The sequence below is a fragment of the Strix aluco genome, chromosome 4, assembly GCF_031877795.1.
Source record: "Strix aluco isolate bStrAlu1 chromosome 4, bStrAlu1.hap1, whole genome shotgun sequence".
Taxonomy (NCBI): Eukaryota; Metazoa; Chordata; class Aves; order Strigiformes; family Strigidae; genus Strix; species Strix aluco.
The window spans coordinates 87,791,558-88,024,193 of record NC_133934.1 but is presented as its reverse complement, the minus strand read 5'-3'; the positions used below and the strand labels follow the sequence as shown (position 1 = coordinate 88,024,193).

At 40.7% G+C, this 232,636-nt stretch overlaps 6 protein-coding genes across 38 annotated transcripts in view; 3 read left to right on the top strand and 3 right to left on the bottom strand.

Moving 5' to 3' along the window:
- The first annotated feature begins 3,815 nt into the window (after positions 1–3,815).
- On the top strand, positions 3,816–19,068 carry DDB2 (damage specific DNA binding protein 2). The gene is given in 12 exon segments (XM_074824025.1): positions 3,816–3,961; positions 4,810–4,993; positions 7,797–7,927; positions 9,022–9,213; positions 10,114–10,259; positions 13,914–14,013; positions 15,404–15,581; positions 16,260–16,405; positions 16,685–16,849; positions 17,155–17,200; positions 17,864–18,024; positions 18,026–19,068. Coding segments are annotated over 12 exon segments (1,617 nt in total). The 5' UTR covers positions 3,816–3,883; the 3' UTR covers positions 18,116–19,068.
- A 353-nt stretch (positions 19,069–19,421) lies between these two features.
- ACP2 (acid phosphatase 2, lysosomal) lies at positions 19,422–28,863 on the bottom strand. Its single transcript, XM_074824018.1, has 11 exons — positions 28,624–28,863; positions 28,449–28,544; positions 28,290–28,376; positions 25,842–25,994; positions 25,386–25,484; positions 25,139–25,228; positions 22,736–22,868; positions 22,572–22,660; positions 21,872–21,978; positions 21,479–21,654; positions 19,422–21,396 (listed from the first exon to the last, which is right to left on the bottom strand). The coding sequence occupies exons 1-11, from the start codon at positions 28,723–28,725 to the stop codon at positions 21,260–21,262; spliced, it is 1,269 nt and encodes a 422-aa protein (XP_074680119.1). The 5' UTR covers positions 28,726–28,863; the 3' UTR covers positions 19,422–21,259.
- On the top strand, positions 28,821–59,251 carry NR1H3 (nuclear receptor subfamily 1 group H member 3). Of its 6 annotated transcripts, none has more exons than XM_074824021.1 (10): positions 28,940–29,080; positions 42,629–42,740; positions 46,976–47,223; positions 49,995–50,261; positions 53,166–53,374; positions 53,619–53,798; positions 54,194–54,293; positions 55,864–55,977; positions 56,803–56,897; positions 57,284–59,251. In XM_074824021.1, the coding sequence occupies exons 3-10, from the start codon at positions 47,106–47,108 to the stop codon at positions 57,428–57,430; spliced, it is 1,230 nt and encodes a 409-aa protein (XP_074680122.1). In that variant the 5' UTR covers positions 28,940–29,080; positions 42,629–42,740; positions 46,976–47,105; the 3' UTR covers positions 57,431–59,251. The 6 variants fall into 6 exon arrangements, with proteins under 6 accessions (XP_074680123.1, XP_074680122.1, XP_074680125.1 ...); XM_074824020.1 differs by lacking the exon at positions 28,940–29,080 and adding an exon at positions 30,237–30,345; XM_074824022.1 differs by lacking the exon at positions 42,629–42,740 and having other exon boundaries at positions 28,821–29,080.
- Positions 59,252–61,290: 2,039 nt separating this feature from the next.
- On the top strand, positions 61,291–136,992 carry MADD (MAP kinase activating death domain). 28 transcript variants are annotated; one of them, XM_074823993.1, is made up of 38 exons: positions 61,291–61,546; positions 75,174–75,366; positions 78,116–78,730; positions 81,379–81,682; positions 82,025–82,156; positions 83,391–83,504; positions 84,223–84,303; positions 86,109–86,165; positions 86,917–87,095; positions 87,689–87,924; positions 88,287–88,443; positions 89,429–89,532; positions 90,415–90,608; positions 91,264–91,544; positions 92,192–92,331; positions 93,584–93,685; positions 94,548–94,586; positions 95,609–95,668; positions 96,128–96,230; positions 97,282–97,468; positions 97,643–97,793; positions 100,223–100,429; positions 105,261–105,314; positions 108,372–108,469; positions 108,811–108,894; positions 111,917–112,075; positions 113,761–113,869; positions 114,419–114,481; positions 114,866–114,986; positions 116,134–116,239; positions 118,607–118,717; positions 119,674–119,781; positions 119,865–120,029; positions 121,321–121,393; positions 123,260–123,366; positions 128,738–128,807; positions 133,667–133,713; positions 135,455–136,992. In XM_074823993.1, the coding sequence occupies exons 2-38, from the start codon at positions 75,305–75,307 to the stop codon at positions 135,560–135,562; spliced, it is 5,088 nt and encodes a 1,695-aa protein (XP_074680094.1). In that variant the 5' UTR covers positions 61,291–61,546; positions 75,174–75,304; the 3' UTR covers positions 135,563–136,992. The 28 variants fall into 28 exon arrangements, with proteins under 28 accessions (XP_074680094.1, XP_074680091.1, XP_074680093.1 ...); XM_074823990.1 differs by having other exon boundaries at positions 91,213–91,544; XM_074823992.1 differs by having other exon boundaries at positions 89,426–89,532.
- Positions 136,993–146,642: 9,650 nt separating this feature from the next.
- MYBPC3 (myosin binding protein C3) lies at positions 146,643–210,927 on the bottom strand. The gene is made up of 34 exons (XM_074823986.1): positions 210,772–210,927; positions 201,446–201,712; positions 198,788–198,883; positions 198,435–198,521; positions 198,139–198,287; positions 197,062–197,179; positions 195,620–195,668; positions 194,336–194,380; positions 191,940–191,996; positions 186,900–186,923; positions 185,990–186,156; positions 185,034–185,166; positions 184,809–184,811; positions 184,253–184,377; positions 183,523–183,628; positions 179,364–179,530; positions 178,816–178,981; positions 177,797–177,903; positions 177,441–177,470; positions 177,142–177,278; positions 175,512–175,589; positions 174,113–174,272; positions 172,932–173,036; positions 169,306–169,494; positions 167,132–167,266; positions 165,764–165,931; positions 164,318–164,406; positions 159,268–159,463; positions 153,968–154,107; positions 153,082–153,241; positions 152,383–152,519; positions 149,674–149,860; positions 148,519–148,561; positions 146,643–148,009 (listed from the first exon to the last, which is right to left on the bottom strand). Exons 1-33 carry the CDS (start codon positions 210,794–210,796, stop codon positions 148,551–148,553), a joined length of 3,813 nt encoding a protein of 1,270 aa, XP_074680087.1. The 5' UTR covers positions 210,797–210,927; the 3' UTR covers positions 146,643–148,009; positions 148,519–148,550.
- Positions 210,928–221,715: 10,788 nt separating this feature from the next.
- SPI1 (Spi-1 proto-oncogene) overlaps positions 221,716–232,636 on the bottom strand; it is a 20,774-nt gene continuing 9,853 nt past the window's right edge. Inside the window, exons 3-5 of the mRNA XM_074823950.1 lie at positions 228,013–228,200; positions 223,207–223,363; positions 221,716–222,523 (exon numbers count right to left, since the gene is read on the bottom strand). Of these exons, the coding sequence (XP_074680051.1) occupies positions 222,207–222,523; positions 223,207–223,363; positions 228,013–228,200 (662 nt within the window). The 3' untranslated portion in view covers positions 221,716–222,206. The remainder of the gene's footprint in view (positions 222,524–223,206; positions 223,364–228,012; positions 228,201–232,636) is intronic.

Here is a 232,636-nt window from a genome sequence, read left to right as displayed (position 1 = left end):
CTTCTTTCTCGTTCGGCCCGATCATGCTAACTCTGTTCGGTCGCTCGCCCTCTCCTCTGAAAACCTCTATTCGAATCATCCTGAGCTCATCTTTAAGCCCTCTGAGCCTCTCGGTTGAAACCAGCTTTTCCTAAATGCCAGGGAATTTGCCCGCCAGAGTTTCCGTTTGGAACGCCAGGCCCCGGGTGTGATTCCCCGTGACGCTGGGACAGGGCTTGCCGGAGGAGCGTTAGGAGGCCTTGCTGGCCCGTCTCCTCTTGACTGCTTCCAAGTGACTTGGGACACAACTCCAAGGACCAGCTGTGGGTTTGCAGTGATGTTTATTCAATTGGTGGAGAAAGGAAAAGACTGAGAGCCTTGCAGGAGGAAGAGGAAAGAGCGTGCCGTAAATCTGTGCTCTCTGGAGCAGTACTGGGATGTTTTCTCTCTCTTTACAACGGCCCCAGGTTTCACAGGAGCCAGAAAAATAACTGTAGGGATGCCCTTTAGATGCAATGAGTTGCTGTGGTGGAAAGCGGACATTAGAAACCATCCCACTTAATTTGTTTTGGGGCCAATCCTCTGTTCACTTTTACCTGTGTGGGGTCCCGGGAAGGTGGGTGCCCATGACAGGTCAGTGGGTGTGGTGTGACCATGAGCATCCTTTCAAAAAGTGATACAAGATGCTTATCTGGTCCTCAAAGTTAATCACAGTTGAGAGTATAAGGATCAACTTTGTATTTTACTGAAACAAAACCAAACCCAACTCTTTGGCATAGATACTCCCTAATTCAGTTCTGTTCTGAGATTTTACTTCCATGATCAAATTAATGTACATTAATGGAGTACGGAAAAGGCAAACATCTGTCATACGTTAATATTCTATATCCAGCATTTGCTCTATGTTATGTTTTCATGCCGATTTTGGTATCGGTAGCCCACGTGCTGAGTGTCTGAGATAGATGCTTTCCATCTGGGACCTTACCCCCAGTATCGATCACAAGGCGAGGGTACTACGTAGCATGGCTGCTGCAGTTCTTCCCTCTGAGGCTGGAATGGCTTAGGGAAAGTGTAAGGTAAATGAGGTCATTACAATAGTGATAGTTTTGTTTGTTTTCCTGGTGCAGGGCAGCTTATTAGTGGTCATGGGATAGAAGGAGGTCAGATAGCACGATATTTACTCTTTTATCTCATTAGGATTATATATTTTTCCTACTTTTTAGTGGCATATAGGCTCGTTTTCATATGCATGCCAAACTCTACTTGCTAATGGTACTTTTCACATTAGTAGTCAGACTAAAGTAGCCAAAAATATTCATGCTTTGGACAAAGATCCTGGCAACGAAGAGGCAGAATACCTAATGGTATTACAAATAGCATGAAGTTGATCATCTTAGTCACAATATAGCTTTACCAGACCCAGTGACAAGACAGCTTTATTCTGTGGTAGAGAACCACGTCCCATAACTAAGACAGAGCCTCAACATAATTGTATGTCAGACAAAAGGCATCATAAAAATAAGCCTAATATCCTGCCCACACATAATTATACTCCTCTGACTTCGCTGCATACTGTAGTTTGAAGAGTGTGAGACTATAAATACACATAAGAATGTTTTCTCAAATTAGTCTTTCTCTGGCTTGCTCAGAGCACCATAAGGACAGCTCAGTGTACTGACACTGTACAGACACTGAGCTGTGTCACCCTGGGCCAGTGGCATTTCTTCTGTGCGTGATTTGTGTGCTATCTGCTATGCTTGTCCTTAGTGAATAATAATGACAAAAATACCTGGTGATTCTCTAGAGAGAAAGCAAATTTGGTGTTAGTAATTGATGAAATTACTTAGCATGCTGTATTTGCAGCGGTGCAGCTTCACCTCGAGTACTGTGTGCAGTTTTGGGCCCCACAATTTAAGAAGGATGTTAAGGTCCTCCAATGTGTCTAGAGTTTGGGAGAAAAGGAGTCTGAGGGCCGATCTCATTGCTCTCTACAGCTTCCTGAAGAGGGGAAGTGGGGAGGGAGGTGCTGAGCTCTTCTCCTGGGATCCAGTGCCAGGACGTGTGGGAATGGTTCAAAGCTGCGCCAGGGGAGGTTTGGACTGGACATGAGGAAGCATTTCTTTACCGAGAGGGTGGTCAAACACTGGAACAGGCTTCCTAGAGAGGTGGTCGATGCCCCAAGCCTGTCTGTGTTTAAGAGGCATTTGGACAATGCCGTTAATAACATGCTTTGACTTTTGATCAGTCCTGAATTGGTCAGGCAGTTGGACGAGATGATCATTGTGGGTCCCTTCCAGCTGAAATAGCCCATTCCATTCCATTCCATTCTAAAAAATGCTAACTGTGATATCTCCAAGAGGGAAATGCGTAGGTTACTGGGTGTGTGCTCTGCACAGGGACACTACTGCTGGGAGACAAATGGAGCAGGGGCAGGAAGCGCACACCTTTGCTGGAGATAATGTGGGTGACAGTGTCAGAGTTTTCTTTGGGATTAATAGATAGAACATTGAAATCAATACAAGTCTTTCAGTCTGCTTTAAGTAGGTTGGTATCTGGACCCCTTTTTTCAGTTACAAATTTTGAAATGTACCCCTTTTAAAGGATATGAAGACCAAAAGATATTAAGATTTATGTAACTGGTGTTTTGTTGGTGATCCTGATGAACTCCATAGATTCTGTTTCCAATGATGATGACTTCTGCAGACCTATAGATGAAACCGTTGTTCACTGTCGGGATAAAAAGGATCTTTTTCTGTAGTAGTTTCCCTTCCTGGAAATCAAGCCTTCGAGGCTTCAGAGGGAAGAAGTGAAGTGCTACGTTCATTTATTCCTCTTGCTATTTTTTGCCAGTGGGTACAGTTGTGTATTACAGAAGTGCTTGATAAGACTTGAAGATTTGCTAATTGGGTTGACGTATGTGTTCAAAACCAGACTGTGTTGTCTGTCGGTGGTTATAATTTTTTGTGTATGTCATTCTGATATTCTGAGGATGGTAGCAACTACTACTGTGTTGTTACAGTTCAGGAGGAAAGCATAGAGGCTGGGTTTCTGTTGTTTTTCTAGTAGTTTTTCTATGCATTTCCTAATATGTGAGAAAACGCATAGGTAACTATGGTTATAAGTGCAAAAAACCCCCACCCCAACACCCAGAACCAACCCCTGAAGCCCCACAATTCGAGGAGTGGTTATGTACAGATATTTTGGGACCGATGTTCATAGCCAGCTGTGTGGATGACTAGACCTTAATTACTCTTCATAGTTACTGGTAGGCCTGAAGCAGGGGGCCCTGTGGCTGCGGAGCGGAGGTGCCCCCGCAGCGCAGCGCGGCCGGCAGGCAGCAGCCTCCCTCGCAGGTGGAGGGGGAAGTGCTGGTACCTCCAGCTGCCTTGGTAGGGCTCTTCCTTCCCCATTCTTGTGCGCTTCGTCATGTAAGAGCTGGTAGTCTCTGAGCTGATCTTGCCGTGACTTTTTTTATCTGCTTTTAAAGTGCTTTTTTTTTTTTTTTTCTGTTGAGTTCCAACACCAGGTGCGTCTTCTTGTGGAAGTTGTGTTTTGAAACGTGTCCTTTTTTTGGGGTTGCTGTTCAGTGTTTTGGGCCCTTACTGTGCAGCTGTAACATGCCAATTTGGTGCTCGGGAAACTACTAAAAGGCTCTAAGTGCTGCACCAAAAAGAATAACGACGATCAGCTGCCGAAGGACCCCTCACGGATTCTGCGTGTTTCGGGCCAGGCCAGGGGCGCAGCGCGGGCCTCGCCGCCGCCTCCCGCCCCCGGGGGTGAGGACGGGCCCTCCCCGGCCTCCCCCCGCCGCCTGGGCCGCTGCCCCTCAACGGCGGAGGGTCGGCGGGGGCCGGGCAGGCCTGCGCCCCGGGGCGGGGAGCACCCGCCGCTTGCCGCCCCGGTTATGAAACCGCGGGGGAGGGGCCGGCTGCCGCCCGCCGTCCTCGGCCGCGCCGGGGGAGCGGAGGCCGCCGGAGCGCAGGTGAGAGCGGGACGGCCCTTCCCGCCCAGGCCGCGGGGCAGCCGGGCCGCGGCGCTGAGGGGCGGCCCCGCGGGACAGCCGGGTGAGGCCCGGGGGCGCGGGGGGGACGCTATTTGGGGAAGCTGGCGCGGTGTGTGCCGAGCTATATTTAACACGGGCAGATCTCTCCGTGACAGCCATCCGCGAATTGTAAATAAGTTTCGCGCTAGCAGGGGCTGAGCCTGTGGGACGCTGTGGCGGAGGATCTTTTCTGCGACTGCGAGCAGCGTGTGACCACGGCCTGTCAGCCCCGAGGGAGGCGGGGGGAGGCCCGCGCCGAGCAGTTCAGGTGTGGTTGCCAGCCCGTGGAGGAGCCCACTCCAAGTACCAGGTGGTGTTGTGAGGAAAAAAAGTGGCCGTTACATAGGAAGTACCTTCTGAACACGTTTGGGAGAAGACCGGTGGGCCCCGGCCATCGTCATAAAAGCTCTGACCTTTTTCTTAGCTGAATCTAAAGAGCTCAGTGTGAGCTACTAGAGAAACAGTTAGGGTATTATGTGGTTTCACAGATGTACTTTATGCAGATCTGTGGGTTTTAAGCTTAAAAGTTCGGTAGAAGCACATCTGTCAAAACATATTCTAATGCTTTAGGATACGTTCATTTTCATATGTGAACAAAGAAGAGTTTATTGAACCTGTTCCCCTCTCCAGCAGAGCACAACAAAAAGCTACTGTCATGCTGATGAAAGAGGGTACAGGTATAATCACTACTTTCAGACCGCTGGGATATGTTTCATTCCAGTTTTCCTCTCTGTCCTCTAGTTAAAAGTGTATGACGGTCTTACCTTCCATGCTTTGTTTGCTTTTAGTGGTCAGACAGAATGGCTCCAGTGAACCAGCCAAAGGACAAGAAGCATGAGAGGGCACATGAGTATTTGTCGGAAGAGACAAAATCAGCTGGGAAGAGGAAACCGGACTACAAGGAACTAGGGAATGAGCCACTAGCAAAGAGGTTGTTTTTGAGAAAAACATCCAAATCCCCAGAGAAAATCGGTAACATTTCCTCAGATCCTTACTGTTTCTTCCAAACAGATTTACCCTAAATGACAGGCATCGACTAGTTGAAGAGGCAGAATGCCAAGAAGCGTGTTCAGACATGAGTGTTCAGATAGGCTTATATATCAAAGTGATACACAGACAAGTATTGGGGAAGTACATCCTCAGGTTATCTGTCTAGTGAGTGTGTGTGAGTGCACTCATACATGCGTGTTTAATTTTTGAGACTCCGTACCCTTTGGTAGAAGCCTACTCACTGAAGATGCTGTCACAGCTTATTTGAGGGTTGTTAAGTTCTGTGGAATTCCTGAATTACCAGACGTCTGCTTTATTGTAGGACAGACTGATCTTGATAATACATTATTCTTTCCCCCATGCAATTTGTAATGCAGTTTCATAGTTGTAAGGTTGATATCCTACAGCATCCAGTCTAAACTGGCATTTCCACCCAATTCTTTGCATATGCTAACTTTTGCTCCAGTAAGTAGGAATACTTTCTATGTTTAGATTAGGCTGGACAGAATTTCTACTAATCACTTCTCCTTGTGCATTTTTTTTTTCCTTTAGTATGTAACTTTAAAAAAAAATCAAAGATTTTTGATATAATGAGGAGAGGTGATTAAGTTCCAAGATACTGGAAAGGTTAATGCTTTGCATTATCAGGAAAGTTGTGTAGACTTCAGTAGCAAGGACTATTTTCATAGAATCATAGAATCGTTAATAGTCCAACTGTTAACCTAGCGCTGCCAAGTCCACCACTAAACCATGTCCCTGAGTGCCACATCTACACACCTTGTAAATACCCCCAGGGATGGGGACTCAACCACTTCCCTGGGCAGCCTGTTCCAGTGCTTGACAACCCTTTTGGTGAAGAGATTTTTCCTAATATCCAATCTAAACCTCCCCTCGCGCAATTTGAGGCCATTTCCTCTTGTCCTATCGCTTGTTACTTGGGAAAAGAGACCAACACCCACCTCACTACAAGCTCCTTTCAAGTAGTTGTAGAGAGCAATAGGGTCTCCCCCTCAGCTTCCTTTTCTCAGATAAAACTTTTAATTCCATCGTTTGTTTAGGAGATCACTAGAGTTACTGTCTTGTGTGGAAATAGTACATGCTTCCCGTACAAATTTGGCTTTAAGGATCCAGAAATTGCTGAAGCATTTTTCAACAATGAGAGATAACAGAAGTTCTACGATTTTGTACATTTCCGTTGTCTGGTGTATAATTCCAAACTTGAAGCAGCTGACAATGTGAATAGTGGATGTGGAGGCAAAATACTCTGTTTGGAAGAAGTTCTGTGTATAGCTGTGGATAGTTAAAGCATCTTCTGTAGTTAATTTAGCTACATGATTTTCATTGAAACTTCTTGGCCTGATTTTTATGCAGTTTCTGTAAGATTTAGAGGGAATTGGATGTAGCTAGTACTTTGGAAAAAAGAGGCCAATCATATTTTTCCCATAAACCTTTTTTAAAAAGGTGAAGACCTTTGTATCTGAGCTTTTCCATTCTGCGTTCCAGTTTTGATTTTTATGTGTTTTGGAAAAAACTATTTTTTCTCCTGAGGATGGGAGTCCGGTTCAGTTTCTTGCTATTGAAACACCTTTTAAAGGGTTTCTTCCAGCAGATTCTGCAAAGGCCTGAAGTTTGTTTCTTAATAAATTATCATTCATAATACAATGGAATTTGGAAAAAATACCTCCATTTCCGCCACCTCTAAAGAAGGAACTGTGGATGCTAATTCTTCTGAGAAAAAAAATAATTAGAATATAAATACTTCTATACTATTTCAACAGGTGTGACAAGCGTTGGCACTATGTTGGCATGTTTAGTCTCATACCTGTGCATTTCTAGGCTCCAGCATTGCATTAAAGAAAGATTTAGTTTAGGTTCTAATCATACAGAATGATCCCTGTGTTTTTGGTCTTCTGTTTTTTTTTTTTTTTTAATAAATATCCTTGAATGAAAATAGCATTTTTGCTTCTTAAGAAGTGCATTTGACGTCTGGATCCCCTGGGGTGTTACAGAGCATTGCCGTGGGCATGATTAGATCACAGACATGGGGCTGAACAGATCCGGTTTTTATGTAAAGGTCCCTGAAGATAAAAACTTGGAACATGAACAAAATGTGGAAGCATGCTGTACTCTCAGCAAAAATTACTCCAAACAGAAAGGTTTTCAGGCGATGAGGCGTCAGCAAGTCTATTATCAAAAACAAAACTCGCAGTGCTGGACGTAGACTGTACGGGCTACAGCACAAGCAGATCGAAAATTCTGATTCACAAGCGGGCATTTCAGGAACTGTGTGGGAACTCATGTTGCTATGCTTGGGGAATTTTCAGGTGTTAACGCTTCTGCTGGTCACATGTCTGACCTTCCCTTTGCTGTACCCAGGGGCTTACCGCCTCCCATGGCGTATTTCCAAGTTGTTGGGGCTCTGGATAGCATCATTGTATTTTGGGTATGATCCATTCAAACTGTAAATGGTCCAAGAGATGCACCACCCGTGGCATTGCTTTAGTCCTCTCCTGTAGTCTTTTTGATAAATCTTAGGCAAGGAGAAGGAAGGTTTAACAAGAGGAAACATACACAAAGCTCTGGCAGGCTATGGGAAGCACCGAATTCCATAATTGCAGAGGCTGCTGCACCTTAGACATGTAAGAATCATTTAGAGACTTTTTGTCTTGTGGCTAAATCTTTTCATGGATGTAGCAGCAAATGCAGGCGTCTTCCCGTGGTGTTTAGTGAATGAGCGTGATGGGTGCTGGCTCTCTGTAAGTTTTACTCTTCTCCTCTCTGGCAGGTTGGAGCAGAGGTGGGTCTGTGGTGAGAAACAACAGAGTGCTTTTCCATCAGCCGGAGCGGCAGCGCAGCATTGTTCATTATGTCTACCAGAACATGCTGGGAGGCTTCATTCGGGCACAGCTCAGGCAGGTGAGGAGTTTCTCCTTCATGACCTGGGGGACATCTCAGCTCCCTACATAAAAACGTCTTCAACATGAGCAGGGAAACTTTAAAGGGGCTTAAAGTTCCTCACATACTCGGTTTGTGGCTCCAAGTCTGGCACACCCTTATGTTTCTTAATCCTGTAAAATGCAAGAGCAGAGATGGCTTTCCCTTTCAGTTGACCCGACCCTGTCGCTCTACATTTTATCCTCTGTTAATTCTGTGCTTCCTTAAATTGTATTTAGACTTACCCACTCTACCAATTGAATCGTTGCACAGTGCTACTTTTTCATGCTGATCTGACTGTTTTGTCATACTGGTTCTTGTATCCGCTCTACTTTGCTAATCATGTCAGATTTAGTGTTGATTTTTCCTCTTCACAGACGTATTCCATCAAGTCCATAATGCTTTACTATTTTTCAGAGCCATAGTCCTTCTTTCATTTGAAAATTAACTTTTTCTGTAACTTCCGTAGGTGGGAAGCACCTGGGCTAGCCTTATGTTCCAGGTTATTTATCTGTTTTAAGTATTCAAATGATAAAGAAATCGCCAAGCTCGCCTAAGCAGTATCTATTTCTTAGCTGAATAACCCTTACAGTCGTGCCATGGTTTCTCATTCCCTGTTTCAAGTGTTCTGTTCACTCCTGTGCCACGTAGCTGAGCTGCAGGCAGTTTGGATGGAGGACTGTAATGTTGTATCTCTGGATGATGTGTAGCATTTTGGGATGTTCAGTAAAGACATAGATAGCCATAAGTGACTTTTACTGGGGTGGCAGCATGTTCTTCTCCCCTGTGAATTACGCAGCCTTTCTAGCTCAGCCCACGAGGCTCAGCTCCCCGTACATCATTTGAAGTGTGGTATCTCAGTCCTCTGTTGCTTTCTGAGTGCTGTGGCTGATGTGAGTTTGTGTGGTAACAGGCCTTCCCTTGGGGACAGCATGTTCTCTTCATTCTACAGGGAAGCTTAGAATTTTGTGTGAATGTACTAATGCTGACGGCAATTAGAAATTGGTAGCACCCCTCATTCAGAGAACCTCGGGGCATCCTTGCAAAAGTCATAATTCTCTTTATCTTTTCAACAGTGCCTGCAGGTGCCCTTTCTGCATTCTCTTGCCTCATACCGCATCTTTCGAATAGCAAGTCCCTTTGACAGGAGAGTGACATGCCTGGAATGGCACCCGACACACCCCAGTACTGTAGCTGTCGGTTCCAAAGGTGGAGACATCATCCTTTGGGACTATGAAGTACTTAGTAAAACCTACTTCATAAAAGGGGTAAGCCTCTGGGTGCGTGGAATGGGTGGGAGGGAAAACTGGAGCACCACCGAATACTGCACATCAAAACTGAGGTCTGTTGTGAGAAGCACTTAAGGGTCTTGGGTTGCAGAGTAGCTAGCTAAATGGGGCAGGGCTGAGATGCAACATCGTGTCTCTTCCTAAGTCCCAGACTGTTCTATAGTGCTGGGGAGAACTGAGGCATGTTGGTCAAGTTCATAATGAAGTGGTACTTAGCATGTGCTCATGGAAAAATAATACAGCAACTGGCAAAACAGTTATCTTAAAGGGATGCCAGAAACAAGTAGGCAGAGAGGGCCTGTCTGGTTTAGTTTTATCTTTCTCTGCTCACCTTTTAGTCTGTGTCAGATGAGGAAACATCTTTGAGTGGGGAGAAACAAAGTCCCTTTTTCTAAAGTGAGAAACTAAGGTAGAATGAGTGGTTTATATAGCTGGCGTGCCCTCTCGTTGCTGTATTCAGCTGCTCCCATTCTGAATACAGCAGAAGCTTACAGAATCCCATTCTGAATTCAGCAGAAGCTTACAGAAAAAGACTGTAACTTTTATCCCCTCTAAATTAATGTAGGTATACGCTGGGAGGAGGTCTACCCTCCACAAATTCCAGAGTCATCTTTCTCTTTTTGTACATAGTGTGGTGCCAGCCAGCCAGGGAATACTTTGCCTGGGGACTGAAGGAGTTGCAGATTTGTCCTCTGGGAGGGCAGCTGTCTGGACAGCCATCATGTGGGAGGACATGGTTGTCTTTGCCTCCTTGAAGGGCTGTGGTGTGTTTCACTGTTGCTGTTCAGGACATACCAGTGAATGCAGACTTACAGAACACACTTTTCTCCTTCCCCATCACTCAGTGGATTTTTCTTTTGTTCATCCCCTTCCTTGTAGGTGGGAGCTGGAGGGGCCATCACAGGACTGAAGTTTAACCCTTTTAACCCTCGTCAGCTGTACACTTCGTCAGTTGCTGGCACTACCATCCTGCAGGATTTTAATGGCAATACTGTCCGGGTCTTCACCAGCACCGAGGACTGGGAGTAAGAAATAACAGCAATGCTTTGGGCCTCTTTGTCCTGCTGGCAGGAGGGCTACAGAGAGAGAGAAAGAGAGAGAGAGAGAGATGTTTGTCTCCAGTATGTGGGAGCTCGGTTTCCTCTTCTCCACATACATGTCCTTTGTCCTCCGAATTTCTGGGACCTTCCAGGGAGGCTCACTCTGCTTTTTTATTTTTCTCTGAAATGGGGTGGTGGGTAGGAGAGAGCTTTTCTTCATGAAGGGGAGGGACTCTTTGATGCTGCTTACTTGCTGTTATACATGGGAGAGTGTAGGGGTGCCAGTGGATTTCCTCAGCTGTCTGGTTTTAAACCTCCCATAGCTCTGTGAGCTGGGGACCTTCTAACCTCTTCACCTGTTAGCAGTGCTGCTTGTTGTCAGATGGTTTTTACAGGACCATTTATAGTCCCCTCAGTGCTTCTCCATAAATGCCACTGACTTCAAGTGGTGTGTATCACAAGGATTACGCCAGTTCATCCCACCTAATTTTTGGTGCTTATCTAAAATACCAAAATTAAAGAGTCTGGGCTCCTTCAGTAATGAGTGGAAAGAGGAGATGAATCGTTAGAGGCAGCTCTGCCTACGCTAAGAATCACCCTCTCAGACTGTTGCTTTGTGGACTCATGAGGAAGCCTGAGCTTTTCAATTAGTTACTTCAGTTCAGTGCTTAAAGGTAAGTGACGGAATTTGGGTTGGCCTCCTCCTTACTTTTCCCCACCTGATTCTTTCTGGGTAGCAGCTCTCGTGGTTGGTTTCCAAATTGGCTGTTTCCAGCTGCTGCCTTATAATAGGGCAGAGGGTGAACCCAAGTGCTAGGATGACTGGCCAGGTGAGCAGGGAGGGATAGACTGGGGCTGGGACATCAGGATCTCGTATCCTAGTGGGATGCCTGTCACAGCCATGATGCCTGGATTTGAAAGGGCATGCTGTCCTATTCCTGCTGTGAGGACAGGCAGCCTCTACGGGTGGGCCTGTTTTTTTTTCTTTATTGGCTTCTGAAAGCTGGTATTTCCAGTGAGACTTTGTTAAGTAGTTGCTCTATGAGCAGCAGATGGAGTGCACTTGAGTATCCGAGAGTTTGGGGACTCCCAGCTAGCATCCTTCTTTTCTTTGTGTAGGGTTTCCACGTTTCCTCAGCAGATGGACTGGGGGGAAACGATGTGACAAAACAACATAACAAAACCAATATAACGTAACATGGAACATAAGATTCCTGTGCCATGGGGTTAGCAGTAGGATTTCTCCTTGCACTGCTCTCATCCTGCCTGCTGGTATCTTGAGAAAGACCAGATAGATACAGCACTGGAAGCAGACTGTAGGGAACTGGTGAATGAAGTCTCTGTAAGAAAAGCTTGGTGCAGGGCTGTCATGAGATTTTACGTGGTTTCTGCATGGAATGATGCTGGTTTTGCTTGTGATCTCCTAAGCCTGGTCTAAGCCGGGTAGTTCACTGCAGATGAGTGCTACCCCCATAGCAGAAGCAGCAATGCTGCTGGTGAGGCTTGCAACCCAAAGGGGTGGGGTTGAACTTAGATGCTTATAATCTATGTGCCGAGATTGGGAACAAACAAGGAAAAAAGAGTTCTTATGTACACGCCCTGTCAGAAAGCAGTGCATTGTACCTAGAGAAACCGGCAGTGTGTTCCAAGAGGTGAGCATTGTATTAGGATTTTGTCTTCCACTCTAACCGTGATGCCTCTTGGCTTTGTGTGTATTCCAGAAAGGGCCAGGAGATTCTCTCGGAGACATCAAGTTCAGTCCTTATGAGGCAGTGAAGCTTTATGTGGCATCAGGGGATGGCACCCTAAGCCTGCAGGACCTTGAGGGCAGAGCGGTGCAGGTCATCTCCCATGTCCCGGACTGTGGCCATGAGCACCATAATGTTTGGTGAGAAGGGAGCACTGCAAGGTTGATTCTCCATTCCTTGGCGTTAATGCTGTGCTGTTTCTTGTGCTCTCTAACATCTTTACTGTTGCCAGTGTTAGGAGACTCTTGCTATGAATTGATCCTGTGAGGGAGCCTGGAGACAGGCTCCTGGTCCTGACCCCAGCACTGCAGGGTGGGTGGGGAGGCAGGTGGCCACAGGGCACTTACTTAGGCTTTTAGATAGCTGAGTGTGCTGCCTGCATCTTCTGGTGTTGCCTTCTAGTAACATAATCTCCTGTCTGGCAGATATTGACAGCCTTTCACTTCATGAAGTGTGAGGTGAGAATAGTAGGGTCACTTCCTCCTCTTCCTTGTCATCAGTGTTCTGTTTTGTCTGTAGCAGTTCAGGTAGCATAGGAAAGCCACAAAACATTCCTGCACAATCTGCGTTTCAGGTTATTGAGTTTACCCTGCTGCCCTTCTGGAGGCTTCAGGCTCACCATGCTTATTTCTATGACCTCGAATTCTAGAATAATTTATCTTTGCAAGTGAAGCTTTTCCAACAAGTTCCCAAAGGACCCCAGCTTTACCCTCGCTGCCCTTCCCCTCCCAGCAGAGCTGGCGTTAAGACGTACGTCTTTATCAGATAAGTCTCTATTCAGTTTTGTTTCCTGGAACATGAAGTTGAGACAGTTTGATGTGCGACTTTCCAGGCCAGTGCTTTTGTCTTTTCTTTACTGCTGCTTCAGTGTTTTGTGGCAAACGTAATCTGAAAGCTGTTTCTGTACATTTGTCAGTGTCGCAAGGATGTTCTGATCTTTCCCAAGGTGTGTCCATATGCAGGCACCGAGTGGCTCTTTGGCCTCTTCTGTTCCACTGTCCCAGTGTGTCACACCCCATCCAGTGAGCACTCCGCAGATGGCTGGGAAGTTATTCCACATTGTCACCAGCAGAAAGCATTGCTGAGAAGCTGTCCCCCTTCCTGATACTCAGGCCCACACCATCAGGCAGGAGATTGTTGTTACAGTCTGTTACAGTCTCCCTTGTCAGGGAGAACTGGGTGAACATGAGCCAGCAGTGTGCCCAGGTGGCCAAGGCGGCCAGTGGCATCCTGGCTTGTACCAGAAATAGCGTGACCAGCAGGGACAGGGAAGTGATCTTACCCCTGTACTCGGCACTGGTGAGGCCACGCCTCGATGACTGGGTTCAGTTTTGGGCCCCTCACTACAAAAAGGCCATTGAATGACTCGAGCGTGTCCAGAGAAGGGCAACGAAGCTGGTGAAGGGTCTGGAGCACATGTCATATGAGGAGTGGCTGAGGGAACTGGGGTTGTTTAGTCTGGAGAAGAGGAGGCTGAGGGGAGACCTCATCGCCCTCTACAACTCCCTGAAAGGAGGTTGCAGAGAACTGGGGATGAGTCTCTTTAACCAAGTAACAAGCGACAAGACAAGAGGGAATGGCCTCAAGTTGTGCCAGGGAAGGTTTAGACTGGATATTAGGAAGTATTTCTTTCCAGAAGGGGTTGTTGGGCATTGGAATGGGCTGCCCAGGGCAGTGGTGGAGTCCCCATCCCTGAGGTGTTTAAGAGTTGGATTGACCCAGCGCTGAGGGATAGGGTGGAGTTGGGAACGGTCAGTGTGAGGTTAGTGGTTGGACTAGAGGATCTTCAAGGTCTTTTCCAACCTAGATGATTCTGTGAGATGCGAACCAGAGCTCCACTGCCTTTGCTTGCCAGTGGGAGGCAGCACTGATGTTGTTTCTTTCCCTCTAGTTGCTGGTACTGCAGTGTTGATGTTTCTGCGAGCTGCCGCGCAGTGGTGACAGGCGATAATGTGGGCAACGTGGTCCTGCTCAGCACTTCTGGTGACGAGGTTTGTATGGCTCCCCATGCAGCATCTCCTCTGCGGGAATCTTCATGGCTCATGTGCTTTCCTATACTACAGGGACCCTGAAAAGAGGAGCTTGCAGCTCAGGAGAGGAGTCCGCCCATTGCCTAGGTGGTGAGAAGGCCTCCGCTTCTGCCGTTCATTAGACATTTTCACATTGTTGAGTATAATGGTAATAATTCCCAAACAGGGACTGTGTCATGTGCTACCCCTTCCTTAAGAGTATTTGCTACTGGCCAGAGTAATTATAGGGTAACCTGAAGATGTGAGCACCCTTTGCCAACAACCTTCACGCTTCCAGAAGCTTAGCACGCTGATGGGAGTTGTTTAGGAGATCCTGCTTTGAGGTGTCCCCTTTCGTGGCCTTGGAGAGGGTCCACAACAGTTCAGCCAGTGCTGGGATAGAAATTGCACCACTGCCGTTAGCCAGGAGAGGGCAGGCAGAGGCAGGCTGCGCCTTCGAGGCTGAACTAGTACGGAAACGTTTTGGAGAATAGTTGGAGTGGGCCCTGATTTCCAGAACCTGCTGTACCGTCACACCAGAATTACCCCTTCCCCTGCCTGTAAGGGTGACATCTGTAAGAGTTTGCCACCCAGTGTGCTGTGCCCGGAGGCAGCTGTGTAAATTAGCAGGCTGAGTCAGGAGTGCTCCAAATGATTTGTGCTTATTCGAGGTTAGTTGCTTCCTTTCGTTTTTTTCTCCCAAAAGAATGTGTGAGTCTTTTCTGCACTTGGGAGATAACCATTGTTGTAGGGAGGATGGGCCAGCTTTACCCTTTTGATTAGAAATAATCTTTCAACTTTGGATATAAATTTATTCATGGCCAGTTCATATCCATTTATTCTTGTTAATTGAAATATTTCTCCTACCCTCATCTTCCTTTGCTGATGTATTTCTAGAAGCCAATTATATCTCCTCTCACCTTTTTTACTAAAATAATCGAAGCAAGCTCTTTTGGTCTTCTCCCATAAAGCAGGCCCTTCCTTATTATTATTCTCTCAGCAGTACATTTTCTGTACCTGTTCCAGTTTGTTTTAATCTTTCTGTAGGTGGAAGACTGGCACCGCATAAAGTATTCCAGATGTGGTCTTGCTTTGTACAGTGCCACTAATACTTCCCTCCAGGAACCAGGGATTGTGTTTTCCTTTCTCATAGCTGTAATAAATTGGCAGATCAGAGTTCTCCTAGAATTAGTTAGTTCTCAAGGTCATTCTTCTTCTTTCTTATTTCCAGTGGATAAACTCTTGGTGTATTTTAGAAGTTTTGTTACTCTGTAATGTGAGACCTAAAGAGTGCACTAGTAGATTATTAGTCCATTTCTTTACTCCAGACCTTACTTTTTTTCTGTATGATTTTCTGCTTCCTCTGCTGCAGATTTGGAAGCTGAAATTGCACAGGAAGAAAGTGACTCACGTGGAGTTTAACTCCCGATGTGAGTGGCTGTTGGCCACGGCGTCTGTGGACCAGACAGTCAAAATCTGGGACCTCAGAAACATCAAAGACAAAACGAATTTTCTTCATGTGCTTCCTCATGACAAGCCTGTCAATGCAGGTGAGTTAAGGATTTTGTAGCACGGATGTCTGCAGAGAGCCCACTCAGCTCAGGTGTTATTGTTGTGGCAGTGGCAGCTTTTGCTCAGATTCGAAGCCACGCCGTAGCTAGTGTTAAAGCAAGGAGGGCATTGGGAACGTGTGGCCAGCGGCAGGGAGGTGGATAGGGCAGCTGCAGCACAGTCATAGGCTTCCTGTGCAAACTGTGGCACTGTGCCTCGAGAGGCGAGTGTGGAAGCATCGGCAGTGGCTGAGATTAGAAAACTGAATTTATTGGGGCAGTTCCTGTGACAAAAGCAGAGCGTGAGACTCAAACCTCTGTTTCTGGGGTGCAGTTTTACCAGTTCATGGAAGTCCAAACTGCAGGTGTCTATCTCCAACGTTTCCACTAACTTTCCATTTGAAGGAGCAAGTTCCTTTCTTTGCAGTGCCTCTTTCTGTGATTCTAAAATGAGAATAGTGATTCTCCCTATGTAACCCAGTGCTGTAGGTTTCAGTTTACTGTTTGTAAGAGCTTTGTTTGAGACAGGTAAAGTCTTGATGTTGGGACACATGGCCATATTCACACCCCTGTTAAAGAAATAGCAATGTGTTTCCCATCAGAGAAATGTGACTTTTATGTTTCTTGTCAGTCACAGCACTGTGATCTTTTGTTTGCCTTATTGTCCCCCTCTCCTAGCTCACTTCAGTCCAACAGACAGTGCCAAGCTCCTGAGCACAGACCAGCACAGTGAAATCAGGGTTTACTCATCTTCAGACTGGACCAAGCCACAGCATCTGATCCCACATCCCCATCGGCAGTTTCAGCACCTCACGCCTATTAAGGTAAGTCAGTGCAGTCTGAGAGGAGTATCATGCCTGGTGCTAGCAGCCAGCTGTAAATCAGAAGCAGGTCTGATTTCTGATCAGGATACTGCTACATTGGTGGGTGGGTGTTCACGCTGCTGCGACTCCCAGCAGAGCGCTGTTCTGAGGATACTTGTGTTCCTCAGGCTGTGGGGGTGGGATGTACAAAGCGTTGCTCACGCTGGCGATTGTCTGGTGCGTGTCAGTATGAGCTCTGTTCCTTTCTCTTAACTCCCCATCGCTCTGCTCCATGACTAGGCAACGTGGCATCCTCGCTATGACCTCATTGTAGCAGGTCGCTACCCAGACCCTAAGTTCCCAGGGCACACAGTGAATGAGCTACGAACTGTTGACATTTTCGATGGAAACACCGGGCAGATGGTTTATCAACTCCATGATCCAAATGTTTCCGGTATCATCTCGGTGAGTTGAGCACTACAGCTAAAAGGACCCTGCTGCCTGAGCCGCAGGCGAGAGGTACGGGTTAGGGACTAGAACAGGAAGGAGTCCCCTCTTGTGACAGACTGGCACTCTCGGGGGGTATGGCTGCTGGCTGAAGCTGGTGACTCGAGCAGGGCTGGTCCGTGGTCATCTGTGGGTTTTCTTTCTGTGATACTCTTTAGGGAACGTTTCCAGATGGTTTGTTGCTGTTACATAAGCCCTGGTGCTCTTATGACTGTTATATAACCAGTGATGCTCTTACAGACTGATTGTGTTTCCATTTTCAGCTCAACAAATTTAACCCCATGGGAGACACGCTGGCTTCTGGCATGGGTAAGCAAAGAGAACCCAGGGCATGAGGCAGGGGTGGGTTCCAGTCCCAGAAAAGGGCAGGCTTGTTTCTCCAGACTAAGGCAGTTTGTGAGTGAGGGTGTCCCAGATCCCTCTATAAATATTTCCTACATATGTAAAGGAGATCGAGACGTTCTTTTCAATGTTCCACCTTTGCAGTTAGGGAACAGGTTTCTAGTCATCTCCTGTGAAACGCTCCCGGGAGCGTGGAGTCCGGGGGAGCAAGCAGCCTCCCCGCAGCAGGGAGCTGCTGCCATCTGCCGGCATTGTCACAGCAGCAGAAAAGGATGGCGGGGGCGGGGACACAGCCTTTTCCTGCCGGGCTTCGTTTCATTTATCTCATTTCCTAGGCTGCAGAGCCAAGATTACTCTGTTTTTCACAGGCTGTATGGGATTAAGGGAGCTGGCTGTAGGTTTAGGTCTTAGACCTGTAACAGATGAGATTAGGAATGACTTGATGATGTTTCTTCATTAGATCAAATTTCTATGGTTGTGTGGAGATAGCGTCTGCAATAAATGTCTTTGCAGCCTCTGTAAACTTGGAAATATCTTAGAACAGACAAAGAATTTTGAATTTCTGGCATTTAAGTGACACAGCCTTTGACGCAGAGTTTCTGATGCACAGTGCTTAATTTTTCCTCTCAGGCTTTAATATTCTGATCTGGAGCCGGGAGGACATGGTGACCAGGAAGCAAGAACATCTTTTGAAAGCCATGATAGAACGGAGGATTGGAGACTGGAGTTTGCCCAGACTTGGAGGGCAGAGGCCGTCAAACCCTGGGACAAGCAAACTTAAAGCTAACTTAACTGTCTTGGGAGCTGGAGGAGATGAGAACAAAAAGCAACGATTCTACATCACAGGGAAGGAAGCGGAAAGGGAAGGATCTAGAGAACTGATTTAGTATTTTGGTCCTTTCTGGATCACAGGGTACAAATTCAGTGTTGGCAATGGGCAGTATGAGCCGTGCAGGGCATTAGACTTCTACTTTGTCCTTCCTCCCTGGATTTGATCTGGCTTCCCCGAGTCTCTTTGCCTCCCCTTCTGGAAAGTTGTGTCAGTATTCAATTCTTCCTCCAAGTGGAATTACCACCCATTTTATGAGGCACTAGGAAAACTTCAAAGATGATCTCAGATCCTGCTGAAGCTACTGCTTCCAGCCTGCCACATCTGCTTGTCATCACTTGTCAGAGGTTACTGTCTCCTGTAGTCTGCTGCAGAGCAGCTTGTGACAGGGTCCCCAGCCTGTTCTAGTCAAACTGAGCTGAGAAACCCTTTGCTAACAGGATTAACATCCTGCAAAGGTAGACTGTTCACAAGGGTGAGGTGATAGGTGGCTTGGGTAGCCTGGGGAACGCCAGCCTCTCCCATAAGTAAGCTTCTCACAAAACGTGCATCTGTCAAGACCTCAGGTCTGTGCTTGCAGCTATTTAACTAGACCACAAAGAACATGATGATGCCAGAGCTCTTTACCTGCCTCATGGGATGCAAGGGCAGTATAGTGCTGGGAACCTACTGATTCTGTAGTTTATTTTCAGAGCTCTAGGCTTTTTGTTGTCACTGATTAGTTAATTTTTTTTCACCCATGCCTATGTGCTTCAGAATGTTGGATAAAAGTGTTGTAAAGCAGAAACGAGGGATTTCTTCCAAACACCCCTGGTCAGAGCCAGGTTTCAAGACTGCTGTTAAACTGAAAAGTTTTGCTTTTTTTAGTTTGTTTGCAAGGCAAGCCTTGCTGCTGTCCCAGAGGTTGATGGATGGGACAGGCTCCAGGCCTGCTCAGATTCTCTATGTTCACTTTTACAGTTTCGCAGTATTGGTATTAATAAAGTTTTGTACTAAACTAAAATTATTCTTTGATACAGAGAGTGGCTGCTTTGAGCATTCTGCTGAACTGCTTTTGTATGGGGGAAGAAGGTACAGACCTTTCTGCAGGAGGGCTAAGAGACCTAGAACAGGGGTGGAAATATCAGTCATAGTACTGTGTCTGCAGTGGACCCTTCCACGTTGGACGGGTTGCATTACAAGCTGTACCTATGAGTGGTTGCTGCAGCCAGAAATAGTTTATCTATCTCAATTCTCACTCTGCTGTAAGAGGGATTGTAAATCAGGGGATTCCTTTGGGAAGGGGTATACTGCAGTAAGTTCTCCGACACTGAGCACACTGGTGCTGGCCCCGTGAACTCCTAGAGAAGAAGAGTAGTATTGTTCAGTGTGAATTTGATTTTAATAATGAAAAGGAAATGTATTGGAACAGTTACAGAAAGTCATTCACAGTCAAAATGTCTAAATCATCATAGAAACCTTTCCTCTGTGTGCAAAATTTGCCGTCTTTAAAAAGTAACAGGTCTGGTCCTCTTAAATGCACTTTCTATTACGTCTTTCTTGTGCCTGTTCTCACAGGCAGGAGCTTTTTCTTTATGACTGTCTTGCTGTGCAGGGACCTAGATTGTATCTTCAGAGGACAAAAAGGTGAGGAAGATGCTGAGAACAGCAAGCTGCTTCTGCTGATCTAGAGTTCCCATGCTGGTAGATGCCGATTATCGTATAGGGAAAAGTCCCCACAGTACTCCATAGGGGAAGAAAAGGAAACGTCTGTAACCCAAGAACTGGCTTCTGCCACCAAGAGGGGAAGGGAACCGCACCAGAAAGGGAAGTAAAAGTGGGAAGTGAATGTGCAGCATCACCATGTGAAGAGCCTCTGCTTCTGGTGCCTGCTGCAGTCTCTCATTTTCTGCCAAAAGCTAGAAGGCAGGTGGTGAGTGCTTGGCATGAAGTTCCCCGCAGCAGCTGCAGTGTGCGCAGCGAGGCCAGCCTGGAGAAAGAGTCACACTTCGGACAAAATGCCAAAGCGTGGCAAACAAGGGGATCCACAGTCACCGGCAAACTCTCATCCTTAATGGGTTTTTCTTTGTTTGTTTGTTGTCCATCCAGTAGGGAAGATAGGAAGAAAAACTACAGAACTTGGCATGTAATCTAGTCTTAGGTAAACAGCTCTGCTAAATCTCTTTAATTACAGCATAAAAGCATTCTGCTAGTAAAGCATATTCCTTGGGCTCCTAGCTGAAATCGGGGCTGCCTGCAGTACTGGATACTCCCTGTAATAGGTACTTGAAGTTCAGAGGTGGGGAAGTCAAATTCAAAGGCTGAATCTTTAGACAGGGCCCAAGTTTCTTATCTAAAAGGACTCTCCCTTCTAGAGCCAACATTGCACAAGAAACTGGGTGCAGGTTTGCTATGCTCACAGGAATTCATCTCTCCGATGAAGCTCTTGGAGCTTCTTTGGATCATACATAACCTACTCTGAGCTGAATCCTAGAAACTACTGCCAGGTTTTCAATTTTGTCCCGATTCCAGGCCAGTTCTCTCTTGAACCGCATTGTGAGGAGGGGAAAAAGAGACCAGTTGCCAGCAGCAACTGCTTGGCAGCAACCTCCAGAAACACTTTTTACTATGTCTGCCGTAATCCGCAGCAGTTCCCTCTGCATGGACAGTAGATGAGTCTGGGTGCACATTGGTGAGCTGCGCCCTCTGCTCCGAGCCCAGCCTTCCCACCGTTGTCAGCCCAATGGTTTGAGAGAAAAGCACACAAAGCAGGTCGACCCTGAAGAGAGACGCAGCTCCTGACTGCACCGATGTGGCAGCTGCTGGAGGCTCAAGCCCCTCCGCCACAGTCATGGTGAGCGATAACATCTACAATCACTTGAAAGCAGGAAAACTCTTGGCCAGCTCCAGCTGGCCATGGTGGGAATCCCAGACTAGGTAAGCTGTATGAGGACTGGGGACACCACGCAGCTTCAGAATTAAGGTGTAATTTTCATTAGAGTAGTCAGTCCTCTCTCTCTGGGATGTAATTTTCATTAGAGTAGCTCAGTCCTCTCTTTCTGGGACATCACCTTTAGAAAGCATCCAAAAATCAAGTCCAGCTTCATTCTGGGAAGCAGTGGCCAAAGCAGAAGAATGCTCAGTAACTGCAGGTGCCCAATCATCCTTAGGGGCAACACTGCTCCCTCCTACTACCTGCGAAGGAGTTGAAGCAACTGTCAGGCCTGCTCTTCTCCCTCATTGGAAACATGCCGGTAGCCGGGGGGCTGAGACTGTATGCGAAAGAGTACAGTCAAGAGGAGGATTATAAGGAGAAGGAGAATGGATCCACACACAGCCAGACCCACAAACAGTTCTGCAAGGGAGAAAACAAATGGTCAACACGGTATCATCCAAGCTTTCCCCTTCTGCCACACTGCTGTCTGGCCTGGGCTCACCTGTGTCGTGCATGGTGCTTGCTACCTGGCATTCTTGCTTCCAGTCCTGGGGAACAATGGGATCTGTGAGTTCCAAGAATCTTTGCAGTGGGCATTTATGCTGACAGCCAGGGATTGTCAGTGGGAAAGGTTCCTTCCCACTCTCATTCCGGAAAAACATCTCCACAGAGAAGTTACTGAAAAAAAATCACAGCTAGATGTTTGCTTTTTTCTCCAGCTGAAGTCATCCCTTCCCAAAAAACAGTGTGCACACCCTTTCCTCTATTCTGGTGGTAGTTTTCCTCCTAAGAGTCTGCCACTAGGAGCAAGATTGCATCCCCTAGGGTGGAGCCTAGCCTCAGTCTCTAACCCTCGAGATGAAACCACAGCAGCCGTCTTTACTGCAGCCCTCACCCATCATCCTCTTGGTACAGCTCAAATAAATGACATGAGGCGTATGGTGCTTGAATCTTGTTGTAGACATCTAGAGCCATCTGCAGTGCCACGAGTGTGGTGTCATGCTGAGAAAGAGGGAAAAAAACCAAATCAGTCACCCTTATGGATGTGGCAGGGCAGCTCAGACTGTACCAGCAACGGACAGGGCAGTGCTGAGGGGATGTCACCTTTGTAACTTCCATCTGGAAGAAGGAAGAGGAACTGTACTGGTAGAATGGTGATCTGTGACGGTGCCAGAGAAGGGGAGGAAGCAAAACACAGCCATATATAGCCTGCATTGTTCTTGAAGGACTGATCTCTAGGGAGCAATTTGGGAGAGGTGCTCAACTTTCCAGTCAGTAGGCTGCTGGAAGGTGGGGGGGGATGACTATCTACCCTGAGGAAACATCACATCAACCCATCTACCAAAGAAATACAGCAGTTGCTCCCCAAAGTCTGCCAGTCTCATCCACAAGCCTGAGCTAGCTGGAACAAAGTGCAAATTTTCCGCAGGGACCCCGCAGGAACGATGCCAGATACTGCACAGCCCACCTAGCCAGAGGCAGAGATGCACGTCCTGATCACTGTATGGGCTGTAGAGAAGCCAGAAAGGGTTAAAACTGTCACCAAGCCCCTGTGAGGAGATGGATAAAAGCTAGCCCTGCAAACTCTGACTTACCGCTGAATAGGCGAGTACTTTCAGGTTCTGGTGGGCAGAAACATTTGCTGCTCTGGTTAGGTTCTTCCTTATATCATCCAGCAGGACCCCTGAAGAAAGGGAACGGCTGGTAAGAGGCAAACACTAGACAGAGCAGCATGAAGCTCCCTCCCCCATGCACTCACCACCTTGCAGACGAGCTTTTTCTACCCGCTTGTGGATCCCAAACAGAAATTCAAACCCGAAGTCTTTTAGTTGCTTCAATCGAGTCATGACATCTGGTGTCACCCATACAGGCAAATCCATTTTGTGTGCTTGCTAGAAAGAGAAACAGAATACTCATCTGTAGGCAGCATGGATCGTGGATCAATCAGAGAATGGCAGTCGGGGTGTCTGGAGTCCCGCCCATACCGCTACTGATTTCCTGTATTATTTTAAATATGCCCCTTTCCTATGTATGCTTCTGTCCTCACACTGCTGTGCTGCATACAAAAATATACATGGATTTTAATGTTGTTTCAGAAACTAATAATGAGAAGCATAAAGATTAAAATCTAGGAGATGCATTTCTGTGAAAGCACAACTGGAATGCAGGGTTATGTCATAACACCGAGACAATAATCTTGGGGCGTTTACTTTCCATGCGGCTGACTCTGCCCTTCAGATGGCATGCAGTCAAAAAAAAAACCCAACCAAACAGTAAATGAGACAGCACAAGCTCAAGGTTGCTGGTGTACGTGCAGCACCATTTTCCTGGAGGCTCTGAGGGCCACTGAAGGATATTGGAGAAAGTTAGCAAGCGCTCTGCAGACGTAATACTGGGATGTACCGCTGGCAAAGCCCGGTACTCAAACCCAGAATACACAGAGCTGGGAATCAAGAGAAGAATTTGCTTTGCAGCCAAGCCATTACAAGAAAGGATTAGTTATACTGGCAGACAAACAGCAGTTGTGGTTCCCTGGCATTACTCAGAGCAATCTTCTATGCCACATCCCATTAAACTGCCAGAAGATGAGGCTGAATATCCTTAAGGGCCCATTCTGTCTGAGCAGTTTGGAGAAATTCCCATCAGCAACTTAGGTATTTATTTTTTAATTAATTTATAAAGAGAATAGCTGGTAAGTTCAGCTATATCTTGGACTTAAGTTATTTTCTCCATCCAGATGGTAGAATGAATCTACTGGCTCAGGTGAGAAAAACAATCCTCTTCAGGGCACTGTTCGTATGAGTTAGAAAAAAGGAGGAAGCCCAAAGCAGCTGAAGAGACCGATCAGCCTGAGGGTATAGTTTTGAGAGTAAAACTGCCCTTAAAACGTTCTGCTTTCATTTTTGGACAGTCAACTATTCTGCAAGTTCTTGGGGATTATAGTGGTTGTCAGCTGGCCTTCTGGGCCCAATCTGCAAGCTCATTAAGTGAGTCCTGAAAATGAAGATGATTTGAAATTCTTGATCTCTCTGACCAGATTTTTTTGTTACCGACAGAAGTTGCTTCACTGTGATTGTTAGAAGACAGGAGATCAGGTCTGATACAAAGGGCAAATTTACATAGTGCAATGCAGCTCTGGACTGGAATATTCTCAGCTTGCAGCAACTCAAGCTGCTACTTTACATAGCAAAGTTTAATTCCATGCAGATTTATCTTTTACATCACCAAAATTATACGTACCACTGTATACTACTGCCAGCAAGCTAGGAAGTCTTGCACCTCCATAGAATTAGCATGACACCATGTCAAAATGCTTGGGTTTACTGCTTCTTCCATGATTAGGAAGTTTGACGTGAAAGATCTCTAGAATTACTTCATCATGCTGTACAGTTATACAGATAAACTTGTGTGCAACAACTGTAATCTCCTGGATACGTGACCTTTGCTTTAGCATTATCACAGCACAGCTAGCCCAATTTTTTATTTTGTTTTAAGCCTTCCTGAGATGTGCTTTCGACACAACTCCACGTGAATATAGTTTGGTGCCTCACCCCAGACAGTAAAAGGGTAACATCTGTCTCCAGAGTCTGTCTCTGGCAACAGAGACCTTATAACAGGTCAAAAACCAGATGTGGGTGAACCCCACTTAACCTAGAAGAGCATTATTTTTATTTTTAGAGATGGCATGAACAGGAACAGAGAAAGAGAAGTGATTGATCTAAAGTAACAGAGGAGTAGAGCGAGGAATAGTCCTAACTTAAGCTCACAACTTGAATCACACAGTTAACGCTTCCTCAGTTTCCAGAGATCTCATTTCTACCTTACTTAACTCTGACTTGTCCACAGAGATCTATAGATTTCCAATTGCAGTCATTCTGTAGTGACTTTCAAAAGAGCCAATTATTATGCAGGTGGGACTTTTTTGGGCTCTGGCACGATACATATCTAAGCTACAGAGTGGGAGGTGATGGTGAAAAAGTAGGTAATTCTTGCCTCTAGCGAGTAGAAACTGCTGCTATTCTGAAATTAGAACATTACTTCTAACTGTAGGATGGGAATGGTGAGAAGTCGTTTTATGGGATTTTGCAAAATCATTTTCTACCAAATCCAGTGAGTCCTAAAGACCAAATTCCTGTGGCTGTAAGATGATGGCCAAACCTACTTCACAGAACAGTGTGTCATACACACTCCACACACAGTCAAGAGAGACATCCCGGATCCCAGTCTTGTTTGCCACCATCTGGAGGAATTGCTGTAGGTAATGAGAAAAGAGAAAGGCCTTCAATTTTCTAATCTGTATTACATGCACAGGTATCCCTACCCTTTTCTCAGAGCTCTGATTATACAGAGGTGATAATACTTTAACTACAAGCCTAAGACCACCTTATCTCATGCAAACAATCACTTACCCAATTCTCTTTGGTCTTATTTATGTATTCTGCTGAGTGCCGTGTTTCATTCTGTAGCTGTTCATACCGTGGACAGGGGGTCAAAGGAAACTTCAGTAGCTGGGCAGAGACAACAAGAGCAGCGAGGTCACCGAGAACACTGAAGTACAGAATTTGCAGTCAACACGCGCAACCGTAATGAAACCCTGACTAGTGGGATGCGTCTTATAAACAGCCTCAAGTCCTGCCTTCTAGCACACTCCAGATCGCGTGTGCTCTGCTGAGGGGTTGCAGCTAATGTGTTGAGTGAACGCAGCCCCCGAATTCTCGTCTTGCTTTGAGAACAGAAGAACCTTTGCAAAGTAGGTCCCAGGAGAAGTTCAAGATGATCGAATCGAGACTGAAGCAAAGACTTTTGGAGAAGTCAGCATAACAGAGTATCTGAGTAGTCAGTATATGTCCTTGAGACTAACTTACCCTCTCCTCGGACTCGGGCACTGTGTGCACAGGGATGGGCTGCCAGGAGATGTTAGGGTTGAACATCTGTTGTCCCTCTGGGGGATACAGGCCTGCCAGGTTGGCCTCCGCACTCATCAGCGTCCGGTCACAGTCGGTGCTGCGGATGAAGATCTGCCAGGACAGGGACAGCACACCATTAGCAATGCTGCGGTAAGCGGTGACGCTGGGACGCAGCACCGTGTGTGCACCGAGGAACACTGCCAAGTGCCCCGCAGCTGCTCGTGGGCAACGAGATAACCGGAGTTGAAGTGACCCAGCCTGCTGATGTCAGCCTGGACAGAACTGTAAGGACGGACACAAAGACAGTTTGGTGTGTAATACTGGAGCGGTCTGTTCTGGATCAGTGGGGATAGCCAGATGCACTGTACGGAGGTTACAGATAGAAAGAAGTCTGAATAGCAGGAAGAGTCAGAGAAGAGCAAGACAGAGATGCAGGTAATGACAGGCACAGGTAGGAAATGCACTGCATTTAGAGAGCAGGACTGGGGCAAACTCCTGCATTCAGTTCTAGGAACAACCTGCTGTGCTCATGAAAAAAAAAATGGCTTCTCCAAACCTCAGTTTTTCCGTCTGAGAAATGAAGACAAGAGTGATCTGACTAACAGAAGAGGAAGAAAAAGGGAGCTTGGATTTTATTTGACCATTGTGGGCTCTTGGGATTAATGGGCCAAGACTTATCATTCCAGAGCTCAGAGAGAAAGATCTGAGCCAGAAGAAACATCAACGAGAAAAATACAGAAAAGTTCAGAAGGTCAAAATGGCTAAACTTTGGTATTCTGGTATCTGTGTACTGAAAACACTTAGGGGGAGATTAGAGAAAAACCAGTGATCAAACAAGAGGAACACATAGGAAATCATGAAAGAATGTCCTAGAAAACAGCATGTTGAATCTGAAACAAGAAGGATAAAAACCCAGAAGAATGAAATTTAAAAAAAATCCAAATCTTGACATTGTAATGTTAAATGAGAAACATAAGACAAAATACATATGCTCACTCTGTATAGCATGTCCCACGTGAAGTGTATCTCAAAAGTTCAGTCACGAGGAGAAAAAAAAAAAAGTTGTCTTTTCTCTGACAATTTCTACCCGCTTTTACCTCTTAACTGTGGCTTGACAATAACTGACCCTGTACTCCTTAGACAGGACTGGTTTTATCCTTGGTAAGCTCTGAAGAAATAGAAAGGAAATATTTTAAAAGATAAGGATCTAATTCTAGAAGTGTCATAAAAAACCCAAGTAAGCCCTGAGCATACATGCTTTCTTCAGCACCTTTTGCCAGGCTCCAGCTTGTCGCTGAGTCAGGTGACACAGTCATACGGTGTCACCCTGAGGCAACACTTCTTATAAGGGAGGTTGCTCAACTCGAGCAGGGGTTCAGGCTTGGTTAGCAGAACAGCTTTTGTTTGCATATGCCTTGGTTTCAGCTGGCAAAAGCTTTGTTAAGAGTGAAGTATGTTTGGAAAGGAACTACTGAGGGAGGTTAAAGGATCTGTGTTTGAGCTGACGCTGGGAGTTTTGTTGATGAAGCAAATGTCAGAGAAGGGATGTAATCTGAACTATGGCTGGGTATGAACTATGGCAACCAGGGAGCCCAAAAAGGGGTGAAATAAAGACAGAAAATTGTACGGGGAATCTCAGTTTGCCCCGTCTGGTCAATCACCCAGAGTCAGCGCTGGTAAAATAACTGAACCGATGCAGAGCCTGTAGTGGGACAAGGGGCCTCGGCTGCCTGCTGTCCCTCTGAACCAGGCGACAGCACGCCTCTCATCGCGACACTTGTTCACGTTCCAGTTGACTCACACCTCTTTGATCAACCAGCAGGGGTACTTGGGGGGGATTTTCTATTCCCTTACTTTCTCTGATCTTTCAAATTTTCCCCTGTGCTTAGCACATAGTTCCACAAGGGCTCCGTTAACTTTTTATAAATGAAACCTACCAGTTTCTCAAGAACGATTATAGAGTGTGGCAACATCCTGGAGAGAGAGTGAAAAATGAATAGCTTTGGGGGACTGAAGCCGTGGATACTTTACAAGTGGAAACAAATGAGGGGGTCACTTCTGGTTAGGAACTACTGCTTATGTGTACAGGCCCCCACGAGATCATCCCTGAAGCGCTCTGGGGAGGGCAGGCAAGCACGGGCTGCGTTCTTGTCGGCTGGTGTGACAAAGAAAAGGAGTAAAATCTCACAATCTCGAGTAAGAAACACGCACCAGCTACACCGCAGCAGTCCTGGCGCGCTCCCCTGACCTCCAAGCGGGCGGCTGCGGCAGCCGGACCGCCTGGCTGCCCCGCGCCGAGGGCAGCGCCCGGCCGCGGCCCGGCTCAGAAGGGAGCCTGCGGGCAGCAGCCGGCGCCGCCCCGCCCCTCCCCGCCCTGAGCCCCGGTGCCGGTGCGGCGGCACTGACCTCCTGCCGCCGGTACGTGTCGCTGAGGAAGCCGCGGTAACGCCGCCGCAGGGCCTGGCCCAGCTCCCACTGCTGCCGCATCCCCACCTGCAACGGTACCGGGAGTTACCGGCGGCGCCGGCCCCCGCCGCGCCCCGCCCGCCGCGGCCGCGCACGCACCTGGGTGAGCTGCCCGAAGCCCTGGGGCCAGGCGCTCTCCTGGAAGGGGTCCCGCGGGTAGGCCTTGATGGGCGAGCGGTCTCCGTGCCGGTACACCTGCGGGCGGCACCACGTCACACCGGCCCCGCCGCCCGGCCCAGCCCGGCGCCCTCCCGCCGCCCCCCTTCCCCCTCACCAGCGTCACGAAGCGGAGGCTGCGGGAGCGGGCGGGCAGCGGCTGCCAGCAGAGCGCCAGCAGCAGCAGGGCGGCGCCTCCCCGCCCGCACCCCGCCGCCATGGCTGGCGCTTCCCGCCCGCCGCGCGGAACCGAGCTGCCGCCGCCCGCCGGCCCGCACGGACACGGTTTCCCGGCGCACACCGGAAGCGCCGCGGGCCCGCCTCGCAGCCCCCCCACCCCGTGGAAGCGGCGGGTGGCGTGGGGTGGCCCCGCTGCGCTCCGCGGGGCCGGCCGAGGCGTCGTGAGGAGGAGGAGGAGGAGGAGGAGGGCGGGCCTCAGGCGGGCCCCCGGGGGCCGCTCCGCCTCCTGAGACGTCTCCTCAGCCCGCCAGCCTGCCGCGGGAGCGCCGGGTCGGGCCCGCCGCGGTACCGGCGGCGGCTCCGCGGGGGCATCCCCGTGGGCTTCCCCCACGCAGGTGCGCGGCGGGGGGGTGGGAGCGTGTGGGGCGGCTCCTCGGGAATAAAGCGCTACCTCCGTGCCGGGCCCGTAGTCACCCGGCGGCTTCTCCTGAAAACGGGAAAAGTTTCACGCTGTTCTGGCGTTATCCGTGAGCTCCGGGTGAAGTTTTAACGGGCCCTGGCTTGGTGGGTCGTTAAGCGCCTCAGCCCTTGAGTCAGCCGAAGGGTGCCGGGGTGGAAAGAGAAATCGGTTGCTGCTGGCTCTGTTGGCCAAGAGGCTGTTTTTTTGCCCAGATTTGGTCGTTCCTTGCCGACCCCAGTGGGATCGCGAGGGAACCCGGCTTTCGCTGCCAGGGGCGTGCCCGGTCAGTCGTTGGTCACGGATCTGGTAGGTGCCATTCAGAGGGGAATTTCATAGATGGTTAAACGAATTTTGTGATATTTAGTCTTCACCTCCTAGTGCGTAGAGGCGGGTGATTATGCGGGGTTCCCAGCTTTCGCTTTTTTAACAAAAGTAGGAAACGCGGCTCTTGTGTTTGCAAAGAGATCACGAGGCCCAACGGCTCAAAAATCAGCTCGTTTGCATGTGTTTGTTTGCTTAAAGCTTTACGTAGTTTGCAGCGTCAGGAGGCGTCTCAGAGGACTGAGTTATTTATGAAGTGGAGGGGTGACATCAAGGCAGGTGTGGTGGAACACCCGAAGTTTGGCTGGGTGGAACGGTGTGTTTAACTTGCTGGTGCTAGAACGCTTAGTGAATTAAACTAGCGCCGTTCCGGGTCTCTAGGAAGGGATGAAGTTGTGTTACTTATTGCTGGTCCCGCACCGCCGGGTGGGAGCCGGAGGGAGGAGGGGGTTTGCTGTGTGTTGTCGCTGCGGGCACCCGCCAGGTTTGTCGTTCTTCGCTGGCTTTGCTCCTCTCCTCGAGCCGCGCGGAGCGGAGGGCGGAGGCACGGCCGTGGGCGCCGCCGGGCGCGGAGGCAGCGCGGGACCCGGGGCAGCGCTCAGGGACCCGCCGTTCCCAGGCCGGCTTTGGCTGCGCCCCGAGCCCGGCCTGCGCCTCCCGCCGGGCGGGGGGGCGGGGCCGAGGGGCGGGGCGGGCGGCGCCTGCACGTGACCCGGGCCCGCGCCGCGCGTGACATCACGGCAGCTGGGCAGCGGCGCCGGGATCTGCACCGGGACCAGCGCTGGGCCGGGCTGCCCCCCCCGCCCCCGCCGGCAGCTCCAGCACCTGCGCCACGGCGGGCGGCGGCCGCACGTCGCTGAGGAGCCGCGGGCCGCGCCGGTAACTTTTCTCCTCGGCTCTGGTTGTGGTGGGGCGGCGGGGCGGGCGCTGTCGCCGCCTCTTCCTCCACCTCCTCCTCCTCCTCGCGTCCGTGACTCACGGCCGGGGACGCGCTCTCCGGCCCCACGGCTTTCCGGCAGCGCTCTCTGGGAGCCTGTGCCGACGGCCCGGTGCTGCCGGGCGACGCTGGAAGGTGCTGGAAGGAAGGGGGGTGGCGGCGGCGGCCTGGCCCGCTGAGCCGCCGGGGCCTGGCGGGGGGTGCGGGTCGGGCGGGTGGCGGCCCGGCGGGAGCGGCCGGGCGGGCTCCCCCGCGCCGTGGGCGGGAGGGATGCGTTTCCGTGGCGTGGCGAGGAGCCGGGCGCTGTTCGTGTCGCGGGCGGCGGCGGGGCCTGCCGGCGGGGGCTGCGCAGTCGCGTTGTTGAAGAGGGTCCCTCTGCGAAACAGGTCGGAGAAAGGGCAGAAACCCCCCCCAAGACGGGCCTGACAAGGTAAAGCAGGGGTTTAAGGACGGCGTGTCGGTGGCTGTAACCGTGCATCCAGAGAGCCCAGAGCTCTGGTTGCTGTCTCCGGAGATGCTGTCAGGGGCAGCGCGGGGATGTTTGCTTGCTTTGCGGTACCTCGTTAGCTTTCCTCTTCCCCTGCCTCCTCCGCTCAGCTCTGCGTTTCTCCGTCTCATTCACCTGTTGCATCCTGTCAAGCCAGATCACGAGCTCTCTGGGATGCAGGCTTGTCTGCACAGCTCACAGTTTGTGCGGTGCTGTTAAAAGGTAAGTTTGCTTACCTTGGTGATGACTCCAGATAGTGTCGTTTCACTGATGCTCGTTGTGCTAAGGCCCACAGATCCCTGAAGACAGGTATTTTCTTATGGGACAGAAGCAAACCTTGGATCACTGGTGCAAGAGAAATACTTTCTCTCCGGAAACTTCCTCCCTCCCCGTTTCTTTTTCCTGAAGGCACAGCTGGGCACTTCACTGTGAGGCTTTTTTGAGGGAGTCTCCAACACTGACTCACATTTCTGACTAACTATTTGGATCACTGTGTGTCAGCCAGTTTCCGTCTATGACTGCAGGTTATGTTTGTAGGGAAGAGTCCTCTCAGCTCTGCTGCTCATTCCACGGTACGTGGAGTATCTGCTGTTCCCCCCTCTGGTGTCAGGGAGAAGGCTGTACCTGAGGGCAGACAGAAGAAAAAGGAAAAGTTGTCTCTTGCTTCTTTTAGTGAGTGGTGGGCTTGGTTTGTGGAGTGAGTGAGTCTTAATCAAGACATAACACACACACCCCCCCCCCCCCCCCCCCACTGAAGTAGAAACAGAAAAAAATGTTGTGTCTTTTAGTTAGGGAAGCAAAGGAGGTTTGAAAATTTCAGCATAGTGTTGCTGAGCTCAGCCCTTCCTTTCTTTGGGATGTGGAAAGAGGGCATTGGATGTGGTATGCGTTGTGCCAGGATGCGATGGAGTTTGGCCATGCTGCGTGTCTCTGCTATCGCACCTGTAGCATGTTCACTGGGAGGTTACAGCTGCCGCAAGACTTGCGAGGGCAGACTGGTGGCATGGCCTCTTGCTGTAACCCTGTTTTGAAATCTAGCGCCGAGTTCAGTGATATTTTTTTCTCGTATGTGTGTACACACGTGCATCCTTCTTCATACACAAAGGCCAGATTTTTCAGGAGAAAAGCAGGGGTGAAAATAATTAATGACCTCCTCCCCCCCCCCCCCCCAAAAAAAAAAAAAAAAAAGTCGGGGGAATAAACCTAAACCAGCCTCAAGTAGGACAGTACATGGGTTGCTGTGGAGTTGATTGGGAGTTCTGTAGCTGCCAGAGGAAACCTGCAGCTACTTGTATTGTGAAGGGATGCAAAGAGAAGTACTATAGCAGGGACTATATATAAAAATTGCCTAATCTAAAAAAATAAGAAACAGGAAACTTTATCGCAGAATTAGTGTGTCCTGGCTGTGTGCCTTGGGTTACTGTCGTTGGTTGTTTCCAGTTACTGCTGCCGTGGCTCTCTGCGCCTTGTCAGCATGTTTCCTTTACCAGCTGCTGTGCGGCGAGGAGGCAGGCAGAGGGTGTGCACAACAGGCATGCGGCCCTACAAGTACAGAGCGTGAGTTTGCAGCCTTCTGATCTCACACCTGCAGGAAGAGTCGTGTCTCCAATGCTTTAAAGTGCAATTGATTGCTGTGACTTTTTTTTCCCCCAGGAAGATGCTTTCTCTAGGATTAGTCCTCACAACTCAGAATGCTCGTCCTGTGGTAAACACAAGTTTGAATTTTTTGCTGTTGTTAAATGGTTGATCCAGTGCTGATGGCCTCAGACCTCAAAAGTCATGTGTCTCATAATTAGATCTGATTGTATGGCTATCAAGATTGACAGTTTTCAAAATTTCCAGGTTTGAACTTAAGGTCTTTAACTGTTGCTTTGTCTTGAATGCATCGAAGGATGAGCCTGCTTTCTGCTCTGGAAGCAGCTGCTGTGAAAGTCTCATTGTTGCAGATGTGTGGGACTTTGCATGTCGAATAGGAAAGCTTATCAGATTGTGTGTCACGCTCCTCCCCCCCCCCCAAGTAATAAGATTCACAAACCTGACCATCTTGGAGAAGAATCAGTGTTTCAGAACTGAGGTGAAACCTGTCAGACAAAGGTATTTTGTTTCATTGGGGGAAATAGTTCTGTGGGTCTGCAGTAGGATGTGTTACTTTGTTTTCCTCACAGCCTAATAATTTAGGAAGGCAGAATCACGTTCTCTTGGCTGTGGAAACTGTCTCAATAAGAAGGATCTTCATTTTAGGAGGGAACGTAGGGGAATGCTTTCTGCTGACAGGTATGGGTCTGCGTTCAGGCTGCAAACAGGTTGAACTTGGTCACTAGATCATATGCCTGCTAATACAAGTTGACTTAGCATTTTCGTTGTGGTTACTGCAGCTAGAAGCTGTATTGTGGTCAGTTTGGTTTGAGAGATGTGTATAATATTGTTAAATTAGATGAGGCTGTCCATACTCCGGCAGATCTTAAAAATGCCTCTATTAGAAGTGGTACGATGGGTTACTTTAGCACTCCTGTGTGGTTTTTGCTCTGTGACTTCCCACTCAGGACAGAGTACCTTTTTTCCATTTTTGGAGCATAGACAAATTCCTTTCTTGTGTCCTCACTAAGAAGGAGACAGTTCTGGAGCCAGTGTACTTGCACTTTTACATGTGGAGATCTCAAAACCAGATTTTCTGTAAAGCAAAATTACTTTATTGAGTGTCAGAAAATGTTAAGGTGGTATACTCAATTTTGGTATAATTTCATAAATTGCTTTGAAATATACACTGTCAAGCTTTTAAGTGTCATCTTTTGCGAGGGCAAAGGCTAACTAGGGTAGTGCACAGAGGAGAGCAGAGCACTGCAGACTCCGGTATGTTTAAGGGAGGGGCAAAGATAAATGTTTATTTAGTGGGAAGTTGATGGAGAAATGAAGAGAACAATGTTAGAGAATGAGAAATCTAATTCTTGTTTTGAACAGACCACAACTAGTGTCTGTAGGATTAAGTAGGAATACTGTCTCATGGGATGTGAGGATTGAAGCAATTTAAAAGCCATGCTGCAGAGCCAGGTTGTATTGTGTACGCACAGAAACCTCTCTGAGATGTAAATAAAAGATGTTAGGTGTATCAGACCGATTGCTAAAGCAGATGACTGACAAGTGAGTAGGTGTCTCCTGGCATGTGGGTCCTTCTAGTTTGATTTAAGATTTAAAAAAAAATATTGGCAAATATACTTGTAAAACTTGTTGAAGCGAACTGGGCATGGAAGTTGTATCCTCTCTCCCTCCAGGGAGAGGGACAGTCTTGGCCAGCTGGTCTTAACCACAGCTACGAAGCAAACACAGCTAATTGGTTTAAATCAAGGCTTCCCACTTGCTGATTTAAATAATGATTAAAGTTGGTGATTTAAATAATTAATTTAAGCTTTGTTTTTCATTTGGTGCTTTCTTAAAAGGAAGGTTTAGTCTAATTGGTTAGGCTCATCTATTACTGCTGCTTGCTAAACAGGATGATACAGTGTATCTACATACACCCCTTTATGCTATTATATCACAGTAAATGTTTACATTAGAAAATGGTCATTTGTATTTACTAGGTGAATAATTTCTTTCCTCATGACTTGTACAAAGCTGCATTTGAATAAAAAGGTCAAATTAAATATGCAAATTTTTTTATAATTAGGCTATGATCACACAAATCACACGCTGGATACATAAGAGAAAACATGCTTGATAGGCTTGCTGGAGTGTGTGCTATTAAAACTTATTTTAACAGGGTAGTGTTATCTGTACTTAGCAAAATGAACTGGTTGTTTTTGGTCATTGTGTTTTTCCAGATCTTCGAATGAGCATAACTCATCCTGGCTTGTCTTGTTTTTATTCAGAGATTGGAAAAGAGAAGCAGTTCCCCGCCCATTTTACGCTGCCTCCCTCAATTTTGAGTGAACTGACTAATTTAGTAAGTGAATTGAAGAAACTAATCTTTCTGCCCTTTTTGAGAAAGGTTTGTTTGGTACTTCAGTGGATTCTGGTTCTGAGGACTTAGTGACTTTCTAGAATATGAGAATTATGCTCCTTTAAACATTCTCCAGCAACCATGTGCTGCTTGGATAGAGCATGCGTTTGTTTGTCTAAATGACCAGCTTAGACTTTTATCATAAATTGTCATTAACTTAATGACTGTAATTGTGAAAAATGTGTGTAAAATCCATTTAAAGGAAAACGTTTGGAATTTAAATAGTCTATTTAGGGCCCTTATGAAATGAGGGCAAAGAGGTAGGCTTCTGCAACAGCTCCATATATCTCGGTTGCTAGGGTCATACATGCAGAAACGTGCCAGTCCCCAAAGGATTCCACATGCCAGTGACTTTTCACGGAGGATTCTTACACAGTCAGGCTGTCAGATACACACGTGTAGTGGCAGCTTGAGCACCTACCAGCAAGAACCCATGCGCAAATCTTTGTGGGCACATGAAGTTGTGCTGGAACAGCCTTGGAGACTTGCTCTGATGGTGCTTGCCCTGACATGCAGGTGCAGGGAGTCCCGTGGCCAGCCCCCATCAGCAGCGTGCTTTGGCTTGCATGAGCACTGCCGCCGACCAGAGCAGCTCATCCAGCTGTGTGCTCCGAGGGTAAAAGGAGGAAGCTGTCACCTTGCCTTCAGATACCCAACTTTGTGATTCTGGTCTTCTGACTGCCTGCTTCCCACCCTTGGCTGTTGTCTGCAGGAGAGGACTAATATTCTGGTTTCTGTGAAAGGTCCAGAAAGAAGTTGAAAACATGGCTTCTGTGTTTGCAACTGGTGAGGGGGACAGATTCTCTGGCATCTGCAGGTCTGGGCAGGAAGCCCTACAGATATGATTTAAGGTCCATATAGCATGTGGACAGGCAACGTTGAACTGCTAGACCTTTAAGAAAGGTGTCAGATTCCCTTCCTTAGCAAAGGAAGAGGAAATTCTGTTGTGAGGAGCATTGTAAAATGTGAAATACTGACAAGCATAGATCATGTAATGTAGCTTCTGTTGTTTGCATGGGTCTGAGGAGAGGGGACTTAAATTTCTGGGCTATATGGGAGTGAAGAAAAAAATTTTTCCTTGGTCTCCAGAAAGCTCCCAAGTTGCTGTTTGTTTTCCTAGAAATAAAACAGGAGTGGAGAAAACAGAAACCTTTGCCTGAAGAAAACATGATTTTTCTCCCTATTACCTGCACTTTGAGGGCATTTTCTATCAAGCTGCTTTTAAGCACCAGGCTGGGGTGAAGGCTGAAGAAAAAACAAGAAGAGACTGCAGACTTTGTCCTCCCTTGTTTTAGTATCATCGCCAGCTGCTACTCCCTGATACTTGCTCTGGGTGGTGCCTTTAGCAGTGTCCCAGAACTGGCAGGCCATCCCCACCCTTCTCCCTTGATACATGGATCAAAATAAGAAATCCAGCCACCTGTTGGCTTCGCCCCATTGCCCGATCCCACACACTCATACACGTGCTCGCATTTTCCAGCGCTGATCTTGGGTTTGCAATTATTTCTGAGTAGTCAGATGATACGAGCTGTCTGACAGTGTAATGTTTGCTTGCTTGCTTCACGCAGACCATGCTGGAGTGTCGGTCTTTGCAGAACCACTGGCTCCTGGTTCATCCATGGGTCGTATGTGATGGCTTCCTTCCCCTCACGGCAGGGTTGCGCCGGAGTTGGGAATGGGGTGGGGTCCTTGCAGCACATTGCTTGTCAGGCTTTGCAACAATCTGATGATTACGTTCTTTTGCTTTTTTTTTTCTGTTAGAGCCTTTGTGCAGACTTTCAGTCTGTTCTGGGCTATGTTATTTGGGCAATAGAAAGGCGTTGTCTGTTAGCATCTCTGATGTCTTTGTGCCTTGTTAGGGCTCTTTGTGCCTGGATGAGGACGGGCCTCCTGAGCACTTGGAGATAACCTGTGAGGAGAGTCGGTGGCTCTGGTTTCCCATCTGGTGGGTGTGCCGTGAGTGCAGCCATTTCACTGGCTGGTGGTTCAGCGGTGGACTCTGTCCGGCTCTGGACTGTTTTCCAGCTGAGTATTTGTGGTGATGTCAGGCAGTGTGAGAAGGGAACATGACTTGGCAGGACAAAGTCTGCAGAAAGTTCAGCTCCACGTTTGGCCAAGAGCCTCGAAGGGAATGAGATCTGCGCACACATTCTGCTACCCAGCCTGTCACACGCCCTCTCACATGCTCCCTTCCTGTCACACAGATCCTCTTTCTCTCATTTTCAGACCTTTAACTCTTCCCTCCTACCTTCCACCCTGTGGGTTTATTTAAAAAAAAAAAAAAAAAATCCCTCCTCCTTGTTTTGCTGTTATTGTACCTTGTAAGTGTTTAGTTGCAGTGACCCGCAAAGGAGAAACAGACAATACAGGGCAGGATCCAGAATAGTAAAGTCAAAAGCAGGGCAAGTGTACTTTGCAACAGAGCTCTTAATAGTCCTTTATTCTGACCTGCATCCCTATGCCGGTCTTCACTGTGTTTCTTGGCAGCTCTTCTGATCTCTCTTCTTGCTCTGCTGCAGTCTCCTGGCTGATGTAGGTTTGGATACGTACACCTGCTGCAGGGTGGGAACCCCTGCCTCTCTTCAGTTCTTCTAAGAGCAGTGTAAGCAAAACCTGCCAAAATATATCCCCAGTAATGGATGAGTGGGGAATAGACTAAGAGTCGAGCTTACTTTGGAGCAATTTAAAACTCCATTCCATTGTCCCTCCAATGTGTTCTTTATGTGGGTGTTTCTGTAGTACTGTCATTTCTTCCTGACCTCTGTGCTACATCTAGGGATGATATTTCTATGAATGGGAATCGGTACTTTTCCCCTACTGCCCTTAAGGGAATCTTAATGAGTTTCCTGTCTGTTTTGCAATCCAGTACTGTATTTCTGTTTTGCCTGTGAGCGGTAGTATTTGCTTTGATTGATGCTTTTAGGTGGGATGGTGCTTGGATACAAAGTGCTATGTAGATACCTTATGAAAAGGCTGTTTCCCAGAAACAATCTTGTATCAGTTATAGTGATGTGCAGCATGCTGAGGAAAGTACTCTTGGGATGGGAGGAGAGGAGGGAATTGGAAAAATGAACAAACAATTATACTGTAAACAGCCCTCCCCTTTATTCGTTTCTCTTTTGCCTCTGTTCTTCATGTTCTTTTATTTCATAACTGTTAGAGGCTGGAGAGAGACCAGTTTGAAGGAGAAGGTGGTGTGGACAAGGGCTAGGAGTTGAGGGCTTTTAAGTTCTCCTTCTGGCTTTGCTGTGATACATCCTACAGCTTTGTGTCCTTTGTCATCTTCCTGGTAAAATATTGCAGCTGCTTCTTACTGCTCTTATCTGTTCTAGTAGTAGTTCAGTGCTGATGGTGGACTGGGCTGTGTTCCTGCTCAGAGGAGTCCGCAGTGGTTTGGGGTACTGATGTTGAAGGGATGAGCTGAGGCAAGCTGGGGAGCTGAGCAGATTTCCCATTCGTAATGCCAGCTGATAAAGGCATTTGGCTAGAATAGGCATGGGCCATGAAATGTTCTTCCATTAGTGCACAGTTGAGTGGAGATGAAATTATTTTTAAGGAAATGATCAGGTAAATAGTATGTTATGTGATTGTTTATCATTTCCTACATGCAGAAAAAAGGCCTGCAGCGCTCTCTTCTAGGCGTAATCTAGTTGGTTCTCTTATTGCTTAGGGACTAGGTTTAACCCTTTTCCCTGGCATCTCCACTATCAGGATGGTATTTAGCATATTCATTCTTGCTTCTTTTTTTTCTTTCTTTTTTTTTTAAAAAAAGTTCTGATCTTTCACTTCAGTTTGACAATGGCATTGGGATGACGACTCAGATCTGCCATGAGTCAGACTTGTGTTCCCTGAAGCAGGGCTGTAACATCTGTGGGACTGAGGGTCATAAAAGAGGAATGTAGGATCTAAGGTAGAGTTTTCTTTTGTTCTGTGATGTGGTGCCCCTGTGGAAGTCCACAGTGATATAAGAGAGAGGCTTCTCTAAACTTTTTTTTTTTTTTTTCCCCTTCTGTGCAAGCCCGATTTTTAAAAAACAGCTTTTTGAACCTAGCTGGTTATTGCCATTACCTCTTATCTGGTTTATTTTCTGTCTCTTAAACCCTGTTTTCTGGGAAGATTAAGGAAGCTCTGGATCTTAAAACTTGCTTCAAGGAATGGCTGGCTGTTACGTTTTGGGTAGCTATGTATAATTGTGTAGAACAAGGTATTGATGGCTGAGTAAAGCTAGAGAAGGAATCCAGAAAGAAACGAGAGTCTGTGGGCACGTTTTCTGTGCTGCCATGCAGTAGCATTTATAAGGAAACTAAGGTGGTGGGGTCAGATCTCATCTTCAGCATTCAAGTAGGACATGATGAGCTGTCACTGCACATAGGATGTGGTCAGCAGTGGGAATAATGAGCTGCAAACATCTCAGTTTTAATTTTGCAAAGCAGGGCCTTGCTAGTTAGCAGATTATTTTGTAGTAGGAAGTTTCTAGATTGCTTGAACACTTCTCACGTTTGACTTTATTTTTTTGTGTGTGTGTCTGGTGGTGTGGTTAGAACTGTGAAAGAATGACACCATTAGCCAATCCAAGGGCCCTAGGAAGAAGAACAAACATGCAAACCAAAACCACCTTTGCATAGATACATTTAGATGTGCAAGGAAAAAAAAAGACTTAGTGGTAGGATAGCTTAATTTGCTTGGGGAAATTGTGTGTGGTACTGGCAAAAGAATGCTATCGCTGTTTTAAAGTGAGTTTCCATAGGGAGAGTTTGCTATTATAGCTGATGCTGGCAAACATATTCTGCAGACAATCTCCAGGCTGGATCCCCTCCCTTCCCCTTCTTCCCAAGGAGAGGCAGAGAGCTGCCCTTTGCTCCTCTGCTAGCAGGAGGGGGCAGCTGCTCTGCTTTGTGTGTTTCATCCTCCTGGGAGGAGCACAGATGGGATTTTTCCTGTTGGAAGCCCCTGTCAAAGCCTCAGTTGTGTTTCCTGCCATCTGAAGGTCGGTGCTGATAGCAGTGTCGAGCCATTGATGAGCTGGATTCGCAGCCAGACACAGGGGATTATTGCAGTTCAGCTACAAACGGCAAGTTCCGCTCATGTTCATCCCCATGGGTGCTGCAGAAGTCTGTGTTGCTCCAAAGTGGTTGTGCTCTGTCTGCTCCCCATGTTGGGGCACTGGTTTCACAGCTCATCTGGCCAGATAGAGCTGAGAAAGGATGACTTGTCATTTTACAAGATGGCTTGGAGGAGAGGGGAAGGTGGAGGGATGCTGCTACTCTAACATCTTCCTTGCAGTAACCAGTGCATGCCCTGGTTTTTGCCATTTCTGAGATGATTATACTCTAGGTTAGCCAGGAGCTTGAAAGCTGAGGTGACAGTAGAAAGCCTAGAAGGGTTAGAAGGGACTGGAGCTTTGTTACGCAGACCTGGCTTGTGCTGTTTTCCAGAGTTCAAGGGAACTTGTGTCAATGGCCTTTAAAGGAATTTCATGGCAGCAAGGTGGCCACATCACTCCTGGTATCACTTGTTATTCATTTCCAGTTCATTAACCAGGGAAGAGCCTATCTTCTCTTACCATCGCCTCCTCTCTCTCTCCCTCTTGGCCTCTTTCTCTCTCCCTTTGTCAGAGGGACTGATACTTCCATGCAAACAGGAAGAGAGGCGAGAGCAGCCCTGTGCGCAGAGTGAATGAACTCCAGTAACCTCATCTCCTTTCTCCTCCTTTCAGTTGCAGGACCAAGGGCATCTGGCAGGAGAGAGGGAGGGAGGGAGGGAGGAAACACAAAGCCCATTTCAGGATCTTACCCACCCTGAAAGCAGTCACACGTATAATCTCTTTTCCTCTTGCTCCTTGTGTTGACATGGCACTATTTGATCAGGCAGAAACCAAGAGGTGAAGACAAGAGCAAACCCAAAACCTTGGCCTTTGACAGGCAAGGAATAATGAGAGGCAGGTGAGAGGAGAGGGAGCATCTCCTGCTGGATGAGGCGTGCGAACAGGAGAGCTGACTTCTTGCAAAACAATTGCTCTTGGAGTGAGGAGGTCCTTTGCAGAGCTTGTAGGTTCTTGTGTGGGACCGGAGTCAGTGCATTCTGTCTTCATCTGATGTACAATTTGGGAAGTCCTGTTTCCAAAACAAGGGGATCCACAGGCTGTGCAGGAAAGAAACAAATCCTGTGCTCTGAAGATCCTAGACAAGGAGTGAGTTTGGTTGGGGTTTTTTATGTGGAGCAAAGCAAAAGTACTTTGGGCTGATTCTGCCCTGAATTACTGCATTGTTTGGTAGTACAGTTGTGCCTTATGATCTGCAGTCACTTGGCTAACCACTTTGTTCAATGGAGGAAGACTTTTTTGTTTCAGTCCTATATTCCTTCCTACCTGAGGTAGGGGGGAACTGACTTGGAACTTCTGTTGCTGCCATTGTTTGTTTATAATAGCATATTCTGCAGGTCAAGAGCATTTAAATAGCGTTAGGTTCAGATTCAGAAATGTCTGCAGACCTTTTTGCATTTCGGTTGTAATAGAAGGTCTAATTTTGGAAGGAAGATTATGGAGACTGCCCTCCAGTCTCCCAGAACTCACCTTTAGGGTGTTTTTCTGTAATAGCCTGACTTTCCCTTCCTCGGTTTCCTTCTATTCCTTTTAGGTGTACCATCTTTCAGAATAACACCTTTCATCCTGCTGTATGCCATCGTTACATCTTCCTGCTTCTCTTCCCAGTTCTCTTTCAACCAAGTGACATAAGTTTGGTCATTTTAATCTGTTCAGTTGTTAGTCACTTTTGCTGTTGTTCTGTGAACTCTGCTATGGCATCTGTACCTGAGCTGGGTAGGAGATGGCACGCTGTGTGTTGAGACCAGACTAAAGCCAAAGAAAGTCTTCACAACAAGAGCTGGGTGCTGCCGTAAGAACCCAGCCAAGCTCAGGGATGCACCAGCTCAAAGGAAGAGACAGACGGTCATGCCAGCAGTCAGCAAAGTCATGGGTAATAAAGCAGTGGGTCAGCAGCAGGAGTAAAAGGCAAAGTAAGGGGGGATGAGGGGGAGTGAGCTTTAAAACTCACAGTAGAGAGGCAGAGGAGGAAATAAGACCCTTAACTTGGGGGCAAGAGACCAGAACGCAGCTGCCCATCCCTGAGGAGCAGGCTGTGCAGCCAGGAGTGACTGGTAGGACTCTTTGCAGAGGTGGTAACAACTTGCAAGGCTCACAGGCCAATGCTGTGCACTTGGGCAGCTGCTCATGGTCGGCTGAAGCTTAGCTTGACAGCAAACAAAAGCAATCAGGAGGCTGTAGCTTTTTTTTATCAGCTTGGGACTGACAGTGGCTTGCAGACTCCTTCCAGTTTGTGGTTGTCTTTATGCTTCCTGAGAAATTGAAATGGGTAATGCGATTTCAAACCGTGTCCCTGCAGCTCTCTGTAGAGAGGGATTTACAGCAGAGGCCCAGAGTTAGTCTCTGTTTCCTGAGAATTACAGAACCATTCTTTGCAAACATACTGTTCAAAATCGTTCTTTATGCTATCCTGTTGCACTGCGTGGCACACCTTGCGTTTTCATGGTTTGTCCCTCCCGTTGACAGTCTGCAGTTGATTATTTTTCCTCATGAGTTTTAACAGTTTTCACATGTAATATTACTTCATTTTCAAAGTGACAGATTTGCAATAGGATTCCTAGGATACCCTGAAAGGTGCAAGTGTCTCTTTCAACTTCTTCCTAATTGAAACCTGTTCTATGTGTATTTTTGCCCTGCTTACAGACGTACTAGCTGCTCCAGCATTTCTTGAGAAATGTGATGATGCAGAGGGAAGGAAGAGGAATGAGCCAACATGAGCTGGGAATAACCTTTGTTTCGCTGAGACAGCTACAAGGTAGTACCAAGTCCCTTGGGAAGGTTTGTGAAAATACTCTGGCTGCTGCACCAGAGATGGTATAGGAAGAGCATTAGGTCACAAAATACTGGTTACTCCCTGTGAGAGGGTTGGAACAGTGGTGTCTCCTAAGGGGCTTAGTTCTGTGCTGGTGCTGTAGGGTCCTGTGAAATCTCAGCCCAACAGGTTTTTTTCTTGGCCATTTGGATCTGGAGCCAGCTTTTGATACCCAAGGTAGCATCACTACTGTGCATGTTGTGTATTTAGATTTCAGCAGAGACCCTTATGTACTGTTGTGAGCCCAGCTTTCAGAGGTAGATTCAGATTGGGTGCTGGCACTTGTATTGCATGTCGGAACACATTGAGAAGCCAAAATGGCCAACTACATCCCTGCTTTCGTTAGCTCTGAAAGGTAGCCCTTCCTGTCAGGTGCGTTTGTTCACCAACAAACAGCCTGTTAGGCCCATGCACAAAGGCACACTGTTGACACACAGCTGTGTGACGCATGAGCACAGTCGTGTTAACATATGTATACAAATATAAGGTCTCTTGTGCTGATGCTGACATGCTGCAGAGTGCACACTTGTGATTCATTACAGGACTGAAACATAACCATGTATTTTAACCTTGGCAGAAGGCTGTAGGATTTTGTAATTTACAGGACAAGGACTCTGACCGGTAAATCCTGTTTTGAAAGATCCCAGAGACATGTGCAAACTTCCTAAAAAGCTACTGTTTCCTCTGAACATCCAGTATTTGGAGGTAAAAGGATTGTTGTGCTATTCCTCTGATTATTCCTGCACTCCACAGTACAGTTTTTTCAGAGATGTGCTTGCATCTGGTCTGGTTCTTGATCCTTAAACTTCTGACAGAAAACACCAAACAAGGAACACCAGGGAGAGGAGAGACCTGTTTAGCAGAAGTGTCACAGTAACTGCATCTGGCTCATTTGGTTTCTTTATATGCTGTGCTGCCCAATGCTATCTCCTTTACTTGTACTCAATGAATGTGGGACAGAAATTAGGCATTTTCTGTAGCTTCGTGTCTGTTGATGACAGGTCAGATCACAGAATTCCAGAAGAGTGCATAAGTGCTTCAGCTGGGCTTGGAAGAGGACTCAGCTGAGGGAATGGGATGAGATGAGACTGTTGCTGGAGGAAGTGGTGAATGTTTCTGTCACTTAGCATGAGGTGCAAGAGCCAGGGCTGCCACCTCTAGTCTCTGTTAACAGCACTTTCTGTTGCAAGAGCGCTGATCATGAGACCATTGGTATTCAAGTTGTTCCGTTGTCTTAGAAAAGAAAGGGAGAGGGAAGAAACAAAGTAGGGTGAAGCTGGTGGTGACACATTTCAGGAGTGTTTAGTATCTTATTTGAGACATGAGTGGCAAGGGTTGGCAGAAAATTGTTTCCCTTAGCCTTTCATGTATACATGCTTCCTCACTGGAGTATGTCTGCTCATTAGGTTCCTCTGTTCTAGACGCTGCGTTAGAGAGAAGCGATTGCTTCATCTTTTGTCACTTGGCCAGTCCTGGTTTCTAAAACCAACAGAGTTGAGACAGACAGTGGGAGTCAGCACAGCAGATTATGTCAAGAAGACCGTGTTCCTTCTTGCAGTTACGGCTTCCATCACCCTTCTACAATTTTAGTTCAAGTGGTGGTGCAAATCAGAAGATGTGAATTTCTAATAACATGATTATTCATACAAAACAAGAAGATTTTTAGTCATTTGAAAACAATCCTCATGTATTTCTGTGAAAACTTCCTGGCCTAGGCATATACAGCCTTTCACTTGTGTGCCTGTGGGAAAAATGCTGGTTTAAGTTTCTTTAACTAGCACCAGAGTGCTGCTGTTTGTAGTTAGGTCAGTTTTCCACAGCCTGCAACTGCTACTGCATCTACAAAACTAAAAAATTTTGTCTTTGGAGCAGAGAAGACAAGAGGCCCGTTCTGTTTTGGGAAGGCTGGAGGCTGGTGCATGAAGTAGGAGAATGTGGGTTGGTTTTACAGCACGAAGATAGTGGCTGGTAGGCCTTACCCCCTGCTGTGTCCTGGGTGTGCATGTGGATTTATACTCCCATTGCTGGGAAGTCTGCAGTCTCGTAGAAACTCCCCTTTGGTCTCCAGATATCCTGCTGACAGTAAGTTTTGCTCTTGCAATATCAGTCATGGTTGTGTGGGTGAAACAGTTTTGTAATCCCATCGGGTTGTACCATCCTTTTTTGCTTTCCAGAAAATCCCGCAGTTGTGGCTGGGATGCAGCAAGACTGGGTCACTGAACTGAAGGCAGTGGGGCCTGAGCACCATCACTCGATAGCTCAGATGGGGGATCAAATTCTTTGTTTGAAAAATTACTGTGGGACTGCTGCTGGTGATTCATTCTGCACAATAATTAATGTTTGAGCGAGTCTTTTGCGTGGTTTAAAGGAATGTGGAGATGCACTTGGCTTTCTTGTTTCATGCCCAAACATGTCCAGATACATCTGATATCGGCATCTGTGAGGAGTTTACATGGGACTAGGAATACAAATTGGGTTTGGGTTTGTTTCAGTGAAGTTCCTATCTCCATCTGATGCTCTGTGCCTCTCCACGAGGTTTTCAGTTGCTGCAGGATTTACCATGGAGACCTTTTAAAAAAAAGTTGATTGTGGTAGCCACGTTGTTTGTCTGAGGACTGGTGTCTCTTTGAATTGGTTGCAAATAACATCAGTTAGGTTGTAGTCTCCCACAACAGGACTGCTTCCTCTCTAGGGCTTTGAGTTACATATTTACTGCCACTGCTTTTATCCTAGATAGTCTGTTTCTGCAGCTGTTCAGTGGCTGCATGCATCAAAGGGGAGGGAGCTCCAAATTCCTTATACAGTCTGAGACTGTGTTTACAAAGGTCACGTGAATTAATATGCCCTGTGGTTTTTAACACCTGCATCTATTATCTGCCATGGTGTAATGGGAGATGGCAGGAGCTCAGCAGGCTTGACGGTATGAATGACTGTTTCAGAGTACTGGGAGGGGGGTGACTTGTGGAAGTATTGTTTTCATCTTTGCCTTTGGCATTCTAAAAAAAGTTGTGTGGTCTGGTCCAGTACCCAGAAGGGAAGAAGGGACTCGGGACTGGGGTCCTCTGCCTCTTCCCAGTCAGCACTGCAGTGTGTGAGGCATGCCCTTGCTTACCTGATGCTTTTGTGTCTGGGCTGCTGCAGAGCTTTCTGTCACCTCTTGTCTTTCAGAGAGCGGGCAGGCTTCCAGTCCTGAACTCAGTCACTCAAGTTAAACTGGTACAGGCCTTTAACGTAGTTGCTTTTTAAATCAGCTAATCCCTTTAGTTTGCATTGGCAAATCACTGAGTTAAGATCAACTGATCAAATGCATGGTCAATCAGATTAGGTGTGTTTACATTAGCAGTTTGCATCAGTTTCACTAAGTCTGTGCAGTCAAACCAGTAAGGCCTTTTTCTGTGCAGGTGGGGCTTTTTGGAAAAAGCGATTGGATTCGCTTTCCGAATTCAGGTTCTGTAGTGGAGTTAGCGCTGTATAATAAAGATGCTTTTCAGTATGTTTTCAGGTTCCAGAAAAGGGTATCCTCAGAAGGTTGGTGGTGAATCTATTTCCTGAGGGTGGCGTAATGGTCGTTTCTTGTAGGTATGATGCTGGCTTTTGATTACTTGCTGTAGGTGCCAGAATTTGTCATCCTCATCTTTGCTACATCACTCATCTTCGGCACAGCCTTTGGCTACTGATATGAATAAGGAAATTCAGTGTTTTGTAGTCTTTGCTAAATAATTGTATCAAAATTGTCTTTTACAATTTTCTACATGCTCTGCAGTACATGCCACAAAATCCAGGGCAGCTGGCAGCAATGAGCTATTTGTTACTGGAAGCTTTAACAAAGGCCATCAGTTGTGAAGTCTGGAATTGCCCTCTTACACACTTGGAGAGGTCAGGGCTGAAGTCCCCTGGTGGTGTTAGAAGTAATGAAGACTTGTCCTGCTTTGATAGATATTTTGGCAATAAAAAGACAGTTTTGCGCCTGGGTGTGCTAATCTTGTATCTTTTACCACCGTTTATTAAAATGCTGTGTTACAAGAGCATAAACATTGATAAAACAAAGTTAATTGTCTATTAATAAATAAGGAGACAAAATCTTGAAGCTTGCTTGTGATGCAGCTTGTAATAGGTCCTGGGAGTTAACAGCCTCAGTAGTTGAACTCTTGCCTCTTGCATCTGTGTTTTTTCTACAGGTACTTCCTTTCCGACTTCCAGTAGCAGAGAGAAATTAAAGACCTTGAAGAAAGACACCTGTGGCCCCTTGCTTCGCAGTAACAATGCTGCAGCGATGAGATTATAGCAAGCCCTTCCTGTGTGGCCTCCATGGGTCCCACTCAACTCAGCACACGGGATCATGGGAAGAGGGTGGCGAGTGTATTTGAGATGGAGGAGGAAGGGCTTTCGCTCTTCCCTGGCTCAGAGAACCCCCCTGAGCATGCAGGTATGGAAAAATTCGTACTAAATCCATGCAAGCTAAAGGCTTTCTTCATTCAGCTGCAAGCAGAGTTGATACTTGGCAGAATTTTAGGGTGAGTTCTGCTGTGCTTGAGGCACTTGGAGACAATGTCTAAGAATAGAATCAGTTCTTGATAGTTGAAGATGACTGGGTTTATCCAGGTGATAAATGTGTTGAATACTTTGCTTATTTCACCTCCTAGAGGCTAGGTCCATGGCAGTAAAATGAATTTCTTTTTGTTAGCCTTATCAAAAGCTGATGAACAGTAAAGCTTTACTACAGGTGACAATCCAGCAAGGGTTAGTGACGCAAAGAAATAATAGGTTCTTGCAGATTCAAATAATGGAAAGACAGTAGAAGTTTCCTCTACAAATTTATGAGGTTAACTGAGGTTAAAAGAGTATCAGGAAATAGGATTGAGATTTTGCAGCTGTAATTGCTGCTGACACACACAATCCTACACTTTCAAACTGTAAGAAGGTGTAGTATAACATCTCTGGATGGGTAACAGGAAAAAAAAAAAAAAGGAAAGCACAAATGAGGTGTTCAACATAGTATCAGCAACTTAATGAAAATATGACAAATAAATGCATGTGGTGAGCAGTGAGGCAATTGGCAATCCCTGATATAAAAAGAAGAGGTAATCTCAACAAAATTTGCCTTGCAAAAATGCAAGAAAAAACCCCACAAAATGTGGGGAAAATTATTAAATAGGGGATCTACCAAAGGAGGAGGACCCTAATGAGAGCTAAAGGTGGAGAGATGGCATTCACGCTTCATACATCTCAAATTATTTCTGTGTTATCTTTGACTACAGAAAATGACAATAATAAGTTATACAGCTAAAATGATTAGTGTTCAGAGGTGGAAAATAATTTGCATAGATCAAAGAATAAGCCCACCTGTCTCAATAAAACAGTCATAGGAATGGTAATCAGACACTTACGTATCGTCTTAAAGACAGCTAAGAAATCCACAAGACGGACAGATCCATCTTGTGGAAGTCATTGTATTGCTCTGCTGTCCCTCAGAAACATATGAACATCATTTGAGGCTTCTGCAGAGTTACTATACCACTTAATATATATGCAATGGCAGACTGAGTTATTTGAAATAACTGCAGGCATTGCATAATTTCCTCTTGGCAATGGATTGTGTGAAGAGAAATATAGTAGAACAAGAGGGGGGAATATCAGAGTCGTAACCTTTCTGATGACATTTTCCTGCTGTCTAATCTGCAACGAGAAGTGCAGGCCAAAATGAGTGACCTCCAGACCTCTATAAAGTCAATGGGATTGAAAATCAACACCAAGATACTTAAGACTGTGAAAACCAATATGTAGTGAAGAACACTAATAATAATTTCTGAGACTGACCTAAAACTGTTTACCATTCCAGGAACTTGAACAGAATAGTAAGCGTAACTGAGAGTAAAGATAGAAGCATTAGAACCATACATATGAAAATAAGACATGTCATTGTAACCCTGATGCTGATCAGGAAACGCAGCAGCCTTGCCCTGCAAACCAATCCCTATGAATTGACTCCAGTGTAAAGGCCTTCCAGGCATATCTAAACATAATCTGGAGACTTACCAAGAATAGCTACCATAGAAGAATCTATAACGTCTGACATACAGAGAAATACTTGCACTGTGAGCTGTGCAGAAGAACATGTCAGATGTTAACATGGCTAGAATTAAATGGAATGAAGAGATATGGCTAATAGGGAAGGAATACACAACTAACATCGACAAGTGTTTGGCTGGAGCTTAAGGTGAGACGCATTGGAGTAGACCAAAGATGTTTTCAGAACACGCAGCCAGTGACAAGATTAAGATTGATCGGAATGACATAGGAGGAACTGTGGGCTGCTGCACATGGGACCATCTGAAATGTGAGACAGTAGTGAAGGCCCCATGTTTCAGATGGAATAACAAGGTTTAGCAAATGAACTGTCAGTATGAGAGTGCTTCAGTTTTAGGAGTGGGAAGCACTCTTCTTGAAGAAGAAATGATGGCTTCAGGGTTCCAAAGGGTCACAGAGCTCGTGCAGCGTGCTGCTTGCCTGCTTATTGCCCTTAACTCCATGAAGTTGCTGTCTTCTGTCTTGACAGTTTCCCCAGGTGTTTCAGTTACAGGGATTGCCCACTCGGTCTGCTTTTTGTACGATCACAGTTTCAGCACTGTTTTTCTGTGACTGTTTGACTGCTGAACCATTTTTCCTTATCCATGAGTGTGGCAGACGTATCTGTGAGTGCGTGAGTATGGCAGAGAATAGTAATGAATATGGTAAGAGAACTGGAGGTGAATTCTGAAGAAAATTACTTTCTGCAGTCTTGGATTTCAGCTCAACTTTTTTGCAGCTCTTTCTCACATTGGTGACTTAACTGTCTCTCCTGCTAATGGAAAGTTCAGAAGAACATCTGGCCTGAGTGTGGTTTAGCTCTTTCACCCTTTTTGGAGGGGAATGAGTTTGAAGCTATATCTGCTTACATAGTTGAGGTGAAACTGTTTGGATTATGTCAGCAGTTGGTTTGTTGCAGAAGATATGCTAGCCCAGAAGGGGGAGTCTGTGAAATGCAAGACTTAATCTTTTCATCCATGTGCCTGGGAGATAGTAGGTTTGAGTGAGGATAATTGGTTATTGTAAGGAATGGGGCAGTTAGCTGCAAACACCATGCTTCCCTCATGTATGTGGGTTTTCTTACCTTTTTTTTTTGTTTTCCTTTTTCCTTGGTACTGTTCCTTTTGGTAGAAAATCCCCCCCTGAAGCGGAAGAAGGGCCCAGCCCCTAAGATGCTGGGAAATGAAGTGTGCAGTGTGTGTGGGGACAAGGCCTCCGGCTTCCACTACAACGTGCTGAGCTGTGAAGGCTGCAAGGGCTTCTTCCGCCGCAGTATCATCAAGGGTGCTCAGTACGTCTGCAAGAATGGCGGCAAGTGCGAGATGGACATGTACATGCGTCGCAAGTGCCAGGAGTGCCGGCTGCGCAAGTGCCAGGAGGCGGGCATGCGGGAGCAGTGTGAGTGCAGGAGACCGTGCTGGCGGGGGCACTGCGGAGCAGGGGCAGGAGGCGTGCCTGGGTGGGCTGGGGGCCGGTGGGGGTAAGGAAAGGGGCAGCGTGAGTGTTTGGGGGTCACCCGTGAGCCATGCAGGCTGTGTGTGAAATGTGTGTGGGAAATCTGAGAGCTTGGCAGGAATGGCGTGGAGAGGCGAGGCTGTCAGTGGAACAGCACCGGTGTGTGGAGAGCCCCGGCCCTACTGTATTCCTTGAACACGCTCTTTTGTAAGAACTTGTGGAATATGACACCGGAGGAAAGACTCGCAACTAAGATTTCTGTGTTCCTCAGTACGCTGTCAGCTGTATCAGTAAACTCAAGCTTCTGTTTGTCTTGTGATCAGGACTGCAAGGTTGGTCACAGTGCTCCTTGAACAACAGGCACTTCCCTTTGTCTCGTACTGTGAGCTTGTGACAGAGGTCAAGGGCAGCACCACAGTACTGCAGCTGTGTTTGTGCACACCCAATCTTGTTGCTGCCTTTAGTGAACTCTATTTTTCTCACACAAGCCATAAGGCTGCTGTTTCTGAATATTCAACAATGTTCCTGCCCACATATGGGAATGGGCCTCCTCTGCCAAGCATCTAGGTTCCATCCTGTTGCTGGCCAAGACTGACCAAACAGATGCTTGGTTAACGTTAAATCTGTGTGAAGTCTCTTTTTATGACATCCAGCACCCAGAACAGTGAGGAACAGAGGTTTCAGAAACATCTTATAAAAATACTTCTGCAAAAAGTAAGTCCTACTGAGCTGCACCAAGGAAACGTGCTGTTCATTTTTTTTCAATGTGAAACACAGCACACCTAACATGTAATCAGTATCTTTTCACACTGTTTTGTATCAGTGTTATGTATTGCTGGTTTTGCCCCATTGGCCCCTGCTCCTGAAAGCTACGAATCAGATATGATTGAAAAGCTATGTAGCAAGGCTGCCTGTCCACCTTGCTACTCTTCTGTTGCAGGTAGATACTAGAGAGCCTCAACGTGTTTCTGCATTTACTCCTTGCTTATGTTGAAGCTAGCTCAGGAAAATTAGGCCAAAAGGAGTCTTTGGCTTATTATTAAGTGCTTGGCAGTTCTTGTCGTCACTGTAATCCCCACTGCAAATTCGCCTTGTTTGTCTTGACAGAAACTGAAAGCTTTTTCTCCCAGCTGTTTCACTTGGAAGGTTATTCCAGAACTTCCCTTCACTAATTGTTGGACACATTCTTCTAATTCCCAGACTGAAGTTACTCATGGCCAGTTTATTGTTCTTCAGCCAGTGTGAACCATGAAGTTAAATAGTTCCTTCATGGCAAACCGAGTAACTTGGATTGCTCTGAATTTAGCATGGTGTACAAGCTTGCACAGAGGCAGTTTTCATGATTCAGTAATATCTGGTAACCTGTTACTTGGCTATAAATTCTCTGTGTATCTGAGTCCCAAGATGAGGGACTGTAATCACCTGGATCAGTTACTTCCCTTAAACTTAACACTGTGACCTTGCATTCTCTAATCTTACAGATCCCCCTTAATTTGGCAATTGTATTGAATGTCTTTGCTGTTAGAATTGTAATTTTTGTGCATGTGTGTACCTGTGCGCACATTGTCCCTGTTGGCAGTTGGGGGTAAAGATTACTCTCAGCTTGAATGTGTCACATTCTTCATCTTTCCTTCCAATTCCATGGACTGTCCATTTCAGAACGCTCTCTCACAGTAGTTTTTCATTTCTTGTCTTTGTGTTTAACATGATTTTTTGAGTGCAAGGATATACTTGTTCAGTTTTGGGGCCTGCCTTCCTGTGTAGCAGCTGTATTTCCTTGCTACCTGTACATAAAAAACAGCCAAACAATCTTTCAGCACTTTTTAGATCTTGTTTGCAAAGTCAAGCTTTGTTTTTTAACCTTTTTTCCTGAAGATATGGTTTCTTTTCCAATCAGTCCCTTTTCTGCTTTTTGTTCATTCATCACTTAACTGACAGGATGATTCTCTTGAAGATAATTCTTGAATCCAGGTATGTCTGGTTGTTTCAGGTTTTTTGGATGCAGCTTGAAGATTTGACTTAAAGAAGCAGCAAACCTCCCTTACATTCAAATCAGTGAATTCTTCAGTTGACTTAGTTACAGACTGTTAACAGGTTTTTAAATTAGCTAATGAGCAGTTGGTCCAATAAGATTTTTCACAATGCATGCCTCCAAGTTGTTTTATTCCTTGCAACGTTACATTTAAATGGCATATCCTTTTGACTTCCCAGCTGAAGAACACTTCTAGCCCTACTCCTGAAGGACTTGCAGTCCTCCGTCCATTTTCTGCAAAGCTATTCTTTCATTATTCATCTTGTGGTATGTTACTACTTGACAGTCTGCTGCAGATGGGCTATGTAGAAAGTTGTCCTTTCACTTTTGAACTCCATTCAGGACTGACTCTGACCTCTGAGGAGGAAGATGAAATGACACAAGCTGTTAATTCAGCAATACCTGAAAAAAACACAACAGCAGGATAATATAAAATACAGCGGGCAAACCATGGCATGTGAAGGGAGCATGTGTTGGGATCTGTTCTAACATGACATTTTGGGGAATTGCTCAGTGGGGAAAGTTGCTGTTGTCTTTGAGATCTGCAGGGCATCATGAAGGGAGCTTCTGTCCTTTGTGAATACTTTGCATGACAGTATGAGTAAAAGAAAGGCAACGGAACAACTTGAAGTGGGGAAGAGAGGGAGAAACAAAGGACAAGTATCAGTGTCGGCTGTCTGTGTTGTGTACACTGATATACAAGATAGAGGCAGCTGTGATCTCTGCCTCTCCATCCATAGCATGTTACCCTGTGCTTAGTGTGGTTTCCAGTGTGCTCCTGTGTCATGACTGATCTCTGGCTATTCCTGCTTTAGATGTTCTGTCTGAAGAACAGATCCGACTGAAGAAACTGAAGAAGCAGGAAGATGATCAGGCTCGAACAGTCGTGGTGCATCCAAACCCTCCAAATCCGCCAAGCCCTTCCCACAAACTGACGCCCGAACAGTTGAGCATGATAAAAAAACTTGTGGCTGCTCAGCAGCAGTGCAACCAACGCTCATTCACAGACAGGCTCAAAGTGACGGTAAAAACTCTACCAGTGTATCCAAAATGAGAAAAAGTGAAGTTTGGGGGGTTGGGGTTGTGGGTAAATTATTTGGGAGAATAGAGATACTTTAGACATTGCATCTGCGGGCTAAAGTTCTGTAAAGAATAGCAAAGGATGATGTTCCAATTTGTCTCATTTTCTCTTTCTGTTCACTTCATCTCATCTTTCTGCCCTGGCTCCATTTTTCACATATGTACGCTGTCTCTTCCCATTCCCGCAGCCGTGGCCCCAAGTTCCTGACCCAAATAACCGTGAAGCAAGGCAGCAGCGTTTTGCTCACTTTACAGAACTTGCAATTATCTCTGTGCAAGAGATTGTGGACTTTGCCAAGCAACTACCTGGCTTCCTGGAGCTCACCAGGGAAGATCAGATCGCTTTATTGAAGACATCTACCATAGAGGTGAGAGTTTGGCTCCACCACAATATATAGTAGCAGAGATGAAAGAATTTGGAGTGCCCACCTGGAGAACTGGTTCCATCCCCTTTTTTGGGATGGCAGGCTGAAGGACCTCTGCTACGGGATCGTTACTGCAGTGCCAGGCTATACTGGCAAAGGGCCATGGAGGAGAATGAGGCAAGAGCCCTGGTAGTGGTAAGCAGGTATTTTCCCCTTCCCAGAAACAGACCACAAAGGTTGCAGCAGAACTTACTTTGGAATTTTTAAGCACTCTGAGAGGAACTGTTTGGAGGGTTTTTCTTTGGTCTTTTGGTTTTTTCAATGCTTTAACACTCAGAAAATTATCAACCTTGTAATGTTCTTTCCTGTTTTCAAATCAAGTCTATTTCTGGTTTCAGGTGATGTTGCTGGAGACATCTCGGCGCTACAATCCAGAAATTGAGAGCATCACCTTTCTTAAGGACCTGAGCTATAATCGGGATGACTTCGCCAAAGCAGGTGGTGCATTAGACAGGTGTTTCTTCCTTCTCTGTGTCTTGTGTTCTTTCATCTTCTCTTTTTTAATGCTAATTTCCGGCTGGAAATAGTATGTGGGGCCTTAAAGCTGAAGTCAGGTGAGAGGTTTAGAATAGGACCAGACCAATAGCCCCACAAAACTTTTTTTGCTTTTAACATGTGATACTAGCTCAGTTCGTGTCTTTTTTTTAGGTGTGAACTTGCTTTGGAAAATTTGGACTCTTGCAGCATGAAAATCTTGCTGTAAGAGTGCACCTAGGGTTAGCAGCTGGTGTGAACTTCCTTGCTGGTAGAGATCTGATGTGGACATGTGGTCTTAGAGCCATATCAGATCACAACAAACCAAACCCCAGTCTTCTTTGCAAGTATATCACTTGCTAATCTGGATGCATGCTTTGAGTGATGATGTCAGTGTGATTACATTTCAGTTGATACTATTGATACTAGTTGATACAGTCTATACTGTGCTGACGGTCCCCTCAGAGTGCTTTAGACGTGTCATCAGCTCAGTATATGATGGTCTGTGGTGATGTGATTTCTGAAGTCTGTTTTTCTGGGAACAATTTCAGATGGAGTAACAGGAAATGCGTATCTTCAGCATTTATGGAAATGAGACTTTGGCTGTCCTTCATGTGAATTTTTTCGATTCTGCATAGCTATTTAACCACTCATACCTGAGATAGCTTTTATATATAGCTTTCCTCTTTGACGCTTTTCCTGGTAGCCGTTTCTTCAGATTATTAGGAAGGCAGAAAGCAGGCAGCCAGAAAGATTCCCTCTATCTTGTTCATCTTTTTCTGATGCAGTTGTACTGCAGGAAATTACAAACTTGGATGTGGTTCTGGAGAGAAGGCCTCAAGGTTTCAGCATGATTTTATAGCACACAGCACAAAGAGACCTGATTTGATACTGGCTTCTGTATGTTACGACAATAAATACCAATGTATTCCTGGCTGACTGCATTTATTGAAGGAGGTGACCGGAGGCCTAAGTCAGGCTCTGCTTCAGCTCTCCCAGTTTTTTGAGCTGAAGGAAACAGCATAGTTCAGACTTCTTGGAACTATATATTTTCAGCTCAGATGGACTTTAGATGAAGCTGTAGCATGGGATTAAAGCCTTCTTTGATGGCAAGATGGCTGATGGGTTTAAAGGAGGTGATGGTGTGAGAGTGGAAAGTATAGATGTTGCACTTGTGGGCTTCTGACTTTTTGACAGACTCATCTGATAGTTGATGTTATGTTCCTTTAGCTGTTGCCTAGTAATGTGCCGTGGGGCATTTAAGGCCCTTAAGAAAACCCGGAAATAGCGTCATTTTACCGTTAGAGCCTGACTCTTCAGCTGCTGTTGTTGGCACTCACCAGCAACTCTGGGATGTAAAGGGAGGTTTCAGCCACACTTGGAACATAATGTAAGGGTTTTCCCTCTGCCTGCCTGTCCTCCCCACTCCCTGGTGTACTGCGGTGGGTATCTGGCAACTTATTCTGTGAGAGGGAGGGAGAGAGAGACGAGACAATTGTCACTGCCTCACCTTGTTCTCTTCTGTTTGTTGCAGGTCTGCAGTTTGAGTTCATTAACCCCATCTTTGAGTTCTCAAAGGGAATGAATGAGCTACAGCTCAATGATGCTGAATATGCACTTTTAATCGCCATCAACATTTTTTCTGCAGGTAAAAAGCCAGGATGATCTGAAGAGCTGCAGCAGTGAGTCAGAGGGCAAAGAAAGTAGAGTTAAGGAAGATCACAAGCTGAAGAGGAGTAATAGAGGGTGTGTAGGGTCTAGTGATGAAGGGAGCGTGTTACTACTTCTGCTTAGGGTATTCGTTATAGTCTGTGTTTCTAGTGCCACCTCCAGAGGAAATCAGATTCCCCGTTGCTGGAAAAGCATATAGAAAAATCATCCGTTACTTATTTTCCTCATTTAGAAATTGCTGTTTTACTGTCCCCTTCGTGTCCGTGGCACTTCTCTGCTGTGACGCGGGTCCCACGCCACGAGTGACATCTAGTGGTCACGTAAAGGGGCCCGGATGTGAGGCCGGTATCGCTCTGGGCCAGCGCACGGCTTGGCAAGGGAGCCATCTCTACTCTTTACTTCTGTTTTCTGTCTTGTGACCTGAAAGGTGAATTTTTTCTTTTCTTTGTTCCTGTTTTCTACCTGGCGCAGCTGCTGGAGAGCCTTCCCCATTCATTCCCTCCTGAATGAGCAGCTTATTGTCTTCACTGGGACAGAAATGTGAGACCAAACATGCTTAGATAGTGCTATTTTGGCATCTCTATAGGAGTCAGATCGGCCTCCCCATGTGCAGTAGACATCACTGAGAAAGAATAGTTATAGAAAACAGACATAGCTGCCGTGGTCATGGATGACATTCCCAGCTGTGCTGGGTGAGGTTTTGGGGAGAGACCATACCGAGGGACTGGGGTTAGGCAGAGATGGCAAGGCCGGTGAAGCTGCCTGGGACAATCTGCTTACTTCTAACCTGCTTTTTTGGCAGACCGACCGAATGTGCAGGACCAGTCCCTGGTGGAAAGGCTGCAGCACACCTATGTGGAAGCCCTTCATTCTTACATTTGCATCAACAGACCAAATGTAAGTGCCTGACCAGAACATCTCCAGCAATGATGCAAACTGATTTTGAGTTTATGCAGGCACGGTTCCTGCAGTACTGTCTGTAACAGGTCTGTTGCTGCCTGTACTGTCACGCTCGTCCCTTCTGTGGTTGTTTGGCAGCAGCTGTCACCGCCTGCTGTCCTGTGTCATGTTCCGTAGTTTAGCCAGCATGGAAAGTCTGGAGTTTTGGGACATGGTGTAGCATTTGTGTTCCGCCACACCGCCGCCTCCTGAAAAATGCCAGGTTTAGAGGAAGTCAGGGTTGTGGTTACAATGCATCATCTGGTGTGGTAATTTTTTTTTTTTTTTGAAGAAAGTTTTAGTGTGAATTTACTAACAGCTGTCTATTTCTCTTGACTCTGCAGGACCGCCTGATGTTTCCACGGATGTTAATGAAGCTGGTCAGTCTCCGGACACTAAGTAGTGTCCACTCTGAGCAGGTGTTTGCCCTTCGGCTGCAGGACAAGAAACTCCCTCCCCTGCTCTCAGAAATCTGGGATGTGCATGAGTGACCGCATGCTCCCAGGGCACTGACATGCCGATGGAATGCCATCTCCCAGCCTTTGCTAATGAGAAGCCAGCCTCCCCTCTCCAAAGCACTGAACTCTGGGCTAGGCAGTGCAGGGAGTGATGAGCCTGGGGTTTCAACACTGTCATGAGACTATGCAGGAGGTAGCTGGGGTAGATCAGATGGGGGGGGTTGGTTTCGATGTAGTGCCCATACCCCAAAGGAATAACATGAAACATCTGAAAACGGTAGAAATGAAGACCTTCCCTCCCTCACACATACACCTCTTTCTTCAGAGTCTTTCTCTTCTCTAAGCATGTCCCGAGGGCTTGCCTATTGATTCTCTCCTCTCGTTGATTATGAAAATGAATTTGCAGGAACTTGCCAAACCCTCTCTGTTGAGAGTAACCCAGCTCAAAAGGCTTCTGCAGGGTCCCCAGTGTACCTGGATCTGAGGAGCTCAGGGAAGTCAATGTGGATGTTCTAGGGGTTTCACTGGGTTTCCTATAAATAAAATCTCTTGTATGTGCTACCCTTTACAATGATTCCAAGAGAAGTAGCTGTTCTTTCTTTATTATGAGACTTCATCTCTAGAGCTGCCCTTTCATTCTGGCCCTCTTTTGGAAAAAGGATTCCTCTAATGTGTAGTGCTCTTTCTCTAACAGGGAGGCCCTCTGGGTAGGGAATATTTGTACATCAGAAAGATGTCAGGCATAAAGTAGTGGATTTTTTAAAATTTAATACATTGCAGTTTTATCTCATGGTGGTTCTCGGCCAGTTCACTTTGCCTTTGATTTGCTAACAGCTGGAAAACTTTAGTTCAAAACAAATCAGGGCATAGATTTTATCTTTGGCGGTGGAATAGAAGAAAGATAGATGGGAAGGTCTGGTACCTAGGCAAGGTAGGTGTGGTGGAAGGATCTCAAAAACTTCCCAAGAATTTGGAGCCTGTGGTATGTGTTCCAAGGTGGGTGTGAAGATGTATCGGCCAAGGAGAGAGGACACACTGCATTTAGTGAAATACGTGGGCATTGCGTTAAGCTTTGGGCTTCACAACTCTCAGATCATGGGCTGCAGGAATATTGGGTGTAGCCGGATTCACTTGCGTCTTCTTCCTTTTGCCAAAGTCTTTCCAAGGTACTGGCTCAAGGTTTTAGTGATGGTTGTGGGATGTGGAGGTCCCTCCTGTAGGAGGAGTGCCAGCTGCTTTAGAAGGACATTTGGGTCTTGTATCCTTTCTTCACTTTGGGCACTGTGAGATCCACTCTGGATTTACGCCCCAAGTTCTTAAGTATCCACATTCGTAAGTATTCTAGGATTTACAGCAATATTTTGTCTGACAGAAGAGAAATATACTGTTGTAAAACACGTTCCTTATTTTCCAAGAAACAACATCTTATGGCTGATCTCAGAGATGTAACCTTAAGTATCCTGGTAACTTGGTCTCATGAGTCTTCTCTGTCATAGGGTCTATGTTTGCTTGCCCGGTGAGCATCCCAAGAGCCTAGGTTCACATGGCTCGGTTTTTTTTGTTTGTTTTTTGGTTTGTGTTTTTTTTGTTTTTGTTTTTTGGCTGTGTATCTGAGCGCTCTGCCCGTGGTGAGGGTATCGTGTCCATTTTGCACTTAAGGTTGGTCCCCTGCCACTGGCCTTCACTCTGCACCTTTGTAAAGCACTTGTAACAATCTGTAAAATAATCTGTTGTTTTTTATAACTCATTGCAATTGCAAAAATTCTTGTTTAAATCTGTATTTTTAACTAATCTGTTTGAGAAATGTTAATGTTTATATAAAAGAATAAAGCCTAACACAGGATTTTGACATTCTCTGATGTGCTGTCATTAGACTGGAGGAGGGTGGAATAAGTTCTTGATGTAACAAACTCAAAGCTGATACCAAACTTGAGTATGTAGGTTGGGAAGAAGCAGGAACTGGTGAAAAAGAAATAGCAGTGCAACCCCAGGCAGTTTCTCTGGGCCTCTGCTATGCGATTTTAGCTTGCTACGCACCTTGCCATGTGCCAGAGCTGGCAAATAGGAGAAGGAGATTAAGTTTGTGTCATGAAGACAATGAGTTATCCATACATGCCTCACCTCGATTTGTAGAGCTACATTCACAATTTAACCCTTTTATTCCAGGTGCTATTTTCTGCATTTCTTTCCATTCTCCATTCTCTGCGTATCGTGGCTCACCAAAATTGAAATAGGAGTCCAGTGTGCCCCTGGCTGTGGAGTGGATTTCAGGAGGATCCCAGCAGATACCTGGCATGAATACATCAGAAATGAGCAGCTCAGGAGAAGCAACAGGCATAGCTGTCCGTAAGCGTTGTCTCGAAGGGAATGGTAGAACGGGCAAGCGGAGAGCTGTCCAGCATTAGCTGCTTCCTCAGCGCTTGACGATCCCCTGCCCCAACGGGAAAGGAAAGCAGCTGTCGATTCAGCAAGGCTCCACACCACAGGCGATTCTGCCGAACTCGCTGCGTTACTTTATAAAATTTATATCGGAAACTACTAAACCAGAAGAGGAGGGAACAGGCTTACAGGAAACTGCAGCGGGGTATGCGGTGGGGAGTAATGAGCAGAGTGTGAGAGCTCAAGCCGGGCCTGGGTGGATTAGAGGGTACTGGGCCCTAGTCCAAGGATTTACTGAAGAATGAGGCTGTCAACAGTCAGAACAGGCAGTGGCACTGAAGCCGCAGCTTCATTTTGAGCTTCTTCATTTTGAGCTACAACTAATTTTTATTAATTTGAAGAGAAAAAAATGCATGTAAACTTGAAAGATTTTCAAGGTAACAATCCATAATATTGCTGTTGATGGCAGTGGTGAAAATGGTGATTTTCCTTGGCTCTGGCTTCTCCATCCCTTTTCATTATCGTGTCATCAAATATAAGCTCCTTGTTTACATATTCAGATTCTCATTTTTTTAAAAGTGCAAACTAGTACAGAATTGGTTTTTTTGTTTTCTAGCAGCTTCCCACATTAGCCCAGGGAGCTCAAGTAAGCAGGTGTGGGGGAAGAGCCTTCCTTGAGATCAGTGGCCCTTTGTACTTCTACGTTTGCAAAATGCCACCTAGGCTTGAGACTTGGTCCTGCTGCTCTAAGTCTCTGTGCCCTATCTGTTTCAAATTAATTTTGCTAACTTGGCCCCTGGAGAAATCACAGGGTGCTTGAACCACACTTTCCGGAGGTGTTCCCTGTTGGCTGTACCCTTGTGCAACAGCTGTGTTTGCTCACGATCTATTCAGATCAACTGGGAGGAAGGAAAAATGGGTGTATTTCTGAAATCCCAATTCCTCTACAGTACGCAGGCTTTGGATGTGGAATATCAAATCAAGTATTTCACCATTTTGCACCTCATATATGTATTATTTTTCCAAACCATTGGGCTACTTGTGGTAGTTCTGGTTGCATTTTGGGTTTATTTTAGGAATTCTGGTTTTGTTTATAAATGGAATTGGTTGTGCCAGTGTACTGGTTTATAGGAGCTTGGAAGGAATTAAAAAAAGCTGTCTCTCAAGCTTTTAATAACCAAATTCTCTTGTCATCTTGTGAAGCCAGCAGCCACTCGGCAAGTAGCTCCTGGAGTGCTCCGCGGTGTGTCCCTGCTGTAAGGCCGCGTTCCCTCAGCCCTGTGGCTGCCGGCGCCGGGCTTTGCGCCGAGGCTTCACCTTCTGCTTGCCCGGCCGCGGTTTGAGCGCCGTCCCTCGACGCTCCACGGGCCTGAAATGTTCCCGCTTCTCTCCACGCAGCCGGCTCTGGAGAACTGCTTTTTTTTTCCCCCTCCCTGCCATCTTGCCTTCAGCCTGCCGGCTGCCCCTCACCGTTGCGGGTCACAGCAGGCGCCTGAGATGGCGCCGGGGCAGGAGCGGGCCCTGGGCTGGGGGCAGCGGCCGCGCCTCCGCGTTGCGGCCTCCCGGGAGGGCCCGGCCCGGCCCCGTGGCTGAGGGAGCCGCTGCCCGCTCCAGCCCGCTGCGGGCGGCTGGTGAGGTGGCTCCCCCCGTCGTCGGGGCGAGTGGTTCGCTCCGCTCCTCCCCTCCCTCTCTCCCAGCGGGTGGCGCGTTCCGCTGCCGGCGCTGGACGCGGAACTGCCCGGGCGGCGCAGGGCGGCCGGGAGGCGACAGGTAAGCGCGGGGTCGGGGTCGGTGCGGACCGGTGCCTGCGTGCCCATGGCAAAAGCGAGGAGCCTCCCCCACCGCCGCCACGCTGGGTCGGGCAGGGCAGCGCCGGCCGGCCGGGCTCGGCGATCCGCACCCCAGTAGCTGGCGGTAGGGTGTCCGCACCTCCCCCCGCCCCCCCCCCCCCCCCCCCCGTGCCTTCACCCGCTGCTGGCTTTGCCGCAGCCGCCCGACTGGGCGCTGTGGGGATGCTCGGGTACGGCGAGCCCCTTCCGCAAGGTCACTGCGGGAGGGGGTGGCCCACCCGAGCTCTGCTCCATCCTCCCGGGGCTCCGGACCCCGTGGCCGCGCTGTCGCCGCGGGGCTCGGCCGGCCGGTGGCGGAGCGGTGGCCGGGCGGGGATGGGGGAGGTGTGTGTGTGGGGGTGTTGGGGTCGCTTGCGGGTTTGCAGCGGAGCAGGGGACCGCGGGGCGCCTGGAAATGGCGGCGTGGCCGGCCGGGGGGTGGCGGGGGCGCTCGGCCGGCGGCGGGTGTGAGGACGCGGGGCCCGCAGCCCTCCCGCCCGGCGGTGAGCCTGGCGGGCAGGGCAGGGCCCGGGTCCGGCCCTGCCCAGCGGCTCTTCCTCGCTCCCAGCCGGGAGGAAGGCGGGCAGGACAGTTAGGCCAAGGTAGAAAGGAGGCGCAGGGCGGTCTGACCCCCTCTGGGGGGGGTTGGGTGTGCAGCTTTGTGGAGGGGTCGGTCGCTGCAGTGATGTGACTGGAAAAGGTGTTTTTACTCCTCGGTTTGTAAACAGCAGATCCTGTTACTCCCCAAGACAATAGAACAGCAAATTCACTTTGGACTAGGCAATTTCTTATGAAGTAACCTATAAATCAAGAGCATTTTCCCCTTAGAAAGGGGTGTCACCACTTTGCTGTGTGCTCACTTCTATTTTCAGGTGAAGGAGGGGAGGAAAGCTTGGTCTGCGATACTCTTTGTGTGGAGTCACGATAAAGAGGTGCTTAGGGAAATGATAAGCCTGGGAGGAAAGTGATTTGTTGTCTGGCTTTCTTCTCTCCCTTTTTTCCCGAACTTGCCCCTATACCACACTGTTTCCAGACATATACAAAATAACATACGTTGTAAATTTGCAGCCCCATGGACATGGGGTAGGACTGTGAATCTGGCTATACGTTGTGCTTTCCCTAGGCAAGCCAGCCATTTTCTCTACATTCAGTGCAACTCTGGGTCAGCATTTCTGTTGGTACCCTCTCAAGTGTCCTTGCTGTGCTCTTTGCAGCATCACTTATTTGCAAAAAAGGATGTTACTGGTAGAAGCAAGGGGAGTGAAGATATATTGTGGTGTCCTGAGGGTCACGTAACCAAACCAAAGTCATCCAAATATAGGTTATTTGGGAAGTGTCTCCATTTTTGGACTTCATACTGCTTGAACCTTGGGAACTGTTTTGGATGGGCACAAGAAGTACTTGCTGTTTTCAGCAGTAATGAAAATCTGCAATCCTGACACATCAGAGAGAGCACCTTGGGCATCTATCATAGCTAAAATATAATTTTTGTAGGATCTAATCTGGCCATCCTCTGGTAGCATGTTATGCAATACTGAACGGATTGATTATTCCAGCTATAAAATAGTTCTTTTTCTTTACCATTGTATTGTTAGAAAATGCATAGCTCTTGGACCTAATTTAATGTACCCTGGAATTAATTATACACTCATTAAGCATCTTACCGTGTGCTTAATAAAATGTAAAATCATCAGCAAGTCTCTAGTACGCTTTTGTTTGGAAAATAATACAGCCTTGTCAGCACTGAAAGATCTTGTACACGCCTGTCCAGTGGTGCTGCAGTTGTATCGCAAGTCTGAACTTTTGTGGTTTTACCAAATTAGCACCTTTCAAGCTGTAAACTTCAGAGTCCTACTGCATTAGTTTCCACACCATTACTACTTTTAAAACAGTTCTAGTTTTACTGGATGGATAAAAAGGAAAATAATGTCCACACTGAAAGAATGTTGCCCATACAAAACACGTAATTTGGCCAAGTTAGGTTTTCATCATGTGTTATGTGCCGAAGCCACAAAAGACTGTGTAGCAACGGGCACAAAATAGGTCTTCTAGTTTGAAGTTTTCATGAAAAAACATAAAGTAAATATTTTAGAGGGCAAACTTCTTCTTCAACCTTGATACCATTCTGTAACTCTTTTGAAAGCAGACAGGATGTGTATGTAATGAAGTCCAACTTCAGTCTGTTTCAGAAAGATTTTGGAGCTGGAGAAATAAAAGTTTCGAGGATGTTTAACACTAAGCCTTGCCCACCTAGCCAAAGTAGCTTTTTAGTTACTGGAGTATCAGGATTGATGGTTCAGTAGAAATGGTAGAGTCATCAGTGCATCTCAAGTCTTCCAGAAACAGTTGTTCATATCATCTTCCTAAATTAAATTAATGTTGGCTTTGATTTTATCTGACTTGGGGTGAGGGGCACAGAGGCTCATCATTTATAGCTTTTTCCCTCTCACCTCAAGCCGTATCAAATATTCAAGTTATGTATAGACAGAATATACTAGAAGTACCTCTGGAAAGGTGTTCAGTCTGGTCTATTTAATATCTTTTGCAATGAGTCAGTTGAAAAACCAAATATTTATGAAAATTTCTGGTACTGTTAGCAAGTCACGAGTACTGCTGAATTCTAAGGGAATAAATCTCTTCACAGTTTTTAATTTACAGCACTTGAGGTAATAGATTTTCTCTGATAGTTCTTCCCAGATACTTTTGTTAGAGAAATTACTTTCTTTTTCTGGGGAAAAAATACTGTAAGAGATCGAGCGTGTGAGAGTGGATAACAAATGATGTAAAATTTAGTGACTTGACTGTCATTTCACATTGTAGTTTTTCAACTAGGTGGTAGTACCATCATGCTCACAAGATGGAAATTGATACTTTTTTGTTAAAACCAAGTACAGAGTTGAATGTTTCACTTACTTTCCATTAGGAAGGAATTGGAGACAGGCAATGCATATGTTACAACCAGATTAATTCCTGCAAATGTCCTTCGGCCCTGTTGTGCCTGCATTTAAGATATACTGCGTTAGATTTCTGGGCAGCTCTTGGCAGAAAGGCTTTGACGTAGTTATTCAACGCACTAGTAGAAAATACAGAATGCAGCTACTGATTGGGGATTTGCAGCAATGAGGAAAAGATTTAGAAACAGGAATGAAAGAGCTGGATATGTAAGATTAATATCACTTCCCCAGTTTAAACAATCTCCATCTATCTTGAGGTATAAATTTTCATGAAGGAAAAGCATTGTTAGTGACCTAGTGAGACACAAAGTGAAATAAAAATGAGCAGCATGAGGCATCAATTAGAAGGGAATGGTTTTTAGTGGGATAATTTGTTAATGTGTGGATAATTGTGATATTTCTTTTGATGATGGCAGGGTTTGCTGCTTTTCCTTCTCTACCTCAAGAGCTATGAAAAACTGTTATGACGACCTACTGTTCACTCTCTGTAACCGAGCTTGTATAATTCAGCTGGGCTTTGCTCTGTTGTCTAAGCTAGAAAATAATTTTAGAGCGATCAGATTCTCTGTCACTAGAGTCCTTTAAACCTGTCATGACCACATGGAAATTACTGTTGGTGATTGAGAAACATGCTCCTGATTTGTCTCTTGGAACTAGAACAACCAACTGAAACCCCAAACCCAGCAAAAATGTGAAGAAATGACCCACATTCTGCCAGGAGCTCAAAAATCTCTTTATACCAGAGAACTCCCAAATGGGGAGGCTGTGCCTTTTGGTGCCCAGAAACTACTGAATTGTGAGAGGTTGTGTTTACTTTTAATTACTGCTACTAACAGGACCCTTGCAGTGATTTAAAAGTAAAAAGCGCTGCTTGCATATGCCTAAATTACCTATACTGAGGCAGTTCTCGTGCTGTGTTCCTAGGCATTGCAGTTCAGTGAGAGACTGTTGTGTTTCCAGGTGCCTGTGAGAAATAATGCATCAGTGTAGCAGCAAGGAATAAAGTTTCACGGTTTTTTGTTTCTTTCGCAGCTTTCAGTATTTCACAGCAGTTGCAGCCCTCAAAAAGGGGCTGGTCATCATATTGCCTTTGATGTGTCCTGTAAAGTTTGTCAGATCTCTCCTTTTTGTTTTGTTTGTAACTAATTTCTAAACAGTTGTTCTAAGTGGTATTTGTGAGTCAGGAAATTAACCTTGTTTTTTCACACAGAGAGCAAAGATATGCAGATTGACAGTAAAGCATCTGATGACCTCCAGGAACTGTGTGTTATCTCCACGAGCAGAGCAGCCTTTTTTTTTTTTTTTCTTAATCTGTTCCTTTTCTTTGTTACGGCTGCGAGTTCAGTGCCATGGCTGTGTCCTGCTTCCCTTTATATTCTAACCGAATCTCCTGCTGTCAGTATCAAATGTTTGGTCGTCATCTTGTCCGTAGCTTTGACACCAGCTTCCCTGGATCTCTGCTTGCCTGGGTATATTGTACTTGCTCTGGAAAGGAGATGGGGAGTTCTGCCTCTGCCCATTTGCATCTCAACAGAGAGCAGGAGGAGAGGAGTGCTTTTTGTGATAAAGATGACTAAGAATCAAAACTGGTATTTACCAAAATTGCTTCACCCACAAACACAGAGCCACTTTGCTGCTGTGCCTGTTTCCGCTTGATAGCGGTTAAACTGTGCTCTGCTGGAGCTATGAGCTGGGCAGGCTTGTTCTGTCCTCCGGGCCACCTCATTTCTCCCTTCTTTCCTTCATTAGGCTTCAGACATATCCAGCAGGTGTTGTTCCCTCCTTCCTTTGCCGTGGTGACTGCCAGTGTCTGGAAGGTCCTCTCAGGCCCTCACAGTCACTTGAGGCGGTTCCTACCCCTTCTTTGCTGGGAGCTTGCTCCCCCCAATGTTTACATGTGGGTGAGTCTGCCAAACGCTTGCTTCTCACGTCCCAGAGCTCTAGCAGAGAGAAAATGAGCTTTTCTCTTTGATTTCCTTTCAGTTTTGACCAGCTGGTACTATGGTTTATCACCAAAATTTTGAGAGTAGGAATTTGTGATCTTCCACAGAGTTGATGGAGAGGAAGGCGAGTAGAGGGAACGGATAACAAGGCAGGTGGCACACACAGGGAGACAGGCTGAGTGTTTCTAAGATGAGGCAAAACAGATGTGAGGCTCTGAGTACCAGTTCTGTGGTGCTAACGACAGCCAAATAACTGGATTATTTAAAATCCTTCTCTTTATTTTCAGGTTCTCATTATCCTGAGCAATGTTCCAGTGTTTCCACACTGATTGTGAGTGTCCCCCTTTTCTGACTTATAAATGGCTGGAATTTGTTGTCGGGATCTCAGCAAGCCTGTCATTTGTCCCTGTGTGGCCCATCTCCAGGAGAGAGTTGAATGTGCCTGTATTTGGTGATGATGGTGCCATGAATAGTGTCACCTGTCAAATGAGTAGGTGAATACCTTGAAACCGATGTGAGAGGAGAAGCCACTGGTCACTGGTACACTCCTCACTGTTTGTCCGCAGTGTGTCTCTTCTACCTGCTGTCCTTTTATACAAGTCTTTTCTCTGAGCTCCTGACCTAGAGCTGCTTTCCGTGGCTGGGGGAGGCGCCGTGGCAAGGGAGAGCACTGAATAATTCAGCAGTTGCAGCTGTATCCAGCAGTTCTCTCCATTTAAATGTCACATGCTTTGTTGTTTTCTTGTTAATTTTGTATGGCTGTATATTTGCAGTGTTTGGCTTTTGGAAAAAAAACCTGCTCGTGCCTGCGTGGTGGGAACTGTGGCCTACTTCTCAAATGGGAACTGGGCAGAGGGCTGGGAATGGAAGCATCTTGTGAGTGATGGGGTCTAGGCTGTGCTCAAAAGCAGTGAGAAAGTTTCTCAGCGCAAAATTTGAGCCGAAAGCAGTTCTGGTTTGGAAAAGAATGTATTGCCACAGAGGTTGCAGAAGGTGAGACTAAGTCAGCTCGGAGGTGTTGTGTAGGTTTTGAGGCTTTGGGTTGCCTTCCCACACCCCTTGCAAAGTGTATGAATGGCTCCTACTGGAGTCTTGAGGATCAGTGAAAAGCTGATGAGGTAGAAATAGATGAGAAGGCTCTTGTGTTTTGTGATGGTGACGTTACACAAGGAGGGGGGGAAAAAAAGGACAGACTTGAAAAGAGTGAAGGGCAGGGAGGGAGTCAAACCACCTGTGTTACTGTTCTCTAATGCAAATCTCTGGAGATTATTCTTAAATGAAAGATGAATTTAAATCCAAACAGTGTAGAGCAGGAGAACTGCCCAGGTTGACAGAGGGTTTTTAAGCCAGAATTTATGTTCTGTGAGAAGATGGTGAGTGGTGCTCTGCATGCCCTGCACTATGAGGAGCTGCAGGGAGGCTCATGAGCAAGGTGTTTCAGGCAGTACAGGAGGTGGGGAGGAGAATAAGGTCTTTAACCTAAGTTAAAGTGTGTGAAATGAACTGGGGCTGAGGCTAAAATCTGTCATCTTCTTCCTGTTAGCAAGTAGAGTGCTGTAAAAGCGTATGATTCTCCTCCATTAGTTTATTGTTGATGGTTTTCCCCAAGAGTGTAGCAGAGTAAAATGGATAACAGTATTTGCATGCTGTTCTTTCTCATGTGCTTATCTCTCATGGCTCATTCAAGGCCTCGGTCTTGATTTTTCTTTTTGTTTTTCTTTCTTTTTTTTAAACAATTAGTAGATGAATGTCCCAGCCGCATGGTTTTCAAATATCTACTGGTGGGTACAGCTGTGCTTCTGTGGGGCAGGTACTGCTGGGACCACTCCTTTGTGTTTGCTGCTGCCTGCAAGTTCCTGTTAGGATTGCACCTTTGCGTTGGCACGCTTTGCACGTCCTTTTGCGCATCCTTTTTGTGCAAGGCTAAAGGAGCAGCTGCCGTGGACGTCTTTGGAAGTATCTTGTGTGTACCTGGATAAGCGGATTTTGTCAGCTGCTGTTGGTACTCAGCTTTCCGTGAGCAATAACGACTTCAGATATTTGTAGTATTTGTGGATATGGAGAACCTCACCAACTGGGAGGTGTTTCAAATGTTACAGATACTACGCTGGCATCTAGCTCGGGGGCCCGTGGGTGCCAGGCGGGGTATCTTTCAGCCTTGGCTCCAGGCAGTCCTTGTGCTGGGCTGAAGCTTGTTTGTCGTATGGGCAGCACTGGGAGCTTTGGTGGTGGAGCAGAGGGGGTGGAGCGCTGCAGCTGCTCTATAAATAGACCCCACAGGCTAAGATGTAGGAACTAAAGATTGGGTTGCTATGGAGATTGATCTGAATCAGATTACCTGTGGGTCTGTTTTTACAGTGTGTGCACGTGTGGCGACTGTGTGGTCTTGCATGTACAGCAGGCAGCTTTGGCTAAGCGTTTGGCTGAAGCAGAGGGGAGAGAGGAAGCGATGCTGAAGGGCCAGCATATGACAAGGATGGGGAAATCTGTTACTATAGCAACCGAGAACCTAAATCAGTCCAGCTTTGCTCTGTGATGCTGCAAAAAGGTTCCTGTCTGTGTGGCATGATACTTCTGTTTGTGAACTAGTTCAGGTCTTATTTGTTCATTCTTATTCGCTGGTATCTCTGTCCATGCTACCTCCATTTTGCTCTGGAAAACTGATGCGGAGGCTAAAGATGTTTGGCTGTGTCAGTACTGTTTTCAGAAGGCAAAGAGATAATATCATTCTGTAGCAGGAAAAGAAGAAATCTTTAAATTATTATCATTTTTCAGAAGGGCTTCCAAGGATGTCTTTTTGTATTACCAAAAATTTTCACAATTCATTCTCTGATTTTCCTTAATCTCATTTATTCTGTCCTTTCCTTGGAGCTTTATGGATAGATGGAAGGTGGAAACAGTTGGGATGCATCAGCTGTTTTATCTGTAAGGAGTTCTTACTGACTCAAGTGATACGTGTGCTCCAGGGAGGATGCTTTTAGAATCTGCCTGCAGTCCTGTTCCCTGCTGGGTGATTTCTTATGCTTGGAACTATCCCCAGGCATTTCGCAAAACTGCACCTATATTATAGACTAATCATACTAGATAAATATGCCGTTGTCTGTTTTAGGCATGCTTGCAATTCTTTGAAAATGCCTCCCCTTTTTTTTTTTTTTTTTTTTTTTGGTGCCAAAGTGCTAGTATCTTTTTAGGAGTCATGGCATTGGCATGCACTGCTGCCTTGCCAAGGTGGATGGTAACACACAAAGCAGCTGCACCAGTATAGCAAGTCCATCCAGGTCTGACTTTAGAAATTGTTCCATATTCTGTCAAGCTCTGGAGAAGGGGAGGTGTTTTAAACTCATCTGCGCAGTCATCTGTGTTGCTTGTGTTAGTAGAACCACTGTAGTATCTGGATGATAGGGATAATAGGCTTCCTAGAATGTTGCATATTTTAAAGTATAAAACTACTAGCAGTGTTTAATGTTAATGTAGCTGTTAAGCAGGGAAAGTGTAAAATGGCTCCTGTGAGATGGGGGCTGCTTCTTAGTACAAGCAAAAATAGTATGTGCTATACCAGAGAGAGTGGCTGGAACCACTTGAAACAGACTTGAAAGAAGTAGTAACCAAAATTTCAGTGGTAAAATTCCATAAAGATTATTAAAATGTCTAAAGATGGGTCAAAGCTACCATGAATAGCTCATATTGTGCTTCAGACTGCATTGATTCCAGTTCTACGGTGAGTTAAGTGGAGTTCCTGGCCACACAGGGGGTTTGGCGGCTCCTGAAGTACTTGCACCTATTTTTCATAGCTTAGGCAGATGGCTGTCTCAGCGTACTCAAGGGGTGTAATGTGAGAAGGGGAAACGTAAGTCAACCAAGTGGGCATTGAAACTCCTGGCCCTACTTGTGTTTTGTTTCAGCTTTCAGTTTAGTCCGATTGGTATGGATCTTGCGTTCAGAGTAAACAATGCACTAAGGTCAGGCATAGCGGCTGTAGATCTGAACTGAGTACAGACTGTCTTGGCTGAGCATAAATAGAAATTCAGGATGTTTCAAGGAACTGAAAATTTAGTTGCTTTTGGACATAGCTGGAAATTTGGTCTTTTGCAAGGTGAGATTTCAGTGAACCAGAATTCATGTGGCTTCTGTCCTGTAATTCTTGCTGTCTCCTTCATGACTTCCTCTTTTTTTCTCTTAGAAATTAATGTCCCACTGTATGCTCTCCACTCAGTCAGTAAATTGAATTGTATGACCCTGATTTATATTCTAAAGGTATCCATGCACTGGTGAAATGGTCAGTATGATCCTTGTACCAGATAGAAGCTGGAGATAATGGAAGGAGAGGCCTTTCTGGTACCATCCAAAACTGTGGAAGAGTTGTAAGGAAAGCAGGGCTTAACATCTGCTTGTTGGAAAATAATCTGCTGTCTTCATATCATTTTTTCAGCAATGATTTAAATACCTGCTGACTATCATACAGTTGAGTGTAAGGCTGACCTACCAAAGCTGGAAGCTTCTGTGTGAGGAAAATGACTGTGAGCCAAATTGGATTAACGGTTTGTTGTGTTCAAGTTATTCTTTGACTAAATTGCTTTGTTCCTTTAGCTAGAAAGAAAAGAGTTTTTTTAAAAAGACTGAAGACTCAAACAGGTAGATGAGACAGGGGTACTGCACAATTCATGTCTTGGAACTAATTCTGGGCATTGGTCTGACACAGATGGCTCTAAGCTGATAAAATGGCTGCTGCAGTTCTTTCATGCTACCATATCCGTTCTGTGGTGTGGTGCTTTTCGTGAGTGTGTGTTTATATAGTCTTTTATTTCTGGGAGGACTTTAAATGGCAGAATACCATGCAGATTGTCCTCCAAGAAGTTGTGCTACAACCTAAAACGTGGGTGTTTGGGGAATTTTGAAATGTAGAGTAGTGCCAGTAATAGAAGTGTTGTTTTGAACACTTTTTTGTCTTGACTTACTGGTAGGCCGTGGGTTAGTGCTGGCTCTGGCCTTTGTCTTTGTGTCTAGGCTACCGTGCCAATTTCTACTAGTTTGTGAGTATTGCTGACAGCTGCTACAGTACGTGGGTAGTGTTAGTTCTCACCAACCTGTTCACCATCCATGTGAGTGCTTATTTAAATTGTGGTGTTCTCAGATACGTGATGTGCTTGTGCAGTATGTTTCTGTGGTGGCCTTCGCTTCTTTATTTTTCTTGAGTTGAAGTTACAGGAAGTTTCTTCTCAAGCACTGCTTGAGGATTCAGTCTTCAAAGGGCTGGTTCCAAGATGTTTTGCAAAGAGAAAGCACGCTGCAGAAGACCTTCTCAGAAAAAGCAACCTAGAGTTAAAACAGCTTGAGAGAGAGAGGAGACCATCAATGTAAAAACCTGTACCATCTCAGAGTTAAGGTAATCTCTCAATTCAGGTCCGAATGCCAACATGAAAGAGGAGAAATGGGAGTACCTCTGGCTTGTTTGATCTCTTTCTGTTCTAAAGTACTCAGTCTGTAAAATCTAGGAGCTAGAAGGATGGTAGCAAATCTGAGAAAGAAACTACCTCTTTATGGCCTGTAGAGAAGCTGTCATCTGTAGTTCTGTGATCATACTATGTTTAATCAAATTTTCCAGACTCCCTTAGTTGCTCACTCCTACCTTTTCTTTGTGCTTGCACAGGCGTTTGCATGGCCAGATGGTGAACCAAGTCATAGAAATAAGCTAGTAAAAACAAAAGTGGCAAGGGAGGAGAAGAGAGGGTGTTAGTTTTAGTCCATATCAATTCCACAATCTGGTTCACCGTGTAACTGCATGAGTACTTTTACCAGAACAGAGGAGGGAATGACGCTGGCCTGAAAGCAAGTTTTTGGCAGATAGGCAGAGAGAGGTAGGACTGTAATGCCTGTTTGTGTTGGTTTATACAGATCAACTGTGTTGTCTGATTCCAACCAGGAGTAGGAAGGCGAGTTCCAGCAAATACTGATCTAATTGCTCTTTAATTACTGTCATGAGCTGTTACTAGATCTCTGAAGAAGCAAGAGATTGAATAGGGGAAGGCAATAACTTGAACTTGGTTCTAATTCTTCTACCTCTTGCTTCAATCTAACAAAACTTTGTCTTCCGGAAGGAAGCCTTTGTCCTCTTATGTCTCACTATAACTATGGCCTTGTTGAAAATAAGTAACCAAGTAAAGGAGACTCTAGAAGCCCCTGCAGAGTATCTTGATCAGTCTGGTCTCCCTGTGTTGCAGTAGAAATCAGGCATCTTGGAAAGTGCTCAGATATTTTTTTCAAAAACTGACAGAAACTTTGATGTATCACTAGGATGCAGGTTCAGCCATTCCAGAAGCCCTGCATATGTTCCTTGTATTGGTCTGCTTGGCTACTCTTTTGAAAATTTTATGGTTTTGATGGAGGTCTTCATATTGCATACCTGGCTAGCTCCTTTGCAGAACTGTGGGAAAGCTGTGTAATGAATTGCAATCATAAGAGATGTTCTCCAGGCTAGAGAATAGGAGAAAAACCCCAGGGTATGGACAAGTTACTGAAAGGTATGCTAAGGTCATGGTCTTGTAGCCTCTTCCGTTACTCTCTAGTCATTGTGTATGTTTTTACTCCTTTGTAAACACAGCTTACTTTCTCCACCTTCACTGAGGGGTAGGATAGTCTCTGTTACAGAGGAAGACCATATGTTTGGTTACCACTGAATAGTGGAAGTTCCTCAAAGTCATACTTCTAGGTTACCTCGTGGTAACTTGCTCCTATGCCCGTGTCTGTAACTGAACAGTGAGTTCCTTAAAAAGTTCTGGGTAAAGCTATTTAGAAAGAAATCAGATAAAGTAGTTCTTCAAACTGAAGGCAAAAAGTTCCACTTGATCACCCCAACTTTCTTGTTCCTCTCCGGTTTATCTACACCAAGATATTTGCAGAATATGTTGGATCAATTGCTGTTGCAAAACAGATTCTACAGTGTTTTCAATAATATTAAAATGAAGAAACAGGAGCTTTACTTCCTGTGTCTGTATTTTGTCTGTTGTTCAGAGAAGATAATTTATAAAAGTATTGTTTCTCAGAGAAGGTAATTTATAGTGCTGTCGCTTAGGAACCTGCAGTGACTGTAATTGAAGATCTGCTAAAACCATGCCATGAAGTGGGGTTTTGTGTGTGTGAGGGATAAGCTTGCTTTCAGTTTATTAATTCATAATTAATACTTACTGACTAGTATGATTTTCCTTTTTTGGTAAATCATATACATACTTTTTTTGTGTGTTTGTGTTTTTAGTGGTATTTGGAGTGCTAATGAACAAAATCCCCCAACTCTGTACCTGGAATGTGAAGGACTGGGAAAAAAGCAGTTGTGTCTCTAGACTTTAAATGTGATTGAGAGATGCTGACAGTTACAGTGCCTTTATGTAACTTTTGGTTGTGAAGTAATGAGAGAACAATCAAGAAAATGATCTAATCTTGCTGAGAATTACAGTTAGTAAATCTGTTAGACTTTTATACAGACAAAATCTAAACTTTATGCTGCAGAACTGAAAGATTTTAGTACAATAGTAATAATCCTCTGAATTCTGTGATAGCCTTCAGATGTAAACATGAACCTTACTCTAAATATGTCCCAAAAGGCAATCAAATAAATTTTTTTAAATATACAATTTTATTAATGCTTTCATTGGTATGCTCAGTAAACTTGTAGTACAGTTTGAGTATCTCCGGTTTTAGAATTTTTGAGAACTTTCTGTTTCAGAAAATTTCTGTTTTCAGATGGTTTTCACATGTAGGTAGGGAACATTGTGATATGGAACTTGATTAATTTTTAAGATTTTTCTTTTCCTTTCATGAATTCAGTGTAGTATGAATGGTGGGATTGGAAAGAACAATTTTATAGTGCTTACTGAATTCTGGATGTTTATTAAACATAGTTATTGGCAAATAGTAATGCTGCAGTACAATATCAGTTGTGCCAAGAAGGTTTTTCCATTATAAAATGGACAGAGAAAGTAGCTAGAAGAGGCATGGGTATCAAGAGTAAATGGTGAAGATAAGATAAATGGAATTGAATAAAGTAATTGAAAGAAACAATAAGATTTACAAGAAGCATTTCTGCTATTGCAAATTGCAGTTCTATAGAACAGCAGTTCTGCGTCTTCACAGAAAGTGTTAGAGGTCACAGTCGTTGGGGATTGTGAAGGTCATTCTTGCTCTGGGCCATATCCACGTTTGGGAGGGTGAGGTGCATTATATCAGATTGGACTTCTCTTGATATTACCCCTTCTTTAGTTATTCTGTTTATCAGACAGCTAAAGTTCAAGTTGTGTTTTTTTCTTCTGTCATGTTTTGCTGTACAGAATTGCTGAGTGAAGCTCCTTTCCCAAGCACTGTACGGATCCCAGGGATTTGCCTAAGCAATACTTTTGCCCCGAACCATTTCATGAATAGCTCTTTGCCAGTGATACGCTGCTTTGTTTGTCTGTGGTCTTTCTTGAGATCCTCTTGTACTTTTTTGTGTGTTTTTCAGCGCTCTCTGCTTTTGTGGACTTGTGGTTGTGGTTTTATACTCATGAAGAGAGAGACATGTGGATGGCCATGACTGCACAGAAAGCTGAGGCTTTTGGGGAATGTAATTAAGGTCACGAAGTGGCTTGTATGTGTTTGGTATTCCTGATTGTGCTTTTGACACTGTTGCTTTTCTTGATCATAGGTTGAACTTGCTAGACTGTTCCAAGCAGATTCTCTTCCCCGAGGCGATCAATCACGGCTGACTGGATAAGTGACTACTGGATCAATGAACAGAAATTCACTGAGATGACATAGGGAGGGGCGTCAAGGACAATGGTGCAGAAAAAGAAAATCTGCCCTCGGTTACTTGACTATCTTGTGATCATTGGAGCCAGGTAAGGTGAAAGAGTCTCGGCACTGCTTTTGCTTGCACAGTAGAGTGGGGATAAATAGCGTAGCATCCACTGACAAAGCCTTGCTTGGTGCTGAGGAAGAGCTGTCTGGAATGTGTGCAGAATGCTACCATAATGGGAGCATCTGCTTGGCCCAGGGCACTTTTTGAAAGATGCTAGCACAGCCAACGTTTTTTAACTTGAGGTCTTTAGACTCCTTTTCAAGGGTCTGCAAAGGGTGATAAGAAAAGCCAACTTATGTATGACTCTCTGGTAGCCTCTGTGTCTGAACTTCTCTGTTTCCACTGGCATCAGGATAGGGGGATTCACAAACTGAAAGCTACATGCAAGTAAAATACTAGTTTGGGGTTACTTTTCTAGCTTTTGAAGTGTAGTCTGTAAACTCAGTTTAAAAAAAAACAATCTGGACTTGACTTACTTGGCTCTTTCTTCCTCTAATACTCATTTATCCTCCTAGGAATGACATGAATGTTTTCTTTTTTAAAGTCTTATTAACTATCATTAGATAAAATGTTATGCTTATTTACTTAAAGCATATATGAAATGTGGGGTTGACATGTGTGCTGTTTGTCAAATACACAGGTGCTCAGTAAATGTTGTTTTTCTTCATTCAGAGTTTATGCAGTAGCTTTCTGCCAGTCTTATTTAATGGGTTTATTTCTTTCATTTCTAAATATCAGTGGTTTATGTGCATCAGCCTGTTACTTTACCTCCCACTTTCAGAATACTTTGAGTGCAATATATAAATAGCCTAAGTGGAGGCAGTGACATAATCCTAATTAATAATTATTTTTATTATTGTATTTTACGGGCAGAATAATTTAATGGTTTAATTATTTCTTACTGTCTGTAGAAAAATAACTAAGCTTTCCATATGTGTGTCACCAGCTAGGAAAAGGAGGAAGAAGTGTTAACTTGCCTCCTGCAGTGTTGCTTATAGTGTCTGATGTTCTCACTTAGAAATTTGCTAGCATCACTTCTGGACTCCTGCAGTTAGTTCTCTTGCTTTTTGCTGGGCAGTGGTAGCTAGATTGCTAATGCTCAGAGGTCTGTTGTCTCATTAGGCACTTCAACAAATGCCTGTGATAAGACATGGAGCTGACTGAAGTAGCTTCTGCTGCAGAGTCCTTAGGAGCTCCATGTGGCCTTCACCATTACATCTTGTTATCCACCGTGCATAAATAGCAATGCCTTTTGGAAGTATTCCCTTTTGATAAATGCAGATTTTCTAAATGTCTGAGAAGACCCTGTAGCTAATACTACTGCAAAGGCATGAACTGATGATATAGTCACTGGTACTTTGATGACATTTTTTTAAACCATTTACTGCCAAATAGTACCAGCATTATTTGACATTTTTTCTTCAGCAGATGATGCATTAGTTGTGTCCATTAATATTTAAAAGCTTTTTAGGGTTTCTTTTTTCATACAGTATTTCAGTACTTAACTGTACAGGCAGTATAAATTTTGTTACCAATTTATGCTTTATTACTAACACATTTTTACTTTTTCTTTAATAAAGTATTAGTTTGGGAGAATCAGTCAGTAGAGCTATTTACACCAGTGATTTTCTTTTGTAAATAACAAACATTCTATACTACTTGTTTGGGTTTTCTCACCTCTCAGAGAAAGGCAGGTGTCATTTGTATTTTATGATGGGCAAATCTAAAGTATCAAAGTGAGAAAATGTCTTGTATGAGATCCCATAGGAGAGTGATGGTGGAGCCAGGTCGCTTACATCCCATTTAGTAAACGTGATACTAAATGCTAATTACTTTAGAAAATGGTGAGAGATCAGGCTTTATAGCAAAGGGGTCAAACCAAAGAGAGCTTGTTCTGGGGACATGCTTTTCTTCCTCCACTATGTGGATCTCATACTATTTCTCTGGCAGTTATTTAGTAACTTTCATGGAAAAATAGTGGTAGGAAAACAGTTAATAGCTTGAAAGAATCTGTTCTTCTGGTAGAAAATTAGAGATAAACAGTATTGCCTTTCTGTCTTTGTGTTCTGTTAGTGATTTGTGGTACAAAGGTTGGTGACCCACACTGTTAAATAGGTCTGCATGTTACTACCCAGCTTTTATAGTAACTTACACTTCAAATCCAACTTGAAAATCAAACACAGAAATATATGTATCTATGATTGCTGGAACTTTTTAATGAAAATTTTATAGGATGAGGTCCATATCATTCCATTTGTCTGAGTTCTTTCCAAGTAAATTCTTGTTTTTCTCAGTTAGGAATTGACACTGGATTTTCTCATTTAATTTTTCATCTTGTTCATAAGTGGCTGAAATCCAGGGGGTTTTCATCTGACTGTATATTTGGAGAGGGACAGCGTATTTCCTATCTAAGCATTGCCCAGAGACCCGTGCAGTTAAATTAATTTTGGAAATCAAAGTCAGGGAAACATGACACTGTGATGTTCTCCTGGGAACAACATACTCCCGAAAATCCTTTTCTTGGTCACGTTTGAACAGGCTCCTCGTTGGGCCTTGATAATGATGGTACAGACTTTTTAATTTAACCTTTCTGCAGCTGTGACCTTGTGCTAGTGATTGGGCATTGTGGCTACTGACTGAGAAGCTGCACTTCCCCTGTATAGTAGGGGAGAGAAGAAGCAAAGATGAAGCTGAGCCCACAGGCTCCTGACATGTTAGTAGAGAGATACTAAAAATTTTTATTGTCATTAGTCAACTATGTTTGTGGTTTTTGTTTGCTTTTTTTGTAGGCAGCCAAGCAGTGATAGTGTTGCTCAGACTCCTGAACTGCTGCGACGTTACCCTCTAGAAGACCACGTGGACTTTCCTCTACCGCCTGATGTTGTATTCTTCTGCCAGCCAGAAGGATGCCTGAGCGTGCGGCAAAAACGCATGAGCTTCCGTGATGACACTTCCTTTGTCTTCACACTGACAGACAAGGATACAGGTGTCATTCGCTATGGAATCTGTGTCAACTTCTACCGCTCCTTCCAGAAGCGAGTACCCAAGGAGAAGGGAGAAGGCACAGGGGGACATCGAGCTCGGGAGGGACAGAAAATCCCCAAATCTGGGGAGGTATCTGCACCCCAAGAGGAAGTGGGCACTGAGAGTTCAGAGAGCAGTTCTTCACTGCAGGCCCCAAGTACAGAGTCCACCCCGGATGTGAATCGATCACCGCGCAGTAAGCGTCTGACCAAAGGCAGCCATCGCTCTCGGAACAGCACTCTGACTTCTCTGTGCATCCTTAGTCATTATCCCTTCTTTTCCACCTTTCGTGAATGTCTGTACACCCTCAAGAGACTTGTGGACTGCTGTAGTGAGCGATTGTTGGGCAAGAAGTTGGGGATTCCTCGTGGTGTGCAGAGGTATGTTGAGGGGGAAGAAACAACTCTGCCCTCCCGCTGTTTGTGTCCATGGCTGCAATTGTCTGCATGGTGTGGTTGCAGAAGCAGCCAAACACCAATGATTGACCTTTTTGCTGTGTTAACCCAGGATCACAGTAGAAAAAGGAAAATTTTTGTCATGACTTCTTTAAAACTCCTCTGTCTGATTCTGTAGTCTGGTATGATTTTCATTTTTGATACGCCTAAGGAGGCACTATCCTGCTAACAACTGACCAAGCATAATCTTTTCTGAAGCTGAGCACTGATGCTGTTATTGTTGCTATGGCATATAAGCTCCGTGGCAGTGAATGTCACGACTGATTCTCTGGCAAATTAGAAACAGCCAAGAAATAACAGAATTTCCACTTGGGACAAGAGGGAAATGATGAAAGTGTCCTTAATGAGCTTATGAAGCGATCTGAACTTCAGTGTGGGAGAGAAAAGACTAGAGAAGTAGGAACGGCTGAAAGAGCTCAAAGTACAATATTTGAAGGGAAGAGGGAGGAGAGGTAGAAAACAAAGGAGTTGTCTAGGAAGCGTATGGGGATGGGGGTTGGTAACAGCAAATTAACAGGAACTTGGAGTATTTTTAATGTAATGTAGTAATCTTACATATCTGCTATTATAATGTTGGGCATGGAACAAAAGCTCTTGCGCTGTAGGGTAGGAAGAAACATTGTCTTTATGTATATCAGTCATGGATGTATGTTTGTGCTATTGTGCCTGACACCTACGTTCCAGGATGATATTTTCCTTTCCAATACGCTAACTGAAAAGAGAAAATATAAAATGAATCTCTGGAGAAGGAGATTATCTCAATAGTAAGAGGGATGGAGCTGTGAGATAGCTCATAATGTGAGTTAAATAGCTTGGTACACTCCAAATTAAACTTGTCAAAAGCAAAAAATGACAGGACATTGATCATTTTCAACTTTATAAGCCCTATACATTTTGTATGAAAGGGGAAGTCTGTCCTGTTCACAGAGCAGTAGCCTACTTCTTGGGTTACTACCCTGGAATAGTTCTAGGAGAATGTCCTGGGCTTATGACTGACTCCTACTTTAGCAGATTTGTCACCTGGATCCACTGGCTGTTGGGGAAAAAATGATTCTGTTGGAACAAACTTTTTTTTTTCCCCCCAGCCCTGCAATGGAAGTATGTATTAAAGGACCTTATTTTGTCACTTGGTTTAGTCTGATAATTACTGAGGCAGAAGAAAGCTAAATTTCATTATTTTCCTCAACTCTGTGAGCTCATCTGAATTTTGAAAGGGGTACTAAAGTATTCCAGTGTTTGAATGGCATGTGGTATTTGAAAAATTTGCTCTTGTTGGACATCATTCTTAAAGAGAAGAACTGAGTGACAGATGAGGAGGGCACGAGAAGGAATGCTTAGCATACATCTCTGGGAAAAGTAAAGCAGCAGATTTGAATTACGGTGTGGTTTGCAGGCTGTGACCTGGAAAAGTAGAATAGTTTTGAAGTGGTGGCAGAATAAAGGTGAAACTGAATCCTTACAGCTTGCAAAAGGTTGAGCGTGCCTGTTAACAACCTAATGTCCTGTGCATTACAAGTGGCTGAAGGAAGAGTGGAGGATGAGAAGCATCACAGTTCCTGAGAGGTGTATCACTCAGCATCATCTCAAATTGCCCTTCTTTTGACCCCTCCAAATTTCTCTAATTTTTCTTCCTTTCTGAAGCCTCCAAGTGTCATAATCTTTTTCCTTTTTATATTTTTTTAAAGTTGTGAACTGTAAGGTAAAACGTCTAATTTGAACCAATATCATTCTAAGGGCTCTATTACAGTAACTGAAGATATTTATCAGGCTGAAGTTTTTTGCAGGATGGCTACAGCAGGTTTGCAGCCTTCACTGAAGTGGACAAGCCACTTTGCTTCCCTTGTCAGATGCGGTCTCAGGTTTTGAAGCTCTGGAGGCCCTGAGCAGTGCTGTACGTGTGTTTTGGCCAGCCTGTCTGTGAGCCACAAGTTTGCAGATTGCTAGCTTCAGGCATGGAAAAATTGCTGCTTATTTTGCTAACATACCTAAATACTTTCTAAAAATTTCTATTCTTCACTGAAATGCATCCATTTCTGCTATGGGTTATTCAGCTCTTAAGAATGATACAATGCAGTTTAGGATAGGGTGAAGGAGAGTATTTTATCATGCCAGAACATCTGGGAGATCTTGGTGTGGCATATTTTTATTATCTCAGGTGTAGTTCCTATTCTTGCAAAGGTTTGTAGAACTGCTGGAAGCAGAATCCTAACAGTTGATCAGTCTGCTGCAATTCTGGACAAGATATGAGAGTATCCTATGTGCGTGCTGAATTTTAAGCACCAGGGCTATGAGACATCTTCAGAGATCTGGACCTAACTGAACCCTTGAATGAATGAACTCTCAAGTAGAAGTGATGTACTTGTGTTGATTCTTGCCACAGAAAGATTTATACTTCCCCATGGTGGTTGTTTCAGTAAGCTTAAAACCCTACCTTCCATTCCTCTGTGTGACCAACTGTTTGTTAGCTGCATCTTTTAATTCTGGTGGATCTTGCCCTTTCCCTGGAAGAGCCTTGTGGAATGGCTGTCAGGTGAAGCTCTTGGAGTATTAACCTTGTTGTTCTCCCCGGACAGGGATACCATGTGGCGGATTTTCACGGGCTCGCTCCTAGTGGAGGAAAAGTCTAGCGCGTTGCTACATGACTTGCGAGAGATTGAGGCCTGGATATACCGGCTGCTCCGTTCACCAATGCCTGTTGCTGGTCAGAAGCGGGTGGATGTGGAAGTCTTGCCACATGAGTTGCAGCCAGCTTTGACCTTTGCTCTTCCTGATCCATCCCGCTTCACCTTGGTGGATTTTCCATTACATCTGCCTTTGGAGTTGTTGGGAGTGGATGCTTGCTTGCAGGTGCTGACCTGCATCCTTCTGGAGCACAAGGTGAGAAGGGAAGAGTTGATCTTTGATAGTTATGTAGGAAGGTCTTCCCTTTTCAAAACCAGGGTAGGCTGTATGTGTAGAACAGCTGACTCCTGCAATGCCTGGAATCGATTTGTCTGTGGGGGGGAAGGAATAGCTCCTTCCGAGGTTTCTGTTTTGAAAAGTTTTGCTCTCACTCAAAAAAAGCACCTGAAGCTTCTTTTCAGTCAGGTTAATGGAGGGTCGTCCAGTTCACAGCCATCAAATTGGAGGCCTGCAGGCTGTGATCTTTGCATAACCCTGGGGGCGAGTATTAGAAGTGAAAGGTTGCTGCAGCCCTAACGTGAGGTTCTTTGGTTGCAGGTTGTATTGCAGTCCCGAGATTACAATGCTCTCTCGATGTCTGTGATGGCCTTTGTGGCTATGATCTACCCATTAGAGTACATGTTCCCAGTCATCCCTCTGCTTCCCACCTGCATGGCCTCTGCAGAACAGGTACATGTTTTTTCTTTATTGGTCTTTTGCAAAGGATGTTTCTGTGATGTCTGAAACTTGTATAGCAGTAGTCCTTGTTTTCTTCCCCACTGTTTTCTCAGGGATTGCAGAACATTCTTTGAGTACCACTATTTAAATCGTAGCTAACACTTACTTAGGATATCTTCAAAGGATGCTTAGTAAGATTCAAAGCAGTAGTTTGCAGTAGCTCACAAGCAATGGACTGAGAGGCCACAGATCCACAATATTATGACGAGTATTTACCCCCCATCCTCCCCCCAGCTGAGTATTAGGGTTTGTTGGGGAGGGTCCAGAGTGATACTTCAGGATGCTTGAGGGCTCTTGATTCAGAGTTTAGAAACTATTGCCTGCAATTTATTCTCCTCTGAAATACGAAGTGTTGAATTACTTCAGCTGGGAGCCTGGGTTTTGCCAATAGTCAGCTCTCTGCAGGAGCTCATTCTTTTGCTTGGAAAGATAGAATTCAGGCCATTTCACTACTTCAGTGCTATCCCGCAACTGATGCTGCAGGTTTGTTCTTGCACCACACTTGGAGGTGACCAGCTGTTCTAGATTTAAAGAATAAATTAGCCTCCCAAGCCACTGGTATCAAGCTGCTATGTGCTTATTGATTTAAACCTTTTCTCCCTGCTGATTCCTTTATCACAAACAATCTGAATTTCCCCTTAGGTTTTCCATATACATTTGAAAAAATATGTCTATTTCTTCTGCTTCCTAGAGATGTTATTGTTTTGAAACCCAATTACCATTACAAGGTTAAGGGTAAAGCCCTTGCATGGGTAAAGCCATATTTACAATTGCACAGACTCAGTCTGAGCTGAGTGTATTCATCTGTGACTTGCTGCTTCTCTAATTAGGCTCCTATTCTGAACATCTTTTTTCTTGGTCCATGATAGATGTGGCAAGCTGTTAGACAAGCTAAGTTTTTTCCAAAGAGCTGTGCAGTCATATAAATGACATTCCTGGGGGTGGGAGGGTACGGGAGGTGGAAATTTATTTTCTTCTAGATGAAAGTAGAAGCTCTGTGAGCAGGAGCTTTTTTTTTTTTTAAAATGTTTCTATTGTATGGAATTAATTACTAATTTATCAATGCCTTGTGTGTTGTCTCCTCTGCTATTAACATTCTGTAGTTAATTAATAAATAAATATTTGGGAAGAATATGGTGATATCAAATGCAGATCTTGTCCTTGTTAAAGTCTCTCTTTCTCTCAGTTGCTTCTAGCCCCTACACCTTACATCATTGGTGTTCCAGCAAGTTTCTTCCTTTACAAACTGGATTTTAAAATGCCTGATGATGTATGGCTTATTGACCTGGATACCAATAGGGTAAGTGGCGCCCATAAGGACTTGTGGCTTTGTTTCCAGGGAACTGTACACTTTCATCAGTGTACCCACTGACAATTTAAGAATGCCTGGCCTCAGTCTGCCTTTGCCACTCCTGTCTTTAACTTCAGGATTCTGTTCCTTTTTGTGTCTCAAGGTCCCCAATTCTTTTGCTCATAAGACATTCTTTTCCAGTTAATACATCTGGCCATAACATTAGAAGATAAATCCTCAAAAAAATGATAAAGATGTCATTTGAGTAATTGTGACCCTATCTCTTATAGTCCTACCTAAGAAACCCAGTCTGTTAAGAGCCTTCTGGCAGCATTGGTTGTCATAATTCAAATGGAACTATATACCCCGCTTTCTACTGGGGCATGAGCAAGGCTAATTTAAGGGAAATGTATATAACATCTTCTACTTGATGGAAATTCCAAAGGATGAGTGTGGGTTTGTTCAGACTTCTCTTTTTTGTGGTATATGATAAAGTAACTCCTCCATTGTTTGTGATATTGTAAACAATAACAACCATAAAGAAGTGAAAATCAGAGTATTGATGCAGGTGTCTGGTGTGGGGGTTGTGTTGTAGGTTTTTTGAATTTATTATTTTATTTTATGGCTTTTATTCCTCTGTCTCTGGCATGATGGAGATTCAGGAGTTTCTGGTTTGGAAATTACTACATCTGGGGAATTTTCAGACTGTTGCTGTGCTTAATTCCAGGTGATCGTTCCCACAAATGCAGAATCTTTGCCAGCACTGCCAGAACCAGAAGCTTCAGAGCTGAAAAAGCATTTGAAACAGGTAATAAGCACTTTGGGGAAAGGACTCAGATTCAGTTGAACTTAGCAGATGCGGTCTTGCAGCGCTCTTCTGCTATGCTGGACAAGAATGCAAGTCAACAAATGTAAAGCAAAATGTGTTAAAAGCAGGTGTGTATTCTGGCTCATCAAATGGATGTGGAAATGTACCAGACTACTAGAATACTCCTGTTCAGGAAAGTGCCCCTTGGTCAGGCATGGAGAGGTTTCCTTCTCTGAATGTGAGGTGGGCTAATCAATATGGTGGTTGATTAAACAAAGTTATAGGGGTGTCTTTGAGATCCCTGAGCTGTATGACTTCCTAACATTGTCTTCTCCTGACTAAGCTAAATGCGAGACTTTCATCTTGTTTCAGATCTCTCTCTAGTTTCTCCAGAGGACTTCACTGTGATTTTTGTTACCTGTTTCATCTTTTGCTGTCTCTGCTGTTTCCACCTTTGTCACTTGTAGGGGAAGCACAGGACTAGGAATTTTCTGTTAACCTGTTTAAGATGCCTTTTTCAGTTAGTTGGCCCCATGTTAGAATGCAACAGCATTTTGAGCCTGAAAAGCAATATCAGATACAGATGTTAAGTGGTATGTATCCAGCTGCTGCTTTTCTATCTTAATGGAGAGAGTTAATTTGGAAAAGTGAGTGGTCACTGAGGCTTATAAGTGCAGTTAATTTCTTAGCCAGGTGAGGGATAATTTGAAATGCTCCTGGACGCAACAAATGGTTTCTGTTTTTACTGTTACTGTAACAGTTACAACTGTCTGTTGTTTGGGGCTAACTTGTTTCTAGTTGGTGCAGAAAGGTCCATATTCCTCCTTTACATTTGCCACGTGGGCTTTAAACTCTGACTTGATCCATCAAGCTATGATCATCTTTGTTTCCCCTCCATTCACAGATCTGTGTGTGAGGTCTCAGTCTCTCCTCTCAGGTCCTGCTAAGCCATTAATCAGCTTGGGTCATCCTGGCTGATCGTGTCAAGCAGGTTTTATCTCTTTATTTCTGTTTTCCTTATGCACGCTGCATGCAGTATCTAAAGGTAAAGTGTGTTACTAATGTGATGAGGTCTGCTGTTTTTCTCTCCTTGTAGACCAGGAGAGAAAAGTGTGTAACCTCTGTGATACCCCAGTACCTGCTGTCAGTGCAGATGGAAGCGATGTATTGCTTGGAGTTTTGTTAGATCAACCTTTCCCCTACTTCTGCCTCACCCCCTTGCAATTTCAGGCACTATTCAGCAAAACACTCTGACTAGTTGGATATGAGAAGAACAAATTCCAATTTCCTTCAAGACATGTTTAAAATTCTCAGAGTGATCACCCAAATTCAGGTTACATCCCTATGTATTCCTATAGGCATTATCATTAAGGTTTGACCATTGTCAAGGGAGAGTGCTACTGGTTGCAGTGCAAAGTAGAGGAGACTAAATTGTGGCGCACATCACTAAGGTGAATGCTTTTGTGTGCCTTTGGGTCTTATGTGTGCCTTTGGGTCTTAGTGTCAATGAATAAAATTCAGGATATCTGCTTTTCAACTGCAATAGGAAATCCTTAGCTGCATCAGTTAAGGACAGCAGTCTTCCCACTTTCCAAAGTGGCCAGATGTGAATGTTTGGGGGTGGGGCAGTTAGACATCTCTCCCAAGATGTGCCTATTTTGTGGTCCCTTTGATTTCCTCTCATTTGTGATATTTTGTAGTAATAGATTTTTTTTTTCCTTCCATCTGTTTCTCTGTGGTCATGTGTTCGTCTTGGCTCTGATGGGCTGCTGGTGTTATCATATGATCTTCCATCTTGCCTCCAGTGTCTGGTTAGCATGACTGCAATCACTCAGAAACAGCTGCTCACTCCTGACAACAAGGTTCTTTATTTTATTCTTTTCCCCTCAATTTTCCATTTTACCCTTTTCCTTTGGAGTTTTGTTTTTTGTTTTCTTTTATAAATTTATTTATTTTTGAAATAAAAAAATGAAAACTCAGGGGCAAATGAGAGAAATGAGGAAGATTTAGGATAGGTCTGGGTGTCCAGGACTGATTTACTGTTTGTGCTGCTCCAGTGCATATTCTTGAAGATCTTATGAGGGTTGAAGAGGATGGTAGCTTTATGGAGAGATGAAGACCTCATTCAGATGGGAAGTGGAGGTTTGCAGGGATACAGGCAGATGCCTGTGTTAAGGTGTCTCCACATTGTCCTGGGATATCAAACTCACTGGTTGAATGGCCAAGTTGCAAGGCAAGTTTCAAGGCCACTAGGTCCCAAGATGTATTCAAATTACACATGGGAATAACTACAATAAGTTGTACACAGTGCCATACTGCTAGTGGTCCAATTTGGACAATCTGTTTTCATGTCATGAGTGATCTATCAAAGTGGACTTCTGTGCTACCCCTTGCCTGGCTCCAGGACTGATTCATCATTGAGGAGATCGTTTTGGCAATCCACATAAAGGAGGGCCTGAAGATATTTGTTGACTCAGTGTAGGAGATGGTTTAAGACAAACTAATGGAGCACAGTTGTTGCAATTGCCTAGAGGGCAGGGTAGCTCTGATCTCTCTTTTGTCCCTTGAATAACTTTTCTTGCTGAATGTGTGCGCAATGTTGTCCTTTGTTAGGCACTGGCCAGCATGAGTCTGAATACTCAGCCCATTCTTAATCTGGAGAAGTTCCACGAGGGGCAAGAGGTGCCACTGCTGCTGGGAAGACCGCAGAATGATTTGCAGTCTACTCCCTCCACAGAATTCAACCCTCTGATCTATGGAAATGATGTGGACTCTGTGGATGTGGCTACCAGGTGAGACTGAACAGGAAGGTGTTGTTGAGTCTTCATAAAGTTTGCACTTGAAGGCAGCACAGACACTTCTTGGGGTCCTGTGGTGGAAGCAGCATCTTCCAGGTTCTACAGCAGGTTCTACTTTACATCATGGGGAAAAAAAGAGCAGAAATTACAGTGTTTATCTCAATCTGTTAACTACATGAACATAACTGTGTATCTTGAGGGGGTGTTTTGTTTCTTGCTTTTTCATATAGATTATCCAGTTTACCTGGACTTGTCAGTTTGATGTTGTATCCTTAAATCACAAGCCTTGAACTAAAAAAAAAAGCTGGAGACAGTTGTCGCCTCAGCTAGCGGGTATGAGAACAATGTCCCTCATTGAGTGTTTCTTGGTGTTGAGGTGTTGAATTAAAACAAAGTGATTTCTTATGTGTTTTTTTTTTTTTTCTTTAAAGACAACTGTTTTCTAAGAAGACTTAGTTTTTCATAGTGGGTTGCCATTCCTCAAAGGTTTGAAACATTGCCTACTGCATACCTTTTAAAGGCTTTCTGTCTTCTTTTCTGTGGTGTTCTTGCTTTTATCTGATATATTGTCCTCTGTTTCTTTTTAGGGTTGCTATGGTGAGGTTCTTCAACTCACCAAATGTTTTGCAAGGTTTCCAGATGCATACTCGAACTCTTCGTCTCTTCCCACGACCAGTGGTGGCCTTTCAGGCAAATTCTTTTCTTGCCTCTAGGCCAAAGCAAACACCTTTTGCAGATAAGCTTTCCAGGACACAGGCAGTAGAATACTTTGGAGAATGGTCACTCAACCCTACTAACTATGCTTTCCAAAGAATTCATAACAGTAAGTTTTGGTCTTGCCTTTCCTGCACTTGGATGTAATGTAGGAACTTCAGAAGCAGAGAGATTCTAGGGAAGGACTTAGTTTTACATCATATTATTCCTGCTGGGGAGGGAAATGCAGTTCAAGGAATATTTTTCTATTTTTATATGTTGTCATGTGTTTCTGTCAAGTTAGCCCTGCTATTAATCACTCACTCCAATTAATTTTACCTCTTCTTTGGTTACGGAGAAGTCTTGTAGGCTTCTTAGAGTAGGGACTGTCCCTTCCTTTGTGCAGGACTTAGTAGGGGGTAGCCTCACTGCGAATGAAGCCTTTGACACCAATAAATGAGTTCAATTAACTCTCCCCTTGCTTTTGTGCAGATATGTTTGACCCAGCGCTGATTGGTGACAAACCGAAGTGGTATGCTCACCAGCTGCAGCCCATCCACTATCGTGTTTATGACAATAATTCACAGCTGGCCGAAGCACTGAATGTCCCAGCAGAGAAAGAAACAGATTCTGATCCCACTGATGACAGGTTAGTAGGGAGTATGACCCTAGTCATATGATAGTTACTTCAGATTGCTGGCCTCTCCTACTTCTCGTTTGCAGCCTTTTCCTGTAGCCTACCAGGTTGCTGTTTCATTTCTTCTGTCTGGGCAGAATACTGACACTGAAGTAAATTGTCTCACTCCTCACAGCAACCTCTTATAACCCTTTGCTAGTGTCTTCTCAAGCCTTCATTTAATGTGAATCTCCATTTGTATTTTCCTGTTTTCTTCTGCTACCTGTGTACCACTTGACATTTGGTATTTCCTCCCACGCTAATGCTTTTTTCTTCCATGCTGTTCTTTTTCCGGTTATTTTTATTGCAGTACTACAAGTACTCCCACCCATCCTACCACTCTTTCAAATCTCTACTCAGTGCACATAGTTATGTGAAGCTTGTTAGTACTACCCACTGCCTGGGACCTCCTTCTCTGCTCAGTAAAATGAGAGTAAACTTTTTTGCTATAGTAGTCTTGGCCATATTTCCCAGAGTTTTGAATCTAGTTTTATTATTCTTCATTCTCTGCTAGCCTGTGAGATCTTTCAGGCTTGGACTTGCACATCTTTTATGTTCTACACAGCACCAGTGGTCCTGTCAGAGTGTGATTTATCATTAGTATAAAGAGGGAATGCTCTTACTTGTGATTTCCAGTTCCCTTGAAATCGTCCTACACACACACACTGAGAACTAATACACTGCTCCTTGCTCACTTATGCTTGACCTCATTAACTTTGCTGAGAGCCTTTAAATGTCTTCACATATTGTCTCCTCACGAACCTCAAAATTATTTCATTTGCTCTGACCTTTCATGAAGCTGGCTTCTGGCTCTTGCCAGAAATTTGTTTGTAGAGACTGTAATATCTTGATATTTTTAAGAGGCCCATGAAAAAGTGCTGATTCACAACTTTGAAACATCAGGCCCTCTGTTGCTGTTATGCTGCCACTCATCTCTCTTTCTCACCTTTTGTGGCAGTGGCAGTGACAGTGTCGACTATGATGACTCAAGTTCCTCCTACTCCTCCCTTGGTGACTTTGTCAGTGAGATGATGAAATGTGACATTAATGGCGATACCCCAAGTGAGTAACTTTGAGCTTTGCTTTCACAAGGTCCACGTAGGTTCCTCTTCCCTATTCATCTGCACTGTGGGAAGAATGCCTCCCCTAAGTCCCTGAATCAGAGCAAAGTATTGTTCCATTGTAGTCTTGTTCTGAGGTAAAAGTGTTTTCTATACTCCTTCTTCAATATCCAGGGGTAGGCTGAAAAAAGACATTTCTCCTGCTTATAAACAATGCCCTCCAGAGGACACTGGAAGGAGGAGGAACAGAAATAGGTGCTGCTGAACAAAACTGGCTAGATCTGGAAACAACCTGCTGCTGCCAGTAGATACTGTGCAATATGGGCAGCAGAGTACGAGCTTTATCCTTCCCTTGCATATTGGTTCTCAGTGATGGCTTTAATGAGTCATTCTATCCTAGTGGGGACAGGAAAATGCATTCTCTGTGGCTTACACGGAGGCTGCAGCTTCTCTTGTGAGAGTGGGAAAATCTCACATTCTTCAGTAAACTAAATCTAGGAGTGCCAACACATTTCCCGTGTCCCAAAGACAAGAGGTAGTAATCATAAGTTGCAACAAAAGAAACTGCTTGGACATAAGGAAAAGATCTTCATGGTTAGTGCAGTTAAACAGGTTCCCAGGATCACAATAGAATGTCAAGCCTCGAAGTCTTTCAAAACTCAGTGGGACAGTGCTCTGAGCAACCTTCTTTAACTTTGAAGTTACCCTTGCTTTGAGCAGAGAGTTGGAATAGATGACCTCCAAAAGCCCTTTACAACTTAAGTTTTTATGCAGGTTTATTCTGCTGAGCAGTCCTCACCTGCTAGGGATCTTTAGTTAGACGGGCATAAAGGCTGTGCCTTCCTCAGACAGTGTTCTTTAATGCAAAATTATGTGTTTGCAGATGTTGACCCCCTGACTCACGCAGCCCTTGGTGATGCTAGTGAAGTGGAATTTGATGATTTTCAAGAATATTCAGGGGATCTGGATGAACAGGCCATGGACAGTGAAAACTCCCAAGAGAACAACCAGCCTCGTTCAAGTTCCAGTACTACAGCCAGTAGCAGCCCCAGCACTGTCATCCATGGAGTGAATCATGTGTGTACTGAGATGAGTTCAGCCCCAAGATCAGTGTATTAGGATATAAAGAATGGGAGAATGCCCTTCTGAGAAGGGCAAAAGCTAATAGAACTGTGAAACCATGCGCAGATTAAACTGCATGCTCTTTCTGGACTTTCTGAGCAAGATGGAGTTTAGTGGTGCCCTCTTATGCGGGGATAGAGCATTCCTGTACATAAAAGCTCCCATGCACTGGAAAATGCAGCGTTAACAGAGAGCAGTGGTCCAGGTTGTGACTGCAGGAAGTTCCTTTTACAGAGTCTGGAAAGACCTGATGCGTTAAGAGGAACAGGGAGTGGGGTGGGGAAACTCAGGAATCTGCGGTCATTTAGGGAGAATGGGAGTTGCTTGCATAACCACAAAACAGGGTAATAGAGAGCTGTTATCCTGAGCTAACACTTACCAGTAAGATCAGTTTTACAGGGGGGTAAGTCCCAAGAACAATGCACAAATACTGCAGTGTATATATAAAATCCTAGATTAGAGCCATGGATAGTGGGGATGGGGTGGGGGCCCAGTAACAAACAGCAAGGACCCTGCAGACTTCCCAGTTTGAAATAATTGTTCTTGTCCTGCCCTTCAGTTGTATGTAACGCAAATTAGCGAACAGATCAATGATTTGACTGGTCCACAGGAGTCAGCAGATTCAGCAGAAATGGAAGAGAAATTGGTTGCTGGATTTTCAAACCATCTCCCTTCCTTGCCACTGCAACCAAGCTTTCCTAAGATAAGCTTGGATCGTCGTGAGAGTGACAGCGCAGCTGGCAGCATGAGCTCCTCAGAAGGGGTGGTGAGGAAGCGAGAGTATGACAATCCATACTTTGAACCACAGTATGGTTTTCCTACGGAGGATGAAGATGATGAGCAGGAAGAGAGCTACACCCCAAGATTTAACCAGAATCTCAATGGAAGCAGGCGAGTCCTTGTCTCCTGCCCTTCTGTTCAGCACTGTTGGGGTTTCCATCTGCTTCGTGTAGTTTAAGGTTCATGCGTTGAAATGTCTTTTGCACTTGGAATGTATTGTTGATTGCTTCTATTTAATATGGAAATTCTGTAAACTGTTCTGGTTTGAGTAAAGGCACTTGGTCAGTTCCCTCAGTTCTTTGCTTTTATGTAAGCAGTAGGAAGAACAGCATTATCAGTTCTTCCTAGAAACATTCTAGTATATCACCTGCTGATTTCTGGAAACCTTTGAGCTATTTTTTTTTTTTTTTTGGGTGAAGCTTTGTCTTTTTGGGGAAAGATACTGTAGTGATTGATGACTTTGGGTTTTCTTGTTATTGCTCTCAAAGCAGAACCCTTTCACCCCCCAAATCCACCAATGCCCTTTTGCAGACAAGTTTTCAGCATGCCCTGGAAGGTAATAAAAACCTTCAGCATGCAAAGATGCTTCAATTCTCTTGTTTTTTCTTTTTAGTTTTTTTTCTTTCCCACAAGGTAAGGATAGTGTGGTGAAAACTGATGAGGATTGAGACCAGCACTGATCTCCCACAATCATGCAACATGTTGGTTTGGGTCGGGAAGGGGAAAGCTAATAACAGTTGTACTTAATTTCTTTAAAGGTCTCAGAAGTTACTCCGTCCAAACAGTTTAAAACTGGCCAATGATTCTGATGCAGATTCAGATTCCAGGGCCAGCTCCCCAAACTCTACTGTCTCCAACAACAGCAGTGAAGGTTTTGGGGGCATCATGTCTTTTGCAAGTATGTACTAATACATTCATTAAGCTGGTTTAATATATTATATTAGAGTTTGCAGAGAGATGGAACAGAGGGTTGGCTAGTCAAGAGAATGACTTGGTTGTCAAATTGTTACCAGCTCTCCAGAAGTCATGTTGGGAGCCACAGGACCTATTTCACTTAACGTTACTGATAACTACTGCTTCATGTATTTTTCAGTAAGAAGGACTTTGGTTATGTGGTTAAGCCCTTGAGTTATATGGCACTTCAGGGCACAGATCAGAAATTTTTTCAGCTTTATTTAAACAAAAGTTTGTGCAATTTCATGAAGTTGAAACAAAAATCTTACCAGCCGTGTGCCTTCCATCTTGTGTGTTTAGGTGCTAAATTCAATTTCTTGACTGTGCTCACCTACTTTCAATTATGTTTTAATAATAAAATCCCCAGATGTGGAAAACTAATCTAGAGTTTTTTAATGAATGAAAGAAGATACGGCCAGTTGAGTCTTGCACTATAGTGGGCAGTGGTGCAAGAAGTTTGCAACAGTGGGGAAAGTGTATTGGATGTTTCTGGTAAAATTATCATTACTAAAATAAGGCTGTAAAAAAAGAAACAGCAAACTGAGATAGTACAGTGACATTTTAAATTAACATCTTGTAGATCGATGAGCTGATTAACACTCATGAGATGCTTTCAGGCTGTCTGCAGGTTCAACCACATGACAATGCATTATTGTGTTCTTAAGATCTGTCTGTACAAGGAAGAACTTTTGTTTTCTCCTAATAAATGGAAACCTTCTATTTTAAAGCCCGCTTCTGCGGCAGATTTACAGTGTTTTACAAGGCACAGTGCACAATCCTCACTTCAGAATTACATTTTTTGGAGATCTTCCTTCATCCTGTTTTCTCATGTGGCTCCTACCATTCATTTGCTCATAAAAAGAGGATCAAACTAGAAGATGCAGCTGATGTGAGGTTACCAGTTTAAGTGCAGGAAGACAGGTGGATATTGCTGTTACATTTAAGACTCAAAAATACAACAGCAGTGGTTGTAACATGAAAGCTAAGAATTATGTTTTGTACAATTTGGAATAATCTGATTACAGATGTGGTTGAAATGTCAGTGAGATGGTGTTATGCTTGTGAGCCTTCTGGGTAATGCAGAAGAACCTAATCATTAAGGAGCTGGAATAAGAGGATGAATTACAGAAAGTTCAGGAAGTTTGAGTCTGTGCAGTGAGCATTAGGCATTTAATTGTTTTCTTCTTCTGTCATAGGCAGCCTGTACAGAAACCACAGCACAAGTTTCAGTCTATCCAACTTAGCCCTACCAACCAAAGTTGGGAGAGACAAGACTACTCCCTTTCCCAGCCTGAAAGGTAACCATTTTCCCCTTTGTCTTATACAGCCTTTACAGTTCTTGTGACTTGGCAGTCTGAGGTCTTACCCCTAACAGGAATCCTGGGGGAGACACATTTTGGTATTTTGGGTGGTACCTGTCTTAAGTATCAAGACAGTAAATTGTCTCCGTATTTCTCAGTCAGACTTCTTCCCGCCAACTGGGCTGTGTTGGGATGGGAGACTGGCTGGTCTAGCCTGTGTTAATGGATACACTGTGAATGTTGGTTTTGTTTTGTGTTTTGTTTTGTTTTGTTTTTAAGTACTTAGTGTAAAGAATGGGAACCAAGAGGTAGGTCCTACTTTTGTACTGCCATTATCTCATGATTAACCTTAGGTAACTTGTTAGAGCAATGATGCTGCATTTGTAAGTGGGGATAACGCCAAACTCCCATGGAGACTGCGGTTTACGTGGGTTTCAAAAGTGTTTATAGTCTTTTCTGTTCACTGAATAGAACATTTCTGATCAAAATCAAATTATAACCATACTTCAGCTCATTCAGAGTGAAGATCGATCCCTAACATGTGCACAATCTTTTCATTGGAACATCTCCTGTTTGTCTGCAGTATTATTAGATAACATGTCTGACTGGGCACTAGAGAAATGACCCCCTTACCGTGGGGTGTTGGACAGCCTGGTCATCCTTGTACCAGATGTAATAACAGAAGGGTGACTGAACACGTGCTGGTGTTTTAGTGTTGAGAGCTTTTCAGCTGCTAAACTGGGGAAAGGTTTTATTTTACCTTTTGAGTTATTCTATCTGATTAGAGCTTACTGCTTTTGTTTTAATATGTTGATTTTTTTCATTTATTTTTTCCTCCTCATCATTTTCATCGGTAAAGATTACTTTAATCTGGAAGTGGGAAGGGATGTGGATGAAGGTTGGTATGATGTTTTGCTGACCTTTGACCTTGTAGAAACAAAGGCCAAAAGCTGTTTTTCTGCTTTGGACTTTGTTTTTAGACAAGTAACCATTCCCTGTGTGTAAAACGAGGAGGAACAGGACTGGTAGGGTGAAAACACTAGCAGAGACTCTGCACAGCTGTTTTTGACAACCTTTTACCAGTTGGTTATGTTTTCATGTTCAATTGTACTGGATAAGAAACATGCTTCATGTCAGGGTTATTTCCATGGGTAAACTTAATGACTGATTCCATGCATTGGAAGAAAACAGTGATGGGGTTTGCCATTCCACGTTCATGCTTTGCGCCTCATCTTCTGCACTTTGGTGTTCTTTTCTTGACTATTTTAATCCTGTAGGGCCTTTAATGCTACTATGCAGATACGAGGATGGGATTTCCATGAAGTAGCTGTCTGTTTTATGCATGTGCAAGTGTGTGTGTGTGTGTGTGTGTTTGTGTTCATTTACATGTGCACGCTGGCTCACTGGGATTCCCACTGGGCACTTCACTGGTTTTTAAATGTTTTTGTCTCTGTTGTATAGGTATAAAATTGCTTCATTAACTTGCTCTTACCAAGTGTGTGTGGTACCTTGTGTTTCTAAATGTAATGGGAAATGATGCTGGGACTCCATCTCATTGCTGCTGTTTGACCACTTTCCATCTTCCTTTTTAATTTCTATTTCATGCACATCCATTGATATTTTTTCCTCAGTGATGCAGATGTTTTTGATAGTGCCCTTGAAATACAATATGTGCAGTAGTGTCCTTGAAGATGCAATATCTTGGTTCCACGATGCCAAATTTCAAGTCAAGCATTATCTCTGAGATTAATATGCTGGCCCTGTTGTCTTGGGCTTTCAAGCATCCTTCCTGCTCTAGCGTCATTTGGGTTTTGTTTTGAGGGAGGGCTGGGAAGAAGCTGGTAGTTGGATTCTTTTGATGCTGATGGTGGGGAGTGTAGATATTGTAGTACACTACTAATTGTGTATTTTGTGTCCCAGTATTTGGGTTAAATACTATAATGGAGATTATTACTGAAGCTGGCCCAGTAAGCAATGAAGGTGGGTTCCCTACAGCATGAGCTGTGCATGATATAACAATTTCCAGCATTCCCTATGCCTGACTTTGGGCTACCTTTCTCACTGGGTAACCAGTACCACATGATCTATACTAGTCACCCCCAATGCATTATGCTTTTACATATAGTGACTAATTTGAAGATGGTTCTTGTTGTGGAACTGCATGCAGAGCAGCCAAACTTTTCCTGCCTTTCACCTCCTGCTCCCATTACCATCTTCTCTTTTTCTCTCTGCATTACTCCCATTACTGTTTTCTGCCGATGTGTGATGCTAGAATATGATATATGCTGCTGCTTTTTTGGAGTTTCCATTTTGTTTGAAGTCTGTTACCTGTAATTCGAATAGGTGTGTTAGCCAACCTTAGCATTGCTTGTTACTGTCCTGGGATCAGGTTGTTTTCCTCCCAGCCCTTCCTCTCATTTTGTTTCCTCTCCTCTTTAGGAAACAGACGAGCCCTTGTGGATCAAAAGTCTTCAGTCATTAAGCACAGCCCAACAGTGAAGAGAGAATCCCCATCGCCTCAGGGACGAACTAGCAATTCCAGGTAATATTTTTCATTACTTTTTGAGTATAAAGTGTTGTTAGACTGGTCTTCCACTTGGCCAATGTTTCTTCAGAAGTCTAGCTGTTGAAAACTAAATAGTACATTTCTATGGCGTAAGCTTGCACTTATTGTCCGAGAAGATTGAGTATGGATGGTCTTACAGTTAATAGCGCACATACATATTTTTCTATGCTCCGAAATGTATCCTCTTCCTGTCTGAGATCCAAAAAGTTCAAGGTCTCTACTTCGACTCAGTATTTATTCTTTGTAATTGAGTCTGTTCTGAACAAGGTAGTCTAGCCTGCGAAATTTTAGCGCAGCATGCAGGGGATCAGCCAAGTCATATAAAGCAGTTTGATTCCATGAATTCATGTGAAATGCTTTTCTCAGCCTTGGGAAGGGACTCAGAATGGTGCAAGTAAACATTACGTGACCGGTGCCTGCGCTTTGTCCTCCCTTTCTTATGTAGCAGTCATGGGTAGAGTGACGTTTACTTTGCGCTGGGTGTGGGAGCAAAGCAAGAACAGTAAGGGCTGCAGCTCAGACTGGGGAATGCAACAGGTTGCACAGGAGTTCCCTCCTCCTTACCATTCCTCCCCTGTGGCAAAACAAACTGAAGCAGTACCTGTGCCAAGGCTGGTGCAGTGGTGCTATTAGTAGTGCTGCTCTTCCCCGTTCAAGGAAAGCATACAGGTCAGACGAGGCAACAGTGAGAGAAGGTTGTGGCATAGAGGATTCCTATGGATTCTGAGGAGTGCTGTGAAGGTGAGGAGTGGGGTGGTAGCTAGAGGGACTAGAGGAGAATCTGATTATGGCTTATTATAGGAAATAGCAGACAAAATAAAATATTTGATACTACACCTACAGAACAGAGCTTGAGCTGTGTGCAGTTATGTTAGAAGCAGGCATAGCTAAATATGAATTTCTTTTCTTGTAAACTTAGCCTTGATAGGAAATGCATTTCTGTGTGTGTCCTGGCCCTATCTCGCTTCCCGTGCAACCCAGGTAAGCAGAGGGCTAACTTTGACCTGCTTCCTCTTAAATCCATCAGTGAGAACCAGCAGTTTCTGAAGGAGGTGGTACACAATGTTCTTGATGGGCAAGGTGTTGGCTGGCTGAACATGAAGAGAGTCCGACGTCTGCTGGAGAGTGAGCAGCTCCGTGTCTTTGTACTAAGCAAGCTGAATCGCACAATCCAGTCAGAGGAAGATGCTCGTCAGGATGTCATACAGGACGTGGTCAGTGCTGAACTCAGCAGGGTCCTCACGTCTAGTGTCTACTGAGGCTCAATTTGTAGAAAGTTTTTGATAAGTTGTCTCCTAAAAGCTGATGTTAGAGCAGTGTTGGAATTGATGTTCTTGAATTACTTCCTCACCTCTGAAATAGCGACGCTAATGGGATTTTCATTGCAGGAGATCAGCCGCAAGGTTTATAAAGGCATGCTGGACTTGCTGAAGTGCACCGTGTTGAGCCTGGAGCAGTCATATGCAAACGCTGGCCTGGGAGGCATGGCCAGTGTTTTTGGCCTGCTGGAGATAGCACATACTCACTATTACAACAAAGGTAAGAAAAGTGTTTATGAGAATACAGTGTTTGTGAACCAAACAAGATCCTTATTGTAAAGGTAGCTGTCTTGTGGCTTCTGATATTTCAGGGGTTTTACTGCACTTTCAGAGTAGGTGAGAAGTGTACTGTTGTTACTGAAACCTTATAAAGCTTGAAACCATTTTCTTGCACACATGTAACCGGGCCAAAGCAAAATAATGGCCATACTGATATGTGATTGAAAATGGAAACTATGCAGCAAGATACAAAACCTGGGACTTTACAGATGAAGTGGAAATTCTGAGAGTGGGGGCCTTCAGCTAACACTGTCCCAACCACAGTCTTGGAAAGTTATTGCAGACAACCTGAATAGGGAGTGAGATGTTTCTAATGTGGAACCATGAGACTTGTATCTCACCAACCACCTTGCATTACACAGATTCTTATATCACTAAATACTCTTGGAGAGGGAAGTCTGAAAATACCTCTTCATTTTTCAGCTTTTTCTTAAAATCTGATTCTTAATGCCAAATAAGAAAATACATACATAAGGAAAAAGAGCAAAACATGACAAAAAGCTACCTCCCTGCTTAATATCTGACTCAGCTGTAATCTCAAATGATGAAAAGCTATTTATTTCATTGTAGCAGAGGAGTAACATCTACTAAACATGTTATAGTTGGTGTTCCGGGTGGCTTGCATCAGGGATTTTATGAGTTGGCTGAGATGCCCTGTGGGTTACAGGTGTTCATTTCCAGTTGTTTTTAGAATGCTGAGGGAGGTAAGGAAGGTTATGCTGGTGTCACAGTCCTGAATCTGGGGAACAGGATGATCTTGCTAATTATAAGTGTTGTAGTCTGACACTGATCCTAAGCAAAATTATAGAGTGGCTACTGTAAAACTCAGTGGTTTTAGAGTGAAGTCTTGCTAATGTAATGCTAGATACCATAATTTGATGGTAAACAGAGTTTACCTGGTAAATTAATTGTGGTCACAATAAACAAAATCTGATAAAAACTTTGAAAGCCTTGATATATCTTTGAAGGACTTCTCTCATTATTGCGTGACATTTTGATTTATAACCAAATTTTAGCCTTTTAATGTTTTGCCTGTTTTCAATGAATTGACCTAGATATTTAAACTCTAGATATTCTAGAAACTAAAAGAGATTAGTGCTTATCTTATTTAACATACAGTAGTGATCTAGTAGTCCTAAAATTGTTCAGTTTGTGTATGATGCATACTGTTTGAACAGGACATGATACAGTTATAGATTATTTGTCTAGAGGAAGCTGAATCTTAATAAAGCATGGTTGTGATTAATTTATTTTAATACGGCCAAACTAGGGACTTGTGTTTAGGAACAAGAACAGCAGGATTGGGAACTAGTCCTAGAAAGCAGTGTCTCTGAAAATGGCAGCTATGTGTGAACTTCCCACTGTTCGCTGTGTCTGCAAAAACTGGAGAGGGGGGCACTATATAAACCTGGGAATATAGATTCGGGATGCAGCTATTCTGTTGTCTCTGGAAATGTCACTAACAAGACCCACATCAGAGCTACTGCTTCCAGTTCTGATCATCACATCTTGAAAAATTGAGGAGATTTCTACAAGGAATTGGGAAAACACTTTTGCTCTGAAAGATGGAGGTGTTCAGTCTGTTGAATGTTAGGTGTTGTTCGTTTTCAATTATTATTTAAATGGAAAGATGTTGCTGATAGCAGAACCTTTAATCTACTGGACAAAGGTATCACAAGTTCTAGTGGTATGACAAATTTAAATATTAGGATATGAAATTTTGACTGTTAGCCTCATCAGCTATTGGAACAGTTTGTGCAGGATTGCAGGAGGCTCTTTATGGAAAACCTAATTCTGTTCTGAAAGTTTTACTTTAATTCAAACTGAAGTTTGATACAGAGAAATAATACAAACTGCTTGTGGGGACATATGATTATAGGAAGTCTTGGAGAATGATGGAAGAACTATAACTGATAGTTTTTTGGGGTTTTTTCCTAACTGAAGTTTCATTTGGTGTTACCCATCAAAGATGATTGTATTTGTCATCTTTTCACGCCAAGAGGAGTTTGCTTATATTCTAGAAGTGATATTCTTGGTAGTTCAGGCAGAGTTGTTTAATCTTGCACACTCAGCAGAAGAGATATTACAGTTACTGTGTCAAAAAAGATTCCTAGGTTTCAATTATACAGGAAGGAGATAATCTGAGTATTCCCAAAACAGCACTCTGGCTTTCTCCTCTACTGTTTCCACCAGTGTGTCAGACTATCTGCAAGCCATGGTGACCTGTGGGAACAAATGTGGGACTGAGCTGTTTTCAGTGCCAGGCTTAATGATTTAGGTGAGACCGTCTGTCTCATCTTTCTTTTCCTGCTCTCATTTCCTTTTTCCTTATTTTTTTTCCAACACTTTGTTGTTTTTTTCTCTTTAAAGAACCAGAAAAGAGAAAACGAAGCCCAACGGATGGATCTGTCACTCCCGTTGGCAAGGATCCTGCATCATCCCCAAGAGTGGAGCCAAAACCTGCGATGCAGCTGCCGGTACCTCAGCTAATGCCAAAGGCACCAAGCCCTGCAGACAAAGGGCCAAGGGAGTTTGACACAAGGAGTCTAAAGGAAGAAAATTTTATTGCTTCCATTGGTGTGTATTGAGGGGCATGTGAGGTGCAGGAGGGACTTCTATTTTGGCATTAGGTTCTATCTGCATTCTCTCCATTTTAACACACTACATTGCTGCTGTAACATGCTTCATTTACACCTTGGATCACAAGGAACAATCATATGTGTTTTCACTCTATGCTTGGATAAACTATCCAGGGCAGTTTTCTCCCAGAAGCTTTCTAATCTTAATTGTTTCTGAATTTCATTACACTTTAGACAGCTTTATTTTTTGCTCTGTGATTGATGTTTTCAAGCCACAGGAAATGGCAAAAGGGAAACAGGGCCAGCAGGACTTTGGAAAGGGCCACTGTGGAAGGGACTACATGAAACAAGTTTTCTAGTCATTGCTGACTACCTGTGGATTATCTGGATTCCATCCTGATAGAAGTGGGACCCAGGATATTTTAATAATAAAAACTGCCAAAAAGGTTTTAGTTGTAGTGTTACAGTTTCAGTGAGCAGGACTGATGGATCTTCCTTCTATGCAATAGCAAATAGAATGCGTGTCCTTCTAAACAGCATCTGCTAGGCTGGTCACTGGAAATTTTCCCAGTCTAATTTCTTAGCTGGTATGGCTTTTCCCTATGTCTGGGAAAAACTTAGAGGTAGGCTTTAAACTGTTTTACCTAGAAATGACTTTACAGATTTTTTGGGGGGGGGAGAAAAAAATATTTTGGTTGAATCCAACCTGCTGTGGATTGTAAACAAGAGAAAAGTACCATCAGCATATGAGAGAAATTCTTAGTCAACTCCAAAAATATGTCATGTTAAATTTTAGCAATTGCTTCTTATATCCTGTTTAAAATAACTTTTAAATGGAATCTCTGAATGAAAGATGAATCTGAAAGTAACGTGCTACTATGAGGCTGTACCTGCAGTATGTGGCATAAGACAAGGAAACGTGTATTGGGCACTTAGGTGTCAGGAGTGCAGACATTCATTCTTATACCCACATAATAGCTGCAGGCTGAGTGGTGTCGAGTCCTGAACTGATTCTGAACCCCTCTGACTTGATTTGCTTTCTTGTTTCAAGAGAGGTTGCTCAGAAACTAGTCTTCCACTCTATTTGAAAATCTATCAGGGAGCTAAAAGAGATTCAGATTTACAGCATTTCAGTTTAGTAGTTTGGTCTGCTCTGGGTATTTAATTTATTTTCTGTAGAAAAGAGAAAAAGGAAAGTATGCTTCTGACACAACTAAGAATAAAACAGACATTAGGCCAGCATTCTTTTAAAGAATGAAGAGAGATCTTTTGATTGGATTGCTGAGACTGCTCCTTTCCCTCAGATGAAATTAAAGCCTCATAGAAATGGAAATCATAGAGATTAGACAGTCCATGTTTGTGAAGCATCATAAGAATTGCTTTTCAAAAGAAGTGCTGCTTAATATGTTAACTACTGTTGCCAGCGTATTAGCCTTAAACAATTCACAGTCTTCAAAGACAGGCAACAGATAAATGCTTATTGGTGGTTCTGATGCTCTAATGATTTCCACTTGTCTTCTGTGGAAGTTACAAGTAGGATATGGTTTCACCAAAACTGATCAAAGTTCAAAAGACTTCAGTGTTTTTTCTGAAACCCTTTTTTTCCAACTGGTTTTGTCTGTCATGAAGAACCATGAACTAGTATGCAAGTCAGGCTTTAAGAAATTGCTGTAAAAACAATGTAGAGTCCATGTTCAGCTGACTCTTGAGATCTAGAAGTAAAGGGAATTTCTTTTGTGTTGCAGCAAGATAATTTAAAGCAGCTTGGCTGTTATACTTCCTTTATGTTCTTTTATGGAAGCTTCAGTCTAAGACAGTACTTTGGATATACAGGACCAGAGTTAGTCATGGCTAGGCTAAAATTCCTTTGGTAGTGGAATGCAGACTTTCTCATTAAAACTAACTTCTTTGGGGAAGAAACATTTGGTAAAGATTTGCATGTTGCTGAAATAAAGTATTTGTAAGTAATTCCATTTAAACATGAGAAAAAATGTTTTTATGTGAAGATGATCCAACACCAGAACAGGTTGCCTGGAAAGGTGGTGGATTCTCCATCTATGGAGGCAGTGGACACCTGGCTGTATGTGGTCCTGTGACAGCCTGCTTTAGTTGACCCGGCTTTGAGCAGGGAGGTTTGACTAGATGATCTCCAGAGGTCCCTTTGAACCTCAGCAGTTCCTTGATTCTGTGAAGTTTGGAAGGTGCTTACCGCCTCAGGTTGCAATATGGATGTAAAACTCACAGTGAATCTGTTGATATCATATGGACAAAATACGAATTGGGCTGGTACCCTTTTGACATAGTTACAAGGGGTAATACTAGAATGAAAACTAAGTCATCAGCATGGTGGAGTAAAATCACGTATGGTACTGTTTGCAATAGCTATACATAAAGTGTATGTTAGTGTGGCGATTAAACTGCATCTCTGAGATCTAGAGGTATGGTAGCTGAAGGTGTGCAGTTTTCTTGTACTGCAGGAACAATGGCTAGGAGGTTTACAGAGTTTTCCAAAGTTCAGGGTGGATGTGTTTTCTTGTTCACTTTTCAGAAACTTAATGGTTTCTTGTGTACCTCTGAAGTATGTAGCATGCTCCTTCTAACAGGGAAGTCTGTTGGTATTCAAAATTCTTATTTCTGAGTTGAAGCGTTGATCTTCACTGTGCTTTAATATCTACTTGCTTAGCTAGGAAATTAATTGTGAAGACGATGCTTCTGGTAATTGATGATCTCTTAAGAAACAAAGTATTTGCTTACTTCTGGGGTCTTCCAGGGTCCATGGTCATCACCTGTAATGTTGGCCTTTTTGTTAGGACACTAGTGGCTTTAAAGTTGATAGTTAATTGTTTCCCCTTTTACATTAGTGGTTAGTTTGGTTTTATTGCATACTTGCAGTAACTGTTAATGAAAATGTCAATACTTACTGAAGTTTTCATTTGAAATAATTGTTTAATGTTGGCAGATCACTTTATTTTGATAGTTTTTTGAAACAGCAAAGATTGTGCTACCTACTTTGTCTGCACAGATACTTTCTGGACCTGCTGTTGTGTTTAGTTCAGGCTCATGTAACAGTCATAGGCATGGTATTTTATGCCCCTTGAGTTTATTTGAGGTTTTCCTTTTCTTCTTTGGCAGAGTCATTGAGAGTAAAATCTAGGCTGTTTTTAATGTGCTAGGATATACTCTATCCTGAATTAACAGGCAAGTCAGGTAAAAGTAATTTAATGGCAGGTATTGTAGCTTGTAGCCTGGTGGTTTTTAAAGTAAAGCCATATAGACTGAGCACTTAAGAGGCCAGATGTTTTCAAAGCCCTTTAATAAACAAATTATATCTTAGAGGTTGTTACCTGTGTTAGTGTGTGCTCAGCTAGATAAGCCTATGGGATGCTGTTTGGATCCATAAGCAATTTTATCCTATCCATCTGTGTACTCATGAAAGTTGAAGGAACATCCATCAATCATGAAGCAGATAAAGAAGTCAGTTGGTTAGCAGCTGTCTTTCTAGCTTTTTCTCCCTTGCTACATTTGCCTTGCTCCTGATACGTTTAATGATAATACTTTGGAGCCTTCCTCCACAATCATAACACTACAATTTTTAAATTTTTTTTTCAGTAGACATTTTGCTAAATAGAACTTTTTTAGAGCTTGTCTTGCCCTAATTGCTGCCATTTGCAGGGTGGGATGGGTTTCTGACACACTTCAAGTGACCTTTCAGTTGCTCAGCAAGTTTCCTCGAAGAGCAGTAGAAGAATATTGTACTTCTTTTTCCTTCCCTTTGCGCTTTTCTGTTCCTGTGTAGCATTCCCAGCTTTAATTGTGCTAGTGCTAGAGGATGGTGCCCAGCATTCAGAGTCAGTTCAACATGTCAGCTTGTAATGCTTCCTTTGGCCAACAGGCCAGCACCTGGAATGATCTGATGTTTCTGAGCAGAAAAGATGACCGCACTTCAGAGGGTTCAGGAATGCAAGTGATAGAAGAGTACAAGTGCCTCATCACTATTTCGTCTCAGGGCTATGCTTCAAATGAAACGAATGCATGCAGACTTCAGACTTTTCTCCTTTTCTCTGCATTGTATCCTCTTAGGAATTCCTTGACTTTGATTGGAGTGCTGTGACCTAATTTGAATTTTGGAAGTTGGCATTAAGCATGACTGATACCTTGCTCATTTTTCTTCTTCTTCCCTATTTTCCATTCTTTATACCCTGATAGAACAAATGGATGCAGAGAAGTTCAGCTTTTTGCATGTAGGACTGGTTGATAGGCAGAGCCAAGCATTTATTGAGAATGCTGTCAGGTCAAAAATAAATTGTGCTTGTAAACTTTGTGATAATTTTAAAGATATAATATTGGTTAAATACTGTGTTAACCTACAGTTTTAATTTTCTTGGAATTGCTGCTGCTGGTTTTGTGCCTTTTACTTTCAATGATACAAACTAGAGATGTTAAAATGTTTCTGTTAATTAGACCTTCTGTGATGACTACATTTTGGAGGAATATCTGACAGTCTTAAAGGCCTTTTTCAGGAAAGATGGTTAACTGTGTTATATGTGTTCATAATAGCTGTTTTTCCTTAGTTGGGTCACTGTATGAAGTCATCTCTAACATTTGAATTCTGTAAATGAGAGATGATGCAGTGCTCGATTCCTAACATGGATTTCTTGTAAAATGGTGTTAACCCTTCACTCAATAGTTGTCATAAATTTCCACCTTTTTTTTTTTTTTTTGAGATGAAGGGGGGGGTTTTTTGTTACAAAATTTTTCCCCATTTTCATCTGTCTGACCAGCCGCTGACTCTTTCTCTTTCTCTCCTGCTTTCAATGCATCTTGGGTAGAATTGTGGAACAAGCACCAGGAAGTGAAAAAGCAAAAATCTTTGGAAAAAACGAGTAAGGAAATTAAAAAACGTAGAAACTGACTCCTCCAGCCTCCCCATAACTGCCAACTCCCCAGGTGCAGGGTGAGCTTGCATCTATGGCACACAATTTTTTATACCCACGAGAACAAAGGTCTGTCAAGAAAGCCTACATTAGAGGAGACCAAACAGATCAGTTTGCCCTGGGGAAATTCTGTTCAAATGTCTCTTCTTTTTTTTTTTTCCTGTCTTTTTTTCCTCCACTGAATGTTGCCTTCTTCAAAGAAGGGGAAGCAGATATTCTGCATCCTCACTATATCAGATATATATGGAAGGATTTTAAGATACTCTGTCTCCTTTCTTAAAAGTTAAAGACCAGTTTTGCTTAACAAGTTTTTGACATGAATAGCTTGATTGGTTGATTGAATGTTACTGGAAAGAAGAATTCTCTGTTCTTTCAAGCCATGGGATGGCAAATTTTGTTACCTGGCATCAACCATGAACAGTTTATGACCACAGTCAGGCTGCAACAAGAAATACTTTTGAGGGGGAGAGAGAAGGTATATGTGAAGAATTGTATTTAGTGATGGCTGTTAGAGATTAGCCTCATAAGAAGGAATCAACCTAATTTTGTTTTTTATATCCCATGTTGAAGGAGGAGTGAAGTGGTCTGAGGCTGTTTGCAAAGTCTAAATAGTAGTCTAAATCTACACAAATCTTAACATCTATTGAAATATGATATTGAATAAAATATTGAATATGTATTGTCTGCAGGTATAGTACAAGGTTTTGCTCTTTTGATTATCACGTTTGTAAATAGGGTCATATGACATAAGGACAATAACTAGTTTGTAATAACCGTGATGTGGTAGGTGTTTCCTAACCATAAGTGTAGTTTCTACTTTGCAGAGCTGATGCCCCTTATACAGACTGAAAGTTGGGGAGGATTAATAGCAGAGATGAATGGGTGAAAATTCCAGACATTCTGACTAGGCCTGGATTTGCCACATTAATTTTAGGCTCTTGAGTTAAATACTTCAGTTAAGTACAAGTGAGCATCTGGAGTTAGTTCACAGAGAACGGGGCAAATGGGACACCTCTGCAATACAGCTTCCTACATTTAAGATCTGAATTGCTTTCTGCTGAGGTAGGAGTGTGTGTGAGACAGACACATAGCACATGCACACACCTACTGTCCCAAACCAGGCCTTTCACGTAGGTGCCTGCATTGGGAGGGATAAATTGAGGTTTCTGTGGGTTTTGTGTATTAGACATACAACTCCATAAAGAAGGGAAAGGGAGGTTTGTAAATGCCTGTAAATTGATACGGACAACAATGTGATTGTGGTTATTGTGCTCCTTGAACTGAGGTACCAGTATTGCCCACAGCTGTCAGATACTGAACTGCTTCAGTCAGTTTCACAAGTCAAATTGCCAGAAATGTATCTGAATTATGTGTTGGGACAGGGAACTCTTAAAATTGTTTAAAACAACACAGCTGAAATTTAGCATTCTTGCTGTAACAATGAGATACAAAACTTTTTACTGCATTGTTATTCAGAACTAGAAATGGCGGCCATTTGAACGAGTGGAAATAGACCTCTAGAAGTGAGCAATGTGGAAAATAAGATTCCAAATTCTTAGGATATTTTTAGTTATTTTTCTTTTTTGTAAATTTTGTTTATGCTTTGTTAGAATCTTTGATGATTTGATTAACAATAACTAAGGCATATGGATTTAGAGGCAGAATACTATAACAAATGAAGAACACTTTCTGTAAAACACTTCACGTGGAGAATTGGTGGTTGAGTAGTGAGCTATGGTCTGCACAGCTTATGGCTTTGCTATTCATGAGTTTACATACCATCTCAAACTCACTCCCACAAATCTTTGTATATTATCCTTCTCTCTCTCTCTCTCTCTCTCCTCCCTTCCCTTTTTCTTTCCTTTTCACTGTCTTACCCTCTCTAATATTACATATAGTACAAACATGTTCATAATTCCCAGGTGGTTGTGATCAGCGGTTATAAGAGATAGTGGCATTGTTTGCTTAGAGATACTGGATATAGTCATGGGTATATAATACAAATATTCCAGCTGCTGATCATGTCTTCCTGTTACTGAATAGTTGGCAGATATGGATATGGCAGAAGTGTTGCACTCAGTCTCTTCCCCGTTCTGAGAGTAGTGACATTCTGTGTAGTCTATAACACATTCTTTTCTTGCCTCGTAATTTACCTCGTTCAGTGCTTATCCAAATTTCTTTTCAGGCTCTACCTTCCCATCATTCTCTTTTCCTTCTGCCATCCTGTCAGAGGATAATAGATGATATGATTCTAGAACTGCATGGGAAATTGAATATAAAGTTCTTTATCCTTTTTTTTTTTTCCCCTTTTTTTTTTTGATTGGCAGATTAATGAATGCATGACTTAAAGCTTGCTGATTCCCCCCTCACTACTGACCTATGTGATTGCCAACTCTGGAGAGCCATTTGTTAATGTAATTGGGGAATGTTGTAAAGTACAGCATCATACAAGCTGCTTCCTTGAAATTCTTACTGGTGTAACACCAATTGTTGCTGTTTATGTTCTTGTCATGTGTTGCCTGATTTTTGCCTAGATAGCTGCTGCGGGCAACCAAACAAACTCAGTTCAAGACTTTGAGCAAATTAGCTGTTAAAAAAGGATTCTGACTTTTAAGTAAATAGGTATCCTTTATTTTACCAGGAATAAATGAAGTGGCTTCCTAGAGTTGAATGGCAACTGCTCTGCATGTGTTATTGTAATTGGAAGCTACTTGATCTTTGTCTGTCCTCTTTTCTCTCTTGAATGGCTAACAAAGGTACTGTTTAGTGATAGTCACTCCTGGACTATGCCTTTGGAGTATTTGAATTTCAAACTAATGTTTGAAGAATGGCAGATGTGTCCTGCTGGCCTTGTTGTTTACAGTACCAAGGAATAAAAAAACAATCAAAGGAATGAGAAAGCAAATTTGTTTTCTTGGTACTGTTCCTGCTTTCAGTCTGTCATCTGCTTTCTGCCATACTGTTTTTTTCTTGGTACAGTAATGATTTACTTTTTCCTTTGTTCAGGGCCAGAAGGTGTGAAACACTTTGATTTGGGAGAAACAGATGAGAAAAAATCCCAAATCAGTGCAGACAGCGGCCTCAGTTTGGCCTCAGGTTCTCAGGTCAGTGGCTTCTATGCTTGCTTTATTTCTGTAGTAACAGAGAGGATTCTTCTATTCACTGCTTAATTGTGGCAAGAATTCTGGGGTTTGAGCATTCTTGAAAGGCTCATTCAGTAAAATTTCTTCCCTCCTTCCTGCAGGAGGCTGGTGTTTGCAAACTTCTCAATTGTATGACCCCATGATCTTTTTGACATGCAGGCAGCAGTTTCTGTTTGGCTGGCTAAATAAACCAGGGAAGTGTAAGGCATGTGATTCAAGACCCCAAAGGAATGGGAAGTGATGTTCTCTCCTTACAATAAAAACTGACCTTTCTTCTTGTCCTTTATATGTTTTGATTGCAGAAGAGTGATTTCGACTCTGTTCCCAGCGGAGGACCAGCAGTTATGGTCCGAAGTACAAGCCAGGATTCTGAAGTTAGCACAGTGGTAGGATATGCCCAGAGTGAGATCTTGATGTGATTCACTGCTTGTTAAAGTGGGGGAGGGCATTTCGTGCCTACATCTTGTGTGATATGGCTACATACTGTCACGCATGCATAATGTATGTCTGAGTTCTCTCTCCAGAGCCTCTGAGTGGGTGGCAAGCATGTGTGTGTGACAGAACATACATACATAGTGCTTTATAGGCAGATTGCAGCCTTCATATATGGTGCTCATTGCTGTTACGTATTCCTACGTATTGGTGTGTTTATGGAACTGGTGAATTGCAGTAATTTTATAAATATGCCTTAGCTGTGTATAAACCATCTATAAAGAATAGAAGTTTAAAAATGTAACCTGAGAGCCAAAAAGGCAGATCATTTGATGCATTAAAAACAAAACCAAACTTTCTGATGTATTACCATAAAACACTTGAATCATATCAAAATATGTCTGCTTGCTTTCCGAGCAAATATAGGGCCTAGAGGGAAAAGGTAGCAGGAATGAATTCAGTATAAAAATATTGAGCCTTTTCCCCAGCACATGTTATCTGATATGGTATATTCCAGGGATAAAACCCAAAGAACTTTCCTTTTTGTTGTTGTTGGTTTTTCTTCTCTCTAAACTGCTGCATACTTGTGAATATCTGGCTTTCCATGATTTTTACCCAGCCTGTAAGAAGAATAATATTCTGACTGTCTTTCGCTAATGGACCCAGAAATTGTATTCTGTGGGATACTGCCCCAGATAGAAGAGAGGGGTCTAGAGGAGCAGGTTGATATTCAAGTATGTCCTCCTCCAAGCTCAAGAGAGGTCTATCCTGACAAGTAGGAAACCAAGCAAAGGCAGCAGGAGGCCTGCACGGATGATCGAAGAGCTCCTAACTGAACTCCAGCATAAAAAGAAAGCATACAAGAGGTGGAAGCAGGAGCAGGTGACCTAGGAGGTCACATTTACTGTCTCATCTTGCAGGGATGGGATTAGGAAAGCCGATATATCTAGAGTTGAATCTGTCAAGGAATGTGAACGGAAACAGGAAAGGATTCTACAAGTACATAAGCAGCAAGAGAAAGGACTAGGGAAAACGTGGGCCTGCTGCTGAATGGGGCAGGGGAACTGGTGACAGATGGAAAAGGCTGAGGTACTTGGGGCATTCTTTGCCTCAGTCTTTACCAGTCAGACTGACCTTCAGGAATCCCAGACTCCTGAGACCAGAGGAAAAGTCTGGAATGAGAAAGACTTACTGTTGATGGAGGATGACCAGACTAGGGAGCACTTCAACAAACTGGATATATGTAAATCTGTGGTTCCTGAGGGGTTGCAGCCACAAGTGCTGAGGGAGCTGGCTGATGCCATTGTGAGGCTGCTCTCGATTGTCTCTGAACAGTCATGGTGATTAGGAGAGGTTCCTGAAGACTGGAAGGCAGCAAATACCACTTCTATTTTCAAGAACGGCAGCAAGAGAGATGTGGGGAGCTGCACGCTGGCCAGCCTCACCTCAGTCCTTGGGAAAGGTGATGGACAAAGTCTTCCTGGAAAACATTCCCAAACGCATGAAAGACAAGAAGGTGAATGGGACTCATCATCATGGATTTACAAAGGGGCAGGCCTGCTTAACCAACCTGATAGCCTTCTACAATGAGATGACTAGTTTGGTGGATGGGGAGAGAGCAGCAGATGTTTACCTCAACATCTGTGAAGCTTTTGACAGTCTCCTGCAACATAGACAGTCCTGTAACATAACAGACACACTGACAAAGTATGGGTTAGATAAGCGAACACTGAGGTGGACTGAAAATTGGCTGAATGGCTGGGCCTAGAGGGTTGTGATCAGTGGCACAAAGTCCAGCTGGAGACAAGTGGTGTACCCCCAGGGTCCGTACTGGGGCCAGTACTGTTGAACATCTTCACTGATAACCTGGGTGATGGTACAGAGCAAGTTTGCAGATGATACAAAACTGGGAGGAGTGGCTGACACACAAGATGGTTGTGCCACCATTCAGAGGGGTCTCAACAGGCTGGAGAACTGGGGAGAGAGGAATCTATGAAGTTCAACAAGGGGAAGATGCCAAGTCCTACATCTGGGGAGGAATAACCCCAGGCACCAGTACACACTGGGGGCTGACCGGATGGAAAGCAGCTTTGCTGAGAAGGACCTTGGAATCCTGGTGGACAACAAGCTGAACGTGAGCCAGCAATGCACCCTTGTGGCAGAAAAGGCCAACAGTATTCTGGGCTGTATTAGGAAGAGCATTGTCAGGATATCGAGGGAGGTGATCCCTCCGCTTTACTCAGCATTGGTGAGGCTGCATCTGGAGCATTATGTCCAGTTCTAGGCTCCCCAGTACAAGAAGGATAAGGACTTACTGGAGTGAGTCCAGCTCAGGGCCACAAAGATGATTGAGGGACTGGAGCATCTTTCATGAGAGGAGAGGCTGAGAGAGCTGGGACTCTTCAGCCTGGAGAAGAGAAGGCTCAAGGGGTATCTTATCAATGGGTATAAATATCTGATGGAAGGGAATGAAGGCAAGGGAGCCAGACTCTTCTCAGTAGTGCCTGCTGGCAGGACGAGAGGCAATCAACACAAAATTTAAAGCAAAGGAAATTCCATCTTAACGCAAGAAAACACTTTTCTAGTTTGAGGGCGGTCAAACACTGGAGTAGTTTGCCCAGAGAAGTTGTAGATTCCCCATTTGTGAAGATTATCAAAACTTGACTGGACATGGTACTCAGCAATGTACTCTAGATGACGCTGCTTGATCAGGGGCGCTCATCTATAGACGATCTTAACAGATCCCTTCTAACCTAAACAGTTCTGTGATTTTTCTGAAGGGCTTTTTGAGTCTCTCTTCATCTTTTTCTGCAGAGTAGGATTTGAGGAAAAGACAATGTTACTGAAGGGGAAAAGGCAAATGTGGCCTTCAGTTGTACTGCTTTTTATTTTGTGCCTTAAGAAGAAACATTTTACAACTTTTCTCTCCACAGCGTCTTTGTCAATTGAATGTAACTGCTTTATTTGTCTCCACAGGTTAGTAACAGTTCCGGAGAGACATTAGGAGCAGACAGTGACTTGAGTAGCAATGCTGGTGATGGCCCGAGTGTGGAAAATGGTGGCAATTTGACAGGATCCAGAGGCACTGTCTCAGACAGTGAAATTGAGACAAACTCTGCTACTAGCTCTATCTTTGTAAGGGCATTGCAGACTTCCCTTTTTTCTTTTTTTTTTAATAATTAAATCTTGTACAGTAGCAGTTTCAGTGTGTGTGCATGTGTGGAAGAGGATCTCTGATTCTGTTCTAAGGGTTAATCAGCAATGATTTACAATATTAAAATATTAAAGATGTAGTTTTGTATGGATCCACGTACCTTCCTTCATTTCCTGTGCAATACCTGGTTCTTTGAGAATAGTAGATTCACATCTCATACTGTGTTACAGGCTCTAGCAGTATTTAATTCCCCCTCATTCAGTATTTCTCTCAACCAAATGGAAATTTCATTGCCCTTCAGAGGCAAAACAACTTGGCCATTGTTCGACCTAAGAGAAACAGATTCCCAGTTGGTTATGAGCAGCTGTTTGATGCAGGAGAAGGATGACCCATTGCAGGTTTAGCAGCCTTTCTGTTTCTTTAAAACATTACTTTAATCCTATCTGAAGTGTAATCGTAACTTTTAAATATATTTTCCTAGTTGGAAGATCTGTATGCAGTAAAATTCAGATTATCTGAGAGCACTTCTTGTTCATTTTGTTTTTTAAATTCCTTGATTATTGGGTATAACCTCTAACATACATCTGACCAAGAAAATAATGATATGCTTGATTTGGCTAAGTCAAGCTGTCAGCCAAATATGAAAACAGCTTGCAATGCCTTAAGATTGGTCTCACTGTGTTCATTATTTTATAATCCTGATAAGATTGTAAAAGCCTTTACAGGGCTTCTAATTTTAATCAACAAACAAAATCATTGTTCTTCATTGCAGATTTCTTCTAAAAGCATGAAAATGATGTAACCATGTTGGCTTACTTAGCTGCAAGAGGGTGTCTTCTCAGTTACTAAAGAATTAAGACTTTTTTTGTAAACACTTTGTTTTCTGCATTTTTCTACTTGATTAATGAAACTAAGTGGAATTTTAAGAACCTTTGCAACAGATTTAGAACAAAAATGATGGGTGTACATGATGTATGATGAATGTCAAATGTTGCATCATAGTTTACCTGGTTGTAGAGAAGTAGATGGGCCAGCTTTATTGTCACAGTTCCTGCTGGCTGATAGTCCCAGCACACAGTTTTTCAGACCAGATGATATGTAATCGTTTGCTTAATGTCACACCTTTATGAATGGTAAATGAAAGAAAAACCTGTAATGTCTGAATGTGAGAGAGCGCTCAGGTAATCTTATTCTGCTTGTGAATATTCATTTTCTATGTAGTCCTTAGAAGACTGGGTATTTCTTCTGTTTCTCACAGTCTGTACAATGAGAGTGATCTTTAGCTATTTCCTAAACACTGGGAAAGATTTACTATTAGAATTTGGGCAAACTTACTGCATAAGCATGAAATATGGGGGACTACAGAAGGGCTTTAACTTCCTTTAGTCTGGGATTTGCATTTTTTGTTTTGTCTCAGTTTTTCTTCAGGGAAGCATTTTGTTTCCTCTGTGTTTTGATTCCTCTGTCTCTTTGTTTTTCCTTTGTCTGACTCTGGACTTTCAGGTCTTTGAACAGAGTAGTTTATTTGTTTTGGGATCATTTGTGGGAGAAGCATCTATAAAGTATAGCTTGCAAACTGCATCTGTTAAGCACAACAGTGTTCTGCAGGAAGCAGCCCTGCAGGGCACAGAGTTAAATTGTCTGACACCTCTTGTATTATTTTCAGGCGAAGTCTCATAACCTGAAGCAGAGTGTGAAGGACAGCAAAGGCAGCACTCCAGGGAGGGGTCCAGAGGATGGGAACCAACGTGTCTATCTCTATGAAGGACTTTTGGGTAATCTATTTTTTTTGTGGGGATGGGATTTTTCTGACTGAAGTTCAGGTGGGGCCATGTCTGGGCAGACTGGAATTTTTACATTGCCAGAGACTGTTTTTAAAGCCACTTACTGTTGTCCATACTGGTAGAATAGGACGGTGCATCAGGCCATTCGGAGTAAAGCCAAAGATTTGCCGGGGAGATTGAGTAAGAGGAGATGGGTGTGAGTGGTGTAGTTAGCATAAAATGTAGTTTGTCCAATTCTTTTGCCATTCTTGAATATGAATTCCTTAAACTGTTAACAAAAGGGGAGAAGGAACTTACTTAGCTATGCATGGAAGGCTAAAATACATCACTGATCTTGAAAAAAGATCCTTCAGCTTAAGTCATTGAACAGGGGGCTACTAAACTCAGAATACTAATGGCCTTCAAGTGTTTTCTTGAATTAGGAGTATGTTGGCTTTTTTGAAATGTATTTCACCTGGACTTGCTGTTAATCAAGAGCTCTCTCTTCCTGTGTTTTTCATCCTTTCCATTTATCGTTCCTACCTGCTTGGAATGGTGCAGGTAGGGATAAAGGATCTGTCTGGGACCAGTTAGAGGATGCTGCAATGGAAACCTTCTCTATGAGTAATAATCTTTTCTTTCCACTTTTCTCTGTGTTTGCCATGATCTGTGTTTGTGTGAGATCTTCCTGTCTCTTTCAGGCAGTGTTAACAGTATATGGAACAGTATATGCACTCATTAAAGAATAGAGATGAGAGGTACTTTTGTGTAAGGGTTTGAAAAGATTATGCCATGAATTAGAATGAGATATATATCTTGTCTTCTCTTTTACACTTTTCTTCAGTTGTGATATTGCTTGTGGTTTAAAAGTAACTTTTTTTTTTTTTTTAAATATGGATTAATTGTGTGTTGGCTTATGGTATTTTCAAGGAGTGGGAAGGAACAGGAATTAAAGTATTTGGCTGGAGTAAACAGAATAGATGTACAATTTTTGTATACATTGCATAGGCAAAGAGCGTTCAACTTTGTGGGACCAGATGCAGTTCTGGGAAGATGCTTTTTTGGATGCTGTGATGTTAGAGAGAGAAGGAATGGGGATGGACCAGGGACCTCAGGAGATGATTGACAGGTAAAGTTCTTTAGTAGACATCTTTCCTCCTCATTGTTTCACCTGGGGCTGAAATAGTAAAGAAAAATTATTTTAATTCTGCTGAACATGCTGTTGTCACTTTGAAAATCTTGGTACTATACCTGACTGTTCCAAAATGAGCCTTTTGTCTCTGTGCTGGCCAGTATCTTCTGATACTGAAATACTCTCTGCAGTTGTGACATATATTGTTTTTAACTCTTGTGGAAAGGTGGTATTTCCAGAGAAATGGGTAATGGAAGCATAATCACAGTATGAATAGATGGAGTAAACTAGATCAGTAGTAAAGCAAAAGATTTGTGTGACAAGTTGACTATATTCATGAATAAAGGAAGATACCAGTGTGTTGACATAAAAGAACTAAATGTCTTCAGAAACTGCATTTTGAGAAGGCTCAAAATGCAAAGTCACTTACAGGTGTTTTTACTTTAAAATTTGTAGTTAAAAGAAACAAACAAAAAAACCAGGAGGGAGCCACTTTCTAGAAATACCTGCCTGGCTGCTTGAAGCTAGACTACTTCTAAGATGTCAGACTTCACTACCTGCTCACTTTTTTTTTTAACCCCTCAGCTCTGCTAATACCCAATTATTCTCTGCTCTACCACCTGCAGCTGTACCACCCACACCCACGCTATCATGTAATGTGGGATCTGGTAGCCAAAATAAGAAGTAGTTTGTGGGGTGCTAGTTTGAAAACTGTTTCTTTTTCCACAAACTACCTACCTTGCTAGAAAAAGAGTGCCTGTGCGCTTCCTTCATCAGTTTACTTCTGCCTTGCAGCCACATTTAAGCTCTCAAGGCGAGTAGTTCTTGTACTGAGCTATGTGTTCCTCTTCTGGCAGTTGTCATTGTCATGGAGCTGTGACTGCAGAAAAGAAGAAATGGATGAGCCCAGCAGACCGCTGAGAACCTTCCCACTAAGCACATTATTTACTTCAACTAGTTACTAATGGAAATGTTTAATTAGTGATCACAGTGTTTTACTGGAAAATGCGTGTTTGGCTTAGTGTTTTCAGAGGTTTTATTTGCCACATACTTTACAAACAGTGCTCTGTTCTCTGCCAGTGCTTTGGTGTGTTGGATGAAGAATGCCTGTGAGTCTCTGCCTCAGATCTGGCTCTTCTTGCAGGTATCTTTCCCTGGGAGAACATGATCGAAAGCGTTTGGAGGATGATGAGGACCGCTTGTTGGCTACACTGCTGCATAATATGATTGCTTATATGCTTATGATAAAGGTGACTTCTTTTTCTTTTTAACAGATCACTGCTCAGATTTAAGCCATGTATTTTGTTGGTGTTGTCTTGAAACTATACATTTCTGTTCATAGATCCCAGAACAGTGAAGTATAAAAGAATGTTATAAAACATCTCCTGATCTTAATGAAAAAAATTTCTTCAGTACCTTGGGATTCTTTGAGATATGTTGTCTGAGTTTATGCAGTTCTATGCCATGGGTATGCATATACACTGCCATTTGAAATAGAAATTTACTATTTCTACTAGTAACTTTAGAGGACATTAGTAGAGAGCATCTTCTAATCTGATTTCCTCACAGCTGCCAATTCCAAACATGGGCATATTGTGAATATGTGTATCAATAACTTTGCTGTTACTAGTAAGCAACCCTTTTTTCTCATTCACTGGGCTGTCTAAATGCACCTTAATGCTGCAGGTAGCTACGAGCAATATCTTTTAGTCTGAATAATTTCTTAGGTAGTACAAATCCTCCGTCAAAGTCACTGGAAAAATTAATCTTTTAAAATTTTTTGTCATGTTTAGAACCAGCTTAGGTACATGGTTTTACCTGTAACAGATTTGATGCATTGTGCTGTCCAGTGCAACAGCTTGACAGTAAGAATAGCTGTACACAGGTGATAGTTTGATAATTTTTACTGTTTAAATGAGGAGGTGAGACTTCATTCCCTAGATAAAGAATATCTGATACCCAAACAGTGGAAGAAGTTATTGTATGTCATTTATTTTTTGGCGTGGGGTGTGGGGGGAGTGGGGAGAGAGAAAGAAGATCTGATTTTTCCTGACATAAATGGAATATGACAGTAAGTTTTAAGAGGGGATTTGAGTATAGTTGGAATGAGTTTATTTCAGCAGAAGACACTGGGATTTGGCTGTTAGGACTTGCATTGCTGCAATACTTATTGTAGAATTAATGATAACCAGTACAGCTACTTTCATCATCGGATGTAAATGAGGAGAGTAAATAATATTGGTTTCAAAAGACTGTCTCATGAGAGATGTTGATAGAGTTAGTCTCAGAGGGGAAGAGTGTAGGGATAAAGAGACAAACAGGATATTAAGCCTTTGAAATTATATCACCCTGAGCCTATTGGTTATAGATGGAAAGGGAATACAGGGGATCTGAGAGTTGTGATAAAAACATTGTTTCTTTCAGTGCATCTTCAGAGATGCTCAAGAGTGTGTATGGGATGAAGGACTGGGCAAGAGAAGGGTTGGGGGGTGGTGGGTTTTTTTTAATTATTATTGTGGTGGTTACTTTTTCCCCCGCCTCAGTTATCAGTTTTGGGATAAAAGGTGGTGGATCTAGAATTTGGTATATATTATTTGTACAGAGTGAAGGCTTTAAGAGGCTAAAGACTGCACCAAGGTATCTCATCTTAGGGCAGCTTCTAGTAGAAACTGTGAAGTTGGAAGGCCTTCTGTTACTAGAGAGGTGAATTATTCTGAGCTATCAAGGGAAGCATAAACCTCCAAACTCAACACCTTGGTATTTTAATTTATTTTCTTGTTTTGGGATAGCAGAGCCCAGTAGTTCTTACCTTTAAAATTCTTGAAAAATACAGTTCGTTCTTTCAAGTGCAAAGAATTCTTGCCAAAGGAAGGAGGCGGGTTGAGTTTGTTTTGTATGCTCCATAGCATTAAGGTCATAATCACAATATGATTGAAAAGAAATTCCGATCTAGCTTGAAGTCAGCATTCAAGCATGAGTGTACCATCTTGAAGCCTTTAGTATCAATGCCTGGCATTCATAATAGCCTTTTGAAATGGCACCTGAGGCAGAAATGTTTTGCTTCTGAGCTTCCCTGCAGCTCATCTTCAGGAGGAACCTGCTGCTGTTTGAGGACTGTCTGGAAATGTTTGTTAGAGCCCTGGACTAGTGACCAGGAAACAGATCATGAAAGAGTGAGAATTCTGAGAGAGATCATGCCTTTGTGTTAATATTTCTTGTGTTGAGGGCTCCACAGTTGACAAAATCAACACATTTCAGAGGAAGAGGTGGAGAAGCTAGCCTGGCAGATGAGACTCATCACCTAAGTGGCAACATGGAGAACTGAGGCTTTTGATGTCAGTAGTTGGAAGCAGATAGTAGTGGAATTGTTGCTCTTGCGCAAGAGCAGGCAGGAAATCTGTTGTGCACAGTATCCCTTGCCCAGTAGCTGGGAAAAGTGGTGTACATGCAACTTCTGCTTGTACTGCTGGGCTAAAGAGGCCCTAGCATGACTGAGCTGGAAATCAGTTGTTTTGCTGTCTTAGCAATGGAAACCAAGATACTTTGATTTTGGGAGACAGGAGTAGCCACCTGCAAATAGAGAAGAGTATGTAACTGTCTTTATATTGGCCTTCTAGGTGAACAAGAATGATATTAGGAAAAAGGTGCGTCGGCTGATGGGAAAATCACATATTGGATTGGTGCACAGCCAGCAAATAAATGATATTCTAGACAAACTTGCCAATCTGGTAAGTAAAACAGTGATGAGTGATGTATCTGTGGGAGCTACAGTGCAGGAAAAAAACTATCTAAAAATTCTTCTCTAAATGCTCTGCAACACTAATTTTAAAATATTAAAAATAATTGAATTTAATTATTAAATTCTGCCTTCACACATATAAAATAAAGCTTGTGATTGTGTGACCTTGTTTATGATATTATAATGTGATGCATTTATCAGTTAGAACTGCAATACAAATATGTATAAATATAACACTTCAGTACCACAGTTCTATGCAACCCTAATGTTTTCTTAATATAGCTTTTGTGGGCAGGAACCTTTATTCTTACTATGACTGTAACAAGTGTTTAGTTTTCCATCAGTTTCCAGGTCATTATAAGCCTTGTAGCAATCAGTTTCTGTACAAAACTGTTTCCACTATCAGCTGCCATGCAGAATAAACCTTACATCCTGTAATGCTCATTAAGAATATAGGCTAACACCTACGTTACTAAAACTAGCTGACTTTTAACCCAGCCATCAGCAAGGTGGATGCAAGTTAGGCCCTGGAAAGCTAATTTTTTGAAGCATTTTTACATTTGGAACTTGGTTTTATGCACAGAAAGGACACAAAATTATCTTACAGTTAACTGGGAAAAAGCAGACCAGTTTACTGCAATGTTACTGGAACCCAGAACACCTCACTATCTCATACTATGGTACCAGCGTGAATGTTGTTGTATGCTGTGATAACTCTCATAGTCACACTTGCTGAAACCGAACTTGTCACTCTAGTTGAAACTAAACTTACTAGAGTATCTTGCTTAAGGCTTTGACCAAAATTGTCTCTCATCAGCTGTGTTAAAAACTTCTTTTTTCTTTCATTTGTTGAAAATGCTTCTAGTGTCACCCAGTGGACTTTTTTTCAATAGATCGGGAGAAATTGGTTTCAAAGTTCATTAATGATTGCATTTTTTTTTCTAGAATGGACGGGAACTGCCTGTGAGACCCAGTGGCAGCCGCCACATCAAGAAGCAGACCTTCGTAGTACATGCTGGGACAGACACAACAGGAGACATATTTTTCATGGAGGTAGGGACAAGAATAATATTAATGCAACTAGTAGCATTCCATAAATAATGTTAGAAATCTTATGTAATATTTTGTGCTCCCAGGTATGTGATGACTGCATTGTGCTGAGAAGCAACATTGGAACTGTGTATGAACGTTGGTGGTATGAGAAACTCATCAACATGACTTACTGTCCCAAAACAAAAGTGCTGTGCCTCTGGCGGAGGAATGGTCAGGAGACACAACTGAACAAGTTCTACACCAAGAAGGTACGCATCTTATTTAATACACAATACTGAGGGCAAACTGAATAGAACAAACAAATCCTTCCTGTGTCATGTTCCGTGTTTAATCAAAAAATAACATCCTCTCTCCAGCACTGGTCACTGAAACTGCAATAGCTGTTTAGCACCACTGACATCTGAAGCTGGCATTATGCCTAGTCATTTACCTGAAGACAGCAGTACAGCAGGATGCAATTTAAGAAATTACACGTGTAGCTTTTACCTTTTTTTTTTTTGGTTAGAAGAAGGAAAGCATCAGTATTACTAAATATTGCATGAGCTTGCAGGCTTATAAAGGTAGTAAAAATACTGTGGTAGGTTTATGGGGAAAAAGCTAAATAAAACTATGTCTTAGTAATTGAGTTAATTGTGTCATTTTTAATGGCAAACCCAAACTGACAAAACAGGTAAAAATTTTTCTCCATGGGCCCGTGTTTGATTTTTATTTCACATATGCCTACATTCTCCACTAATGTGAAAGCCCTTTTCTTCTTATGGTTAATTGCAAATATAAAGAAATTGCATAAGCCTACCAGGAAAACTCCAGTAACTCCTGCACAATGACCAGCAAACAAAAGGTAAAGATTTGTAAATGCAAGTAGTAATATATGAACGGTTATTATCTTTGAGCTATATAAAGGGATTAGATTTCTGCTCAAAAAAATTTATTTTACATAGATCAGGGCATCATAATGCAGGTGTGAATACAAAAGGAAGGAGGACAAAAGCAGTGTGCTACAGAAGTTACTTGGAAAATTAATTGCATGTATCTTGGACTTCAGATAGAAAATTTTCTTAAATTTTACTCTGAAATTATGGCTTAACCATTATTTGATACTAGAGAGGGGAGCTGGAGGAAGATGAATAGAAGAATATAGAATAAGGAAATAGATAAGAATAACAAAAAGACAGATCATACGATCCTGGCCAGGAACATTGATTGCTGGAAGCTGAAAGAAAGGGGGGGATTGTGATATTGCTTTGAGGCTTTTTCTACACTAGGAAACTGAGTAAACTTGGTTAGATTGGTCATGAGCATGCGTCAAGCTGTGAACTCTTCACTAGCTTGTGCTATGAAATGATATGAAACAGTTTTTCTGTCAGCTTGCAAAAGAAATATAAATACCATCTAGTAATTAGCTGTGGTTGAACTTCTGTAGGCTTTTTGTCATTATGTACCACATGGGGCTTTTGTAGAATCTTAGAATCTTGCTGTTCTTTTCCCTTAGTAATTTGGAAGAAATAACACTGTATTACTCTTTATTTTGTATGTTAGTGTCGGGAATTATACTACTGTGTAAAAGACAGTATGGAGCGAGCAGCAGCAAGACAGCAAAGCATTAAACCAGGTACAAATTTTGTTTGTTGGGAACATTTGTTGTTTAACCTGCAATCAACAAAATTTTTTTATTAATAACATCTTTGAACATAATCTCCTTTTACTTGGAAATCTTAGGGTAGCTTTGTACATCCGTGTGTACGTAGCAGACTTAGTGTTATCATTAGCTTGCACCCATATACCTCACTCTAATTACAAACAAACCCAAAGCACCCATATAAAGAAGTGTTACATGTAAGGAGGACTAGCTGCTAGTAAAATGATAAGTAGAAAAGACAATGAGACTTCAGCTTCACTTTCTCTTCATGATTGGCTAGCTACTCCTTATATTCCTGACTGAGTCACCGAACTCTGTTGTCCACTTTGTGTTGAGAATGGAGGTTAATAAATATGCTTGTTTGTGTTAGTGAATCTACAGTGATGAATCTGCAGCTTTCTGCAGACTTTCAGTGCACAAACCTTTTCTGTATTGCAAGGTCTTGTACTGGTGCAGTCCTCGTATCAGTATAACTTCTCCAGTGTAGACGTTCTTCTTAGTTTCACATCATCATCTGGGACAGGATAGTATAATTATACAGGTGAAATTTTTCTTGGCAAACACCCCTTTTCCTGTTGAGTCAAAAACTCTAGAAAAGTGGATTTGCAGTTTTGGGAGATTGAGATCTTGGAAGGCAATTTTCCATTTTGCTTAGTCTCCAGAGAGCAGCAGGTGCTGTGTGTACCTGGGTAACAAACATGAAGGTGGCTTATTTTATACCTTCATAAGGTGGTGGTTTCTCCCTTGCTGGAGTCCGTTTGCAGGTTCAGGGTAACATCACTGTGGTTTTATGTTTTCAAGTTTGATTTTTGTTGCAACTATTTTTTTTCTAGTGGATCCTAGGACTCTGGGAGCCATGCTTTGAGGCACGAGCCTATTTTAGGTGTGTCTCAATGCCATATCTAAGGGATCTACATTTTATACTCATAACTGGCATCAGCATGACTGAGAAAATGACTTGTGTTTAAATCTAGCATCCTTAAGTGTTCAACCCTCAGCTAGCTGTAGGATCTTGGAGCAGCCACCATTTTCTTCCTCCTACCATTAGTCCAGTTTAATCTGAGGAAGGGGAGGAAGGACTGGACTATCACTGAGGGTAGAGGAGACCAAAGTGTCTATGAAAGCTGTTTTAAGAATTGGGCAATAATGAGGTATTAAAAATGTGTTTGAAAGCCATTCTCCAGAATTCAGTGGTTCTCTACAAATGATAATTTTTAAAAAATCACTATAAGAAAGCATTTTCTAGCTGAACTGAATGATGCAAAAGAAGCTAGATGAAAATGCCTGGATTGTCATCTATTAATGTCCTCTATTAAATTTTCATTGTTACAACCATGTTGACTTTTTCATTTCTGAAAGCATAAAACAGTGCCATACAAAATCATCAAGCTCAAAATGCAAGCCTAGTTTGTGCTTGCTTATGTGTCTGTACTTAAGACTGTGCTGTCTGTGGTATTATGTGATTGCAGTGTCTTACCATGCAGAAATGAAACGTGGAATTAAAAACAAATGAACAAAACCACAATATGAACTACAATAAATACAGACTGAGCTGACATCAATGTCCCTTCATGTAACCAGGATGAAATTTGTTACGATACTTAAAAGTCTGGTGGTTCCCAGAAGGCTGTCATTAGTGAGTGGACTCTACTGAAAGGCTCCCTACTATTCTTAGTAGTGTCCTCTTGCTATGCACATCAAACAGAGATTATGTTTTTATTGTTTTATATTTCCCTTCCACATACTTGGCTGACTGCTCTCTGTTCTTTCTCTCACTCTCTCTGGATGTTTTTGTTTGGTTTTTTTTGATGTTTTCTTTTTTTAATTAACATATCACAGGTCCTGAGTTGGGTGGTGAATTCCCTGTGCAGGATATGAAAACCGGTGAAGGAGGTCTTCTTCAGGTCACACTGGAAGGAATTAACCTGAAATTCATGCACAGTCAGGTATGAGGGAAATCTGTGAGAAGACTGTGAGCATGAAGCTTTTTGCAGCACGCTTGTATATGTGTTTCCTCTTCCCGGAGTATTAACGAGGACAAAAAAAGCATATGTATATTTACACCACAGACAGACTCACTTATATAAATATATATATGTATGTAAAAATACACTGAAATTAAATATCCTCAGGAAAACTATAATCAACTGAAGAAAAATGTTGATATAGGTTTTTGCTTCTTGTTTCTGGTGTCTAAGCACAAAACAAACGGTAGCCAGTATATTAAGGGACAGAAAAAGTGATCAGTAGTAATCTAAACTGCCATAATGCATCACACTGAACATATCCTGACAGCATAAGCAGTCAGAACGTTATAGATGTAGTGTTTGAATATTGCAGGTACAGAGGGCAACTTGCTGTGTCATATTTAATCTGTCTTGTTTTAAAATTTGAGAAATCATCTGGAGAATTTAGTATGAAAATAAAATGGGAAAGTGGCTCTTGCTGTAATTCAGAAAAATAAGAAAAAAATTGCTAATTCTTTTTTTCCTTCCAAATAGCAGATCTTGTGGGCATAGAGGAAACACAACTAGAATTGCCTTTTCTTCCTTTCTCTGGATGTTGTTTCTGTTGCTTCCTTTGATCCTTGTTTTTTTATTTTGCTTTGTGTTTTTTTGTTTTGCATATGATATTAAATGCATGCTATGCTAGACAGTAGAATCAGTTTTTAGGGGAGAGTGTGTGTGTGTGTGCGTGAGAGAGAGAGAAAGAAAAGCTTCTGTCAGTCCTCTGTGGAGTGTTTTTTCCTTTCCTCCTGACTAGACTTTTTTCCCCACGCAAGCTTTGTTCTTCTTTGAGGATACATCAGTGTAGATCCCACTGGAAGTGCACGTGCATCTCAAACACACATGCTCAGAATCTTTAATACTTCTCCCAAGGTCACAGCAGCACCATGTGCCTCTGAGTTCGTATTTGCCAGTATAAAGAGTGGAGAGTTGTCAACCTCCTTCAGTTTTCTTCCTATCTATTACCAGAGTAGAACCTGGGCTACAGCTGACCTGCTGTAGTATTTCAAACTTACTCTGTGATGGAACAGTCTATCTGACTTAGTTACAGATTATAACTTTTTATTGGATATGCTAGAATATGAACAGCCACAAGATGAACTCATCAGTAGTACAGAATGGATTTTCATAGTTACTGGAAATGGCAGGTCTAAAGTCTTTGAAAATTAAACCCTGGTCTGGAAGCAACAATTTGGTGTCATTATAGTTGGATGTAATAGAAACTACTTTGTCCTAAGGTAAGGACGCACCATAGGGAATGTTCTGTTTGCTCCTCCTTTTTCTACTTTTGACAGAAGTCAAAAATGATGTTGGGTTCAAACTGCTCATCTCTTGAACAGTCTACGGAGATGACTGTTTCATTAATGAACAGCCAGGCATATATGCCTTTGCAGTGAGAAAAGATGTATAAGAAGATAGCCACATCATCATCATCAAGATTTCTTAAGTGTAACAGGCATCTTCACAAGACAAAGACATTCAGTATTAAGCACATAGTGAACACACATACTGCTGTCCAAGAGAAAAACTCCAAATCCTAGAACTTACCCTTGTCCTTAAATTCAAAGCCTTTTATTTTTTTTTCCCCTGGAAGATTGGCATGACATTCTGAAAGGGGAATCAGTACTGATTGTTATTATACGACTGTCAGGACCATTACCAGTTGAATTTATCAGAAATGCTGAGTCCTCTGCTACACCAGCACTCCTAGAGTACTAGCTTTATCATATCCTTCCTTACAGAGAAGGGTGTTCTAATTTGCTGTCTGTGATGACAATTACATCTTTTCTGGAAGGCAATCTGTGCAGGTCAGACCCAGGAACCATGCCAGCTGTGTCCCCCTCTTCATCACGTTATTCCTCCTCTTCATCACCTTTCCAATGATACTGTAGTCAGATGAGTTTCCATTACTTGATGGATATTGAAACAAGTACAGTTCTGGAAAATACATTTAATTTATTCGATATGTTTAATTCTCGGTCTGTTATATTTATGTTGCCAGCTGGTAAGGGCATTCAGTACCATTTAGTGGACCTAAGACATATCCTTGTTTCCCTTCTCAAAACAAAGTGTCTAGACAGATATTGAAAGTCTGCCATTGGACGCTCTGTATGGAGTGGACAACTGTAGCAGTTATGTAAAGGACTCCTACTAGTTGCACCATACAAAAAAAATATCCCCTTGAATTTCATATTCTGTGGAGCTAAAGGATGTTTGCATTCTTATTCTAACATTCATCAACCAGTCTGCTTCCTTAATAAAAGGTCTGCTATTCTAGATGAATTGTCCTTTCCAATTTTCACATAAATTGTATGAATTGCTCCCTAAGGCAGTTGATTTCAGAATATGTATATGAGCATGCTTAAAACCAGGATCCTACAGCTGTTTCTCTGTGTTGAAAATGGCTTTGTCTGTTTCTGTTGAGATTGGATGGGGACACTGACCAACAAATGCCTACAGGACCTTATCGGGCACAGCTTTCTCTTCATCTTCGTCTCCTTACTCCACATACAGACCCTGTTCTTGGCCCTCTTTCCAAGTACTCTTTTCAGCAATGCAGCTTACTAAAAGAAGGGATTTCTGTTGCTCAGCTTGGTTGGCTGTCATAGAAATAATTTATTTAGAACATAGGACAAGGCGTTTCTGCTTTAAAAAAATAAATAAATAAATGGAATCTATTCTGTCCTACCTGAAAAGACTGAATTTACTGCTTCAGTGTTAGAATGGTGCTTGCTTTCATGAAACTGTTTTTTAAGGCTCTTGATATGCAGCGTGTATACTTTCTTACCTCCTTGTGAATTCCTCAGGAAATGTCTTAGATGCATAGTGGGCCAGCCTGTTATTCACACGTGATAGTTGTCTTTAGTGTTCACAAATTGTCTCACCATGCCAACAGCACCCATAAGTTTAAGAAGAAAAAATGTTCAAGTTTATCTGTGCCTAGCAGGTCAGAGGAAGTCCTTTGGAATAGGGAGGAATCAAACATACCTGTGGCATTGGCAGATTATTCTGAGTTTACGTCTAAAAATTATGTTACAATATTGGGACTTGGTAACTCTGTCCCCATTATGAATTCATCTGTGTCAAACATAGATGGAAGTTTGATAAAATGCAGCAGGCACATGCCCATCTACAGTAGGATCCACACTGAATGCTCTGTCTTGAAGAACCACAGTTTCCATAGGGTAAGTAACTGTTATTTCCTTTACGCTTGTTTTCTGATTGAGTGAGAGGAGAGCATCTCTGTCCCTTAAACAATATAGCAAGAACTTGCCCATCAACTCACACGTCTTCTGAAAATGGATAACTTGCTGTAATTGTGACAAACTCGATAAATTCTCATCTTGCTCATAACTCTTGTGGAAATGCTTCACTCCTTAACATTATACTCAGGTCATGAGCACCTGGGGCAGTCAAGTCTTCTAGGCAACTTTACTGTTACTGGATAAAGCAACAAATGTTTCACCTGAGCCTTTCTATTGAACTTCTGACTTGTATACTTTAGACTACTAGCAAAAACTTTTCACAGAAAATATTACAGAAAAAGGAAACTAAGTGCAATAAAGAAAGTGTTCTGTTACTGACTTGTTTACTCTGTAACTATTCCTCAAAAAAGAAAATGTTTTTGACCAACTAAACTGATGCAGAACATGGGTGAAAACAGGCAAACAAAAAAGATGGGATTAAGTCTCCTTTCGCTTGAGTGCTTGAATGTAAGCAGAAAGCAAGCTTCAGATTTTCTGATTAAGTAAGTGGAACTTTATTTTTTTTTCAATTGAGCAAAAAATATCCTGGGTCTGTTTTTTAGTTCTCTGCTATTAAAAATAATAATAAAACCCCTTTGACTTGAAAATCAACCAGCAGTGCATTTACTGATCTCTATTGATACAGAAAGCCTGTTTCTTAAAAAAACCCACAACACTTTCTGGTCTTGACTTCCTTTGCCTTTCTTGGGTAGCATATCATCTATGATTATATGGGTGTTGCTAATACTGGATTCAAGAGGGGTTGCAGAGTTTTCCTTTCCCTTCTTTCCAAGGCAATGAAGTTTCTCTAGTAACATTTTTTAAAAGAGGTCCTGAAATCATGGTGTCAGAAGTGTTATAGGCACTGAAAGTATCAATCCAGACTATTGTAATACGGTCTTGCAGAGGTCTCGCTAAGGTACTGGACATAGATTTACTCTGAATGTTAGGGCAACGTTGCTCTTAGTGTTTCTCTTGCCTTGAAAAAGCAAGTACATTAGAAACTGGAATATGGAACTGATTCCTTACAGCATTTTCTGCAGCTTCTTATGTCTGTATATGGACTCTGACCCTTTTGGAGATGTGCATGTAAGAAGGGACTGTTTTGTATCTTGAAATAGATTGGATGTTGAACAAACTCATTATGCTCAGAGAACTTGTTTATTCCTGCAGTCTTGGCATCTAGGTTCTGGACTGAAAAACCTAGTCATGTAGTTCAACTGTTTTGTCTTTTGGGGTTCACGTATGTAAAACGTAAGTTTAAAGCAGGTTTGTTTTCTAAGTGACTGTTCAGCTGGCAGCAGCCATATGTGAAGTGAGCAAACAATAGAGAAGGGTCCAAACTCTCCCATCCTGCTTAAAGCAGAAAACTGGTACTGACTGTTACAGGAGACAGTTCCAAGAGTAAGTATGCAGATTATATGTCATAAACTGTAGTAAAATCTTAAACAGCAAGGCTGCCAGGGAGAAGGAAGATTAGTGGTTCCTCATTAGATTAAATTCGACTGCTGGATAGGGTAGGAGGATCAGTGTCAGGGTGGGAAGTATAGTGCCCCTTACCTGCCCTCTGTGCTGGAGGAGGATGCATGGAGGGGCAGAAACTAACTGGGATGGATCAGAGGCTACAAATCGTGCTAAATTTGGGAGCCAGCTTTTTTCTCGTCCCCCTCTTCTGTTGTATTTCAGGTGTGTTGGTATTCTTTTTGCAATAACTCATTTGAGTGCCTGAAGGGGTAGCAATGTTGGATATGTCAGAGTTACTAACTCCTTCGTTTCTCTTCCATGCTTTCTCCTCCTGCAAGGAGCGGAAGGTACTTCATCTTCTGCTGTCTTCGCTTCTTAGCTCTTTTAAGTTATTTGTTGATTTCTAGCATTGTGGCAAGTTTGTCTTTTGAATATTTATTTCACCCTTTGTTTATATATTAAACTGTAAATGAACTGGTAGCGTATGCTATAACACTTCAGGTTGTATCTGCTGTGATTATGTTTTTGTTTAATTTTGGCTTTTTAGTTTAAAAAAACCAAACCTGACTAATTTTATGTTACTTTTCCTCCTGTTTTTGTAGGTTTTCATAGAGCTGAATCACATTAAAAAGTGCAATACTGTGCGAGGAGTCTTTGTCCTGGAGGAATTTGGTAATTACATTATTTTGATATTAGGTCCGTACTCACATGGCAGTAACTCAAATTTCCAGTCTTCAGATTCAGAGTTGCACTGCAGTTTCAAAGATGGGAGAGGGTAGATTACACGTGAGAAGTCACCCAAGCTGAGTGACTTAACGTAAAAATTTAAACATTAATTTTCATCATATTAAGTTTTGTGTCCTAGGTGCTTTTTATTAATAGACAGAGAAGATGTTCTGAGTCTTCTGAAGCAAACAAAACAACACTTAAACTTGGATGTGTGTAGGAATTTTCTTTGGTATGTTCCTTTTTCATCTGAGAAACCATATTTTTAAGCAGGACTTAGAGTTGATCTTTCTCAACACACTATGCTTTCATTACAAAGAATTGCTGTTAATTGCAAAGTTTCCTCTTTGCTCTATGCAGAATTTCATTTTTGTTGTATGGAGCAGAAGATGTTTTGTCAGGTTGCACTTTATTTATTCTATGGTTTTTGTTTCAGAGCATGACTGGTAAAGAGTGGAAAAGTAAAGGTTAAGGAGGATAGAGAATTTGTGCTACTTTGGTCAGTTATTGCTATGACATATAATCTGCCTACAGTCTACTTTGGGAAAAAATCTGGGTTACTATTCAGTGTTAGTGTCAGTCATGCTATACTTAACTAGTGTCTGAAAAAATGAGTGACTTCAGATGCAGGTCTCCAGAAGAGTGAATCACATACTTCTCTTGAAATAGTCCCCAAACTCATATTGGTTTATTCTTCCACCCATCTGTGAGACATTTGTCTAGGGCTTAGGTGCATGTATGAACCATTTAAAAAGAAGATAAAATTTATAACATTCCTTCTGTAGTAGATCAGCATCCATACTTTGGTCATTAATCAAAATCTAAATCAGCAGCCCCCTTTACCAAGACTGTCATTGTTCTTTGGTACTGTGAATAGAATGTTCTGGCTGAGGGATTCTCTTTTAGAATATAAAAAACAGTTAATATGAGATTTCTGAAATTAATGTCTGTCCATAATAATGTGTTGTCTCCTTTTGGTGATAAAAAGTTATAAGGTATTCAGATGATAAAGCCTTTCTGACTGTTGCAGTTTGCCATAAATTAATCTCCCAGAAGTTTGGGATTTGAATTTGTGAACAATTTTTTCCCATTTTCTGAAATATTTTTCATGGTTCAAATGGTTGGATCACTGTATTTAAACCCTGAAAAATTTCTAATAGTTTAGATGTTCAGAAGTTGTCTGCACTTTATGGTTGCATATTCCTTTCATACCATGTTTTCACCCTGACAGGCATAATTCATTTTACTACTCACAGAAATTGCTTAAGGCTGTAAAAGATTATTGATGTGTTTCACAAAGATGAGAGTTCAGAAGCCATAGAATTAGCTTAAAGAATGGCTTCAGCTTCTGAAATCCTTAACTTAAATTACTTGGATCAGACATGAATTTTGGATCATTTTTTGAGAGGTTTTAACTCAAAGTATTTCTTTTAATAGTTTGTTTATATTGCACAAGAAGAAAGACAGTGTTTCACTTAGCATTTCCAGTCAACTTCTATTGATGACCCTCTAATACTGCGTTTAGGCCCTGATGACTGAAATAACTGTAAGAAAAAGAACTTCTTTTTTTACAGACAATTTTGTAATCGAGGGCCTATTGCAAATATAGAATTGTGATATGGAATTTATGAAAGGGTAATTTTAAGAAGTAATTAAAAATAAACTGGGAGTTGGACACTACAAGCAAAAACTGAGAAATTAAACCAATTAAATTAAAAATACCCTCTTCCCAAAATAGAGGTCACAGATAAGAACCAGTTTGAATGTACCAAATGAGATTTATAATTTGCCCATCCAGCTACTAAAGAGAAAGAAGAAAGGAAGAAGGATGTTGCAGGGGAGCTAACCTTTCTTCTTGTGCAGAGATGAGAGACTACCTCAGAGTTGCTTTTTTGTTATAAAGATGAGAAGATGTGCCAATCTGTCCTGTTCAAGAGAAATTAACATATTAATAGTAAACTAACGGCATTCAGCAAGCACTTGTGTGGACTTAAGAATGAAGTTATTTAGCTGTGTTAAACATCATGAACCTTGCAGTCAGATTCATTATAGTAGGAGTGTACTGAAGTACTATCTCCTCTTAGAAAAGTAGAGTGGTAAGCGTGCATACTCCAGTCTGATGGGAAGTACTTCAGTGCAAGATGTGTTTGTCTGATTTTGCCAAGCATGAGTGCTCTGAGTTTAGTGGTACTGCGTCAGGAAATTAAAGGTCTGTTTGTGTTAATGCTGGCTTTAGATGGCAGCATGAAAGTTGGAATTGTGATTTCAGAGCAGGATGCAAGCAGAAGTTCAGGAATTGTTGCCCACAAATGGAAGTGGAGATTTAAGTAAGTGAGGAAATGTAAGGCTCTTCCCTCTGGAATTTGAGTTACTGCTGCGTACTTGTGCTTTACTTTCTTGTGGCCCCTTCACCGCCGCTGCTATGAAAACCTTCATTCTCCAGCAGGTAAAGTGATGTCCCCTAAACTCATGCTATGCTAGCGCCATATTTTCATTCACAGGACCAAAGGCTGCAGGATGGTGCTTAATAATTTACTCCCTTCAACCACTTAGTTCAACAGCATCAGGAATAATTTCTAATGTTAAAAGAAGAGTGCTTCTGCTAATCTCTTAATTTGAGGCTTGGGTCTTTTTTATTTTATTTTTTTCTTTTTTCTTTGTATTCTGCAGCGGTAGTACTTTGACTTCTCTGAGTGTAAATCCAAACCCACTCTTTTTACTCTCCCTAACTCAGTCCTCTCAGGAGAATTTTCCCTATTGGAAGGACTGTGAAGGAATACTTAAAGACAAGGCAACTTACTGACTGTGAAGTGGGGAGACAGTACCTTGCCTAGGTGGTCTCCTGTTCCTTCTCTTCCTAATCTCAATTATGATACAGGATTTACAGCTTCCCTCCTCTCCTTCCCTCGTGGCACAAGGTCCTTACAGCTTTCCCTTCCTGCTTTTTGAAGAGTATATGAACAGTTGTATGTTATCCAGTGGGCAGTGAGGCTTACACAGCTGTAAAAGTCCTATCCTATTTGGCTGTGCACCAGCCTCACTCCCACCTTTATCCCCTGGTGACATGGAGTTAATTTGGAACATCTGGTGCCAACGGGTAAGGTAGCTTGGATGTGCACCTCCTTATCTCCCCAGTTCTACTCGCTGGTATCACTGGGGCAGTGCAGCCTGGGTGTGCACTTGCCCTGTTTCTCAGTCCTTAATGTAACTGCCAACTCCAAGAAAAGAGAGAATTGAAAAATTAAACAAAAATATTACATTACTTTTTACAATCATACTCTGTACTTTTCACTAGATTTTCTTCAAGAATGACAATACCATGACATACGAGAATTAGGAGGCACTGGTTTATATTTAGGGTAATCTCTCAGACCCAGTCTGCACTGCCTACTTTTGGCCCCTTAGAGTGTGCTCCGTCTCCCTCTCCAGCATTTAGCCATGTCACATCATAGTTGAAAAGATGACATCTGCATGGATAGGTTTTGTTGTGGACTTTTCCTAGTTACTCATACTGAACTCATCTGCCTCTGTTTCTTTTCTTGTCACTAGTACTATGTGTAATAAAACATTTACCCTTCCTCTATGAACCTGGTATGATTTGGTTTCGCATAATTTCTGTATTGCTTCTTCTAAATCTTTTTGTTGTGACACAGAAATTCCATGGCAAATTTCAGTTATTCCAGAAAGGGAAGTATTCAAAGTTGGTCTTGGTATTTCACTGATCTTAACATTTTAAATTTGCCATTTGTATGTTCTTAGTGTGGTCTTTGTTCTCTGCTGGTGATTTCCCATGGTATCTGTTCACAACAATATTTGTAGACCAAGTGTGGGTCAAAGGCACAGTTCAGATGCAATGCACGCTAATGGGATGGTTACAGCTTGCTTTTTTATGCATTCCGCAATGAGAACAAAAGGCAAATTTTCTTTAGCTATATTATGCCTGTTTCCTTTCTGTTACTTTGAGGCAGTGCAAGGGAGCAAGATAAAATTTTCTGGATAATACATTTTTTTTCATCAGTGTCCTAATCCTTTTATATATAAAGTCTTCTAGAAATCAACAACCCAGGTATTTTAAGAATATGTGTAACTGAAATCACTATTTTATTTTAAGGCAACTTGTTCAAAAGCAATGACTCTTTTCAGTGAGTACGTCAAGTAAATACCCTCACACATATCCTAGTCAGGAGAAAGAATGTCTTGAGAAACTTTAAACAGAGCTGGGAAACAGTCTTCTAGTTTAGAAAATTTTCTCCCTTGGCTCCTTTTTTTTTTTTTTTTTTCTTTTCTGGATTTCAGTAACTACTACAGAGTGTCCAACAGTTCTTTTGAGATCTGTTACTCAGCAGAGAAGGATTCAAACGTCTAAAGGACAAAATATTTGGGAATTGTATACTGACAAATTCCTATGGAATTGTTGGTTTATGTTTTATTGTAGTATTAGGCATATTTTGTCATTAAGTGTATTTTGTCATTAATTTTGCTGTCTAGCAGGAATAAGTAGTACAAGAAAAGCCAGAGTGTAAGAACCATCAAATATCTACTGTGGTTTTCCAAACAGAGGCAGTGAAATATTTTTGCCAACCTGAGTAATTTATTATGACCTTAGCAGTATCTTCAAGGACATATGTAATGTAAATGAAGAGAAGGAAGTGTATCTAGAAGTGAGGGATAGTGAGGTGCCTTGTACCTGCACCTGCTGTCTGTGTGCATCCTTCCTTTTCCTATGGGAACATTGTGCTATTTCCTTCCCCTTTTCCTCTCGTTTTTTGAACTTTTTGTTTTGTCTCTTGCCCGTCCGGTTTTAGTTCCTGAAACTAAAGAAGTGGTGAGCCACAAGTACAAGACGCCAATGGTGAGTCAACTGTGATGCTTTCTGGTAGTTCTTTAGAGGGTATATCTTTACATTTTCATGTGGCGAAAAGAATTACATTGAGATTGCAGGATTTGCAATGCTAATACTGCAGTGAAGCACCAGTTGCTCTTTTATGATAGTTTTCCTTAGGGGAAGACTCAAAACTTGGTGAATGGTATTTCTGTGAAACTAGAAGAACTCACAGGTAGTGCAGAAAATGCAGTCTCTTTTGTTAAGAAAGATAAAGGTGCAAGGTTGGCATGAATTTTAGCCCAATAAGAGCTACTGAAACTGTTAAATTTAAGATTGTGCAGAACACAGTCCTTAATCCACAGAATAGATGGAAAGGGAGACTAGTTCCTGGGCATAAAATGATTGCTAACTGAATTTATGAAAAGCTCCCATTTCCTCATGAAAGTGAGCAGTGAGATCCAAGAGAACAGTAGAAGTATTGATTCCTGCCATATAGGTGCATTATTGCTGTGGTTTAGTGTTCAGTTTTTATAACATTTTTTGAGCACCAGTAGTTGATAATGATACTTGGCACTTCTACACATAATAGTTCAATCAGGCTTATATGCACTTTTGAGGAAGGAATAGAAGCCAATGATTATGCTCAGAACTGAAATTTCTTCAGTTATTTTGACTGAAATGCAGTGTGTACATTTGGTGAATGCATGGAAACTCACAGTCCTTCAGGAGGAGACAGAGAAAAATCACCTGAAGAAGCTAGAAATGTTTTAGAAACAAAATGCTTAGAACATACGTAATTCAAGAAGCAGACAGCTGTATCTTTTAACAAGAAAAGCCAGTTTAATGAAAATTCATTATATTTTACACAAGTGTCTTAGCTTGTGCTATAATACAACAAAACATGTTGTTATGCTTATTACCTTCACAAAGATTATAAATGTCAATTTACAGGTCAAGAAATTTTAAGATCACCAGAATAGCCAGTATTAGAACTAAGATATAAACTAAGTCTTACCTTCACTGAATTGTGCTGCCAGCTGCATGCTAAAAGAGTATTTTCTGTTAAATAATAGCACACTTAATTGGTTAAAAGCAATAATTGTAAATCTTGCTAATGCTATGTGAAACCCTCTGCTTTAATGTAGTGACAAAATTGCTTGGTATTCTTCATATGAAACATGCAATGAAGGGTTGTGGGGTTTTTAAATTTTTTTTTAAAAAAAGTAAAAATAAAGCTTGTATTATCCATGGATTCACTAGCATTGGTTAAAAATTGCAAGGATTATCAGTCCTTGTACTTTTGAGCTTAAAAAAATAGTTGTGAATGAGGAAGAATCCCACCATCTCATGAGTCAGGGTACAGTATTGGATGTTTAGTTTTAGTCATTCGGTTTAGCTCTTTCAGCCCCTCCCAGAAAATTTCTTGAAACTTCATACAACAGACCAAAACCAAATATGTAGGATGTTTTTTCTAAAGCCAGCTGACCAACATTCTCGCTTAGCATACTGTTCTTAAAAATGATTAGAATCATACTGTCAAGCAACACATGTTTTTATCCCAAAAGAGGTTTGTAAATTTGTTACAAGGCTTTTCTTCGCTATCCATCTCAGGTAGAAGGTAGTATGGGACACTTTTTTCTGATCTTGTCTGTAGCCAGAGTAGTTGTCCCATGAAGGAGGACATGCAGCAAAATACAAAATGTGAAGTGGATTTTGTAAAACACTAAATCATCTGAATTTCCTTATCTCCTTTTCAAAATTCTTGCAGGCTCATGAGATCTGCTACTCCGTGCTGTGTCTCTTCTCTTATGTGGCTGCCATTCGTGGAAAAGAGGCAGAAAACAAAAGCAAACCACCTCGACCGGTTTCCAGTTGATCACGATATTGGGAAGTACCTACCCTTTGGCACGTTGACATGCAGTACTCCTATTTTTACTGCAGTTACTGGAGCTCACTTTATTGTCTTTTATGAGAACTTGATTATTTATGTATGACCCTGCAAGTCTTTCCCCCTAGAAAAACCTAAGACTTCACTGCTCAGTCTCCTTCTGAATTCATCCTTAATGGAGTTTTTATATGAGCTGTTAAGCAGACAGTTTTGAGCATCAGCATCCAGCTGTGAGTGACCTACTCTGGCCATTCCTTTGGAATTCCTTTCCTCTTAAGATGACTAACAGCTTCAGTTCGGTTGTTTTTTTGTTTCTAGTGGTACTTGTTACAGATTAATCACTTTACAACTGCAGGCTTCTGTTTTCAGATTCTCTGGTATGTGCACAGTGGAAGCAGTCTGGTCCTGCATATTGTTTAAATGTAGTGTTTTTATTGTTTTCCTTCTGTGTTGATAATTTTTACCCACCAACATGGAGTTCTTGGCACATAGTTCTTCAGACCCTTTTGGTAGAGGTGAAAATTTAGCTACCGTAGTCTTAAAATGTGACAATTGAAGTTTGGCTATTAAATTGGTCCATCTGTGGAGATGACTGCTTCTCAAGGGGGAAAAGAAGTGGAGAGAGAAACTTTGAAGGCAGTATATTGTGAAAAACCCTGACTCCTCATGGATTGTGTGGATTTTCAAATGGGAGTTTAGGTAACGTTTGTAAACATCCCAACAGTGAAGTTAACAGATGCATATAAGCACTACCTAAAGCAGTTGATCACAGGGATTAGAAAATGAATAAGGAAATGTAAAACTTGGAAACATTATTGGCAGAAGCACATGGCAGACCCATGTCTTTTTGGGTTTGTAACTGTACTCTGTTACACAAGACATTTCTGTAGCAATCTCCAGAACATGTTCAGAAGCCCAAAGGATTATGCTGTCTCCAAATTTTTTTAAGCTGTTGCTTTTTTTTCAATCTTACCTGTATATCAAGGAATCTTGCAAACACTGTGTTTTACTGTATAATGAAACTCCCAGAGTTAAAACTATCCATCACATTCCTTATTTTAAGTAGACAGAATATGAACGTTTTTTGCATCCTGTTTTTGTTCTTGAACTGTACTGCACTTGTCTGGAAAGCTCTTAGGATGCTGGAAGGAGAGACTGTCTAGAGAAAATAATGTTACATGTAAAATACCTGAAAAAAATGCTCTGATGCAAACTGATGTATTGTATGTTTTGACATAGAATTCTGAGTAAATGCACCCAGAAATAACCCTGTTTTGGCTTGGTCAGAGTATCTACTGTTTTGAATGGAATACACTAGTAACGGGTGAGGAGATGATGTAAATAATATAGTACCACATCTATTTATAGAAACTGTACAGCTGTCTGAATGTGAAAATAAAATGTCATTCAACCAGCAACTGGTTTTCATCCTCCTGTGCTTTTCTATTGATGCAAGTTATTCTGAAATTAATGTAATTATGTACCATATACATTGTATACGTATTTGAAATAGAGAAGACTATAAATGGAAGATCTAAATTTCTTTCCACATAAGCTGTTGAAAGTATTTTTTTTTCTTCTATCATAACATCCATGAAATTTGTCTTTAAAAAAAGTCTAAAAAACATGAATAGGGAAAATAGACACATCTGAAATACTTTTTTTTTGCACACATGCAAACGGAAGCAACATGTAAAGCGTTCATCCGTTTCTAGTATAAAGGCAAAACTGAAATTGGCAAACCCTGAAATTAGCCTGTTTTGCATTTAATTTATTTTCTTTGTCTTATGAGACTGTAAATTTTCTTATAGCAATATCTGAATTTTTAGCAATTGTAGCATTCTTGACACTACTATATTACAAGTACAGTTAAGACTGAAATCACTTTGGTCTACAATATTTCATACAAAATTCCATTTACTGCAATACTGAGTCCCACTTAGATAGACAATTTTAATTTAAAAATTGTAATTACGTTAGCAAGCCTATTAACATAGTCAAACCATTAACTTATAAGGGGAAGATTAGAGTTTAAAATAATTAAATGCACAGCATCACTTATTATATACAGCTCCTTTTTTTTTTTCCCATAGAAGTTGTATTTTTGCAAGTGTTATTTTTCTGTGGCTTAAAGTCATAAATTACATAAACTGCTGTACGCTCTATACTGCTGAGACACTTCAGTCCAGAATAAGACTTAAAGGGCCTGATAATAAAAATGGCCCTCTGTCCCTTTTGACAGAATATTTTTAAAGAACAGGTGTGGCTAAGTAGTTACAGCTCTTGCTGTTCGGTGGCAAGGAAGAATAACAACCTCAGCAAGTGGAGTGACATTGGGCTTCTGCTCTTCAGGTGAAAGCAACTGCCTTGGCTTCAAAATTGAAGAAATTTTTGAAATGTACAAAATCTTTCTTGTACTTGATGATGGTGACTTTGGCGGGTGTTCTGCTACCTGTGGGAATGGAGCGTATTCATCAGAGACAAAGGCAGGCCGTGCAGTGTTTCCACTATGAAATATACAGTGCTGTTTTCTGGACACAAATTCAGGTTGGATTTAAAATTGGGTATAAAAGCTTCGGTCTTTTGGAATGCAGTCTTTCCTCCTTTCCATCTTCATCACTCCTAAGCATTGAGAGGTACATAAACTTTACTTTGGGGGAGAAAAGTAATTAAAGCGATTTGCATGTGTTTTGTCATGTCCCACTTATTTTGGTCTTTAGGTAAGAATTCCTTAGCAGCAGTAAGAATTTAGAGGCTTCTAAACCTTCCAGAACCAGATGAAAGACTGGGAATAATTGGTAATAATAAATAGTGCTAGAAGCTTCTTGGAACAAAATGACTAATCCTTCCGTTTTTACCACTAGGAGGAGCCTGTGTCTTAGTTTTGAAGTATTCCAAGATGACCTTTTAACACTTGTGATACTTCCAAGGCACTTACACAAACGTGACAGATTTCATGAACTTGCCTTAAAACTTAAGGTATTTGCTTATTCTGAACAAGCTTCTTTTTCTGTTACAATTCCTTTTTTTGTAGAAGTTGGTTTTTAAAATGACTGTTAAGCATTCTCTGCAAGCACTGGGGTTTGCGAGTAGTCTTCCTGGCAGTTTTCAAAGTGGAACCAAGGTTACTAATTTATCTGCCTTCTGGATTGCAGATCTTCATTGTGACGTTTCAAAAAAACGCCCTTGTTTTGTTTGTGAGTGCAGTGTCAATTTTCTAATATGGGTGGGTCCACATTTTAAAGGTTGAAGATTTTAACATCAGTGAGTGTCACAACAAATGTACTTTCTGGGAAAAAACTTCGAATATGTCTGTTGAAGGAACAATTCAAAGCTCATTACTTTAAGAAAACCATTGTAAAAGTTTCCTACACCCTGATTCCTAGCTTCAGATAATCCCTACCCTCCTGCTTTGATGCTTTCAGGATAGAGTTTGTAAGATAAATGTTCATCCAGGTATTCAAAAATCTAAATTGCTAGTAAATGTAAATCATGAAGCATTTTGATTCCAACTAAAGTTCTATCTTAGTGATCAAAGTGGATGGAAAAATGTGGCTATGATTCTAAGCCTTATTAGAAACTTTTATGTTGCAAAGGTATTGAAGATATTTGTAGAATCATGGTGCCTGTGCCAGAGGAGGGCTTCTGGCTCCCACTGAGTGTATTTTTAATAAGGAAGCAGTTGCCTAGAATGGGAACAGACCGGTTGCTTGCCCCTGTGTCAGGCACAGGCTCCTGTTACCACTGAATTCAGAACTAGACAGAACATAGAAGCTAAGCTTCTCACAAAGAGCAGTATTTACATCCCAGTTCCCCTGGATTGTCAAATGGGTGAAAGTCAGAAAATGTTGCCTCTGAGGTGAGATCTTCCTTCTGTGAGAAAAAAGTCTTCTGCTCAACTCTGAGTACAGTGGAATATAGTAACTCCAAGTCACTGCTCTTAGACAAGCCAGGTTTTGGTGAAAGACAACATCTAGCTCCTAAAGAAGTGAGAATTAGACCAAGAAGCAGGAGCTTTGTGCAAAGGACCTTGTGACACAAAAGGCAATGCCAAAGAGCCTCTTCTTCTTCCAGAAGTCACAATTCAGCCAGAGGCGTCTGCTTCTCACAAGGGCAAGACATTTCCAAACAGCTGAGTGCTATTACTTTGCTTCTGCTAGCAGCAATGGCTTCACGTACAGCCCTACCCTGTAACACTCTTGGAAGAGGTTCAGTGCGAGCAAAAGCTTCGAGTTCCTACAGCCGTGCCCAGTGTGGCTATTTCACTAAAATAGTAGAAATGTGATGATGCTTTAATAATAGTGGGTATGTGACCCCTCTTTCCAGCATGGTATCTGAAGATTTAAAAGCTTGATGTTGGTGACAAATGAGGTTTGAGTGCAGTTGAGTACAAACCAGATTTAGGACCTCTTCAGGCAGATTCTGTGATCAGATATGATAAAAATCAGCTCAACATTTATACCAATGTTAGTAAAATCCTAAGTTAATTTTCAGTAAGTTATAAGTTAATTTTCTGTTTACAGGCATACAATGTTTTGAAACTTCTGCAGCATAGTAATTCTAGCATTGACTAATTTTGGTTTAGAGCATCAGTCCAACAAAGAATCATACATACAACAGCCAAGGGCAAACAGTCCTGCTTCTATTTGCAACAGTTACTATAGTGATAAACGTGGTTTAGGAACCTACATAGAAATAGAAATCCCCTTCTCCCAAAATAGCTATACATAAAAAGGAACAAACAGGGGCAGGAAAAACACCAGTAAAACTCTAAACAGTTGCTTCCTTCAAGTATATGAAAACTCTTAGTTTTGTATTTCCATTCCTTCCACTCTTTTCTGCCTTTTCAGTTTCTCTTATTAACTCTGGTGAGTGTCAGTCTAGCCACAGCTCCGGGTATCAAAGTGTTCTCTTCCCTTTTTACCTGTCTCCCTGCTTGGATTCCTCACCATTTCCTCACAGTTTCTTGGCCTACACTCTCTTCAGTCAGTCAGGCTCAGATGCGCACTTCAATTTCCCATCAGGTATCTCCATCTGTTTCTCTTAGTGTTTTTTCATACATTCTTGCCTCTCCAACCATCACCATCTTCCAGCCTCTTTGCCCAAACAGTTCAGACCTATGCTTTTCCCTGGTCTCCTGCTCAACCAGTCTCTGTCCCTTTCCAGCTTCCAGTCATAGTCATCTTCCTCTCTTCTGTTCTTACCAAGCAATCTGTCGTCATCTTTCATCCCTCAGCCTCATTCCACTCTTACTCCCTTTGAGTTTCAATAAAACTTTTTTGTGGAGTGCTGAAGAGTGCTACAGAGGGAACAGAGAAGATTTCCACCCTTAGTTCTGCTGTTCTGTGATAGCTCCCAGCAGCAGCTCTTCCCTACACTCCTTGTTAGAAATGGCTTAACCATTTAATCTGATATTAAAAATAAACAGATTAGTCTAAAACAGACTTATAACCTAACAAATTGTCTAAATTGTTCAAGTTTTTCAGTGCTATAGGAAACAGAAAAGCTAAGAGGAAATATTATGCTTTGTAAATATGTAGTACTGTTGCCCCCCCCCCCCTTATTACCAGTGAGGAAGAACAAGTCCTGCTGCTAGGTAGAAATTTTTGAGGACTTTCCTATGATCAAAATCTCCTATACTTGGGTTTTTCTAAGGCAACATATACATGAACTGACCTACAAAGCAGAAGAAAAGCTTGGATTTTTTGGCCATTTTTTTCTGGGTTTGGTATAAGTAAACAACAAAACTGCATTTGAGTTATATTATTAATTAGTCTTTTTGTGATCATACTTTTCCTGGAACAGATCTGGATTACTGGGGCAATTATTAGCATTATGACAGATACCAAGAAAATGCAACCTTGATGAAGGTTAAATTACATTCATTCACAATCTGATTTCATATATTTGAGTCCCACAATTTATACTTTCAAGCAAAACAATGAAAACTAAGTATGATATTCTTTATGGTTGTTAAAACCATAATGAATATAAAATCAAGTTCAGATGATTATCTATGGTGAAGAAGAAAAAGGGGGCACATTTGCCACTTAATTTTAACACCTTACATCAATTTTCATACATTTTCATATCCACTGATATTTTATACATTTTTACATTATACATTTTTGGATTATTTGTCCTCTGCAAAGCTATCCTAGTACAGAATTATGACTGAAGTGTGTTCATAGCTGTGACTGTGGTTTTAGGGCTGCTTATTGTCAACATTTCTGTCTGGCACAGAAAGCAGATGCTAGACTATTTTTTCCATATCAGGACGTAATAAATGAAGCTGTTTTTATCTGTTTCTTTTAAACTTTCGTCAGTTCAACCTGTTTTAAGATGTGTTGTTTATGCAGACTGATGTGGGGACCCTGCCCAAAGACAAGTAAAGGATATCTCCTGACAGCTTTTGTTTCCCTAAAATAGAGTTCTGCGGTTGGGAAGCACTTGAAAGGTATCAGTGGGGCTATTTTTAATCTCAGCAGACTGTTCTTACAGAATTCATTTGTAAGCAGACAAGAATGGCTTGTAGTTCTAAACCTGCTCCAAGATGATATGTTAGTGACAAACATCTCTCCTAAACACATCTAAGGATTTTAGTTCAAAGAAATTCTGTGATAAAAGCAACATAAATGACTTCTGACTTCCAGAAATGTCTTTTCTCTTGCTGCTATCATTTGAATGGCCACTGTATGATTAAATTAAGGAAAAAATACTATCAACCAGTATTTTCTTGTGGTTTTATTCATCCTACTCAATTGTAGATCTCCCTTGGAATAGCTAGCACAATAATCCTTTCGTAGAAGGAATGAAACCCACAGGTGAGGTATGCTGAAGCAATCTTAAATATCTATCTTGCCCTGCTTTGAAAAGCTTTGTTACAATAATATATGGGAACTTCTTGACGTCTCACTGTAATTTTCAACAAGTAGAATTTAATTTTTATATATAATTTTATATAATAAGCTTAGACAAATCTGAAAAAGTCAATAAAGATAGCCATTCAACAGGAAGATAAACTCATGACAGGTAAGGCACTTTATACTGTTTTAAACGTTCTTTTGGGACAATTTGAGCTTAATCTGTTTAACTTGCACTTCACCCCACTGTATCACTGTATCATCAGCAAAGCAGGGGCACAGACAGTTTGTGCTAAAATCAGGTCATGCACTGACTGAAGCAATCATCTGAACAGAAACAATCCCTCAAGGACAACATCTAGAATTTACAAGCTACTAAGAAAAGCGAGATTTTTCTAAACATGTTACTGAATGCAAGTAGTTTTCTTTGTGTTACTTTGATTTCTGGCCCACATCAGAATTATCTTCCAAGCAATGATTTATTAGCACACATGTGAATGTGTGAAAATTTAGGACTTTTTCATTTTACAATATTTGTATCAGCATAATTATGCTAGTGCACCTTAAATTACAGCAATGATCATTGATTGGTGTAGTTAATCCTAACTGGAATATCTAAAAATGCATCATACCTAATCTGCAACAACATACTCACATTGATGAAACATAGTTTATTACACAAGGTTACCTTTCCTCGGTCACACAAGGATCCATCTGCATTGAGGATACTATGAAAATATATTTAGTAGTTGGCACCCTTTCTACAAGAATTGCTCTAGTACTAGAGGATGTACCTGGATTTACAGTGGATAAACCTGGATTACAGTGGATTGGGGATGAAATACTACATGCATTTTTATTAACCAATCACAAATCTAATGCTCAGGAAAGAAACCATGAGCACATTGATCCTGCAGCCGTTACCATGGATATGCCTGCTAGTTTTAAACTAATAGTCATGTATTTATGATAGCAGAATACAAAATAGGCTGCAACCTGAGAAGCTCCACCAAACACAGACACTGTCATGACTTCAGTGTGGACATCGGTGTTATTCCCTTCTTCAGCTCCAACTGATGCACTTCTCATTTGAAGAGTTAATTATCTCTGTGGGGGACCATCAGTTAATTCACATACAGCCTTTGACAGCTTCTGTTTAAACTTGCTGAGTTAGAACTAGAAAAGGAACGGGATGAAACCCAGCACGCTTTACCTTAATCCTCTACACTCACACCATCATTTGAAGTGATTTTCTTCAGGCTTTACAGACCTGGGCAATAATGTCTCGGCCCAAGCGGGGACGAGCGGGAGAAGTAGCAGCTCCGGGCGCTGAGGGGCGGGGGCGCGAGCCTTCCTCGGGCGGGAAAGGCCCGGCGCGCACCGCCGGCTGCCCCCTCGCCTCAGGGACAGGGCCCAGCCCCGGCGGGCTGCAGGGGCCCCCCTGTTACACCTCCACCCCCTGAGGGGGGCAAACCCAGGGAACCCCAGGAAGCTGCCACACGGTGTGGAGATGCTAGACCAGGTGACTACTGGTGCTAAAACATCCTAAACTACTCCCACCTGTGGGCCCGGAGGGGGTGGATTTTAAATCCTCTTCAAATCCTGCTACAGCCACTACCCAAAATTCAGGTGTGGCATTTAAGGCAAAAAACCTCCATTGCTGTTTTTAAGTTCAGTCTGTAAGCATGCTGTGCTTTTTAAGTAAGGTTTGAGGGGTGCTTTAAAATCAGATTAGTAAGGGAATAGTTGATACAGCCTTGAAGGAGCTAATCTTTCATCTTTGAGAAGTTTACTCAATTTCAGAATTATACCTGAAGAAAAAGATAGGTTTTAAAATTTGTGATATGCTTTGGTTTTTGAGTTTTTTTTCTTTCTGGGTTTCATATGCTGTTTTTTAATTTTACTGTTACTTTATGAGGTATTGATCAACCACTAACTTGTTTTATTATTATTTTTTGCCCATAGAATAATGGTCAGGAGTTGAGCACTAAGGCAATCTCAAGTAACTAAAGGAAGTGTTCTCGTAAGGTTTCCTTGCATTTGGTAGTTTAATTCTATCTTGTGGCTTTTATAAAGAGTATTAAGTGAAGCTTTCTGTTGCTAGGAGCAAGTAAGCATTGTTTACTTACAATATTTGACCAACATTGTTGAAATACAGGATGAAACACAAAAGAACGGCTGCTGTTTTGTGAAGTATGTGTTACCCTGGGCTAAAGTGTCAGCTGAAGGTTTATTTGGCTAGCAGGCAATGCTGCACTGAGAGAACTGGGCTAGCAGGGGTACCGGCAGTGCTATTTGCTGTGCTCGTGGTTTTGGGTTAGTTGATGTTTCTTCTAAGTGGTATCCTAGCTCAAGTGAAGCACTGGGCTAGCTTGCATGATACTGTGTCTTAGTAATGCTCTGCAATGCCCCTGCACTTCAGCTAAGTCTGTTAACTTATGTTAATTTAAAGTATTTAAGTATCTCCATTCCTGGTATATAGTTAATAATAATTCCTTTGAAGGAAAGGCATGTACATTGAACTGGCAGCAAGCAGGCTGAATTGATAGGTTTTAAATTAAAATTGTGGTAGCATCAAAAGTTAATTTCACATCCAACTACATAGAAATAATACGCCTGAAGAGGCATGTGTGTCTGTTACATATACTTTTCATATGGAAGGATCTTTTACTTGAGCAATAACAGTGTTTTGTCTCCGGAAAACTACTGAAAGGTCCTCAATAGGACTGTTGTCTTTGATAGTTGCTGTCAGCTGTGAAAGGCACTTTATATGCCAAAAGAGAATGCTAGTTGGTAAGAATTTTTTAACTTTATGGCTTGTGTTAATAATTTTTTTACTATTGATCTTACTGTGCACATTTCTTTCTAACAGTACTCAACAACTACAAGGTAAGAACATTTACCATGATATCTGGGGATAAATCCGTGTGACTTTTTTCATCAGAGGAGATCCCCCACAGGAAGAGATAGTCAAAAGCATCTTTTGTCAAGTAGTCTTTTAGGTGTGGTGGGGAAAAATTGGGAGATACTTTGTTGTTCTTAGCCAGCTAGGTTTGGGAGAAACTACTCAATTTATGTCATTTTAATCAGATTGGGATAAAGGTAATTTATTTATTTATTAACACATAATTAATGGGCAACTAGTGAACTAACATTCAGGATCAGTATCAGTCATGGAACAGATAAATGACAATACTATATGCTTGCAAAATATCAATAAACACCTACAGTTTTCTAGAGACCTTTCTAGAACTAATCACAGAAATTTCAGATCTTGCAGGTGCACCTTCCCCCTTTTCCTCTTTTCAGTGTATGAGGAGCAGTTAGCATTTTGAATTTTCAGAATTTGCTTTTTTAGGAATGATTTTTAGAAACCTAACTAGCGTGTGCTGCTTTTTTGTAACTATTCAGGTTTGGATTTGGTTCGCTCCTTGTCATTGAAGGTTTTAGAAGTTAAAACTAATTTGTATTTTTCATGTAGAAGCACAGCATTATCTTAGAAGGCCCTATAGAATTAGATTCTAACTATTTGGCACTACCCTGCATGAAATACTTCCAGAAGTAGCATCTTGACCAGTTTTTTTTGAAGAGGCATTCTATGATTGTCTTTAGTTTGAGGACTTCAAAACAGCAAATTTGTGAGCACTGGAAACTTATTGGTTTTATATTTATATATATATGGTAGAATTTAATACTTGAAGAGCATTTGAACAGTGACATTTCATGAAAAAATGATTGACTAACATCTAGTGAAGGCATCAGTTTGCAGTATACTGCTTTTCACAGCTGGGAGGTGAAATAAATGTTCACTTCAGAAAAACAGTGTACTCATGTTCAATAGCTAAGAATTGAGCAAAAAATGCTATTTGCTTAGTGATTCTTGACTTAATTTTGTACTCTTTCAGTATCGTACCCTATTACAGCATGAAAGTCTACTCTCTTTCTGAAACACCTTTCTGATAATAGACTATATTTGATAGAGCACCTAACGTTCCTTAGGGTAAACTGTCCTTTGTTAATCTAAGCACTTGCAATTCAGTCTCTGCTTTTCAATAGATGTTGTCCCACAGATGCTGGGGATCCTTTGAGTCCACTGTGTTCTGGTCATAGGTTCTTTATAATATAGAAAATCTCCAACTTTTATGTGTGGTATTTTTTTAAATAATAGTGTTAGTCAGGAAACAAAAGTTCAAAACAATGTAAACTTGCTCTTCCATAATTTTTCATTTATTTGTTGAATAATAACAACTTGCAACAAATGTTAACCTTGGATAAACTGACTTTGGTTTTAGAGGAATACCCTTCTTTGATCTGATACCATAATAAAACAATCAAAATAAACATCTCATCATCAGTGTTTTTATTATGAAGATGTATTTGCTTGTTTAGTACAACTAACACGCTGTGTCAGACATGCTTTCCCATCTCAACTGGCATGTTGGAGGCAGGGGAGTAGTATTACTTCAGTTCCTTTGTGTTGCTTCTTCCAAAGGGCAATGCTTCCTGGATTAATTTCATCTTCCCACCTTCTCTTGTACTGTGATCATTAAAAAGTACTTTCCAGTGAGAAACTACTAACAACTACTGTAGGTCCAAAAAAAACTTCACCCCAAATACTATTCCAACTAGTAGGTGAGAAGTCAGAAATGCTATAGTGTCAATTAGACAAAATTATTTGCAAAAATACATACCATTCATATTTTCAAAAGCCTCCCATAATATTTGATGGCAGTGAGTTTACTGCATTCATCACAAGCTTTTTGTTTAGAAATTTCTTATTTACATGCAAATAGTCTGCCTTGCTACATCTTTAGCTGTTTCATCTGATGTACAGAATTATCTCTGTAGATTAGTATAATGTCTATGATTGGTTGCAGAAACATCTAATAACTGGAATTCTATGCTGGTGTCTTTTTAAAAAGCTAGAAAACCAGTACTGAGTAATTAGCAAATAAACTATTATCTATATAAAGCAGAACAGCAGCTTTAGCCAGAGATTCCCAAATGGAGTATTTTGGATGTGGTTCTGCAAAGATCTGCTAAAGAGCACAGAAGTGGCTATTTCAAGCCCTGACAGGAAAAGCAGTAGAAATGAAGGTTACTTTCTATTGTGCAGAGATCAGTATAATGAAAGGTGGTTAAATATTGCAAATAATTTGTTATTTGTTTCATTATTCTGAGCTACTTGTTTCTTATGAAGAATGTCAGAATTCTGAGGAGAAAAAATGGAGACAACTGTAGAAGTAGAAAATTTTATGTTTCAGACATTAGGAATAGTCTGGGTTTGCATGTAACTGGAATATTTGGGTTTTTTCAGACGTATCTTATGTATGTAATGGGGGGAAAGGTTTATCTTGATTTCCCTGAATTTCTTCACATGGAGATGGGGGCAATGTCACTAAAACAGATGTATGAAAAGAGGAAATATTGTCTGAAAATATGTTGAGTAAGCAGGACACTACAATACGCTGCCACCTAAATGGCTTTTAAGATGAGCAGGACTCCTAAATGTAACTGAACTTATCCTTCATTAACTTCTTCAGTTTTCTTCTTTTCAAGTTCCATTCCAATGCTGAGACAGAGAATGGGAAGAAGGATTTATTGTCAAATTACATTACCTGATAGTTTATTATAGCTATCTCATTTTTTTAAAAGTCTAAAATGTACTTCTAGATGCATTGTAATTTTAACTCTGCTTGCTTGGTTAAAGTAATCCACACAGATTATTGATACTAGTTAGCTCTATAATAATAGTATCCTAGAGGGAGGGCTTGCAAAATTAAGGAAAATAGTTAACAAAGTGTTCTGTTATTCTTACAGATTTTTACACTAGCACAGCATATTAAAGGTTGAGACCCATGAAACCCCAACTCTAAAATAAACCAAATAAATTACCTTGTGGGAATGCGATCTTAGTATGATTAGTTAAAAAACAAACAGAAGTCAAAACAAGCACACATATCCCCCGCCAACATAAAAATTTCCTAAAATCTCTAACATGAATATCTAACAACTGTTTAATCTTGTCTCTAACCAAACAACCATTATGCCTTTATCCAGCTGAGTTCCTTTGATTCATACCTTGACTTGCAGAGGAGTTGAGATTCAGAGTTTTACTGAGGTGCTGGAGAATTAAAAAAAGAAAAAAAAAAAATTTGAAGATATCATCTGATATTAAAGGATGTTAATTTTAAATTGAGACTTGGTGCAGAAGGTGAAATATAGAAGCTTTATAGTAGTTGCCTTTATTTGATGATTCCAAAGAGATTTAATGTTCCTAAAGCAAGTGTCAGAAGATGATAATATTAAGCTTTGAGCCATGTCTGTGCTGTACAGTATAGCATGAACAGACACACTTGAGTTAGCCATTCAGCTGCAACTAGCGTTGTCTTAATAAGCCGCTGCCTAGATTAGCCAGACATTTCAGAGTTCTTAGTCTGAGTTCATCACCATACTAATGCAGCTAAATCGCTTGCTGCCAAGACCCTGATGAGGATGTTGATGCTCAGCACTGCAAGGTGCACTGTGCACACGTTCCTGATTTAGCACTGAGTAAAATATTGAACTCTGGGCTGTGTAGAAACACCTTCAGGTTTGTTGTGCTGAAGATGGATCTCCACCAATGGCTGTTATGCAGGTTACTTTCCCAGCTTTTTCTGGGTTTGAGGTGCATTTAAAGTGGTGCTACATAGGTTCATATTGACAAATAGATACATGATTAGCAGCTTTACCAAAAATATTTAGTCAGTATTTCTTACTGTGTTATAAGCATGTGACTTTTTTTTTTCCTGGCCCTTTTTACAAGCAAAATTATCAATGTTTGAAAAATGTTTGTGATGTTGCATGCATCATCTTTTACATATGTCTAATGGCCAGTGACTTAATTTCAAACTTTCAATTGCAGAGTATGGCACAAAGGATAATAAAATTATCCACAATGCAGTGTCTATAGATAGACATCCATTCCAGTGCTAAGTATCTTCTCTAGAAATACTAAGTTAGAAGTGTAATGATTGTCTGCCTTTAGACCAGTGTCACCTGGCAAGTAACCTAATTCTATCATAACAGTTTAGAATGAAGAACACAATCTTGCTGGTGTGTGTAATTAGCAGACACTTTTATATAGCACCAAAGAAGTCAGGGTTAGATAAAAGAGAACTATGATTTATTTTTTCTTTTTAGCTGTTACTTTCTTCATTGCAGTATTAGTGTTATCCATAAAATTAATCTGATTACCTCTGACATCCAGTCTGCACTCTATTTCAGCTTCACCACACTCATTAACAGCTTTACAGGTGTAACAGCCCCCATCGAATGGAGTGGGTTTCCGGATCTCCAGGGTCAACACACCCTGTTTACTGAACATGCGGTATTTGGCATCCCCAGAGAGATCCATTTTGTTTTTGTACCAGAATATCTTTGGCTGAAGAACACAAAAGAAGAATTTTAAAATACAAGATAGAAAATAGAAGACTTACGGCTGATCTTACAGCTTTAATTTAGCCATCACAGGTTTATGAATTACGAAGGCTATATATTACACAGCAGTGTTAATAATTTTTCAAGGAACCTCTCCTCATTCAGTACAAACTCATGAAACTGATAACTCAAAGATTCAGTATTTTCTTTAATTCTCCAATAGCACGTAAAGAATAGGTCTGTAACCTATTTTATCACAATTTTTTAAAAAACCCTACGAACTGGCTACAAATTCATTCCTTCAGGAGTTATTTAATTGTGCTTATTAAAATATTTTTGAATGCTTAAAGTATCTCACAGAAGAGGAATTAAACTGCACAGATGATTAGAGCAGAAGTGTCATAAAGGTCTGTGGATGTTGAGTGGGCAACTTGGGATGCCAAGGTTTAGGCTGGGAAATGATTTTCCAAACCATTTAGCGTATCTTTAGCAACTTCAGCAATTTCAAAACAAAGTTCTTGTTGGCTTCAGCTGAGCGATAAAGTGGTTGGCTCTGTACCAATTCAAGCCATTGTGTTTTGTTTCTGGTACCTGAAAATGTGCCTTTAATTTTTATAAATGAAATTTTGAAAATGAAAAATCTAATATAAAGCAAACAGCTTTTGTTTATTTCAAGCTTGTTAGTACATATAGTGAAGAAATAGGTTGTAAAGAGTAGAAGAACAAGCTCTGCTTTCATCTGTTTTTCTTTCAGAATTGACGTCTTCTGTTTCTTCACCCATAAAAAGATAAGACTGTTGCATTGAAATCTACTGAATCAGTTGTCTTTGATCTGTGATACACAATTCAGTGCATCCCAGTTGCCATGCTTAATTTCCTTTAAAGATATCAATTGGATTTTTTTCTGCCTCAAAATATTTAGCTTCTTTTCTATAGCCTCTTCATCTTTCTTGGTAGAAAGTGATTTTATTTCATCATTGCTACCAGGTCAGGAATATTGGCTCTGCTTGAAGTGGTAACTTTTTCATGTCATATATGATCATATCTGAGGTATGCTTGATAATCTGTAGTTATTCAGAACTGGAAAGCTCTATCAACATAAGCTACTCTCAGTGAAAAAGACCTGTTGCAGAGTTCTGCAGTAGGTACAGAAACTTTTTGTTAAGGTTAATTTGGGCAATGCAAGTACAGAAAAGTATCTGGAAAAGCTGCTTTAAGAGTATGAGGTGTACTGAAGGATGAGGACTATTTGTATCCTTCAGGCTAATGTGGAAGCTAGCATGCTCACATTCAAAAACCTGTGACTACTATATGTAACAGCTGTAAAATACAAAGATTTTCTTAGAATCATCTTAAAACCATGGAAGCTGAATTAAGTGGATACAGATGCACAGAAAGGTCAGTTAACTAAGAGGGAATATCATTACTAGCACTATCATTTCATAATGAATCTAAGCTGAGGCAGCTACTGGAAGATGGATTTTGCCAACAGTTGCTGGAATTCCTTCTATAATGTTCTTTTGCAGCTATTTGCGTGGGTATGCTTCCTTTCTGTATTTGAATTTTGTCTGGAGCTCCTTCTTCATCCAGTAAACTGCAACAAAGTATTGCATTAAGACGATTTTTTAAAATTAATTTGAGCAATTATCTTACATGTTTTGCTGTGTAGCTATTAGATCCTTGTGTAGGCATGAGGAAGGGAGAGGAACTGGAAATAAGCAGGCAGAAGAGGAAGGGAAAAGGGTACTGCATTTTTTGTGATTGTACTAATTTAAATTTATGACAAGATTATGTCATAATATGGTAAATTCCTTCACTGCAGAGAAAAACCTATTTCCCTTTTTTGAGAAATCTAAATTTAGCTCTTAGCTGATACAGTTTTTACTGCTTGTTCCTGACTAACAATAAAGTACATCTTTTTGTACTTTTTGAAGAGACTTCAACAAATATATTTAGACTGAGAAAATATTCCTGTGAAATTAAAAAAAACAACCCCAAAACATCACACACAACAGCAGGTCTTATTCTTGTTAATTTTGCAAAATAACTCAGACTCTCAAGAAATTATGTGGATATATCGACTTAACAGAACAATTTGTGTTCCTATGTATCATCTAGATTAATGGAACAGTATATTACATTAGCTGCTGTTTTCTTGAAAGACTGAAGGGAACAAAATATACATTGTGAGAAGATGCTTGTTGTTGTTGTTGTTTACCTTCGTCAGTGAGTAGATTTTATGTACACATGGTACATTTTCAATGGCATGGTGTTACCATAAGCAATGACTGTCCTTTCCTCTGTCTCCTTTACTGTATTGCCCCACTGGTTCTGTGCACAACCAGATAAAAGCTTGTACCATGCATTCTAGTTAAGCATCAATTAGCAGTGAGGTGGGAGATAATTGGGTGACCTTTACTTTTTCTTAATATATGTTATGCTCCAGCCACACTGAAATGGCATGAATTCTAAGGCAGCATCTTGGCTTGTTGAGACATTATCAATGACAGTTGATGTAACCTGTACCTTGGGGATTCCTCTTACAGCACAGCTGAGTGTGGTGTTGTATCCTCCAATCACAGAACGGTTTACTAAAGGGTGAGTGAATTTAGGAGGTTCGGAGAAGTCATGTTCTTTATAACTAGGTGGCTTATAAGTGGTGCCTGCAATTCAAAGAAACAAAATAGTAAGGACTGTGTTTTCAATTCTGTTGACTTGTGTACAGTCTAGTTGTCATTTAATTTGCCTGTCTGATTTAGAGAAACTTCAAAGCTATGGCATTTACAATAAATCTTTAAATTCACTTCACTCTAAAACACATCTCATGTTTCATGCTTTAGTTGAAGTAAAAGGTCCTGGCAATCATGGCCTTTCAGCTTCTGTTAAAAATACGAAAGCCATTTGTCTGCAGGGAAAGTCTTCACCACAGACATTTAAACTTTTAATCCCGGAATGTAAATATAACCCCCGAGTTGTATTATTTTCTTAAAATAATATAGTTTAGAAAGACTGTGTGATTAAATATTTTTTAACAGATGTTCATGTTAGTACAGGAGATCTACTTAGATAAGGGCTGTTGATGCTAAAACAGTTTATAAGTGCTAGTTACTAAGTAATTAAAATATCTCTAGTGGCGCATCTAGTAATATTGCATTTTCCATTTGCCAATGTATTACTTCTGGTACTTAGTGGCTTTTGTGATCTTTGTTTTGAAGAATATGTTACCTGTTTTTTGGATATAGGCAGGTTTTTTGGTGGTTGCAGCAGTTTCACTCAATCCACACAAATTTTCACTGAAGATTCGAAAAAAATACTCATTTCCCATAATCAGGTCTGACACTACACAGTTTGTGCGACGATAGTGATCAAAAACAGTATACCATTCCTGTAACAAGACTATACTGTTTAGAAAGATGCTATGAGAGGTCACACATGGTGCTAGTTTTGGTATGGAGAGATCCTTCTTGCTACAAGGAAAAGACAGGTAGACAGGTATTTAAAACTAGCCTGAGAAATGAATATTATGTTGCTTCCCGTGAAGATCAGCTGATCTATTTTCTTATTTTTATTTTATGGCTGATGTGATAGATGTATGAATACTTGCATTTTGAGAAAAAGAAACTCTTTACATTTTACCCTTACTCATACTTGGGGAACCTGATACAGGATATGTCCCCAGGACTTGACTACTTGATGGGGACTTCCATGAGAAAGACGTATTCCAGTTTGACTGGCCTACATACTTCTCCCTAGTATTCCCAGCATCTGAGTTCAAGTCTAACTCTTCCTTCCTCCCCTTCAATTTTCCCCTGCATTTATGAAAAATGTAATTCCAAATAAAAATATAATTCTACTTTGAGTCACCACTAAAGATGGGACAGGCTTGGTCTTTCTCTTTACATTGTCTACCAGGCATTTTCTACAGTTCTATACTTTTGGTTCTTTTTAGATTCTGTTCTTCAATGTTTAACTGCCTCTGATATGCCATAGGACAACTTGGACGCACAACTGAGAGTCATGAATGCAGCTGTTTAGCTCAAGTCTCTGTGTTCCTGAAGCAGGTAGTAGTTTAAACACCATACAAAGTCACTGATTCAGTGCAATTTCTTACCATTGTCTTTTTGTCTGCTTTCTGGACTGTGTAGCCCACAATCTGTGCATTGCCATCATCCTGTGGAGGTACCCACTCCAGGGCTGCATTAAATCCCCAAACGTCTACAAGCTTTATATTCTGAGGAGGACCAGGCTTGTCTGCAGAGGAGACATGAAAAAAAACCCTTAGCTTTTAGTTCAAGATCTGAGAGCTTTGTAATTTCCTCCCATGCAGGGAAAAAAATAGAACTTCATAGCAATCTATAACTGTTCCATAGCAATACACTTCATGTATGTGAAGTTGAAACTGTAAACAGGAAAGTTGGGAAACTTTCAAATACCCTCTTAATACTCTGAGAGGCCTGAAACCTACTGAGAAATAGACAACATAGCAAAATTAGTAACACAGGAACCAGACAAACTCTTCCTAAGAAGTGTGTGTTGTTTGGATGGGTGGGTGTGATGAACTCTCTTATTACATTTATTACTTGCTTGGTAGCCTTGGTGCAATTTCTCAGACATTTAGGTACACTGAGAGTAATATAAACAACAAAGGCAACTGGGTATATATTCCTCTCAGCTAAGGAAGGCCTACCACTTGGTAATATACCTGACTCTTTTTCCTGTTGTCTCAGTGCCTGTTGGCTTGCCCACTAGTGACATTTCTCTGTAATAACTAGAAAAAGAACAAACTTGCAAAGAGGTACAGAAGTCTATGTCCTTTTTAAGATACCTGGAAATATAGAGAAGAATATATATTATAAAATTATATTAACTTTCATTTTTCCTTCTTTTAAGGATCATTAGTATTTATCAATGTTGTTTAGTCAAGTGCTGTAACATTTAAATTTGATTTATTAAGTAATATTCCCGTCTGTTTTAACTTGAAGATGCTAGTTCCCCTTTTTGATATGTTAGATTGTTGCTCACAGTTACAGGGCCTGTTGGGGAGATGATCATTAGGCCTGGGTAGATGGTCTTGTGACTAAGTGAAGGATGGTTCAGGATCATTCCAGACAGCCAAATGGGAATGGTCTCCCCTTTTTGTAGCTAAGCTGGAAAAATGAAGAAAATATTATCTGATGGATGTAGGTTTGAGATGAGCAAAGCACAAAGGAATGTAATTTATAGATTGCTTATCACTGAATTCCTTAAAGAAGGATATGCAAAGCAGTAATAAACCAGCCTTGACTGTTATTGGGGGAACTGTGACTTCCTATGTCAAAGCATAACGTGCTAATTCTCTTTTCATGGGCATACTTTGGAATCAAAGACTCCTTTATAATTAACTTTTAATCCTTTTTGTCCTCCTTCAAATTGCTAAACACTGGAGACAACTAGAACACTGTATGAAGTTTGATAAGGAATATGGAATGCATTGCTCTCATTCCATTTATCGTCCTCTTCCTTCCTCTCTTACACTAACATTTCAGAGAAAAAGCTGCCATCTTCTGTGTTTCTCAACAGCTACCAACTTCAAGTAAAGCCTTATTTCTTTTTCTTCCCTGTTTCTGAAGTAGGGAATGGTAATGCATCGTCAGATGAACAACATTGCTTATGAAGATGTGGAAATGTATTTGTTGTTTTTTTGAATCACAACTTAAAAGAAAAAATCTATATATATTTCTAGATGCATATCTTCATTATACAGAAATCAATTAATCTCTCTGAGTTAAGGAGAAGAATTTTGGTTACCACATATGAATACCTGTGTGGGTATAGAAGCTGCAATAGTGTCAGTAGGCAAAGCTCTACAATCCCTGAATAAATGTATTATAATCTAGTGGTAGACAGATGTTGTGATGTTTAGCAATTTGTTAATTATTTTCAGTTCTACCTACTGTTATTACCCTCCACAGTATCTGTCTAGTTTTACAAGTATTTTTCCTGTGTGCTTACCTACAGGTACATCTACGCAAGAGTTGTTTTTTGTTTTAAAGGGATACTTAGACAATACTTTGTCAAAAACTGGGGAGATCTTGGTGATGGTGGTTGGTTTAAATACTATAGGAAGAGATTGATAAATGGAAGAAAAATACAGTCAGGTGCAAAAAAAGAAAAAAACCCCACTTTTAGTGAAGGCCTTACTGGACAGACAGATTTTGAACCCGGTGCCTTATTGCTCCTAGTTACCTAAAAGCAATCATCTGGGAAGCCCCCTTCAAAACTCAAAGCAATGGGATGGCAGGTCATTCATTAATTCAGTAATAGAATTGGAATAGATTAGACTTCAGGAATGTGTGTGTATATATATTTAAGACATTCTTATGTATCTGTTTATGTACATAGATATAGATATGATTTTGGTGGGGAACAATTTCAGAGTATGACTTCATTAACAGAAGAACACTTTAAGCCTTAACCTGCTATTAGATTAATGTGATAACTCAATGATGTATTAAATAATTCCTTTTTAATTTTTAATAAATTATTACATCTACCCATGGTGGTTTAGATGGAATGAAGAAAAAGAGTGTACTGAAAGCCTCCATACTTGTAAGGCTTTCTAAAGGAAAAACTTACAAAAAGTAGAGATGGATAAATTTGATAAATGGATTTTTATATTCTTGATCTTTGTGGTTTGATGGGATAATGCAACCTGCAAGAATATATGTTCAATATTCCTTCGTAGAATTGTAGAACATTCCTTTCTCGGTACTAACCAGTACATCTCTAGCTGGTGAACAGAGGATGGTAAAAGTTAATCCTAGTGATGCATCTGTAGCAAATTATTTTCCTCTGTAGGACACTGTGTTAGAGTGGGAGTTTATATTCTGGGGAAATATTCTGTTACCCTCAGCACAAGCACATCTGAGGATTTTTGCATATTACTGAATTTTACAGAATGGAAGAAGAGATAAAGTGTGAATTATCTTTCAAAAAGCAATGATAATTTACATTTTCAAACAATAAATAATGAGAACAATAAATAAATTCAGTTTAAAAAAATTAAAAATATGGAACTGAGGTTTGATTTGATGAATAGAAGGCATAATGGAAGGCACCAATTATTGATTCATTGGGGGGGGGGGAAGTTGAAGGAACCATATTTTTCAGAGGTTGGGGATATTTTCATTATCTAAGACCTTTCTTTAAGTATTTGAATCCATATTTTGTAGGTCTCGAGTAAACTGCAGCAATTGTTTTGGCAATAAGGGCAGGTGATGGCAGTAATAGAAGTGTTTCCTCCTGTTTGGAACTGACAGGTGATTCATCATAGAGGCAGAGCGTTTGGTTACTTACATTCTTGCCTTACTCCAAAAAAAAGATGAGGGCTGAAGCTACAAGCATTACTCTATCAAGTAGATGTTTGCCAGGGGAAGCTAACTGATGAACAGACACCTCAAAAGATCACTGGTTGATTTATTATATCTCTGAAAGCTGGCTTGGCTTTTCAACATGATGTTCTACAGAACCCAAAGCATTACTAGTAGTATAGAAAGAGTCCCTGAATCACCCATAATTTCTTTCCTGGCAAGAGAATATAAAATCTGGAGACCAAAAAGTGCTGTTGACAGAATTGAAAAGAAGTAGTTCTGATGAAAAAGTGACAGAATCAAGAATCAAAGTAGACACCTTGGTTGCCAAAGTATTTGTGTATGTTACAAGCCTTTTCTCTTCTTGGCCAGGAATTAAATGAAATTTGTTTATTCCTTTTCATTTGAGCAAGGTGCCCAAGAAGTAGAAGGTTTAATGCCTGTCCTCCAATTCTGACATGTATTAATCTGTGTGATAAGAGTAGTTGCTCTTTTCAACCATTCATTTTCTATATGAAATAACTCTTTGACAGTGGTACATGTATGTGTTTTTATGCCTTTCTACACTAGCAAACAATGGGTGGAAGCTGTAAGAGCAATGTGCTAGAATCTAGAGTCACTAACCAGTTTCAGAAAGGTATTTTGGTGTGTAGGCTGAACCACTCCCCTTTACCCTTGGGATTACTTTATTTTAGCTGCCATTTACTTATTTTGCTGTTGCAGAACTGCAGCCATCCTCTTGAGGCAAAGCAGCTGATGGTATTAAGACATATTTGCTCCAATTTGTTACACCTTTCTTGTTTGCAGTTGCACCACTGCATACCCATTCTTCCAACATTATTTTATAAAACTTCAAGCAGAATACAGTCAGCATTATATCTTTAATTCCAAAGTATTAGGGGTTATGTTTAAATACTCTTTTTGTGCCAAGATACATATTCTAAAAGTATCTTGATACACTGGAGGAAATTTGGGATGGCAGTGTGAAAGTGTGAGGAACGAGAAATAAAAACAATTATCAAGAATGTTACGTAGAGCTGGAATGAGGAGAAGTAGAAGATCTCTGGCTGAACATTAATAAAATCTGACTAGGCAAGATCCCAGAACATATCTCACAGAATCCCAAGGGAAGTTACTGAAACTTTGGCAATGCATTCCTTTAAAATGACACTAGAAAAGAGACTAGAAATTGTGTAATAGAGAATAAGCCTCTACTAAGCCTCAGGCTAACTAGACACTCTCAACACTGAATAAGGCATTAAATGTGAATTTTCCAAATTCACAGGACTCTATCTTGTCATTTCTAATTCTCAGAACAGTAGAGGTATATTAGCGCGAAGATTTTATCTTCACTGTCCTTATCTGCCGAAGAAACCAAATAAGAGTATATCCATTCCAGGATTCATATTTCCTTCCTTGAGAACAATATGGCTATTCCCAAGAACACCAGAACTCTCACTCTCTGAGAGTGGTAGAAAGAACGGTGATAAAGATGATCAAAAATATGGAATGACATCTTTTTGAAAAGAAAGAGTCTAAAACTTGAGCAAGTTTAACTGAGGAGAGTATGACTGAAGGCTATAAAATCATGAGTAGCATGGAAAAGGTGAATAAATGATTATTCATGTTTTTTTCTGATACAAAACTGTATGGGCATCAAATGAGATTATCAGGAGAGAGACTCAAAACAAAGCAAATAAGTAGTTGTGCATGCACTTAAACTGAAATTCCTTACAAAAGTATATTTGCATTCCGAAACTAGACCTGGATTAAAAAACTGGTTAAAATCATGCAATAAAAAAATCCCTCAAGAGCTATGGGACACACAGATAATCCCTCTCCCTCTGAAAGTCTCTAGTGCACAGATCATTTCAAATTGGGAAAATATACTAGGGAAATAAAGTGACGTGCTAGCCCTGCTCTGAACTTTGTCCTAGTCATCTGCCATCAACCATTGTCAGAGAAGGGATTCTGAGGTAGTTGGATCTTTGGATTGCCTCAGCATGGCCACTATGTTGTTTGGTATGATATGCTTAAAATTTTGATGTTGTCAGGTTCTTACCTATGATTTGTATTTTTATTGTGACTTTATCAGTCATGTTTTCTATCTGAAGAGTGACTTCATATGCTCCTGAGTGATGAAGCTCTGCCTTTCTGATGAAAAGGATTGTGTCTGCGTTGCTGTTCCGAATTCCCACATCTTTGGAGTCTAGAGTTTGACCATCTTTCATCCAAATGATTTTGGGTCTTGGTTTACCCTGAAGAGAAAAAAATGGAATTATTTTTTTTTTTTAGGCTCTAATAGATTTCCATTCTTCTGTTTTTTAGTCTAGAAACCCTAATTTAATGCACAGAGTTGAGATGATAAACTGTCTAAATACTTTATAATTTCTGTTTTCTTGCGGTCAAGTATTTGCTCACATCTGTGTGGTTTAGTGGCACCATGCCCTGTGAGGATACCATTTAATTATATTTAGAGAAGAGACTGAAATTGTATTGAGAACAAATCCAGAAAAAATATGCCTGTGCTGGTCTGGTACTTTTCCCCAGGCATCTGCAAAGCCTACAGTTGATCTGGCTTGAGCTGATCATTAAGTAACAGAAGTCTTTAATATCTGAGGAGTTTATTAACTTTTTCTACCCTTCTCCTCCCTTTCTTAAAACATTTGATTCCTGATCCCCAGGCATTTTTAAGATCTTTTGAAAAATTGTGATAGTCTTGAAGTTTTGGGATGTGAAACTTGCTGTATAATTCTTTCTGCATTGCAAAAATTGTTTTGGTGACTGTCAACCTAAGCAGTCAGTGTTGCTACACCCATGGAAGATGACGTTGTGGAATCAGTAAGATATCTATGGCTTACATCACTGTCACTCAGCTATTTCCAGGAAAATTGGTAGATAATATTTAGTTCTTCAAAAGTTGCTTGACTGCTACTTCCACAGTACAGCTCCAAACCAAGAAAACAGAAAAGGGCCATATCATATTTATTAGCTGTTTTTGTAGTCAGTCTAGAAGAAAATAACTCAGTGGGGTTTTTTAAGTTTCTGCCAGATTAGCATGGTGAAACAACGCAGTGCAGGGCTAGAGTAGCTCAAATGAGTGGGGAGGGAAAGTGGGACGGTCCAAGCCAGCAGTCAGGTCTGCTTAGGCTGCCCTGGAACTGAAGTCTAAGGCACTAAAATTGGGACACATACTGCCCTCCGCCTCTAGTAAACAGCAGAGAAAGCACCTATAGAGGGCTCCTCAGTTCATGGGGTATCTAGAACATACTCTGTAAGACTGTATCTTTTTCCTTAGGCTACAAAGGGAGATTAGGATGCTCAGACTCTTGGTTTAGGTGCCTAAATGTGGGCAGAATGAAAATAAATCCGTGCTTTGCTACACCTTTGTTTCAGGTTTGTCTGGTATTTGCTCAGAAAGTCTGTGCAGTGTCATTTTATTTTTCTGTGGTATTAGAAAAAGACTTTTTTTTATAAGAGTCAGGTCAAGGTCTGTCCAAAATTATACTTAAAGGACTTCTAAAACACCTAGAAATTGCTGTTCTTTAATATATGCTCATTTCTCTGGCATTTAAGTCATCAGATGTAATTGAATTTACATCAGAGCTGATAATAACCCTTGAATGAGCAATGTTTTTGGATCTTCCATTTTCCTCATCTGGTAACTGATTTTCTTATTGCTTTCTGCCAAGGAGTATAGTCACCTCAAGCCTGTAGCTCTGAAATATTAGATACAAGATGATTTTGCCCAGTTCTAGTGTACCTTTACCCTGGTCTCATTTCATAGAACCCTTACAAAAATCTATTAGAGGCTTCCCTTCTTTATCTGGAAGGTATAGTAGAAATTCTTGAACAAGTAAAAGAATGTGGTTTGGGTGTTTGTTCCCCCCCCCCATGTCTGATAATTGGTGAACTTGACAAGAATTGACTGTATTTTACTTTGCACATATGTGTATATTTCAAAATATGAGAATTCTGCTTGAAAATTTTGGCTAGGGGAATTCTTTCAAAATAAAACCAATCTACTTAAAATGGTATAATTATACGGAAATTTTATTTAAATTTCTAATTTGTCAAGACAAATACTTTGGCTAGGTTTTCAGACTGATTACAAGTTTTAATAGTTTTTCATGGATTGAGTAATGAGCTGAATCAAGGATCTGGCCCCAGATATGGGCCATGCAAAAATGGGCATGAGAAACCATAGCATTATCTTTATCATAGGAAATACCTTGACTATAAATCAAGCTTTGCTATTGCTGGTGTTCTGCTGTGGTTGATCAGATATGTTCACTCACAGCACCTCTTCTCTTGAGGTGTCATGAGTGCCAGTGAAAGATTGCAAGTGATCAAAGTGTTGGTTTTAATATACTCATATTTATAGACTGTGAAGATTGAAGATCATTAACAGATAGAAAGCATGTTCCTAATGCGTATCCCAGAGGATTGGATTGCTGCAGTGTGTAATAGGTAATCCGAGAGAGAACAGTGAGTGACAGAGTGGGTAAACAGCGCACCAGAGAAACTTCAGGGACTTTACTGCCAGGGAAGAACAAATTTAAATGCTTTTAGATGTTTATATTCACACATATATGATGGGCAAGAAGACTGCTCAGTAATACTGTGAATTTTATGAATAATATCTCTTCAATCATGTGTCAATGTAGTTAATTGTGAAACAAGAATGTGTTGATTCCCTTCCTTTCAGCAGAATGTCCCACCTGCTTAATGCACTCAACAGAAAAAGGGTTAGTAATAGTCTTGTACTTGTTCTTTTCTGTACATTTTAATCTAAAGATTTGAATAGATTTGCAAATAGTATTTAGCCCAGGATACCTCGACAAGGTATTTAATAGAATTTCAGTGTTAAATGACACAGTAGTGACCACAGACATCACTGGCAGGGTTGCACAGAAACTGTAAATAGTAGAAGACGCCGTCTTACACTTCAGTTAGATAATATTCTGCCTGCTTGTGTTCCGTAGCTCGGTGTTCACAGTAATTCCAGTATCTATGTATTTTTCTCCTATATACTTTTTGTAATTTGAATATTGCAGTCATGTCTACTTAAAGTCTTTTTCCTCAGTAGAAATGATCAGTATTTTAAACTTCTTCAAAGTGTAAAGTGAAATGTTCTTTATGCTTTGCTTTTTTTTTCTAAAGACTCTCAGTTTTGCATATTCTAAACAGCTTTTGCAGTATTAAGAATTGTAGCTGTAGCTGCAATTCAACACTATTACAAATTGAATTCACTCAAAAAATACCTCTTGAATTAAAATACTCTGGTTTTGTTCTCAGGCTAAAACTTGGTTTTGTGAAAACTGATGAAAGGGTGAAATACCAAAACTTCAGTTAGAGTCCCTACTGAGAAAAAGTCAGGGAAGACTTGGTCTTTATCTGTTTTCTTTGGCAAGAGCTGAATGATCTGCCAGGATAAGTGAAGCTCTGGATTACCTGCTACGTGTGCTTTCTCTGGCCTGGGGAACTGAGGACATGTCACCTAGGGGAGTAGGGCAAGGAACTGGCAAATCTCTGGGGATACTGCAATGAGGCTGCTCTGAGCAAAAGAGGTGGGTTGTGCTACGAAAATGGTGATGTAGGGGACATAAGACACAAATCTAGAAAATGTTGAACTTTATCAGTTCCTCTGCTTGTGGGATAGCTTGTCAAGTTTGTGCAAATTTTCTTCAACTCAGGCATAAAAGCAGCAAAAATATCTCTTAAATTTTTTTTTTAAAGACTTACATAACTCAGAAATATCAGATGTAAAATCTTGAATTTTGCATGTGTCTAGACCTCAGTGAAGGGTCCATTTTAGCAATTTTGGAGATAAGAAACATGAAAAAAAAAAAGCATGTGATTATGTCAGAGTAGTGCAAGCATGCAATTCAAGGCAGTTACTCCATGTATTGGTTTGCAACTGTTTACTGATTAGATACATCTTTCTGAAAAAGCAACTTTTCATGTAACCCAGTAACCATAGGGCAAAAGACACATATATTTTATTTTACACAGATTTTTGCTCTTATATAGATTTTTGTTTTCTTTGTTGGTACTCCCCAAACAAAACAATATAGGTAATGTGTGCATATGTGTCATATATGTCTCCCTTGCTGGAAAAATGTTTTGAATATCTCCAGCATCTTTTATATGAGAATTTCAAAACTCTTCACAAATAACAGTGATTACATTTTCATAACTGTCAACGCTGGACAGCAGAGAAATTTTAGTTTCCTCAAATTATAAATGAGGACTAGATTAAATGATATATCTATTATTACTGAGACTATCTCTGTTAGAGCCAGATTCTGCAATTTACAATTTCTTTTACGTTTCGCTCAGAAAACTTTTTCCTTTCACACACTGGTTCTTGCACTGTATTGATATTATAGCCTTGTGTCTGAAAAAATGCCTGTGGTGTGTTACAAATAATCATTACAGTTGCTCATACAGCTGTAGAAAATGCAAAGACAGGCTAACTGGTTAGTCAGTTTGTGTGTATATTCTAGAAACTTTGTGCATGCATAGCATCATGTGCAGTTAAATGCACGCACTCTTGATAATCCTTGGCATGCTCTGTTTTTTACACCTTAAGCTCATGTACAGTAATATGCAAGCTATTCTTTGTATACACACAGTTTCTATATAGCTCCAACTGTGATATTCTGCTTATGTACCAACTCTAATTTTTGTGGTCAGCCTTTCAGAAATGAACATACACACTTTTGGCAAAGAAGTTGCCCTGTAACATCATGTACCTTGGCTCCAGAAGAGCAGTTAGTTGAATTCTTATGCTTTTGTGTACTTCTCTCTTTAAGATGCATCCTATGGTCAGTAAGCAAGAACAGGCTTGCAGTTACTTACAGCACTTACTTTTTCTTCTTCCCCAAAAGGAGGGAAGAAACTCTTACTGTAAATAAATTGTGACTGAAAGAAGAGTGATATTTTTTTTTTTTTCCCCCTTTCTTTAATGTTTGAGAGGGTTTTTTGAATCATCAGCCATACTTTATGTAATACTGCTTAAGCAGTGAAGCAATGGGAACTTGCATAAGGGAAACTACTTGTGGTAAGTAATGATAAATAACTATGACAAAACAGAAACTGATACATACCTGAAAAGGGATCACAATATTGATTGTCTCACCCACTTTCTTCACCAGAGTCTGTCTGAGATGGCGTGGCAACCAGATTTTGGGACGCTCTGTAGTTAAGCATTAGTACATTAAATACAAAGCTTTTGATAATTTGAAATATTACTTATAGCAGAAATAAGACAAAACACCAAAGAGGAGAGGCTTGGATACTTGTAAGCATAAGAAAATTGCGCAAACACTGTTTATACAGTTATGGAGTAGTTAATTCTCTATGTACTTTCAAATGTATTTGACTACTAGATACAAATTTAGTAGCAGATCTCAGTTATATATTTACAGCTGAGCAGGTTTCAATGACAGCAGAATTTGTGAAACTGTCACATCTGATATGTCAGATTTGGGTGACTTCTGCTGAGTAGGAGTCTTCTATGAGGACTTTGTTTCTTTGGAGACCTTTATCAGTTCAGTAGAAGGGATGGGACAAAGGGTGTACTAGAGTAAAAGAGGGATTATAGACTATGTTTAATTTATTGCTATATCGATATTGCAGCTCCTTGTAGATTGCCATTTGGAGATATTTATGGACTTACTCAGAAAGTAGAGCAATCAATGGATTTCCTTTATGTTTTCACAATCATTCAGTTATAGCTTTTTCTTTGAGGTGGAAGGAGTGGAGTCTCATTGTAGCTCAGTTCTCACTAACAAAAAGAGGAGCTTAGTGCATGTTTTTTCATCTAGTCCCTGCTTTCCTCTACCTCACTGGAAAGCTGTGTTCTCCATGTGCTCCTTATTCTTTGCCAAGTCATTTACAGAAAGAATTTCTTAGTGTACAGTTGGAGTATCTGTCTTCATGTCCATTTGGTTTTGAGATGCATTACAACTTCATTTCATTTACACTGAGTCATTCTACTGTCAGTGAGACTCTGGCAGACTCTTCGTGTGAGTCAAGGCTGAGGAATCCACAATTAGCAACTCTTAGTATCTTTTGGACTCCAGTCAAATGAATTATAATCTACTGCTGTTGGGTGATACACAGGGTGTTAATTAATAACCTAGGACAATCAAGTACAGATAACTGCTTTTATTTAAAGAGATCTCTTGCTGTAGCCAATGCGGTCATTTGCAGTAATATAACAGCTTTTCTAGCGGAGAGCTAAATATTTAAAAATGTCTTGTAAATGCTGACAGTGCCCTTACAAGAGGTGAAATATCCATATTTTGAAACTAAAAAGTAGGATTTTGTTTTAAGAGTTGTGCTTTAGAAATATAAGACCTGGACAGTATAGTAATGTTCTCACAATTAGAAGATATTGGGCACCTCATTAAAGTGAAAGAGCTGTTTGGGTGTTACTGTCAGAAGGTGGCACAGGCTTGTCAGTCCCAGTGTTTTCCTGCATGTGCACATGATTAGAGTTTTGACCAGAGGAAAGAGATGAATAAGATTTATTTAGTATAAATACTCACGCAGGATCTCTTGAACAGTAATGGGCTCTTTGATTATTGCAGCTCCACTCTCACCAGCCAAGTTTATAGCCTTTATACGGAAATGAAGTTTGTCCCCTGTGACCAGGTCTTTAATCAGCACAGATGTACGTTCCGTCAGGCCAGGAAGAGCTGGAATCCATTCTGTAGCTGCAAGTACAGGATTTGCATATTGTAATCATATATTATTTTCCAAACTGATGCCTTGTCTACAATTGAAAGTAAATTTGTGTTAGAGTAAAATGAACTTAATGGTCAATACCACACTTAAAAGGGAATAAACTAATCTGGAAAAAGAACTCTGGATCTAGAAGTTGTTATTTATACATGGAGTTGTGGAATGTATATACTTTGTTTATAGCTAAGAGTAAGGGAATTATCTTTGGGTAGTTCCCTTGGAATTCTGTTTCATAGAGCTTAGAGCTTACATTTATTTTCATTAGCAATAGGCAAGGGGGAGAGAATTTTGGAAGAATTTTTAGCAAGAAAATGAAGCCTTAATTGAATTTTTTCCTAGAATATCTCCTGTGGGTGTCCAAATAGATTGGTGAAAGCCACATGTGCTGAAAACAATATTAGAGCACGTAACTGTTGGAATTTATTTTTAACTTCTCAACTGACACTGTAGAGCAGAATTCTTAGGTCTTCCTTAGTTATTCTAATGACACAGAAGTACGACTGACAATCATTCTTCTATGATGATAACATAGGGATTCTGGTAATTCCGAGATGATATCTCATTAAAGACTATAAATTATTTCTGGATAAATGATACCCTGCAAAAACTCTAGTTTAGGTTATATGGCAATTGAGGCTAGTGTCAGAGAAAATGTCATGATTGAAGTGATTATAAATTTGTTATTTGATTTGTATGACATAGCATTTATGTTGTAGCATCACAGTAAATTGTGTGTTGTAGATATGGTGCAGTTATACTCTTTATTATCAGATCACAAGTATTAGATGAGATAAGGTAACAGTTACTTGAAAGTTTGACTGATGTTGTTACCGTCACGTTGTTATATTGGTTTTAAGGAATGCACAATTTGTGAATGCTATGAAAGTATAGTAGTGACTATAGAACAGCACTGGTATTTTTGTAGTACTTTTCTGTATTAACATCATCTTCACAATCACCATAAACTTTATGGTTGATGTGACTTTCATGGTTTTACAGTCATGTTGTGGTAAGTCTGGGTGATGGTTGACAAGGATGTTAGTCATAGATTAGAGTTCAAATTTAATGATACTGGATATGATTAATTTATTGGGATATTGCAGTGAAGCTCTTGCAATCATAGTATTTTAATAATGTTCAGTTGCCGCTGCCTAGTACTTGGGTTTACTTACATCCATCTTTGCAGTATTCTACAATATAACCATCTAATCCCCCGGCTCCAATCCGCTCAGGGGGTCTCCACTTCAAGGCAACAGTGCTGTCAGAAACATCTTCCACTGTAAAGTGGGTTGGTTCACTTGGAGGAGCTGTAAGGAAATACGTACAAGTAAATTCTGGGAAACAGCAATATAACTGTGAGAATTCAAAGGCTATAGAAGGAGTGATTAGTGTCTGAATTATATACCACTGTCTGGTTTAATAAAATAAATTTAGCTGAAGCACAGTTGTAAAATGTAACACCGAATACTTCAGTAGAAGTGCAGCATAAGATTCCTATAATAGAGAGGGGAACAAGAGGTTAAGATAGTAGTTCATATTCACATATGCTCCCTTATGAGTAAAAGCCAATGAAAAAACAAGAGCTTTAGAGGGGTGTCAAATTGTCAGCAGAAGTCTGCAGAAAAGTTTAGAAATAAAAATACATACAATTTGTATGCTGTACTTACACCCTGACTGTAATTAGACAAAATTCACATAGACAGAGGACCAAATTCATCAGTGGCTAAATTTGACTTCACTCATTTTCCTCTAACAGTGGAGAAAGTGACCAAAAGTTACAACTCTGTATTTACAGAAACACTAGTTCTGCTTTGCACATTTATAATACAGACATGCCTGAGAAAAATATTTTGGGGCTGAAAAATATTAACTTCATTTAGATATAATTATATCTTTTCAGAACATGAGTGTCATGGCTATTTTTAAATCCATAGTTCAGAAAGACCACTAGCTAAATTCAGTCTTAAGCATGGCTGTTGTCTATTAATTAAAAAACAATCAAGAAAAGCCCTTACTGGAGAATCCAAATACACACAAATGCTACAGTGAAGTCATTGATTACAAAAAGCAAACAGAAGGATAACTTTTCAAAATAACATTTAGAGTGCTGGACATAAAATTTAGTATACATGACATAAAAGCAATCATGTTAAAGAAATGTATGTTTGGCATACTCTGTGTATATGTATTAAATGGAACATCTTTTGAATATACATAACAGATTTTACATATTAGAAATATTTTATATATAAAAAGTAAGTTAAATACAGGTTTATAAATTGTGCAACTGACTGAAACTTATTGTGGTTCCCAAAGTTATTGTAAAAAAAGAAAAAAAAAATTTAAAAAATATCACCCAGTTTCCTTTCTGTAGCTGTGACAAAATTTTTCATATTTAAATGGCAAAAAGGACTGTGAACAGCACACAGGAGGCAAAGGCAGTTGGTAGCATACACAACCACACAATACACGATCAAGACCCCAAACCTCTTCTCTGAAGAAGTAAGTGTGAACTTTATCCTTAATCAAGTAAAACTCTGCCTATCCCATGAAAACTTTGGACCTTTTTTCTCAGTAGCTCCACTTGATGGTTTTCGTTTGCTCTCTGTTGTTGTAGACCAGCTGTTGTGTGTTTGAAATCCAGAATTAAGAGACCCTTCTTGCAGTTCATCCTTTCCTTCTGACCCCTTCACTGCATCATCTGTTTTTACATTATCTCCTCCAGCAGGCTGTCCGCCTTTGCTGATATTTGCAGATTTAGCAACTCTGGTCATTTTAATCTCCAGCTACTTGTATTTTTGTGTGTCGTCTTTTTAAAGCTCTTAGCAGGCAGGCTGAGGACTCCTTTGGTCTGCTCCTTCCTCAGGGACTGCAGGAGACACTGCACTGCTGTGTTGGGAAGGATTATTTATAGGAAATCATTCCTCAAATATTTTCTTAATCAGCTATCCTTTTAGCTGTGCAGAGGGTCAGGATTAAGGGAGTACTGGTTGGGATACTGTGATATTTGCACCCATGAGGGAATGGTGGAAGCTGAGAGGGACAGGGAAATTTCTGTCAATTAGTTCTCATTTCCAGATCCAGCTTGACACTCACACTTCTAATTATAACAACTAAAAATTCATCAGCAATTTCATGAAACTGGAACCTCTGCGCTTCACAGGAAGGGGAATGAGAGAGAAGAGGAAGATTACAAAGGAAAAAGTTGATTAAATATAGGATATAGAGATAGTTGATAGCTTCTTTTCTAACACATTCTTTGTAGCTATAAGGGCAGTTGAAGAGGTGAAAATTGTCCTGCCTTGGTTTTTGTCCTGGAAATAATGTAGAGTGTGCTAAAACTCACCAATTGGCATGAAGGGTTGTGAGGCAGGGCTTGGCCGGGACATGCCAATAGAATTCACAGCATAGATCCTCATCTCATAAACCACTCCTTCAATCATTCGCTTGGCTTCATAGGTTAAGTCTTTTAAAAGGTCAAAGTTCAGTCTCATCCATCGAAAGCTCTTCTTCTTCTTTCTCTCTAAAATATAGCCTGGAAAGGATAGCTCTTATGATGTGAAAGAACTGCAAATTATCATCTCACATATAAGAAAAAAAAAAATAACTGGGTTTTTTTTCTCCAATGGCATGAAAGAGGCAAATGTGATTTAGAATTATTACATATAGCTGAATTGTGTGAAGCTTTGGTATTTTCCTGCAGTTTCCTTTTGTATTACTTTCCTTCTATCTGACTTTCTTACCTGAACAATGATACTTTTTGAGAGTAGAAGTTATTTAGACTTGTCTATGTCTGGTATTAGGCTTTAAGCACATTTTGCATGCTATAAGCTACTATTAAGGTATTTAGATGTATGCAAAATAGAGATACTAACAGAGCTGGCTTAAATGGCAAATCCTTTCTGGTGACAATGCAGTCACGCACTCCTAAATGGCAGAGAAACAGCATTTCAATAAAAAGCCATTTCAGTGAAGGAGAAATTGCCTTGAAATGTGTAAGAAGAAACATAGAATTAAAAAATTAATTTGTCTCCTATATTCTGCTGCAATTCACTAATCTTGACTAACAGCATAAATCCCAAAGCAAAATCAGTTGGAACAACAGTTTGACACTTCCCTTTGGTTTTTTTGTGTTTTGTTTTGTTGATTTTTTTTTTTTATATGATTTGTCAGTGAACTGATGTTAGATCTCTGTGTCCGTTGCTAAGTGGTGGAATTGTGCAGTGCTTCCCAGGCAGTGCAGATCCCAGCTCTGCTTCAGCCCTATAGTTGGGTGAGTCCCAGCCACGCACCAATTTTCTTGCTCTGATTCCCTTTATTAAGGAAAGTGAACCTGTATGGATACAGAGAACCAAGAGAGCTGGATGCACTGCAGAACAAATCTGTAGTATAGCTTAGATGTAGTCTGTATGCCCAGAATGCAGGTCTTCAGTACATCTCCCTCGTCCCCTCAACATTCCCAGTCTTTCTCACACTGGTTTTCTCTGCTGGTTTTCCAAATGACTAAATCAGGCTGGGTTATCAGATTAAAAGATAAACGTCCAATTTCCCAAAACTGGGAATGGAATCTGTGATTCTTGATCCTTAACATGGAGGATGCTACTTCTCTGTGTTGCAGATGGTATGCCTGGATGTGATGCATGTAGACTTCTTTTAAACAGACTTTGTTTTGAAAGCTGTTCATCTTTTAAGTATGGAGTGAATAATCAGAAATTACACTGAATGGTGATTTACACATCCTGTGTATTTGTATGTATTGTATGTCTGTTTCTACCCACAATCTACAGAAGATATGTCTGTAACAGTGGTCAGCTACAACAGTATATGTCTATAGCAAACACACTGTAATTATGAATTGAGCTGTGTAGGTCCCTGCCACTCACAAGGATTGTGGCTATCAAACATGCAGATGTCCCTTTCGTATACCTGGGAAGTATGAGTCACACTTACAACGTCTAAAGGGAGATGGAGAACAACAGGCATGTTTGATGTTTTATAGGCCCAGACATCCTGCATCAGGAGCCTTTCCTGTCTACACGGAATAGCAAGAGCAGCATGGGAGTCTACAGAATGTTTTGGGAAATAAGTGCTGGAAGTACCTTTTTGCTGATGAGTTGTATCATCACTTCTAATGTATAAAGTTACTCCTGGCATACTTCAGTAGCTTTTAAACAGGGTTAAATGCTGTAAGAAAAGAACCTATGGTTCCTTTGACATATTCCTGCTTTTTTTTCTCTTTACCAGGGTCTATGAAACTGAGAGAAGCTTCAGCAACTCAGCTTCTATTTTTCTGCCATTCTAGATATGCGTAGTTTCCTGTCGGAACTGAGACACTTCGCTGTGGCATACCAAATTGCAACTTAAAAAAAAAAAAGAGGTAAAAAGACAATATTGGTACTGTTGGTGACATTTCATAAAGCAGTTTATTTCTCCAAATGCACAGAATGTACGATAGATAAAGATAATGCTTTCGTAATATAAAAAGTACATGAGACCCTATGAAATGTTTGTGTAACAGTAAAGATGAGGTGTGAATTTATTTGCTATATCTGTTGGATGTAGCTAATAAAGACTGTAGTAGACTGCCTACAATACCATCTGTAACAATATGGAGACAGATAAGAACACATATATCTTTTTTCCCTGCCTTTTTAAATTGCTTTTAAAGCTTTGTTTGAATGGATAGTGCTGGACCTTACCTTTTTTTTCCCTCCAGTTGTTCTATTCTAGCTCTATTAGTACTACAGTCCAGTGCTAGCTGAGGAAACCTCCTCATGTAGTGCAAAGGGTTGTTAGTGGCACATTAACAAAATGTTTCCTTTGACAGTGAAAACAAAACAAAAAACTCTCCAAAATATGTACCCTGAAAACTACAAAACCAAATCATGGGCTTTGCATAGTTGCGGGTGGAAGGGGCATTGGTTGCAGTAATGGGACAGCTATTGGTATATATCTTTGCACATAATAGTTTAAATTGTTAACTTCTTGCTTGCTTCCTGACAGAAAAGATGAAGCCACAAAGGACTTGCCCAGTAGTGTCTTGTTTATTCCAGCAGAGATAAATTCTGTTGAATTAAATGAGGTTATTCTTGAGGAAGTGAATGAAGTCCAAATATCCAAAAGCAAATACAAACTTCTCACTTCCAGATGCAGGGGGTTAAAAGAGTTTTAGAATGTTTCTAGCCCTGGAATTCCCATGGGAGTCCGTGTAGTTTTAGGTGTATCTTTTTTTAAAAGAAACTCAAACTGCAGTGATCTTTATTAAACAATTTGCTAGATTTGGAGTCCAGAGGAACTTTTCCCTAAAATTGGCCAAGACCACGGATTACTTTCTTTTCCTTCTGAGGATCACAGGCAGTTTCATCTAAAAACAACCATGCTCTGCAGAGAACTTAAAATGGTATTGGTTATATTCTTGATTGCTTCTGCTCGTTTCCTGTATCGCATGATAACTCTAGTTTTTAGTACAGTTTTTAAGGTTATTAAAGTGATTGAAAAGTGTGTGACCCATGGTGTGTGGTTCTATATGAAGTAGAATTATGAAGTAGTTTTCTAAAAGAAACATGTATTGCATGAGTGCTTGAGGTTGCAGATGACTGGAGTTGATAACTGAAGTGGCCACAGATCTGTTTCGGTATTCCTATGTAAATCCAAAGGTCTGTGTACTGACCTAAAATTTCAGTCTTGAATGACAATGTTTAGCTTTAACTATTTTTGGTATCGTGTTCTTGTGCTTTGGTAACTTATTTGCTGAAATATTTCTCTGATGCAAATAGCACGGGTAGAGGGCACTCTCTCCCTAAAATTGAAGGGCCAGAATCTAGACCAGTTTGAAGGTTTAATATATTAATTAGTTTCTGAGGGTCAGTCTTCCTATAGCAAATAAACATAGAGAATCCTTCCGTGCCATTTTAAAGGAGCAGCAAAAAAGATAGGCAAGGCAGCTGGAGCCTATATTTTAGCACTTCTTACCAAGCACTGGTTGCCCACCATCATATTTAGGGGGTTGCCACTGCACAGTACAACAATCTTCTCCAATGTTGCTGATCTTGGGAGCTTCTGGAGGGTCAGGAACATCTGAAGAAAGTGTGAGAATGAATGAGAGCTGTCACTGTTTGAATTTCTGTATACAAGTCAATGAAATATTTTTCTGTAACTTTTTTTCTGTATCGTATTGATACAGCTTTGCCAGATAGCAACAGTAGGTACAATTGAGAATGCTTCATCTTAGTCTAATGTGAATCCTGCTCTTTGATGCTTCTGTGTTAGGTTGGTTTTCCTTTAAATACCATTGATTATTCAGCTCCCTTGTTCTTTCCAGACATAATCAACTTTTTTGCAAAAACAAGGTAAATCTGTTCTGTAAGAACAGGCTTGCTCCAGGGTTTCCTATTTTCTCTAGAATAAACTATATAGAATACAATGGCTGCATATCTCACATTTTATTATTTTGGAGATAGTAGTAGTAAATATCCTAATTTAGGATTTATAAAAGATTAAAAGAGACTTAGTATTCACCTAAGCAGTAAATTCTAAACTTTAATACTGTAGGTGAAAGTAATTTTATTTAATCGTTTCTAAGTTTGCTTATAACTTGGCCTTTTGTCATATGTGTGGCAGGGTATAAACAAGTTAAATATTATGAAAAATTTTATAAAAATTGCTGACTCAAAATCATATTCCCCTGAGCTCTTCTGTGACTCATAGTGACAACCTGTTTATCTTATGTCAGATACATTATGTCTCTTTATTCCATTAACCATTTACTGCTTGTAGGATGAAGTAATCTTTGCTTAAAAATATAAATCACAACAAAATGACAAGAAGTTTTTCTTATCTCAGACAAGCATGAAGCATATACTTCAGAATGGAATGTCATCTATAAAATGATAGGATCACCTGAAACTGGAAATATATAAAAAGGAAATACATGGATTTCTACTGGGAGTTCTTCTCTTATCTTTTTCACACAGAAGGCAACTACCTCTGGAGGATCCTTCTGCCAAGTTTTGTGATTGATAGTATTCCTGCCTTTATGATCCTCTTCTGTTTTTGTAAACATAAAGTCAGAACTTGCCTCAGTTTTAGAGAAGGGTGAGTTTCAGTGAACTCAAGATGCTTGGATGCTCTGTTTGTTTCCTTCCTTCACTTACCAATAACTTTGACTGTGATATCAGCCTTATCTTCTCCCACTGGATTCTTAACTATAACTCTGTATACTCCCTCGTCCTCCTTTTCTGCTCCTTCAATGATGAAGACACAGTGGTCTTCATGCATCTCCACACGAACTCTGCCTTCAGATTCAAACAGAAGCTGTGGGCAATGAAAGTAACAGATAAATCATTGTAAGTTGTGCCAGGGACAGCCTGATAAGCCTGTATGTAAGCTGGTGAAAATCTTCAGATCACTGAATATTATAAAAATTACTGAAAAGCTATAAAGTTTTTCCAGTTCTATTTGTATGTAGAAGAGAGAGAATATAGACCAAGTGGCTCACATAAATAACATTTGGTTCTGAAAGTCTGCAGGTTGTTGAGATTCATTGCTAGTTAACATACCCAGTGATGTTTCAAAGAAGTTAAGTACCTCCAGAAATTACTACTTGGGATAGCTGCTGGTATCCATGTAAAGAGTTTCATGGATAACAGTTGGGTACTGTGTAAATTCAAGAAGGTCTGCAAATTCAAACTCAGATGGTTGAGCAAACATTCCTGATCAACAGTATCTACATTTGGCATCAGATAATATGAATGTGAACAATTTCCCTCTAAAAAATTTACCATGTTTCTTGTAACTGTTCATGGCATCAGTGTGATTTCTGTCACTCAAGAATGTCATATGGGGTAACTCGCTACTCTTCTCTGAGCTGAGGTCTAAACATAATGACAACAACTTTGCTGTACATTTATAACTCCTTTTTTCTTCATGTGCCTGCATATCTTTAGACCTAGAACAGGAAGAAAGCATATGTGCCTGAATAATGGCTAGTACAGCAGAATCTTAACCCTGAGAAAGGTTTATTGTTGCATAATAAATGTAAAATATTTTTGGATCTATCATAAATAAGTTCATTTTGACAAAAAGGAAACTTGTTGGAAAACAAATCCCCTTTCACTGTTTTGTACCTATATAGTCCACTCTCTTGACCTGTTGTCATCTTTCCCTGTGTCCTGTAAGATTTTGTCCTATTTTTTTTCCTCTAGTTGTTATTGAAACTTACAGGTTAGTGGGAGGAAAAGGGGGATAAACATTCACAAATATATTAAAAAGAGTTTTCAAACAACTGCTTTGATTCCTTGCAATCCAGCCACCATGTGATGGTGATTAGAGATTTCCTCAGTCAGCATCTTACTCTAAAATTACTCACCAGATCTCTTGTGCCCATTCAAAGTGTTTTGTAATTACCGTTGTGAAGCAGGATGTTGGGCCTGATGTGCTGTTTGCTTCACCAGTTTTAATATCTACTGACTTTAATTTTATTTCCTTCTGAATATGACCTTTTATCTGGAAAACACTAAGCATATTTGTGTGTCTGCATAAATAGGGACTTACCTTACTCTCAGTATTTAAATCACTGCTGTTTTCTGAGGGAGTCATGGAATCATCATTGCTGCGAACAAGGTCACTTTTCTAGATAAGCAAAGAAACCATAGAAAGTCAGCTAAGTCTTTCTGAGCAGAGCAGTAAAGCTGTTTCTGCAGGACAGAGAAGAGTCCATAAGTTTGTTAGGGGGGTTGAATAGGGAGGTTTGAGAAAAGTGAAGAGCAAAGTAAGGCGGCAAGCAGACCTGGGAAGGAAATCAACTAATACATCTATTTCCATTTCTGCTTTTTACTTTTGTATCAGACTGCAGTGAATTAAGGGAAGGATAAATCAGCAAAACTGAATTTACAGCTTAACAAACAAAGAGGCATGAAATGCATGCAGTAGAATTGTAACTGGTTGTGAATCTCTGTCCTGTGGTACTAGTTACTCATCTTGTGTAGCTACAAAAATTAGGATTACTTCTTCCTGTAACAATGAGATAGTAAGTCGATGTAAATGTTTTAACACTCATAAATAGAGTCAGGTCTGTAACACACACCAAACAATGTATTCTGAAGCTGTGCTGCTGTTTGTTTAGGATTTCATTAGTAAGTATATGTTATACATCCTTCAAATCAAGACTGTCTTCTTATACGCTGAGAGCTCGCACCTTAGAATTAACAGTGTATAGGGGTTTTCTGATACCCCGTCATCATTTATCAGAGAAACTTTTGTATGAGAGAGTTAATTTCTCTTGGTTCCCAAAAGAGACAAATGGCTCTTTTGTTTGTTTCCATACTAATTCTGCATTGCAGAAAAGAGTCCTAAGTGTTATTAAATATGCTAACCTGAACAAAGAATGCGGCCGAATCATGAAGAAATGAGATTGAGGAAATTAGTATAATTGGCAATATTATTTTGCCTGTATCTGTGCCTGTGGGAAGTGTAATAATGCTGTAGAATATTATGCAAAGTATTTCTGTGTTTTGTGCTAGTTATAGCTCAAGAGCCCACAGATGGTGAGGGGTGGGGATGTTCTGAGATAGCCAGAAAGGAAGCTGACTTAACATTTTGTGTCTAGCTTCTAAATTCTTTCTTTGATGTTTTGGAACTGCTTTGATAAGGCAAATAGCAAGCGTCCTCTATTTTCGTTATACCAAATACAGTTTTACCCCAGTGGTCTGCTAAGAAGACATTTTCTTAACAGACTGTAGAATTCTTGAGAAAGATTAAAAAAGAAGCTGCCATCCTACCATCCTATGACATGTCCATCCTATCAGGTGGAGGTGATGGAGATGACTCATCATATATTTCTTTTTCTCTGAGGTAGAAAGAGAATAAATGTGTATGGTATCCTACTGTCTACATGTACATATGTCTACTCACATATACTCAGCCCCTTCTTTTGGAATAGAAAAACAACCAACAATTCAGAAAAATAACAATTCAGGATGACTCTTACAAAACCAACTAAATCCCAAACAGCTCTACTGCAGGTATTTCCTCTATTTTTTTTTTTCTTGACGTTTAAAAAAAATGAAAGGAAGATGAAAATACTTGTAGCTAAGAATTGTAAATCAAAGTAAGATTTGAGAAAGAAAATAAAATTCCTGTTGTGACTTTATGGCCTTGGACATTGTGGCAGGTTACACATTACCTTGTTTACTTTCTGCCAGATCACAGTGGGTGTTGGATCTCCTGATATGGGAACATCCAATCTCAGTTTGTTCCCAGCCACCACGACAATAGTGTCAGGGGATTGGCCCAGACAGTCAAGGTGGATTTTGGGAGGTTCTATAGCAAAGGCAGAGAAAATAAGTTTTAAATATAGTGTGAGACTTCTGTATTGAAAAAAAAAAAGTGAATATTCATACATTAAATTAAAAATGAAAACACTGCTTCCTTTGCTATTGAAAACATGTTTACTTGTATATAAATAATGACTGCTGTTCTTACCTTCTCTTGGTACAAAATCAATCTTGACCTCTGGGAGAAAAAAAAGCAGGGAGAGGGAGTAGGAGAAATAGATCAGAAAACAGAATTTACATAACATCTATATTGACAAAGTAATTTTAAAACTATTCATCATTAAAATCTCATAAGTCATACACTTATGAGATACAGACTAATGCAATAAACTGGGAAATGAGTTCTGTAAAACAATGTGATAATGCACAATAACAGGCAAAAGCAACATGCTTATATTGAGGTATGAGGAATGAGATTTTGCATACCCTTTCCTGGTATAACCATGATTAATGCCATCACTTTATCCCTCTGGAATGCCCATTGCATATTCTAAGACAACTTACCCAAAAACTGAAGCTTGGCAGAAAGATTGTAAGCAAATCCCTGAGGGATGAAGGAATAATCAGCCTCATCACCTGGTGTTACATCCTCGATAGTTAGCTTATGGATTCTGGAAACATGAACAGATATATTCCACTCCCTTACCTTACCTCTCCAGGAGAAACAGGGCTGTCTCAAGAGACAAGGTACAGGCTATTAACAGACGTTACTATTTCTTCTCCCCTTGCCCTACCACCAGGGCTGTAGACTGCTCTAATTTTGGTATTCAAGCAAATCCATGTCAGCATGCTGTCTATGAATGGATTTTTCTTGTCAAGGTAGATGCATAGTCTGGTCTGAATAGAGGAAGCAGTTTCTCTGCTTTAGTCTAGTCTTTTACCATTACAAAGGCAGTTGTAACACTGCTGACTGGTTTAATTTGATCAGACTGTGACTGCAATAAATTTTGGAGAAACAAACTAAAAACTGATGCTCCACATCTGTATTATTGTAAATTCAAAACAGAATACAGAAAGGGAGTACTAAGGAAATCTTTACTTGGGTATCTTCTGAAGCTTCTTGGTCTCCAGTTCCAGTAGTAGTTAGACTGCTAAGTAACTTGAGCACAGAACTGCACAACTGTATGTGTTTATATTAACGCTAGTTTTTCTCAAGTGGTTTCTACGTAAGTGCTATCTTAATCTGTCTAAATATTACTGCTATTTTTAAAGTTAACAACAATATGTTTTCTAGATTGTTTGAATACCAAGAAACATGAAATCCTAATGGAAATAGGGAATGAATTCTGCTGTTATACCACTGATGTCAGACACTCAAAACGTACCGACACAGAAAGACTGCACATGTACCAAGCAAGTCTGTGACTAATGTTGATTGCATATGAGGAGGTTTTAAACTTTTTTTCTTTTTAGCTGGACCCAGGACAAAGTCTTGGTTTTTATTCCTATCCCCTGAGATAATAGTTCCTGTGGATTGTAACTCAATACCAAAACCTGTACCTATTTTCTGAAGCAAGACTAACCTGCCAATATGGGAGATCTTTATCCTTTCATCTGGGACCACCTCCTTTCCATTTTTTAACCAGATTCCTTTCACATTTTCATCAGAAACTTCACACTTGAAGACTGCCTGGTCACGTGCCTTCACTGTCAGGTCTGCAATGCTCTGATAAACTTCCAGCTTTTTCTCTGATATTGTGAGAATAATCGATATCAACAAATCAGAATAGCTCTGTAAGTAAACAGTTGGTGTGGATTTACCGAGTAGAAAAGGGTAGGGCTGAGCAAGCTGTTTGTGGAAGGGTGAAATACGAAGGGAAATCCACAGCATGCAGGGCTTTAACAGGACTGATAGCGAAGCACCTGTTATCATCAGGGTATCTGTTACATCCAGCACACAGGCCTGAGTTTTCACTGAGGTCTTTATTATCAAACCTTGTGCCTCTTATTAAGTTTTACTTTTCCCTGGCATGAGGATTGTGCTACCCCTGTGCACTGTCCTGGAGAAGGTTACCTTCAGCCTGTTTTCATTTTTCAGCTTCTCTGGTTCTGTAAGATTACTTGTGCCTACCTTGTACAATTAGTTCAGCAACTGATACCCCACCATTGGTCTTCACAGTGTAGTGTCCACTATCCTCCTTGGTTGACTCATTAATAATTAGATACTGCTTTTTTCCATCTTTCTTGAATCGGTATTTGAACGTTTCTTCCCGTGTCAGTTCAATTCCGTCCTTCTCCCTGCAATGCCAAATAGTGTTGAGTCATTTTTCTATGACTGGAAGAGGAAAGTAAGAGTCAGCTCAATGTTACTAGAGACTGGAAGACACAAGATAAATCCAATCCTTGTAGCATTTCAAGTTAGCAAAAAAGAAACCATTGCACAAATGTTAGTGGAATCAGGACTAGAATGCTTCTAGCTTGACCATTAATTTTCACTAGGTATTTGACTTCTGGTTCAAGAGAGTTCACTCACAAGGAATTACTTGATTGTTACTGTTTATATGATATAGATAAACATGAAAGTATGTTAAATGCCACAGAAGATACAGGGATAAAGACATGCTTCACCAGGAGGGAATTTACTGTCTTAAAAGCTGCCATAAAGTAAACGGGACTTGTTGGGAAAGGACTTGAAAGCCTTAAATTTCCAGATATGAATTATAATTGTTATAAATTCATGGTTTGTGGGCATCAGTAAAAGAAGAAAATTTAAGGATGAAGATGTGTTTTGGAGTTTGTGGTGCTTTCCATTCAAGTATATGCTTAAGTGTATTTAAGACATTACTAATTTAAGCTTCACTCTCCGGCCTGAGAGGAAATTTAATTATTGTAATGTCCAGTCGTCATGAAGGGAAATCAGCAGAGAGGATTCATGCTGTTCCGTCAAGGTCACAAAAATACATAAGACGTTTTAAAGATTTCCTGTTCCTAATCCTAAATAACGTAAACAGACTGCAAGAAAATAATGTAGTTTCTTCAACTTACTCATTTTGTAGCATTTTGTATTTTTGATTATTATTTTAATATATTTATATTATGTTACTTGAATACTGCATCAGCTTGTAAATGAAAATGTTTTTGATACTTACTCATGTGAAGAAAGAAATAGAAAAGATATGCTTTTAATAGAGTAAGAATTTTCTTTCTATCTCGTGTTATTTCCCCCATTTGTTACCAGTGACTGTTCATCTTAACAAATGAGCTTACAGGATAGCAAATTGAAATGCTATTTAGGGACTCATTAAAATAATATACTTCCAAGTTTTGGGTAGATGTATGCAAGAAAACCTTTTGCCTCTAGAGTTTGAGGAAGTAAATCACAAAATCAAAACTTTATGCAGAGACAAGAATCCTACAACTTGTGACTTAGATGTATCTGCTGCAACTGCATTTCAGAATACCTGTAGGTTACTCCCTCCTAACTGTTCTTTACAGCACAGCTTATTGGAATTTATAGTTGGTTTAGAAAAACACTGCCCCCCCCTTCCAGATCACAGCCCTAAGAAGGGAGGAAACAGAGGACGCCTGTAACAACCACATGAAACACAGCGCTTAGTGTTATGTCAGGGTAATGCTTCCTCTGCTTGCTGAGTGGCAAGAGTCTGAGGCCACATGCAAAATGCTCTCCTAAACCTGATATTCTCATTCATGCAGATTAGTTCTGGAACAAGGATTACAGTGCAATGTGTAAACCTTTGCTGAACTGCAGAGAATGGGCTGTAATCCAGAAGTTCAATGTCCTGCTGTGGCAAAACCAGGCACGTGCACTGTGGCTAGTGTTCCAAAGCTGAATTTTTAAATTTATTTTTCAGTGATGTATTTTGACACATGGCTCATCAAATATATCTGAATGTTCTATTCAGCTGTTGGTAAGAAAGAGATCTCTTGAAATCTTGTCTAAATAATGAAAATGGATTATTTGCAATGACTAGTGTCTTAAATCCCTGGGAAGGGAATAGTATACTTAACATGTGTTTGCCTTAGTCACTAGCACGTTGCTGATGCTGTGTACAAGTAGAGTGTTTGCAGAGGGATGTACTCACAAATAGTGGAGCGATAAAACTGTAAACCTCAAAAAAGAACTCCCAGATATAATTTGGCTTAAAATAATACACTGTTACAGTGAAAAACCTAATATAAGGTAATATTACAGGCCTTCCTTCGGTAACTAGAGCAATGAAGTAGAAGAATCAGTTGATATTAAAGTGTAAGTGGAGGATTTTATAGAACCGTTAAAAGTGTTGGTTTAAAGAGCACTGTAGGTCATCTGGTCCAGCCTCACACTTGAAGCAGAACTAGTGCAATAATAGGTAGGACAGCTGTGGTTTAGTCTATCTGAGTCCTGAACATCTGCAAGATCAAATATCTGTTCTCAACTTTGCCCCTCAATGCCTCTTTTCTCTGTCTGGAAATGACTTGCCTATTTTCTGTTTAGATTCTAAGGATAAATTGGTTAATGTCTGCTGAGATATCACTGATGTAGGTACTATGTGATAATGGGGACACACAGATTTATTATTATTATTACATTACTATAGTTTGTTTTCATTTGGAGCTGATAAGATGATACAGCCAGCATTCAGAGATGGAAAAATCAGGTCAAAACTATGTATTTTATTACATCTTTTTCTTCAAGACTTATATTATTTCCAAGACCATCTGAAGTTTAGAAATAACTGTTTCATAGTACTACATAATAATAATGTGAGATCTTTCCAGGTGATCAAGAGAACATTCTTTCCTGATTACTGTGAAGAGACCCACATAATGAATTCTCCAAGCCCTAATCTGATGGCCATGCCTAAGAGGCTGTAAGCCTTATTTCTGTCTTGTGCAAGTCACATAATTGCTTTTGTTCATGTGCTTGTGATTTCATATCCTAGGTTTAAAGGGTGCAAGAGCTATAACAGGTGCCCTGAGTTAGTGCCTGTTACTTGGCTTAAACTGTTGAGCATTTCCCTAATGAGCCATAAACCTGAAACTCTCTCCATATTGTCTTTCATGTTTTCCCTGGACACTTCTCTCCATTGTCCAAAATGCTCCCTTCGTTGTCAGAGAGCACTGACTGACTCTCACAGAATAAAACCAGTAAAATACAGTGTAAATGTCTAAGTGCTCAGTTTTCTGTTGCTATGATTTGAAGAGTTTCTCTGACCACTTGCTCCATTTCAGGCTGAGACAGCTGCTGACTTGCCCTTGTCACAACAAATGCCCATCCCACAGATACCAGCTCTGCAAGATGTATGGGAGTTGTTCAAAGGCGTAGGATCAAAGTGTGGCAGCTGCACTGTGCTCTGAGAGGGACAGATTTGGTTGTCCCCATCTCTTGTGACAGGCATCTGTAAGCAGTTCCTGAACAATAGCATGTGTGTGCCTGTGCATGTGGCTTTAATAGTGTAATGCATATGCATAATTTCTCAGTTCCTTCCTTTGCAAGAGCAGATGAGTGGTTGGCACTTTCCAGGAATGTAATGGGCATTGTGGGAACAGTTGATAACCATGGGCCTAAAGCTGTTAACAAGCACAGGAGAATTTTGTCTGGTAGAGAAATGAAGTGTGTGTAAGACCCGGTATGTGAGCACTGCCTGCTGTGCCTGCCCAAGCAGCGTGAACCTTCCAGCTTCTGCTCAGCTGGAATGCCCAACAAAATGGATTCTATGGTCTGAATGTTTGTCATCTTAATCCTGCCCGCTGCATACGCATAATGACCAGCTTCGCAGGATTACCACAACAGATACGTTAAAAGAAGTCAATGACTTTCCCTCTCTGTCTTAAGACACTAATTTTTATGTGAGAAAAAATACTTTTAAAAAAACTCAACCTCACTGCAGTTGAGAAGACCTGAAGATTCTATTAAGTATAGCAAACTAGTCACAATACAGATCTGATTAGTGTGGACAATAGTTAGACATTACTTGTCAAGTGTTTAGAAAACTTGAAAGCTAACAGCTTGGTACAGTCAGTAGCATCCTATAAACACTGAACAAGAAATTCTAGACGCACAAAATATCTATACTTAATTTGTTTTCTGCCATGTTCTGGCCTCTCAGTTCTTCCTTAATGTTTGACATATAGGAGGAGGATCAATCTTTTCCTGAAAACAGTTATATAAGATGCCTTCTTCCTTTTTATTCCACAATTCTTGTCCACAAACACTGGTCCTAGAATGCCCCATAGAAGGATATGGTTTGATGTTGTTTGGGCTTCTTTTCCCTTTTCTATTCCCTTACCATTTCACAGTAGCTCCTTCCTCAGACACTTCACACTCAAACTCCACTCTCTCTCCAACCATCACCATCTGGTCTTCCAGTGGGCGAGTGATCAGGATTGGAGGTTCTGGAAACGAAGAGACTTTTATTAAAACAGTATCCTGAAAGACTGAAGACCAGAGGTAGATTTCATCACTGTGCACTCCACAGGAAGAACCCCATGCCAAATACATGGCGATGCTCTCTGTGTTGGAACTTAAAATTTACTATGACAGATCACGTTATCAATGTTATCAAATGACCTTTTGGTTTTTGCTTCATGAGGCAGAAGGCAAACACAAAATCAGTTTTCATATATATATATTCTGAAATTCTAAACTGGAGGCATTAGTTTTCTATACTACTTGATCTGCTTGTAGAGCTTGAGGCACATGTTTATCTTGAGCACAATCAAATTTTTAAAGTAAGTTTATAGCCCGTTTGTTGGGAAGACACAAATCACTTTCCAAATGAGAATTAATGGTAATTATTACTGTGCTGTTTTCCTGTGCTTTCTTAGTTGCAGCTATATGGAAAATTTTCCTTCATTTAACTATAAGAAAAATATCTACTTCAATAGATGTCAGAATTTGTTCATATGTTTGAGAATTTCCTTTCCTACAAGATTAACTAATCTGAGAGTAGAGAAGGTGATAGTAATACAATGCTGAATGTTAGGGGAGATCTCTTTCCTTTTGCTACCATTGCTCACCTTTTACAAATAATTCTGTGAAGCTCTTCTCCTCCCCTACCACACATTCATATGCTGCATCGTCGGCCAGAGAGCAGTGGTTTATGGTCAGTATTCTCTTATTTCCGACAGCCTCAAAAATATATCTGAAAGGAGAAACTAAATGTAATTATCAGAGAGTAACTCTTTCAGACTCAGTCACTCTTTCCCCCTGCCTAGCAGAGAAAAAGGTTCCTACTTTTTTCTGGCGTCAGTGGCAAGGTTTGTTAAGACTCAAGCCCTATATCCCTGTCTCAGTGTTGGAAGTAGCGTTTGAAAAACTAGCATAGGAAATTGTGGAGAACTCTTCATACAAGTGTGAGACACAAAAACTCCTGTGAATGGTGTTGGATGCTTTTCTAACATCTAGCTGTACAACAAACCTGACTCTTAAAAATGCCTTGTCATGGCTTCAGCACAAAATCACTGGAAATTGCTCTTACAAACAAGCTACACTGAAGTATATCCCATATCATGAGAAAGTAATTTTGAACACTGGATATACACATAAAGATCAGAATATAATGTGAGGACTTACTTGCTAAGTAGGCAGATGTAAGCATCCAGTTCCACATGTAGATAGATAGAGCAGAGGGAAGAAAAAGAAACAGTCATGAGAACAGCAAACTGATCCTGAGCCAAAGCACTGTGTAGATTCTTTCTCAGCTCCTATTCCTCCCTATTTTGTTGCTTTCTTTCTAAGAAAAGCTAGTTCTTCCACTTTGTCCAATTCTTTTACGGATTTCCCATATTTCTAGTTTACCTGCCGCTCACTTGGATCTCCTGTCCATTCTTCAGCCATTTCACATCAGCATCTGGATTGGCAACTTCGACCATTAATTTAATCTTTTGCCCTTTGTCCACTTGGTAAGCTGGATCCAGTTTCTTGAGGAATGCTATGATGAAGAATTATTTAAAAACAAAAATTCTTAATTTTTATACTTTTTTTCTTTTACATTCTTTGTCATCAAGGTATATCTTTATTCCCTTTCCTGTAGTTTACCATCATCTTAAACCTTCCCCACTTTCTGCATCCCTGTTTGCATTTTTACCATTTCTGTCTGTTCTTCATCCTGTTCTGTTTTCCATTATTCCTTAACATAGGATGATAGCATGTGACATAAGCTCAAATAAGCAAAGTAGAATATTCTAAGTTAGATATGAGTATGTACTTCAACACATCCTAAATAGACTTACAGCTACATCTGCCCATGTAGGAAAATGATAACTGGTCTTCTCAGTACTAATGAATGGCAGCTTGCCTTCTCTGTTTCAGACTTTTAAAACAAATCAGTTAGAATTAGGTAACTAATATTTCACAAGACTAGAAAAGGCTCAAGAATTCCAAATGTATCATCCCAATGGAAATGAAATTCTTTAAATGTATCACTGATGCCTGACATACTGACCAGTTCTGGGGGTGAGGGGAGTGGGGGGTGTTGTTTTGTGTTCAGGGAAAGATAAGGGGCAGAGCAGAAGAAACTAGTAAAATGAGCAGGTTCATAATATCCAGAGTTTCAGAGCAAGGTAGCTCAGAGCTTTGGGCATAGCTTTAATCTTCGGTAATCAGCATTTCACATGACTGTGTAACAATCGGAATAGGAAACTTCTATTTCTCATGCTCTTGCATCTGGCTGCTGTCCAGCTGATGTTAGTGTTTGAAGAACTCCTGAAGAAGAAGATATGGACACATATTGGGAATAAATACAGCTTGCCAACCTGTACTTTTTTTCTCTTCCTTCTTTATGCGTTTGAGGCGTTTCAGCATCCCACGCAAATCTGTGATACCATACTGAAAAGCAATTTTCTCGTATTCGGAAGGAGGAGCTTTCTTCAGGATTTCCCAGACATCGACATCAGAGTGTGATTCAGATTTTGCTTCACCTCTGCAGAAAGGGATTAGAGTATCTGAATGCTGCTATTGAGAGGATTTAAAAACTGCCGTAGACTTGTCAAGCTACATATTGGCTTGATGAAGCCATTTCTTAACAAAGAATTTAGCAGTCTAACTTTCTGCTATATTATTACCCAAAATAATGGAATAAAACTGGTGACTAGTTATAGTTCTATTTATATACACAGCGATTAAAATCCAGTTGCTGTACTGAAGGGTTTACTTTCTAACAGCCAAAGCAAATAAATATTAACTTCCCTTTAATAATGGGTAATGGAAACACAAGGAGACTTATTTACCAGTGATGGTCAGACACAAACCATGTGGCAAAACAAGGAACTGAACTGATATCCTGAGAATGCCTTAGAAGTAAGGCGGTTGGTTTATATTAATAAGAAACAAGTCCTTTTCTACTCAGGACACTTTTTGGCTTCACTAAAATGAATCACAGATTATTAAAATATTTGTCATCTATTGTAAAGACAGTTGTTGGCTATAGTAATCTATAAAACATAAAGACATATAGAATGGTGAGTAATGGCAAACAAGACAATATTTACAATGGTCTACTTATTTTATAGTTTAACCAAAGAACTAGTGACTAAGCATTAATGTTTGGTTTAGCAAAATCAAGTGAAAATTTGGTTGTCTGGCTTTGGGAAAGGCATTCTTTTTTCTGTCATCATATTTTTTTGTTTAAATCATGAATAGAAAAAGAAATTGGTGTAACCTTACCGATTTACCGAGCGCAAGAAGCTGCTGTACTCCAGAATGATGCAGAGAACCGTTTGGAAAAACATGCAGCATCCCAGTGGGCAAGAAAGAGGGCATCATGTGTTAAAACAAAAGAGCCATGAGTGTCATCTTCACCTTTAGCAGAACAAGCCTGTGCTTCAGTACCAGGGACATAAAGGAGCTCATGCAAAAGCTCTGAAATAGGCTTAAGAAAAATGCTGTTCCCTATTGAAACCAAACTTCCTCCCACACTTTGTACAGTTCCACTCTGCAATTTATATTGTAAGTGTAAGCACTTCTGCTTATCCCTAATTATGGCTGGTCGCCTTACAGGGAAACAAGTAGCTCTACTTTGCCTTGTCATCATGGAGTTGTTGCCTGTCACAGTTTGCATTTTGGTAAACAGAGAAAGGATGAAAGAAATAACATTTTCTTAAAAAATTCTTTAGGTAAAGGAACTTCTGTGGCTCCCATTTCACCAGAACCAAGCAGATTCCAGTGCAGCAGAACATAGCCTTATAATGAAGCCATGTTCAGTGGTAAACCCCAACAAGAAGGCGAGTTATGCATCAGGTAATGCAGAGAAAAGAGGACGATGATTGGGCATATTTCCATTTTTTTTCAGGAAAAAAATTAGCCTGTGAGAAATATTACTACTTAAAAAAGAGTGACTGTTCTCAGTCTAGACAGCAGGTATAACCAAACATTTCTGGTACTCCTTTTATTGCCCTAAAAAGGCTTGCTTGTAACAAGAGCCCTATGTTTATTAAAGTACTGCAGTCCAGTCTTGGGATTTCCATCACCTTTGTGGCTCTTGAACAGAAAGGAAATAAGAGAAGAGGATTTTAGCTCAGTGAGTTTGAGCTGAAATATGGCATGCAATATCTTATGTCTTTGGAGTGGTTTAGCACTCACTAAGCACTAAACCCTCACGAGCGCTCATTGAATTGATCCGAAGTTTAGACTCCTTGCGATAAGTGCAGCCTACTGGGTTTTTGCTTTGTCATAACAGTGCATCAACATCACCCACGAATTTAATCAGGATTCCTCTTCTCTATATATCTCTTGTTTAGTTTGGGGCAGCTACAAATCGTTTGTAGTTTTGCCTAACAGAAGGCAGGACAATTGAACTGATTTGCCAAATAGACCAAGATTTTTTTTTAACATAAGTGGTTCTAGGGCTAGTTGCCCTGATCATATCAGTGAGCAACTTTAAAATATTTCTAAATACATATAAACTGGAATAGATTTGTAAGTACATAAAACTAGGAATATGTAATATTTCTAATATGTGCTGAGTTCTTTGTACTAGTACAATTAATGTTCTGTGGAGCAAACTGTATCTCAACAGGAAATATGAAATCATAGAAAATAAGAAAAACTTAACAGATTCAAATGTTATTATTTTCCCTCATGTATTATATAAATATTGGTGGTCTCTCTGTCTATCTGCCTACTCATCTGATCATCTGTATACACCAATTTACCTGAAAATTTGCAGCTAGGATTATTCATGGAGTTTTCAAAAATATTTTATGTGAGTTGTTTTTAAATACATCATGCGAAAAATTTTCCAGTTTGAAAGCAATTCCACAGTCTAGTATATCTCACTGTTGAGAAGACTTTCTTAATTTTTGCTGTAGGTTTTCCATTACTCAGTGTCATCCCATTGTTATATCTGGCAATACTGTTTTGGTGTATGTAAGCTGAAATTTGATCATAAGCAAGAGTATAGTTTCTGCCTTGGAAGTACTAGTATTTTCTAATTCCAGGGAAAGGCTGGTAAGTTGCATGTAAAATAGTACTAAAAGCTAAAGGTTTTAATTTGTATAGTGCTTAATTGAATTCTGAAAAAGAAAAGAAAAAAATGTGTTTCTCTGCCTCTGAGCAAAAGTTTTTCCATTCCAATACTCTTCCTCACCAGTTTGTATATGTTAAAACATTCTCTTTGATCCTATAAAAACACAGAGTTTCCACAGTTAGGCTGTACTCTATCACTGCCACACGAACTAAGCAGTGTACGAAAAGTAATAGAGCACTTGGACTCCTGAAGTTTCTCCCACCGTTACATTATTCTCCCTGATGTTGGGGGCCCTTATTCAGAGTGATCACCTCATAGGTTAACTATGCACTTGCGGGCATTAAGATGCAGCTTAGTGAACCTGCTGTAAATGGAATATGCAGCTGATATGTTTTAAACATATGTGGAGGGGTTAAAAATAGTTTTGTACATCCCAGAGATGGTTCCTCCCTATCCCATTACTGTCAACTGATTGGACCCTGTCAGCTGTCACCTCCTTCAAGGTCTCTGCTCACTATCCCATTTAATAGTTCTGTGACAGCTGTTCCCTTCCTCTTCCCAATGACCTCTCCTTGGCCCATGACATCTGTATGTCAGCACCAGTTAATTAAATTACAGATAGGAGATATAGTATTAAATGAAGCTCTCTATATTATAGTGGGAATGGTCATTACGTCTGGATTGAGGGGCACTTGTAAATTGGGTGGGACAAAGCAGAAGTGACAAAAGAATAATCTTTAATTCTATTTGAATCTGCATAGCTCTTGAGACTTCCTCATCATGAGGTCCCTTTTTCTATTCTATTTTAATGAGGAATACTGTCATTCCATGATGAGGTTTTGTGCTTATCCGTTCTCATTAATATAGGAGTGGTCTTCAACCTGTGGCATGCAAAGCCTGAAGGATATATAAATTACTTCTAAAGCAGCTGTGAAAAACAACTAGCAGCAGTGAATTTATCAGTATGCTTGAATTTACTAAACAGAGATTTGTAAGTCGTGAAAGGTCAAAAACTGATAAAATGCAGTGAAATTTATAAGCTTCTTTTAATGAATTATATTCCTAGTCTAACAAATAAGGAATAGTTAAACCCAGAAATTGAACATTTTTGGAAATACTGGAGGTTTTTACTGCTTCTTAGAATTCTACCACTGCTCAAAACTAATTATGAAAGCAGAAGGGAAAGGCACTAGTAGGAGGGCTCACAGTACTTAGAACTTCATTCCAGCTGGAGTTACTGTATAAAATTATGCAAATATTTTCATGTTGGCCTCCATTTATTTGAAATTTTAAAAGAGATTAACAATTCTTTTTTGACTTACATTTTCTCTAGAAATTAGTGTGTACAACTACTCTATTTCAGCTCTCAAACCTCTACAGTTTTGCTTACTGTCATCATTCAGAAAGCAAATCTTCCCTACTTTAGAATTACAAAAAAATTCTAATGCACTTTTTGTTTCAAACTTCTCTGGGGTTCATAATGAAACAAGAAACTTTGATACCAATGTCAGCTACAGAAAGTTTGATAGGTGCACTCTCTGTCTCGTCTAGCTGGCTCCCTTGAGAGTTATGGTTGTAGTGTTACTGCAAAGCCAGAATTCACTTCTAGTTGGATTCGTTGAATATTGCATAGTATAGGGCCTTGCGTACCTTGTTTGGCCCTATGAAATTTGGGTGAGTTAACCTGAGCAAAACATGGGGCTATTGTGGCTTTATTGCCTTTCATAACCAAACTACTTCAGATGTCTACATCATCCTGTAGTGTTTGTGAAGATAAAGCACTTTTTATAAATACTGTTATCAATACCTGAGCAGAGACTGAACACAGATTCACAACAGTATTCACCCAGGTAGTTGATTATGAAAATTTAAACTGAGTAAGTTCAGATTTGCACAACGTGAGTCTAGTGACAAGTGTTTATAGTATCTGGAAAGACAGAATGAGCGGCCAAAGACCGTGAACAGAAAGAAGCATGCTTGGAGTAATGGGATGATAGTGAGCAATGGAAACTTTACTTGGAATAAAAAAAAATGTTTTGTAACAGAGAAGCCTGTACATTTATGGAATAAGTGACTTCAGTAATACGTTCGCTTAACTTGTTTAAGGATGGATGGACCAAAACTTCAGTGCATATTTGATAGGCATGAGAAGACATATTATGCAAATTATTTTTCTGATTCTAATTTCTATGACAATAGAAATGCAGCAGGTTGTTGAGAAAATCTGGAAATTCAAGGGCAATTTAAAACTGCTTATAAAAGAAAGTGATGGTGAAAACCAAAGGACATTCAGAGAAATACATTGATTTGTACTGAGTGGTCCACCCTTAACTTTTACTAATTGTTTAAAAGCATTTCTGTCTCAAAAATTGGTGGCTGATCATTTTCTTTCATACTATCTAATTTTTGTCATGCTCTACACATAAGAAAGATAAAGATCCATGCGTTATTTCAAACCAAGTGGTTCTTATATGCAGTCTGACCCATGCATTTATAATAAAATTAAATAGAAATCTTACTCTCTGTTGGCAACAGCAGAATCCAAAACATCCAGGTTAAGATGGTGGTAAAAAGAGAAAAGCATAAGTAGACAGGTTTTGAAAACAGATGTGGCAAGGAAGGATGAGAATAGGAGAGGAAATTCCACCAAAAAAGTGAAAGTAAAAGCAAGAAATAAGAACAGTAGAAAATATTTATATAATATTTATACAACATATAATATCTTTTAAATATATGATGAACAGCTATATAATATATAATATATAGTTACATAGTGTAGTAGTAACCTTTAGAGATCTAATAGAAAGGCTTGTCCTCCCAGCTCTCTAATGCGAAGTACTGTGAAAATTTAGGACAGAAAATTCTTAATAAGGCAGCATTGAAGATAGGTATTGTAAATTGTTGTTGTGATTTGGGTTTTTTTAATGAAAAGTGCTAGTGAAAGCATGTAGTTATCCTAATCAAAGCCTTTTCCATCTTGGGAAAGATCAGTCGTCTTTTTTTTCTTTTTTTTCTTTTTTTTTTCCTCCAGTATAAACCTAGCAGAAATGCAGCAAATGCTGAGTATTTGTGGAAGTTGCCATAATTACCTGTCATCCTTTTTCCAGTTAGAGCTGCTTTAGGAAAACTAGAAGATTCTGACTTTATCAAACTTTCACTTATTCTAGTTTCAGTGTCTTCAAAGTTGTTCAACAGAAGCTGGTTACTTTATTTCCCTAAGTCTATGGATTTTTACTCACCTTTTTTTCAGTAGGGCACTAAAATTAAACTCTCCACCTTCTTCATGTCCCTCAGTACTGTATAGTAACAGAAAAGTATAATTAATTTCAGAAGGAAACGGGAATAGCTTGTGAGTCTATATTATGTAGGTGATATATTTCTATAGGGGAGTAGTAGATGGGTTTAGAATTACTTAGAAAGTACACTGACATTACTTAATTAGGCTCTTAGTCCGTAGGGGTATTCATATAGGTTTAAGAAATATATTTAATGAACTTTTATTTTTTCTGTACTGATTATGGATAAAGTTATACAGGGTATTAATTTGGTTGTCATATTGATCTGGAATGTATTCGTTTTTGTAAAGATGATGCAGAAGCTTTCCTTTAGACTCATTAGTGCTTTTGGAAAGCTGTAGTTTCAGGAATGTGGATATTGTTTACAGTGTGGGACAGTATTTAACCAACCTTTTTGTGGGACTTGTTACAATCTAAAATCACTTCCCCCCCCCCTAGTGTTATCCCAGCTGTAATTGTTTCTTAAGGCTCTTTTTGCTTCCAGAATTCATTATACTGAAAAGAGTGTCACATCATTGGTGCTTGGGAGAGTTAAAGGAGGAATTCTGTGGTCTGACTTTGATTCTGAGATGAGGTTCAATATGCAGTTGTTCAACAAGCATCATGGCAAGCAATGTTGTGGTGAATTGATTCGTGAGAACAAGAAGCAACAAGCATGAGTTTTTTGATGTGTAATTCTGTCTGTTACATATGGTGACCTCAGATAGAATGTACAGTGTTATTTTTGGTGTTCTGTATCAAATGTATTTTAGCTGTGCTTCTGAACATTTGAAGTACAGATCTTAGCCTAAAATCACTTCTTTGGGTTTAATTCCTAAAAAATCACTTCAGGGATTTGATATGAAAATATTGGGAGTTACACTGGATTTCATGACTATTGATTATTCAGCTTAGCAAAAAAAAAAAAAAAAGGTCTTTTTTGCATTGAGATAGGGTTTAGAAAATCAAAATGGGTTTTCTTCCTCTCAGTCAGTCTCCCATCATCAATGTTCAGCTGCTCCTTGACATCTCTGTTGTCTTGAGTATAAGAATCTAGTGATGCCATCTCACAGAATTCAGATTCTTCCAGTAGCAACACCTTACACTTAATTATTATTTTATACCCAGAAATTATTCTTTTCAGTTGTACTGGTGGTAGTGGTAGCCCATAATGCTGTCTCTGTTAATACACAGTGCTAGTTGCTTCAGAGAAAATCAGTCTGCCTGTAGAAGTGTAAATCAGAATGTCAGAAAAACTCAGTACTGCAGGAACAAATATTTTTGAAAGTAAGAAGACAGCCTCAACAGATAAATGATGGGCATTTTAACAGTGCTCTTAATAAAATGGAAGAGTGCCAAACTTCTTGTGCTGTTTGACAATGCAAGGTTAGTGAGAATAAGGAACAATTTTGAATCAGTGTAATTTTGAATATGTTGTGAGAAGAGGTCTTTTTATTAAGAAAGTACCATTTTTATTTCTGTGATTACTTTCAAGACATTACACTACTGGAAAGGATAATTTTTTGGGTATAATGCTCAAACAGAAAAGTGTATTTTTGGCCACTTTGTTCCCTACTTTCAGAAGATTTTCAATGTTTGCAGCCATAAAATGTACATAAAAATCACTAGTATAATCCCAAATTTGAAAAGGGCTTTTTGTGATCAATATTCAGAAAATCAGTTTACAACTGGGAGAATAACTAGTCACCTTATTGCTTCCCAGATGATACTTAAATCAGATGTTCAGGAAAGCCCAGCAATCAATGTTTAGCTTTTCTGAAGAATAAGATCCTAATAATTGCTTTCACATGCATAAAGTTAAATCTAATCTCAGGGTTCCTATTTTCATTATGGTAGAAGATACTGTGACCAAAAGGGATAGGGTGGGAAATGTAATGATACTAGGATAAAGAGTGTGCCAGGAAACAACAGATTTTAATATACATGTGTGTTGGTACATTTCAGTGAGCAGTGGCAGTTTTAGTCAGGATGTGCTCAGTAGAGAGGAAAACATGTAAAACAGAGGGGGCAGATATGCATATAATTTGAAGTTACTTTTTTTTCTTCTAACAATGGTGAGAAGATGCCACTTGCCAAACACATGCATTTTCTCTAGATGAATCTGCCTCTCACTGAACTATCAAAATACCCTTTTCATTATGTATACACATTTTACATTACTACTTACTTGTATGTATTCATCTCATATAAATACTACGTACTATAAATGATGATTTATTTGGTATTTAAGTTGCAGCTAGTTCTGTGGGTTTTTTCTTTTTTTTTCTTTTCCTTTTCCTAAGCAGAGAGACAGTTCATTGTTAGACTTGAATTTGTCTGCTGACACACACAGTGACTACCTGAGAAAGGCTGAAGTCATCCGTCTCCCCACTCCTGCCAGGCTCCTGAGTGAGGGTATCAAAGACATAGGTTCAGATTTAAACAGTTCAGTTCAAAATTTGGCTCCATTCTTACAGAAGAAACTGAAAATCTGAACACCCTGAAGCTGCTTACACTGTGCTTACTCTGTACTGATTCTAAATTCTTTTAATTGTGCTAGCAAGAAGAGAAACTCTTGAAGTCTAATTTCATTGCAGTGAAATAACACAATGCAGCTATGCACTGAGCATCCTCTATTTAACAGGCATCACAGCGAGGCTGGTCAGCTACCTATAGATGGATTTGACTGTACATAAATTCTGCAAGCCTTTGTGATAGAATGTTAAAAAAAACCCCCTTGTATAAAAATAGCACTTGTAGGGAAAAACTCAAGGAGTTGCCACAGATGATTTGTGTCCTATGTTAGAGAAATTGTGTCTGTTGGAATAGTCTTGGTCTAGTAACTTTGCAATAATATATAAAAACTAAAACAGAAACTGAATTACACAAAGGGAGAAGAAATACTCAACAGTGAAAAAACATATGTTAATGTCTAAATAAAAAAATAAAAAAAACCCAATCAATTTTGCAAATTTTACGTATAGAGGGGAACATTATTCCATTAAGTTATATATCAATTCAGACAGTATTACAGATATGGGGAAGATAGCCTTTTCAACACCAGTGCAGTACCTTGCAGTCTTTAATATCCAAGGCCTACATACATTTGAGTTTTTACACAGACAGTGACAGTATTGTTGTCTTCATTCAGCTCATATGATTATAGAACATGAAAACAAATACAATCAAAATGCTTGTATTAATGTTATCAGTGATGTGCTGCTTACAGTGCTCACATCAAACTCCACTTCGATTAGCAAATGTTTGTATTAAGGTACGTGTAGTTCCTCAAGCCAAATCAAAAGTAGACACTAAACAGAATCTTTTCCTTCTCTATTGGCTATGTCTGGAGTGCTCTTTACAGGTCTGGAAAAAAAGTGCTGAAGTTCTTGGTAGAATTATAAACATTATCAATTGCATAGTTGAAGACAAGCATGATTCTTATGCTAGTACAAAGACTGAACTCTTAGACGATTTCTAGGAGTTGTATAGTATTTTAATAGTAATATTTTCTTAGGAGACATCCCTATCTTTGTGCTTGTTTGTACAGCAGCTTTGCTTTTAGATAGTTTTGTCTGGGAAAGTAATGAATTTCACATGGAAGTATAATCTGATCTACATAAGCTTCTACTGTACATACTCACGTGCGTCGGAAGGCAGCACGAATATCCAAGTCTCCAGTTATTGGTGCTTCTGATGTGACAAAAAGTGATGAACAGGAATGGGAGAGCAAGTCAAAATAATGCAAAAATACAGTGCTATTTCTAAAGCCTTCCCTTTGCAGACTTTTTTCTAAAGTCCTTATATTGTAAATTGTGATCAATTACATATTGAAAGATTGAAGTGTCATCTTTAAACATGTAACCTTCACTAATTAGCTTTCAACGTCCAGTGTTTCATGTACAACTTAATTCTGTCTCATGCTTCATAATAACCTGCAGCATGACAAACTGTCTTATCTCTTGTCTGTCAATTGTCCTGCTGGTAACTTTTAGTTTCAATGCTGGCTTCACAGGGTATTTAAACCCTAATGAGAAAAAACACTGGATATAAACTGAATATTATTATTACTAATAAACTGTAATCCATCCTCTGAAAGCAAAGGTAAATTCCTGGAAATATGTAGAGATGTAGAGAAACTCCATTGAGGATGTTGCATAGAGAGAACTTTATTGCTCTGTTCTAAGCTTCTGCTTGTATTAATAGGTATATTGCTATTACTGGGAGAAAAACTTGTCAGTCACAGCTCCTAAGTCTTATGAGTCCTACATCCAAATGGTGAAACTTCAGAAATGAACACTGCTGTCTGAATACCTTCAGTAAACTTTTGTCTTTGCGTATCAGGCTCATTGGTTGCTGAACGCAAATTCGTGTTGCAGTCCCTGCAACAGAACCACTGAAACAGGAAATGGTCCAAACGTTCAAATCTTTCAGGTGGTTCATACTTAGACTGTTTTACCTAAACTCTTCTACACTAGGGGAAAATTGATGTTAAAATGTAGTTCCTTTTCAATTGCTGCTAAGCTTTTCAGTATAGCAGTTGTGAGGGTGGCACCATTTATTATGTAAAATGAGTCATCTGATCTTAAAGTAATTTTATATCCCAGGGTGCTTCTGCATGAATTTATCAGGAAGAAAGGAATTGATAGTAGTGTCAGATGTCTAAATTTTTCCATTTTTCTTTTCTTCTTTCCCCTTTCCTTTCCTCCATTTTTGGTACTGAACTTTTGCCAAAGTAAGAATGGACCTCTCTTTTATTCTAGTGGAATTAAATATCATGAAAGAATGGATCTGAAATCAGAATAAAGCCAGAGAAAAGTTGTGCTGATTTTGCATCTTTCTGTATGCTTTCTTTGAGAGCATCACAGTTCTGATTTGAGTGACTTCCAAGTGTTACTTCTAATGCTCTGTATCTCTGCCAGCCCATCCCAGTCCTCCTCTGTGGGCCTCTGTAAGTGTACCTGTAGCTCTTCAGATCTATGCGTGTCTAGTAGCCACTATGTACGAGAAAAAATTGTTGGTGGGCATACAGGAAGAAAAAAATAATGATGAAAGGAAGAAACAAGGTGGCAGGAATTCGTCTTACCATTGACTGTCAGGTTGAAATTAGAACTATCAAACTTGTCCTTGGTAGACACCTCACATCTGTAGCCTCCTGCAAAAGTCATGTTTGCTTCTATGATTTCCATTTCAAAGGTGTACACCTAGAACAGACACCAATGATATGATTAATAAGTTAGACAATGAAATGGTGAAATAGAGAATGCAGCACATTAAGGCATGGAGACAAATAGACAAGGGATGAAATACACCACTGTGTTTTTTTAGAATTAAGAACCTCCTGAGCATGTAACTCATTACTGTCATAAAAATTGCATATATCCCCCCAGTTCTGTAGGACCAGCTAAAAAGTATTAGTACAGGTCTTCCAGAGGATACAAAGTTGTATTAGTAAACTGTGCTGGTGTACTGGTGTGTGCAGTTGTCTTATACACTAAGTGCATGTACATTGGAAACACGACTAGAGCTTTCATTAAACAAATACAGCCTCTCCCCAGAACGTATACAGTACATTTTAAAATTCAGGAGTGGCTAATGTGAGCAAGTCTGTTCTGTTCCATCCAGGAGAGGGTGGTAGTGTTTCATATACCACACAGGATGAGAAGTCATGGTACAGACTCTTGTATTCCTGTTTGTGTATCTTTGAACGCATTTGTGGTAAAAATGGATCTTAGCTAGTTAAGGTAGTCTAGACAATGCAAAAGAAGAATAAATTCCAACATTAATAGCTGAATGCTTGATGTATGATAAACCAAGATAGACCATACTTAAATATCTGTCTGATTTATTGTTTTCTCTTAAATATAATTAGTATCTATTAATTGAGAGGAAGATGAAGGAAATACTGCAGTAAATAGTGCAAAACTGCTCCCCTAGTCCTCCAGACATTTTCTCATTTCATCATAGATAAGGTATGCAAGAATCTGTATGTAGTGCTTGTCTCTTGTCTGCATGGTCAAAACATAGATTTCTATGCATAATTATAGCATTGTGCATAGCTTTGGGTGCCTTAATATCAAAAAAAATCCTATATTAGCTTATATTTCCTCAAGATTAAAGATTAGTATCTAGAAGAGTGAGAATCTTACTCTGCCCATTGTACCTTTTTATTTCGATCATAACTGTCATGTAGCTGGAGATGCTTCCCCACTTTGCTTCCCAGGTCCATCCACTTTCCTTTGAACCATTTCACTGATGGTTTCTTCAGCAGGCTCTCACCTGCCACTTTGGCAGTGAACGTGATATTTCCACCTTGTAAGGGAAGCAGGTTTAGATAAGATTATGAATAGTGTTTAATTTATCTGTTCTATCACTGCTGTCATCCTGTACATGGAGAGCTAAATAGTCAAGCAACAGGTACAGTTTGTAAACATCACTTGACTCACATTTTGTACCTACCAACGGTAACTTCTCCATCCTGGGGTCGTGTGACAAAGAGCCCAATAGGGTCCAGAGGCTCTTCTGGTTGAGTCCCAGCAGATGAAACTAAAATAAACATCAGAATTAACTAGTTAGAACTTTCTGCATCAGCTTCTGTTACAGCCTATATAGTGAATTTGTTGAGTAATTTCAAAATATCTCAATAAGTTTCTTCTGTCTTTATGATTCCTTATTCTTTATTTTCTGTTATTCATCACTATTGGTATGCTTTCAACTACTGTCTCTACCTCACTGATTCTAAGGATTCCCTGTTCCTGTTCTTCCCTCCCGTTGATGAACCAGACTTGATAACAGCGTTAATTCTCTATTACCTTCTGTGTTTTGGCTGCTTTCTGCTGGTGGAGCAGGTGACTCTGAGGCAGGTGGAGCTGGAGCAGCTTCAGCAGGAGTGACTGTCTCACTCTTTTCTGGAAATGAATGTAAGCCAAGATTAGAGAAAGTCATGTTTCTACTTCCTTTCTGAAGAAATTTTGCAAAAGAATAGCTTTTGATATATGTTAGGAAATGCAGCGAAATTAGCTGTGGTTTTCTAGAACTTGGAGGATATGCTGGAAGGAGAAGGGGCCTGCTGAAGCTGGATGATGAGGCTCTTTCTTTTGCTGAGCTTGAAAACAACTGATGCCTGGGTTTTTAAATTCTATAGTCTTGATGTGTAGAAACTTGTCAGCTGAAGAATAACATTATTATTTGATGTTAACTTTGGTAGTCTAAATAGAAAAGGTAATGAAAAATGATGCGATTATTATTTTTGTAAAAAATTTGCTTATTCATGAGATTTTTTTTAACTCTGCTGTTGGAATGTAATGTTCCAAATACTATTGCAGTGTGTGGCTTGGGAAAAGCTCTAGGCACTGCTAGTAATCAATATGGAGAAAGTATTTTAAAAATCCATCTATCATCTCTTCCTCTGGATCATGGAGGTTTATGGCCTCTCAATTAAACCATGACCTCAGAGCCAAATCCAGGCAAATGCATTTGGCACAATGGAGAAGATAGAAATGAATGAAAAGGAAGTAGGAGTGAGCAACCGGGGCAGATGGAGGGAGGTAGAATTTCTTGAAACAGATCAGTTGCAGAAGGATTTTTTTTTTTCCCATAGGTAGCGAAGCCACTTCCAAAGGGCCTTGCCTACCTCTCACACAAGTGCCACATGCAGTTTCCCAGCTATTTGCAATGTCTTTTCCACCAGAGATTTCTGGCCCTGCTGTGCCATGTGATGACTAATTTGAGTGGCTCCTCTGTCACAAAGCGGGGAGGTGGCTGTGTCTGGGCAGGTTAGGGTTCCATTTTTTTGATAATGAAGAGCTGAAATTATTATTGTTTGTGAAAATAAAAATGGGTGATTCAGTTACTCTTTGGCAATCTAATCTTAGTAAGGTCTGTGAACATATGAACATGAGTCAACCCCACTCTCAGAAAATGTATGTCTTTTATCCTAAACTGTATTTGTGTCTTGAAAGAAAACAGTGTGATTTTAAATTGGTATTATTTTAATATTTAAGTATCAAATTCTACCCATTTTTTTTATTAGAAGATTTCCCATTGGATCTTGTCCAAATAAATTTCAACTAATTTTTACTGGAAAGAACTAAACCTTATTCTAATTAATGTAGCATAGATGCTCCCATAACTTGGATGTGTAGCTGTTTAGAAAAGGCTTCTTTTGAGGCATCAATATATAATGTATACAGGAAAATGATCTCTCGTTTGGCATCCTCATAATCCCCATCACCAGTATGTGCTTGTCAGAGGTGTATTGCTTTTAGGTAATGATTACACTTTCAAATTCAGTAACTCTGTTATTTGTAGGCTGTCTGCCTGTACCAGGCTCTACCTGCAACTAATCTGAAAGACAACGAGGAAGATATAACTAGTATAATATGTACCTGTTTACTTCCAGGATGAGATAGTCAGCAGGATCACACTTTTACGTGCTCTGACATCTGTTAAATTGTCCTAATCCATACTAGAATTTCCCCTTCCTCATAACCTGTCATGCACTGTCTTTTCATCTGGAACAGGATGCCTTGTCTCCTGTTAAAAATTCACCAGTATTTTTCAGCTGACCAGAAGATCTCACTACCATAATGTTGCTAGAATAAACAGTGATCGCAAAGGAGAGGAGGTGATATAAACAATCTGAGTTTAAAGCTTTTCACCAATCTAAAAAGGGAAAATTAAAATACCAGAAGTGGTAAATTGGGACCGTTCTGGAGGGGAAAAAAAGGATCAGTAAGGTCAAAATGGGTCAAAAAATGAGTGATTTCATCTATCCTCAGCATCTTGAGACATTTTTCATGAGAAAATTCCAGAGAATTTGGCTCTTATACTTTTTCCCAGGAAAAGCCTGGGGAAGACTTTCAATTTCCCATCTAACTGATCCTTTAATGCATACAGAGATAGTAATGATAGGTGATCTACAAATCATACAAAGGTTACTCTTTGTATTCAAGTCCCTCCTGAAATATGTATTTTTGTAGCAGGTGATTTTGAGACAGTTTTGGGGAACGTATGAGCTCCTAAAAACATTACAGCTTAACTTGTAAATTTTTTGTCAATTGTTACAATTTTTTTATTTAAATAAAATAATTTTTAAAAAACCCCAAAACAGACCTAAGATGCAGGCATCTTGGCTTAGGTCAGGTTAGATTTGACTAGCTTTGCTTTGGTTTTCAATAGTTAAGTTGAAAAGCTTGACAGAGAATTCTAAAGATATACATGGAGATTTCCTCTGTGAAGTCCACTGTGTGGACTTCTGACATCTGGAAATGGGTGTCTTAGCCACAGGAAATGTATTCCTCAGCTTAATATTAATGAGTAGCTTCAAATAACTGGGCAAAACAGATATATTGCTGGTAGAGAAATTTTACAGTGTTAAGTTAGGCTAATTTCCATGGACCTCATTCATGAAGTTTGCATATGGGACTGGAAATACTGATGAAAATAGAATTGCTTAGGAATCGCTGTACCTTCTTCCTTGACCTTGAGTTCAAATTTGACCTTGGAACTCCCAGCTATTACAGCATATGTCACATCATCTTCTTTTCCTACATTATTGATTGTCAGTGAATGCTTGTTTCCTTCTGCCTTGATGACATATTTCTCACTTCCAGTAATTTCTGTGCCAGCTCGCTGCCACTTCACCTTGACGCTGGCTTTTTCTGTCTCTGCTTCAAACAGAGCTGTGCTTCCGGCTGTCACCTCTGTTGTCTTTGGCTTCTTGGTAAATGCAGAAACTAAAAAAAGAGAGAGGGCTCACTAAAATCTGTTTTGCAATTGTGGCATATCTGGTGTAGTCAGCTGTTGCAGCCACAACAGCTGTCTCCTTTCTCTTCCATCTGCCCATGCAAGATATAAATTACAACACTTTCCACACAGAAGTTGTGGAATTGGTCTTTATGTTTGTTGAGTTCTGTCACTGACTGAGATGTCATATCCTCTCCATATTGTCATGAAATAAAATGGAATGGATAGCAAACTCATCTCACTATCCATCTTCCTCTTTCTGTCCCCCATAATGAGCTCTGGTTTTTCATAAGTGAATGTTTTGATCTCGGACAAGATGTGTATTCTTACATATCAAGCTCTCTATATAAACTTGCCATGAAGTTTATTTAGAAATATTAATTCTGTCTGAACACTTGCTTAATACAGTTGTTAAACAGGATCAGGATCTGTTCCTCCAACAAAATTGCAGTTTATGCAGTAACCTATGTCCTAATATACAACAATGAATGAATGGTTCATCTTTAGTCTTTCTATTTTGACTTATCAAGGCTTTAATGGAATGGGATACATGTTCATATGATGGCCCTTGTAATTTTATCCCAGCTAAAACAGTATCAATTGTTGTTTGCATTCGAATGTTTAGTTCAGCATTAAAAGTTTAAGTGCTTGCCTAGGTAGAACTCTACAACAACTAGTTTTCTAATTAATTACAAGTTGGATTAAAATATTTCCTCTATGTGTCAAGAAGCACTTATGATGTTTATAATGAGAATTAATGAAATTATTAATATATGGGGTGAAAAAGCATAAACCAAATGATGTTTTAGTTCATATGTAATTGAAGTAGCACAACAGATAGGAATTTGGAAAGCAAGCAACGTATCATGATTTTGGTCCATGATTATCCCAATCTTTCTCAAGATTAGATTTTAATAAAGTAACTTATTTTACTAATTTCTTTACCCTGCTTTATTTATTTAGATTTCTTCAACTTTATTTTGAATCAAGATTTTCATTTTATGCTTATGTTTTGGTCTTAATGAAATCTGTTACCTTTTTGCTAATTGCCATGAGTTATATTCATCTATAAAAATACCAGTAATTAACATTGATTCATACACTGAATGTTTTTTTATGCATCATTATGTCATCTTTTTATTGACTTATGCCTGCATAACCATGCTTTTATAAAATATTAGTAATTCCATCACATTTAATTATATCTGTCACCTATGTGGCAAATTGTCTATGGCTCTCCTGTTTGGCCAGCAACAAGAACTCTTCCAAACACCACAAGAATGGTTATAATTTGCTTTAAACTTTTGATTCTGCTGTATAAAAATGAAGGGAACATGGCATTGAAATATTTTAAAAGAAATAGTTTATACTTCTGTTCAAACAGGTGCTTTAGTATAAATGATATATTACTAATAATACCATCAGTTCATTGCATGAACTCTCCATTCCCGTAGCATGTCCTCAGACTCCATAAATTAATTGACCTCAGTGGAGTTACATCTGCAAAGATTTCATGTGATGGCCTTTGAACTTTAGTCATGATACAGTTCCCATTTCTTGCATTGTTTTTGCAAAGGATTCAAAGCTGCTTAAATATCAATCAAAGTATCAAATACAAATACTTTTAGAATTTAGTATGTATTGTGTTTTGCCTTTGTTTGTTGTATAAAAACCCCCAAATTACATTTTTCTCTTTCTTTTTTCTTTTTTCCCCACATTTCATATATTTGATGAAAAAACAGTTTTGGTTTGCACTGAGCCTATGGTAGCCTTGACTGAGCTCCTGTTGTATTCTTCTGCACACTGTTCTTCCATGTTAAGATATAAGTGTGGGAAATTTCCTCTGGGAGTGGAATGTCCCTGCATGCTTTTATTTGAGTTTTTTTCTAACCTCAGACCTGTAAGTGGTGTAATTGTTCATAAACAGAGTATAGTACTGTGTAGAACATAGGGCTCTATACTATAGCGTAATACTCAAATGCCTGTTTTCAGTTGCCCATCTTTTGATGTAGTTTTGTACTTCAGTAAACAAAAAAGCAGGGTATACTTTGATGCAGTGTATCATGAATAATTGCAGAAGAGTTGTTGTAGACAGCAGGTTTGAAGTACTGAATTCCAAAGACATTTAAAGGTGACCAGGCTAACTCACGGTGTGGAGCCATGTCAGTTTTACCTCCTGAAATACTCACTATCCTGCTCCTCTCCCTATGACATTAGAGATAAAACAGCCAAGAGGCATGGTTTTTGTCTCTGAGTGCTATCATCATCGCTCTTCTATTTAAGCGCAAAAGAATCTATAAATATATTAATTACTTAACAACGATGTGGCCTGTAAAGGTTCCAGCCTACAAATGGCAGGGTTTCAAGACATGCATACTTGGAAATAACTCTCTGATCTGCTGCACACCCTACAAAGTGATTAGGTTTCTTACATTTACTTTAGATGACTCAACAAAAACAGATTGTTCACCAGAACTACATGCAGAGTGAGAAATTTCCACCACCCATAAAGCTTCTGACGTTTGGGAAATCTAAATACATATGTAGAAGTTTACAAGTCTCCTTGTCTTTTTTTTTTCTCTCTCTCTTCCTCTCCTGCCAAAAGACTCATTTCAGTTCCAACTTAAAATGATTGTGAATACTTTGACTAAAGCATAAAATTGGAAGAGCCCAAAATCTCCCATGAGGATAGAGGCCTGCAAGAACAGTTGTTGAGAACCCACTTTTTCACAGGTAATGAAGACTCTTAAGTCATTTTCCTGCATTTGAGATTCAGAGTCAGTGGGTGACAGTGTCTAAACTACTGTTTCTCTGTAGCCCTCTGTATTCCTTTTCGTCTTTCACTGTTCATATTTGCAAAGGAAAAGTAGTGATGTACAGCTGCAGATTTTACCGGAAATTACTTTGTTGCAGAAGAGAGATTGCTGAACAAGTGTGTGAAGAGAATGCCATCATTTTTCCTTCTGGGGGAAAAATAGGCTGCTTAACAGAAGAAAGAGAAGTGAGAGATCAGCTATTCCTGGTCTCCTTCATTGTGGCTGCTACTTTAAGTAACACATGAATCCAAGTTCACCAGCAGATTTTTTTTTCTCATGAAGTTATACCAATCTAATCCAGCTCTTTCCTCATTAGGAATGTTCCTAAACACCACCATTCAAAACTTCTTGTCTGTCCTGAGAGCCTCGCTTTTGCCTGCTTTTATCAGAAACACATTCCCCATTTGGCAATCTCTCTCACTTCGACATTTGGCTTCTACCCAGATATGCCTCTCTGAGTTCCATATATCCATCCCATACTCAAAACACTCCTGGATACAAACACCACCATCAGGCTGTGGAAAACCCAACGACTGTGACACCTCTCATGTGATGTTGTGGAATGTCTTACAGCTCTTGTGGCTGTCAGGCAGTGGCAGATCACAGACACTATCACATGTTTATCCAGACTCCAGTCACACATGCACTTAGGAGCCATCAGGCTGGGGCACCTGATGACCAAGTAGCCCCATGTCCTCTGCTGCCCACTTTGTTAACTCTCTGCTTCCCAGTAAATTCTAACCCACCCTTCACAAAGGGAGGGAAAGGTGACATTAGTACTAACATACTATAGTAATTCTGGGGAGAGAGCAGAGATGCATGTGAGTTACCAGTGAGATGAGGGCAGCAATTACTGAAGGGGAGTGATAGGTGCTGTGTGGGTGTGTGTTTTGTGGGGATGGAATTGGAATTGCTGTGGGGAGTTACCATGGGGAGAGAAGAGGGATGTGGAGCTAATGAAAGAAAATGAGGCTAGAGCCACTTAATACTAACCCATTTTTTCGGCACGTTATTTCTCATATCCCAGCCCTTCCTAATCACTTCTAGCTTCCATAGTGCAAAGAATCTCATGTAACTTCTGAGTAATGTAAACCAGCATATTTCTACCCCAGGCAGAAGAGGAAGCAGGCTCCGTGTGGTCTGCAGTAGTCTTGCAGAAAACTTTTTGGTGGCTAATGCTGCTGCTACTAGAACTTGCATGCAGCACCCATCCTTTAAAAGTCTTGTAATACCTGAGGATGTACACATCACCCATACAGTTTTGTATTTTACATGAGTTACAGCTTCATTAGTTAGTAATAAAAAGCTCTATTTGGAGGTCCGTGATCAGATTTCATTTTGATAATAATTTATTAATAAGTCTTTCGATCAGGAGGCTGAAGAAATATAAAATACATTTGCTTTTGGCCAAATTAAGCTAGAATGAAAGAATTTAACTTCTAAACCCAATTTCTTTCACTTTTTACCTAAATAAAATATTAAAACCAGTGTTCTGCCTTCCTACTGCTGCCACTTATTAAATCTTCATACTAGCACCTTCATGCTTTTTCCCTTACTTTCTGACCTGCTTTGAAGCAATCTCCTTCTAACATCCACCATCAACGTAGTTTCTGCTTCAAAACTTTTTCATGCTATCCTATGCAAAAACCTAGAAAATGGCTAAGCTACTACCCAGGTTTCTATGTGTTGTACTAATCATTATTTCCTTTGCTTTTTTGTTGAACTATCTATCTATTTACTGGACTTTTATTTTGCAAGTGTTTTGAGGCAGAGACTGTTCTTCTACTGTCTTTGTACAGCATCAGATTGTTAGTAAGTAGCTACTAAGTACTGCTGTATCCCTAATAAGAATAAAAATTAGTGTTACAAGCTAGAAGAGACATTCCTATTTGATTATTGTCAGAAAAAAATGGAGATGAGATATATATTAAAATAATGTTTAATATCTGGAATAATTTGACTTCCTAGCTACTTTCTCTAAATAATTTAGCTTGTTAAGAATCATAAGCATGAGGCAAAAAACTTTTCCTAAAATCACTGAATTTCAAAGTATGTGTGAAGTGTGTGAATTACGTGAAATGAAAGTGAGGAAGAAGTGTGAATTCCACAAGAGTGATTTTAACTAGAGTACTGGAGGAGAGCCATTCTCTTGCTGGGTTTTGGGTTTTTTTATTTTCATCCTGCTTTTCAGAGTGGTGGCTCTGACTTCAGCTCTTCATCATTCATTATTTGTGATATGTACATGGAGGAGAGGGAGATAAGCACTTAAGGAGAATGCATGTTAGATAAGGCTTTCAAATGATATTTCTGCCTTTCTGAAATAAAAACTGTTAAAGTTATAAATGTTTTAGGAGAATCTAATGTATCTGGTTGAATGCACATGCTACAGACTCCAGCAGAAATCTGTAAGGAGTGTAATTTGAAAAAAAAGTCACAGGTTTTCTCCAAGAAAGCTGAGTTATCTTACTGCCCATTCTGTGTATTTGGTATTAAAATATGTATCTGGCCAATGTATTTAATGAATATTACAAAAGTAATATTAGCTTTTGGAATTCCTTAATTTGTTAAGGCTTCATGTTGAAAATTTATCTTTGCCTTAGTACTTAAACTTGGCATCCAGTTTTCCTTTTACACCATTTGCTCTTCCATTGAGTTAAAAGCCAAACTGTGGATAAGCAGACTTCAGTAACAGAGCTTGTAAATTCCTTGCTGAGGAACTATATAAAGATGCTGCGCATTCCTTGGTCAGGACCTAAGTGGCTTCTTGCAATTGACAAGCTTAATCATTCCGTGATCCAAAAGCTATTGAACTACTCAATCTTATCATTCCTTTCCTACTTCAGCAGCTGAGATTGTAAATTCCTGTAACATGAGCAACAGGCGAGGAATAGTTTCACTAAGTAGAGCCACCTCTTTCTCTATGCATCCATCATACTTTTTGTAAAATGGGCGTAATAACGTTCAGCTTGCTTTGAATCTTAATTTACAAAAGAGAAAAATATATCTAGATGAAATATTATTTATTTTTGCATTACTGTAGTGCACAGAAGTTCATTATCATGGAGCAGTACTTTACTGTGCTAGGTGCTTGCAAATGTAAAACAATGAGCTTATATTCAAACTAAAATACTACAGTCCACTCTCTTCATTTTGCAACATTGACTATTAATGCCAAAAGCCTTTGTGTACTTACAAGCCCGGTTATTTATAAACCCTTGATAAAATTTCCTAATCTGAACTGCAAAATCTAGACTCCTCAATCTATAAAATATGTGAATAAAAACTGACTGGTTTTCAGAGAAGGTAAGTAATACCAGACTTCTCCTTTTCCAGATATAGTAATGCACACGTTTCCCATTAAGTCCCACTTATCTACTAAATTTGGTGTTAAAAGGTCAGCTGTTTCCTCTTAATGTCACAAATTATTGTTAGGGAAATGGTTGGGGTTTTTTTAACCTTTCTGAATTTTCACAACAAAAAAAGCGATCAAAACTTTCCAAAAAGCAAACCTTTGAACAGAGATTAACTATGAAATGTTTAAATCAAAGGGAGAAGAACATAAAGTGTCTGCCACAGAACCCTGCAAAAAGTGATGCTTCTCAGTGTTTGATTGTTTGCTCTGACACTAGATTGCTACAGGTTTTCTAAATCCTGTTGCTCTTGAGGAGTGTATAGATTTTCAGGAAAGCTGCAACCGTTCTTTTGGTATTCTGTAAATAAATAGGGCAGTGCCTTATCCTGAAGTATTTTAGTTAGTTTAAAGTAAAAGAATATCTGTTGGAAAATCTACTTCACTGTTTCAGGTTTTGTGGTTTGTTGGGCTTTTTTTGGTTTGTTTTTTTTTTTTTTTTTTTTTTTTTAACATGTTAAAAGGTTTGTTAAAACAGTAGATATAGGCAGAATATCTCTGATCATTCTCTGGCATGAAGCATTTTCGTTTACCTATACACCAGATGCCCAAATTTCGGTAATATAGACTAAAGATCTCTTAGGGTTCTTCAGTAGTCTAACTCTATGGTATGTGAAAGGCAGGAATCGTGATTTGTCCAAGTATAAATTGCTAGATGATTATTCATCCCTCCCGAGATTATGCTTAACATTATCCCATCTTGAAATGATTTGAACTATATAAACAACATGAAATAGAAAACCAAAGGGATTAATGTCTCTTGGGAGAATGAGAAGATCCCCTCTAGAAGTTATGGGGCATGTGACTGGTTCTGTATTGGTCAGAGTGGGTGATGAGAGCTTTTCCTCCCCCTGCTGTGATAATAACAGTGTTTGGGCTGGTTTGTTCATAAGAATTGTGTAGGACTAGTGATGTTGGACACCTGTTAGATTTCTTCAGAGAAATAAGATGGAATCGAGTTTCTCTTTACCACTCACTAGCAAAGGTGGGCATCATCTTCACAAACAGAGAAGTTGCCTCTCATCCACAGAGACTGAAAATGTTATTTTAAAGGCAGTTAAACCATTAGAAATCAAAAGTCACAATGCCTAGTTGATCACACTGTCAAATTTTGCCTACTCTGTCATATTTCTTTTTTATCATCATTGTCAATCATGAGCATTAGACTTTTCAATAAATCTCAAAAATTGTGTGACTTTAAAAATAGAATATGATTATGAACGTCTTATTTTTGGGGTGATTGCTGAACGTTTACATCTTATATTTTCAAGGATTTCTCTACAATTACAAGGTCTGGTATATACTTTTTTTATATACTATTCTACTTCCATCTGATTTCAGAAATTGCAGCTTTAAGAACATGAAATGGTGTTGTAGCTGTGATAAAATTGAAGGATTGGTGACACAACTGTTGCTTTAGAGTTATCATATAGAGGAAACAAAGAACCTTGTTGGAATTAATCATGCTTTAGTGCTTTGCAGTTCTTAATGGGAGATACAGGCTGGATTTGTGCTCTGCCTCGGGCAGTGACTGATTCTAAATATTTTGGCCAAAATGGAAGTTGTTCTTCACAAATTATTCTTCTGTTGTTGTGGTGACCACAGGAGATTTTCCCGTTGACCAGCCTAACAGGAGACTGATGCCTGTTCAGTCCTTTGCAAAGCACAAAGGTCTACATTAATAAGTATCAACAGCTATTATTGACTAACTCCAAACTGCATGTTATTAAAAAGCATGCACCTTGTGGTGTACATTTAGGTAGTAGGGATTCTGGGTATGCACTGGCATCAGTGAAGTGAGAGCTCTAAAAGTAAAGAATCCCAGACTTAGTACAATTTTCTTCAGCCCTGTGTATTTGGTATGTGCACACTTTTCAAACAATCGTAACTTCAGCTTTTGACAACTTTTCCAAACTTAATTGTGGACACAAAGTGCTCCTGAAACATCTTCCTCTACCCACGCACAGATGCCCTGAAGCTAAACTCTTCCTACCTCTGCTTCCCAGGCTCTCTTCCTCCTTCTCAAAGAGATTCATTGCACCTTACACCCCATCCTAGGCCTCCCCTTCTTTCTTATGTGGGCAGCTGCTGAGTGATTCCTTATTTCTCAACTTTAAATTAGATCTTTCCTTAATCTGAAGTATTTTCCTGATGTTTTTCTAGTGGGGCAGGACTTGCACTCGGCTCTGTGTCCTTGGCTTTCTGAAAATGGCTAGTTATCCCTCAAGGGGAAAGGATGGAGGAGGGTGAGTGAAAAGAAATACACATATATTCTTTACAGTACGATGTCTTCTTTTTTGCTAGAGCTCTACTGTCACTGGCTGGAAGAACTAGAAAGAATAAGCTCTGAACCAGGTGTCATTTGCTTTCATTTTCACAGAGATTTCACTAACAACAAATACCATCAAAGTTTGCCGATAATGCTTCCTTAAAATTGTCAGGGAAAAAAAACGAAAGAAAAGCAGGAGAGGTTTATACTCCTTAATTGCTCAAGAGAGAGATGACATGCTTTTTTCAGCGAGCTAAAGGTGTCTGGGAAAGGAAGTGAGAAAATAAAAGAATCTGAGAATTAAACATGTTTTGTCTCTATTCTTTCCTCATCCAAAGTCTCTTGAGAAAATTCTGTGGCTGAGGGTTGCCAAAGTAGTTACTGATTTCTCTGCAAGACCACTCACATCTCTTACATTTATAACTTCATAAAATATCGTCTCTTTTTGCTATTTTTTTTTCCACCAAGGCATCTCATTTCTCTCATTTCAAAAGCTACTCACATTTTTCCCTGTCAAGCTGTTCTTAGGTTTTATCTGTCAGTGATGATCCTTACCTGTTTTCTTTAGGGGCTCTGGCATCTTCACTTTGTTTCTGATGAAGCTCCCAGTTGTATCTAAAAAGCAGGGTCCGAGCTAAACAGGAATGAGACTGCAGGGCTTTTGAGACCCCCTAAAGAAACACTTGGTGGAAGCCCCCATCCTGCTCCTCCCCCTTGATCCCTCACTGTTGTCAAGTATGGCACCTTATCAACAGCAGGACACGCTTGACAGGCTACATCAGCTGGGATAAATATAGCCAAGTTCCAGGAGGCAGAGAGCTCAAACCACCCAAGACTGGCTACTACTGATCTGTTGGTAAAAACCAGAGTACAATCTGATGTTGCACATGCATGCAGTACGTTTTCCAGCTTCGTGTATATATTGCATTAAGAATTCCTACACTGCCATGTTTATAGCACATTCAGCAAACTGGATCTGATAGTTACACCCCCTGTATGCTGGTTCTGTACTTACTCTAAGTGTGCATCTGCTTGCATTCTTGCTACCTATTTTAGTCTTTGTTATTGTTATAATTGTCTCAGAACTGGACAGCCCCTCAGAGAGCTTTTTTCTTGTTTTGATTTATTTTGTTTTTTTAATCTTCTACCAAAGACTGTTTGTAGAGCCAAATATTCCCCCTTCAGGGAAGAACTTTCGTTTTCAGAGACACTTATACATTACTGACATTTGCAGTCACAACTAGAAAGCATGACACTACTTAAATAGTTTGAGTCCTCCCTCCCCATCCACCCACTTGATCCACAGCATATATTTCTTGAGAACTAGCAAGTCTTTTTTTTTTTTTTCCATTTAAAAAATGGAAAAACTTTTCAATTTTTTCATTTTTTTTACCATTTGAAAAATAGTTCCAAGGTTCTATTTGATACCTTTAGAAGTTTTAATTTTGCTTAAAAGATCTGGGGAAAATCTCACTAGAAAATTATTCTGGTCTTGCCGTTTCATGCTCCAGTCATTGCTTCTTAATTATTTAGCATATAGCATATGTCAAAATAGTAGACTGTGGACAATTGTCTCTTTATTAACTTGGTGTTATACTCGTTTCCTGTCACTTTTGTCTGTCTCATTTTGAGCTTCATTAGAGAAACACTGTAGGGCAAGCATTTAGCACATTTTAGCTACTACTAGTATTGAAAAAAGAATTTTAAAAAACCCTGTGGCTTTCCAGTTTTACTAGTCTGTAAAAATTTATATCTAAAGGATTTCTGCTTTTGTCAGGGAGCTCAGAATAAATGAGCGTGCACGCAGCCCGTCAGTCACTGTACTTTGTGTCTGTCTTTCACATGTGGCTCTCTGGGTAGACTGATAGTACAAATGTGAACATGCAAGAACAACTGCTGCTACCTCTCCTGATTTTGGGCCAAATACTTCCTCCTCTTCCTCTGAAGGAATCTTTTTTACATATGAGTGAGGAAGATGGGCAGGATGTGACCTAAGTACATTTTCCATTGCTTCTGTTTCTAGTGGAGCACAAGTTAGCATTATATGTTTTTGACCTACTATACTCTGCTTGAGACTTTTCACCAGGAGTCAGGAAATCTCAGCTATTTGCTTTGGCTTGAGCTCTTTCAAAGGGCTTGGGTCTCACAGTATGAAAAAATCTGTCACTCAACTAGAGAAAATCATTATTCCTTTCTTAAATATTTCTCCCTACTAGAGAGCTGCCATTAACTCCCTCCCTCCCCAAAGCTGGTCCCCAACACGCTGTTGGAGTGGCATCCAGACCCCTTCTGGGAAGAGAGTTGTCTCCCTGCTACCTCAGACAATAGAGGCCACAGGAGACAGAGCTACCACGGACTGATATGGAGAAAGAAAATCTATGCAGATTATCCAGAGGTGGACTATGATCAGAGCCACGCTGCTTCTCAACTTAGTTGCTTCTCTAGTATGTGTCCTTGAAATAATGTTTACAAAGAAAATTAGCTGCCTAGAAGTCACTTCTGCAGTAATTAAAACATAAACCTCTTGTAATTGCCATCAGCATGTACTTATCTTCCTATCAGCATGTACTAATCTTCCTCAAGAATAATTTTGCATAGAGAATCTAGTTTTGCTACTTTTTCCTTTCTCCCTCACCTATTAGCAAATAATTACTTTTAGGGAAAGCCTATAAGCTATGTTCTGAGGTTCTTGATTTGATAAAATACATAGTATGCTGACATGTCAGATTTAGATTCAAAAGATTGTTCAGTTCTGAAGGTTTTTTTACAGTTAGCACCATAGGCCTTTATTACCATTAACTAAAATAGTGCAAGTGGAAATAAACCATTTGTATGGGTTTAAAGGAAATATATACTTATATTCAAACTCTTTAAAATGCAGGCATGTAGTGTTTATCCAAGCCTGTATTTGTTCTCAGTGTCCAGTAGGAGTCTTCAAAGCAAGAACTGAGAACCTTGGAATATTAAAATATGGGATAATGCGTATCTAACACAGAACTCATTCTGAATCCCAGTAGTTATTGGCATAAACAGATCTTAAATATTTCTTCTAAGTTTTTGGAACTCTCAGTATTATTGATTCACCTAAATACTCATTTCTCTCTAAAACGACATTAACTTCTTGGACTCAATACTTTCCAATAGTGGTGATTCCACTGTTGAAACACACATTGTAAAAACAAGAATTCTATTATTGATTCTGAATTTTCCAACTTTTAATTTGAATATCCTCTTGTTCTGGGAGAAATTGCCATTCAGTGTCTGAACATTGGTTGTTTTCTATACTTTTGTCACAGCACCTCCAATTTTTTAGGACAAAAAATACAGCTATGTAAATCTACATTAAAACATTTTTAAACCTGACATTACATATGGAACATCCTTTGTTTGCCTCTTTCTTATTGTCAGGTATATGTCTGTAAAATTGTCAGGCACGTGTCTGACAATGACTTGTCTGTAAGAGGTCACTTTCATCACTTTGACAGCGATGGAAGGGTCCTGCGAAGCATCACAAGGCTTGCAGAATAATTGTGTTCGTATATTTCTCTGGAAATTTATGAGATGATCTAAACCGTGTTACCACTTAAAGGAGATACAGTCATTCATTAGATTGAATTCTAAGGATGTGTTGCTTGAGAGTAGTATCCCAGTAACTTTCTATGAGCCATTATTTCCTAGGGAATCTCAAAGAAATTTATGCTGATCTAAAAAATGTAATATGCTAGGATAATAGGTCGCTAAAAATAAATAATAAGATAATGAAGCATTTGCACTGTGTATTAGAAAGGAAAGCTAGACAATATATTCTGCATTTCTTTATTAATGTAGGGAGTACAGTGTGCAGGAGTTCATCTCAACGGTGTTTGCTGGGATCATGTAAGTTTAGTCTGTTTTGCACTCTCTCCTGCTTATTTATCATAGATACTTAGAAACTATTTTAGACTTGAGGAGATACTGACTCTCATAAGTGCCTGGGAACCTTTTTCCTAATGCCTTTCATGTTTCCCAAACTTTACATGTGTTTTTTTTTTTCTTTGTTTAAATAAATATTTCTTATTTAATGTGGTTGTAGCATTTTCCTTTTCATGAATGGATTTTCCACCCATGACGACACCTGGTAACTTTTTTTTTTTTTTTTTGTTCTCTTTTCTCAGGATTTAATTTTATCTATTCCATGTCTTTCTCACTGTAGATTTGATTCTTTCTGTAAACATTTAGTGGTATAGTTTTAATTCAGCAAGCTACTGGAGGACATGAATAACTAAATGTGGACTTAATTCTGACTATTTGTGTGCTCAGAATCAAGCATATTTAATTCAAGTACTGTGGTGATTCAGTCCCTTAGCTGGTTATTCTCCATAGATACTTTCCAGGATTCAAAATCAAGTTTAATCTGAGGAGGGTATGAGTTACTTCTTCCCCATAATGAAACAGAGCCACGAGAATCATTTAATCTGATGCAGGGAAATGATCCTATTCCAGTTATAACTTTGCAGCTTTTGTGATTTTAAATGTTATTTAAAATAGTGTCTGGATTTTCAAGGCAGAGTGAAATGAATGTTTTCTCTGCTATTACACTTTTGGTTACCAGGTGGCAGCATTGTTGTAATAGTAAACTTTTCTAGCATTTTCTACATTTTATTTATTTATTTATTTATGTGGCCACTGTTAATAACAAAACTGCTATGCAAATGAAATGTATGATAGTGATGGCTACACTGGCCCAAAATAGATGTGTAGTGGATTGTGTTAACTACTTACTACTGCACTGCAACACTACACAATTTTTTAGAAAGTGTGTGAAGTTTCATCCTATATTCGAATGAAACTGGTGTACAAGCATAGTGAAGCAACATGTAATAAATGTCTCTGGGGCTTTGCTGAAGAAGTGAATGAGAGGGAAACGGGTGTCCTTCCTTGTCAGAGGAATTATCTTGCAAGTCTGAAATTATTGTTCTGTGCCTCGAGACAGTGGCTTTCATCATGTAGTTCAAAGTCAAGTTCAAAAATGACAGTAATAAGTGGCCTGCAGTGACAGGCCATGTGATGTATCTTCCTGATTTTGGATAGATGCAGCATGGCTTATACAGAGAAACCCGAGGATTTATTATTTATAGACAAAGTTAGCAGCACCTCCTTCTAATAAGACTATCCAAGTTCCTATTAAAAGGCTATGTTTTTAGATGGTTATGACTTTGCCCAAATGTAGCTATCCAGGTGGAAAATCTATACATTGCTTTTCTACTTTGGGCTTTTTTTGCTTTTAGTTTCTGTCATGCCATTTGATTTCTTGTCTCTGTTTATTTGTCTCTCTGCCTCTTAGTTTTGTTTTGTGAAAATATCACCTCCTACGTGATTCAGCAGTTTCTGACGACAAGGCAGTATAATTAACTCTCAGTTCCAGGGGCTGCAGATTTACTGGTGTGAATGGTAGGATAGCTGAGCTGACTCAGTGCAGAGCACAGGTCCAGCACAAGTCATTTACTGAAGTGCTGCACCCCACAAATCCAGGCAGACTGTTTCCTTCGTGCTTTTGAAACACAGAGCTCTGGGGTGTGTACAGTGCAAAGGCACTTGGCCTCACTAACAGAACTTGAGTTTACAAGGGCTTACGAGATCTGGGTAATGCTGATCCTGCTTATTTGAGCTTCCCCCTGTGCAACCATTTTGTATCCCCACACTTTACGCCCCATATTTGAGATCTTTTTGGACATTTGACAGTTAACTTCTTTTCATTTCAGGGATGTCCTTTTAACTGGCTTTGTGATAACCAATCTGAGTTGCTTCATATTCTAGACTACAGAAAAAAATGCAGTCTACATATGCTCAGTGAGAACTTTCTAGATTTTATCTTCTGAAGAAGTTTTGACTGTGTCAATTGGGTCCAATGTAGGGATCACCAGAATTTACTCTGCGTTTATATCTGGGCTACTGCAGGGCTTGGCCTGAATCCACACACTTGAACTAAGAGCAAACAGCATGTATGTCCTGCTCTCCAAATAGCATCTCCCTCAGGTGCATACAAAATGGAGGGGAGAGCTGAGGGAGCAATGAATTGGACCTTCAGAGAGAAAAGGGAACACAGCAAGTCAAGTAGGACAAGGAAATAAAAATACGTGATTGAAGGGTACAGGTGGAGAGAAGAAAATTGAGGGTAGAGGTTGTGGGAGGGGGTTGAAATAGATCTTCAAAGGACAAGAATATTGAATGGGGAGCTGGGGTACAAATGAGAGGGTGGGAAGAGAACTGGGAGTCAGTAGGTGATAAGACTGAAACTGTAAGATGTGGCATGGGAAAACTATAAATGGCTGAACAAATATTTTGGAACTGAGAACCATTCACATAAAGAGAAACTGACTGGAGGCACATGCAAGAAAAGTTAGTCTGAGAGGAAGACTAGCCAGGCAAAAGTTGAAACCTGACGTTGAGAATAAAGCAACTGGGATCTAGTAAATACGGAGGTGTCTGGTGGCTGAGATGGAGAAAAGCTGAACGAAGAGCTGGGAGTGGATATCTGGGACTGGCTGAAAAAGGAACAGAGTGTTGGTGGGTGGGAAAAAGTGGAAGAGTGAATGTCTAAAGAAGAATTCTAGAATTATGTTTCTAAAAGCAAACAAAACTCAGAAAATTAGTTAGTTAAATCTAAAAGAAAACCAAACTGATTTGTATATGCAAATGCTCAGCTCTGCACCCAAACATTCTTCACTTTGCATAAGGCAGAGGCATTAGAGCATTCTGCACAAAGGCATCAGTGGTCAGAGGGCTTCTCAGATGAAGAGCACTGCTGCTCTGTTGCTAGGGAGTTAAAAGCTCAGAGGGAGCCCTTAAAGCACAGAAACTGCATTCCTTCCTACCACAAAGCCGCTTCCCCAATCCTTTGCATAACCTTGGTCTCCCCAACACCTCCTCCCACCCTTCCTTCTCCTCCACCACCTCCTGCTAAACCTTATCTGCTCTACCACATCCTCATTCTCCTCCTGTCCATAGACTGCTCTGCTCATTCTCACGTACTGCTTTGGCTCCCCAGTAGTAAAAAGTAACACTGTGGGGAACTGAAGGCATGAAGAAGGGGGATGTGGCTGTATGAGTGGAGAGAATGGAAAGAAAGAGAATGGAAAGAAAGTTGCCCTGAGAAACCTGATCTAATTGGCCTGCTTTGAGTAGGGGGTTGGATGAGGTGACCTCCAGAGGTCCCTTCCAGCCTAAGTGACTCTGTAATCCTGTGTGGTGATGTGAAGTGTTGTGAGAGAAATAAATGGGGCAAAAGCAGACACAGATGAGTTATGAGGGAGGAGACAAGAAAGAATATCTGAAGCCTACTGCTGTTTTCATGTTCTTTGGAAGAAGTTTACATTCCCCAGCTCCTGGAATAGGACTTGGGTTATATACGGACCTCCCTAATGCCACAGGCCTAACTTGAACCAACTGAATTGCAACATGCAAATTTGTTAGAGAGGAAAGGTGAAACTTGGTGAAGTTTTAGCTATGTTACAGTTGCTTCAAAGAGCAAAGCTCTTTGTCTATTTGACTGTAGTATGAGATTAGTGGGTTCATTACAGTAGCCTTGTTTATTACAAGCTTTAAATTTTTAGTTTTTAGGTATGTGAAATTATGTAAGTCTGATTTGAGTATTGCTCAGAACAAGGAAAGGTTGTGAGATAGCAAGTTAACACACAAAATAAATTAGAAATAATGGAAATTCTTGGAATGGGTACTCACAGAGTGCCGTAGTCTGTGTCATATCATAGTCTTTTCTACCAGTAATCCATACATTTTAAACACGCAAGAGTGGGATTCCCATGGAGAAGATGCTGTTCTGGGCTTTGTCAAAGCAGAAATACTTATTGCATTGTCATCAGTGATAAAGTTTCTGCTACGAATTTACAATGTGCATTTAGACTATAAGCAAAATTAGAACAACAGAGTAAATAAACTGAACTGTCATGTGATATATGTACTTGTTGTGAAGTTGGCACTGTAGTTCGAATTAAGCTTGATGATTATGAAGTGACTTTTGTTGTGCAGAGATTTGAATGAGGGAGAAAAAAACTAGAAAGAAATGGAAGAAAGAAAAAGAGATTAAGGGATGCAAATAGAAAAAGTAAACTGAGGCAGCAAGTTACTGAGGCAAAAAAACGTGGCAAAGTACAGAGCATAAATCCTGTTGTAGTCAAAAATTAAGACAAATACGGATTATAAGACTCTGGCAGTGTATGTATCTCGAAATGAGGCTATGGAGATAAAATTTAATGAAGTAGGAGACAAAAAAATTTGAATATATGAATATATATATATATTTTTCAGGAAGTTTCAGGGGATTCAATAAATGTGAACTGTCAGGCAAGACCAAACAATAGCACCTTTAACTGCAGTTCTGTCTGATGTAGGTGAGTTGCAGCTCAAATCTAGAAATGTCTGTCTTTGAGTATAATTAAAAATATATATGCTGTCTCTGTAAATTATTATAAGGAGATTATCCCTTGGTACAGCCAGTGCAATTTTTCTACCTTCTGCTTCTCTGATGTATGACTGGAGGTGGTCTAAATTATCACAGGAAGTTCAATATTTTGGATTTAGCTCAGCAATAGTTTTCTGAATAATATCTTTACACAAGAATTGAACTAGCTAATAAAGGTGGTTGTTTTTTTTAAAGCAGGCTGCAAGCAGGCTGCAAGGGTCATATGTAAGTTGAATATCAATGCTTTCTTTGAAAGAGGATTGAAGATCCCTCACAGCAGTGGGGTGCAAGATGTTCCAATAAACTTGTGCTAATCATGGGTCATCTCTCCAGATAATGACCTGATCTACCTTTTGCCAGCATGTCTGCCTGTCTGGTACTTGGCCACTTGCAGAAAAAGTGGAATGCTTACTTCTCTGTAATTCTCCCAAACCAGTGATTTTGTCACATTAATTTTGGTATCTTTCTCTAAACCAGCCAAAGAGCTTCTGTTTGCATGGGTAACTGAATGGCAGTAATTCAGCTTGATTAGACAGCCTGCTATCCAGACCAGTTTGTTTGGATGGGATTCAAACGGTACTGTGGCGGAGAAGCATCATGATTTGGTCTCCTTCACAGCTGCAACACATGATTATTCACTCTATGCCACAGATGAAAAACCTAACCAGAAACAGATGGGGCATGAATATTTTTAGAAACAGTATTTCAAAGCATTAGCAAGAGGAAGAGAAAAATATTTCAACTTTGAAGATAAAGAAAATTTTAAACCTGTTTATTAAAATATATTCAATACTATTTTTTAAATGTTTTAATTATAAATAATACTGTCCCCAGAAATATTTTTCCTCTGATTCTTCCATTTCCATTTCTGTGTTACTTGTGACCAAAACCAGTGTAAAATGCAAATTCTTCAATTCAAGTACAAGTAGCTGCTCTGAAATAATATTTTATAGTAATGCACAATGCTCAAATCACTCATTTCAAGGTTCTTATTGTTTCTGTTTGAATGTTTTTTTTTAATTTTGTATTATTTCTCCAGCATCTAATTGTTTTCTATGCAAGACTTGCTAGGAAAATGGAAAACGAGGTCTCTGAGATCTAAGAAGACTATTTGACAAGCTTGAAATGGCTTTTGTGATATCCTAAAGATCTCCACAATTAGCTCACCAGTTAGCTCTTTTCAGTCATCATAGTCTTCCTGCAAGAGGAAATGATCCTTCTCCAAATTATAGGGTCAGAGAATGTTCAGTTCTGCTTTTCAAGCTGTATTTGTGATAATGATATTTTTATGAAGAGAGGAATTAATCCTCTAGTTCTCTTGAATATCAAGTCTGAAAGTCTGATGAGGGCAAATGTCTTTTATCTCTTTCTAGTAGCAAGTCAGTGGTGGAGAATCATCATCACCAAACAGAAAAACCCTGAGTTTCTAGCTCAGCATTGAAGAAACCCTAGTTATGTCAGTGTCAAGTGTTGTTCTTGTCTTCTTAGAGCTACATTCAGTGTCTTCAGCTTCCATCCTACAACTGCAATATGAATACAGATGGAGTTAATATGAGTCTAATGTAGTGAGTATTACATTGTGTCATATAGGAATTAAATTCTTACAGTACAATTTTAGAAACAAAATCTCTTCTTAAATTGTTTTATAGTTTTGACATATCCTAACCCTAATTGAATAAAAATGATTTGACTAGAAGAATATGCATAATCCTCAAAGAACAGTAACTAAAACCTGGGTTGCAAGATTTTTTATAAGACTGAAAGATAATTTCTATTTATTATTCTTGTCTTGGATAGAGAAAGTTCTGAAGCCCTCACTCGCTTTTAACTCTCAGTTAATTTCTGGCATTGATTGATGTGTTTATCACGTTCATGAACTGGGAGGAAGAATTGGGAAGTATTACACTGTGATTTTTTTTTTTCTAAGCAGGAGCTTCTTTCTGTTTGACTCCAGGGAGGCACTGTAGCCCAGTGATATCACCAGACTTTTCATTTCCACAGTGAGATTGTTAGTGTAGATAAAACTGACTATGTTTAGATATAATTTTGAAAACTCAAGTCTATAAGAAGCTCATCACTTTCAACTATGTCTGGTTTCAGTGAGGAGCAAGTTTGAAAAGCTTCAAGTTAGTTATGTTACTTAGTTATGACTTCCAAATTGTCATATTTGACATGTTCTACTACATTCTAATATTGTTAAACAGAACCCTTCTCTTCGTTCTAGACCTATCTTATTTCACCTCATTTATTTTGGAAGAGTTGTGATGATATTTCCTGATTTCTGAGTGCTTGAACACAGTTGAGATATGTTAAGTAATGTTGAAAAATAAAACGCTAATTTTCTTAGTGTTCATTGACTTTGATTTTCTTTTCTGTGTTTAGATATACTGGGTAACTTTACCATGGTATCTCAGGTGTTGAATTATCTTTTATTTTGTATTTTGAGTGTAATCTATACAATGCAGTTGTTAATTACTACTGTTTTACAGTAGGGACTAAAATCCACAGTTGAAAGCTTGAAAATCTTTTGTACTAAAATTCTGCAAAGACATGATTAAATACAACTTATTTCCCAGAAAGGTTCATAAGCTGAAATCAGGATATCACTGTGGAGGTAAGCAAGCAAGAGGGAAGAACAGAAGCAGGAAAATGAGCAAAACCACAGAAGAATATGGTTAATTGTTATGTTCTAAACCGGATAGAGCTATAAATGCCATTCTTGGTATAAGTGAATAGAAATTATTCAACTGGCAGGGCTTCATTCGCACAGGAAAAAATAATGACAGATACATATGTATTTCAAAATTGACTTCACTAATGTAGTTTCTTTCACAGTAATGTAGCTCATGTATTATCTTTGTTACTTAGTTTGACAGCATTGATGATGTTTCTAAGAAAATTAAAAAGCAGTGACAGATGGATAAAGCCCTATAACCCTGTGGTTTTTTTTGTTCAGGTACCACACATGAGCTCTATCTGCATAACTGAATGCGCATGAGATTTGTTTGTGAAGTGATCATTTATTATGCAAACACCAGAACTTCATTATATCAAATTTTATTAAATATGTACATGTTATTACTATTTAAAAGAACGAGTATCATTCCCAGATCTGCAAACTTCTCTCTAGCTTTGAGAGCTGCGGCAGAGCCTGTATTAATGCTAGTTTGAAAGCTGTAAGCTAATGCAGTGTCACTGTGACTGACACAGCACCACCTTTGAAGGCAAACTTCATCAGCTGTATTCTTTAGTTACAATACAATCAAAAAAAATCTTTCCTGACAATAATATATTTGTACATTGTTTAAATTTCCCAACTCTGTCCAACTTGTAGGATGGAAGCAAAGAATTCTGTCACGTTTAGGATTCTCAGATGCTGAAGAAGGGAATTCGTACCAGAAACATCTGATGGTAAAGGACGTTTAAAGGCAGAGAAGGGGGCACAGGAAGCAAAGAGAAAGATGCGTCCATCTCCTCTGCTGGTATCCAGCCAGGAGGTCTTAATATTTTTCTTGCTTAGGGTCCCATGGCCTCAGTGAGGATAATGCTTCCTATCAGTGACCCCCCTTCCCATCACCTCTCCACTAAACTGGTAGGTCAGCTTCTTCTTGACTTTCTTGACCTCCCCTGTCTTGCCGTAGTTTCTCAAAGCCCGTGCCATCTTCTGGTAGGTCATTTTCTTGCGATTGCCTTTCTGGATGCCCCAGCGATTCGCCAGTGCTTCTTTGTGTTTGGAGGAGAACTGGAAAGTACCTTTTTCCTTGTCCACCCACCAGATGCTGTCCTTCATGTCTCCACTGCGAAGAAGGTCCAGAAGGAACTGATACAGACGTATCTTTTTCTTGCTGCCTGTGTGAGTCATAGAAGAAAGGCAGTGGAGCATTACTATTAGTGTGTAGTTCCTGGTGAAACAGCAGAATGTATATAATTCATATAACTGTTTCAGCTAGCTTGTCAGTCACATAACTTCTTCAGTTTGCAACATTTATAACAATAGATAGTGTTACACTGTGAGGACATAATGTGGATTGATGTACCAAGAAGAAAAAACAAGAATAAAAAATTTTGAAATTAATTTGAAATGTTTTGAAATTAATTTGCTAATTTGAAGCTATCTGAAAAGCATTGCTAATTTGAAACTAATCTGAAGCTAATTTGGGCAGGTTATACAGAACCTGACTTTCAGGTACTGAGCAAACAGAGCTAAATCTTTTTAAAAATCAGTTCCTTGACCTTCTTGCCTTGGTTTTCCCACCTGTTGAGGGAAATTGGAGTAGAAATGGCAAAAACCATTTCCATTCAGGAAGCTGAATAGGCAAGGCAGAAGGAGGAAGCGGGAGTACGTGAAGAACTGAGATTTCAGATACAGACACTGTTATGGTCATAAAAGATTCGGAGGACAGGAGGGTGCAAGGAGTCAGGGAAAGTGAATCTTTGGCAATGGGATGAAATACGCACAGCAGTTCTGCAGTTTTATTCACTGTCATCATGGTAACGTAACAGCTTGACTGAGTCCCTCTGTCTTCACTGACCTGTTTCTCCATGTATAATTCCAGGCCCAGGCTCCACACCATCAGTCTCCCCATCTGACACCTCCAATGGAGGGCTCTGCCTTTCCATGTCTTCCTCATCAGAACTGGGCTGCGGTGGAGATGAGTACTGTAGGCACATCCGGGGCAAATAGGACACCTTCAGGAGAAAAAAGTAGTAGAGGGAGGAGGTAGCAATAGAGGGTGGGGCATTGAGATAAAAAAAGGAAATGTCACGGAGAGAGTTACAGAGAAAAGTGGGAAGAAGGTAAGAAGAATATGAGATTGTTTAGGGTAATACTGAGTGACTTAGCTGTTGATATTTATAATAAATACTATGCAATTAAGAAACACTTCCAGCTAACAGTCAACACTTGCACATATGCAAAGATGCATCTTTACAAGAGGGAAGCAGGTACAAGGTTGTGAAGGTCAGAACTTTCCCATATATTATATCCTATGCAAGTGATATTGTCCCTCTTCCCCCATACCTTCCCAAAGATAGCATTCTTCCTAATGAGTTTCTGATCTGTTGCCTATCCCCAGTGTAAAACTGCTTTTGAGAACAACTTTTTTTTCTAACACAGACCTTCTAGAATTACTCTTTTAAATTTGAAATAACTGAAGATTTCTGCCCTAGCATGGCTGCTTTGACTGGCTTTGGCTCTGCTGTCCTCTTCCTTTCTCAGGCATAGTAGCTTCTGACAGCACTGAATCCCTATAGGACTGCATCCAACTCTGGAGACAGGGTTGCATGGGTCCGTCAGCTTCCTGTCCTGAATTTCCCCTGTGAGGAGGGGAATAGCCTTAGCGCTAACATAAAGGACACATAATATTGGCTAACATTCTCTTTTCCTAAGTGGCTATCTGAAAATTCCCCATTAATGGGGATTTCTCATCTGCAAAGCTAGAAAGACAGTTTTTGTGCTAAATTCTTGTGCCCTTATATAGAGGTCTTGTCAGGAGCAGTGTGGAATATACCTCAGCTCTGTAAATGCTCAGCTGCAGTCTGGTTTAGTAGGGATCATGACCAGTTGCCATGACTTATTGCAGCTGTTCATCTAAGGATGAAAAATAGATCAGTCTGAGGGGCAGGGAGTAAGAACCCAATTCCTACATTAAAAAGAACTGACCAACATCCTGCAAACCCCACAGCATATACAATGTGGTTTTCATGAAATGAGCCAGATCAATAGTCCTGGAAGGTGAGCTCCTTTTGAACTGGATGGATGAACTTAGTGGATGAAAAACTGACTATGAGCCAGCAATGTCCACTTCCAGCCCAGAAAGCCAACCGTGTCCTGGGCTGCATCCAGAGCAGTGTGGGCAGCAGGTCGAGGTAGGGGATTCTCCCCCTCTACTCCACTCTCATGAGACACCCCCCCCCTGCAGTGCTGTGTCCAGCTTTGGGGGCCCCAACATAAGAAGGACATGGACCTGCTTGAGCGGGTCCAGAGGAGGCCATGAAGATGCTCAGGGGGCTGGAGCACCTCCCCTGTGAAGACAGGCTGAGAGAGTTGGGGGTGTTCAGCTGGAGAAGAGAAGGCTCCGGGGAGACCTTCTAGCGGCCTTCCAGTGCTTAAAGGGGCTACAGGAAAGATGGGGAGAAACTCTTGATCAGGGGGTGTAGGGATAGGATTGAAGGGTAACATAATGATTTTAAACTGACAGAGGGCAGATTTAGATTAGATATAAGGAAGAAATTCTTCCCTGTGAGGGTGGTGAGACACTGGCACAGGTTGCCCAGAGAAGCTGTGGCTGCCCCCTCCCTGGAAGGGTTCAAGGCCAGGTTGGACAGGGGTTTGAGCAACCTGGTCTAGTGGAAGGTGTCCCTGCCCATGGCAGGGGGGTGGAACTAGATGGTCTTTAAGGTCCCTTCCAACCCAAATCATTGTGATTCTATGAACTACTCTTCCTTCCCTCTACTGAGAAAGGACATCTTGAGCCTGGTTCCCTTCCCAGGGGACCTTAGGCACAGAAGTGGGGAGTGGGTGTTCACTTCATGAGTTACGCCACCCGCCCCATGTTGGGCTTTGCCAAGTGGTGCTTTTCAGATGAGTTTTGCACCAGTTTAAAATGTCCCAATAAGGAATGTGCAAAGGGCTGGTTTTGGGGTGCAGCAGCTGGCGGTTAATGAGTTGGCAGATTGGCTGGAGCCGATCTGACAGGAAAGCCAGGATTGGGTAAGAGTGTGTGTAAGCTTCCTGTCAGATCCCCAAGAGCGAAACTTCAGCCCTCACCACAGTCACCTTTAGCTTTTTACAGTTAAGAAAGCTGCAGCCTCAGGGGTAGGAAGGAAGGGAGAGACTCTGCCATGGGGGAAGGGAAATGAGAAGGTGGGACAATGTCTTACAGGGGAGGGGAAGAGAAATTGCTGCCTCTGCAGAGAAAAAGGTTGTGGAAACCTGGAGTGCGTTGGGGAATGGTGTGGGAGTATGGAAACCGCTCCTCTGGACATGGAGGGGGCAGTGGGATAGTGCTGTGGAGGAGGGAGGGGGAGCAGTGTCTGACAAGCAAAGGGAGTTGCAGAGGCCAACCTAGGGAGTTGAGTAAGCTTCCCCCACACTGTCTCCACTTTCCCGATCTGCTGTATTTTTGCTTACACTTCCTTTGTGCCTGAAACTCAGCGCAGGTCAATACATAGAGGCGCAGGTCAATACATAGAGTGACACACAGTTATGTTACACAGAGTCACAGAGGACCTGCTAGTGTGTCTGAAAGAGCCAGGTTACTAATACAGTTCTGGAGAGAGAAAGCTTAAGAAACTCTAGCTACTTCCCATATTCTGATGTTGTCTCAGGGTCTGTGGCATCCATTTGTGATTTTCCTCTTTCTAAAGCTCAGTTTTCCAACCTTTTCTGTCATTCTCCCTTCCGAATGACTATTCTTTTCTTAATTTATTGGTGAGACCACCTGTTGGCTAACAAAACTTTTTGAAGAAATCTTGTCCAAGAACAGCTTGAAATCAAATTTGATTTCACTAAATAATGTGATATCAACAGAAAATTAGAGAAATGCCTTTTCATATTCTTCCTTTATTTGCAAACTGTAACTCTAATATTGCATGACAAGCATGGGTGCAGTTAGTAACTGGCAAATTCAGCAGAGGATTAAAGCTTGCTTCCCGCTTCTCTTTCTTTGAAAATGCCTTGAATATGTGTTACCTAGGATTGTGGCTGGGACACACCAGAGTCCGAACCTCAGAGCATGCCAAGTACCACTTGCATGAGCTACTGTAGGTCAAAGTAAAAAGCCAAAGATCCCCAGCTGGTAAGGAAGTAGAAGGTAGTGGTGAAACTCTATCTACTAATATCTTCTGCAGCTTGGTATGGGGTGGGGCAGAGAGAGCACAGTGCTCTTTATCAAAAGTTGTAACAAAATTAATTCTCTGCCTTTTGTCCTGAAATGAAAAATGAGAACTGAGTAGAATGCAGCGGGATAAGCAGAAGCACCCTCTCTTGTTTTTTGGTGGTGCTTTCAAAGACATCCATAAAGGGGCTAATTTTTATTCTTTTTGCCTTTTGTTGGAGGTAACGGTTGGTTATTACATATTAGCAGTTGCAGTGAGCAACTGAAACAACTTGAAGCTTCCCACAGACTGCTGTTCCATGAAACATTTTTTATATTTGTAACTTTCTGTTCCTAATTCTTTGTTTGTATCTACATCTTATATTCTATTCCTGATTTTTTTTCTGAGTAGTAGGGTGAGAAGTCTGATGGCTTGCAGTCAGTCGGTTTCCTGTTGACAGTGTTCTTATTTATTCCATTTTATCCTTCTTTGTTATTGATTAATATAGTATTTATACACCATTTCAGTTTGATTTGAACAAAGCAGCCCAAAATGACAACTCCATGCCTGCAGTTTCTCTCACAAAACTTCAGCAATAGCACCATTATATGCAGCACTGTAATTGGCAAACACTTTTTTCTCTGATCTCAGTCCTACTCTGTCTTGTATTCAGCACATTGTACGTAGCTTGCCTGCCTTGGGAAACTCCTTAGGACAAGATCACTGAGCTTTCTTGTTGCTCCCAGTAATGACTTTGGGCATATTCTTGTAGGATCAAGAGTTAAAAGCAATCTCCACACCCATGTTGCTTGGGATCTTTGCAGTACGATGGAACCCCTTATAATTTCAGCTTTAGTGAGAATTCACTTGCAGTTTGGTGACTATCTTTACTGAACAAAGGAGTATTTTTTTTACAGGCCAATGGCTGGCTTCCTGTAAAATCTGAGCAGAGACAAGACAGTGTGTTTTGGCTCGTGACTTATTTACTTTAAGGTAAAAACACAAGTAGGTTGTCATCAGCCTGTTTCACTGTGGAAAAATTACCAGTGACTTGTCTTTGTTAGCATTTCTTGTACAGGTCATGTAAAATTGTCAGGGTTGCTTGGAAATATTTAAAACTTTCCTACTACTTTGAGGCTCGGAATACTTTCCAGTAGTCGTGGATACCCTTGCTATGACAATACATAGTTTCTCAGGTCCAGTTCCTCTGCAGAATTTCAAACCAGTTGATTTTCATTCCAAATCAAACAAAATTTTGAGATTTCAAAAACCTCCACAAAATGCAATTAACCTTTTAGGCACAGTTTGAGGAACATGTCTCCTCATTATCCAGCTAAAAAGAATGCTTAAACCACATTTGTCCCGAGAATGAAGAGTTTTGTATCAAGTGCTTGTGCAGTAAGAACTTGTGTAATTCATTTCGGCAACCTCTTTCACCTAAGAGTATCCATTCCCTGACACATTATTTTCCTTACCCTTAACTGTAATCCTAAATTTGGAGTAAGGGTTGGTAACCATACCTGATGGTTGAGTCCGATGTGTGGGGTAGGGATTGCAGAATCCAAGACGTGCATTTGTTCAATCTCCATGTGCCTGTAGAGCTGCTGCAGCTGGGGAGGCTGTACGCTCTGCAGTTCTGTGAAGTGATTGTCTCCAAAGGTCTCAAACTCACTGTGCATGTGGTGTGGATGATATTCCCAGTAATGGTCTAAAGAAAATAAATATAGATTGTCTGTCATGACAAGATTAAGAAACATGGCATTTACCTGTCTTGCATTGGTTCCTACTCCTGTCACTGTCCTTTCTGCCCTCTCCACACCATCCCTGTCTGTTGACCTGTCTGTCTCTGGTGACTATAGATCCCTGTAAAGTTTATTTTCCTAATCTCATAAATGCCTATGGTTGAAAAGTAATACACAGATCACTTTAGTTAGGTGAATACTCTTAGATGGAGAGATGGATTTCAATGATAATTTAGCACAAGATGCAAGAGACATTAATGCTGTCACCTTTCTCAAGAAGAGACATAACAATCTTACATTTTCATTCTTGAGGCAAGAAATTTTTTTGATTGGCATATTGTCATATTCTCATTACGCTCTTCCATATGGCACACAAATGAGGAGATGGAGAAAATTTACAGATTATTCTGCAATTACCTTCAGTCTTTATTTTACTTTGCTAGCAAAATTTCAGGAATGCTGCAGAAAAGGCCCAGCACTTTCCTAGATATTTCCTGTAATTGTGTGTTGATATGTCACACATTTTTCAGTACCAATATTAGAGATTAAAAGGATAAACTGTTGCGGCAGTCTAGCATGCACTGTTTACAGTGAGGCTAAATTCTGATGCTACTCTTTCTCTACCTTTTTTATCTCTTTAGCGTGTTTGAAATTTCTGTGGTAATTTAGATTTTTTTTCAAAACCATAAAAAAGTACTCAGATAACCACTATCCTGTTTCCTGATTTATTTACTTTTGAAATTAAAGTCGTTATAATTCTCAGTTTTAGATTTCTAGTTTTTTAGTTCAATATAAGCCTCCAAAATTTTTAGAATTTCATATTTGTGACTCAAAATTCAAAATCTGCTAGAGGAATTGTGAAGCACTGCAAATTCTATTTCTCTTTTACATACAGTAGCTGCATGCATAATTATGCACATATCTGTGTTCACTCTGGTTTTCAAAACTGAAGTCTACACCATGCCCTCTCTTCTGACTGAGCTAGGAACTAATCTTCCATAGTTTAACTTTTCATGCATCATTTTATACATGGACAGAATTTCTTTATGATATTCAGTGTAACAGTTCTAATTTATATCTTACTATTCTGAGTTTTCTTCCCTTGTACTATATAAATAATTTCTGTCCTACCCTTCATATGTTTTCAGGTTGCTATCATACAATCTACTCCTAATTATCACTTAACCCAGCTGCATGTATTTAGCTCTTAGTCTTCTGATATAAATCAGTATATTCACCCCCCTAATCATACTTGTGCACTTCTTCAAGCTGCCTCTCAGCTATTGACCTCCTTCCAGTAATGCAATGGACAGAACAGAACATGTTGTTCCAAGTGTAGTTGTATTAAATTTAGAGGAGCAATTGTCTCATTCTGTAATATGATGTTACTGTGTATGTCTTTATCTGGATACTGATGTGTTATGACTGTTTTTACTTAAATACCAGTTTCATTCCTTCTCTCAGCTTCTTTCTCCTCATCCTTCCCCACTTATGTTTCAAACAACTAGGTCTAATCTCATTGAAGATTTGAAATCCAGGATAGTGACTTTGAATGTGGCATCCTTTAGAAGGAACTCAGTGATATGTTTATACCAATCATAGTTGTACCTGAGAATTTGTAAGCTCTTTCAGCTGCCTTTATGGCTCAGGCCTGTAGAGATTTATTTGGAGGCTCTATCAGACCATTTACCACACCAGTGCTTACTTTTTTATCCTTCATGTTTTTCTGATTCATAGATAAACCATGTCACTGCATGTACAAGAGATGGAAAGGTGCTTATAAAAGCACCCAGGGAGATGCTACATTACTTTGTAATTTCTTTGCTTTGTTGTATAGTTCTTTCTGTGGGCTAGGTATGGATTTTACAGCCCAAAGTTATAATTGCAATGCACAGTAGCGCTTTTTCATGTTGTAGCTGTAGAGAAAAATTTTGTTTTCCCTGGTAAAAAAGTGATTTTTATGGGTGTAAAGTACACAGGTGCTTTCACATTCACATCTGCGCCAACCCAGGAAATGGCAGAGTGTGTGAGAGTCTGAATCCACAGGTCACCTAAGGCTGTGTCCTGGTAGGAGGCTTTGGGCGCTTTCAATCTGAAACTTTTTTGTTTAGTTGGAAGACTGAGCCACGCTAACTCATGCTTTTTCTGGGTTAAATTACTTCAGATTTCTCTAAGTAGAGCCAACCATTGAGGCCCCATATACCCAGGGCAGCCCTGCATACTAAATTGTTGAGAATACATTGCAGGAGTAATCTGTACTCTTGTTCCTTAGAATGATCTGGCTCTGCTTCTTGTGCAGAAGGTGCTCTGTGAGATGGCAATGTATATTCCCAGGGGCCCCTTCTCTTTGACAAGCTGCTACAGCAAATGTGATCAATGCCTAACTGTGAGGATGACAAAGCCCAGGCAAAAGTCTCTGAGGCTCCCAAAGGCAGGTCTTCAGCTGTGGAATGTCTTACTAGTGGTAACTGTGGTGGTCAAGAGAAAATACAGTACATTTCCAGCATGTGTAGTCATGCGTATTTGTGCATTCTCTGAGTGGCTGACTTTTGATTCTTCTTAAATATTTTTTTATCAGCAGTTATTTTTTTATACTTGAAGATACCTCTTAGGTTTTTGGAGCCTATGACAAGGTTTCTGCTGCCTCCAGAACTGTTCTTTTAAACTCTTTCTTGCCAAGTAAATTAACCTATGGAACACTATTTATGCATATTCATGTTAATCACTATGTAATATTTAGCTTAGTCGTTACTGAATTCCTGTTTTATGGAATTAGGTGCTGCTGTAAAAATACTATAATAGTACTAATAGCACAGCATTTAGGGACTTACAGTGACCACATAATACTAATACATTGCAAAATAAATCCGTCAGAAATTACTTCAGTACAAACTTATGTCTAAATATTCAAGTTGTGACAGGAGGAAAAGTCCTTATTTCTTTCTAAATTATCTATAATTTCACAGTGATGCCTAGGAAAAACAATATTGTTTTAGTTACATTAAAAGAGAAATTCAAATTCTGTCTCCAGAAGCCCCTCTGCAGTTAACAATCCTGGATAAGTTATTGCACATGAAAATATAAAAAAATTCTAAATATCTCTGTCTGCAGTTATTAGAGCTATCAACAGCTGTTTCCGTCTATGTTCTTTGTTAGTGTTATATCAGTAACGCATAGCAATTCTGTTCTTTTCTCAAAAATGAAAAGGTGGAAGGAACTAAAAAGAAAGGAGAGAAAAATTCTAGAAATGGAAAGTGTCTATTCTTTGGGTAAAGAAAAATGTCATCAAAAGCCAAGCTAGAGCTACACAGTGGAGTCATTATGAGAAATTTCATGTGAAGTGAAAGAGGATGTGAAAAAAATTCTCTCTTACAGAGACATGGAGATCGTGTTTGTTTTGGTCTTGTATGTAGTGAAAGGTTAGAGGAAGGACAATCATGAATTCTGAACTCCCTCCCATGACAGAGAGGATGTTAGCCTGTTGGGAAGCAATAGTAGACCTAAAGGCATTGTGTTAATATTCACCATGGAGGCAGATTCTCACTCTACAAGTGAGAAAAACAACTTTGAGTCATCTTCTGACCAATGTAAATTGCTTTGCTCCTGTTTAATAGGTGTTAGAACCAGCTGTTAGAATATGAAATAGGCTTAAGGAAGGTATTTATTATAAGGTGGAGTAATAGGCTCAATCTGCATCACACAGTGCAAGACCACGTAGAAACTCATGAGCCAGCTCTTGAACCGGAAACGTGACAGCTCTGTCAGCACAGCACTCTGCCGGGTCTAAGGAGACGACTGTGTTGACATGGCTGTGCTTGTGAGGTCTCAGCTAGTGTTTCTGAGTGGTTCTGCTCTGAGCTGTACAGATTTTCCAACTCATTTTGAACTAGGAGGTTTTCTTACGCAGTGCCACATTGCACAGCTTAGATATTCCCACTGTGTTTCGCTCATGTGAAAAAACAAGCCACAAAAAACCCATAAAAGAAATGAGAAAAATATTGAAGGACACTGGAAAATGAATGTCTTGATTCCCTACACAATCGCTCTTTGTTGACTGAAATGCTGTGCTCCTAGGCAGTGGCAGCAGTCTGTCTATAACAACAGTAGGATATTCTTAGTTCTCACTTTACAAACTTCATGATTTTACTAATGCCAAATGTTTGAAAATCTATGAGTCAGGGCCCAACAAATCATGAGGATAACTTTGAAGCAAGGGGATTTTTTAATTAAGTTTGGAGTTCTTTCTATTTTCCATATAGCATTTAAGACTAAGGTTCACAAGTTTGGACTTTCCTCCACTTCTATGTGGGCTAAAATCCTAACAAAAACAAAGCTGAAATTCTTAAATGATCATATTACTTCAGGAGGTGGGATGAAAATAAAATTCCAGATCACGAAATCT

Bases quoted from the DNA above. Each gene is read 5' to 3' on its own strand.
- ACP2 (XM_074824018.1), bottom strand. From the start codon at position 28,725: ATGGCGGCGGGGTGCGGGCGGGGAGGCGCCGCCCTGCTGCTGCTGGCG. The intron at 25,995-28,289 runs GTCAGTGCCGCC...CTGTCCTGGCAG, and splicing joins ACACGTACCGGCGGCAGGAG to ATCTTCATCCGCAGCACCGA. The intron at 21,397-21,478 runs GTGAGCCCAGGC...TCTCCCTTGCAG, and splicing joins AAGCACCATGCACGACACAG to AACTGTTTGTGGGTCTGGCT.
- NR1H3 (XM_074824022.1), top strand. From the start codon at position 47,106: ATGGGTCCCACTCAACTCAGCACACGGGATCATGGGAAGAGGGTGGCG. The intron at 53,375-53,618 runs GTAAAAACTCTA...CCATTCCCGCAG, and splicing joins CAGACAGGCTCAAAGTGACG to CCGTGGCCCCAAGTTCCTGA. The intron at 56,898-57,283 runs GTAAGTGCCTGA...TTGACTCTGCAG, and splicing joins TTTGCATCAACAGACCAAAT to GACCGCCTGATGTTTCCACG.
- MADD (XM_074823987.1), top strand. From the start codon at position 75,305: ATGGTGCAGAAAAAGAAAATCTGCCCTCGGTTACTTGACTATCTTGTG. The intron at 75,367-78,115 runs GTAAGGTGAAAG...CTTTTTTTGTAG, and splicing joins CTTGTGATCATTGGAGCCAG to GCAGCCAAGCAGTGATAGTG. The intron at 87,096-87,688 runs GTGAGACTGAAC...GTTTCTTTTTAG, and splicing joins TCTGTGGATGTGGCTACCAG to GGTTGCTATGGTGAGGTTCT.
- MYBPC3 (XM_074823986.1), bottom strand. From the start codon at position 210,796: ATGCCAGAGCCCCTAAAGAAAACAG. The intron at 198,884-201,445 runs GTACAGCGATTC...ATTCATTTCCAG, and splicing joins ACTCAAGGTCAAGGAAGAAG to AAAAGAGTGAGACAGTCACT. The intron at 175,590-177,141 runs GTAATGTGTAAC...TTGCTTATCTAG, and splicing joins TCTGGCAGAAAGTAAACAAG to AAAAGTGACCTTGTTCGCAG.